The sequence below is a fragment of the Gouania willdenowi genome, chromosome 21 (genome assembly GCF_900634775.1).
Source record: "Gouania willdenowi chromosome 21, fGouWil2.1, whole genome shotgun sequence".
NCBI lineage: Eukaryota > Metazoa > Chordata > Actinopteri > Blenniiformes > Gobiesocidae > Gouania > Gouania willdenowi.
Genome location: NC_041064.1, coordinates 29,508,807 through 29,797,164, shown reverse-complemented (window position 1 = coordinate 29,797,164; position 288,358 = coordinate 29,508,807). Strand labels below are relative to the sequence as shown.

The following is a 288,358-nucleotide window of genomic DNA, read 5'->3' as shown; positions in this document are numbered from 1 at the left end:
CTACTGATACAGGCTCTCAGTTGAAATAGGTAAATTGTGTGTCAAAATAAAGTGGTCGCTCTCCATGGTGCTGAAGCACTGATTTGTTCCACTACTGCTTACGTACCAATGCGCAACGTAAAAAAGCAAAAGCTTCAAAATAAAAGCAATGCACATTCAATCCACCCATGACATAAAATAAGAAAATGTATTTATTTTGTAATTTCTTATGAACCTTACGCGGGATGGTCAGAGTCAACCATAGGGCCGCATGTGGCCCGCGGGCCGTAAAATGCCCAGGTCTGCCAAAGAGGATAAAATACAATAAATAGGAACTGATTCCCTGTATTCCGTATATTTGTATGCATTTTCTGGATGACGTCACTGGTGTTTTATGAGATTGGATGCGATCCCTTCCTTTGTATGTATATCATTTGTAAATATTGTTTGTACATTGTAAATATCTCTGTAAATAAAAAAAAATTAAATAAAAGGTAGTGGGGAAAACAAAACAAAAAAGTGTTCCCTCCTTTGGCTCCTATAGCTGGTAACAGTGCCTGCACAGTGGATCTCCTATTGCTTTACCATCTCTTTTTTGTTTAAAGCCAAAATAGTTCCAAATTAGTGAAGCTACTGACGACGACGCCACGGCAGACTCGCCGCTCGGGCCCGGTGCTTCTGCCATGTGTTGTCTCGTGTTTGTGACTGTAAGACAGAACTTTAGCTTGATGTTTGTTTTGAAGCGAGTTTTTATCGAAGCAAAGCTGTCTTCATGGAGTTAGTTCTTGCCGGCGGAAGCACACCAATAGCCAATCAGCTACAGACGGGTGGACCCAGCGTGTGCGGAAACAGCCTATCATATATCCGGACGTCACCAGTAACAGGCAAACAGCCAATTATTCAGCAGCTCTGGAGTTTGGTTGCAGTAGTTGCCATGTTGGTTTGTTTTCAAGTGAGTAGCGTGCAGTGAGAAGAGTAGAGGCAGCTGCTATGTAGCGGAAACTGGCACCGGTAGCATCGTAATCCGCAGTAGTACCGTCGTGTAGAATTTCTAGTATAGTAGGAACCTTTACCCGCTGGGTATCGTGCAACTATAGTTTTATTATTATTTTTGATCCAGTGCTCGTCTGAGAGCTTGTAATCACATACTTGCCTTTTCACCTTCTGAATTGATCATACAAAGCATTTCATCTGAACTGGATATTTAGCACTAATGGTTGAGCACTCCATTGTTCTTCAGGATTCTGTCGGACTGGCTGGAGGTGAAGTTTGGAGGTGACCAGGGCTGTGAGATGAGGGAGGAGCAGGCATATGGTACTCTGCAGACACTGTGTGTCATCAACACCCTGCAGGAGCACAAGCAGCGCACACACAAAGTGCACATCACCATCAAGGTGAGACCATTTTGAAGTGCTGCAATTCACAGCTTCAGTTGGACCACTATCCACTTTTACCTGTTTATTATTAGGGCTGTCAACTTTGGTCGTTTAGTCGACCAAGATTTTCATTGGTCGACCAGCAATGGTATCAGTTTCAATATCGTAAAAATAAAAAATGCAATTCACTTATATAGGATTAAATATCAATATAATGTATTTAATGCCTAAACATGATTCTATGTCCAGCAACTGCTCTGTGCGAGTGCGTGCTGTGCTGCAAAAAAAAGTGTTGCGCTTCATCTGTCAGTGCGCTGTCCTCAGACCAGATCAGATCAGACCAGAGCAGAGAGGGAACAAATTAAGACAGACTTGAAACAAGCATCAACTGTTAAAACAATCATTTTTCTACTCAACAACATGGGTTATCCTTATATTGGATACGTGGATTATGTATATTGATCCACTGCTGTCTCCAGGAGGTGCACTGCGCACCTGTGTTTGACATGCGTTTGTTTCCCCGTGCGCTGATCTGATGTTGACATCAACAGTTTATTAATAAAAGCAGGCTTACCAGTAAAACTAACGTAAATACTGTATGTCAATTGTATAAGGAAAAAATAGGTTTTAATTGGTTTCAGGTCGGGCTCTGATATAGATTACTAATGTCTGTTGGACCTGTAGGTCACCTGAAATGTTTATTAATAATAAAATGTAAACATTTATATTCAATTTATATTTGTATTTTTTTATTTATATTTAACTCATTGAGTGCCATTCACGTCTATAGACGTGAATTTTATTTGGGGTTGTTGGAGACAGTGTTACGAAGCTCTCCGGTGAATATCTAACTTATACAATGATGTAGTGACCAACTGGTGACATGTAGGTGGCAGCAGTGCACCTTTGGATGAGAGATCACCATTATAGGCAGAGCTCAGAGGAAGAGGAAAGGAGTTAACGAGATAGAAAATAGAGCTACGAGAGTTGATGCTGAAGCTCAAAGCAGCTCACAGCAGCGCACACCCGACCAGAACATTTGTGGAACACAGTGGACTATTGGACAGTGTGGCGATGGTGACATAAAATGATAAAAAAAACGGGGCAAGCAGTGACCCTCGGCATGTCCGGGATGAGGAGGAAGTTGCGTGTGTGGGAACTAACAGGGGGAGAGACTTGGAGGACAGCCAAAATACAGTAAGAAATCCATTAAACTCTGACCTAGATAGCAAAATAATAATAATGTTGCCATCAATAGCCCGGCCATCACCCTCTCCAGACTTGTTTGAAATTATTTTTGTTTTTTTATTTTTGACTAGTGCCTCCAGTTTATGGGAAGTTGTTTGGCTCCGGGTGCATATTTGTGATTCCTTCCTGTCTCATAGGCATCCCGTGGCCCGCTGACACAGGACTGTCTGTCTAAGATGGAGGAGCATGGTGAGCTGCAGGGTTCCAGAGCCCTCATCATGCTGCTTCCTGCGCTGCCAGCTGCAGAGGCCGGGCAGGAGGAGCAGGACATCCCTCTGCTGTCTGCTCTGCTTCAGCTCAAACAGCTGCAGCAGGTCAGCAGCTGGTACTGCCCTCTGCCACTCGTCCTCTTTGTACCTGAGACACACCCAGGAGCTGCTGATACCCGCAAATATGAAGAGGGTAAATATTTAGCCCTAAAACACTGATTTTCAATTTCGCTATGGTACAGTATGTTTTAAAGGTGCAGTCTGCAATTTTGGAAAGCTACCAAGATATCCGATAGTTATCTTGAATGCGTACCTAGTATAAAGATAACAAATCCTCCGAAGCAAAACAGATTATTAGCAGAAAGATCGCAACCTCTGTATCACTCTTCAGACCCTTTGAATGCCTCATTTGTGCTTGATATTCTGTACCTTTTTCTGATTACATAGTGCAGTGGTTCTCAACCTTTATAAAGGGGAGAGCTTTTTGGGGTCCATCCATAAAGTCTATGAATGTGATGAACTGTTATAACCACTTGTATTTATTTATCTGAGTAATATCCACTGTTATCCAGGAAGTTTATTATTTACACAATAGCATCTAGTCATCTTAAAGATGTAAATCCTTGTTTTAATGTTAAATAAAATGGGCTAAAAGTGACCAAAAATGGTGGTAAAATGGGATTTTAAAAAGCTCAGAAAGTTGCAAATTAACTCACTCAGTGCCATTGACGAGATATCTCGTCATTTCAAATCCAAACGCTCAGTGCCATTGACGAGATAACTCGTCATTTTAATTTTTTCACGGGGATTACTAGAAAACACCCTGGCGGAGGTTCCTCATCAATATCTAAGCTGTGGGGTGTTGTAGTGACAAACTGTGTCCTGAAGATGGTAGCAGTGCACCTTTAGATGAGAGATTAGCCACTGATGCTACCCAGCAAAGCAGGAAGAAGCAGGAAAAGAAGGGAGATTATTGCGCTACAGAGTGATATTGTGACGTATCCAGCAGCTCACAACACCACATACTAACACAGAACATGCATGGACCTGAGTGGATTATTGATAATGTTGTGATTGTGAGATAAAACCATCAACTAACTCGGCCAAACAGGTCATCACTGCGTGTCGGGAGGAGGGGGGGTGTGGAGGTGGGTACAAAATACCCCCAGCCTGTGAGCCAGATAGCAAAATAATAGGTGACACGTAGGAGGTAGCAGCGCACCTTTGGATGAGAGATCATCCATGCTCCGCAGAGCTAAGAGGAAGAGAGGAAATGCGTTTACGAGACAGAAAATGGTGCGACGTACAGAGTTGACGTTCCCAGCAGCGCACACTCCACACTTTTTTTTTTGTTTTATATAAGGAAATGATGTTCAGATTTTTTTGATGAAAGTAGAGGCTTCAATCTTTCAGAATCTGGTGTCAGATTTCAGATAGTCGTAGTAGAAAATATTCTGTGGGTCTTTGAAATCAGTCAAAATGTTCAAAAACGGCTGGCACTGAGGGGGGTAGAAAATCTGAAATGGCTGGCACTGAATGAGTTAAAATGGCCACAAACGAACAGAAAAATTGGTTAAAGGAAAAAAAAAAGGCTCAAAGTGTCCATATTGGAACAATTAGTTTAAACTGGCAAAAAATGGGCAAATCGTGAATGTGGTTGAATTGGCAAGAAAATAAGCATGAAATGATGAAAAGAGGTTAAAATTGAAAAGGTAGGAAAAGTGGTTAAAAGGGTTTATAAGTGCAGAAAAATGTCTTGAAAGTGAAAACGTGAGGAAAAGACATTGAAATTGATGGAGAAGTGGCAGGAATGTTGCAAAAATGCATTAAATGAGCAAAAATATGGCAAGAAAAAGTAACGAAAATTGGTTAAATGATGGCAAGTTTGGTGTAGTTGCAGAAAAAGGGTAAAATGACCAAAAAATGGCTCAAATTGTTAAAAAAAAGTCTTAAATTATTGAAGGCATCTGGTAACCCCCTCCCAGTGTCTTGCGACCCCAATGTTGAGAACCCCTGACATAGTGGATTGAATAATCTCAGAATGGAAGGCACATTTCACCCTTTATAACAAAGTGTCTGTGAACAGGATTGCAGACTTCACTTTTAATTCAAACTGCAGTAAAAATAAAATGAATGTTTCTGAACTGAACCTGATGCCCTCCTTGTTTCTGCAGCTCTGATGCTCAACACACTGATAAATGAAGGTGTGATATCAGAGTACACGTTCTACTTCATCCCAGAGAGCACAAACGACCTGCAGGGATCTAAACAGGTGCAACCAACAAAAATACACACGTCCTCCTGTTAAACAGTAGTATTAGCCAGGGTTGAGGTTAATTACATTTTTCAATTACAATTACATCTTCAATAATCCATGTTCAATTACAACAGTTATGATTACAGTGACTGTCATTTTTTCAATTAAAATTAGAAATATTATTTCCCCTCAAAAGTAAATTACAATTACATTCTCAATTATGAAAGTTTAAACTCAATTAATCACAATTACTGAGCCTTTAATAAATAAGCCCATAAAACTTAATGTTCCTCTTGTGTTAGCTTTCTGTTAGCATCTTTTAAGACAACGGGTCAGTTTTGACCCATGTCTTAAATTAGCTGTAAAACGCACTGAAAAATATTATCTATCATCAAATTTGTTTTGCATCTCTAGGTTACCTTGTTAGGCTTCCTTATCCAAGAAAATATTAGGAGTCATATTTTTGGTGTGGGCGTCTGAGCTTTTTTTTTCCGGTCAGTATAGCCCTAGATTTATTCTTAGTTTTTTAAATGGTAAAATGATCCTGAAGAGAACTGACAGATAGTGGGAAAGGTTGATATGAAACATATTTTAATAATTGTAACTACATTTGTGTCAGCGCTTAGAACTGTAACATGGTTCCACGGGTTTACGTTGAATTAAATTGAATTTGACAGTTTTTATAGAATTTCCATGACAATAACAAAATCAATTATCTGAACTCGATTACAGTTTCTATAGCAACAGATTTTTTCAATTACAATTACAGTTGTAATTGTGTCATAATTGTAATTACTCATCTATTATGCTATTACAATTATAAGTGACCCCAACCCTGGTATTAGCTGTTATTATTTGCAGTGGTCATCTGGAGAAAGTTTTTTTTTTTAAATATCTGTTTTGTTTGTTCTTCTCCTCTATAGCTCAGCCATGCTCTGTGCTGGCTGCTGAGTCGTGCTCCCTCATCTTTCCCGCTGTCGTGCCACACCCTGGACCAGCTCATCGAGGGCGCTCTCAATCAAATGTTCAAACCGTTGGTTTGCTCCAACAGCCACGAGCGTGCTGAGGCCTTCCTCCCTTCCCAGGACCCTGCACCTATCATCCAGCTATTCAATGCGGTCGTGGCCCACATCGCTGACAAAGTGACCTCTGAGGAGCTCTGCAAACTGTCATGGCCACCAGGAGAGTTCTGCCTGCCTGAGACACGAGGGATCGTCCCATACCTGGACTGGAACTCAGCTGAGCAGCTGGCGTGGCTGAAAGAAACTATCCTCACCCTGCAGCTGCCACAGTGGAGTCACTGCTGTATCACAGGTCAGAAGTTTGTTTAGTCTTTTTTTTTTCATGTTATATGTTACATATAATATATGTTAAGGTTTTGTTTATTCAGACAAGTTTTTTCACGAAATGTTATCTAGTTTTTACACCGATTTGATTGGCTATATCCGATCGGCCAATATTTTTGCATTTTATACAATTAATGTGATCGGCTGTAATGTCTTAATTTTCCATCAGATCATTGACGTCATTGTCGTGATGAAACTTTCTGTAGATGCTCCCATTGCAGTGTTTTATCTGTCTCATTTACATCGGAGTTGTTTGCTTTACATGAAATGACTTTATTTCACTCACATTTGTGCACAAAAGTGCAAAATTGTCTTTCTGTTGGAGCGGAGCGGCTGAGCACCGGACTTCTTCCCATGTTTACTGGCTCTGAAAGTGGGGACAGCGTCTGATGTTAGCACCTGTGTGTGTTTGTATGTGTGAGCGCGATTGTTTTGTTTATTCAGCCTGAGCATGTTAAAGGGATCCTTCACTGTTTTTACAAATGTGCCCTAAAACATTTGAAATGTCCTTATTAGAAGATCTATGCCTAACAAAACACATTATTTTGCACCACATTTGTTTTATTAACTTTTAAAACTGGGACCACTTTACCCTGTGCACCGTCATGTTGAAATGACGTCATTGATGACGCCAATCGCCCTTTCAGTCCATTGAGTTCTAAAGGAGGTGAAGAATTCACAGCAGCTTTTTCAATCAAAATGACAACTTGTGCTGATTTGGGTTCCTCTAAAAACCAGTAAAAGTTAAAAAAGTCTATGTAAACCTCTTTTCTTTTTTTTTTTTACCAAATTTTGATAAACAAAAGCTGTGCCCCGAAAAAATATGTGACCGCAGGGGGCGACATTTCCATTTTCAGTTTTCATTAGTTGTCAGTTATAATCATCAGCATTAAAATAAATAAACACTTGAAATATGTCAGTCTGTGTGAAATGAATGTATACATTATACAAATTTCACTTTTTGAATGGAATTCCTGATTTAAATCAACCTTTTCATGATATTCTAATTTTATGACCAGCACCTGTATAATCAATGCTGTGAAAAATGGACTGACTTCCCAAAAAAAAAAGTTGGCTTTGTTTTACTTTATTTCCTGTTTGTCTGATCATGTCCTGGTTGTGGTTGTCTTTCTCTGAAAATTCAAATAAAAGTAGGGAAAAAAAATGGAGCGTTCTAGAGCGGAGGGATGCGCTCCTGTTTACTTTCGCTTTCATATCGGACACTGCTGTTTGTTTCAGGGGGGTGGTGTGCGCTCCACATCCGCTGTGCATGTGGACTATACGCAACACCAGGTTTTGCGATGCCACAGTCAGGAAATATGTCTTTGCTCCACTAATGCTAATGCTGATGGAGGCTTCACGTAGTTCCAGTGTGGTCTGCCTCCGCAGCTTCATCTCAAACTCTCTAGTCTAGTAGTCGACACAGCTGCTGTTCAGGGGCTAAATTAAATGGTTTAGCTCACATTTGCACCTGCAAGTGCTCGGTCTGCATTGCATTTTGAAATGTAGAGCCATGACGCTCTTGTGCGTGCAATGTTTTGTTCAGGTCCTGCGTGGAAATAGCCAACTCTTCCACTCCCTCACAGTCATAAGGATGCATTTAGGTCCCGAAACATGGTACTGTTTGATTTTCCCTGAATCTTTATCAGGGAGTACCAAAGAAAACAACACGACTTTATATGACTGGTGATTGTTTTTTTTAAAAACTCACTGATTGGTCATCCGTGATTGGCCCAAAAATCCTGATCATGTAAAGCCTAATTTTATCTCCTAACGTTTTGACTGTCAACTGCCAGTCTTCCTCAGAGGTGATTGCTTTGATGTATCCCTACGAGTTCTCTCATAAGGAAAGCATCAAAGCATCTACTGATCGCTTTCTTGTGTTCTGATGAGTTGTGAGACTGACAGTCGACATGTCAGGAGATAAAAACTCCTGAAAAAAAAATAGTCTGAATAAAAGAAACCTTAACATACAGAATATGTGCAATGTTGGCCTCATTTTGTATCTCTTGCTTCAGTAACTCTCCTCACTATCTCATCTGTCTTTAGACTCGTGGTCTGAGATCTGCTCTGGCACCTTTCAATACGCCGCTCAGATCCCAGCCTCACATCTTAGTCAGCCTCTTCTGATGTCACGGCTGCAGAACCTTCTGGAGCGAGTCAGATTAAAGACTTTGTACACACAAAGGCCCGTGAAAAGTGGTCAGAGAGACAACAGCGAGGGTTCAGCCTATCAGGAGATGCCATGGGAAGAAGTGGTGATGCTGTTCATAGATCACAAGCTAAAAGACTGGAGGCTGCCCAGAGCCCCAGTCTGTGAAGGTATCAACATTGACCTTTGACTGAGGTCACCTGATGGTGTTGACATTATGTGTCTTTGTTTTCCTGCTTTCTAAGATGCTCTGACGGAGGATGGCGAAATCCTGGTTTACTACATGACAGACTCGCTGAAGGGCTTCACCCCCCCTGAGGAGTGGATTCACACTGTGAACAAGACCCACAGAGAAAAGAAGGAGGAGGAGTACGTTCAAAGTTACTGCTCCATCTTTTCACATAATGTACCTGATATAGGAATGCTGAGTCAGCACGCACATTAGCAACAGACTTTTTTGTTATTATTACTGACTTGGCTCCTTGTGTAAAATCCTTAACATATATGTAAAGCAACAAGTGTAAAGTATTCACATCATATTAGATATTTGTATTTGGCTAATTTAAAGCGTGAGCACTTGTGTTTATATTAAAATACTGTCATTTATGACATGTTGATGTAAAATGTCAAAATCCCATAAACAGCACACTAACATACGTGTACTACGAAGCTGGATAAGTGTATCTCATCAGAGAGCACCTGTACTACGAAGCAGGATATAAACATGTTCACTTAACCCAGGTGATTTCAACCTGGCTACGTGTGCGTTGTTGTGATAGGGGTGGAGATTGCAGCGTCAGACCAATCACAAACATGGATAAACTGTGTAGAACATTTATGTCGCAATTAAAGAATAATTCTTTAAAGATATGAAGAATTAAAATAGATAATAATTCAGACCAAAAACAACACTGTTGTTTCAGAAAAAGCAGGAAGGAAGGGTTGCAGGCAGATTATTGTTGACTGTTAATGCCTAAATTATTGAGATTATACAATATACATTAATGGTAGAATAAAACGACACTTTACTTTCACTTTACTAAGGCACAGACCGTGTCTGTTGCTCTGATACTGCGTTCATACAGCTCAGCCTACATCATAAGGTGCACAATATTTGTATTGTATTACAGGAATGAGGCTCTCTGCATCGCTACATAATACATAAATGAATTAATTTATAGTTTGAAAGCGCTCGACACATGCAGGCTTTACCAGCTGACTAATGTAGGTCACTCCATCTGATAAAAAATGATGTTTCATACAGGATGTCATCGGTAAATGAAGGGATTGCATCAAACATGAAGATTTTCTCTGCTGTCAGATCCACTCAGTGACGTGTTCACAGAATGATCCACCTGTTTTTGGTCAGGTCAGAAGGCGGTGCTTTATGCTCGCTTGAATCTTATCCAGAACTTATCCTACTCCCGACCAGGTTATCTGTTCAGCCTGAATTACCATAGAGACTTACCCTGGTAAGAAGTTAGCCAGCGTCGTAGTACAGGGGACACAGAATAAATCCTGGAAGTTGGCGCAGTAAGGTACAGAACCTAGAGGCCTGTGGCTGAACAACAACATACAAAATCCATTTCATGATATATTGCGGTATTTCATTGCGCAGTTAATTTATCAATCTAAAAAAATGTCCAAATTAATTTTTTTAATCATGTTTTTTAACTTGTGCATAGTATGTAAATGCTAGGTGTCAGTGAATCACATCAGACTTGGTTAAACTACCTTACTCCTCAATGCATTTTAGCTTGGATGTTGATTGCACTTTATTTTCATAAAATGTACTGGGCACTTTTATAGACGTATGTATTTCAGTTTCCACTTAGTTAGGTGGTTTTGAAATGAGCTCCGTTTCAGATCTCTAAATAGTGTGTAATGGATGTCACCTGTCTAAATCATTTAAGGTCTAAAATATCAATTTTTGTTTATACTTGATCGAGTTCTCATCACAGATTCATTCTTTTTTCTTCATTTTTGTATTTTCTTAGGGCAAGTGCAGCTGGTTTTTCCACACCGGCCACTGTCAGCGCTCCCCTCAGACAGAGGCTGTTCCACACTGCAGTGGACCCTGACCATGAGGCACCAGTAACCCAGTTGGACATCTCCTACACTCCCTCACCTCAGGAGCGGCTGGTCCATCGAGTGCTGCACAGCATTGAAGAGGAGAAAGCAGAGAGCAAGAGGTAGAACAGCTGATGGGTTCTAACCTTTAAATTAATTAGGATGACCAATAACATAATTTGACTTCTGGAAAAGAGGACGCCCGGGCCGACCTCTTCATACTCAAAGTACTTTTCATGAATCTACATTGTGACGACAAAATACAGTATAGTAACTAAACAAGTTATTGACCATAAGGTTTAAACAAAGACTTAAACAACATCTAGAATCAGTGGTGACTGAAGTCAATCACATTTATTATGCATTATAAAATTGGTTCCCAACCTTTTTTGGATTGTGACCCCATTTTTAGACTGGGCTACCGGACTCAAAACGCCACTCACTTTGTTCTTCTTTTTCTTTTTCTTGTTGTGCGCACTAGTTAAAATAGCTGCTCCTCTGTTATTCATGAATGGGTCGGGCTGATATTTGGTAGCAATAATCTATGTATGTGTACGCATTGACGCCTGGGCACCATTTTCCATTTGTGGCTCCAAAAGAAAAATAAAAAACAAAAGTCGATTTCTCATTTATTTGCGATTCAAATATTACGACCAATTTATAAATGGGGCCCATTACTCCATACGTGTCACGGGGGCGGCAGGGGGTCCCCATTTTTCAAATGACTACACCTCTGTTAATGCTTGTTAAATTGGGCTGTAATTTCACATGGATATTCTATGAGCGGATGTCAAGAGCCTCTCGAGGACCTTTTTTTACTCAGTGGAACCGAGTCATTTGACTGAATTCTCGGGAACGTGGTACGTGCTATTTGACGCGGAGATGTTCCGCGGGCCCAGCCGTAGTTCATTCAAACTTGTTGTAGCGCAAATTTTATAGTGACCCCAATTACTTTTTGTTTGTTTTGTTTTTTTTACAAGAATTAGTTTTTAATCGTGTTTGTTTTACTATTACAAACACAGACTAGCCAGGATTAGTGTACAAAGTGATGAGATGTGCCAGCTCAGATATTTTCGTACTGTATTTATGTATTTAATTTTTTTTTCTTTATATTTCACTTTATTTAAAATAGATGTAGATATGAGACCGTGTAGTTACAGAATACAATTGTTTAAAACTGTGTTGTTTTAAGTTTAAAAATAATACTTTTTTTTTTTTTTTTTTTTAATTAAAAAATACATTTTTAATCAGTAAATAATTACATAAATTACCAGTCATTTCAGGTGACCTTATTTAAATTCCAGGCGACCCCACATGTGCTTCATGACCCCAAGGTTGAAAAACACTGCATTATAACAATCTGTCTGTGAAAAATGTCATAATCCTTCTTCAAATCTCTCAATCATTAAAACAATGAGAAAAATATCCTCCTAGAAATAGAAAAAAAACAAACTTACAGGCCATTAAATAATCATTAATAAATAACTGAAAGTTTGTATCATAGCGTCCCATGCTGACTGAGCTTTATTCTGTCTGTCGTCTGTGGAGATGGGAGGTGATGAAGTGTAGACCAGATGATGGAAAATTTACTTTAACTTTCTACATTCTAAGTTTCTCTCAGTGACTCCTTCATTTTCAAATCCCGCTCTGAACCTCCATGGAGGTTTTATCATCCTGGAGGATCTTCCTGCTTATCATTTTTTCTCTTTTAAATTCATCTTGGACTTTAGTTTTTTTTAATGATTCTGTCACGGTTGAATAAAATCACTGTAATAACATGATACCGGCTGTGAAGAGCAGCTCCTTTGCTTTACTGAAACTGCTGGAATTTCTCCTATAGAGAAAATATTAACAGAGTTACTGTCATTTAGATGAACGTGTTCCTCTAGATGCGTTCGGGGTCCCTGCAAAACCCAGGCTTTTTGATGAGTTGTTAAAATCCAGCCGGTCAAGACATTTAAAGAGGACATGTCTGGGTAAATCTGGACGTATGCTCACCCTAAATCATTGTTTCTCAAATGGGGGTACGCAGTGGCACTACAGGGGGTACTTGAGAGAGAGAGAAAACAAATGAAAGCATTATAAATATGGGGTTGTATAATGTTTATTATTACTATACTGGGTATTACCAGCAACTCACAAAACGACTACAAAAACACACAAAATAAGAGAAAAATATACTGAAAAATAAAAAAAAAAAAACAGGCAAAAAACAACAAAATACACAAAACGACAGAAAACACACACTAAGAGAGAAAAACATTTACTATTACAGCAACACACAAAATGACAACAAAGACACACAACAAAAGAAATAAAAATACACAAGATCACAACAAAATACACAAAAATAACAGAGAAACAACCAAACAACACCAAAAACACACACACTAAAAGAGAATCATTTAAATAATACCAACAAGACACAAAAACACACGAAATAAAACAAAAGTATACTGAATAATAAATAAGAACAGACAGACAACAACAAAATGGCACTAAAAACACACAAAATGATGATAGAAATGATCTTGATTAGAACATGAACTGAGTCCTGGTCCCACATGAGGAGGGAGATGACCGGAATTGATAAAAATTATAGAAATAAATCTAATCAGGAGGCACTAAATTTACTGTTTCATTCCACTTATTTAAAAATGAGATTCTTTAAAATGTGTGTTATCACTGTTTCATTCCATCATTATGCTCTATTGTTGTTTTTCACAAAATTTTTAGCAAAATGTTCTAGTTGGACAAATGGGGTACTTGGATTCAAAAGTAAGAGAAAAGGGGGTACTTGAGCTAAAAAAGTTTGAGAATCACTGCCCTAAATGAATATTACTTTCATCCACTGCCTGTTTCACACGTCAACGTGTGTGTGTGTGTGTGTGTGCGTGCGTGCGCAGGAGCATGGAGCAGCTTCAGCGCTGGTTGAATGGGAACCCAATGGATCACCTGACCTTGCCGTTATTCCTTCCCTCCTCCACACTACTGTCAATGCCCACAACACCATCACCCACTCCTACGGCTAAAAGCCACCAGCCTCGTCCAAAACACGTATGTATTTCTAAAGTTTGGAATTGCTCCAAAACCTGTTTCTAATGACGCAAGAAAGAATCATCTGGTGTTCTAAAGTCTGCACTGTGAAAAGTCACATGTCCTGTTATTTTGTGTTAGGGATCAGAGCCTGAGGAGATGTCGGAGGAATCATCCAGGCTGAGGAGACCCTCTGCATCACCACAATTCCTAGTACAACAACTGCAGAGGCAGATATTGGCGAGCCAGGAGGAAGAAAGGGCGTGCAGACTGGAACTGAGCAGCCTACTGAGTATAGTTGATGACTGAAGTGTTTTTAAACACCCTGAAACTAAGAACGCTTTTCAAAAGTCGTTTGTGAGGTTTACTCACCATGATACGTGTTTTTTTTCCACTGCTGTTCTGTTCATTGTGTTAAGATTTATAGTTGATATTCTGGGTATACATGAATTTTGTTTCGATAATATTGGAAAGAAACCCATAGTTTTTATTGCACTGTTTATAGTTAACATTTACTTTTTTTTCAGAAGTGAAGGGAAAAGTTTTACCATCCTTTAACAAAATTTCCTGTATTTGTAAAGCTAAGAAGGTTCCAATGTTTTGTAATAATTATTGATAAAATTGTCAATAAAATATTTTAAAGTCTTTTTTCAAACCCCTTTATTTGGTATTTATTTACAAATCAGTCATTTGGATTTTGGTATACACATATAATTAAAAAAAAAAGTTTAAAACTATGAGAAACATTTGCTTTACAGTATTTTCAAAAGCAGATGTTTACATGCATGTGCATTTTTTTTTATATATCTTGACCTGCTTTAACTTTTGGTATCAAGTCATTAAAAAATATTTATCAAAATGAATATTGAAATGTTCTTCAATGAGGTATTTTAAATGAAAATGTTTTAGCCATATACCAAAACCAATTTAAATTGAAAAATGATTCATTTTGATTAATCACAAAGTCTCTAATTTTTTGACTAAATAGTAAAGACACAAATGTACTACACAGTAATATGGCCCAAATACAAAAACGATGACTTCAATCAAAAAAATATATATTTTCAAAGAAAAAAAGTGTGCAAATACAATCATTTGGGTCTCAAATATTTTTCTGCATTTAAAGTGATTTTTTTAATTATTTTTGATTGAGTTGTTTTTTAAATTTCATGAATGAATATTAAAGACGCAAATATACCTCCATAAAACACAAGCTCCTCGTTTGTTGCGCCAACTAGTCAAATACAGCTATGTCGACAGCGACCTGTTACGAAGTATAGTATTTATTTATTTAGTTAGTTAGTTATTTAGTTATTTGACAGGGACAATGCAGTCAGACATAGTTACAGCAAAAGATGCAACTAATGCGATGCATACAGAGTGTATAGCTAATGCTAATTCTCAACTCCTGTCACTGGTTGAGCTTTTCCCAACATACAAAACATATACAAACACAATAACTTATTTGCAATAGTAAAGTTCATCTGTTAAACTGAGCGTTCTGATTGGATGATCGGTCAATAAGCCTGCCCCCTTTCCCCGCCTGGCTATCGTTTGATTGGGCAGTCAAGACTCTGCTCATGTCGCTCCATGTGGATAACTTGTCGTACGGCACAGTGCGGGTTTCTGGGTAATGTAGTTTTAGATGGCTTTGACTCTGTGCTGATTTTGTTTGCTGGAACTACAGTTCCCAGGTTGGGAGCAGCAGCCAGGGGCGGGTCTCCAGCGGTACCTGAAAAGGCGTTTGTTTAAATGTCAGCAGAGGTTTTTAAACTCTGTTAGAAACACAATGACCGAGGGGACGTGAGTACTATTCTGATCATATTTACTATATAGTGTTTTTATAATAGTTTTTGATACAATTATGTAAAATTGTTAACCTGAGTAAGGAATTTGTTAACTTGGATTTTAGGATAACGCATGTGACAGAAGCTTGGCCAAAATGTCTATTGCTTTCATTTATTTACTCATAAAAATACAATTATAAGCCTTTTTTAATGAATAAACTTGCAAATCATCCTGTTTTCTTTTTTGTTGAAAACAAGTTTTTAATCTAGTATAGTAATTAATTTGAATTTTATTATTTTTCCATAAGATCTAGTTAGGTTGATAAAAGCCCAAGTCAGATTATATTTATCATTATAGAGGCTATTTTGTCATCTAAAACATATATTACAGTGCCTAAATGTATATTAATCATACACTCATCTAAAACACAACTTTCAAGCTTTCTACCTCAAAGTATAATGGGGTCATATCATGTCATTTCATCAAATATATGCCAGACCCTCAAAATTGGAAAAAAAAAGTTTGGGTTTTCAGAATTTTTCGAGATCGTAGTGTGTGAATAATTTTTGAAATGACATGGAATGACACAATGTTAATATAATGATTGTAAATCCTTATTCAATTCCTCTACACACTTTGTTCTGAACTCAGGGTCACATGGTGTGCCGTCTGCCTATCTCTAGCTCACATTGGGCACAAGGCCAGGTACAGACCCCTGTCTGTCTCAGAAACAACCATTAACAAATGAGCGGGAGGAGGACATGCAAACATAATATGAAGGTTCCCCACCCAGAAACCACACCCAGGCCTTATTGTTGTAAAGCAGAAGTTTTAACCAATATAACACTGTGTTGACACATCCTACCTTGTCTAAAACAGCCAAAATAGATTGAGTACAATTCTTACTGCAGAACTATTGTGACATCTCTGTGGTTCAGTGGTTTATATTTTATGCTATTGCTAAGAGTATTTCTAAAAAAAAAAAACAAAAAAAAAAAAACACACAACTTGTATTTAACTTAACCCTTTAAAGCCTGAATCATTAAATACCGTAATTGACAGAAAATTCTGATGTTTTGAATTACATTCCAAACTGAGGAAATTGGCACCTAAACACGCTTTGCTATCTTCTTATAACTTCCTCCTGCTTTGTGAGCATCAGTTATTTTCAGTTTCAGAGTTGGTGTGTTGTTTCCTTTTCTGTTATTTTGAAAATGTAAAGGATGGAAATAAAACTCAATTCTTTTTGACATGTTATGGGAATGTCTCATCTGTAATTTGAAGCCTTTTGGAGATTTTTTCAGCTTCCTCTGGCTTCATTATTCACATTTATACAAATGAGTTTGCTATTAGCAGGATTAGGTCAGAAGTACTTGATTGATTTTGACATTAAACCAAAGATAGATCTTTTTACGCCATGGAAGATTCCATTAAATGTTGGAGACAATCCAAATCAACGTACACATTCTGGATCAGTTTTGTTTCAAATATTCAAGTATTGAAAAATTCTATTTCTTATTATTGGTGATGTTTATGTGGCAATGTTTATAGCACTGAGTTTGCACATTTTATTACATTTTTTTGGACAAATTGGGGGTACCAATACCTTTGTAGCTTGACGATAAGCCACAGCCAGGGGTGGATTGGCCATCTGGCATACCGGGCATCGTCCCGGTGGGCCGGTCCGGTCTGCTACGTTTTTTTTTTTGACTAATGAAGGCAGACATGTTAATAGGTGGCCAAAAATGTTCCAAAAGTGTCAAAAACATGCCAAGAAAAGAAAGAGTAAAAAAATCACTAAAATTGGTCAAAAGCAGTCAAGAGTGGCCAAAAAATTAAATTAAAGAGAAACCAGGTGGTATGTGATGGCAATGGGTAAAATGTAAATGGGCCAAATGTGGCAAACAATAGTGATAAAGAGCAAAAATGTAGGGAATAAAGGAAACAAGTGGTATTTATTGGGAGAAGTTAGCTTATTTGGATGAAAAGTGACAAAAATATGTTTAAGAAAGAACAAAAATTGGATAAAAGTAGCTAAAAGAACTTGCCAAAATGTACAAAAAACTGGAAAAAAAATGATATCATCAGTAGGGTAAACCTAACCTGTCTCACGACGGTCTGTCTAATAGGATTTTGTTTTTAGCTACTTCTTATTGGTAAAACGTTGCTAAAGTCTGAAAAAAGTGTCAGAACCTTTTGTAAAGGGGCAAATATGGGACAAAAGAAGTTGTAAAATAGGCAAAAAGAGGGTAAAATGTTTCCCCTGTTTAAGGTTTTCTGTGGAATAAGCATAAAGAGCCATGTTGAACATGTTGAGCATCACTTAATAACAGCTTCTACATGGTGTCGCTGATAATGTTGTGCGCTGGTTTGAACACAAAAGGCCAGTGCTTAATTTATGTCCCAGTCCACCCCTGGCCACACCCACTTCCTTACTTTTTGCAAGAAAATGGAATTGCCTGTACTAAACATTGAATAATATAAGAAGATTAGGATGAATTCCAGGCTAATGCATTTGAACCTATACTGTATGGTTTTTAATGGTGATGGACATTTCTTACAAGCCTTTAAAGTGTGACTGATCAGGATTACTGGTCTAGATCAGTGGTTCTCAACTGGTCCCACCCTGGGACACACATTTTACCAAGGACATTAAATTGTGACCCACTTTTTCTTGGAATTCAACCAACCAAATTTAGTTTTTCAAAAATAGATGTTGAAAACACATATATAATATTTTTTCCAACATAAATCTACATATTTTCCTGTGTAACATGCATTTCACAGCATGCCTATCTAAAGAAAAGTTTCTTTCAAAATAAAATACAACATGAGTGACATTAAGCATTTATATCATTTTGACCCACTGTCCGCAACCCACCCAGTACAGGTCCACAACCCACTTTTGGGTCCCGACCCACCAGTTGAGAATCCCTGGTCTAGATAACTGCCAATATCTGGCATAAAGTAGATTTGGCGCTTGGTGGAGGTTTATGCTCCCTCAGTCCTCTTGTTTTAATAATACAGTAAATTACTTTAAACTACATTGCACCTTAGCGAAGCAATATTATCTTTTAAGAAGTATCAGGCTTTTTATAATGATTATTGGATGAATGATCAGATACTTTGTATTCCAGGAGCCTGCGGAGGCGAGGGGGCCCGTACAGGACGGAGCCAGCCACAGACATGAGTCGATGGAGGCTAACTAATACTGAGGGCAGGCAAACCTGGCATTATGTGGAACATCCGGAGACACCAGACAGAGAGCAGACTATGCTGGAGGCCCACTCACTGGGCCTGGATACAGTGGGTTCTGATTCATGATTGGTTTTACTTGATCGTATTTCAAACTTTGCTGATGTGTTTTTTCATTAAACAGGTTTAATTAAGGAAAAGGAGAAGTATATTTTGTTCAATTACTCGATTAATCAATGGATTAATCAATAGAATGCTGAATTACCATAATTCCATTGCTGCGGCCCTAGTGTTCACCATCAGAGAAAAGTTTGACGAGTTAGTTAAATGAGGCATTTAGATCCAAAGATAACAAAGTCTTAAGCAATTTCGCAAGAGCATCAACAGCTTTTATCTCAAAAACGACTAACGGACAAAAAATTCTGCATGGTTTACAGTATGTATTAGTCCCATTTATTGGTGTTGTATATACTTGAAGATATCATTTCTGGTCCAAGCAATAACGATCTGAGTTGTTGTGAATTTCTACAGTGTGAAAAAAGTTGTATCTCGTCGTAATCCTTTTTCTGCTTCAAAAAATGACTATTTTTAGATAAATAAAAAAAAAAAGAGAGCGAGAGAGAGAGATTTAGTCTAGAATTTAAGCAAATGTAAATAACTTGTTCCTTATTTTATGACTGTTTGCATTACAAAAAGTAAACCTCATTTGAAAAGTTATTTGGAACTGAAATAAATGGTATAATGTTTCATAATTATTGCCCTCCTAAGTCGCTTTAGCATTTCCTGCAGGCTACATTATTCATAATTATATATTATATTTTAAGGCGCCTTTTCGGCACTCAACGTTACTGCACATGGAGTTTGACAAAATAATAAGAATACATTCTTGTAAAGTTTTCCAAATGAGGTTAACATGTGATTTTTTGAATTTTGTTACACAATGAACCCTGAACTGCAGCAGAAAATCTGTTCCTGACTTTCCTCACAGAGCCAGTTTGTGCCTGACTCTCCACCTGTGCACACTGCTGTGGATGCGAGTGTGAAAGGGATGAACTTCTATAGTCACCTCCAGGCTGAGGACGGGCACTGGGCGGGGGACTACGGCGGACCTCTTTTCCTGCTCCCAGGTAAACCATCACCTGATTTAAACTGGGACAAAAAGCTGCAAACTGAGTTCTGGTTAAACACAGTTACTGTCTGATATATCATTACACTACATAGAAGATTCTGTGATATTATTCATTTATTTGTGCCCCTCAGGACTCTTGATCACCTGTTATGTAGCAAAGATCTCTCTGGCTGAGGCCTGGAAGAAGGAGATGGTGCGATACCTGCGCTCCGTCCAGCTCACAGATGGTGGCTGGGGTCTGTAAGTCATTGGCACTCGTGAATCATACCTGAAATATTCAAAATAAACTACTACGGTCATTTTTTTTTATTTTTAGAAGTTTTCCTTTTTGTGGTCAGTTTTTATGAGAGGGTATAGACAGGATTTTGTTGAAATCATTAACCCACACCCCACCCACTTCAGCAAACTCTCCTGGTTCTTTTATAAATGCAGTAGTTACTGTTATTGTGATAAGGGAAGAATTGTATATTTTTTTACTTTTGAGTATGAATATAAAAGGTTTTAGTGGCAAATAAGGAGAAAAAGATGCTCAAGTTGTCTAAGGAAGTTCTGTAATTCCATCTAAGATAAGATCAAACTTTATTGATCCCCAATGAGGGAAATTTAGATGTTCCAGCAGCTCCGAAAACAGAGAAACAGGAAATATAACAGCATCAAACAATAATTAAATAAGGGAAGAAAAAATACAATAGAATTAAATAATACAAGTCATAAAACTATATAGGAAAAAAATCTAAGTTTGATTTGTAATTGTGTTGAGTATATGGTACATTTACATTTTTATGTGTTGTATGTGGGTATGTACGTTGATATAAAAAACTATTTACTTTTCTTTTTCTTTTCTTTTAATAAATGATACTATTTTGAAACGTACATGGAAAAGAGGGTGATTTGAACCTCAAAGGAATAAATATTTATTATCTGTTTTTGAGGTTTATTTAATTTTATTTCGTTTTTTTTTATTTCTCTCTGAGTTTTCTTTCAAGAAAGAGGACCACAGGCTTCTATTTTATTATGATGTTTTGTGATTGTTCAAACAAAAAAAATATATACTGTATATAAAAAAAAAATCATTAACCTGTATTACAGCACTGAAGAATTTCCACACACTGTATAAAAGTCTTTGAGTTTTAAACTTATATTTGTAGATTTAAATCTGATTATCTCTACATACTTTTCATACTGAAATTATTTACAGCATCTTTTTACATTTCTGATGATCTGGGTGTTGTGTTTTTTGGCAGGCACGTTGAGGACAAGTCCACCGTGTTTGGCACTGCCCTGAGTTACACGTCACTGAGGATTCTGGGAGTAGATCCTGATGATCCAGATATGGTTCGTGCCCGGAACAACCTGCACAGCAAAGGTTGGAATAAGTTCAAATCACAAGGACTTATACAGTCATACATACTTAAGTGTGGATATTAGTAGAATATTTGTGTAAATTGACCTTGTAATTGGACAAATGTTCAGTCATTCAAATGTTAGTGCACTAAAGCTTATTCTAATGCAGGCGGTGCAGCTGGGATTCCTTCCTGGGGTAAATTTTGGTTGGCTATTCTAAACGTGTACAGCTGGGATGGGATGAACACGCTTCTACCTGAGATGTGGTGAGTCAAACGTCCCACAATTCTGAAATCTATGGCTCGTTTCCACTGGCGGCATCGGCTCTACTCGGTTTGGCTCTACTCTCCTTTTTCACATTTTTACTGGGAAAAAGTACCTCCTTTGTGGTACCTGGTGCTGCTTTTTTAGTCCCTGCTTTGTTGAGGTTGCAGCCCTGGTCTGAAAATAAGACGTAGGCACAAAGCAGACACTGATTGGTTCAGTCATCACAGCGTAGAGTCATCAGCTCACACACAGAGGAAGCATTTGGCCACCATTGATTTTTGTTGGTGATCCATGGAGTCTGGCAGTTTCGCGTGTCAGGTTAGTGCTCAATGGAAAAACAGTATCGGGTCCCGAAAGCGAGGGGTACGGAGCCGAGTAGAGCCGATACCACCAATGGAAACACGCCAAAAGTGAAAATACATGAATATACGGTATATGGATAAAAGTATTTGGATGAATGGCAGTTTCACCAACAATCAACTGTTAGATAGACATATACCGTATTTTTCGGACTATAAGGCACACTATCAATGAATGGGTCTGACTGGTTTATTTTAATACATAAAGCGCACCGGACTATAAGGCACACCGGTTTGTTGTTGTTGTTATTATTATTATTAAGGCGCATGAAACGAAACAAAATAGTCAAATAAGTCAAACTTTATTCAACTCAATAACAATAACTCTCAACATTGTTCAGGTTTAACACATAAAATATAGAACAATACACTCACTTTTTCAGTTCAGTATGTTGAAGCACAGTACAGGTACATATCACTCCGCGAGGCGCCTGACTACGGTAGCCTTAAAGCGCCAAAATCCATCAAGTAGTGCAGCTTCATAGTTTACTGAAGTTGTACTAAAACATTTTGACATATTAATTTCATACATAAGGCGCAGGTACTTTAATATAGAGTTGATTCATTTTGTGCTTTTCCAGTTTGTCTGTGGGAATGTGCGCACACACATTTTGCAGAGCATTTATGGGGTCAGGCACTGATGTTGGACGCAACCTCCAGCCTCATGTGTAATCCTAAAAGTGACTGAAAACAATTACTATTAAAAAAAAAAAAAAAAAACTGTTGTTTTTAAGTTGTCCACTCCAGGTTCAAACTGATTAAGTGAGAATCAGTAACATGGAAAGCGAGCAGACCATTTTCTCTTTATTTCCTTCTTTACTAAACCTTTAAACAACAAACAAATCAATAACATAAAATGCATTCTGCCTATAGATTAAATACAACGGTAAAAGATGAAACAGTAAGTTCTATAAAAGTTTACATATCCTTTTTTTTTTTTTAATAAATCAAAGAAAACTTCAAACCTTATACTTAGTAAAAAGTAATTCATGTTATTATTATCACATTTAGTACAGCTTTTCAAATAATTTGAAAAAATGTATAAACATTTCAACTTGTCTGTTTTTTTAATGACTAACTGATTTATAAACTTGACATTTTTTGTAAAAAAAAGCAAAATCTCTATCACGAATGGCTGTACCTTTAAATATCATTAATTCACTCATTCATTCATTCATCTTCTGACCCAGTTATTCCTGTTCAGGATCGTGCTTATCTCTAGATTCTATAAATGACATGTTTTCTGGAAATCTTTCAAACATGAATTATTGTATTTCATGTATTTTTATCTATCCATTGAATATGATATTTGAACCTTATTCTCTAACACCTCCCACTTCACTTTGTGTGCTGTGCTGAGTCAGTTCAGGATTTCAGAAACTATCTATTGAAAAGGCTAAAACTTATAACGTCCAAAACAAAATTAATTTTCAGTCACTGCAGTGCACGCACGGTATCAGGTTGTGGAACAGTTTGTGTGTGGGCATAAAAAATGACTGAATTTAAAGCAATTTAAGCATTAATACTTAAAATGTATCTTCTCGAAGCACAAGTATTAAAGGGAAAAAATTGTAAATCGGTGTGTATACTTATATATGTATGTGTATATTTGGACAGATGCATGTATAGATGATCACATGAATTGTATAATTATATAGAAAGTGTAAATAGGTGTATATTATACGATTAATGTATAGAAATTAAGTATCGCACTAGATATTTCAAGGGCTAGCATCATATAAGTTTATACTTCCTCCTACTCATTTTCGAACATGTACCCAGGGTCCCCACGGTCATAAAATTCCTGTAAAAGTTATGGAATTTGAAAAGACAATTTTCCAGTCTTGAAAAGTCATGGAATAATCTAACAGTTTTGGAAATATAGCCTATTTTATTCTAATGTTTAAAATATATTAAACCCCAAAGAGGTTCAGTGTTATCTAAAAGTGAAAGTGCTGCATACCGGTATGGATATTTGGTAAAAATTTGGAAAAGTATTTTGGAAAAGTTTTTAAAAATCATTGAGACAAAAGCGTGGGAACCATGTGTACAGTCTTCACTTGCAGGATTTGGGAACCATTTAATCTCTCTTTGCTTTGTTTGAATTTTGATTTTAGTTGTAGTAGTAGTATTTTCTCTTTGTTGTAAATACACTGCTGCTATGTTCATATTTGAAATAAAATTCTAATCAAATCAAATACTGCCATGGGTTTTCCCAGTCTGCAAAATATGGGATTAATTTGAGGTGTATGTTAACCCATGAACTAAAATGAGTTTGACACTGCTAAACGTTGTTTGTTGCACAGATGCATTAGCAAATGTATGTATGTGGTTGTTTTGTGAAACAATAATGATTGTTTAATCTTGAGTATTGATGACCCGAGGTGCGTTTTTGTGATTGAATCAATTCTACCCATTAATGCATTTATCCATTGCTTCCAGGGACAATGATGATGTTTGTTTCCAGGCTGTTTCCAACATGGATGCCAGCCCACCCCTCCACCCTGTGGTGCCACTGTCGACAGGTCTACCTTCCCATGAGTTACTGCTACGCAGTCAGACTGAGAGCAGAGGAGGACCCCCTGGTACTCAGCCTCAGGGAGGTGAGTGTTATCATTTCTACCACAAGGGGTCGCCAGGCTTTCTTCTATCAGTAACTTTGGCACTGGTGGATGTGGTGGAGTAGACTGGTTCCACCCATCTGTACCATCCCAGCTATCCAGACTGGAGCTGTGAGGAGCAAATACACATTTACACTCATACAATAATTTCCACGAAGGAAAGGATCAATATGCATAGTTTTAGTTTAGTTTTAGTTTTATTTCAAGCACACAATGAAAAAGTGTACAGCATGTACAACATAATACAATAATTCAAAAATTCACAGCTGCTCGAAAAGGAGTGGGATGAAGTTTAACGCTTATTAATTCCCAACCCCTCTTCCAAAGTCTTAATACAATAGCTTACTTCCTTTGGTTTTATGTACTTTCTTACATAACACAAGCACATATATCTTCATTAGAGATGTAACGATTAATCGTAAGGGAGTTAAAAATCGATTCATAGGTATCACGGATCATATCGATTTTCTGAAAATTGAATCGCAGTACTTTTTTAAACAGCAGAGGGCGCTATCTATTTATCCTTCTCTTCCAAAAGTGTAGGCGGCGGGCGGAATCTGCTACTACTTTCTTTCTGGCCACCTTCTACTCTTAAACATGTTCATAAATGATTTTTTACCCCTTTAGCACCGAAAGAATATCTGTAATATTACGTGAATATCTGTAAAAGTCACATTTTTCTATTAGCTCTGTCTGCTAGCATAGCCTCTCTTCTTCACTGCACAGAATAGCTGCATCCCAACTGAACACTGGGTTACCAGCGCCCTCTGATGGTCCAAACAAATATCTGACGTAAATACAATGCAGTCTGGTTTTTTTTTTAAAGTCCAATTGTTAAGGTACAAAATACATTTTCAGTTGCACTTTTAAAAAGAAAAAGAACTATTATGCAGTTTTGCATTGTTTACTATAGAACCAGAATTTAAATTAATAGGCTTCTTCTTCATTTGTATTACTTTATTTATTTCATTCAAGATTTATTTTTAGTTAAATTGCATCGTTTTGAATAGTTTATCAAGGGATTCTTTTGACAATGAAAAATAAAAGGAATATAGTACAAAAAGGAATATTTTTCAATCATTATTTGTCTACAGTCCCATTTTGTAAAATAAATCGTGAGAGAATCGTATCTTGAGTTGAGTGAATCGTTACATCCCTAATCTTCATACATTCAAACAATATGTTAACAACAAAATCTCCAGCTAAACCAACTCATTTTCCTTCATTTTTATAAAGTTCAAAAATCATTTATTTAAATCTTTTCCTAAATTGTTTTATATTTGGACATTGGGATATGCATAGCCCTCTATTTCATGACACTATCATTATTTTATTATTATTAAGAATTTTGTTTTAAAAAAAAAAAAGGAATATTTTCAAGACTGCACACTGCACAGGCTGCATTCTAACTCGTTTTGGCCATAGATTACCATAGTTCAGTGTTTTTCAACCTTAAGGTCACCTGAAATGTCTAGTAATAATAAAATAAAATAAAATGACTAATTAAAATCACATCTTTTTTTATTACTATTCTTTTTCAAATTAAAACACCACACACAATCTCAAACAACCGTATTCTATACTTTCACTTTCTTAAATATAGATCTAGTTCATATAAAATGCAGTAGAAATATATCTGAGCAGTGGCATCGTTTCACGTTACGCACTAATCCTGGCTACACCTAAACCAATACCTGTAACACAGCATAACAAACAAAAAGGTGCAATATAAATACGGAGTCATGGCAAGAAATAGGTTGGGGACCACTGCCATAGATTTATCATTGGTGCCATCAGTCATTGTTAAAATATTAATAAAACATTTGTTGTGATAATTTCTTCATAAGTTTTTGAAAATGTGAAAGTCTTTCTCAAATAAAAGCCACAGTAGTACATTTGCTCTCAGTCTTTGAAGTTCACAACAGAACTTACGTTTCTCAAAATAAGTATCTTTAGCTTAAAGCTGCTGTAAATAACATTGTTTTATCAGATAAAGAAGTAGTGTGGGCCTCTATGTCTTTTGAGCTCCACTGTAAGCACTCTCTCTTATTGACATTGTGGGAAGTTTTTGTGGAATGTGAGTTGATATCATCATGTCAGGTGGTATCATGGGGAATATCTGGGACAGAAATAGTGTCAAGACACTCATTGTCCTCCTTCTCTTGCAAAGAAACACAAGAAATCACGTTAAAGGTGCAGTCTGCAACTCTCAGAACCCTCTCTCCCCCTCCCTCCCCGCTGCTCTCTTGCCCTGCCTCCAAACTTTCCAAAGTCCATCCCTCAGAGGAGCTAACAAGCTAACGTTAGTCCGACAGCAACATCACAGTAATATAACATGCTCTGTTAAAAGCATCTTACTGCAGCGCTTCTCTCTCTCTCAAAGTGCACAAACCTCAGCAGCAGCAGCAACAACACAGTGTCACTTACAGCAGCCCAAATGGAGGCTGCTGCATGCACATGAACAAATGCATGCACTACAGATTTCTAGTGTAACAATTACTAATCAAACATAATGTAAATCAAGCAGCAGTAATTACCTTTCAAGCAGAAAAGTCACCATTTCCATGTTCTACTCCTCCAGACCATACACTGTAAAAAAGACTGCGCTTTAGCCCAGGAAAGGGGCGGGGCCTGTGAGCAACAGCTGTCAGACAGTCAATCAAACACAATCCTCGCACTGATTGGTTCTTTTTGCTCGGTCGTGGTGCATTCTGGTAATCTGCCAAAGGTTGCAGGAGCAGCAGGGGGCGGGACTCAATGAGCCTGTTTTTTTCACACAAATGACTAGTTTGATGTAAAGCTGTCCTTACATAGTGACAGCTTTAGCAAATAAGATAAAAAGTCACTTTTATAAGAATTGCAGACTGCACCTTTAAGAATGAAGACAAAACACTTCTATGCATCCGTCTATGGGATTCAACTTCCCACAATGCAATGCGCAATTCAATGCACAACAAAATGTCAATTAGAATGTTTACAGTGGAGGTGGAAAAAAAAACATTTCAGCGTCAATTTAAATTTTTTACATCTGTTTTTCAAGCAAATGGTCTCCAATTTATTGATCTGTGGGGCCTACACTGTCTTTATCTGATTAAATGATCGTCTCCAGCAGCTTTAAGTTATAAATATGTCTTGTGTGTAATCTGTGCTTTGCTCTTTTAATTTTAGGAGCTTTACATTCAGAACTATGACACCATTAACTGGCCTGCTCAGAGGAACAATGTGGCAGCATGTGACATGTACACCCCTCACAGCACATTGCTGTCTGTCGCCTACCGTAAGTACACATCCTATATCCTACAGTTTTTAATTTTTTCCTTGGCTTTGAATGCCATTATTACGAATGCCTTTTTCACATGTTAAAACTAAATCACTCTTAGCAACCACTACAACAAACACCAAATGAAGGAAAAGCCTCAGGTTGTTTTTACGCAATGATAAGAAGTGTGTTTCATGTGGGCTCGCCAACGTTGTCCCTTTGTGTGTTACTCACTCATCCTAACCTTATGACTCTGGGTTTCCCCAAAGTGCTCCTGAATCAGTATGAAGCCCACCACATCAGCAGCTTCAGGAAAAGAGCCACTAAAGAGCTGTATGCGCACATCCAGGCCGATGACCGCTTCACCAAATGTATCAGCATTGGACCGGTAATAAACATAGCAATATAGAAAAGAAAAAGATTACATGTTAACCTTTAACTGCATTTGCAGACATAAAATATAAACAAAAATAATATAAAAAAGAAAGTAAAAATCTGACATAATTATACAACAAAGTATTGTGAGAATTGTAGAATAAATGACTGTCATACTTCTCAGATTTCTAAGACCATCAACATGCTGGTTCGCTGGTACGTCGATGGTGCCTCGTCTCCAGCCTTTCAGGAGCATGTGTCCAGGATAGCGGACTACCTCTGGTAGGTCAGGCACACCATGAATGCACATTACAAAAACAATCCACACTTCATTTATAAAACATTGAGTAGAATCTACAGTAAAAGTCAAAAATTTGAAAATCTGCTGAGCCCCAATAAATTCTGATTCATGAAACTGTGCAGAGCTCACCTGCACACACTTTTCCCTTTATCAATCACAGCCCAGCTAGAAGTTGGCGCAGGTGAATTCACTTCATGTGCCACCCTTGACACGCCCACATTCTACCATAAATGGTCAGTGCAATGGAGCTCGTTAATGGTTTTTGTATCTAAATGAGCTGCTGACCAATGGGATTGTACCATTGTTCGTGACAAGGAAAAGGAATTTCAGAACAATAAAGAGATGTGTGTGAGTGACAAAGGCCAGAAAAAAAAAGATTTATTTGGTGGTCAGAGAAATGGTGTAAATAAATGAAAACAGCGTGTCTGAGACGCATCGTAAGAGTGTTTCTGCTGTGGGACAAACCTGAGCTCACACTGCATCACATCTTTAAAGGTGAAACTCATCATTTCGGGAAGTAGTAGGTTCACAACAGAGCACAGGGCACAGCTTACCTCCTCCATGCTGTGCAGGTTTGTGAAGCACAAAGCACATTAAATGGTTCTCTACACCAAGTTTGTCAGATTGTGTTCACATTTTATGGTTTATGTACCAGTACATGCATTAATTTTCACTCAGTTATTTTAATATGAACATTTAAATACCTGAGAAATTTGCTCAATGGGGTGACCGTGACTCAGGTGGTAGAGGGTTGTCTTCTGATCGAGAGGTTGTGGGTTCGATCCCAGTACCTGATGATGTGTCCTTGGGCAAGACACTGAACCCTAAGTTGCTCCCAACCCTAAGTTGTCGACTAGCGCCTTGCATGGCAGTCCTGTGTGTGAATGTGAGAGTGATTGGGGGAATGAGCTGATATGTAAAGCGCTTTGGAACTGCTTCAGTGTGGGGATAAAGCGCTATATAAATCAAGTCAATTTACCATTTACCACATCTAAAACACAGCAGGCTAGGGTCTGATAATGGGGATCTATAACTCTGATATGTGAGCACATTAAATGTATGAGATGAATCTGACTTCAGTTGACCACCTCACCATCGGCACCGTCCCACATCTCCAAAGGGTCCGTGCTCCAGGTTCAAAGTTAGCAATAAAGCAAGCTTTATAAATGAGACCCCTGATCTCATGCTGTCGCCACTCATCACTCAAATGACACAACCACAGAAGACTCACAATAAGCTTCATCAGTGATGATGTAACTAAAGCTTTCTGTGTTCTAGGTTGGGTTTGGATGGCCTGAAAATGCAGGTGAGTTTCTTTATAGCAAAACATTTGTTTGAAAATTAGGCTGTTCATGATGTTAAACATTGTGTTTTGCTTTTGTTTTTTAAATGAAAAAAGTTAAAATGCTTTATCAAATTTCAGGATAACATTTAGCTGCTGTTTTCTGTGTCCCACAGGGAACAAATGGATCTCAGCTCTGGGATACCTGCTTTGCAGTACAGGCTTTTCTTGAGGTATACCAAAAACCAACTAATTTCTAAATACTAAACTAAATATTAGACTGTTATATGTAGAATGAATGAATGATGAACTTAGTAAGCTTGAGTCAGCATCAGCTTTGCTACAATGACAGACATTGCAGCAAAGCTGGGTTTTTACATCATCGTTCATCCATCATCCGGGTCTGGATGATCAGGAATCAAGGCCCCTCCTACCCAGTGTTAATATCGACAGCAAATTTCTATATAGTTTTAGTCAATCTTTTGACCAAAATACAATGTATATTTAGTCCAAATGTAGTCATCAGTACTATTTGACGTCAAGATTTCAGTTGACTAAATCTGTTACAGATATAGTCAACTGAAATATACAGGATAAGAGGTTATGCATTTTAATTTTATTTTGGTTAACATCTATCAACCTGATATGGGATGGTATTAATATTTGTAAATACACACAGGCCGATGTAATGTGATCACTGTGTAGGATCACATGATCACCTGATTGGATTTCGTCTCATGTAACAAAAATTATAATTTCATTTTCGTTAGTCGACGAAAATATAAATATTTTTTGATATTGTTTTTTTTATTAGTCACTTGAAAAATATAGCTGACAAAACTATGACAAAAATTCTTAGACAAAATTTACACTGCTTACACCCTAACTCAATAAATTTGAATAAATGATTTACATATTTTTAGCTTGACTTTATTTTTGTCACTTGCATTTAATTAATGTCTGTATGACATCTAAATCAAGATTTGTAAGGCTATCCCTTCCCACCAATATTGCACTGTTTTATCAGATCAAGACCTAGAATCACTTAATACTTGATACAACATGAATGACGGAGGACTCGTCTTGAAAAATATGGGATCCTGATCATTCTTTTTTTTAATATGGTTTGCAGATGAGATATGTAATAATTGCGATAATTCACTCCCTCAGCTCTTGTCTAATAATCCTGTATCTTTTTTAATGTGTTTTTTTAGGCTGGAGCCCAGGATGACCTCAGACTCAAAGAGTGTCTTAACAGTGCCCACGAGTTTCTCAGGCTCACACAGGTACAGTGTCTGAAGCTCGCTCTCTGCCTCTGTCTCAACATGCAAATGTAACAGATGAGTTTTTATTTGTGTAATGTTATAGAAGTTTAACTCTATTGATGTCTCTGACAGATCCCTGAGAACCCCCCTGAATACCACAAATACTACAGGCAAATGAACAAGGTACTTGTACTATCCTCACTCTGCTGTTTGTTGCAGATGTGATTTTCTACAGATAAATGTATTTTCTCTGTATGTGTGTTAATGTTAATGTTAATCAGGGAGGGTTCCCCTTCAGTACCCGCGACTGTGGTTGGATTGTGGCTGACTGTACAGCAGAGGGTCTGAAGTCAGTGATGCTGCTGCAGGAGCTCTGTCCTTTCATCACTGAACCTGTCCCCACTGAGCGCCTGCATGATGCTGTTGACGTCGTAAGTTTGCAGATATAACAAGTGGAAGGGTTTTGACATGAAACTACACACAAGAATTTGCTGTTTCAGTCTCTGACAAACCGGCTCCAATGAGAGCAGTGCTGAACAGATGCTGAACAGGTGGAGACAAACATTACAGTGGGGTCAAACATCACTGGCTGCATTTTCATTAGGCAGTGGCTATTTGTACGCTAATATACCGACATTCTATCCGTACGCAGCACCCCTCATTGGCCAATTTAGGTCACATGACTAAGACTGAACCTAACCGTAAACCTAACCCTCGCCCTAAAAATTGTTGCGATATAGGGTTATAACCTAAACCTAACTCTAAGACGCCACGTACGTGTACTTCGGTAAACGTACCAATAGCACCTGGGTTGTTGGTACGGCAACCGTATGAATAGACACTGTATTTTCATTACCATTGGAAATGCACAAAATCTTAATAGTGCAATAAAATCTGGTAATGGAAACACCTGAATTTTGAAAAAATACTCAAATATCGGTAAAATGTCTTTACACTTTCATGAGGCGGTTTTTCAGACGTTTCGATATTGAGATGTGTTGCAAACTATGGAAACAGTTTTACCACAACTACAGGTCACGGAACATGACGTACATGGTCACATGACCACTGCTCTCCGTGTAAACATGGCGCGGTACATCTAAACAGAAGAGGAGACCGGGACATTTCTTAGCATTGTACTTAAAATGTATTACTGCCACATTAGACGTGAAACAACAAAGTAATTCAGAGTGTTATAAAGAGGTTTGAAGCGTCCGTCTTTCTGCGGCAAAGTCTCGCAGGATGATATTTCACAGGAGTTACGAGGCTTCTGACCAAAACAACCTTCAATGGAAACATGTTCATAGCACAATTATACTTTGTCGACATTTAAAAACATCGCTTTTATTTTGCTAAAATCTGTAATGGAAACACAGCTATTGACATGCAATTGCCAAATACGTATTTGCCTTGCAAATACAGGTCTTGCCTAGTTATTATTAATATTCTACATTGACTCTACACTACCTCAACACTTTGCTCTCTTTGCAGCTGCTAAGCATGAAAAACACGGATGGTGGATTTGCCACTTATGAAACAAAAAGAGGAGGAAAACTTCTAGAGCTGCTCAACCCCTCTGAGGTGTTTGGTAAGTCTGTTAATGGGAGCATACACGAGTGTTTAAAAAAATGACAGACTTTATGTATTTACACAAATTGGAAACTCTGGGACTGGATCTTCAATCTCAGTTTCCTCAAAATCCCCTCGAGCTTCTCCCCACACTCTAAGGTTTTTTGGACGAGAGTGTCATCTAAAGCATGCATGTTCTTGAGAACAGTGCCTGTATTCACAAAGCATCCTAAGGCTAAATGTAACTCTTGGTAACGTCATTATAAGAAAAATTGTGGAATTTCTCAAAAAAGATTTTTCACAAAGCATCTTAGGCCTTAACAGAGCTCCTAAGGTGAAAAACTGTTAAGAGGAGCGAGGTGGACTTTTAAGAAGCCTAAGGCTGTATTTGAAAGGTCATACTCATACTAAGTCTGACGTCAAAATGAGGATGTAGTGCATTTACATTAGATAGTATGGAAAGATTAAGTACGCGAGAAATACCCGGATGTATACTATATCTGGACATTTTTGAAGTATGCACGGTGGGCACACTAGCCATACTCAACCTTCCCATGATGCATTGTGAGCGGAACGTAAAATCGTCCTGGGACTGGCTTTAAGCTAAAAATCAAACATTCTTTTTTCAAAACAAAAGCATCTCTACTTGTCTTTCATTAGTTTTTAACACTTTTGCAAATAGGGCTCTTATTTTGAAGTTAATCGTAAGTTTTGTCAGTAGCACAATGGAGGGTCCCTGAAAATCTCCAAAATGTCAGCATGAAATGTGTTTCCGTGAGTTTTATGGATCAAATGGCCACATGTTGATATTCTACTTCCACTTTCTCACTTAAAATGTTCAGAACTTTCAAAGGTGTCGAATCAACAGAGATATTTAGCCTCAGTGTGCTTCAGGTTTTTGTCCTTGCAAATGCATCTTGGGAAACTTGGAAGTATACTTCAGTGAGAATGGTCATCATCCTAATCATACTGATAGTATATAGTAAACAGTATGGAGTGTGCCATTTCCAACACACCCTAAGAGTGTTTTAAACAGACAAGATGGCAGAAAGACGAAGTATGTTTAACCACAGTGATTTAATAACACCTGAACGTAATAACGCCTGAATGTTTTCCTTTTTGTAACAACCAATCACAGCTTTTAGCAGACTGCATCACCTAGCAACGGGGTTAGATCAAAGTTTCTGTCCCTCCCTGCTCAGAGTTGCTCACAGAAACTTTCTGAATCACTCTTAAACTAAAATTCCTTGCTAGGAATATTTAGGCTAAGTTAGGAGCTCTCTAAATATGGGCACAGGAAGAGGTCTGATCTAAAAAATTAAAGAGTTTACTTTTAAAACACTGTTCCGAAACACTCCCATGATGATACGACTCAGGCCCTGAAGTAACTCTCTCTATATTTTTTAGTGAATTCAATTTGCAAACGTTTCAATGACGAAACAAGGAAACAGGAAACAAAATTTTGGACTTGACATTTGGATCAACTTTAATTATTTCGTAAACGGAGAAGCAGTTTTCTCCATTTTGCTTGAGGATGTCGCAATAATAAATCTTTGAAGGTCAAACCAACATCAGTATCCTGTTTTTGATCAGAAAAGAGGATGCAGTGCCTGTTGTGTAACATCTGTTTAATTTTAATATTACTTTTTTTTTCTGTTACACTCTTATGAACAGGTGACATCATGATAGACTACACCTATGTGGAGTGCACGTCGGCAGTAATGCAGGCTCTGAGGCATTTTCAGATGTCACACCCTGATTATAGAGCAAAGGAGATAAGGTATTCCCACACACACATGTCTGAAAGCTTAGCAGGTTAGGACAGTGTTTTTCAACCTTTTTTGAGCAAAGGAACAATCTTTTCATTTAAAAAAATCCCAAGGCACACCACCAACCAAAAATGTTAAAAAAATGAAACTTTGTAACCTATATTAACAATATACAATTGTTCTTGAATAGTAATCAAATAAACACAAAGAAAAAGTTTTTTAGGATTTTTCATGTTTCTTCTTTCGTATAAAAAGTGCAATTAACAATCTGCAGTCATTCTCATCAAAGTGTTTTTAATAGGAATCAAATGAGCAACAAAAAATCTAATAAGATTTTTACGAAATGTGAAATCTTTCACATTTCTTTTTTCAAATAAAAAGTGCAATATGCAGTCATTGTTATTTTTGTATTTAAAGTGCCTTGAATTCAAATCAAACAAAAAAACAAAATGTTTCATCATCTTTCATATTTTGCATAGTTGATGCACGTCATGGGAGTGATAATAGTAAGTAAAAAAAACATTAGATATTACTAGAACTACAATTTAACTTTATTCTGTTAAATTTTGATTTATTTAATGATTTTTTTAATACTATATTTATATGATAATATATTAATACATTATATTTATATATATAATTATATATATATTATATATTATATATAATATTAATTATAATTATATATATAAATATAATATATTATCATATAATTATAATTAATATTATATATATATATAATATTAACTATTATTATATATATATATATATATAATATATATATATATAATATTAATTATAATTATATGATAATATATTAATGCATTATATTTATATATATAATTATATAATTATAATTAATTATATATATATATATATACATTTAGTTCTGTATTGTTAAACGTTAAGAGTTTCAATAGACATTTTTTTTGGTTCTTTTTTCAGACATTAAATTTAAAGAGTAGATGTTGCTCTTGAATAAAGAACCAAAAAAACGTCTCTAGTAGAAGACATGATGAATGTTTTTGAGCTGTTAAGAGTTTCAGATTTGTTATTGAAGGATGTGATGTTCAAGAATGAACCAAATCTAATTTATTAACATGAATGTTCATTTTCATTATTTTATTATGTTTCACACAGAGACAAACACAAGCTCCTCATCTGTTCCTCCTCAGAGTCCTAAAGTGCACATGCAGTGCTTATAGCGAGCAAATATCTCATGGTGTTTTTTTATTGTTTTTACTGAATATCACAAGTTATTGTAGCTTTTTTTGCACACATCCACTGAGGTGGGGGCTTCCTCCCCCCGGAGACCATTGAGCAAATATGTACAATTAGTTAATTTGTTTTAAAAAAAAAAAAAGGTTTTTTAGAACAATTAGTGTGCCGCAACACAGTGGTTGAAAAACCCTGGTTTAGGACATTTGTTACAGGTACATGATGAGTAAGTAATTGGGAATAATGCCAATTGTATATTGGTTCATTTTTTCATGAAAGTAAGCACAACAGAAAATAATCCTCTTGGTCTTTTTTAGTGTTTTTTTTATTTATTATTATTTCATTTAGAATCCTGATCCTTCAAATGAAATAAACTTAATCTTATGGTTAATTAAGCATCCCTGTAACTGCACCTATTGACTTGATTTTTGTAGTTAACATTGGAAGAAATTAGAATGATTTTTCTGCATTCATGAAGTTCTCTGAGTTCTATATGACGAACGTTCTCCCGCAGCACTTTTTGTTGCCATTATTTTAAAGATGCAGGCTGTTAAACATTGCACTGTATCCTCTTCAGAAGCACTCTGAGAGAAGGACTGGAGTACTGCAGGAGGGTGCAGAGGCCTGATGGATCCTGGGAAGGGTAAGGCTTTCATTGTCTCTGCCTCGGGTGTGATGTCATCTTTATTTCATACTTATTCATGTTCCCACGTCCAGGTCATGGGGAGTGTGCTTCACATATGGAGCGTGGTTTGGACTGGAAGCCTTCGCCTGCATGTCACATGTCTATAATGATGAGTAAGAGTTTCCAGTGGTTGAAAAGGGGGCGGGACATTTCCATTACTTTCTTCATTACATTTCCATTTGAAATTAAGATAGGAAATCTTGGTAATATTTAAAAATACTGTATCATATCCAGACATAAATATTAGAAAACAACATTTCAACAGATTTATTTGAAAGTAGAACTTTGCAATTATTCAAGTTTTGTAAGAATCTTGACTTTATACGATTTGGTTGTGTCCAGGTGATGCTAGAAAAATATTTTCCCACCCAAGTTTAACATCCCTGTTCAGGACCAAGCTTCAATTTTTTAATTCCAAATGTTCTCGTTAATTCCCATAAATTCCTGTTTATTTGTTGGAAAACCAACTTTGTGGACTTGATTGTATCAAATGGGCTTCATTTTTTTGGGTACCATATACAATTGTACACTACTGTGTACATAATCTATGCAAGCAATTTTTTGTTAATTAGTGCTTACTCAAAACATCCATGTGTGCTTTCAAGTGCAATATATACCCACACCCATCTGTGTGTTATGAGCATCGTGCAATATTATAGCCAACATAGCACTCAATAATCAGGAATGTAGTGTAGTGTACAATGTAATATACTTGTATTAATGTACAATAATCTGTCAATGTGCAATATAATGAGGACCTGAGCCTCCAGGCAGCTAGCATCATGCACATTTAGCACTTTAGCATTACGGAACTTTAATTAATACTCTAGCACTTTACAATCAACAATGTATAATTGTCATGGTCCCCAAAGTTTATCTCTGCATTATATGTCATGTAGATTGTTCACGGTTGTTGTTGTATGTTACCTGTAGTTTAATTATTCTTTGTGTTTTTTTTCCAATACTGGTGTTTGTTTAATGTTATCACCAACCTGCTAATGGGATAAGGGATGGAAATTAGCCCCCTGGCTACAATCCCATGTATTTACATGAATATGTTTTTTTTCATACACATTGTCCCATTTAAAAACAAACAAACAAACAAAAAAATACATCTCAAATCTCAAATTCCAATGGAAAGTTTCCAACTTTTAAAATTTCTCGAATTTTTCAACCCACACACAATTGAAAGATGACTTTATGAATATGTGACTGTGTTCAATTTTGAGCGTCACCTTTGTGTGTTGTTTTTCAGCAGAGTTGTGTGTGATGAAGTGCAGAAAGCTTGTCAGTTCCTGCTGGACAGACAGATGTGCAATGGGGGGTGGGGGGAGGACTTTGAGTCGTGTGAGCAGCGTCGCTACGTCCAGAGCAGCTCAGCCCAGATTCACAACACCTGCTGGGCTTTGTTAGGACTCATGGCTGTCAGGTCAGTGTAGGACGGGCTCTGATTGGTGTGATGTGTTTACTGCTCTGCTGATGGCATTTCATTGAACAATTACAATAAATAAAAAGCCAATGAAATGCTTCCTAACAAATGATTTTAAATGATTGATAAGATGACTGGAGTGGTGTTGAGCTGATTGTGCTGTGTGTAACCAGGCACCCTGACAGACAGGCTGTTGAAAGAGGAGTACAGATGCTGATTGACAAGCAGCTGCCTAATGGAGACTGGCCTCAGGTGAATGCAATTGTTGACATATTTTTGTTGGCACGAAACAGACTCCAATGCTTCTTCTATTTTTCTAAAATGAAAAAAAAATACTTGGCATTTTAACTTTTGCACAATGCAACACTCGCTAAATTTGCTATGGAAAAGATGAGAGGCGGTACAGTAAGTGTTAAAACCGGGTTTTTCAACCTTGGGGTTGGGACCCCATGTGGGGTCCCCTGAAATGTCTGGTAATTGATTAAAAAAAAAAGGATTAAACTTAAAAATCTATATTTTGCAAATACACATCACACACAATAAATATCAAATAACTGTTTCCTATACTTAACCTTTCTCAAATATAAATCTAGTTAAAATAAAATGCAGTATAAAACGTTTCTGAGCTGGCGCACTTGTCACTTTGTGCACTAATCCTGGCTACTCTGTATTTGTTACACACTTTAATAAACATGATCAAAAACTAATTTTAGGAGAAAAATAAAATGTCTCTGGGGTCACCGGACATTTGTGATTTTAAAAATGGGGACACGACCCGAAAAAGGTTTGGAACCTCTGTGTTAAAACAATACGCTACAAACGGTAACTGTGATTCATGTGAATGTAAAGAAATGGGACACAATCTGGATCCAGCTGTAAAAAGCTGCTGCTTGTCAGTTGTGTTTGAATTTTCAAGAAACAAAATTGTTCATGATCATATTTTAAAGATGGTTTTTTTTTAATGAATGTGCAGATTATTTGTTTATTGGTCGTTCATAAAGCTTAATAATGTTGTAAACATGACTAGTACCGTTACACCTAATGAATGGTTTTTATTTACATCCATCATACAGCAAGATGAATAATTTCAAGGTAAAAATAAAAGCCAATAAATAAGGAACACCTGTTTTCGGACACTTGACACTAGAGGTGGGAACCTCTGGGTACCTCACGATACGATACGCGATACACAGCTCACGATAACGATTATCTCACAATATGACGATACTGCGATTATCGATATATTGGTCAGAAATCAATCTACGATAATCTACGTAACAAAAAAAAAAGATTATGTGAAAAGAAACATTTTTTATGTCTCTGAAAGACAATAAATTGAACAAGTGTCCTATGAACAGTGACACTATTTTAGTGCAACATACCAATGTAAACGAATAAGTATCTCAAATAGTGCTTTCTGTAAACAATAAATAGGGTCTTTCTTACCAGTGACACCATTATAGTGCAATACTCCAGTAAACAATATATTGGTTCCTTCAACAAACAGTGACAACATTTCCGTGAAGACCTACCTGCACATTTTAGTGAAAATGCAGAAAAGGTTTTGAAAATAATAAAATAATTCTTAAATCCAAAAAAAATGAAAAAAAATAATAATAATAATTTTTAAATATTGATCGTGCAAAAAAATAAAATAAAATAAAATATTGTGATATATCGCCATATCGAGATATCGTCACACTGCTAGTTGACACATAACAATGCCTTTAAATGTCTTGTCTTTTTTTTTTTTTCATGTATCCCACTTTTTTATACCTTGGAATAAGGTGAATATATAAGATGAAATTGAAATCGGTAAGACTGAATATATGTTGTTTTCTCTCTTCCCAGGAGAATATTGCAGGTGTGTTTAACAAAAGCTGTGCCATCAGCTACACTTCCTACAGAAACATCTTCCCTGTGTGGACACTCGGCCGATTCTCTAAACTGTACCCCAACAGTTCGCTGGCTGGCAGGGTCAAAGTCTGATGACCTTTCAACAAACCTCCAAATGTTCATTCATTGCACCATAGAACTGATTTCCATCATTCATCGGATTCGAGAGATAATGTTAGACATTGTTAGGCAATTACTCCCATGTTTACATTCCAAAAATACTGGCAACCCTTGGATAACATGCACTCTCTGTGCTCGGGTTTGTAAAGTTTAAAAAAAAAAAGAAAACTTATTGCTTCTTCCTTTTTATCGGTTTTACAATAAAAGCATTTTCTGTGTTCTGTGATCTTTTCATACTTTTTCACACTACTTCTCCTATCTTATAGCACATAAATCTTAGAAAACCAATAAATAATGTGAGTGTCATTGTGTTGTGCAGACATGATAGAACAGGAGACTTTAACATGATTGAAGTGTTCAGTATGAGGAATGTAGTGCTCGATGTTTTGGTAACCTTTATTCACATTGTACGCCTATCAATGCTCTGCCTCATTCTTTACTTCTGGCTTCGCTGTTGTTTCAAGTTGGATTTCAAGGGAAAACACACGCACCTTTTCAGACCAACATTATCCCTCACTCAACAAACTATTATTATGAAGTAGAGTTCTACTCTGCTCCAACTGCATTCAGAAACTTCTGTTAATGGCACACCTACATTTCTTAGATATAATAAAAGGTGTGGTGGTCATGGAGAATAAAGATCGTAGACAAACAGAAATGTCTTGGTGGCTCCCTGGGGTTGGTATGTTTAAAGTACCGGTACATAAGCAAAGGTGAAAGTAATGCATTACAAGTACTCACATTACTGTAATTGAGTTGCTTTTATGGGTCCTTGTACTTTTTTGAGTGTATTTCTCAATCAGTAATTTTACTTGTACTTAAGTACGTTTTAAATTATCATTTTTTTGTGATTACTTTTTATTTCCGTTTGATGGAAGGCACATTGAACTTAATCCATTGGTTCTAAGTCGTGCCATTTCTGACCAATAGTAGCCAATTTTTTTTTTTTCGTTCTTTTTTGGTTTCTACCTATTGTATTGTTACCCACATGGCACATTTGGCATGGCACTGTTTTACAGTTCATATACTTAGACCTCGAAAATTTTTAAAATATTTTTTATATGTATATATACTCTTTTATTTACAATTTACAAATACATTTTGAATTGAATTCATTGGTGTACTTTTATTTATTTTTCAAATTGTGTATTTTGACTAACCTTTTTTTATACAGATGCATTTGTGGAAAAAAAAATAGGTTCCAATTGTGCAAGATTTGGTCTCTTCTTTTTTAGATTTATACATGAGATGTTTACTGTGTGCGAGGGAACCGTGGCAAGACTTATTACCAAAAATAAACGTGGGGGGTGAACTGGGCAGCGTAACCTGCTTCCTGAAGAAAGGAGCTGAAAGGCTGATGTTTTGGTCACGCTTGCTTTTATCAGTGTCCCACCCCTGGAGGTACCATGAGGCGGTGTCTACAACCCGCTAAAGTCGCTCAGGTGGTGCTGCTCATCCAAAATGGCACATCAATACGAGCTGTGGAAAGGTGGTTTGCTATGTCTTCATGTTCTGCAGAACATTACGCTGCCTGTAACATCATTCAGCATGACCGGTTTGGTAGTGGGTCAGTAATGGTTTGGGGAGGCCATTCTTTGGAAGGCCACACAGCCCTCCATGTGCTAGCCAGAGGTACCTTGACTGTCATTAGGTACCAGGATGAAACCCTCAGACCTACCAGCAGTAGACCATAGTAAAAGACGAGTTAGGTATTTTTTGGTATTTCAAAAAAATCATACATATACATACATTTCTCAGAAACTCCGGATATCAGCTTTAAGGGTTACAAAGATTCCATTATTTATTCCTGAGACCAAAGAAAGGAGTTGTGTCATTATTACTTGAAAATCTAGCCTTCCTTTTAATTGGTCTCTTTTTATTAACCTTATCTGTTATTTCTAACATGCAGCATTTTTAACTTTAGAAAAACTTTTATTTTCAATGGAAAAAAATGTTGGCTGTTGGTACAGATTCTGTGATGCCATAATGCCCACCATGTAACTAAACCATTCCCTTGATGCTTTAGAGATAAAATACTGGTTCTTAAACAACATTTCAACATGCACGCTTGGCAAACTACAATGACAAACTGTTGAAAGAAAAAAGAAGCAGTTCACATTCAATCACAACATCCCACACCAATAGTCTGTATTTATGCTTCAGGGTGTTTGTGCATGGTTGAATGTGAAATCAGGTGAGGCCACATGGTCACATCATTGTTTAAAACAGAGGTTTGATGCTGATTATGTGAGGAGATCTGGTTCAGGTTGAGGTGTGGCTTCCTTTAAAAGAGGAGCCACAGGTGTCGGCTGAGTGTGGAGCAACTGCTCAGCGCACAGTAAGCAACTTTCTGTTGTTTTCTTTCTGAAAAACCAAACAATAGAGGCTATATTTGAAGATAACTGCACTATTCTATTATAACATTAAGCATTGTTTGCTCATATAGAAATGCACTAATGGTATTTTTTGTGCTTTCAGGGTTCAGTGTGGAAGTTGCTGAATTCAGGAGTTAAAGTTTGAAGATGAAAAGTAAATAATGGAGCTGCTGTAACATTTCAGATTTCACAATGACTTAAAAACAACATATAATTTGTAGTTCATGCACTTCTGTATAAATACTAAATGCATGATACGTATAGTAAATGCTTGTCTTTGTTTAAATGTAGCACTTGGCTTTAATGCAGTATATCCAACATGATATGTTCCATAAATAAATCTGTTGTTTCATTCCTAAAGCTTTACTGGGCACAACAAAGTTAAACCATGTTACCCAGGAAATAACAGGCTGTTTGATAACAGGAGATGTTGTTTTATTCCAGGAGGAGGACATTGTCACGGCGGGGGAGGATCTGGTCATGGACACAAACACAAACACAAACACGGACACGGACATGGAGGGCATGGGCATGGTGGAGGCTGTGGTGGAGGTGGACAGGTTCATGGATGCAGGCGAAAGCACAAACACAGGTGTGGCCACAAGCATATCAAGTGTCACAAGAAGGGAAAGAATGGAAATGGGGTGAGATTCACAATTTCAATTCTTCTTCTTCTTTTTTTAATCCAACTGACATTTTAGAGAGACAAAATCCAGTTGTTTGCATCTAATTGATAAGCCTATGTAAACCTGTGCTGCAGACTGATGAGTGATCAATTAACAAACAGCTTTATTCATGAAAATGTTATCACATGTTTTTTTTGACATTATGTTCATTGTATTTTGTTTCTCTTGATTATAAGTCTTTCCTTGCTATAATGTATTCACTGTGAAGCCACTGTAACAAAGTAATCTCCTCCTTGGGATTATTAAAGTATTTCTGATTCTGAAAGAGTGAAAATATCCAAAAATCTGCTCTCTTGTGTTTTTCTCTCCTGCAGTCTGACAGCAGCTCCTGCAGCAGCAGCAGCAGCAGCAGCAGTGACTCTGACTAAATGAAGAATTACAGATGATATGTTTCAAATGTTTCACTTTAAAAATGGATTATGAAAAGCAAAAATGTGTCTGTTTTCTTTTTTTTTTTTCTGAACAGATTTTGACTAAATAATTTCATAATTTAACTAAACTCTATCATCAACTACACCATCGCTATCCAATCTATCAATGCATTTGTCCATTACTTTAGCTGGCTTATCCTGTTTAATGTATATAAAGTTGTTTTCGGCAGGGTGCACATGAAAAGGTTTCCAGTCAGTCAAGGGAGTAATTCACAGAGTTCAACAATCAAAGACAACCACATTTATTATCACAGTCATTTCAGAAACTCCTTTTAACCTAAGAAAACAAGGAAATAAAATGTATATCCATTAAGGGTGTAAGAAAACATCGATTCAGCGATATCACAATATTTCACAATATATTGTATCAATCCAAAAAATTCCCAAATCGATTTCTTAAATCATGTTTTTTAACAAAGAAATAATAATTTAGTTGTGCTAATATATGCATTTTAGCTGGAAGTTGATTGCACTTTGTTCTCATAAAACATACTGGACATTTTTATAGATGCATGTGGTTACTTAAAAAAAAAATCTGTCGAAGAAGCAAAAATGTAACTTTTTTGAAAAATGAGATTTGACAATTTGAGAAACATACCACTTGTTTTTGATATTGATACTTGAAATACAGTTAGTTACCATTTATTTGCTCTCAAAAAAAAAGAAAAATTAAATAAATTGTATTTCCTACCATTTTGTACTAGCAAAGAGAAATTGTATAAATATTGATATTTATGATGTATATCGTATTGTTTAGTAACAGGATATATCGAGTTATATTTTATTGTGACAAACAAATCGTGAATTGTATCATCAGATTCATGGCGATGCGCACCCTAACATCCATCTGTTTGACTCCCAATCTCATAAAAATACCAAATAGATAAGAATATTGACCAATAAGCAATGAAATCTAGAATAAATAGTTATAAGGAAAAATTAAGGTAAAAATCCGGATTGAAAAGGTCTGCCTGCCCTCAAGGACTCTGAGGCGTGCAGGTAAGATCGTGGCTGGCCATTCCTGCCCTGAACGCAAACATTCAACTTCCATCAGGACCAGGACCCCCCCCCAACTCCACCACCATAGACAATGTACTCTACATTGCACATCAATGTATATATGTAGATATCATCCTCTCCCTGAAAATTCCATCGTTCTTATGCTCATATGCAGATGCGTCCTGTGCCGCAGAAGACGCATTCAATGTGAACGCAGCATAAGGTTACCCCCTGTAGTGCCATTGCGTACCCCTAGGAGTACACGTACCCCCATTTGAGAAACTATGGATGCCAATAAAACTGATTCTGATTCACTGGCCGTATTTTAAACCCCAAAGCATTGGCATGTAAAAGCAGTGTTTGTGAGGATGATTGCTTTGGTAACCAAGTAAACAGTGTAACGCAATACAAGTGACGTATTTTTGGAATTGGCAGATGCTGAGCCCATGTGACTCCTGACACACATGCTGTTTCCATTCAGGTGTGGCCTCTTATAAGAGCAGGAAGAAGGGACTGAAGTGTTTGTAGATTGATCTACTATCCAGCACGCAAGTAAGTGTGTGTGTGTGTGTGTGTGTGTGTGTGTGTGTGTGTGCGTGTGCGTGTGCGTGTGCGTGTGCGTGTGTGTGTGTGTGTGTTCTCCCTGGTAAAGACAGCAGCTCTAACAACTGGTAAAATGATAGAATACGGGGACGCATTTACTCGGCCTATGGGTCCTAGTGCCTGCCGGCCGATGAAACCTGTTCCGTTTACCGAGGTCCGTGTGTGTTTAATAAGTCCGTGTGAAAGTCCGCTTGTTTATACCTCTGTCCATCCACTCTTTTCATTGTATCCATGTCTTTTAAGGCTTTTATTACATAGTGTCGGCTGTAGTCTGGGTCGCCGCCATCTTGGATTATGTCGTCACCAGCGCGTCATCGCCTGGACTCAAATAACTGTAAAGAGGTCTTATATTAGACTATTTTCTTTCAAAGTGGTGTTTTTTTGTGGCTTTAGACTCCAATTACATATATGTATATAATATATTCCCTACAATATAAATAGGTTCACAATATAACAATTTTTTTTAGTTTCTGTTTCCACTGTATCCAGAATAATAATAATCTTTCTCAACAAGAACTGTTGGAATCAGAATCGTTCAAATCCAAACGATGCCCAACCCTAGCAAAGAGGAAACACTCTGTGGTGTGTAGGTGACCAGACATGTTATTTCTTGGCAGAAATGCTTTTCAACACTTGCTGTACATTCAGCTCACATAAAAATCTTGTTTTCAAATATGTAGAATAATTGTGAATTTATCAGTAGCAGTAGTAGTTTTAATATTTTAGTTAATTTTTTGCAGGCACCTTTTTTCTCCGTCAAATGTATTTAAAAGAAACTAAAATTAAAGAGAGAATGTTATTTAACTGTCGAACCTTGTAATAATTTGATTTATTTATATATATTTTTTAATTTAAAAAAAATAAATGTCCATGGTCTCGGTGTCTGTCTCGGCTTGTCTTGGTCTTGACTCGGTCTCGGTGCATTCTGGTCTCGGATAGTGTGGTCTTGAACACAACACTACTAAAGTCATATTAGAAATTGCTTTGTTGCTTTTGTTGCTCAGTGATCATGACCCACATGACCTGTTTGACAACATGAGCCATATCATTTAGTTTTCCATCACAGTTACTGTATTTGTTCATTCTGTCTCCTACTCGCGTAGCATTTTTATTTGGACTTCACTGGTTGACAGTTTGTCTTTTCTCTGTCAGGGTTTGGACCCCAGATTACTGAAATGTTTGGACAAAACAAAGGTACACACTCACTTGTTGTGACTGTGTTTTTTTTATTATCTTGCACATCAACTAAAATATGTGAAATGGTTCAAATGTTATCTTCGTGTGTCCACATGCACTGAGACAGTATTGTGATTGTTGTCTTTTTCTGAATGCAGGAAACATCTATCCTCCAGGCTTTTACCCTCAGCCTGGTGGACCTGCAGGATGCCCTCCATGCCCACCTGCCCCACAGCAGCCCTGCCCACCTGTCCCACCTATGTGCTACCCTGTAGTGCCCCCCTGTGGGGGGTCTAATTATGATTATGGTTATGGAGATGGTTGTGGAGCTGGACATGGTCATGGACACGGACATGGTCACGAGCACGGTCATGGACATGGTCATGGACATGATCACGGGCATGAGCATGGGCATGGGCACAGTCATGGACATGGTCATGAACATGAGCATGGTCATGGTCATGGACATGATCACGGGCATGGGCACAGTCATGGACATGGTCACGGGCACGGGCATGGGCATGGGCATGGGCATGGACATGGTCATGGGCATGGGCATGGACATGGACATGGGCATGGACATGGGCACAAGCACAAACATGGTCACATGCATGGGCAATGTCACAAGAAAGGAAAGAAGTGTCACGGGGTAAGATCCATTTTAATTAACTCTCCTATTATCCTCACATATTACTGACACATTTTACCCTTGGGGTCAATTTGACCCCAGAGATATTTGCCTCCAGAAAATGATTTTCAGAAAATTGTTGACCAAGTTTTTGTGTCAGGCACTTTGTTTATTTGTTGAATACATAAATAACCCTTTGATAATGAAACATTGACCTGTTGTCTAGCGCCACCATCAGGCCAAACTTTTAAATTAAAATTAATTTATCTTGAATAGTTTTCTGTCAAATCTTCTCAAATTTACTGACAACATGTATGACCACAAGAGTGTGACCCCAGGTCAAACTTTCAGTTTTAAATCTTTCATTCATATCTTTTCTAATTTGAGGTGCACATTCACGACTCACAGAATGGACCGTTCTGATTGGTGTTTGTGACCCCCCCCCCCATAAACAAATGTATTTACTTATTTGTATCTCCTTTTTGTTATTTATTTGGGGTTATTCATTATAATGTCCCCTGCCTCAGACACATTGTCCACTGCGTCACTTTCACTGTAAAGGAGTTGACAGACAGACAATGTTATGTTAATCAATCGTAACCATGAAATTATTGCTTTTACCATCATTTTTTTGAATTATAACATTAAATGGAGTCAACTGACCCCAAGGATAATAAGAGGGTTAACAACATAAATATGTATATATAAGTGACATGCTACTAAACAGATGTTGTGTGTCTTTCCTGCAGGACTCCAGCAGCTCCTGCAGCAGTGACTCTGACTAGAAGATGTAAAGAGAAAGAGCAGCTTGTTGCCATCATATATATCTCCATCCTCTCTTACACAAAGTGGTTGCCAGTTTTAACGTACTCGAATATTGCTGCTTCTTTTTTGTATTTCCTTTTCATTTGACATTTCTTATCACATTTACGGAGAACAGTCCCTCATTGAATCATTCATCCATTTATCTTCTGATCTACTTGTTCCTGTTCAGCATCACGGGTCATTGGACCATGTTCAAGAAAATAATATGTGCTCTTAAGAGCTCAAGATACCTTTTTAGTTACAATGTCTCTCCTGTTATTATTTTGAAGTGTATTGTGTGCAATGTGTGTGTTTATCAATAACTCACTTTAGTGAATAAAAATAAACCAGGATTTTTTAAATCAAAGGTCAGTTCTGAAGTCGTACCTCTTTATTCATTATTTTTATCTTACACTTACACTAAAACTTGTGTTCGCCTTATTTGCCCACACCCAACACCTCTCAGTGAACTTCCTGAACTCCCGGTTCAGAACCACGTGTCATCTTTATTTTTATCAACATATGTTTATCATGCAGTAAAGTTATACAAAGTTAAGAATATTTAGCAACTATGGCTTCAACCCAGTGGGACTGGACCCTACATTAAGGTGCAGAGTTCAGTTTGTCTGATATAAAGAAGGTTATTCCCTTATTTAATCATGGAAATATGTAGAGTGATAAGAGTCCACTGGGCGTTGGCTGAGAATTCAACACAAACAGAGTGACTCGCCCTGCAAATTATTAACAACTCCTCATAATTTGTAAGAGAACAAAAGACAAGAGATGTAAACAATGTTTCAAATGGTGACTTGTAGGTGCGTTCAATAATAAAATCTATTATTTGTTCATGCTGAGGAGATGTTAACCATTACACACACACACACGCAGGTCACAAGGCAAACATAGTGGGAGGGGAGCTGAAGCCCTGCCCCTGCTGCTGCTGCTGATGATGATGATGATGATGAGGATGGAGGGGGCTGTTTGTGAGGGAGTGGTGGAGCTGCTTTTAAAGAGAGGCTGCAGGTTAACGCTGCATCTTCATTCCTTCATCCAGCACTGAGTAAGTCCACCTAAGTTTGTTTATGTGTGTGCATAGGAATATGTTAAATTCTATGTTTTTCTTAACTTTCTTATAAATTCCCCAGGTTTACCTTATTTTAAAAAGAAAATGTACGGACACAACCAAGGTATGCAGAGTTTCCACCTCATATCCTACACAGATTTTGCGTTGTCTTCACAAACATTTGCTAAAAGTTGGTTTTACCGTCTTCCCTAGGAAACCAGTACCCTGGCTACCCTGGCCCTCCTCCACAGGGTGGTTACCCTCAGTATCCTCCAGGCACTGCTCCACCTCCCACTTACCCTCCTCACCCACAGGGACCACATGGAGGCCACCCTGGACATGGACCTGCTCCTGGCTATGGTCCCGGGCCTGTGGGTCCTTGCCCAGGACAGGGTCACGGTGCCTATCCCGGGCCCGGTCCTTATCCTGGACAAGGACACGGTGCCTATCCCGGACATGGACATGGACACGGACATGGACATGACCACAAGCACAAAAACAAGCACAAGCACAAGCATGGCCACAACCATGGTCAATGTCACAAGAAAGGGAAGAACTGCCACGGGGTAAGACCTCAGTACACAATATGTTGATCTTTAACTTCACAAATTTAAATCTATAAACTAGGCCTGTGTGTTTTCTTGAATATTTAAGATGTATGGATTAGACCTTGAAAGCAGAGCTGTGGATCTGTGTTTTATTGCCATTACCAATGCCTTTGCTGAGCTTTGCATTGATGATAAGAATGACCAAAGTCCTTCACTCACTCCTTTTTTTTATTACCTTTGTCTTAGTCTTCCAGTAGCTCCTGCAGCAGTGATTCTGACTAAATGAGGCCATCGTTCATCCTCCCGCTCCAACTGTTTTCACTGCAAAGAAGTTCCTCTTATCAAAGCTTAAGATTTTTTTTTTTTTAAAGCAACCCATGTGTGTGAATGTCTTATATGACATGGATTTCTATTATTAAATTACCTGCAGGTTTCTTTTGTTGTTTGTCTTTCCATGTGGTTTCCAACATTTGTTTGGTCATTGTGTAACACTACCTGTCTTCTTTAGATAAATATAAAACTAATTTTCATTCAGGATCATCTAATATAGCTGCATTGTACCATTGTCTTGTCTCAATGTGTTTTTCATGCCATGTGTTGCCATGGTAATTAGTATCAGCTTTGTATTTGCCCAGGTAAAGCTGACTGAACAGTTCTGCTCAGCCACGCCTACTGTCAGGCCTTATCTCATTTTTACAACTTGTGTAATCAAACCAGTGGTATCTCCTCATTTATCAACACAGCTCAACAACCTTCGAAGTTCGTTTTGTTGTTTCCTAATAATAACTAGTTTAATTGTACAGGATTACAGTTAAGGGCTATATGAACGTGCAAAGAAAATGTACTGAAATGTGTAATCCTAAAAAGATTTTCAAACCTTCTTTCTTTTGTATAAGGACATTGAGGTTAGCCTCATTTGCAATGCAGTCCAGTTAACAAATACATTAAAACAACTATCACTAGAATAAAAAAAAATGATAAAAACCAAATGCAATGAGAAACACAGTGTTCAAAAATGTAAATCCTATAATCTGTAAAATAGGGAAGTACCTTCATCTTCAGAGTATGGTGAGTTTGTGGCGTTATGGTAAAATGCCACTTTTGAAAGGTTGATAGGCTCGAGGAGCTTAAGAAGTGTAAGGTTTTTGTGAACAGTGACATTGTGTGTGCGTGTGCGTGCGTGCGTGTGTGTGTTGGAAAGCAACAACTAAAGCAACAGAGTGTCAGAGCCTACAAGAGACTAACATCGAAAAATACCGAAATTAAAAAATAGCACATCTCTCAGAAGTAAAAAAAATTAATACATCATGTAAGTCCAATTAATCCATTCCATTAGGTTTGTGATGTGTGGTGGTATCCTAGGCAGCAAGTCTATAGTATAGCATTGCATAATCCATAAGAAAACAGTTTCCACAACATTTTTCCTCGAGGCCAAGGGCAAACTCTACTGACATCTTGATAGATACTCAATGATGGCGCTTCAAGGCCAACTCATTCACATGTATACTCAACTTCCTGTTTTAGTGTATAAGTGCACATCATTTTAATTAATGCTTTTGACTCTGGAGAACAATATTAATATTTTCTTAGTTGCATTAAGGAGTAGTTTGTGTTATTATCAAAAAACATTTTTTTAAATTTTTGGCCAAGCTTAACACAATGTCTGTTAATTAAGTAATCCTTTAAAAAAGACCACATTTGCAAGAGTAACTGCACAGAGCAACCTGCAGCTTCTGTCCATGAAAAGAATCAACTATAAATCCATCACATTAAAAAATGAATTTAAGAAATGTAACAATATTCAAGACTTGTAGGGTATGGGGTGCCAAGTGGAAAAATTTAGTATAATAGTTTTAGCTTACACATTTTCGTTTTTTATCTCACTTTTCTCATATTTAGCACATTTTCCTATATTTAACCACATATATAGAGGTAAAAAAAAAAAAAAAAAAAGCATTAAAATCGAAATATTTAAATCGAAATCGAAATGGTATATGTTATATCTAAATGTTAAATCTAAGTCTAAATGTTAAATCTTATATATAAATGTTAAATGTTAAATCTAAATGTGAAATGTTAAATCTAAATGTTAAATGTTAAATCTAAATGTTAAATGTTGAACTTTAACGTTTTGCACATATGCTAATTGACCCCGCCCCTTGTAACCTCAACCAATACCCAAGCAGAGACACACAAAACTGCTCCCACCCACCTCTTCACCGAAGCTTGGCTGGGTGAATGTATGGCTGGTTCTCTCCGCGCGCGCAGTCATGGCAGGTGGACGAGCTGCCTGTTCTACACCTTGAATGGGAACATGAAAGGGAAAATAAAAAGTTGAAAGGAAAATAGTTTAAAAGGTTGAAGAGTTCGAACAAAGCTAATACATAGCAGAGTGTCCAGAAAATATTTGAACCAAACTTGTTGGTTTCGGTTGCAGAATTCGGGAGTAGTTAGAGCTAGACGGAAGAAGAAGAACAACTATAAGGTTGCTCTGCATACTCACTAATTACAAAAAAGTTACAAAACCCTCTTTGACCAGTGGATGGCAGTATCGTACATAGAAGTGTTTGCAGACGCCAATAACCTGAAGAAGAAGAGGAGGTTCTGAGCTGCTCATTGCTGTGAAACAGTGCTGAGTTTGTCCAGACTTAACAACAATGTCCCTCAGTTTCTTCCCCTACGGTTTCAGGTATGTGCAGTACATTACATAGTCTATTATCAGTTTATCTGTGTTTACAGTGTGACGGTGGGGTTTGAAAAGCAGCTTGTCAATGGGGGACCTGCTGCTCATGGTCGAAGGACGTAGGTGGAATTTACAAGAACTAAAGCAGAGGTTTTCAGTTTTGTTGATCTGGACTTAAAGGTGGTTCGCGGGCTTTTGCCCAGCTGGTCCCGAAATGTATCAATGTGATTTATATATATATTTTTTTTTGAAGGGGATTTAATTTTTTTAATTTATTGTTTTGCTTTCATAACATGCCTGATAATAATCATTGTCAAACTAAATATGACTTGACTTTTATATTTCAATTTTGTGGATAAAAAACTGCTGTTAGTGCCTTGACTTGATCCCACAATTCCTGGTACAGACATTTGTTTATTGTAATATTAAGCATTATGATATTGCTGTTTGCATTTATGAATATTAACCAATATATCAAGGTGGAATTGCGTCCAATAGCATATATAACTTCTACAGGTTAAGGTGAACTGTACTACTAAAGACTACAGGTGGAAATGAGATTACTGGTGAATTTGATGGTCTCTTCTTGCATTTATTGCTGATGCTGAAAAAAAAAAAACATGTATTTAAAGATTGTCTCCACTTTGTTTTATCAGACTGAGGAGCCTCTGCAGACTCCAGCGAATCCAGGCTCACATGGTGAGAACATGAAGATTCTGCAGTCATATTGATCTGTAGATTTTATTTTACATCATGTGTCCCATGAAGTTAGACTTCGTGTGTTTCCTGTTTCCCCTGAACAATGTGTGCAAAAGGCTTTACATCAAAATGAGACGACGATGGAGATGCAGATATTGACGGTTTTCAGGACATCCCACACACTTCGGCCTCATGAATTTTTTGCTAGTTGTTTGGTGATTAGTCAATAGGCACACTGTACGTTTTTAGTTTGATTGGATTAATACTTTTTTAGATATAGACAATTTAGTGACGGGGGTATGTGTCGATTTTTGCTCGTTTTTTTTTCTTCTTCTTCCATTTTCAGCTTCTGACATCTGAGGAACTACACCACATAAGGAAAGTGAAATTTGGTGTAGTAATACAGCTCTAGCTACTCTTTTAGAATATACAAAAATATCTGCTATACATCCTATCTGATGGACATGCCAGCTCCTCAAATTTGGAAAAAGGTTTGTCGAGGTTTCAGGCACTAACAAGTTTGGGCCTTCACTAACCGAATTTGCAGATTCTTCAGCTCCCTGTAATTTGATCAGTTTTGAATTATGTACATAGACTGTTCACATCACTAATGATTAGTCACAAAAATGCATTGGTTTTTGGCTGACAGTCTCTTGAAATCTTAAAAAATACTGCATGTGGGAATGTAAGATTTCTTGTCTTTATGCAACTTTGTCATTCTTTTTTTCTTTTTTTTTGGACCCCAACTTTGGGTTATTTCACCACTTGTAAATATTGAAAATGCTTTACATGAGGCCATTGTAACTTACAGAGAATAATCAACACAGGCTGCTGCAATTGCTCACCAGTTTATTAACACTACAGTGACGTTTCGGGCATCAGCTTTTCTTCAGACCAGCCATTGTAGCTTACCTCTGTGTCTCATAATCATTTATTTATGTATTAGTTTTTCACTAGTAACCTAAAAAATATAATAACCACTGCATCAAAAAAACTTATTTTTGAAAACATAATTTTTATCATGACAAAATTTTTTGTGTTCTACATTTTCGCTTTTTTTTTTGGGATGTTTTTCCTTCAAAATACATGAATCTATATCATATTCATTCTCATTAAGTTTCCTATGTGATGTAGTTCCTGAGATATTGGAAGCTGAAAATGGAAGGAAAAAAATAAAACGACGTGCGAAATCGCACAAAACTCGATGCATAACCCCCTCACCAAATTGGCCATATCTCAAAAAGCTTTTGTCCGATTAAATAATTGAATAATTAAGGAACAGTAGGTAAAATTGTCAGATTTTTTTTTAGACCACAGTGCGTGGGCCATTTGTTGAAATGACAGAATGACTCAGCAGTGTTTGTTGTCGCGTTTTTCTCAAAAAATATTCAAACAACTATGATTTTTCTGTCATGACACATTAAAACACTGTTAAATATTTAGTTACCCAGGGATTACATGTAAAGAAATTGGTGGATTTCAGTTGTGGATCATAGTGTGCTGTAAAGATCTGCTGGTTCATCGTAGATGTCGAGTCAAGTGGAATCTGGTGTGCTCCTGGAGAAAGTGGGCAGAGTTGGTGTAATCACCATGAACAGACCCAAAGTTCTCAACGCACTCAACCTGACCATGATCCGGCAAATCTACCCACAGTTAAAGGCAAGTGTGAAACTCAGGTTGTTTTTAAAGATCCTTTGTTACAGATTAAAGTGGATTACTTTCTACAGGGTCCAACCTTTGTGGCAATGATTTCCAAAAAAAAAATCTACTTTCCTTATCATTGTATATGTAGACTTTAAAAAAACATGCATTGGAGCAATAATCATTACCCAGCCCACACTGATCAACTGTGAGATCTCCTGAAACTGACTCCAAAACATTAGCAAAACTACCCAGCCAGTGCTGCTCTAGTTGTGTCCAACCGCAGTCCTGGAGGGCTGATAGTCCATCTAAGGTGTGTGTGAATAGTCCCTCCTTTCTCCTTTCCTATCCACTTTTCCTTAACCCCCAGAAGTGTTTAGTGGCAGCCATGATAAGGAGTGTTCCAATTTTTTAAAAGCTAAGGAAAGGAGGTTCAATGCTTCCTTTATGACCTCCTTTAACCTCGGAAACACTGATGCATCCGTTACCAAAGGAGTCCAGATAATGCTGCCCCACAATTCCTTGCGGCGACAACATTTAAAGAGACCCGCTCATCCGATGACTGAAAACAGAGCACTCTGTCATTCAAGAAAAAAGGATCACAGACATTTTCAGCCCATTTTTGGAAATTTATAGTTTTTTTTCACCACAGAAGACGTCACTAACCTTCACTACCGTTGGATTATTATGTCACCTAGTGGAAGAGCGTCTGATTGTCAAAACAACGTGATGGCCTTTCTCTAACTACTTTAAGAAGTCTCCTAACACCTTTCCTTAACCACGGGTTAAAGAAAAAGTGGATGGGAAAGGAGATAGGAGGGACTATTCAGATGCAGCCCTGATTTTTAATGTGTCTGTGCTCAAACACAGCTGAGAGGCTTGTTAGCAGACTTTGCAGAGCTGGGCTGCGTCCGAATAGTCCCTCCTATCTCCTTTACTATCCGCTGTTCCTTCACCCCAGGAAGTGTTTAAGTGGCGGCCATGATAAAGAGCGTCTGAGTTCTTTTTAAGCTCAGGAAAAGAGGCTCAATGCTTCCTTTTATACCGAACATGACATATCACGTCCATTGGGAAAAATTATTTAATTATTATTTAATTCGGAATTAAAAACTGAAGAATGAGCCACCTAATTTCGAATTAAGTTTATTTCGGAATTTAATTAGCATTAGGAATTAAGTGTTTACAAGGTCAGGTTAAAGAGGAATAAACTTAACTTAAAGCTTCCATGTAAATGTGGCCAATGTGTCCCTGCTCCAACACTCTTGAACTCCTGAAGCAGCTCTGCAGAGATGCAAACAAGCCTTTCTGTTGTGTTTGAGCAGGGACACATTGAAAACCAGGCCTGTATCTGAATAGTCCCTCCTATTTCCTTTCCTATCCACATTTCCATAACCCCGTGGATGACGTCACACGTTTGTTTTGACAATCATACGCACTTCAACTAGGTGACGTAATAATCTGACGGCCGCAAAGGTTAGTGACGTCTGCCGTGGTGAAAAAACTTTCCGAAAATGGAACCTGGTAGACTATGAGCCTTCCAGCACCGTGTTTGGACACCTCTGCTCTAGACACAGTAGGATGTTCATTTACATATGAACAGTCCATAACATTAGAATGAGGGCTGTTAGAAAGCACTGCAGTAAGGTGATGTAATTTATTCATATAATCAATAACATGAGCGGTATTTCATCAAATCTAGCTTAGGGTTTTTTCCAGGTTAAACCTGAGAGTCCAGTTTAGTTAAGGCAGGATGTATCTGGAACAGCTATTTCATCAAAGAGAAATCACCTTAGTAGCCATGGAAACACAATCAGTGCTGCAAACCTGCTCCCGACCTAGTATAAGAGCAGACTTGGTTTACCTGCTGCTACTTCATCTGTTTTGAAAGATGTCATTTTGTGTTGCTTTAAAACACTCAACAAAGATGTACAAATGGAAAAATTAGTCAAAAAGACAAACCGTTACATATTTTCCCACCATCTACAGCTTTAATGTGGTTTTTTAAAAGGAAATAAACGAATATAATGGTAAATGTTTGATTTAGATTTTTAAATTGACACAAATGGCCACCTCCTAGTTATAATGATTGTCTTATTACTTGTATATGTGTTTAATGTGTACCATAGTTTTTCATTAGATGTACGCAGTCTCCAATGTGTTTTCAATTAATCAGTAATATGCCTATATAAAGATACGTGTGTGTAACCATCAACGACAAATAAGAAGGTAAAATTGACTTTATTTATAGCACTTTACTACCACAGAGGTAATCCTAAAGTGCTTCACAATATCAGCTCATTCACACTCGCATTCACACACCAATGAGTCAGAGCTGATATGCAAGGCGCTAATTAACCTTTGGGAGCAACTTAGGGTTCAGCCCAAGGACACCTCAACATGTATACGGCTGAAATCCAACCCCCAAACTCTCAATCAGAAGATGACCCCTCTACCAAGTCTCATTAAGTAAAATGATACTTGACAAAAAATAAGGAATATGCATTTATACAGTATATATGTGTGTATGTATATTTACTGTATATATGTGTGTGTATATATATATATATAGTATATATATGCGCTATCATCATTCAAGTTTCACTTAAATTTTGTAATATGTCTCAAAATGTAAGTCAACTCTTTTTTCTTTTTTTTTTTAAATCAATTACTTTATTTAAAATGTGTATTCTTACTTTTTATGGTTTACGGTTGGATGTAACCCATTTGTGTGCAAATGTTTGCTGATTTGTTGAGTAAATAATGCTTTCCTTTCATGAATAAAGAAGGGGGGGATTTGGTCTAATGGAGGCAGTAACAGCTGTGTGTTTTTGTTGTTTTTTTATACTTTGTTTTGCCTTAGTTTCATGAAGAGGCGTGCTTTATCTCTTGTGATTTTGTCTGTCTATTGGGTGTTATAATAAAAAAGAGAAAAAATAAAATAAAAATGTGCTAAACTGATATGTTATTTAATTGTGACTTACTGCATTAAACATTGACATGTAAAATACGCAGTACAGTAACTACTCAGCTAACAGATGTATGATCATGTTTCTATGATCATGATATGATTTATTAAATAACTTTAAAATGTTGAAAACCACAAAAATCTTCATAACGTTTTTCATTAATTTATGTGTATTGTGTGTGTTTTTTTTTTTTTTTTTTTTTTTTTGTCACTTAGATTTTTATTGAAGACTTTTCATAAGCAATCAACCAAAACAGTCAGCATGAAGAAGTTTCAATGTACATTATGAAGATAGTTTTACATACAGATATAAAACGAGCTGGGCTCAAAAAATGTGTGTGAACATAAGTGATACAACCATTAAACCATGTCACAATATTTCAACCATTTCCCCCATCTTGTGTAGTAGAGTTTAGCCTGTAACCTTAGCATTAAAGTCAGACGCTCCAATTTATGAGTCTATTCGACTAAATTTATCCAGTCTTCTAATAAAGGAGGATCTGTTTGGAGCCATTTCCGGGTAATTGCTTTTTTTGCACAGGCAGCGAGAACTGACTGGTATTTGACGTTATTTCATAAGTCTGTGGGTATATATATGTAGAGTGTTATCGTGTTTTTGTTTTTAATTATAGAAGTGGGACGGTGATAGTGAGACGGACATGGTGATCATTAAAGGGACAGGAGGGAAAGCCTTCTGCGCTGGAGGAGACATCAGAGGTGAGCTGTGGTCCTCTGAACAGCGTCAATCTGATCTGCTGCAGCGAGAACATGCAACCCCCCCCTTCGCTCATTATTACTGTTGTTCCTCTTTTAGCAATAGCAGACACTGGGAAAGCTGGTAGCTCACTGTCTGAAATCTTCTTCCGTGAGGAGTACATTCTGAACAATGCCATAGGTATGACTAATATCATCACATTTCACATGGTACAATTTTAGTTGGTATTTCTTCAACTTTGTACTTTTTTTGTTTTCTTTCAAGGAACATGCCGGAAACCTTATATAGCTATTATCGATGGCATCACAATGGGAGGGGTGAGTACAACTAAATGTCCACCATCACCAAGACCTTAAGCCTTCAATAAAATAAAATGTTTAATAACATAAAGAATAAATCTATTCAAAAGATTGGATATGAATACCAAAAAGGCTAATGGCTAATGATAAAATGAAGACGTCTCCTCTGTGTTGCAGGAGCAGCAAATTTGCTTTAAAATTTAATAGCCAAACCCTGTGCAGCATGTAACACATTGTTGTGACATGAAAACAGTCTTAACTGGATGTTTTCTGACAAATGTCAATAGGCAAATACAAATTGAAAATATAAGGGAAAAAACTAACAATGTCAAACCCTGAATGCAGCATTAAGTATGTATAGAAAACGGATGGAACAATTCTGAACTTATCTAAAGGAAGTCAATTAGTTAGATTTTTCTTAATTCTTAATCTGCTTTAGTCACACCACCTCAATAGCATTAGTTACAACATACACAGTGGTTTGGGTATTTTTAGGGCCATGGTGCTAGTTATGAGTACAAAAAATCTACAGATTCTAAATAAAGATCGTTCTTGAAAAATAAAACAGGCTTTTATATCCTCTGCTAGTATTTCAATAAAAAGAAAAGTTAGGATGACTTGGAAAAAGTAGTATTTCTTATTTGTAATGAAACTTTATGATGAATTTCGATGGGAAGTATCTGTTCCACTGTTCTTAATGAACTAATGGAAATTTTACAAGGGGCATCCTCTCAAATGAAATGCAATATGAAACTAAACAGGTAGATGGTGGTGGAGAGCTATTTATCCTCCACTGTTTCAGCCTGAGTCAAAGTAGGCTTTGATTGGACGAAATATGCAGTAACATGCCTCTCTTTTCCATGTGTCAGCTTTGGGGAGAATCTGACTTTGTTTCTTGGTGTTGACCACATACTGAGGTGTGAAGCAGACTGTCTCTGATATGACTCTTCATGTCTCTGGTGACCTTGGTTTTAATGCCAGTGTCTCAGTAAATGCTCACCTCTGTAGATTCTTTTTAGAACATTACTGTGGAAATGAGTCTGTGGAAAACCCAAACTTCTTTACTCCCTAAGGCAAGGCAAATCAATTTTTATAGTGCATTTCATATACAACGCAATTCAATGTGCAACAGAAAACAGTAGTTTAAAAATTAATAAAAACATTAGAACATTAAACAGCTTTTAAATCAGCAATAACAAGTTCGAATGAACTGCGGCCGGATCCGCGCCGAATAGCATGCCCCACGTTCGCTAGTATTCAGTTAAATAACTCGGTTCCATTGAGTAAAAAAAAGGTCTCTGAGAGGCTCTTGACATCCGCTCATAGAATACCCATGTCAAATTACAGCCCTATTCAACAAGCATTAATGGAGGACCCCCGGGGGCCCCCTGTCACCCACGTGGTACATACGGAGTAATGGGCCCCATTCATATATTGGTATGTGTCAATGATTTGGTACCACTGTTGCAATATTTGACTCACAAATAATAGAGAAATTGACTTTAATGGAAATTGCTGGAAAAAGGGCCCCTTGGACCCCTGATCGAATTGTGCGTGGCATAATCGCAATCTACGTTGACTTACCTTTATAACGATATATTCCACGACTATGTTCCCATAAATTTAGGAATTACCGGAAATAGGGAGTGGGCCCCCGGGCCCCATTTCAAAAAAAGGGCTCCGAGCGTCTCATCATATTCTTTCATAAAGTATTCATACCAAACTGCATTCCGATCTAACGAGAACTAACGGAGGAGTAGTCATTTGACACATACATTTATATATTGGTATGTGCCAATGATTCGGTACCACAAATCATCGTAATATTTGACTCGTAAATAAATTAGAAATCGACTTTCTTTTTTTTTTCTTTTGGGGCCCCCCTGGGCCCCATTAATGCCTTCAGAGGCCGTCCTCCCGATGATGGAGAAGACTTTCTCCTCGTCGAGAGTGAGGGTCGTCCCACCCGGTACTCCACTACCCGTGCCCCTGGATTCTCTCCTCACCTTCCCACTCTTCTTTTTTGTTTGGCTCTGGAACTCCTGCCACTCCTTCTTCACAGCACCCCAGTCATGCAGGTTGAGCTTAAGGTTCTCCCTAAGAAGGCAGTTAAGAATGCGTTAAGAGCGCTCCTTCCTACCCGAACCCTTCTTAAGTCCTTAAGAACGATCGAATCTGGAAAACGCGGCCAATGTCAACATTTTGGACATTATCGGAGACCCTCCATTATGCTACTGACAAAGTTTCCAGTTAACTTCAATTCAAGAGCCCTACTTACAAAAGCCTTGAAAAAACTAAGAAGATATGCTTGATGTTTGTGCCCACCGTGCATACTGTTCCAATATAGTATACATCTGGGTATTTGTCGTTAGTACATTTTGAACACAAACTTGGTCATTTTATAGATGGAGACCCGACGTCCTCGCCGACAGCAATCCTCTTTTCCCTGTTACCAAAGACAATCACCTCCATCTTGTTATGATTAGTTGAAGGAAGTTTTCAGCAGTACTGGCCACATCTGATTCAGCACAGAATGTGCTTTGAGTATGCAACCCCAGTTGTTTGTTTTGTTTTCCAGAGACATTTTATGACTTGACCTCATACTCTTTTTTTTTTTTTTTTTTTTTTTTCTCCTCCCCCCTTAGACTCTCACACTGCATTTGCCCTTCAAATATCAAAGCTTTATTGCACATCTTCGACTTTTTAGTTCTGAACTAAGAATAGTCTCACTCTGCTTCTGTGTATATTTGTATATTTTCATTGTTGTGGAATCCTAATAAATATCCAGATATCCTAAATAATAATGATTTACTTTCTGGAGCTGGACATTATTATCCTCGCCACAAAATGTGGTAGGGGGATATAGTTTTGAGGTTCATCCGTCCGAGTTAAATGGAACAGCTTTTCTCAGAAACTGTTCAAAACAGGATAACCAAATTTGGTGTGTGGCTTCAGAGTATCAATGCCTTGATGGAGTTCGAAAATGAGAAGCGCGCAATAATTGCCCTTGTTCCATTTTTCTTTCTCTGTTCGAGGTATCTTCAAAGGGGACAGCTTTTCTTAGAAACCGTTACAGATAGGATAGAGGATGTGTTTGCTACCCTCCAATTAATTTTGGTACATACCACCCAGTCCTAGGTATTAGCTAATTTGATTTTTTTTTCTTAAAGGATCTACAGTAATTGTTTTTGCAAGATCATAATAATTAATACAGAACACAATTCCCTAATAAACATTGGCCAGTTATAGATATGTAACGATTCACTCAACTCCCGATACGATTCACGATACTGGGTTCACGATACGATTCTCTCACGATTTATTTTACAAAATGGGACTGTAGACAAATATTCCTTTATTTTATTGGGGAAAAAAAACTGAAAATACTGTTTTATTTTTTTTTAATATGTAATTGTCAAAAGAATCCCTTGATAAACTATTCAAAACAATGCAGTTTAACTAAAAATCAATCTTGAATGAAATAAATCAAAGAATAATACAAATGAAGAAGAAGCCTATTAGTTTAAATTCTGGTTCTATAGTTCTTTTTCTTTTTAAAAATGCAACTGAAATTGTATTTTGTGCCTTAACAATTGGACTTTAAAAAAAAAACAACAAAAAAACAGTCTGCACTGTATTTACGTCAGATATTTGTTTGGACCAGCAGAGGGCGCTGGTAACCCAGTGGTCGGTTGGCATCCAGATATCCTTGCAGTGAAGAAGAGATGCTATGCTATCAGACAGAGCTAATGGAAAAACGTGACTTTTACAGATATTCACGTAATATTACAGATATTCTTTCGGTGCTAAAGGGGTATGGAATCATTTATGAACATGTTTAAGAATAGAAGGCGGCCAGAAAGAAAGTAATGGCAGATTCTGCCCGCCGCCTACACTTTTAGACGAGAAGGATAATTATATAGCGCCCTCTGCTGTTTAAAAAAAGTACTGCGATTCACTTTTCAGAGCATCGATGTGAACCGTGATACCTATTAATCGATTTTTAAAAGCCTTACGATTAATCGTTACATCCCTAGTTAGTTATATATAAAAGTGATTATTTGCTAAACTTAAAATTACATGAAAACTAGAGCATGTAGAACAGAACCATTTTCAGATTTTAATTTCGCAACCTAAAAACAGGAAGAATCAGTAGGCCTACTTCATATGCTTTTTTCCTGATGCAAGCATTATAACTTACTGTAAGTTTGGCTATGTACAGTATTTGTAATGTATGGTTAATATAAGGGACTGATCAACAATTATTAACTGTAGTTTAAATATTCAGTGAGTTACAAGTGCTGAAGCAAAAAGTGAGGTTTTTGTGTTCTCTAAAGTGTAACTAAACCCCCAGGTTTTTGTTGACCTGCCACGAGGGGGAAATTAAAAAAATGCCTTGATTATTGCCGTTTATCCTGGAGTAGATAAGACACGCCCAGTCACAGCAGCCTGTTCCCAAATCGCTGCACAATGAGTGCACAGCTGAGGTGTGCTTAACTACTACAATCACAGGCACACACAATTCTTAATTTGACCTCACCCATGCACACACAGCCCTATAGACACTGTAGCATCCACGGGCAAACAGCTCCTGCTCTCCAGCCATGAGCCTCGGAAAACCTCCTCATGCAGATTCATAAACCAGGAAGATGCGCACACAGTGAAAAGAAGTACAAGCACGCCCACACACACGCAGAAACAGAAGGGAATACACACACGATGTCTGTGCAAAAACAGATTGATGAACCCTCTGATTAGACCAGAATCAACTCTTTATAGAAGCACCGACTCCCAAACATCACTGTAATTCTCTGGTCTTTGGTGAGAGCAGACGTGTTTTCGTTTGCTCCGATAACACGACCTTGGCTACAGCTGGCTACAGCTGAACAGCCTGAACAGCCTGAAAAACTGGGCCCAAGACTGAAGGAAAATGGTGAAAAAACCGCAGGGAGGCCCTTCAGAACCCAATTCGGGTTTGGAAGAGGTCAAGGAGATGATACGTGAGGGTCTACAAAACCTATCTGCCGAGATAAAGTCGTTGGAAAAGACGCTGGAAAATTCACTGGAAAGACTACAAAGCGAAACAAAGGTACTGAAAGAAAAGAATGAAAGAAATGCTGAAGAGATAAAATTGTTGAACGCGAGGGTTGAACAGCTGGAACAAAAGGAAAGAGAGAAAGATGTCATCATCACAGGCCTAAAGATAAAACCCAGGAGTGACGAAGAAACAAAATCGATTGAACAACAGGTCATTGACTACCTGAAGTCGAAGGACATTGTCCTGAACCCTGACAACATCAACTCCTGCCATCTCCTGCCAAAGAGAAATGATACCAGAGCTGTAAAAATAACCTTCACGAATATAAAATTCAAAGGAGAAATAATCAAGCAAGGAAACAAACTCAAGGGAACGAAGGTGTACATCAATGAAAACCTGACGAAACAAAATGCAAGCATTGCATGGAAAGCACGCCAAATAAAAAAAGAAGGAAAGATTTTGAAGACGTGGTCAAAAAACTGCAGGATTTACATCCTGGAAGAAGAGGACGGAAAACCAGTTCTCATCAAAACGATGGACAACCTGGGAAAATACGAAGGATCCACCTAAACAACAACACTACTGATGGTAATCATGGATATGGACCCAGATCTATATAAACACTGGAAACAAAACTCAGACTGTGATTATTTTACGGAGACCGAATTAAATGTGGAAACCAAGAGTAAAAAAGGTCTGTCATTTATTCATTTTAATTGCTAGGTGGTGGGGTGATTAAGGATTACATTAAATTTAAATTCAAAGTGCTTATGAACTAAGATATAATAATGTGTTTATACAAGTTAAATCTAACAGTGGAAAATACAACACTGCCAATAAAACTAACAACAGCAGTTAGAAACACGCTTATGAACTAAGATATATTACATTAAAATACTACTTTGCTTGTGAACTGGGATGTGGTGATGTGTTTATACAAGTTGGATCTGATCCCATCATCAGACAGTGGAAAATACAACACTGCCAATAGAACTAACAACAGCTGGATTACCCTTGATGTAGAGACAAAACAAGGTGACATTGTGGATGAAAAGGGAAGAACCTTCCAAACACCTTCGAAAGAGGAACTATTCTTGAACAGGAGGAATGCTAACAACGTCTGGCAGGGAACAAGGCCAACAAAAACAAAGATAGAGAGGACAACACTGACTACAGATGGACGTTCAGAAGAAATCAAGAATGTTTTGACCAGAGAGACATGTAAACCCATGTAAATCTGCGATGGTAAAACAGGGGACGGGACCCGGATAAGCAAACTGCTTCTCTCGTCTCCTTTTTCGGCATGTACAAAAAATGTAAAAAAAAAAAAAAAAAAAAAAAAAAAAAAGGGAATGTAACCATGTCGGAAATAAACTGAATAAATAAATAAAAAAAAAAAATATCTCAACACAGTTCTGCATGAAGCTGTCAATTAATGCTCAATGAGGGCGGTGAGAGCAGGAATCCCTCCTCCCTCCTCCCAGCTTTTATAAGAGGGGCCAACAGTGGCAGTGTTATGCACAATGGTCCAGCCAATTGTCTCAGCCAATTGCAAAATAAATTGTAATGGCAGGCGTTCAACCCTTAGAGGGCAGTCACTCTGACATTTTACAACAAATATGCAAAATTAAAATTATTTTACTAAAATATGTTTTTAAACTTCTTAAAATATTTAGATTTACGTTTTTTTTGTATGTGTGTGTGACAGCAGCAGCTATAATCTAAGTCGAGATCAAACGTTTGTTGCGTTCTGTTCTTGTTTCCACATCAGCTCAGCTAAGAATTTCAGGAGAGATTCATCATAAGAAGAATCTCTCAAATCAGTTCACTAATAGCCTGCTCTTCTGCCAGTGCAGAGGGGACATTAATGTTGACACAAACCATTCTCAGGCTAATGCTGCTTAATGTGCGTACAGGATGAAAACAAGGACAGGCGGCTCTATATATGGAATAGTTCACAGAGATGCAGAGTGGTTGTTCCTAGATCTCTGCTTTTAGTTCAGGACAGAACTCTCACATGGAGGAGACCTGGCCATTTCTTACGTCAGACATAATAAATCAGTGGAAGGTCAGACGCACGTAGAGGGACTTAATCTCGCTCAGAGCTTTAAATCAAATTTGTAGAATGAGGTGGGATTGCTTCTGTATCTGTAATTTGTGACCAGTTGAAGCTGTGTTTGTTTTAAGTTGTTGTGGGCCTTCATTGTTTAAATTTAGCAACGACTTGGTACACACATACTATCTGTCAAGTATCGACAAAAATAAAGAAAGCAAACCAACCTGACTGTGTTCAAGGTTCAGGGTTTTTTTATTGTCATTTTCATGTTAACATAAAAAACTAAATTTATTTCTCGGGCCCAGCAGCGTACAAGGAAATAAATATTAGCTGAAATATAGTCCAATATAAACGTAATAAAACAGAAATAATTAATATAAATACATAATAAAGAAAGTACAGTAAAAATAAGAGTGGTTGTTTTGTGTAGTATTGAGGCTGCACTTCAGCAGAAAAAGAGGCATTGCTGAGGGTTCATTAGGTGCAGCTTACAACCAGTCAGGGATACATACACCTCCAGAAGTAAAGAGCCACCACCGCTCCCACACTGCACACACACTGTGGAGATCAGCCTGCCCAGGGCTGGCATTTTCTGTTATTCTGTTATATATACGTTATTCCATTTCAGTTCTAATTTATTTCCATTTTTAGATTCTATTTTTTATTTTTTATTTTTCTATTCTACTATTTTCCTTTTGTACTTTTGAGACCTGAGAGTTGTTTTGTTCATATCATGTAATGGTTTTATGGTAATAAAAGGAGTCATAGGCTGTGTTCGAATTGTCATACTAACGTACTACTGATACTAAGTCTGACGTCAACATTAGCATGTCGTGCGTTCACATTAGATAGTATGAAACAATTGAGTATGTGAGAAATACCCGGATGTACTGTATACTACATGGGGAGTTTTTTTTAAGTGTACACGTTGGGCACATTAGTTATACTCAACCACCCCATGATGCATTGCGAGAGGAACATAAAATGGTCCTGGGACTAGCTTCAAGCTAAAAATCCAAAATCCCCTTTTCAAAACGAAAGCATCTCTTCTTGTCTTCCATTTGTTTTTAACGCTTTTGTAAATAGGGCTCTTGTCTTGAAGTTAACCAGAAGTTTTGTCAGTAGCACATGGATGGTCTTCGAAAATCTCAGAAATGTCGGCATGAAATTTGTTTCTGTTAATTTTATTGATCCAAATGACCACATGTTGATATTCTTCTTGGTCACGAACTTTCAAAGGTGGCAAATCAACAGAGATATTTAGCCTCAGTATACTTCAGTGGGAACGGTCATCATTGGACATCATCATAATTATACTTATAGCAGTTATACATACTTATATAGTCAACTGAGTTTGTCTATAGTCCAGTGTGCCATTTCCCACACTGCCAAAGTCTAACGCTAGCAGCTTAACAGCTACTATTGTGTTCTTTCTTTTTTTTTGGCTTGTGTATTTTTTGCCAATCTAACTTGGCAGAAAATTATAGTTGGGTCACTAATCATTCCTTTGTATACGACTGGCTCATCCTGGCTGTTTCCTTTTCAAACTTCACAATCGGGAGTCTTTACAACTCAACATCCTAGGTTTTGTTCCAGGTCTTGGAGATGGTCTTCAATTTCTAGAGACTGATTCAGACTTTGGTTGACTTGCAAAAACCTTGTATTTTTATTTCTTAGTTTTAGGTAAAAGCAAGGGCACGATGTTCAAAGACATCTGCTTTCCGTTTGACAGGTGATTGTTTGCAGCTGTGTGGCTGTACTCTGTGAATTCCTTGTAATGTTCACATACCTGATGAAGATGTTTTGTTAGGAGTTTAACAGCTTCTTCATCTCCAGTCGGTTGTCCAGTGTGTGTTAAAGAACCAGAGATAGGCAGTCCTTTAATGAAACATGTTATGCTAGTAGCTACAGTATGCGTCTTTATGGTTCATCAAAACATTTTACAAAGAGAAATGCTATAATTTCTGATTGCCACAAACCAGATTAAATCTACGCACCCCATTTTACTATAGTTCACAGACAGATCCAGCTATGTTTCATTCCAGTCTCTATAACCAATATCTATATGGCATTAAATAGAGCATGTATTTATATAAGGACTCCAAATTCACATTGTTTGGTTGTATAAATGTTCTTGAGCACATTGGCAGACTCCTCAGTAAATGGAAATGTTTACTGCAGGATCCAGAGACATGTACTTGTATATTAAATACTGGTTCAACTCTCATTGTGGCTGGACAGCATGACTATAATAGTTGACTATAATCATTAATGGGGGTGCTCCAATCTGGTATTGATATCGGATATTGGTCCAATTTACGCAAAAAAAAGAGTATCGGATTATATCAACCTCCAACTAAAATCTCTGTTATGGGCACACTGATAGAAGCAGTCCTTTTCAAACATTCCACACTATAAATTAAGTAATGAAAGTTTGTATGAAACGCTCCAATGTCGCGTCAGATCAATGTCGGTATCAGCCAATACTCAAAGTTGCAATATCGGTATCGTATCAGAAGTGAAAAAGTTGGGACACCCCTCGTCCCTAACTGTCAAAATAATGATTTGACTTATCAGATAAAACATTACATTGTTTCATATAGTTATTAATTTACCTTAACAAAAAATCTGTCATTCAAATAAAGGTATGAAAACACTTTAAGCCTAGAGAATAATAACAAATCTAAAAAAGCTGCCAGCTAGTTTGTAGGAGTCATTCATCTATATGTGAAGCATTTTAGTTAATGAGATCAAATTGGTTGCTGAAATTTAGTCTTGTGGTCATTTTTCATTAAACCACTTATTGGGACATTAATAATGTTCTCCAGTAGTACCTCCAAAACTCCTTGCACTAGTTGATTAAACCTGGCCCTCTGTGAGTGTGATTGAATGGGTATTTATGAGTAGTGAGATGTAGAAGCATGATGCTTGTTTATTTGACTTAACACAAAGACTTTATAAGCCTTCATTAGTGGAAATAAGGCACTCGTGTCATCCTGAAGTGATCCATTAGATGACCCTCTTCATCAATATTCACCAACAGTTCCAGTCACAATTCTTTTTGAAAATGGGGGTGCCCATACATTTGAACCTAACAGTATCAGTATTAGTAGAATGAGTGGGCGTGTTTATAGACGTGACACTGACTTCCTTGCATGTCTCGCTCTGATACGAGGGGGATCAGTAATCACCTAAGCAAATTAATTTTTGCTATCCACATACAGTTGTGATTGTTTTCTGCCAAAAAACTGCACATTACAGTAAAACACATGGCTATTTAAGCTGCTATTGAGTGTGAAGCCGTTTTCCCTCCCCGCACGGTGACGTCGGGCCAGAGGACGGCCCACCCTTCTCCAACCCACTCCGTAGCCAAGCTCATGTTGCTTTATAAACACGAGACAGAGTGTGGTGGCTGGGCGTTTGTCAGTACATAGCGACAACCTGTTGCAACAGCGGCAGTAGCAGAAACAACAACAGCCTTCGGTGTGCAGCGGTGATAGACTGTGGGGACACTGCGCGAAGGATCCTGACATGCTCACCTTCGTGGGCGTGTTTGTTTACATGTCAATCACGATGAAGCTTCTCCAGCTCAGTGCCGCGGTAAATTCGTCATCAAAGTGGGAACGCGTCATCAAATTGGAGCGAGGTGTTTGGGCTCGCCCTGTAGTAAGAAAGGAGCAAATCACCCTGTAACTAACGATTGAGGGAATCAATGGAAAAAAAACACTTTGGGCATGTGTGTGAAGCCCATCAGCACTTTTATGAAAAAGTTGATTTAGCTTAACATGGGCCCTTTCATTTCAGCGTCCTTCATTCAGTGTTATGTATGTATTTTCTACAGTCTATGTATGTACAGGTGAACGCCCCGCCTCCACGCTCTGTCTCGTGTTTATAAAGCAGCATAAGCTCAGCTACGGGAGGAGGGCGGGCCGTCCTCTGGCCCTACATCACCGTGCGGGGAGGAAGTCAGTGTTTTGTCTATAGACACGCCCACTCATGAATATGCATAAGTAGGCTGAAAATCAGCCTGTTTGTGTAGAGTTGCTCAGAAAGTGACTTTTTAGAGGCTAAAACTCTGGAAAACCGGCGAGTTTGGGAAAATAAACCTCAAATACTATGTTTTTGCGGTTCTTAGAACAAATAGCGATGAGTGAAAAATAACATGATATGGGTCCTTTGAAGTACAGAAAAGTTGATTTAGCTTAACATGGGCACTTTAAGCACTGCTTCGCTTATTTTTAAGATGTCTGGTTTCTCATTTAACCACTTTATTGCCCATGTCTAATTTAAGTCCTTAGCCATGGTGACTGTTATCAATAATTTTTTTTTTCTCTAACCTTTGATCATATTTAAGTTTTTTTATCATGTTATCCAAAACAGATTATTAACATGACTCTCCTTAATTCTACAGGGCGTTGGTCTTTCAGTGCACGGGCGGTTTCGAGTGGCCACTGAAAAGACGATGTTTGCCATGCCAGAGACTGCAATAGGTAAGACCTTTCAGCTTCTGGGGGTTAAAGACGGGGAGGCTTGCCCTCTGGTTAGCTCACATTGCTACAAGCTGCTGTTTACATTAAATATTAAAAACCAATGATTTCTGCCCAGTGTCCATGCACTAATAAATATGAGGTGTGCTGTGCAGAAAAAACTTAGGAATAAGTGACATTCAGTGTCGTACATCAAAATAGGGCTGGGCGATATGGCATTTTATAAATACCGCGATATTTTTAGGCCATGTCACGATACACGATATATATCTCGATATTTTGCATTACCCTTGAATTAACACTTTGATGCACAAAATCACACCAGTATGATGATTCTATATGTCTACATTAAAACATTCTTGATCATACTGCATTAATATGTGCCAATTTTAAACTTTCATGCAAAAAAGGGGATATCACAACTAAGTCAAAGTTGACATAACTGTATTTATTAAACAGTGAGTGGCTCAAACATAAAATTGTCAACAGAAAGTGCACGTTCTGTGCAAAATTGTCACAGAGACATTTCAAAACAAGACATTAGTGCAGGATGCAACTCACATGGCATTTCAAAACACAAAATTAAAGTGCACTTTTTGTACATAATGCCACTACAATATTTTAAAACAAATAGTGCCCTTTTGTGCATGTTGTCATTAAGATGATATTTCAAAAAAAAAAAAAAAAAAATCAAAAAAAAAAAAAAAAAAAGTCCGCGAGTTTAACGGTATGGTCATTTTCAACACCGCACAGACTACAAGCTGCGATATATCGAGTATATTCGATATATCGCCCAGCCCTACATCAAAACGAAGTGTAATTTAGAGAGGATTAGGAAGAACCAGGGTTAAAGTTGAGAGCATTTGAAATTTTTTAAAGGAAATTATCTTTTTTTAATATTATCAGATCATTTGGTGTTAAGTCACCTAAAATATAGTTCTTATTTATCAATATGAATTTTAAAAGAGGCTTTGAAAGTATTTAAAGAGGAGATATTCTTTGTATATTCATGAATAAAATGAAACATCTGCATTTGGTTTCCTTTAAGTTGTTTGTAAAAAAAAAAAAAAAAAAAGGGAAAATAAGCAGTTGATTTATTCTATTTGATTAATATTTGCTTTTTCAAACAGGAATAATTAGGTAATGATCACAAGAGCATATTTTTCTTAAGAAATGTCAAATTGTTCATGTTGTTTTGAAAAATGTATTATATATATATATATACTACAATATATATTGTAGTTCTCTAGTTGAATGAACTTTTACTTATTTGCATTCAAAGTGGGGAAAAAATGGAAATTTCTAGGTTTTTATGCAATGATTTCGCTTAATTACTTCATAGTTGGTGTGGCCAATGAACTAAATGGAGCTCGACACTCCTGTAGTATGTGCATCAAAAGTAACGGGTACATGTTATATGTATAAAAGTAGCAAACTCTGCACAACAAATACTTCAAAGCTATTCATTTACTTAAATTCAGTAATTACATTCACACATCTGTCCAATATTCCAACATCTAACTTCAGCATAAGGTCTGCCTCTCTCAACTTTCCCTGTAGCAGTTTGGGGCTATTTGTCTGGCGTTCTGAACAGAAAAAAATAACTTAATTTGGTCCAGAAACTGTGCAGCCCCTGCTAAAGAACAAACCAGCTCAATGGAAATGCATTTTCAACACAATTTACTTTGTATTGCACCATGAAGGCAAACTGTTTTACTTGTTGTTACTGTTATTTGATTGATTTTATTATCTTATGATGTTGACATCAACCTGCTGAAGGGACTAAAGATGGAAATGAGCCGTTGGCTATATTTACTGTACATGAATATGTTTATTAATATGTATTGTCCCTGTTTTAAATAAAATAAACTCAAACTAAACTAAAACTCAAAAAACAACACGGTCTTCGTGTTATGGCATTCATCATATGAAAAGAAAAGGTTGTTCTGCAGCATTAGATTAGAAAACCAGCTGCTTTAGGAATGGGGTTGGGCACCGAAACCGGACGTTAGGAACCGTTCCTTTTTGGAACCGGTTCCTAACGTCCGGTTCCAGAACCGTTACGAAGATGTTTGCATTTTGATTTTTTTTTTCGGTTCCTAAATGCCTGCACTAGTTTGTTTTCACGACTTGCTCTGTTTGTTTACGCGGGGTTTGTATAAGATGCGTTCAGAATGTGTGTGTGTGTGTGTGTATGCGTATGTGTGTGCGTGTAGTTTTAGTTTGGACCGCGGAAGGGAGATAGGAACTAATCACCGGTAAAAAGCCAGTAAAACTCTGGAAAACACTCACCGGGAATAAAAAAAGTTGCTCCCTGGTAAAGATAGTAGCTCTAACAGGTAAAATGATGAATTTGGTGATATTACAGCCTGTGAATGCAGTACAGGGACTCATTCACTCCGCCTCCGGGTCCTAGTGCCAGCCGTCCGGTGAAGCCTGTTCCGTTTACCGAGGTTCGTGTGTGTTTAATAAGTCAGTGTGAAAGTCTGCATGTTTATGCCTCCGTCCATCAACTCTTTTCATTATATCCATGTCTTTTAAGGCATTTATTAAATAGTGACAGCTGTAGTATGGGCTGCCGCCATCTTTGAATATGTCGTCACCAACGCGTCATCGCCTCAAGATGCGCAAGCGCAGAATGACCCAAATAACTGTAAAGAGGTCTTATATTAGTCTATTTTCTTTTTAAAGTGGTGTTTTTTTGTGGCTTTAGACTCCAATTACATTACTAATCAAAACATGTTGCCCATATCACTAATATTATGTTTCCCATAAAAGCTTGTTGCTCCCTTCTTTGTAGACCTATTTCCAATAGTAATAATGACAAACCAAGTTAAGTAATTAATGTCCATGATGTCATCTTGGAATCAGTGCGAAAACTGTGCAAAACTTTTTGTTTGAAACAGTGCAGAAAACAATATGTTCACGCTAGATTTTTAATTGTTTTCCCTAAATCTGAAAATCTACATGTTTCCTTCTGAGAGCTGCTCGAGAATAGTTTTAGTTTTTTTTTTTGCCGATATTTAATATCCCGATATTGTCCAACTCGTCATTTCCAATTTTCTATTTTTACCCAAGACTGATTATATGCCTCGACCCTTTCCTCTATGTACGTACATTTTTTTTAGGTCACATGATGTACATACGTAAATCTCTATAGAAGTAAGTTAAGCTTACTTTTAATGTGATGACCCCTGTAGGTATTTCAAATAAAGGAGCAACACAAAAAGACTAAGACTACAGTAATCAAGTGCTCATGATGCTTTAGCTCTTTTATGTTTAATCTTTTATACTAACATTATATGACCAGGTTATAAATGTTGTGTAAAAGTTGTATAAATGTGTTTGTTTTGTTTGTATGTAACCTGATACACAAGTTTGTTTGGAAACCTCTCTATCAGAACCAGCATTAATTTCTTTTGAGCTCCAGCTGCTTGTTTATTGAGTCACACCACAAATGGCAGTCTTTACTTCATTTGTGCACCACAAAGACAAAGCTAAGCTGGGTTTCCATTACCCTTAGAAATGCGCAAAATCTAAAATCTGGTGATGGAAACGCCTGAATTTCGGAAAAAAATGCTCAAATATTGCTAAAACTGTTTTACGCTTTCATGAGGAAGTTATTCAGATGTTTTGATATTGAAATGTGTCACAAAATTGCTAATTGAAACACTTTTTCTGCAAATACCCATCACAGAACGTGACGTACCTGGTCATATGACCACTTCTCTCTGAGATAACATGACACGGCACGTGTGAACATGAGGAGTCCGGGACATTTCTTATTACTGCCACATTAGACGTGGAACATCAAAGGAATACAGAGACATAAGGAGGTTCTGAGCGTCCATCTTTCTGCAGAGAAGTCATGATGAGATTTCATGGGAGTTACAAGGCTCCTCCCCAAAACAACATTCAATGGAAACGCATTCAAAGCGGAATTTAACTTTGTCGACATTTAGAAATATCTCTTTTTATTGTGTGAAAATCTGTAATGGAAACCCAGCTCTTCCATTTCCTTCCTTAATTTCCCTTAAATATAAATTCCAAGAAATCCAAATGACCAGTACAACCAGAAGAAATATGCCAGTTGCTCAATTTTATCTATTGTAAATCTTTACCAAAATATTTCAAACATAATTCCTTTAATTTGAGTGTTTTTGCATCTATTTTCATGGGAACTATGAAGAAATTATTATATTCTGTATATACACTTTATACTCTACTTTATAATAGACTAAGGTCATTTATAATGTGTTACCAATTTATTTTGAACAAACCCAAAATATATAACCCTGTTATTTGCCAATAAAACCAATATCTTAGTTTAATGTCCAGTTTACCTTGTAACCATGTGATTAATAGCATAAAGTCACATGATGATGTGATATTTCAGGGTGAATCTGTACATATTTACTGATTTATGCCTTGAAAGCTCTACAAGGCCCTACTAATGACTCATCTAGCACGCACACACACCTGTACACAATACACACGTACACACAGAGCTTATTTTGATGTACCCTTGGCTCTGTCATATTGTAAATCTTCAGTAGTGGAATCAGACCCTGGTGTGGAGCAGAGAGGGGGGTTGTATAATAGGTTTTTAGCAGTCAGTAGATGAGAGGAGCAGAAAGGCACAGGCTCTTCATGTTTATACCTTATTTGGAATTTTTTTTATTCTCAGGCTACAATGAAAGGTGAAAGGAAATAGGTCGGTAATTTACCAAGTATTGTATACAGCCAAGGATAAACATACTGTACAAAAGACAGTCATCTGTGTCCTGGTTTATTTTTAAACCACAGATTGTTCAATGAGGTCTCATCATTCATCTTCTTGTTGAAGCTCCACTCGTAAAAATGTAGATGGAGTTGGAGAACTCAGCCAAGCCTTTTTATGCTGCCACAGTTATAACATTGTCACTGTTGTTTTAACGAAAGGCTTTTAAATCTCTGGCCATTGCATCAACAACTCTAAACTGCAAACGTCACCGTGAAATTCACTATGCACCATTTCCATCCAGGCCAGCATTTTAGAAGGATCACAGCTGCTTTTTCAGACTAACTTTGCTAATTTTAGCCCTCCAATCCTGTGTTGAATCATCCCATGAGTCTCTCTCACAAAAAGTTTACAGAGGGCTACAGTTCTCATGAAAGATTAATGCAAAGAGCTTTTGGGTTATGCAGAGTTTTTAAATATGTGTAAACAACAAAAACATATTTGACATTTTTCATTTTTCAATGCACTTAATCGTAAGAGTTGGACTATTACAGCTGTCCTTACTGATCAATCAGCCTCACTTTTTGGGAATATTCTTTGTCTGAAAACGTCTCTTTTCAACTGCAGGAGAAAAGGTCAATGTCCAAACGTCTCAATTGCTGCCAGAAAATGTAGCCATGCTAATATTCTTGAATGTAATATAATATATTTTTTTAAGAATGTCATGATGACATTATTTGATTGTAATGTTAGACATGAAATGGCTTTCATGGCATTAATTGTCCCTGTTTTTGCATTATACTAGTACAGTGCCCATCAGTATTCATATAGTGGGAGCTTAAGTAGAGTTGTCAATTATGGCCAAATGAGTATGTGTTTGAAGGTTGGATGTACAAAGAGGTGTACATATTCTGTACTCTGTAGTGTTTCAGTATAAAGAGGTATATTTGCAGGTGCAAAGTAAAATAGCATGTGCGATATCCCTGGTTTAATTATATGGGACATGTGCATGATAAATTGATAAAATTTGCGGAGTTCACCCAGAGGGAGGGGTAGTGGGGTCCTTTGGGGTTTTAGTGTATTTCAACAGTAGTGGCTGTTTCAGTCTCCCTAAATGGTTACTAGTCCCTTGTCATTGTCATGGTAGCCGTGGTAACCATTCAACTCAACTTTATTTATATAGTGCAAATTACAACAAAGTCATCTCAGTGCACTTAACAAAATAAAAAGTCCATAGTAAGAAAAGGAACCCAACAAGATCCACATGAACAAGCATTTAGCGCACGTAGTGATCTCAGCAATCACTACACAGGGGACCTTGTCTGCTTTAAATTATTGCAATTTTATGGTCTGCGCTTTAGTAAATAAGTAGGTTTTTAATGTAATTGTATCTCGCAATGGTCTGAGGTGCTGACCATTGTGTGTAATGGTCTGTGATTGTGACCAAACCAACAAGACCAAGTCTCTTTCAGGTTATTGCTATTATACTGTATACGTTTTAGCAAGCAAGTAGGTTTTGAGTTTACTTTTAAAGGTGGAGAGAGTAGCAGCCTGAGAGCTGGTTCCAAAGGCGAGGAGCCTGGTAGCTGAATGCTCTGCCTCTTGTTCTTCTTCTGGACACTTAAGGCTTTTCCAGAAGACCAGCAGATTGAGAGCAGAGTGATCTGCCTGGACGATAGGGCACTAACACGTCTCTAAGATACACAGGAGCTTGATCATGTAGAGCTTTGTTGGTTAACAGGAGGATTTTAAACTCCATTCTAGATTTACAGGAAGCCAATACTGGAGAAATATGTTCTCTCCCATTTGTTCCAGTTAGTGTTCATGCTGCAGCATTCTGAATTAACTGGAGACTTTTTAGTGAGTGACTGAGACATCCTGACAATTAGGAGTTACAGTAATCTAATCTAGATGTAATAAATTAATTGATTAGTTTTTCAGCATCACTCTGGGCCATACCATTGAGTATAGTCTGGTGACAACAGGGGGGCTTCTGGCTTGGAGATGGGCCCTGGCCACTTCTGCTACAGCCCCGGAGACAGTTGAAATGTGGTGATGGTGGGACATGTTTGGGTTGTGTGTGTGGGGGGGGCTCTCTGGTGGTGATGAGACCCTGTCCTCCCCTCTCTCACTTCCTCCCCCTCCTCTTTCACATCTTCTACACGAGATATGATGAGAGCTTCCAGAGTCTCATCGCGTAGGTTGCATCTAGCCCAGGATGAGGCTGTCTGGAAGGGGTCTCACCAGTCTGCTGTGTGCATGCCCCGGAGGGCTTCAAACTCAGCCTCCATGGCCACCGTGTAGTAGTCCTGGAGGATGAACATGGTGGTTTGTTCCCAGTTTTTAGCATTCCCAGTACTGTTTGTTAGCAGTTTTAAAAAAGATGGATGAATGATTAGTCAGCCTCTGAATTGTGGGAGGTGTTAGAGACTGAAACATTCGTTAGATGGTGGGCCAGTTTTATTATTTTATGAATAACATGCACTTTTACCCTAAAGTCACTGGTGTTGTGTTTGCGGTGCTTGGTGCCTCGTAGAGCAGTGCCGTGGCTACGCGTGTCTGCGTAATGGCAGCGTGTGATGCACTCATTAGATCGATATTTCGCGGCTACAAATTAGTAATTGTGGCTGAAAGCTTGGCTCTCTGCAGCCGTGTGTAGCACGGTGGCCCCCGGTCTGTGTGACGGACGCATAGGTGTGCCACTCACGGCTGTCATAGAAGTGGTCTAAGGAGCGTGGCGATGTTTGAGCAATGCAATGCAGCGTGCACTGTGCTCATTAGAGCGATAATTCAGGGCTACAAAGTAGAAATTGTGGTTGAAAGAGACCATCGTCCACCCGCCCTCATATCCCCGTCCATCCACAACAGTAGTAAAACAGCCAAAAGGAAGAAAAAGCAAGCCGGTAATGCAACGTTTCAAAATAATGAATGCAAACACTTGGCCTATGTGCAAACTGTTAAAAATGTTCAGGTCGAATAGACACTGTGTCGGGGAGAACGTCGCTAAAAACTCTCTCTCGCACACACACACACACACACACAGACGTTCCTTGCTTTTATAGAGAGATTTGCAGAGTGGCTTTTTTTGCACTTTAAATTGAAGCTTTGTGTATTGCACACCTCGAGTCACCTGTTTACTTCTCACGGATCGCTGCCCTCCCAGGGCTACTTTGAATCTCAGCTAGTGTTTCCCTTTTGAAATGACCACACTTGATCTTCCCTTTGACAGCTTTATTCTTCTGGGTTGGAATTGACCTTATGCAATATGGTCACAATTATCCATTGTGCAACATTTCACATTGGTCCCACACTCACTCAATAAAAATCCAAATAGTGTCAAAACTAATACCATCTAAACTAAAAATTTAATTTAGTTAATGTTGTACTATGCTGTGCTCAGGCATTCATATATATATAGACAAGCAATGTTTTCGTTTCACAGCTCACTTTTTAATCCTCCTCTTGGCAACCACCATAACAACATAGACACTTCCGGTCCCTCACTCTCTCTCGTCCTCCAGGAACCAGTAACTACAAGCCTATACATTCCTGCTGTACATCAGCTCCCGGTACAAAAGTAACTTATCTTAAGGTCACAACACTACCCACCACAATTTGGTCCCTGTCCAAGCTATTAAAATGGACCAACCACCTGGCATTGTTACAATACAGTGATCCATCACTGAATAAAGAGATGCAATATCTAGTTTATTTGAATGTATTTTCAGGCAATCATCCGCTCCCCCATCACCCACACACATCTCTTATTGAGCTACTGTTAGCCCCTTCAATTCAAGGATTACAAGGTTTAACCAAGTCTGCACACCAACTGCTATAATCTTCCATTTATGATATTACATGTTCCATCGTGAATCAGGTCAGGTCCTCTAATCCCTCGCCCATGCTTTCGTCTGCCCCGCCGTTTGCTTCCTGCCCAGCTACGAGGGCTGGCAGAAAATGAGCTGTGACCAATCCTCTCAAATACTGGAATTAAACTGGGAAGATGTGCATGTAGAACCAATTCTCTATGGGTTAAAATTGTATTGAAAAAATTACATTCAGCCTCATGTTTTTGTTGTGTGTTTTATTGTTTTTCTTGTTATGGTTGAATTGAATCCCAATACTTCATGCATGGAGTTTTCTGACAAAATATAAATGTATATAATATTTGTATTTCCAATTCCATATGAAACTTTTTGTCCCAACAAGTTAAAAAAAAACTACTGTTGGAAGTAAATTGTGGTAAACTAAAATTGGCCCTATCCATATCCATCCAAAATATTGAGTGTTTTTATTTTCTTGACAGGGCTTTTCCCTGATGTGGGAGGTGGTCATTTTCTGCCAAGGCTCCGGGGAAAGCTGGGCTTATTTCTTGCCTTAACCGGCTTCAGACTGAAAGGACGTGATGTGATGAGAGCTGGAGTGGCCACACATTTTGTTGAGTCTAAGAAGGTACAAGTTTAATGCCAGCAAGATTATTTTTGTTTTCTTTTTGAATAGTATGTTAAGGTTGAGTTTATTCGGACAACTTTTACTTATTCAGACAACTGTTAGGAAATCCACTTTGACATGTTTCCACTGTCAACTGCCAGTGTTCGTCAGAGGCATGTGCTGATCGCTTTGATGTTTCCTTGACTTCCACGTAGTAATTCCAGCAAGATTATTTTTGTCTTTGTTTTGAATACTATGTTAAGGTTTCATTTATTCAGGCAACTGTTTCTTAGGAAATCCACTTTGATCTCTTCAAAGCAAACATCATAGCGATCAGCAGACGCCACTGATGAAGACTGGCAGTTGACAGTCGAAACATGTCAGGAGATCAAAGTAGATTTCCTAACAGTTATCTGAATAAATTAAACCTTAACATACTAAGGTACACATTTTAATGCACTTTACAGAATAAAAAGCAGCTTCCAGTTTTGATTTGTTCTTGTTTTTTGTGATACTAATGCTGCTGGGTGGGTGGCAGGGTCGTATGTGTGAGGCAGAGAGTAAAGTCAGAATGAATCAAGAATCGTAAACTGTATTTGCCAACACACAAGGTCAGAAAACTCAGTATCAGTTTGAGCTGTAAGCTTGGGTTTACATGTTGTTTTTGGCAAACATTTTCTTAAAAAAAAAAAAAAAAAAAAAAAGATTTATCAGAACAGTACAAAACACTGAGATCATTGATGGCAAGATTACAAAAAAATGCAGTTGAAATGATTTTTTAGCATGATAGAATGTCTTTTTTTGTTTGTTTTTGGTGTTGCTAGGTCCCTGAGATGGAGAACGAGCTAGTGGACCTGAAGTCTCCCTCCACTGAAAACATCTCCAAACTATTGGATTCCTACCAGGACCAGGTAGGAAGCTAATACCAGCACAACACATGGACCATCACTCATTCACACACAGCCCACAGTAAACTCCAGAGCTGAGGCCTTTGTTTGTGTTCATGTCACAGAGCCAGCTGGACGCAGAGAAGCCTTTTGTCTTAGAGAGCCACATTTCAGATATTGACAGGTAAGCATCCATATGTTGTCTTTTGTCAGAATTTCTGCCGTTCAGGGCTCGTTTTGGAAAAGGCATCAATGGTTAATTACAGTAATTGGATGAATGGATTGGTGGATGGATGGATGATGTTGTATTTAAAAAAAAAAATGTTCAATATTAGCTTTTTTCCCATATCTGTTATGCCAATATTGTCTAACAACTTATTTTTTTGTATATTTTTCTCTATGAAAATAACACATTATGCTTGTTCTTAATGTGATGCCCCATTGGATGTAATTTAACATCAAACATAATCTGAGCAAAATAAGAAAACTAGTTCAACTTCAGAAAATGCCATATTACATGTTATTTGTATATTCATAACAGTTATTAACATGTTTTTTCAAAAATGGCACGTTTGTTTTTCAATATTGATATATAACTGATCACGATGTCGACCAATTTTTAAATTTTAAGTCAAATATCAGCCAATAATATTGCATGTCTCAAGGATGTTTTTTTTATGTATTGTGTTCCTTTAATTTAGCAAAGTAAATAAACCCTCATTTGCTTTCCTATAGGCAAATACATAATGAATGTACACATTCAGTTTGAAGGGTAAATATGATAATGTTGTCCCTTCTTTGCAGTAGTAACAGGCTTTACAAAGACTAGTAATCAAAGTCTATGAGTGAGTGTAATGTTCACACAAACATACTTTTAGTTTAGTTTATTTGAGCAATTTACATTAATATTTTATACAAAACACAAGATGCATCATTAGTCAGTTATGAAAGCTCAAAAGGAGTTGGTCGTAGCAAGAAAGCTTATAGGCACCTACCCCATATTCAGTTATCATTACAAACATACAAATGGCAACATCAACAACAGAAAAGCCTTTAAGTACATTTTGACATCACACAGTATTATTACAATCTACATACATTATATTAGTGTTTATGATATAAAATTTATATTAATTCCTTTCTGACAGTTACTAATACTCATCATCACTGATAATCACCAAGCACTCAATTCCTTCACATTATTTGTACTATTTATGGAGATTATTTATTAAGTTATTATTGTTATTGTAATTATATTATAATCAAAGCTATAATCCTCGACATAATCATTATCATCACTTTTGTTATTGTTTCTATTATTAATTATTAGTACTATGCTGTAATTTAAATAATATTAATGAACACTATCCCAATCAGTTATAATCATTAATATAATCATTATTATTATTATTATGTATTTTACATTTCTTACCTTACTAGTTCCTTGTTATTACCATATCCATTGCAGTGATTGTTCATAAATATATTTATATACATATTTTTATGTGCTCTCACTTGTGTGATGTGTTTTAAGGGCCAGCTGGGAGAGAGTAGTAACCCCCTCTCAACAACAGGCCCTCACCCAGCTGCCCTAAGTATTTTAACATGCTTTGTTAAAATTGTATGTTATAAAACCTAAATGAGTGCTGTGTGGTTGTAACTTTTTAAAAGCCAGCGTGACTTTTGAACACAACGCAGTTTTGCTGACTTGTTCATAGGTTTATTTAGTTCTTAAAACTCAGTCAGAATCAGATTACCTTATTAAATCATAACCCCATTCACCCCTCCCCTTTCAGGCTGTTCAGCTCCAGCAGTGTGGAGGGAATCGTAGGGAACCTGAGGGCGGACGGTTCTGAGTTTGCCAACAAACAGCTTGAGGTGCGTAGTATTATTATTATTATTATTATTATCCCCGCCGCAAAGTGTGGAAGGGGGATATAGGTTTTAGCTCCGTCTGTCTGTGCGTCCGAGTTAAAGGGGACAGCTTTTCTCAGAAACCGTTTAAGATAGGATAATCAAATTTGGTGTGTGGCTTCAGGGTATCAATACCTTGATGGAGTTCGAAAATGAGAACTGTGCCAAAAAAAAAAATCCAGAGTTATTGCCCATGTGCCGTTTTTTTTTTTTTACTGTTTGAGGTATTTTCAAAGCTGACAGCTTTTCTTAAAAAACATTTAAGATAGTAATTTTATATGCTGATGTGATAATATTTTCTTATGTATACATCTAACTTCTTAGATTTAGGACATTTAGGAAAAGGTTGTGAGTTCTAATGACAACCAAGCTGGCGGGGGGTGTTATTATTATTATTATTATTGTTAATACTGCACTTACAGTTCACATGTAGCTCTTTCTCTCAGAGTAAAGGCATTGAGTTCGCTATCACTGTCCCCTCCTCACTGGGTTTCATCATGTACCGTACGTGGGCTGTGCTCCCACAATGCACTTCATGCAAACGCTCCTGTCTGCTGCCAGATTTCTCTCCTCAGATAAAGCTTTCAGATGGAGCCCCTCACAGCCATGTCAGTAATCAGCAGTGGCCTCAGTCTAAGCACTTAATGGGGTTAGTCTTAGTTTGTTTCTTTCAGGCTGGACCAAATCCCTCCTGTGGGATTTCAAAGCTTTTAGCAAACCACAATGAATCTAAAGGAGTACTGCAAAAGGAAATGAGCCACCCTTGTACTTTTGTTTTTTCTTTGTCACGTTGATCACTAGTATAAGGTCATCTAGCATTCATTAGTCATCTGAACCCTTTAACTCACTGTGTATGAACCACATGTCAGCTGTCTGTTTAGCCTTCGTCAATTACAGATCCTTTGATTTTTCAAAATAATTTTCAGCTTCATTGGAAGCAATTAAAGTCCATGTAAATTCCTCACGTTGTCAGCTCAAGTATCCAATATTCATAAAGATTATCTATCTCAGTGACACCATTTTCCTCATCTGCACTCCCCTGCTTTATTTCTTAGTTATGCACCAATGACCCTAAAGTGCAATTTTGGTTTTACTTTTATCACCGAAAAAAGCTGACCGAAACAGGATGTTATGTTGACGGGAGCAAACAGCTGTGTGGCCCTGTCTCAGTACTCACACTGCACCCTACGCCCCTCTACAAAGTGTGCACTTGTTAGAAGTGCACGAAGGGTTCGGGTGCGCAGGTTACAAGTCTGCAAAATTTGCAGAATTTGGACAATGCGATTTACGTCATCGACTTGCGCCACTGCAAAATTCCACCCAGGTTTCTGCTCCACTGCTTTACTAGCACATCTTTCTGAACATGATTACATTTAGTTTTATGGTTTGAATTTATTTGTTATGCAGTTGGAGTGTGAAAGTTTAATATTGTGACAACTCTTAGATCGATTTCAAGAGTAAAATATAAATTCAATAGGGATGTTTATTCTGTTCAGTTTCTTTATTGGATTAAATGGTGATCATACTGAACCATTATTGATAAAGTTCACAGTTTATCTCATTGTACAAATAATTTTATAGAGTTTCTAGAGGTAGCACTAAGTCAGATTTAAGGTTTTAATGCCCAATGTTGTATTGTTAATTCCACAAATAAAGATACATTTGCATATTTAATTTAAGATTTGTAAACATTCCATCAAACAGAGGAATGAGGAAAATTTAAATATTCAAAAGAAAATTGTACACAACAGGAAACTTTGTGGAAAAAAAAGTATACAATTTCAGCCAAAAACTGCAGCTTAAATGTCATAAAAAGATACAATTAATGCACTTACCATTTGCAAAATATCAGAAATATTTAAAAATGCACGAAATAAAACAGTAGGTCATTTCGTCAGACCTTGCGGGGGGCAAGAGAAGTAGTTATAAGAAATGTATATTGGTTATTAGTAATTTATTTAAGGTAGCTATGTCATTTAAATTTTAAATGTAGAAAGGGTAACTAACTGGTATCTGGTAAGTTTTATGCTTTTACAGTTTAGTTTTTATACATCCTAAGTTTATTGTACAAGTGTAAAATTTAAATTGGATGTTATATGAATGATTGCACAAAAAAAGTTATGAAACAGCATAAATACTAGTGCATAAATCATCGTAATGCTTCATCAGATATTTATGCTTCTTCCTAAGTAACAGAGCAAACTTTGATTGTATTTACACATATACAGCAAAAGAAAAGTTAAAATATTTCACTACTTACACTTAAAAGCAAGTTTTTTTGGCACAGAACCCGCAGACGGATAAACAAAACCGTCGTGAACTCAGTCATGTCGGTGCACAACTTCTATAACCGCAAATAATTATGGGTAATTATGTTTTGCCGAATTCCGCTTGGATGCAGGCTTAGGCGAAGTGTTGGTCAAGGGCGCAAAGGGGGCGGGGCAAAAGACCATTCTGGAGAGTCGGGACACCCTATGCACTCACGCCCTCATCGGGAACGCGCAATTGAGGGGCGCGAGGGTGTAAGTGCGACTATTGGGGCTCGGCCTGTGTGTGTCTCCAAAAACATGCTTGGATAATAAATAAAGCAGAACTTAAATGCACTTTATGTTTTATTGAGAAAACATATTTAATTTAAAGGTAGGGTAGGCGATTTTCAAAAGCTAGTATGATTTTGAATGTAGCCTCCCCGACGGCTCCGCCTTTACCACCCTCGCCCCTCCCCTCTGTGCTCCGTCTCACTCACATGCACACGCACAGCTGCTGCAGAAGAGGAGCTCAGCTCATCACTTGTATTGTGTAGAAACTACGTTGTCTTATGTCTCTTTCAGCAGTAAGTAAACAATAAACTTTATCATTATATATGTTAAAAAACGTGACCAAAAACTCTGTATTAAATCTGTCAGCGGTGACGCGCTTTCAGTGTGAGCTGGTACATGTGAGGGGTCAAGTACGAGCAGGGAGACAGGGAGACGTGATTGGTTTAAAAAAAAAAAAAAAAAACTGTTCCTTTTTTGCCATTGATAGAAGTTATTACAGATTTACAGCTGCTACAGTTGACAGATTTTCTTTGTTCCTTTTTCAGAGCACATAAGATGTTAATTTCTGTCAGGACATAAGGACAGTTTCAACCAAAAACCTAAAAAGTGTATCTGGAGAAAAACGCCTACCCTAGCTTTAACTCTCTTCCAGCAGCACAGTCAGTTATATACTTGTACATTATTATTATTAAATGTATGAGTAGGGTCATGTTAAACATTGTATTCTTTTATTTTATATTGTGCATTGTTGGAATGTCATTACTAAATACATATTTTCATATTTTTAATTAGTTTGCAATTGTTTAAATTAATATTAATGCTTCAAATAATAATGTGTTAATTTTAATGAGGTTAGTACACATTCAGAGCCATGAATGCATTGGGACTTAATTTGCATAATAATTTTATTTCAGTTTTCGGACAAGAATTTTCTTTTTGGTGCATTCCTAATCTATCTGTTTGAATGTGAAACTTCTTTAAAGCATTTTCTGCTTTTTTCCCACTTTAGACCTTGTCCAAAATGTCTCCGACATCGTTGAAAATCACCCATAAGCAGCTGCAGTACGGAGCCTCCCTGAGCCTACAGGATGTGTTGGTGATGGAGTATCGACTGAGCCAAGCCTGCATGGTGCGAGCCAACCACGTCATTTAAATCCTTTTACACACGTTTCACTATCATTTTGGGGCAAAAGGATTGCTGGGTTTTTCATACTTTACTACGTGGATTTTGAGATTATTTTGATTTTAGTTCGATTTTTTTCTGTGAAATCATAATTTTTGCACTCAGTGAGTGCTAACCTTTACCAAGCACCAAATATCCTCTTTGCGAAATATTAGTAGTGATCTGGATCAATGATCCCATTCACTCTTTAAAGGCTTGTAAGAAATGTATATTCCCATTTATAATCATACAGTCGGTCCAAATATATGGGCACCCCAATTTTTTGAAAAATCACGAAATTGGCAATCCGGATCTGATCCCAATGAAACTTGATTGGGAAATAGAGAAACCAACCTTACAACCGAGATATGAAATATTGCCAATCAAACTCATTCAGAATCAGTATATTTATCTGGATTCTCTTCAAAATTCAATGGAATATTTAACAGAATATTTCATGGTGTAAGGTCTATCTTTGGTTAAAATAATTGAAAAAAGTCTTTTCAACATAATCCTGCTAACAGACAAACAAACGCCGGCGACAATATGACCTTAGTGGATAAAGTAAACAATATGAAATATGAATGGGTTAAATCTAGTCCTGGTTCAGCATGAGGTTTTCTTTGCTTACTGGGGCAAAACTGGGGGTTGTGACGTCATGGCAGTAAGGGTTTTTCTAAACATTGAGCATGAAAAATAAAAAAAATAGGTCTTTCTTTGTACTCAAATAACGTAAATATTTTGGTTCTGAAATATATGATTAACGTTATTTCTATGGCTTTTGAAGAAGAATAGTCACATTTTTTAATTCAATGGAAATGTTTCATTCTTCAAAGGAGTCCTGACAGAAAGAGTTTGGCCACCATTGCTTTAAGTAGAACCATTTTCAGGGCTTCTTATTTGGTTGGTGCCAAAAGTGTCTCATTTTACCTGCTGTAATATTAATTATCTCATGTTTAGAATAGAAATATGTTTTAGATAATTTTATAAATCTTAACATTTGATTTAGTTTAACCAGATTGAATCAGTGAGAATTAGTGTTAGTGTCAACATTCACCTTTATCTAAAAACGTGTTCATCCTTTTTTCACCGTGAAGTTGTTTTTGTCTTGTGTTTGTTGCAGAGGGGCTGTGATTTCTACGAAGGCGTGCGAGCAGGTAATGACCTGGATTGGAACAATTTATTAATAGAAATCTTCATTACATTAAATATTAGCACTGTAGTGTTGGTTAGAACAAATGAACATCATTGTATTGTTGAGATCTACAGCACCTCATGATTGGTTGCCATAGATTAGCACCATTCTATCAAGATGATGTGTGAGATCGTTACCTAAATGCAAGGTGTGTGTGCTTGTGCGGTGAATATCTCCCCGACACAGTGTTTGTTCGACCTGAAACTTTGTCAAAAGCTTCCAAATACCCCGAGTGTGTGCATCCATTATTTTACTTTGCACCTGCAAATATACGCCTTCATAACACTACAGAGTATGTACACCTCTTTGTACATCCAACCTTAAAACACATACTCATTTGGTCATAATTGATAACTCTACTTAAGCTCCCACTATATGAATACATACTTCCGACGGGCACTGTACTCGTACTATTAATGGTTATTGTCTTCTATTTTTTTCAGTGCTGGTCGATAAAGACCAGAACCCTAAGTGGAACCCCTCATCTCTGGAAGAGGTGTCCGACCAGAGCGTGGAGAAATGCTTTTCCTCACTGGGGCAGAAGGACCTGATCCTCTGATTTTCAGATGTACAGTAGTTAGTGCATCGTTTTAAAGATACATCATTGAATCAGGCTCCAATGCTGTTGGTTTAAAGCTATGATGGGATTAGAAGCTGCAGCACAGGTGGAAGGCAGGGGTCCTGAGTGTCAGAGGTAAACATCCTGATATAAACGGCTCTGCAGTGGGAGTGGAGTGTTTTTTCTCTGCTTTGGACTAACAGCAGGAGAAAAGGCCTCACACCTCTGTACCTTGTCCTGTTCATGTTTGTTGAAGGGACGTCATCAAAATGTCCCTCAGACAACTACTTATTCCCTTCATCATAAAACATGTTCCTTAGTTTTTAACTGTTTCCATAACCGTTCAGGCAGAAACATGACAGCAGATTTCTGTTTATCACAGTTTGATGTATTCACATTATTGGATATTACAAATATAAAACTTTGCAGGTTTGAGAAATGTGTGTGTGTTTTTTCGAACGTTGGATATGTGAAGCTGAATAATTTATTAGATAACGAGAGTCAGGTTTGACATCAATACTGGAACGGAGAGAAAATAAATATCTTGGAACATTTATCAGTGTGTTTTTGGTAAGAATAGCTGCTGGTCGGGGATTTTGTGTGTTTTAGAGAACAAACTGTGCAGCTCATAACGAGTGGTTGTAAAATTCAGCTTTAGTTCCAAAGTACTGTTCTTATCAGAACAAAAGCACTGAGTACATATGAAGTCAGGAAAGCAAACACCTGGATGTTCCCAGACCACTGACTGATAACACCTGGTGTCAGTAAACCTGTATTTGAGGATGATAACTCATTTATAATGTAGAGCAGAACATTTCAGCCCTGCAGTAAAAAACTCTTGATTAGACATTGACGTGGTTTTCAATGAGGAACAACAGCCGTTTATCATCTAGCGTGTCTGATGTCAGAGCTAAATCTAGTCACACAGACCTTAAAGATTTCAGCCCCAAAAGTTAAAATCAACTCACCCACATTACCAATCTCCCACAGAAGAAATTTTATCATTTATTCCAAGTAATGTTAAAGGGATCCTCCACTGTTTTTACGAGTTTGGCATAAAATTTTTAAAATGCACTTATTAGGAGCTCTATGCCTAGCGAAACACATTATTATGCACTATATTCAGTTAATAGCCTTTTAGAAAAGGGACCACTTTACAGTTTTAGAGCCTGTGTTTTGCTAACTTGAAATCACGTGATTGATGATGTCACTCGGCCCCAGTGTCTGTAAACATCCCATTGTTTTCTATTGGAGTGAAGCATTTAGCCTGATTTTTTTTTAATCATTTAGCAGATTTTTCAGTGCAAATGACAACTTGTGCTGCTTTTTGTTGCTCTAAATCAGGGGTCACCAACACGGTGTCCGTGGGCACCAGATAGCCCGCTTGGACCATGTGAGGGACCCTCAGGGGCTCTCGTCACCAATGAGCTCCATCTAAAATATGACTTACTTTCCAGCATTTAAAATCACAAATGAGAGATATAGTTAGTACTTAGTCAAATAAATACTGCTGCACGTGATAAAGTTTTAGCATTAAATTAACCATCTTTAAATTTTTATTTTCACTGAATCATTATGACAAATATTTTAAGTGTTGCAGATTTGGTGTATGGTCAGTGGTATATAATAATATATAATATGATATATATAATCCATTTTTCAAAAACATGGTACATGGTTACTCTGTAACTTTCATTTAACAAAAGAGGAGAAAAACAAAAAAAAATTTGACCGAAGGACGCGACAGTTCCAACTCTGCGGTTTGGTAGTAGACGATGAAGCAGAGAAGAAGAGCTCTCCAAAGGGCTTTTACTTCCCGTTTAACTGTGCAGCTGACGTTATGATGGCAGAAGTTCGGGAGTAATCACAAACTGTTGAAGACGCACAAACCCTGAAGATAGAAGTCCATTTTGGTGGGAGTTCAACAGTCCGCGATTACTCGCTAACTTCTGCCATCACAGCATCGGCCACGCACTGTTTAAGCGGAAGTAAAGGTCCCTTAGGAGAGCTCTTCTTCTCTGCTTCATTGTCCACTATGAAACCGCAGAGTTGGAACTGTGGTCACAGATATTTTTCGGGTCACAACTGTTTTTATTCTCTTTTGGTAAACAAAAAAGCTTTACATTGGCATCTTTAACTTTTCCTGATTATTTAGAGCAACCGAAAGCAGCACAAATTGGCATTTGACCAAAAAAGCTGCAAGATGATCTAAAAAGTAGGCTGAATGCTTCACTCCAATAGAAAACAATGGGATGTTTACAGGCAGGACCGTGTGAAATCATCAATCACATGATTTCAAGATGGTGGAACATAAGCTCTAAAACTGTAAAGTGGTCCCATTTTTAAAAGGCAATAAAATGAATATGGTGCATGATAATGTGTTTTTCTAGGCATCGATCAAATAAGTACATTTCAATGATTTTAGGCCAAACTTGTAAATAGGAGGATCAACTGGGGGGACAAACTGACAGTGGGACAATATATTGTGTGGCAAGATAGTGTAATATTAAAATGTCACAAGATCTACAATATATTGTTGATTGTACAAGTGGTATCACACGTGTGGGGAAAAATCCACACGATCTACGACATCATTTTGTTATGGTTTGTTTTTATTTTTTCAGAAGTACGGTATCGTTAATGTGAGCCCACTCTCGTATCGTGAAGTCGGTGTATCGTCCCAGCCCTAAATAACACTGTTCAGATCATGAGTGTTTTGACTGTAAATGTCAGACTATCTGTAGAAATGATAGAGCTCTGTGAGGTGAGGAACCGCAACAATGTTGATTAACTAAAGTGATGCAATTAATCATCCATTTATCATCTTGTTTTTCTTACCACCTTTATGCACACGAGAACATTCCCTTTCACCTTGCACCAATCATTCCCTTTGTTTTAGAATATTTGCTGTGTGTTGATTCCTTGATGCAAAAATATAGAATCAAGTCCCACTAACTCCCATTTACGTGCAGAGTTTAAATGTTCTCACGTGATTCTTCCGCATTCCCATACCATTCACTAGCTCCATGTGGAGGGAGTGTGTGAATATTAGCGGGTTAGCCCTTTGATGGACAGGTAATGCACTTGTGGCCTGTGTTAGCTGGATATAACATATTTTTCTCCAGGTTATTGCCAGGCTGACTGGGATTTAAACCCTTTGGAATGAGATTATTCAACTCTAGTTGCTGAGGCATCAAACAACTTCAAGGGCTGGGTGCCAAATCTGTCCCTACTGAGCACCCCACAGTAGAAAAGCAGCAATGACAGAAAGCATGAATCATTGTGGAAATTACCATGTAATTCAGTTGTAGATATCTCAGCAGCTCCAAACACACAAATTCAATGAAAGTCCACCATATTTGATTGATGTTAATACAACAAATAACTAATTTTTTTCCAAAATCCTGAAAGTTTCCTCAAATCATTTCTATACCATATCCCCAAAATAAACAAAAGTTAGTCACAAAATCAAGGAAATTGAAGTTAAGATCATGCTGGGACTGATACTGTATCTGTCACTAATTGCTTGGATATTGTCAGTGCCTTAAATATTTCACATATTTATATACTGTACAGAAGTGCAAACTAGGACACATTAATGTTCAAAGGTCTCCTTTGCCCCATCTACAATCTGTGGCCCACTTGAGATTAAACTGGTCTGTATTTGTCTCTGAACTAAAATGAGTTTACCTTATCCCTCATCTCACCTCATCCCTGAGGTTTACTCAGAATCACATCTGGTATTTGTTAAACAGAGAATTACTTTGCTTTTGGCTCTTAGATCTTTGATGAAATACCTTTTCCTCAGATAAAAATCAGCCCTGTTGGTCAGTGCAAATCATACAGAGTACAGGAATTTTTATTTTCATACACATCAATATGATCCGTCCAAGTAAGCAGCTTATGAATTATTTATCTCCCAGCAAATAGAATTACAACCAACCAGTCTCTTTCTGACGTTATTTTAAGTTTGCACAACAAAAACTGCTGTTTTTCTTCAGTTTTTTTTGCAATAAATTCAAGAAAATTTGTGTTGACTCTTCCTTGTTTTCTGTTGCCCTGTTGTGATATTCTGTGTTATCTCAGCATTTTTGTTCATTGCTCCTGAAGTTTAAATTCTGCCTCAGTTTTGGTGGTGGCTTGTTATTTAAATGTGATGTAGTGTACTTAGTAGACCTGGGCGAAATATCCAGATTCAAGATATATTGAGTTTTCTATTTTGGCTATATAGAAAATTACAATATCGCCTATATCAATACATATACATATATATATGTATATATATTATAGCTTACGTTGTTTTAAAATACTTTTTTTAGGAGTCGATGCTTTCACTACTTCTCAGAACAGCATGAAAAACACAGTGAGATGATCACTGAGTGCGTTCTAACCCAGACCTTCCCCTAAACAAGCCACACTACAAAACTCACTCACACGTGCTGTCCCTTATAGGAGAAAAAGCTAAAAATGGTACATATTGTGCAGCTGTTTGTTAATAAATGTGCCTGTGTGGCATTTTGTATCAGGAAATTCAACTCAGAATGCTCTTTCTGGTCAGACTTTATTTGTATTAAAATCATCGAGACTTATATCGTATATCGCCATTTTGTGAAAAAATATCGAGATGTGAATTTTTGTTCATATTGTCCACCCTTAGTCCTTAGACCAGATCAGTTTAGTTCAAAATTTGCAGAACTTGTGAGATTAAAAGGCTAACTTGTTAGCATTTAGGACTCATTCCTGAAGTGGATGTGAGTGTTGCCCAATGTCTGTGTACAAAGCCATGTGTTTTAAGATCAAATATGTTTGCTAATAAAGCCCCTTAACTTCATATAAAAACAAAGCTTCCTGAACCTTGACATTGCTTGATTAATGTGGACTACAGATGGTCAACCTTCTCTTCAAACCCATTCTGCTCATTCTCTTACTTATGCTAGAAAGCAGCTACAAACCATATAAAGATCCTAATGTCAGCTGAAGTACGATTGCATAATTATGCATTTGTTCTTGGAGGACAGATTAGCATCATTATTCACTGGATTACAATCAGTGAGACGACAGTGTCTCTGCATAAGCTTCAAATTCACAATGCAGTTACAGAACCAAATGGGTTTCATTTTGTGCTCCTTTCTGTGGTTGAAAGCTCTTTGCAGTAAGTGTCCGACTCGGTTCACAAATGGAGATTTGAGAGCAAATTGTCCTGGAAAACAGGAAATGCCTCGTTTGTTCATGTAATTATCCAAACCCGATTTGAGGACGTTGTTTGTTTAGTTGGTGGAGTTCTGTGGCCACATCTGATAAATGGCAGAGCTGAGGAGGATCCATTCCAGGAAGGCCATTAGAAGGTCTGCTGAAACCTGAACACGTTTCCAACTAAGAAACTACACCACTTGTAATAATAAACCGCTGTGTAAGAGAGATTTGTATGACCATGACCTTCCAGGACATATTGTTTTTAATCACAGAGTTTACTTTATGTCTGCTGCAAGTAATTACAGCAAAGTCAACAAGATCCAGGCCTTTTACTTACTTTTCAGTCTCAATCCCAGAATAATCCAATTCAAAAGTGGGTCAACAGTGAATTAGTGAGCGCTCATTCATAGTGCCGCACACATTCACCATTCAGGTACCATTTGTTTAGAGTCAGTCTATGAGTGCTATGGTTCACGGCACGTCACACTCGATGTACGGGATGTCCATGTACCTCCGGTCCACCTCCACCCATTGCTGCACAGCCCGGGCCACGATCTCCTCTGAGAGCCTGTGGGCGTACTCCAGCAGCACTGGGTTGACCTGAGGCGACTTCTCCACCGAGTCCATTTCGGAGTAAACCAAATAGGCTTTCTCCCCTTTTTTCTTTTTCCACTTGCTTCCAGCCTTTTCTGTAGAGTTTGCATTGTGCCCAGGTGATGCGCTCCTTTTGGATTTGACACACCCCATGGCGGATGTAGCATTGATTCACACTATGGTGAGCAGGGTAAGTGATGGCAGAGCAGTGGCCAAAGCTTTGGTTAGACAGAGAGTAAGTCTTCACTCTTGAGTTATTGTCATCAACTCTCATCCATGGCTTTGTGTCTTAATTAGAAGAGGATGTTGGTTCAGAGGCTGGACAGTCCATTACTGTGAAGGTCCGGCTCCGCTGAAACAAACACTTTGTGGAGCAGAACTCAGCCTATGCTCGTCTGTGGAAAGGGAGAGAGATTGAGGGGTTTAAGTCGAGGTTCACACCAGCTCTGTTGAGTGAAGGGGCCCCCTACGGTGTAATATTGATCCCCTACGCTGTGATGTCTCCCTCTGTTTGGACCAGCGTAGGGGACTTTTCTGTTGTTTTTTCTTTTTTTAATCGGTACCATCGTAATAATTGTTGCACACTTGGACTTCCAGGCGTGCCCGTGTTGTTTAAACTCTTTTTTTAATCTGCATAACCCAAAACCACATACAGTACATCAGCCGCATCATCTATTTAATACAGGTGATTTGTTCTCGGATGCTCCCGTCTTTACCTGAGGACCCTAGCAAGGACCCCTGCTGCCACTTAGCTGCCCCCGATGTTGCCTGTGTGCATCCTCTGCTTGGTAACCATAATCACCGTCTAATACAAACAGAGTTCTTTAACCAGATGTAGTGTGTAGCTGCACATGAAGCTGCATGTCATGTTTATAACTCGCAATGAATCATTTTACATGCACACGCACGTTTAAACGGGTTCAGGCTTAAAGAGACATCGGCTTCATTCGATCGGACGGGTTTGGGTTGGGCTCGGAACAGGTTAGGTCTTCTTTTTCAGCCCGATTAAAGCTCTACTGTGTACATCTTCTGCTTTGTAAACCATAATCACCGTCCAATATAAACTGTGTGCTTCATAATCTCAAAATGAGTGTGGGGGAGGAAGTGTCCATAACGGTCCCAATATTGCTGTGGGTCCCACATAGTACCTCATTTCAATTTGAAAAGCATGTCTTCGAATCAGTCTTTTGAATAAAATGTTATTTCTTGTCTATACAGTGTCTGAGTATTTATTGCATTCATCATGACCTTCACCAATTCAACAAATAACATGTGGCTTTAAAGTAGTGCAGTAACAAAGATTTAAAAACAAAAAAACACTTTAGCTTAAATGACATTTAATGGTTTTGTTAAAATGACTGATGTCAGCTTCAGCTGCTGGTTGAAAGCAGGGTTTGGATCAATTATAATCGTAATCACGTAATTGATCATTACAATTATGGCAGAATTGTAACAAAACAATATGTTGCTGTCATAACTAATTAAATTGTACTTGAGCTCAGATAATTGACTTTGTAATTGTAAATGCCATGAAAATTGTATAAAAATAGTCAATTATAATTTATTGCAAAACTGGAACCATGTTACAGTTCTACACATATGTAAACAATTATCAAAATATGTTTTATATCAGACTTTCCCATATTTTATCATTTTAAAGAAAATCTGGGGGTACACTGCCACAAAAAAGGTTTAGACCAGGGGTCCTCAACCTGTCTCACCCTGGGACCCACATTTTGCCACAGTCATGAAATCGCGACCCACTTTTTTTTTTTTTTTAGAATTCAATGAACCAAATGTAGTTTTTCAAAAATAGCTGTTGAAAACACACATATGTAATCAAAACATAAATCTATATATTTTCCTGTGCAACATGCATTTTACAGCATGCGTCAAACAAAAAAAATGTTTCTTTCAAAATAAAAGACAAGTCCAATATGAGACATTATTTATTAATTTATTTTTGACCAGCTGTCTACGACCCACCCAGTACAGGTCTGCGACCTACTTTTGGGTCCCAATCCACCAGTTGAGAATCGCTGGTTTAGACTCCCACACCAAAAAAATATAAAAACCAATATTTTCATTGATTAGGAAACCTAACAATGTAACCAAAAGATAGGAAAGAAATTAGATGATAGATATTTGTTTTTAGTGTATTTTACAGCTGATTTAGAACCTATTATCATAAGAGATGCTAACAGAAAGCTAACTCTAGAGCAGGGTTTCCAAACCAGGGGTACGCGTACCCCTAGGGGTACATGAACACATTGCAGGGGGTATGTGGAAAAATTATGAATTTATTTCCAAGATAATAAAATATATTCTCAGTCATTTCAAAAGTCCATCAATAAAATGGTACGTGTGCGCTATGACTTGTTTTTAAAATTGAAATGCCTGTTTAAAGGGGACATATTCAAAGAATCCCCTTTTGTGGTAAATGTCATGAAAGTTATATATAACATAGACAGGTTATATATTTGTTTTATATTTATTTATTCTTTTCTAATTTCAACTATTATTTTTCTTTAATACAATATAACCATAATATATTAGTATTAATAATACAGTATTAATAATACAAACGTTTGCTATAATATTATTTCTTATATTTAGCATTTTTATTGCCTTGAAAGCAGCATAATTTTATGTTTAATTTGAGTTAAATGAGAAGATGACGCTTGAATATTAATTATTCAATTTATGAAGATGAAATCTAATGACTTGCGTTGAATGTTCAGTTGTTTTATGTTCTACTTTTGGAGAATCATGAACATGTATGAGTGAGGGGCTACTACTCATGGTATGACAAAAAGGCTCCAGGGGTACACAAGACAAGAAAGGTTGGGAACCACTGCTCTAGAAGAAGGTTCACTTTTACTAGGTTTTGTTTATTTCAGGCTCAGTAATTGTGATTATATTTGAACTTTAGTAATTGAGAGCATAATTGTAATGGACTGGGGATTACAAAAAAACAATCGAAATGTAAGTGTAATTGAACATGGGTAATTGAAAACGTAATTGTAACTAAAAAATGTAACTAATCCCAACCCTGGTTGAAAGTCAAGGCCCTGGCACCACAGGCTTGACCTCATCTTCAACCAGCCCCCCCTCCCCCTCCCCCTCCCCCTCCCCTCAATGTTTTATGACTCACCCTGTTTAGTGTAGCATGATGACACAGGGCCAGATGCCTCTGAAGAACTTCTGTTGTAATCCTGTGTCTGTCTCCATCTGTTCCACTGACCCACCCCACAGTCACTGCACACTGCACAGCCAAACAGCAGGACAAACATGATTGATACAGACAGGGGAGTGTCCCTGACTGAGGACTCCCACAGAGACACCCCCCCCAACACAGAAATGAGCTTATATTGTTGTTAAAGAATGCTCTAATGTCACTGTGGGTCAAACTGTGAGGCAGACATATGGCATTTGGATTAGACCTGATAAGTGACTTATTTGAACAAAACAGTGTGGTGTGTCAACATCACAATAACATGAAGGTGTGTTGTATAGTCTATAGAGTTATACATACTTTGAGGCAAAGGCGTCACATTTCCCTCCATTCTCTCAAAACAAAAATATTTTTTTTCAAATGAACAATAATCCCGAAGGCAGAAGAAAACCAAAATCCATTCCAGGAATCATCGTAGCTCTGCCACCTTCACTCTGATGTCCTCTGTGCAGAAATCACCCAAAGACCGCCTACAAATGATCAGAATAATGGAGAACAGTCCAATAAGAGAGGAGACGACCACCAGCGTCTCTGCTGCCTTCAGACACTGAACTGAAAGGAGTTGATCTCACTGAGAGACTTCAGTTATGAACAGAGAAACACTGACACCTGGCGTCCACTTAGATAACTGCACCATAGCCAGGTTTGATCAGGCTGCTGCTGCTGCTGAAATAAAGTTTATATATGTTGCTTTTATTTAACTATTGTGAAACTGCAGCACTAGACTGAACACCAGCGGTATAAATTCGATATAATTTATACCGCTGGTATAAATTATATCGAATTTATAACCCGGGTTATCGGGTAGATAACCCGATGTAGAAGGCGGGGTATCTACATCAGGGCTTCTCAACCTTTGGGTCAGGACTCCATTTGGGGTCGCGAGACACTGGGAGGGAGTCGCCAGATGCCTTGAAGAAACGAAGAATATTTTTTTCTGAACAATTTGAGCCCATTTTTACAATTTTTCTGCCACTACACCAAATTTGACATATTTAAACCTATTTTCATCCCTTTTTCTTGTCATATTGTTTCTCCTTTGAATGCATTTTTGCTCCAATATTCACATTTCTGCCACTTCTCCATCGAATTGTAATGCTTTTTCTGACATTTTTGGCACTGTATAAACCCTTTCCACCACTTTCCCCACCTAATGTCTCATATGCTGGCCCTTTGTTGTCACTTTTAACTTTTTTTCACCGTGTTTCATGCTTATTTTTTAATTTTATTTTATTTCTTGCCAATTTAACAACATTCACGATTAGTCATGCCCATTATTTGCAGAATAAACTAATTGTTCCTACTTCTTTGAATTCCATTACCCCCTCCTCCCCAATTTCTGCCACTTTTAAACCAATATTGACACTTTAAACTCTTTTTTTTTTTTTTTTTACTACTTTGTCTGTCTTTTAACCAATATGTGTAAAATCCCATTTCATCACCGTTCCACCATTTTCAGTCACTTTGAACCTATTTTATTTCTGATTTAAACAAGGGTTTTCATTTTTAAGATGACTATATACTATGGCACAAACAATAATAAACTTCCTGGATAGCAGTGGATGTTATTCAGATAAATAAATAAATGTGCTTTTCACAGATTCATAGAACAATGGACCATCATTTTGCTGACTTTATGGAGGGACCCTAAAAAGCTTCCCCCTTTATTCTCCCTTATAGATGTTCCTGTCTCCATAAGACTGTTCGTCAATGTTGATGTCTGTGTTCAACCACCTTCAGCCTATAGTGGGGGTCCCTGGTCTCTGGCATCTTTATTTTGAGGGTTGTGGGCTGAAAAGGTTGAGAAGCACAGGTCACATCACTTTGCATATATTTTCAACAAAGCTATTTCAGCATTGTGAAGAATACATGTGCACCAGAAGAAAACCATTACCATCAACGAGCTCCTTGTTTAATGAATTAAATACAGTAATTATAATAGCCTGTTTGTTTTCCCCGATTAGCTGCTTATTTCATCGCTTTATATTTTTGCTATAAAATATGGGCTGAAGCTAGCTTTTGAAATCAGACGAAAAGTTTTGAAAATTACTGTCTATTATTATTATTATTATTATTATTATTATTATTATTATTATTATGCGCAGATTGTGGCTTGTGGACTGAAATGGTTGAGACCACTGCCACACGGGGGCGCTCTTCTTAAGTAAATGTATTCACTTTTCTGTCTCACTGAGATAATGCAATGCTTGGGAATTGAACCTATTCTGTTTATTTCTTATGAAGAGAGATTGAATGCTGTAAACTGTTGATATTTCTCTTTTCTATTATTACACACTATTGTTGACCCTTGTTATTTGTGAGAAGGCAAAAAAAAAAAACAAAATCTAAGAATTGATAAACTTTATTTTGATGTTATTCTTCTATAGAAATGTGAATCTAAAACTCATCCTTAATCGAGTTACACCATACATACTTTAAACTGTGCAGCTGCACAGACATACGTGCAATATAAAATAGTGACAAAAATATAACTTAAAGTTATTACTATTGCACTTTTAAAGTTATTATTATTATGCAAACATTTTCCCATTGGAATCCATTGAAACAGATTTAATGCGGAATGAAACTAACAATGTTATCTCCAAATCCTACAGATTCTTTGATTTTATATATATATATGTGTGTGTGTGTGTGTGTGTGTGTGTGTGTGTGTGTGTGTGCATGTATTATTGTAAGAATAAAATAATCTATGTAATGACACAAAAAAAGCATCCATTCATCCAAATCTGTGGGTGGATCTCCACAAGTTCCTGAAGTTAAACTGTGGTAAGTTTAGAAATAAAAAAACAAAAAAACAAAGTCAATGTAGTAGTTTGGATGAGAAATAGTGACAACTCGATCTTTAAAAAGACTTAATTTAGATTTATTTTATGTTTAATAATTCTACTAGATGGCAGTTATAAAAACTTCCAATGAACTTCACAGATTCAGGCTTTCTATTAACATTGTAGATAAGATGTCTCCTTTTAATTGAATATCTGTGTTTAATTATTTATGTATGTATTTATCTATAAATTAATAGAAAGTCACAGAACTTATTTCTTATTTCTGACTTTCTTTTAGAAGAAGCATGTGCTCACATCACCTTTACTTGGTGATGAAAAGTTCTGTTCAGTTTTAGGAAACATCAGGCTGTGCAATCATCCAAACACGTGCGTGTACCCATGTGTGCACGCGCTCAGTACGCCTACACTACAACCTGTTAAAGTTTGACAGCAAAAAAAAAAAAAAAAGTCCTGTCAGTCGGTTAAAATTCATTGTTGCCTGTCCAGCCAATCATAGTATTTGACGACACAAAACCAGCTAAAGTTGGAGTATAAAAAGGTGCGCGCTAATAAAGTATGATGCCATCAATCCAACTCCAGCTCAGCCGCTCACCCACTCAGAGACCTTCTCATTTTTAGACCAAGCTGCACAGCTCGGAAACGATGCGTCTGTGTGAGATCGGGCTCTATGTCAGCCTGCTGGTGGCACTGGTTCCAGTGACAGTGAGTGAACAGGATCTCTCCGCGACCAGCGCAGCGGACACGGAGCAGTGCGCAACCTGCGAGGTCCGCCAGCACATCAAAACCATGCGACTAAACGCTATCAAATCACAGATCCTGAGCAAACTGCGGATGAAGGAAGCGCCAAACATCAGCAGAGATGTGGTGAAGCAGCTCCTGCCCAAAGCGCCGCCGCTGCAGCAGCTGCTCGACCAGTACGATGTGCTGGGAGACGACAACAGGGATGTGCACATGGACGAGGATGATGAACACGCAACCACCGAGACTATTATGTTAATGGCCACTGAACGTAAGTTTACAGTTTTGTGCTTCTTTGCGTCAGGGGCGTGCGCAAAGACCTTTAATTACCAAAGTTTTTACGCATGGAACAAAACGCACAGATTAAGTCATTAACATAGATGACAAAACTTAGATCTGATATTAAACGACTGTTACAACTATGTGTGAATAAAAATGTAACTTATGATATCTATCATGTATAATAATATTACTTTTGGCACACTGCATCTATGCGCATCTCCATTACGCGCGTAAACACCTGTTCCTCTTGACTGATGGACAGTTAGTCAGTAAATGTCACTCAGTAAAATAAGTTGTCTCTTCTCTCTGCAGCTGACACTGTCGTGCAGATGGAAGGAGAACCAAAGTGCTGCTTTTTCACCTTCAACCAAAAGATGCACGCCAACCGCATCGTGCGCGCGCAGCTGTGGGTGCATCTGCGTCCTGCGGCGGAGGCGACCACCGTGTTCTTGCAGATCTCCCGCCTCACACCGGTGGCAGAGGGGAACAGGCATATACACATTCGCTCACTGAAGATCGACGTGAACGCAGGAGTCAGTTCGTGGCAGAGCATCGACGTCAAACAAGTGCTGAGTGTGTGGCTGCGGCAGCCGGAGACCAACTGGGGCATCGAGATCAACGCGTTCGATTCAAGGGGAAATGACTTGGCTGTGACTTCTCCTGGACTGGGAGAAGATGGACTGGTAAGTAGGGGTGTGCATTGCCATGAATCTGACGAAACAAGTGGTATGTTTATCAAAATGTGAAATCACATTTTTCAAAAAAGTAAAGCTTTTGCTTCTACAATAGATTCTGATTCTGTTAAGTTCTTTTTTAAATTAAAGTAACCACATACATCTATAAAAGTGCCCAGTATGTTTTATAAAAAATAAAGTGTAATCAACTTCCAAAGCTAAAATGCATTGAGGAGTGAAGTAGTTTAACAAGGTCTGATGTGGTTCACTGACAGCTAGTGACCGGGTGTTTAATCATCTTTTTTTGGTTAAAAAAACATGATTAAAAAATCGATTTGGATGATTGCGCTGTGAAATACTGCGATATGCCACCAAATCAAATTTTTCTTACACCTTACTGGTAAGCTTTACATTGATTATCACAGAGTAGATAATTATATTTAGAGAATAATATGTACATTACATCAGAGGTGCATATGTGTAAGAGGAATTCTGCTGTTCATATATACTACACAGTAAAGACTTGCAAAGCTACCGACTCCTGCTATGCTCTTCACTTAAGTGCACGATTTTAACTGTGCATAATCAGCCGGCTACTGTTAAACACTCCTGCATTTCACATCAGGAGCAAAGAGCCCAAATGTGAAGAGCTTTAGAAAGCTGCTAATCACCAAAGACTCCACAGAGGCGTAGAGTGCACCTGCCTCTTGGACAGCTGCCCGTTCCAGTCACCTCAAATGTTAGTGCTGGATTACATAAAAGTTCCTGCATTCCTCACTGTGGAGTTCAGAGTAAATGCCTGCAAACGTTCACCAACACACATGGCACTGCTGTCGAAGACAAACACTCAGTTATTAGATGATTCAGTTTCACTTTAACTCAATGTTTCCCAGTCTTTTCTGGGTCATGCTTCAAATGCAACATAAAAATGGTCACCTTCCTCTTTTCCTCTAAGTCACATATGTCAAACTAATGGCCTGGGACCCAAATCCGGCCCTTTGGAGCATCAAACTTGGCTTGCAGGAGAAAGTAAAAATGACAGAGGAAACATGAATCACTGTGTAAATGAAAATCAACAATATTTGCAGGGGGCTCACACTATTTTTTTCGGTGCTTATATCACATGATTGCATTCATTTTTAAAATGAAGACATTCTTACCAAATTCTACCATTTTCTCAAATTATGACACAATATCCCCCTTAATTTAATAGAAATTGGTCACAAAATCTAGGAAATTTAAAGTGAAGATCCTGTCAGGATTGATATCTAACTTATTGTTTGGATATGGTAGGTTTCTTACAGCTTTTGTATTTTATGTATACGTAGAAGTGCAAACTAATGCACAATAATGTTGACATTTGTTGTTTTCCAGCATAAAATCTGTGGCCCACTTGAGATCAAACTGTTCCGTGTTTGGCCCATGAACTATAAGGAGTTTGACACCCCTGCTCTAAGTGTTCACCTTCTTGTTTCAGCAACCATTCATGGAGGTGAAGGTCTCCGAGGGTCCGCGGCGTGGCAGGAGAGATTTAGGCCTGGACTGCGATGAGAACTCTCCAGAGTCGCGGTGCTGCCGGTACCCACTGACGGTGGACTTTGAAGAATTTGGCTGGGACTGGATTATTGCCCCAAAGCGCTACAAGGCCAATTATTGCTCCGGGGAGTGTGAGTACATGCACTTGCAGAAGTACCCACACACTCACCTGGTGAACAAAGCCAACCCCAGAGGGTCTGCAGGTCCCTGCTGCACCCCCACAAAGATGTCCCCCATCAACATGCTCTACTTTAACCGCAAAGAGCAGATCATCTACGGCAAGATCCCGTCCATGGTGGTGGACCGCTGTGGATGCTCCTGAGCCAAAATGAAAAACCTGGGGGAAAAAGAGAATGACAACGGATGTGCTGCAGTTCAGTCTGGCTTCCACCTTCAGACTCTTTAACACAAACCATCCACCTGTTCCAGTGCTTCTCTGCAGATAATAGTGCAATAAAATTAATAGAGGACACACATCTTTGTACAGGGCAGTGCATCACTCCTACTTTTTCTTTCCTTCAGAGAAATCTGAGCCACGCTGGCTCCAGGGACACAAATATAAACATCATCACTCACTGGACGCTGAAATGAATGTACACAGAAAGCAAATCAACTTGTTCCAGAAACATTAACTCTTCTGTCCATTTTTTAGTGCTTTGTTCATAGCTTCATTCCTGCAGTAACACCCAGAATGACTCTTTTATACTCTGTGTGTATTCACCTGGAATCCTTATGGTATTTGTGAAAGGGCGTGTAAGAACTGAGCTGCAGACTCTTCATTATTACTTTAAACTGACAACTGGTTTTTTGCTTTTCTCTGTTAATAAAAATTCACGGATACATTTTGCAAAATAAAATAAACAATCCTGTGTGAATTAGCACTTTAGATTAATGACAGATCTAATGTATTCTACCATAGTGTAAATGAAGCATTTTATTTGTACAGGTTTCATCCAAGCTCATACTTATACTTCAGTAATCTGTGTCAAATTCAACCCGACCCGCCCGATAAACTTGAATCTTCCTGATTGTAAACAGATGGACTTGAAATGAAGGCACAACGAATGCAGCATACAAACAAAAATGTGTTAAAGACAGAATAAAAAAAGTGGACGCATGAACACTGAGTGATGCTGAAACTCTGTCAGACAAGCGACACAGTTTGCACTATGGCACACCAATAGAGACAATTGGTTGCTACAAAAGTTGTAAAAACTGATTTTGATATATTTGCTAGTTTCTATTGTATACATATGCTATCGTTTCCATTAGGAGTGGCCTTTTTAAGCCACTGTTGGTAAAAAGAACCATAATGTAGCAAGATGAGATATGTAATACTGCAGCTCTATGTACTTGTCATAACAATAAAGTTTCTAGCTTGTTTGTTATGGTTTGTTTCTTTGAGTGTCTTGTTGCCCCATTCATCTTTGAATCCATGATAATTGAATGAGATGAGGTCATTGGAGGTACAGTCAGAAACCTTCATGTAAACTTCATCCACAAAATAAACTTAGACTTTCGTATCTGGGGTAGTTTCAGCGACTCTTCAGTTTCATTCTGCTGTTTCTTTGTGTTTCTTTAAGTGTTTTCTTGCTCCATTCATCCTTAAATCCATGATAAATGAATGAGATCAGGTAGTAAAACCTTTGGAGGTACAGTCAGAAACTTTCAAGTAAACTTTATCCACGCATTACACTTAGACTTTTGCATCTCGGGTAGTGTCAGAGATTCTTCAGTTTCATTCTGCTGACTCACAGGTCAGACACTGAGTTGATGTTACAGAACATCAACATGAACACAACCTGAGCGCGAGCATCGTCCCCGGCTTTCCACACATCAGCAGCTGAGAATCTTTATGTCTGCAGCACATGTTGTAAACTGATAGTTTACAAGAGCTGTGTGTGTGTGTGCCTTGCAGATATGGTGTGTGTGTGTAGTGTAGCGTATGTGCGTGCATGTGCAGAAAGCTTGGGCACACTTATACTACCTGATCTTACCTGCACAGCACAGTTACCTTGGCTTTGTTAGCGTGGTGGATGCAGTGCGTTGCAGTCTAATGAGGGGACGTGAACTGTGCTGAGCTCTGACAGGCTGACCTATTTGGTTGACGCCGGCTGGAGGCCTGAATTGAGCCACTTCCTTTCCCACTGAGCGCTGGAAAAGTTCCATGAAGATCGACCATGTGCACCACAGAGCCTCGTGCACCCACAGAACTTATCCTTCCTTTGATTAAGGCTTAGTCTCCGCCTTTGTGTTGATAGAAGCAGGAAAGTGAGTGAACTGTGGGCAGTTGGACACATTTCTTGTTTTGCCTTGACAAAACAATTAAGAAGCTTTTTATTTTAAATGAATATGTGACATTTGTACTGGTGAAATAGACAATAGCTGTGTTTGAAATGGCATACTCCATACTATGCACTACAAACTCTATGAGTATATACTGTCTATCATCAACTGTAAATACGATTAGGATGGTGCCCGATCCCATTGAAGTGTACTTCCGTGTTTCCCAAGATACATCGACAAAAACCTGAAGCACACTGAGGCTAAATATCTCTGTTAGTTCTCCTTCTTTGAAAGTTCTGAAAGCATTTTAAGTGCTCATTTGATACATAAAACTCGAGGAAACACATTTCATGCCAACATCTGCCATTGTGCTACTGACAAAACTTTCGGTTAACTTCAAAACAGGAGCCCTATTTACAAAAGAGTTATTAACTAGTGGAAGACAAGAAAATATGCTTTTGTTTTGAAAAGTTGATGTTTTATTTTTAGCTTAAAGCTGGTCTCAGGACAATTTTACATTCCTCTCGCAAAGCATCATGGGGCAGTTGAGTATGACTAGCGTGCCCACCGTGCATACTTAAAAAATATTCAGATATGTTATACATCCAGGTATTTCTCACATACAAAATATTTCCATACTATCTAATGTGAACACATTACATACTGTACTCATTTTGACGTCAGACTTGGTATGAGTAGTATGTTAGTGTGACATTCTGAACACAGCCCCAGTTTCACTGTTATCCTGAACCAATTTTTCAGTTCATGCTATTTGCAGGCAAGTCACATTGATTAATTTAATAATAAGTGACTTTACTAACATATTGCTTTATTCCAAAGCACTGTACATTGTTAGTGACCCATTTAAAGACACCAATGGCAACAACTGCCAATCAGTGAGCATCTTTTGGGTTTGATGTCTTGCTCAAGGGCACTTAGGAACATAGCTGGGTTTTAACCAACCTCCTCCACAGGCATCTAAGTCCAAAATGTTGACACATACACTGACAGTGTAAAATTGAAAAATAATGATAATGTCATTAGATAAGTATAAGTGTCCAGCTGCCCTCATCAATGAGGAAACATTAGAGACCAATCAATAAGACTAAAACAATGTAAACTCATTATCGTTGGGGCTTCAGACAACACTGCCTGGAAAGGTTTGGGAGACTGCAATTAGCAAGTGTTTTCAAACATAAAATAGTATCAGGTAAAAAGAGGCGTGAGCATTTGTGACTGATTCTAACACTGTAAACAGCAGTCTCTCAGTGTCACTTCTGAAGTTGAAAGTGTGCGTTAGGATGGAGAAGCAAGCACAACTGTATATGTTTTATGAACAAAAAAGACCCTAAAAGTACTTTCCTAAATGTTGAATTTTCATGAGTAGAGCTAATGGGAGCAGCCACTGGCGGCCGGATGTGACGTAGAGTTGTTGTTGTGGCTTATTTGCTGCAGGTAAACAAATAGTTTCAAAAGTAAAAAAAAAAAAAGATTAAATAAAAGTGTGATAAAATGGCTGTGAAAGTTTATCTTTTGAAGACACAGAGGGATAACGCTTGTGAGAACAGAAATGATCACATTCTAGCGATTCTGAGGAGGACGCATGGCGTGTACATCCAAGTATAGATATAAAAACTTATTCACTGAAACTATCAAAGATTGGACAAACAATGGCAGCTGTGTCTCAGACGCTCCGTTTAGAGTTTGGTGTTAACATCATAAAAGCATCACCTTGTCTTGCATCAAATGTAATGGTATTACTCCACATGATTCAATGAGCTTCATTGTTACTTTATGAGCACCTAAAATGCCACAAAGCACAGAGCAGTTTAAACTGTGTTCTTAACATGACAATCTGTCCATGGGACTCCACCATATCTAGTGTCTCTGAAAACCATGACTTACACTAAAGTCATTCCAAGTGTTCCAGCTCTTCAGCCTCTGGTTGCTGTTCCTGCATGTGTTAGATGTACATGCACTGCTCTCCTCTGTTTGTGGTTCTGAGGTGCAGCTGGAAGCACTGACAGAGGATCATCACATCTGTCTGCAGCTGGACTCTAGAGGACTGTTATTGCCAGCGACATTCCACCTCTGACAGGTGAGGAAGTCAGAGTGAGAGAACAGGAAGAAAGATATTAGGGCGAAGGAAAGCTCCAAGACAGCTGGAGACACTGTTACTGGACTGGATTCTTGTTTTCTGTTTTGACAAGTTCATAGAAATGGGATCAGTAGAATAAATTAATTGATTCACTTTATCATTATACACAACTGTGTCAAACTTGGTGTTGACGAAGGGATGAAATCCATTTCTTCCCAAGGGCCATGTAAATGAGCACAAAAAATGAGACTTGACTAGACTTTCAAGAATTGTGTCCTTTATATTAAACTGGGAAATACATACTGTCCGAACAACGTTTGCTGATATTGTTGCAAAACAGTTCCTTGTGATTAGTTTTGATTTTATCAGTTTGTGTGATTTACACAATTGATTATTATCAAAAGTATTATTTCAACATCTGTTTACTGAAAAATCCTTGAATTCATTTTTTAAAAAGAAACTAAACTCTTAATACATTACTATGAAAGTGATATAAATCATTTTTATTGTGACTTAAACAAATAGAAATATACATGTCAGTTTTTAAGTCATAACATTCCATAAAAAGAGCAACCTGCAGCTGCACAAAGGTTGTGCCAGTTGGTACAGAGTATAATATTAATGCTGGATCTTAGTCAAGTCCAGGTCTCTGTGGGTTTGTGTGTTCAATTTGATAAACTTGGCGATGCTCATGTGGCTTTGTGTTTCTAAAAAGTAAAGTAAAAATGATAATCCTATTGATTATCATGGGGTGGGTTAACATGAGCTTGATACTAGTGGAATAACATGACAGATCCTAGAAACTAAAAATCTAATGTCAATAGTTCATTACACTATTTGAATTTTAACAACAACCATTACAATATATGAAATAACATTACATTTAGCACTTTTAAATTAAGGGCAGGGTTGTGCTCTGACCCAGATTTGATAAAAGGCCATTAAAACAACGAGGGGAAAAGAGGCTTGTCAGGTGCATCTCAAAACATCTGGAGCATTTAGCATATGTGCAATTTATACCATCTGGAGAAGAAAAGGTCTGGAAAAGTAGAGTGAAAGGCTTCCTTGACATCAACACACAGAGAGTGATGACAGGACGAGCTGTTGAACCATGAGAAGATATACAAACAAGCTCCTGGTGTTGGGATCTGTGCAGTTTGGTGAGCAGTTATTCTAAACATAACTTCAGTGATGTACATGGAAAAGTATTTTCGCTACAACTCAGCACTCCACATATGCAGTCAGAGGAGAGACAAAAGAACATCCCCGTCCTGTTATTCATCACACAAATACTGCAACTATTTTACATTTATCCATCTATCCATCCATCCATTTTCTGCCGCTTATCTATAGTCGGGTCGGGGGGGGCAGCATACTTAGCAGCAAGACCCAGACTTCCCTCTCCTCGGCCACTTCTTCCATCTCTTCCCGGGGGATCCCGAGGTGTTCCCAGGCCAGCTGAGAGACATAGTCTCTTCAGCGTTCCTACTGGTGGGACGTGCCCCGAACACCTCATCAGGGAGGCATCCGGGTGGCGTCCTGATCAGATGCTCGAGCCACCTCATCTGGCTCTTCTCAATGGGGAGGAGCAGCGGCTCTACTCCAAGCCCCTCTCGGAACACTAAACTTCTCACCCTATCTCTAAGGGAGAGCCCAGCCACCCTACGAAGGAAGCCCATTTCGGCCGCTTGGATCTTGTTCTTTTGGTTATGACGCAAAGCTCATGACCATAGATGAGGGTAGGAACAAGGGGTTGAACAGATTAGTTGACTAGTTGACTTTAGTGTCTCGCGACTCTGTCTATGTGACGTCGACTAGTCAGAGTACCTGACTTTTTACTGACAACACCGGCTTCGGTGAAGGAAGCCGAAGATACCATCAAAACAGCCCAAACAAAGTCTAAACACCCGACTCAGTTACTGTAGACTCACGGAAGGCGAGGCAGCAGTGCTCCTGGGTTTACTTCGCTTCCATAGCATGTCTCGTGTCCCAGGGGCTGGCAGTGTTGTGCCAAAGTCTGTGACCCGAAAAAATCTGTGACCACTGCGGCTTCTCGGCCGCTCCTATTCAGGAGCTATTTACTCCCCCTTAAACATGACGCTCTGGTCGGTGAAGTAAATGCAGACTGGAGAAGAATTACATATATGTTTAAGGGGGAGTAAATGTCCGCCGAGAAGCCGCAGGTGTTGGAACTGTCGCCACCTCTGGTCACAAATTTTTTCGGGTCACAGATTTTGGAACAACACCGGCATTCGGCTACCACTCGGCTTCGGCTCTTGGTGACGTCATCGACTAGTCGATGTCGATTCGACTAGTCGATGTCGATTCGACTAGTATGCTCATAGAGTCAACCTTTAAAATTATGTAGCCGTTCAACCACTACTAGGCACGTATATTGACAAGAGCTTTGCCTTTCGGCTCAGCACACACACACACACACACACACACACACACACACACACACACACACACACACACACACACACACACACACACACACACACACACACACACACACACACACACACACACACACACACACACACACACACACACACCATCACTGTGGAGGGAGGACTGATGACATCATCACTATAGGTAGGACCAATGTTCCAATGTTCTAACTGATGACATCATCACTATAGGTAGAACCAATGTTCCAATGTTCTAACTGATGACATCATCACTGTAGAGCTAGGACTTATGACATCATTAAGCTAGGACTGATTACAGCCGTCGACTCAGGAGGTGGGGAGTGGGGGTGGGCCGTCCAAACAAATCCGACGTTGCACACCACTGAAACAAGCAGCAGCCATGTTGAAAGTCTCAGGTCAATCTGAGCCTGATTTGCAGAGATATTTAAGGAACAGACAGACAGACAGAGAGGTTCCTTGCTTTATAGATTAATATTGTCTTATTTTTGTGTAAAAAACAAGCAAAAGAGTCATATGCATTTCTGTTGAGTATTGAAATTGAGAGCAGAAAAGTTAACATCCTGTTAATTCAAACTGAAGTGTTGGTTGGACTTTATTCAATTAAAATGGGATACATTTACCATTAAATGTTGTTTACTTGTTTGTTTATGTCCATAATTATTTATAGACAATTCCCTTACAAGAAACAGGAATCAAGGAAAGCTCACCTGCACTGTATAGTATTAAGGTATTTATTTCAGTCCCATTGGTTGAATTATTTTTTTGCTAAATCGGCAACAACAAATCGTGATTCCAATCAAGCATGGCCCTTAACCCTAACCTAACTTTTACCTGGGCGCTACTGTGGTGGCCCTGGTGGGTTAAAAACTCTGAACACATTTCGTGTATGTAGTACATATATGACAATAAAGCTCAACTATCACTTGTTTAACAACATTATTCCATACATCAATTTTCTCGCCTGCTCCTTTTACTTAGTCGCAGGGGTCTGCTGGTGCCAATCCCAACTGTCATCAGGCGCGAGGCAGGGGTACACCCTGGACAGGGCGACCGGTCCATCACAGGGCAAAACACACACATGCAAATTGGGCAGACTCCAATCAACCTTCATCATCCCCATCATCCATACTGTACGTCATGTTTTTGGATTGTGGGAGGAAGTCAGAGTACCCAGAGAAAATCCACACAAGCATGGGAGAACATGCAAACTCTTCTACGCTTCTACAAAGCTCCACATCTGGGAAGATTGAATGTAGAATAACATAATGCACATCACACTGTATGTAAGAAAGAAGGAAGCAACATAGTCATAGTAATTTGGGATGTTAACAAAGTGCAAAGAAAGACACAAATGTTTAGAGAAGGACGAAGAATAGAAGAACTATAGGGAGAAGACAAAGTGGGCAGGTAAAGGTGATGAAGAGGTTTTGGATGGTGCATGGAAGATCTTGTTTCCTGTATGTGAACTTATGAATGAAAAAAAAAAAAAAACGTGATAGCATTTACTTTATCAATCAGTAGTAAATTATATTTTTTTAACAGTGGTACAGAGGGTGCACATCTACTTGAGTGAGATATCATTCTCAGAAACTTCTTCTGGACTATAAGTAATATGTTGAGATACAGTATGTCGTCAACCAGAAAATGTTACAGTTATCAAAAAATGTAAACAAAAAACTAATATTGAGTAAAATGAACAGGAGTGAATTAAGGGATGAACCTTCTTTAAATATGCCCAGCCACTTTGATAATCTTTTGCACACAAGATCAATATGATTCAACCACTTTAGCCCGCTGTCTATTATAACTCTATAAAATTTGATGGCTTGAACTGATTCCATTTATTTTTTTTTAGATTCTTGCTTGTTAATTTGGATAATGGTTGTTTACGTTACAAAAGATCATGAAGTAGCATTTTTTCACACTGAGGATTAGCTTGTTGGACTGAAAGCATTTTGCAACAATATATAGTTTGTCATTCATAATTTTGAACAATGTGTTAAAATTTACGAGTAGCTATAAGGTTTGTTTCATTCGTGAACAATACCAAGAAAAAAACAGTACAAAACATCGCAATATTATTGACATAGAATTGAACACTGAGGAACACCAAACAGGACTTTGAATTTCTTTGATGAAAAGCCATTGAGATATATTCTCTATTGACCAGGTTGTTAGGAAACATTTCAGGGCAGTACCATCTATTCCATAGCTATAGACTTGGTAATTAAAGGTTAAATTAATATTCAAATAGCAAAGTAAGAAACACAATTTAGATTTCTTATTTACAGTATGTTTTCTTGGGTAGTTTGAGGTGCATTTATAAATGTAACTGTGCGCCCATTAACCATTTGGGGTTGCAACGTGTCAGCATCATTCCCTTTAAATACTGAGAGAGTTTTGCTGTATATTGTGTCATCTTCCCTGCACTTGGTCATCTGTTTGCACCCATGTTACATATCCAGCTATAAACCCTGACAGTTGGAAGGAGCAGTTTATACGGCCCTGAGAAAACAAGGTCACGCTTTACCTGAACCATTACATGAGGTAAAGATGCACAATTCTAGAAAGAAACTGTTGCGTCTGCCTATGACATAGTCAGTCTGTTCTAGCAGATACGGTGTCCAACTACTAAAAAAAAACATCTATTCACTGAAATATGTGGATTTCTTCTTCTTCTTTGCAGTTTTATTCTTTTGCAAAAAGCTTTTTAAAAAGTCATATTGAAAAACACAATTGTGGAGAGTTTTAAGTGACTTTCAAAAGAATTGATACCCTTCAACCTTTTTCACATTTTGTCACATTACAAGCACAAATGAAAATGCAGTTTTTGGGCATTTTATAGGCCCACAACAACGTGCTGCTTAATTGTAAAGTGCAAAGAAAATTGAGGACGGAATTGTTTTTTTAAAGTGTGTACAAATACCGCTACTCTGATACACCTAAATGTGATTCAGTGCAACTAAGTGCCTTCAGATGTCACCACCTCATTAGTTATTAGCGTTTAACTATGTGTAATTTAATCTCAGTATAAAAACAGCTGTTCAATGAAGTCCTCAGACATTTGTTAGAGAACATTTTTTTGGGGGGAAGCAGCTCCTGAGCCGTGGAGATCCACAGCTCAGGAAGGCAAATCTGTTCACAGAACAACTATCAGTCACACAATCCACAAATTTGGTCTTTATGGAAGAGTGGCAAGAAGAAAGTCATTGTCAAAGTCATTGTTAAAATAACAGTCTCGAGTAAGACCAGGGTCGGAAAATGGATGGAAATATGATCCGCCGTGAACACAGAGTAATTTAATTTTGAAATAAACTAGAAGTTTTATTCTATGTCTGTGCACTACTTCCAGAACTGCATGAGCATATCTTTGCTGAATTTAAGTGCAGTGCTCCAGTGTCCGGCAAATATAGAAGCTCTGCGTATGTGTTGCGGAGGGCGCCGGACTGCCGGACTCATTCTGCAGCCGTGACACACCGCATACGCAAGCGGTGGAAGAGTGATGCAGTAGATCTGCAGCTGTTAAGCATCTAATGGAAGTTTGGGGTTAGACTCTTCAAAAGACTTCATACCAGGGCCAGTTGTAGTCAGGCATATATGAGGGGCCAGTCAGAAATGTGAAGGGGGTATCATACTGTATACATCATGTTTCCCCCGTGCTTAAAGTAACAGTGTTTTCATCATTGAATTAAGTTGTTAGCTATGTGTCCAACCCCAACCTAGAGAAGTGGACTACACTTAGTCAGGCCTCTACCTTCAGACCTGTCCAACTTGGGTATCCCAACTGAAGACTAAGCTCCTGCTGGTATGGCTCTAAAGGTCACTGAGGCACGCAAACCCCCCTGACCACAATAAGGTAGCAATCCCTCGAAAGGGGAAACTGAAAAATCACAATAAAATAAAATAAAATATCCTTCATTCAGATTTTATCAACAAACAACATAGCATACAGTATATCTTAACTGGATGATTTTAATTTTGGTTCTGTGCTTGATGAGTTCACCCAGAGGGAGGGGCCGTGGGGTTCTCTGGGGTTTTGGTGAAACTGTTTGGGTTGGATGGGAGTGAATTTTATCAGTCGTGGCTGTTTCCGTCTCGATAAATGGTGACCAATCCCCTGTTGGCTCTGTCATGGTCGCCAGGGTAACCATTGAGTATGGTCTGGTGACAACAGGGGCTGAAATGGGGGGGGGCTTTGGGCTCGGAGGTGGTCCCCCGGCCACCTCTGCTACGGACCTGGAGTCAGCTGAAATGTGCACCTCAGCCCTGGTAGTGATAGTGGGACATGGTCGGGCTGTCCTCTCTCACCTCCTCCCCCTGCTCATTCACATCTTCTACACGAGATATGGTGAGAGCTTCCACCTGCTCAAGAGTCTCATTCTGTAACCGCATCCCCAAGTTCCGTCTAGCCAAGGATGAGGCTGTCTGGAAGGGGTCTCGCCAGGCTGCAGTGGGCATGCCCAGGAGAGCTTCAAACTCAGCATCCATGGCCACTGTGTAGTGCAGTGACGTGTGGTGAAGTTCGTGGCTGGTGAGGCACTGACTTTTTCTTATAGTAGATTAAATTCACCATTCAATTGGCAGGTTGCACATTGACTACTGGTTGTGTTTTATATCTCATATCGACATTATTACACACACACAGAGACATACTGTATTTGACCATGGAAGAACGTTATCTTCATAGTGCCTCAGAGAAAGAGCATATTTGCGCTGCACCCTCATTGTTTTCTTAATTTGCCATTGCAATTCCACAATTCCTACTCAATGAAAATAAAACAGCGCTGTATTATATATAGTCTTACCTTTACTCTTAGTGTCGTACACACAGATAAAACTCAATTATCTTCTCAGTTTAGTCAACAAAAGCAGATTAGAAAGGCAATTTCAGGTCAACTAAGATTATTTAAATTAAATGTAAATTTTACAGACAATGGAATCTGTATTCATATTTAAATTCTATCAAATTTGTTGTAATTATATTTGAAGTTGTTAGTTAACTACAGCTTGCAGAATTAACCTTATTTTTTTTCTCCTCCAGCAAAAGTGATTCAACTCATGCAGCTGTTACAAAAGTTGGCAACACATTAAATTCTACAGTAGCACTTCCAGTGACGAGATGGCTAAAAACAGGTGTGCGGCGCTGAGTAGTATCCAGCGGAAGCCCCGGAGTAGAAGCCCCTGACGGGACACAAGCCTCTGACTGGGCGGATGTGCCCCTGGCTGGATGGAAGTGACGTAAAATACCAGTAACCCTATCCATGGTTCTGGCAACTTTGCAATACTTACCTTTCTTTTTTACTAACCGTGACCCTAACCCTAAACGCTACCGCCTCCACTTCCTGGCAATACTTACCTTCCTTTTTTACTAACCCTAACCCCGAAACCTAACGCTAACCGCTATACCGCCTCGACTTCCAGGCTGAATTCAAGGTTTGTGAGAGGTTTGTCGCATCAAAAAAAGCTTCCACTGTCACGTCAGGGGAACTTTCGCCCAGCCAGGGGCTTGTGTCCCGTCAGGGGCTTCAGCTCCGGGGCTGCAGCTGGATACTATTGGCGGTTCTTGGTGCCTCACGGAGAAGCACCCAGGCTGCAGAGAGTGCAGGTAGGAGACCACCATCCACTCCCATCATATCCCCGTCTATTAGGAGTAAAACAGCCAAAAGGAAGGAAAAGCAAGCCGGTAACAAAAAGTTTTTGTCCTTAACAGGACCTTCTTCAGGCAGGCTTGCTCGCTAATACACATGTAAAAACGTGCAGGAACAGAGTGTAATAGATGTGTCGCTCGTGAAATCTGAGCATAGAGTGAGGAATCATAATCTTTGATATGAGGAGGCAAGACACTTATTTGAGGGGGCACCTCCCTCTCTTGCCCCTGCGTAGAGCCGGCCCCACTTCAAACTGGGGTGAATGATCACCTTCTAGCAGGACAACGACCCCAAACGTAGAACTCGAGTGACAGTGTAAAGGTTTAGCTCAAAAACTATCTGTTAGGAATGCCCAGTCATGGTCCAGAACTCAACCCAATTGAAAATATCTGGAAAGACAGGAAAATAGATGTTCACAGATGCCCATAATCCAATTTGACTGAACCGGAGCTATTATGCAATTAAGAATAGGCAGAAATGTCAGTGTGTAGACATGCAAAGATAAGAGACATATCCCAGAAGACTTGCAGCTGTAATTACAATTGTAGCTAGGTGGCTCTACGTATTGAGTCAGGTTCTATTGTATTGTAATACCTAATACAGCAACCATTAATATGAATACTGGAGTTGAATAGCTAGTAGACTTTGTATGAATGAGATTAAAAGTTTTTATGATAAATGTATTCCTTTAAAATGAAGAGTTCAGACCAGTCATACACACTCTCCACTGCCTATCTTGTGACCTTATCAGAGAACCCTTGGGAAGTCACTTTATCCCATAACAGCATAGAGTTGAAAATCTATGTGATAACTCATGCAACCATGATACCGGCTCAGATTGACAGGCTGCTTGTGTAAATCCCTCTTGGGTTTACGGAAAGCAATGAAAAGAGAGATAAAATGAGCAGGTCTGGGTCACGATAAGGGCCAGACAGACAGCTGCTGAATGCTAGCTGTCTTCACTGCTTAAGTGATTTGTCCTTTCCGTCTGCGCTCCGCTTGCTTTTTCACTTAAGGATGAGAAATCACTCTTCCCACTGCAAAACTCAAAGTCACCTCTGGGAAACTATCATATGATTAATGTCTTTGTAAAACTACTGGAAGCTTGGACAGAGGACCACATATTCCTCTATGTACGTTTTTTTTTTTTTTTTTGGAGGGTGGGGGTGTGTGTGGGGGTTGTGACGAGCAAAAAATGTGGCCCAGAGCTTCGAGGCAGCAAAGCATTGTCTCTGGGGCCTGAAAGCTGACAGTGATGAAGAGTGGATGTTCCTCCAAGGGAGGGTAGACTGTGGAAACCTCCTGTCCCTCAGTGATGCTCCTGTGCTCTTAACCCAGGCGGATGTAGAGCAGTATCAGGTATGTGTCAAACTGGACTGAATATGTTTCAACTTCATAGAAATGACATTTATGATGCAGGTGACTGGACACAACAAGTTTACAAGAAGCTTAGCTAAGTGACATTCAAACAGCATAAAAGACTTTTCAGGATAGCACATACTGAAGATGATGGAATACCCAAATGAAAGATCTGCATTCATCAAAAATAAATGTATTGCTGTAACAGGTCAACTAAGATGAGCGCAATAACTTGCTATGTAAACTCAATTAGCCTAAAAGTTAAAACATTTCCATAGTAACACTTTTCATTCCCATTTTGAAAAGTTCCCAATTCTGGGATCGAACTTCCAAATACGACTTGTAAATGTCTGACGTGGGAAAACAAATCTGAAAGAGGAGCCTTCACATATACATTTTTGACCCATGAAATTTAATGTAGTGTGACTGTAAATTCTCTAACAGCTGAAAACTACTCGAAAGCCAGTAAAAACAGCTAAGTAGCCGTCCTGTGGTTTGTAGAAGCGTGCACAGTCACAGCATGTCTACGCTACTAATTACCAACTGCAAATTTGAGAGATGCTATAGAGATTGTATTGTTGCTCCCATTTAGAAAAAGTTCATCATTCTCATGAGATCCCTCTGTATGTTGGTGAACACTTTAAAGACCTCTGCATCTCAAAGAAAAATGACATTCTTCTTAAAACAAATGTAACTTGGCAATCATTCATACGCATGAATAACTAGGAAATTTGATTTTTTTAAATGTAATATCATGAAAAGGTTCAAGATTTGTGTCACTCATTTCAGAAAGTGAAACCCATAAATGATATAGACTCATGATACAGAGTGTTAATATTTCAAGCCTTCGTTTCTTGACATTTGGTTGATTATGGCTTTCAGATAATGAAAATTCAGTATCTCAGAATATTACATAGGATCAATTAAAAAATAAGGAAATTATATTTTAAACAGAAATAACAGGTTTCTGAAAAGTATGTTCATTTCTATGCACTCAATACTTGGTTAGGCCACCTTTTGCATGAATTACTGCAGTAGTGCAGTCTGTTTTCTGAAGAATTACCATATATGGGTTTTGACGCAACTGAAAGGATCTTGTGAGGTCTCCTTCACAGCAGCGTTGATAGCATAGCTCACACAGACAAAGCCTACAGAGTTAGATAGCGTCATAATTATTATCATTACACAAACTACTCTCAAAGATGTTTCCATACTGTGTACTGTAGCAGTAAGAGATGGTAAGAGGTGATTTTGCTCATCGAGCTAACCCTAAACTGGTGTACTGTAAGCCCTTTAAAGCCGATGAAACCGGCTTCAGTCACTGAGCACTGTTTTGTCACGACACTGATTCTGTCACAACGTCCTATAATTTCATTGAATGACTCATCAACTTTATTGCTCTGTCGTTGCCACTACTCTGCACGTCTCCCTTGTTCTTAAAAATGGGCACCAGCACATTTTTCCTCCATTCCTCAGGCATCCTCTGACTGTTTAAGACCCTGGTGAACAACTCTTGTCAAAAACTCTACTGCCACCTCTTCTACACACTTCCATACCTCCACAGGTATATCATCAGGACCAACTGCCTTTCCACTCTTCATTCTCTTCAATGCCAAACTCACTCCAGCATTACTACTCTGTGTTGCTTCCTGCTCCATAAACTTCAACCCTTTTAAAGCTGATGAAACCAGCTTCAGCCACTAAGCACAGTTTTGTTGAGACACTGATTCTGTCACTGTGGATTATGTCACAACGTCTTTCTATGAAAAAGTCTTGGGGAGGTGTTGTGGCGGCGTCTGTGACCCAAACAAAATGGCACCTCCACTGGTTAAAGTCACATTTCCTTTGTGGGCTTTGGAGCCACCCTCAAACTGTTGTCCGCAGAACACTAGTGGTCCTCGATAGATCCTTAGTGGTCTATTAGTTTATTGGGCAGAATCTTATGTCTAATAAGCGTGGTCAACTGAAAATGCATTGGTGACTCAAACGGCCAATTAAAAGAAACATAAATGGAAACTGACACAACAGGAAAGGCGCATAGTACTGGTGGTTGTGGTTTCAGATGCCTTAAGTGGTTAGAGACAATCCCATTTGAGTTTATAGTATTTATTAATTATATAAATAATAATCTATTATTATATAATTTGTAATATACTGTTGAAGTAGTAAACAGGTGATCCTTTCTAAAAAAAAAAAGTTTGAGAAACATTGCTCTACTATAAACTATAATTATACTCACCATTCAGTAGTTTGCACTGTGCCTTCTTCTACAGAGTTTTCCCAATTGACAGCAGGCAGTCCAGCGTCTGCCTTGTCACTCAAAGAGAGTTTATATCAATAAGGTTGAATGAACCCTTCAAACAAAATGTCTTTCTGCAACTCATGCTCAGATTCACTCGCATCAGAGCTTCAAATAAGATGCTTTTTTTTTTTTTTTTTTTTTTTACCAGATATCAGTATGTTTTTTTCTCCATATGGTGTTAAAAACAGAAGATGTCATAATGGAGTCATGTACACTTTAGATAAGCTTTTATATCAGCTGATTAATTACGTATTCAACATGAGACCTAACCTAATTTGGATTTTCTTAGTCAATACTACATTTAAAGGGAAGAGTACTTGTTGTAAACTTTAATTGCAAGATCATGAAATATTGTATATGTATAACAGATTTAGTCAGGCAACATTCTTTACAAGTCCTTGTTAAGCAGCCACGGATGATAAGTAACTGTTCCTCAGGAAAGCTCAGTCAGTGCAATGTTACCTCCGTTACAAGCTGGTAGTGACACTTCTCCGTTGTTTTAGAACTGCCATCTTACAAATCTCAGGTGGAATCTTGGTTGCCAACCACTGGCCTGTGGAACAGTACCAGGTTGCAAAGAAAAAAACAAGTTTGAATTTTTTTAAATTTTATTTCATTTTTATGTATGTTTTTTTTTTTTTTTTAATTGTCTTTGCTGCTTTTGTGCTCACACGTCCTTCACTTTAAGTGCATTTAATTAGACTCTGATGCCAACGGAAACCATATTTACTGTGTGGGAGATGCGCAAAGGCCCCCTAAAACCTGCGTGCAAACACATACACGCACCAATTAAATTAACTTCACATTTGGACAAAAATGGCTGCTTCCCCTTGGTTGCATTTTGTTTACATAAAACCTAATTGGGGGTGTAAACATGACCAGTACAGGTACCCTTAAAAGAGACATACTATGAAAAATCCACTTTTGCAGTCTTTTTGAACACAAATGAGGTAACTTGAGTGTTGTAGGTCTTACAACATAGAGAAAATTGCTCAGATTAAAAATGTACACATTTGTGATGTCACAAATGAAATCAAGACAGAAAATACCCTCCCCTCCGCTGGTAACTCCACCCATGGACTCCACCCCCAACCTGATGAAAACTTTTGCGAAAGTCCGCCATTGTTTTTCTCGCTAGCGAAAGAGTGATGGCGACCGGTAAAACTAAATACAGAACTTGCCTGCTGCCGGTGCCGCGCCTCCACATTGACCATACACTTTAGTGTAAGCACTATTTGTTCATGCGGAGGTGTACTCTGCTCTTGTGGTTTGGTGCATTGGTGAACCTGTTATATCTCCTCGTATCGCTGATCTGACGTGTTTGTGAAACAATGTGACGCAGAGGTTGGAGAAAACAAATGATTATCACATTAAATGCACTATTCCTGTAGTAAGAAGAGCAGATGAGGAGGAGAAAGTGACTTAGCAGCTTAACACTGCGTTGAGAGTTTGAATAACTGTTGTTGTGAGACCTTTAGCGATGAGACAGACTCACTCACAGTGTTTTACTGTAATGTGCAGTTTTTTGGCTGAAAACAATAAAAACAGTGTGTGGATAGCAAACATAAAATTGTTTTGGTGATCACTGATCACCCTGTAAAAGAGCGAGACATGAAGTGAGTGTCTATAGACACGCCCACTCATGAATATGCATAAGTAGGCCCCAAAACAGCCCGATTTCAGAACTGCTCTGAAAGTGACTTTTCAGAGGGCTAAAACTCTGGAAAACAGGCAAGTTTGGGAAAATAAACCTCAAATACTATGTTTTGGGGGTTCTTAGAACAAATGGAGATGGGTGAAAAATTGCAAAATTTGTCCCCTTTAATATGTGACACATTAAGTTAAGCATGTAAGAGGGTCTTTCGAACGTTGATGTATTTTCATAATTCAGAACAGAGACAGGTGGGCAGGTACCAGCAACTGCACACAGTATTTTATGTGAGAACTTCTCCAGAGTTCCAAAAATAGAGTGAGAAAGAGGTTAAATATAGTTCATGTCATTTTATTCTGGTTTTAATGACTCTGGTAATGTCTTTGGTTACTTCTGGGTTTTGGACCTGGTGTACAATTTCCCCGGGTGTTAAAAACAACCTGAGACCCGAGGAAAGTAATCGGAGAGCCGAGAACTATCTATATGACGCTGTAAGTGAAATCAATAAGTGACGTTTTTTGTATGTTTTCCAAAACTGCCTCCTTTTTATATCCCTTGCAATGAATTGTGGGTTTGCAAATATTTTGACTTGGCATCAGAAAATGTCAAAAATGCAGCAGCAGGTGTTCCATTAGAAAACTGGCAAAGTATACCACTGCTGACCTTTTAAAGCCTGGTTACATAGTCAAAAGATGACCATTGCCTAATCCTCTCCATCACTTAGTGTGCCCCTTTGGTGCTGAAGGCAGCGTGTACGGAGCAGATTCTGCTGCTGCACGCATTTCTGGGCACAAGCATTTAAGGAGCACGTATCCCGCAGTGCGAAGTTTCAAACAAGAGTCCATGAGGAGATGAGGGCTAAAGAGCTGTGGAGAGAAGAGTGAGAGGGGGGGCTTAAGCCCTCACTGGCATTTATCCCTTTCCCAGAAGCACGATGCAGAGTGTTGGCCCTGCAGCAATGCTGAAGCCATCTGTGAGTTCTGTCAGCAGAGGCCACGAAAAATAAGACGTGTGCTGCAGTTTGACCTTTATCACTTCAACTATAATATTATCATAAGAAGGGTGATCAGATTGCACATTTCCCTCAGGCAGGGTTTAGGGTCCATAAGAAAAAGTGATGAGTGAAAATGCTGCGTTGCCATATGTAGTTCTGTTAACCATATATGGACAAATAACACAGTCAGCACATTTGTTATTTTACAATATCAATCTTAACTTAGAAACAGACTAGAAAAAATGGACTGTTTAAAGTTTAACTTTTTGCATGTCCATAATATTTCAAGTAAAGATATTTCACCACAATACATGTATCACATTTAAACTTAGTGTCACAACAAATCAGAGCAGTGTCAAGGATTTATTAACTTTGTGTTTAAAATTACAGTGCAAATCTCTGAAGCATTCAACGCAGTCAGGGATAATATACAACCATCTGTCAATACTAAAGGCCGAGCGCCCAACACCAACTTGGTGAAAAGAATTATGGGTAGTAGCTGGCACAGCGTTCTGTTCTGTTGTGAAGCTTGCCAATACTCATTCCAATGGTGCCACAATGAGGGATCAAGGGTGAGATACTCAAGCTTTTGGCCAGATATCAAGAGTCAGAAGCCAAGTTGAGGTTTGGTGGCTACTGTTAATCAGCTGTTGTTAATCCATTAAAATGTAAAGAGGAAAAGCAAGAAAAGGATTTCATGATGAAAATGTGAAAGATAATGCACTACATGAAAACTTACATGGCACAATTCCACACCTTCAACAGGAGGCAAGTGAAGTAGAGGTTCTCCTCTTAGTATATTAATGGGGTATTGGAGTGTTTTGGGTTGTTGGCTTTGAGCCTTGTACAGAGTTTGTCATTCTTTAGAGCTTACTTTAGAACTTTATTTAATAAGTGATAAGTCGCATTCTTTTTACAAAGCAAAAATTTCAACCAAAAAACAATTTTGTAAATTACTTAATATGGTAAAGATACCTCAGAATCTCATACTCAATGAAGCTCCTCAAAAAAAGCAGGGGCTTGCAATTTTCCTACATACATGTGTGGGTGCCTTTGATTGCCTCCACATTGGACCATTAGGCCCATACATAATCAGGCAGAACGTAGGCGGAGCGGACTCTGGGCGGAATATCTGCACTCAGAACTTTCATAGTCGAGCCCACTGTAGTAGTTTCCAGTAAATACTTAGCACTTCTCTATAGTTATATTCTTTCTGGGTTGTGTTGTAAAGGTGTCTGTACTTTCGTAGCTCATCTGCCAGTTTCTCCTCAAAGCTCGCCTCCATCTCTCCTGCTCTGCTTCACCAGGCAGGTGAAATTAATGTCGGTGTTACATTTAATGCGAGTCAAAGCGGAAAATACATGCTGAGCAGTGTTTTGTGTGACACCGAGTAAGCGGAGCAGAGTCCATGTGGTCATAAAATTTGAGCTTTGCGCTTATTGGCCTGGCGTACGTCCACGTGGACTCCATGCGGACCTCTGCGGAGTCCGCTCCGCATACACCCCACCTGAGTATGTTTGAGCCAAAGGACCAACACAGCGGACTCCGTGTTGTTGTTAAATCTGAGCTTTGCACTTAATTGGCCTGGTGGAGTCCACTCCGCAGATGTCCGCCTGAGTATGTTGAGCCTTTAAGACTGTATATGGCCACATACTTCAGTGTCTGCTGAAGCTGCATCACAGCTGGTTCCTGTGCTACATCTCTGAAAAAAGCTTTGTCCATCAGTACTGGTATAAGTTGTGAAGGAGTGAATATTTCTGCAACTTGTCAAATGTTGAATGGTGACTTGTGTAAAGCCTTTTCCAAGATAGTGTAAAATGGTCAAAAAAAAACTAATAACAATAATGTTCGAAAACGAAAAAAACAATCCGACACGGAAAAGCTATCTGACTGGTTTAGATTTTTCTCTCTCTCTTTGACATGACACGGAAATGCCTCACATGCATGTTTTGGGACAATATCACGCATCATTTCTAATCAGAAAACATGTCACTGAAAGTCTGGAAAGGGTGACAAACTGACCAATATGCCAATTTCCACCCATAATCTCATTTTTTTTTTTTTTAAACTCACGCTATGTATAACATATCGAGTAATCATGTTATCCCGTGACTGAAAATGAATGCAGAGCTTCATCTCAAGTGTTTTAATGTAATGAACAAGTAGCTCAGATTATCACTGCAATCAAATCTGAAAAGGCAATAGTAAAGAGGTTCAGCTGTTGGTGTATCAGCTGAACTGGTGGTCTTTATACCTGGTGAAATGTAACAGCAGAAGCATCTCTACGCAGGGTGAATCACCGGTTGGCAGTAACTCAAGGTTTCACAAATAATGTTTTGGGACCATACATTTCATTTACATTTTTTTAAATAAACACTTTGGATCCCCGGCTGAGATTAAAGACAAACTAGACTCTCATACATTGAACAAAAACCAATCATTAGCTGTTCTTAAGGTCTTGTGAGAAGAAACAAAAGTTTCATTCATTCTACATTCTGAAAAATTATATATTTATTGCTTTTGTAACAACCACAAACATTTAAATATATAGAAGAAAGGTAGAGAGGTTAAACTGATACTATTGATGTAATAGTATCACATCGATAGTATCAATAGAATTTAATCAAATAGTTTCACCACAACAATGCAATGATGAGTTTTTGTCATGGTCACAGGTCCAAAGGCCTTAGCAGAGCTATAGCTTCCTGCTCTGTAGAGGGGATGTCACACAGGTGTTGGAGAAAAGGTCGACCGTGGATGCAGGTCCGGTTGTTGTCACCCAGCTGCTGCTCCATACGTAAAACTGTTTCCTTTACATCTTCAACAGATACATTTGTTGGTAGCTGACGAACAATTCGAACCGCTTCTCCCTACAAAGCACACTTAATGATTTCACTGCGATAGACACAAATTCAACTGTGACCTTTTCACTGAAACTTTGGATCTTACTGGCTGCATCACTCACTCACTTGTAGATAATTTGTGATTTTAAGTGGCCGGCACTCCTGCACAGTCTTGGCCTTTCTATGAAGAACAGCAGTCAAGATCTCCCTCAGGTCCTCCAGGCCGAGGAAAGGCACGCAGTCGGCCATCGCTGTCACTTCCAGATGTCTCTCCACTGACATGTGGCCTGGCCAAAACAAGCAGAAAACAAGGATTAATATACTCCAGACGCCGCTACTATCTCCAGGAATGAATAATAAATAAATATTGTGGTTTACGGCTGAGACTGATGACGAAGGGAAACGAGCGAAAGGCCAAATGGAGTGTTAAATGACTATAAAAGCCCCAGAAGACTGGAAGGAAGCTGTCTTGTAGTCTTGTCTTGAGTGATGGCATCTCATTTTACAGAAAATACTACAAATCACGTACACAATTGAAAGCCGTTATCCATGATGATAATGAAAATAATACAATATAAAAAAATTAAAAAAAGTTGTGCTCATATTTGTTTCTTGTTAAAATGATAATGCACAATAACTTTCTTCAAAATACAGTGTGTATCAAGTGATAAAGCCAACAATGTCATGCACACCCACAGAGGCTGGCAGTGCCAAATGAAAATTCCTTGAATTCTTTGAAAGGGCAGCCATTCTCATCACCTGCACATTGAGCACATTGAAACCTACTGTGAGACTGTGCTCCTGGGCCTTGGGCCAAAGGCAACTGAGGTGAACCAATCCAGTAACAAAAACAACCAATATTCACCAAACACCCAAGCACTTAGGCAAGAAGTCGTGTGAAGTAACTGAGGAAAACAATGTTTAACTAAGGAAAGAAACTTTGGCATCCATCAAACACATTACTCCTTGTATGTTCTCACAGTTATTATTCTTAACTGCTGTAATACTTAGTGTATGTTGGACTTTATTTAGAAACATGGGTGGCAAGATTATTATAGATTTCTGACCAAATGACACAAAAATACTTACTGCAGTTTTAACACTGAAATTACACACCCTAAATATAGTGCTGCGCTAAGTATTAATCATTATTATGTCTGTCTTAAAATTTAATTTTGTTGTAGAAACTGTAGCGTAATGCTGGGCGATATGGCAATACATATCGTGGGGACGATAGAAAGGTGTCTATCATAATATTTTTCTTCTGTTGTTTCTAACATAATTTTATCAATTATTAAAGTAAATATTTCATTAAATAGGCTACGATGAATGTATTAGTGTTGTCTCGTCACTATGCAATGCATACTCTACGTTTATATAAGTCATAAACAAGAATAAAAAATAACTTTTTTGCAAATAAGGTCCTTGTGGTTTTGCAACATGACGCTGCTTTAAGTTATTTGATGTCACACCGCGGGTTTGTGACATGCTTTACGTTATTCAACTCATGAGTGCTGAAAGATGGACACACAACAGGATGACGTTGAATGCCCGGAGTCGCAACAAACAGAGACAGCTACACAGGCAGCCCAAGAAGAAGCACTTTCATTGAAAAGAAGGGGTACGTCTGTGATTTGGTTACATTTTGGGTTCAAGAGGTCTGACACGGAGCAGAAGACGGTAATATGCAAACTATGCTACAAGACTGTTCCCTCCCACAACGCCAACACAACAAACCTCTTCTATCACCTAAAGAAGGGCCACGAAAAAGAATACGTGACAATCTAAAAAGTGCGAGGTAAAGCAAGTTGTGGAACAGCCGGGGCGAGTTGCGAAAAGAAAAACTACAGCCAGCTGAAGATAAAGGAGTCTTTCGCAAACGGCACGCCGTATGAGAAAACGTCTCAGAGCCATACGCAAATCATGTGCCATCTTGCATTACATTTGTAAAGGCATGACCCCTGTGTATGTAGTTGAGAAGGACAGCTTCTGAGACCTCGTCAAAGTCCTTGACCCGGGGTACGTTATGCCCAGTTGTAAGCACTTCAGGAAAGTCGAGTTGCCTCGATTATATGACCCATGCCGGGCCAAAGTAGAAAAGGATGTTCACAGTGTGGTGCATTATGCTTTGACAACTGACCTGTGGACGAACAGAGCCCTACATTAGCCTAACCATCCATTTCATCAGCAAAGACTGGACCCTCTGCGCTCGCTGTTTAGACTGCGTACTTTCCAGATGACCACACAGGAGCTATGATAGCCCAAGGTACGTCTGCTATTGCTACAAATTTGAGATGATTTTAAATGATCCTCGCACTCAACCTATAAACTTGGGGGACCGCAGGGGCCGGCTTGTGTAGCTTCGGGGGGAGGGAAGGGTGAGTTATGGGGCCTCGCCCACGCTGGGGCCTCCCCTTGGCCGTGCTGGGTGGGTGTGTGTGGGGGCGTGGCCGGTGGCTCCTGTCCTGGCGGATCCGTGTCGGGGTGGTTGGAATGCTGGCTGGAGGCGCCGGGCCCCGTGGGTGCCGTGTCTGGGCGGGGGTGGGTCTCTGGGTTTGGCGTCTTGGGGTGCGCCCTCCCACCGTCTGCCCGGGGACGGGCTGCGGTTCGGCGAGGTGCCGCGCCGCCTTGGGCGGGATGGGGCTGTTGGCTGGGGCCTGCTGTCCTCCGGGCTGTGCTGGCGTCGGGGGTGTCTCATGTCGGCGCGGGGGTGATTGGGGGTGGTCTCCGTGGGTGGGGGGGGCTCTGCTGGCGACATTGATGTGGGGTTGTGGTGCCTGGCTGGGGGGGCATGGGTTCGCCTACCTATCGGTCCGTGGCTGGCGGGGTGGCCCTGCTTAGGTGGTTGGTGGCGTCCTCTATCGTCGGGGGGGCCGGGGCCGCCCACCTGTGGAGGGTGCTATGTCGTGGTGTCGTGCGGGCCTGTGCTGGCCCTGGTGTGGGGGCTGGCCTCTCCCCTGCGTGGTTGCCGCCTGCTTTGGCGGGGCGGGCCGCTCTGGGCCGGCTGGCGGCGCCTCCTGGACTGCTGGGGGATGTGGCTGGTGCCTGGCTCCGCCTGGGGGGGGGGGCCCCGCCGTGCTCCGTATGGGGTGCCGCGGGGGGTCTCCGGTTGTGCTGCTCAGCGCGTCTCTGGGGCCCGCGGTGCCGTGTGCCCGTCTGCGCCGTCTGCCCTCTCCGGTGGCCCGCCGTGTGGGCGGGCCGGGCTCCTACCAGACAGGCCTCCTACATGGACACATTCACATCACTCACTCCCAGCTGGTCTGGCTCACCCACTTGTTGCACCACACTGACATACCCAACCCTTGGGGGGCTGGATGGTGGGGCTGGGGGTTGAGGGGGCTGCCGCCTGCGCTACTAAGTAGTGGCGCGGGGGCGGCACTCCCACCTCTGGCTGCCCTACTAATCCCTCCAATTTTAATTACACCTCAACACACCACCCCCCGGAGGGTGGGACCACCACTTCCACCCTCCGGAGCTATTGCACCACATACACATATATACACATAGGCTGGATGGGGAGCACCGCTCCACTCCATCCACCCTTTTTTAATAGCACTTCATACATTCACTAAACACATACATTCACTCAGGGGATAGGGGAGTGCCTCTCCACTGGGGAATGGAGAGGCACCATAACAGGGTGGTGGGTAAATTCACATATCCTGGGCCTGTCGGGTGGGGGCCCGGCCCGTCCGTTGATGGCTGGGCTACCGTGTGGGGATCGGGGGGTGCGGTCAGGCGTGGCGGGACGGTGGGTCTCTGGGGGGTGTGGAGGGGTGTTGCTGGGGGCTCCCTTTGCGGGGCCTCTCCGGGCGGTGCCGGCCTGGTGGGGCGTGGGGGTGCCTCTTCCCTGCGGGTGGGGCTTGGCGCTTGTCTCGTTTCCTGGTTGCTTTGGGGGCGTGCCTCGCGGCGTGTGGGTCCGGGGCGGCTTGCCGCGCCGGTGTGGGGGGTGGGCGCGCTGGGGGGTGCTGGTGTCTGCGCCGGGGTTGGGGCGGGGTTGCTTGGCGCTCCGGGGTGGTGCTCTTTGCTGGGGGGCGGCTCTAGCTGTTCCGGGGGTTGGGGTCGGTATCGGCCACTTGGTAGGTCTGTCCTGCTATCTGCGGGCTGGCGGGTGGGTGGGTTCTGCGCCTTTGGCTAGGGGCTGCTGCTCCGCATCGGTCGTGTGCCGTTGGGGTCCCTCTCTCCTGTGGTGGCGGCCGCCGGTCGCTCTTGCGCCGGGGGGGGGGGCATTGCCCTGTGGCCTGCGCTGTCCGGTGGGGGGCGGGTCCTGGGCAGCTGTCTTTGTGCCGTCTGGGGCTGCGCGGTCTTGCTGGGTTGTGGCCTGTTCCTGGGCTGGGGGGTGGGGGGGTGCTCCCCACGGAGGTCTGGCCCGGGGGCTCGCCCTTGGGGGTTCCCTGTCCCGCGGTGGTGCCCTTTGGGTCCGGCGGGTCTGGCCGGCTGGCTGGGCCGGTCCTGGCGGGGGTCTGCCGGGGCGGGTGGTACGGGCCGCGCCCTGCCATGCCTGCGGGTGCGGCCCCGGCCTGGGCGGCGCCCTGTGAGCCGGGCTCTGCGGTGTGGCTGGGCCCTTGGGGAGGGCGAGGGGGGGGCGAAATGCGATCTGGCGCGCTCGGGGGTGCCTGGTCGGTGCGCCTGGGGGCCGGCTTGCAGCATCCCCTTGGTGCCCTCGGCAGCTATGGGCGTGGTTGTCGTCCCTGGGGGCGCTGCTCTTGGTGCTGCTTCCGTTCCGGGTCCTTCTGACCTGGGGTCCGGACCCTGCTGGCTCTGGGCCAGCCGGCTGCCCGTTCCGTGCGGCTCTGGCCGTCTGCTGGGCGGGGGCCTTGGCTCCTCTGCTGGGGTCTCGGGCAGGGGGCTCTCTGGGCCCTTCCCTCGGGGGGTTGGGTGCTTGGGTGTGGGTGGGTGGGGGGGGCTGGATGCTGGCAGGGGGCCTTGGGGTTGGGGGTTGGGGTCAGTGGGGGGATGCGCTGGGTGCTCGGCTGCTTGGGGCTTCCTCGGATGTGTGTGTGGGGGGCGGTGGCTGCCTCTCGGCCTGGGGTCTTGGGGGCATCTGGGGGGTTGCCTGGGGCTCCCTGGCCTGCGCTCTTTCTGCTGGCCTGGCTGCATCTGCGGGCCCACGGCGGTTCCTGGGATTGCAGTGGCGTTTTTTTTTTCTACGTCTGCGGTGCACTGGCACGCCTTGGGATGTGGGATGGAACTCGTACTGGGCTTAACCTTAGACACGTTAATCCCAAATACCTGCTTTAGGTACTACCATTCACTCATTCCCCCTGTTCACAGCCACCACCATTATAGCTAAGCCTCACACTTGCCACCATACTGGCTGGATTACACAACATAATAAGCACAATATATTCTACAACCTCACATCTCACCCTCACTGCAAAACAGTCTATTCTTCCCCACCTTTTCTATTTCCTGCCTTGAGTCTCTTCTCCCTGCTCCCTTTCTCCTCCCCTTTCCCCTCCCCCTCCACTTAGGTGTAACACTGCTCTCCCTTTTTATATCTTCCCTCTAATAAAAGTTTTCTTACCCTTCCTTAGGGAGGGCTGGTGATGGTCACAATTAAGCAATAAAATAAATCAAAGTATTTTATTGCAATAACAAAATATGCATTGCTGTCTCATAATGATTGCACTTCCTGTGGTGTTGACCTTTGACAGCATGTGCAGACAAGTAAAAAAAAAAAAAACCTATAAATTTGACAGAAAAATTATTTATACTTCTACAAAGTAGCCTTTTATGTTTGCACTTCTATTCATGGTTGATGCCTTAAACAGTGTTATGTTCAACCCTGATATTTACTTTTGATACTTTATATTGATTTGCAAACTTTGCACTACAAGGTTACATATTTCAAAAAGTTGAAAAATAATTTGTATTTATTTTTTATAACTGAAATTTTGAGTAAAAATGTGTGCTTTTCTGCTCAGAAACTTGAAACCGTTATGTACTTTAAAAAATATTTAAAAATAGAGTTTATTTCAATAATTCAATTTAAATAACTATGATTTTGAAAAACATTTGAAGGCTACTGTAGCTCTACCTCCGCCACATCTGTTATCATTTGATACATTTATATTGCTGCACTAAAATGTATTTTTCTCATTTGTAACAGTTCATTTAAATGTCACTTCAAAATAAAGTTGGAAAAAAGTATTTTTGTCAAACCTTTCAGAGAATAACTGAAAATGTACTTTATTGTGGTATATCATGATATAAAATAGTCCATATTGTGATATATGATTTTTTTCCATATTGTCCAGCACTACTGTAGCGTATAAAAAGATTTGAAGTTTTGCTCCCTCTGGGCTTCTCAGCTAAGGACATCTCCCATTACGACGTGGACCCGGATAAGTGATAGAACGTGTGCCCTTGCTTCCTCCTTAACCAGGCTCTAACATTAAAGACTAAGCCAAGTTTTTGTGTATAAACTGTAACTTTATACTGTGGGTTTCTCAAAGCCGGCAGCACAAATACACTGTATATGGCCCTTCTTGAACGATAATAGCCCAATGTTGGAATGACTCCCTAAAGCAGAATGTCTATATCTACAGTAACTCTCTAGATTCACTCTCTAGATTCACCTTTTAGAGATGTAGTTCTCCAGTTGAGACTTGTTTTGTGTGCTTTGGCTATGTTATTTCCTCACATTACAATGTAGAATTACTGGCAACCGGCTCATTGTTTGCCACTTTTAGCACACATTTTTTTCATAGTACAAGATATTTATTTTTGCCATGATGTCAAAAATTGTGATACAGGGACTTGAATTGTTTGGTAAATGAAACATAAGAGTCAGTCTTTGTCTCTGAGGTCGTTGATCATTTTTATGCTGTTAGACATCCTGCTTTGCTAACAGAAGAAATAACAGATGAAATATACTGTAATTTACTACGTATGTACCTGAGGTAAGTTTTACTTTAAAGCCATTCGCAACGAGCCTGGGATCCGCAAAAAAGACACTTCCGTTCAGCTCAGGACTCTGTTTCTTCATGTTGCATAAAGCTTTGGTATATTCAGCTCCACCTAGATTCCTAGAAAAGAGCAGATTAGAAAAGCTTTCGCTCAATGACTTGTCAGAATTAAAACTACTATATACAAGACATGCAAACATATACAGAAGTATGCAAAGTGAGAAGCAAGTGATACGTTACCCATCTGTTAACTGGATAGGACTCTGGAGACTCACTGCTGGAAGTATATTATTCTCTATAAGTCTCTTAAACAGTAAGGCTTCCTCAACTCGAAATGGGTTTAACAACATGAGCCTTTGACCACATAAAATGACCCAGGCACTCTGAGAGGCCAGTCGGTTTACAAGATGGAGGCCCCGTGGTGATGTGCTGTTCTGGGATGAGAGGCGCTGGAGCTGCAGCCGAAGGGCAGCCGTGCTGCAGGAGAACGGCTGCGAGGGCTTGGATGGGGGGCTCTTCAGCTTCTTCTGAGGTTGTGCAGAGAAAAGCTGGTCCAGCAGCTGCTGGTTGGATAGCGGGGCTTTACGCTTCTGACCCTGCACATGATTCCGTGAGGTGCTGGGTCCTTGAGCTGAGGCCAGCTTGGCCTTTTGGTCATAGAGTTCCAGGTGTTTTCTTGCCTTTTCCTCATACCTGCAGATGACAAACATCTCTCATAAAATTACGAGCATTTAACATTTTTATTGTAAAATCTACACTTGATTGCTCCTTCAGCATGTATCAATTAAGGTAACCACAATCAAACTTGCAGTGAAGAAAAAGATGACATGTGGGTGATAGTCTTTGCTGTCAAACTTAAATGGAAACTATGATCAAGCATGATCAAAAACCAACTATACCCATAACATCCTATCAAAAAAGAAAACCTCTCCTTGCCTCTTCCAGCAATGTTCTCTTGAAACCTGTGTTGTCTCGGAAGTTAGTCAAGCTTTGAAGGTAGTCGATATAAGGCTTTACTCTACAAAATGACCTTCGACTCTGCACGGACCTACGTGGAGTTCGTTCAGAGTATGTATGGTCCTTTAGACTGTCGCTTCTCCACGTTATTCTTCCTTTTTTGGCCTCCCTTGCTGTGTAAGTTGTTGTGCAATGGGGACTTTTCCTGCTGAAATGTCCACCATTGCACGTTTACTAGGGATGTAACGATTCACTCAACTCCCGATACGATTCGATTCACGATACTGGGTTCACGATACGATTCTCTCACGATTTATTTTACAAAATGGGACTGTAGACACATTTTCTTTTTGGGGGAAAAAAATAGAAAATACTGTACTATTTTCCTTTTATTTTTCATTGTCAAAAGAATTCCTTGATAAACTACTCAAAACAATGCAATTTAACTAAAAATAAATCTTGAATGAAATAAATAAAGGAATAATGCAAATGAAAATGAAGCCTATTAATTTAAATTCTGGTTCTATAATAGACAATGCAAAACTGCATAATAGTTCTTTTTATTTTTAAAAGTGCAACTGAAAATGTATTTTGTGCCTTAACAATTGGACTTTAAAAAAAAAAACCCATGTTTGCACTGATTTACGTCATATTTGTTTGGACCAGCAGAGGGCGCTGGTAACACAGTGGTCGGTTGGCATGCAGATATCTTGCAGTGAAGAAGAGAAGCTATGCTAGCAGACAGAGCTAATAGAAAAACGTGACTTTTACAGATATTCAAGTAATATTACAGATATTCTTTCGGTGCTAAAGAGGTAAGGAATAATTTATTAACATATTTAAGAGTAGAAGGCGGCCAGAAAGAAAGTATTAGCAGACTCCGACCGCCGCCTACACTTGTGGATAGCGCCCTCTGCTGGTTAAAAAAGTACTGCGATTAAATTTTCAGAAAATCGATATCAACCGTGATACCTATGAATCTGTTGAATCAAATTTTGTCAAACAGTCAATAGTAAGGCACAAAACATCTCATGGGGCACTTGGTTGGTAAAAAGTAGCTCAAAAAGTGAGTCCTGCTCCTTGTTTTCTAAAGCTTGAATATAGAGCCAAGAAAAGGAACAGTGGTCCAGTTCCTCTCGGAACACTTTGAATTGCATAATGCTGAGAGGTTATTATGAATTTTTTTACCAAATGATCCCTAAAAAAAAAAATCATATATACTGCAGCTTTAGGTAGTAAGACCTTGTACTCAGACAGCCTGACAATCACCATCATATGGTAAACATTAGGCTTTACATCACAGCACCCCTTTTATCAAATAACCTGTTTTATGACTTTATAAAATGGTCATTCCTAGAAGTGGCGTGCAAATTAACAGTGTCAGCGATGGAGTCAAGTCGTTGCCACCTCCTTTTTTTCTATTCAAGGCAGCACGACTGCAAGGTAGAACTTTTAACAGATGTTTTATTTTCCATACATGTCCCCATTCCTTATACAAGACCCCAGATACTGCTGAAACACACTTTCCTACCTTGCAATTACCCTATATTGGTATGCAAGCATCAAGCATAGTTGGTTACAGCAGAATATAATGATGTTATTCCATGATTCTAGCAGATAGAGAGCAGTGAGTAGCACAGTATGCACTTTCCTATAAATCCAAGTCTAAGTTCCTTTCAGTCTTTCTAGTATTTAAAAGTATTTACATGATGACATTGTTGACCCAACAAAGCATCTGATAAGTACAATCTTTTCTAAAGGTTTATTTGGTGTTGTGCTTTCTATGCTGGATCACAAGCACTGCTGACAAAGCAAACTAAGCTCAATGATTTAATGTGATGACTTTGTCTACTATTCTATGTTTCCAGAAAATATCCCCACGGCATGATGCCACCGCCACTATGCTTCAATATTAAAATAGTATTTGCCAATTAAGAAAATACTAAGGGGCAGATTCACTAAGATCTGAAATAAAGGGTGGTAAACCAGGTGCGTCCCTAAATACTTTGGTGATGCAATTTCCTCACCTGCTGCGAGGAATTCAGTCATTGCATCAATGATTAGCGCACATGGAGAAGTGGTGGAGACCGCCCTATTTAAATGAGCATTTTACTCTTTTAATGTGGAAACGTGAGTGCACAGAACCACACAATGACATTGGAGGAAGTTAAATTGGAGACAGATGGACTTCTCTGTCAGCTGCACAATCATTTAATAATGTAGAAAACTAAAACAAACAAATAAAAATGTTTTGTTTTTTTTTAAAACAAAAAAAAAAAAATCAACAACTTTAAAACCTAATGATATTTTTTCCCCCTAATTTAATGTGGCTGCTCCGTCAGGTCCTGTAACTTCGCTCTGATCAATTTATGAAAAATAGGCAGATTTGGATAGAAACCGTCCTATTGATCTGTTTACGCCATTGATCTGAGTTAATACAGCAACACAGTCTGTCAATCAGTCTGCACCATTTGAAGATTATCTACTGACCATCATCTAGCAGGTCTGACCTCCTGAGTAGTGCTGTGTCACCACATTCGCATATGTGAACATTGTGCCATCACTGTGTAAATTACACATCTGATCAGCTGATTCTGGCCTGATGCTCCTTCTATTAACACGACACCAGAGTTTGACGGTTAAACATAGCGCGCACAGCATCCTCTCTCCACCGCAGAGTCACCAGACTCCACTCACCACCGCAGGTGTGCAGTTTTTTCTCTCCCTCACACACACTTTATTTTTTCATTCAGTGGCTGTTAATATTGACTGTTATTTTATTTGAATTATTTTCTTATACTGGAAAGGTTAACTGGAGCCTTTTTTTCCATCTCTGCTGTGTTTGTGTAAGCATTTACTGCAGCAGATTTCTGCAAAAACCCTTAATCGCAAACTGTTCCAGATTTGATGAACTGCATTGCGCCCACTCCATTAATTTATTTGCATGTCCTCCTCCCATTTTTTTGCACCCCTTAAGAGATCTGCCTACTTTACATAGTCAGAGTTTTAATACCCTTAAACATTTAGTGAATACGCCCCTAACTGCACTATCTAGTGGCTAAATCTCTAATTAGCTCTCTAATTAGGCTGCAGAGGTGATTATTGTGCACCATGGAAAAGGCAGTACTTGTTTTTTATTTTCAACAATTTACCAATTGATAGGGCCCAGTAGACTTCCATGACCCTCAAAAGGAGCAAGCGGATCGGAAAGTGGATGGATTGAATTTACCAATTTTGTTATCATGGGGTGTCGTGTGCAGATTTTTGGAAGGAAATCTTTATTAAATAATGAATAAACCCTGCCTTACTTTCCAGACACACTGCATTTAATTAGAACTGTCCTTGAGAATGAAAAAAAAAATTGTTAAATCAAATTCATGTTCCCAAATGCATTACTTCGGTAAGACAGTTTTTATATTGAATAAGACACACAAGACCGATGAAAGACTCAAATTACTTCTAATAAAATGTGATCATTTGTAATATTTGTCCAGGTACAGTTGACTGGAAATTAGGAACACAGCTTGCATCAATAAAACTTCCCCAGGTAGCTTTTTACATGCAAATGACAGGTCAGACTTCCCCCTCTGCCTTGCAAATAACCAAAATGGAAACAACTGTTGGAAAGGAGAAGGTCTGGAAACTCACTTCATACGCTCTTCCTCCCCCAGATTTTTCCACCTCTGGTGTACAGCGATGTTTATGTCCTGCAAACTGGCTGTGGGTTTTTCCCTGAGGACCTCAGCTCTGGACTCCTTCGCGCACAGGGCGGCAGGACTCAGTGGTGCTCTTGCAGTCCGGTTGCTGATCAGGTCATAGCCTGTCAGAGCTTGCTTTTCCGTTATGGCACTAAGCATCTTTTTGCCTGAACTGCTTGGACTCTTCGCCTCATCAGGTTTCAAGTAATTGTGCAATAAGGGTTGATGAATTTCAACTGGCAGCAGAGGTTGATGTGAAACAGTGTCTTTCAGAGCCGTTCCCCGGCTCCAGTCCTCTGCTGATATTTGCTCCTTGCTTGTCTCTGCAGCTGATGTTTCACTATCTCCAGGGCTCTCCTGTGGTTTTTTCGATGAAGCCGTTTCAGTTGTCAAAGGTGAGCTGGGAGACAACAAAAAATTGGACTCAACTGGGATCTGGTCGACAAACCAATCATCTGCCACAGAAGACGAAGAGCTGGGGTTTGAGGTCTGGCGGTCTAAAGAGGGTTTGAGGACCTCTACTGACAACCCTGTGTCACTATGTTTTGAAACATTTTTACAGAACTCATCGCTGCGGTTCCTTGGGCCGTTATTTGTGTTAACACATTTTGTCCCAGTCAATTGAGGATCATCAGTTTGTAAAAGACCATCTGTTGGTGGAAGAGTTTCGTGGCTGAGCTCCTTGTTTGTTGTGAGTTCAGTACCAGGTCGAAAACCATAGAAGGATATCACCATAGCTTCTACAGCAGTCAGCACAGCTTCCTAATGTTCGAAAAAAGATGAATATAGACAAAAAATGCATTAATGGAAACAAAATACTGAATACTGTTTATTCCAGACAGCTTATCATCATGCCTAATATGGTAGTTAAGTTGTTGATGCCCTTGCATTTGAACTGTAACAAATATTTGTTTAATTCAATTATGAACATAATTCTTCTATACTTTCATATTACAAAAAAATCTGAAGGACTTTCTGATGAGCAAAAGTAAAACAGATCAGGATGAGACTACTGGTAGAAAAATTCCAACAGCTGAACACTGTATACAAGACAGCTTTTAATCCATAAGGAGTGTCTCCAAATTTGAATTTGAACGAGAGATGCATTAATGTATAAAGCCCTTTTACCAGTACTTAAAGCTGCAGTATGTAGAATAGTAAGACAACCACGTTCCACCTTCCTTTCCCTGTTTCAAAACTTAACGTTCCTTACCGGTATCCTTGTGAACGTGCACAACTGTGGAGCTCTTTGCAACTTTTCATCAATAGAGAGGAGTGACAAATGTAGGGACTTTATCTTGTGTTATTTGAGAGTATTCTGATATTTTAGAGACATGAAAGCATGTATCACTCGCTGCAGTGAGGACAGTAAGAGGCTCACAGCCACTCCTCTGCAGCAATCCCAGCAGAGCAGACACACTCCACTCCACATCCACACTGCAAATTAATTGCGCATGCTCTCTCCACGTTGCATATGCTTCTCTTAGGTTTACAAGCGATTTATTCCGCCTGTTATAAATATCCCTGTGACCCAGTATGTGGAGCAGACTGCGCGCAGACTGAAAGCGGATCGCGGGCAATCCGCCCCGATATGTTTGTGCCTTTGGATTGTTGCTTCTCCACGTCGGCCTTCCTTTATCCTCCTTCTTTGCTGTGTAACCGCTGTGCCTAATGCCGAAATGGGGACTTCTGCTGGAACGTCTGCCATTACGCTTTTATTACCGATGGTACGTAAGCACGCATTGACTTCAGTCAAGCAGCCAAAAGTAATGCCCAAAACAGCTCATTAAGAACTCTGTTTGTAGAAAGATCTCTGATTGGTTTAAGTCCAGTGACATGTTCCTGGATTTATAAACCTCATTTACAGGGCCAAGAGAAGGAAAAGAGTTTGTCCCCTCAGAACATTTTGGATTACAATATGCTCAAAGATGATTATGGATTTTTGACCAAATTACTCCAAAGAAAACATACATACTGCAGCTTTAAGTAGCATTACAAATTCAGACACATTTACAATCAAACACACTGACATTAGCACAAGAAAACACAGAGCTGCCCTGCAAGGTGTTAAGCCTCCTTTGAAACCAACCAAGGGTCAGGTGTCTTGCTCAGAGAAACTTTAATGGACTTGCCATACTTGTGATTTGAAGACAACCCATTTTACCACTTGAGCTCCAAATCCAAAACAATTTTTGACTACCGTGTTCTGCAGTAAAATCTGGGTCTTGTCTGGCGTCAGGTTAACATCCACAGAGGACGGTGAAACTGCAATCTTCATCATCAGAGTGGGATAGCGTTTCCGCACAGAGTCCTCGGTGTACTGAGCAGTGTAGTGTTGGCGCAACAGCTGGTGATTGAGTTTTTGGAAACAAAAAAGATCCTGTTAAAATAAGTTTGATGACCAACGGCCATTATTAATTAATGCAATTATACTCCACCTTCATTATTTCTTTATGCTGAACTGGCCGGTTGTTGACAAATATAAAGGTTTTGTCAGAAGTGAGTGAGCTTGTGGAGGAGTAATCAGCTCCAGGCTTTGGAAAAAAACCTTCTAAAAAGATCTGAGGAACACAATGCATTTAAAAAGAGATATTCTTAAAGGTGTAGAGGAGGATTTTCCTGAAGTTTAGAAAAGAAATGTCCTCTCCACTTTTTGAAAAAATGCACACTCCACCCGCTCCCGAGAGAGAACGCCTATTAAACGTGTGCGAGAGAGCGTGCGCGATTCCAGTTTTCCTCGTGCACAGCTCTGTTTATCACCAGAATGATTGACAATTAGGAGGACCAATAGTCTTGATGATCCAATCGGAATTTGAAGCCAAAATAACATCCTCCACAATAACTTTCAGACAATAGTCTCTTTCTAATATATACTGTTTTATATTCAAGTACATTGGACAGTAGCAATCCCGTAATAACGCACCGATTATACTCTATCAGACAGAAAGTCGCATGCAGAAAAATGGAATGTGGTTTTGAGATAGAGGAAGACTAGAGATTGTGATGGGACAAACCCAGCTATGTCATCTAAAACCAAGCTGTGATCTGCAGCTCTCTTTAAAATTCAAAAACCCACATTAGTTTAGCTTAGTTTTGGTTTTTTTGGGGTGTAACATCTTACGCTGTCATTATTATGACATAACACTTGTCATTAGCATGAATAAGGTGTCATGAAGGCTGTCATTAATTGTCGTTTGCTACATTATGACAGGGGTTAGGTGTTAGGGTAACGAAGGGTGCGAGTAACGAAAGACACTTATTGACACAATAGCCTTCATGACAGCTTATTCATGCTAATGAGAGGTGTCATGCCATAATGGCAACGTAATGTCAGCCTTATGTATACCCCTTCTTTTTTTTGCAAAAGCCTTTCATTCTTGTTACCAACTATTCTTATCAAAAAGTATGATAAATCTAGCCAACGCTGAGAGAGCTGTTTAAAGTGAATTAAAAAAGGAGTGGTAGAATGTAAAGATAAGTGGTATGAAGTGACAGTTTTATACAACTACCTTTAATCTATAAACAAAAACAAGGTTGGTTTAACTAACTCCGGTCCGGGTTTCATAAAAAGACTGAAAGCTGCCCCAGAATTCTGCCTCAGACTATTGTATAAACATACTTTCTATACCTTTGTAGTTCACACAGATTTTGAAGCTAATTTAAATCTAGAGCTTAGGTAGACCAAAAACCACAAATGTTTTCTACGCCTGACATTGGATGCTTCAGCCTGAATCTATTTCGATGTAAACTCTAAGACAGGACAGAGATAGTTTCTTCTCATGAGTATCAGTCGCTACGGCAACTCTGTACTATTGCCATCTGCCGTTAACATGATGACCTTTTACCTAGAATCACGCTGAAGGGAGTTCCCATGAGCAAGAAATGATGACTTAACATAAAACCCAAATACTGTGCTTAAAACTCCATTATGATTGTAGGCTTGTAAGAAATTATAGAAAGCCATTAACGTTCTACAGACTGCAAGCACTGGAAAGCTTTCCTTTTTCCCACATGGCCTCGGGCTCATTATTAGCAGCAATGCACACCAATGAAGTTAAAAACTGAACTGCTGCTTTAGGTCAGGGCACATATGCTTCTCTCTATTTCTGCTCATTAGGGTCACTTTATGAGAGTACGAATGGCACCTTTGGCCCCAAAGAGCCTCGACTGCACAGTCAAGCTGCCAAACATGAGTGTCACATTTTGTCCTGCAGAGTAATAGCTTACACAGCACCTACAGACACAGGCTGGTGAAATTGTCAACCTGGTCCCCGTGATCACAAAGCTTTGTTCTTGGGGAAACGAAGGAGAACAAGTCCCTTTCATTTGTTACAGGGAGTCAGAGGAAGAGGTGAAATGTCGCTCTTGTAACAGGGCACAGAGAAGCAAAATACCAACAAAGGAGAACGAAAGGGAGGAAGAAGATGAAAAGTACTGCTCCATATCTGTCGGACTAGGTTATAGCTGGAAGCCTGACAGCAGCTAGAAGCCACATGACACCTACCGTGACCAAGCAGAAAGTTACAGCTCGACAGTAATTTCATTACCCTAAGCCCAGCAAAGCTTAGCTAACCAAAAATCACTCACTCTTCATCAGGACAGAACTCAAAAGAAAAGGGCACAGAATAGTTGGCTCGCCACCAACTGACCACATTTGCTGGCTGCAGACCAGGCACTCAGGATGAGGTTATTAGCTCATGACTAAGTGTTAATGTGCTCTGCAAAAATACTCCATCCGAAAGTCTAAAAAAGTCTTAAAAAAAGATCAATAAAAGTCTGCATTATCACTAGTCATTACCAGGTAGGCTTCGTTTTTCTAATCAATGTTTTTTTCTTTAATCAATTTCAGTCAATATGACCTTTTGAAACATTTTAGAAATACGGTAAAAAAAGTTTAGGAGGTTGGAGCATCAGGCTGAAGGTGCATTACAATCGGTGCTAAGTACCAGTGATACCAACATTAATACATACTGTAAGTAAATTGATAAGGATGACTGGACATACTTGCTGACCAAGTCCTTTCGTGAATGACAGCCGGATTGTTTATGATATGAAATGTAGCAGTGATGTTAGTATTCTATAATAATATAGAATGCTTTGAGACAGGCACTTTCATACTATAATAAGATGTAAGTCTATCAAAAAACAAAACAAACATGAAATGAGAAAACATGCATACATGCTTTGGATGGGCTGTTTTTTTACCTGCTGCAACTCACTTACTAATATTACAATGCAAATCCATGCACATGCAGACATGTCTACCTACATGAGCATTTTTTGGAAGTAAAGTGTTCAACCCGAAGATAGTAGGACAGCTGAGACGTTGAAAGTGCAAAATTTTAATTTTAGGTAGTTAAATTATAGTGTGCAGCTGTATGCTCTGAGCAAATAACTGCAAAAACACTAATTTCTATTAGAGAATACACTAATTTATTTATTTTTTTTAATGTAGGCTGGAAAAAAATAACAAAAATAGCCATTTTAAACTTCAAAATGTTGCAGCATTGCTGAACTGCCTCCGTGCACTAACCTCTGGTTCCTGATGGCAATGTTCGCAATGGAGCAAGTTGGCAACGATGCCAGGTCCCAAGGTGGCCAGAAGAGCACTCCGGTTATCGGGCACTTTAGCCTTCTGCCAAACCACCACCTGCAACAAGATGACCAGTTCACTGCTATGGCCAACACCAGGACAACCACAGCACCTATGAGGATAGTGACTGGACCACTAGGTGTCAGAGATTCAGCAGATGGACAACAGCTGCAGTTTAAGATCACCAATAACATGAGAAAGTTACATTAACAGCATTCATTGTGCTAATAAAATAAATAAATTATGCTTTTATCTCCAGCAGACTGGACTATTGTAATGGTCTTCATCAAACAGCTACAGCTGGTTCAGAACGCTGCAGCTCGGGTCTGAACCAGAACAAAGAGGTCAGAGCACATTAATCCATTATTCAAGTCTTTACACTGGCTCCCAGTCAGCCTCAGAATAGACTTTAAAGTTCTGCTGCTGGTGTATAAATGTGTGAATGGGTTTGATCCAGAATACATCAGTGACATGTTAGTCAGGTATAGTAAATATGAAGACGTTGTTTTTAGTTGTTATGCTGCAAAGAAGTGGAACAAATTGCCAGCAGAGCTGAAGTCAGCATCACATGTGAACATTTTGAAATCCAGGCACTCTTTTTTTCTACTTATTATGACTGAGGGAGATTTTTAATAATATTTTTGTTGATTTAATGTTTTTATTTTTTATTTGAAACTGTTGAGTGTTTTGATGTTTTCTGTTGGACTTTTAATCATGTAAAGCACAATGAATTGCCTCATGTATGAAATGTGCTAAAGAAATAAATTTGCCTTGCCTTACACAAAATGATACAATGATAAGCTGAAATTGACTTATATTATAACTTGGCACTTTCTTCTCTTTGGATACAACAGGCTATGGACTAAAACACAGCCTAAACAATGTCTAAACCAGTGACATAAAATGTGCAATCACGTTTTTCTTTTATTCTTTTTATTTGTGCCACAGTACATTGACATTACGGGTAAAAATAGTCAAGAGCACAAAGTACATATCAAGCATACAGTGTCCTTCTGACAGTTTCAACCATTAACCTACCTGGCTTCTTACATTTTCTCTTGTTTAGGAGTGTGACAATATCTCGATACGGCGATATGTCGCGATATTTTCCGCACGATCGATTATATGCTCCCACTAATATTTTTTTTTTTTTTTTTCAAAAACCTTTTCTGCTTTTCACTAAAATGTGCAGGTACGTCTTCAGAGAAATTTTGTCACCGTTTGTTGAAGGAACCAATATATTGTTTACTGGAATATAGCACTATAATGGTGTCACTGGTAAGTGACACCATTATAGTGCTATATTCCAAGACCCTAATATCCCAAGACCCTATTTTTTGTTTACAGAAAGCACTATTGGAGATACTTATTCATTTACATAGGTATGTTGACACTTATTTACAGAAATGTTGCACTAAAATAGTGTCACTGTTCATAGGACACTTTTTCAATTTATTGTCTTTCAGAGATATAAAATAAAAATTGTATTTTTTCACTTCATCTTTTTTTCTTGTTATGTCATAGATTATCGTAGATTGATTTCTGACCAATATATTGATAATTGCAGTATCGACATATCGTGAGCTTTCTATCCTGTGCATTTGTGAATCTGAAATACGACTGCGAAACAAAGCATGTGCATGTCCATTTTGCATATGTGATCTGAAAATGTTCAACCTCAAAGTCAAAGACAAAGCTACGTTTTCCATTGTGTAAAACCCTATTGTCACCTCTATCCAGTTATTTAATGCCGGTGCAGCCTGCGTCATCCATCTCCATGTGAAGGCGTTTTTACCTTCTGTCAGCAATATAGCTCTCCTGTATTTCTCAACGCCTTTGACTTTAAAACAGGTGTTCCCAAATAGGGGTACATGTACCCCTAAGGGTACAGGAGCACATTGCAGGGGGTTCTCTGAAATATTTAACAATTAATGTAAAAATAATAGGGAAATGTTCCTAGTTTGATTTTAGGCTATTTTGTGGACAAATTCAACACAAACTATCAGTATTATTGCTCAATAAAATACTATTTTTCTTGTAATTTATTGAAAAAGGATTAGTTTATGCTGTAGAGGCCATTTTATCACTTCTGACTATAGGAGACAATAATTAGCTACATTTTACAAAGGAGACCGTATTTACTCACTATTGAAGCAATCACATAAAGTCGCATGGTATTTTAAAAAAAAAGAAATTCCACTTTAAATTCCACTCATTGTTTTTTTATTTGAATAGTTGAAGCCTTGGGGAAGCAATGTTGGAGATACAGTAAGAGGTTTAGGAGAGCTCGCTGTTCCACAAATTAAAAATGCATGTAAAATTATTGAGAGGGTACTTAAGAGTGGGTACACATGATTTCACTAAAATGCAAAGGGGGTACAATGGACAAAATAGATTGGGAACCACTGATTTAGAGTATATATATTTTAAATACATGATTTCAAAATCAAAGGGTCTTTTGATGTCAACAATTATCTGTATAGTTTTTGTGTATTTCTTTCCAGTAATTCTGAATGTTTTGGCATTCTCAGAAAATATGGAAGTGGCTTGTAATTAAGCCCCCACATTTCCTCCAGCACTCAGCAGCAATCACATATTTTAAAGCACAAAAACAATTTGCGGGTTGAGCACTCTCAACCCCCACCCCCCCAGCCCGTTGCAGATCAATTTGGTCAGATCAATGACACTGCTGCGCTGTCAAATTCTTCTTTTTGTTTATTCTTTAACAAAAGTGTTTTACAACTATAATTTACATTATTTATAAAATAAACAGAACTAGTGATGACAGTAATGAAATTGTTAGCATCAGTGTGTTGTATTTTCTGTGAATCAGAAGGCAGAATAATTATTATCTGACAGATGAGGACACCTGGTGGTTGCTGTGAGGAGTTTTATTTTGTGTAATTCTAGGTGCAACTCTTTGTGCTTCATGACATTCTTTGAACTCGGCTCAGACTATTCAAAGCCGACATTTATATGATGGGATAAGGAAACTCGTTTATTAACCACTGGTGAGTTAAATTCCATTAATAGAACAATACGTGGCAAAAATAAAATTAAAATAAAAAATAAAAGTGGAAATAAATAATAACAAACATTCGGTTGCTCTATAATCCTTAAAGAGAACCAGTGGAGAATTTGTTTTATTTATTATTTAGATCATAGTGCTACTGTCTACTGACAAATGTTAAAAACGCGGTCCCGTCATTTACAGAGTATCTTAAATCTTCTTGCTCCTACACTTTTGCTTTATTATGGTAATCTGAAAATTTTTCCGGCAGAAAATGTTCTCATTTTTTAATTTTTTATCTGCACAAACCTGTCTGTGCTCTGAGTCGGGAACAAATTTCTTCACAGTACTATAGGGATGTAACGATTAATTGTAAGGCAGTTAAAAATTTCATAGGAATTCATAGGGATCTCGGTTCACATGGATATTCTGAAAATTTAATCGCAGTACTTTTTTAAACAACAGAGGGCGCTATATATATATATCCTTCTCTTGTCCAGGAGTGTAGGTGGCGGGCGTAATCTGCTACTACTCTCTTTCTGGCCGCCTTCTACTCTTAAACATGTTAATAAAGGATTCCAGACCCCTTTAGCACCGAAAGAATATCTGTAATATTACGTGAATATCTGTAAAAGTCACGTTTTTCGATTAGCTCTGTCTGCTAGTGCATAGCATCTCTCCACTGCTAGAATATCTGCATGCCAATCGACCACTGGGTTACCAGTGCCCTCTGCTGGTCCAAACAAATATCTGACAAATACAATGCAATGACTGGTTTTTCCAATTGTTAAGGCACAAAAAACATTTTTAGTTGCACTTTTAAAAAGAAAAATAACTATTGTGCAGTTTTGCATTGTTTACTATAGAACCAGAATTTAAATTAATAGGCTTCTTCTTCATTTGTATTATTCCTTTATTTATTTTATTCAAGATTTGTTTTTAGTTAAATTGCATTGTTTTTAATAGTTTATCAAAGGATTATTTTGACAATGAAAAATAGTACAGTATTTTCCACTTCTTTACAAAATGAGATTCTTTAAAATGTGTGTTATCACTGGTTCATCCCATCATTATGAACTATAGTTGTTTTTTATAGCATTCTGAGGAAAATGTTGTCGTCGGACAAAGGGGGTACTAGGATTCAGAAATAAAAGAAAAGGAGTACTTGAGCCAAAAAAGTTTGAGAGCCACTGGTCTAAGGCATTGACAAAGATAAAAGACAAAAGGTCTTCGTTAACAGATGAACACTAACGTGGCACCGTTGGAAAATGAAAAAAATGCACTCACCTTATTGTGAACAAGCACGAGCCTCAGCTCTGGTTTGATGATGGCGTAGGCCACCAGCAGGTCCTGCACCTTCTTTAGTTCATCCTTACACTTCTTTATGGAGGAGTAGTACTGCCTCCTGACAGGGAGATTCTTGAAGAGTTTCACTACGCTCACTGTTGTGCCTGGAAAACAAGGAGCCGAGATGTGCACGAGCTTCGGTAGAACTGAGCTATTCCTGTAGAACAGGGGTTCTCAACTGGTCTCACCCTGGGCCCCACATTTTACCATGGTCATTAAATTGTGACCCAGTTTTTTTTAGAATTCAACCACAAATTAATTTTTTCTCAAATAGCTGTTGAAAACACATGTATATAATCTTTATTTAAAACATAAAACTATTTTTCCTGTGTAACATACTTTTCACAGCATGCCTGTCAAAAGAAAAGTTTCTTTTAAAATAAAAAAACAAATCCAACATGAGAGATATTAGGTCCAGGTCTGCGACCCACTTTTGGGTCCCGACCCACCAGTTGAGAATCACTGCTATTAAAAAAAAAAAAAAAAAAAAAAAAACGTACAAAATGACAGAAAAATACACAACACAAAATCAAGAAAACATTAAAAAATACAAAGAAAAACACACAAAACTACTGCAAAAATGAACAAAACAACAGTAATACACAAAATTACAGAAAATGACAACATAAGTACACAAAAAGACAAGAAATACACAAAAATGACTCCAAAAAAATGTAAAATGACAGCACAAATACACAATATGACTCCAAAAAACATATATTTTACAGGAAAAATACACAAAAGGACTACAGAAATGCACAAAATGCTTCACACCGAGCAAGACAACAACAAAAATACACAGAATGACAGAAAGACACACAAAACCACTGTAAAAACTCTTTCCTGTGTTAATGCTCAGATCGCTCATTATTCTAAATGCTGACATGAATTTTGATAACCTGGCCGTCTGATCAAACAAAAACATTATTGTGGCCCTACTGTAATAAAAGTTGCCTATCTCTGCTGCCCTATACTGTCTTTGTTAATAATCTGTAAGACTTTACTAAACCGCCAGGCGGGAGAGATCATATCATCTTTATCTGATTAAACCACTATTTTTCCTTCTTTATCTTCATGAAAATAAATCTACTTTAATCATTTATTAAGGAGTTAGAAGTCATTATGGTAAAGTAAAAGAAGTGAAGGGAAAAAGAAAGAAGTCAGTTTTTCAAAACAAGTTGACAAGTCTTGACATGTAACTCTAGGAACGTGTTTAAATTTCTGGGTGTAGCTTCGGGGCATTGCTACTGTAGTTTAACCTGAACACTGATCAGCTTGTGCTGGGACGTTAATCATGATTTGAGTTTAGCTGAGTTAACCATTTTTATTTCATGGAACCTGATTAGATAACCTCGCAGGCCAGTTAATGATGTAGAACAGGGGTGTCTAACTCCAGTCCTCGAGTCCTTAAATGTGTCCCTGATCTAACACACCTGAATCAAATGAATGGCTCATTATCACATTTCTGCAGAGCTTGATGACAACACATTGGTTTCAACCAGGTTTGTTGGAACAGGGACACATTTAAAAGTCTGAGGAATCCGGTCATCGAAGACTGGAGTTTGACACCCCCTGATGTAGAATGTGCAGTTGAATACGTTTGACAGTAGGGGTTAGAGGCCTGGCTTTTGAATCACAGACTATTTATTACAGAAGTAAAAGGAATTTTCACTTGTTGGCCTTGATAGAGGAATATGATGTAGCCATGGTCAGCTAACAGGTTAGCAACCACAGTAGTAAAAAAATCGATTCGGCAATATATCGCAATATTTCACAGCACAATTATCATATTGATCTAATAAATGTCTGAATGAATTTTTGAAATCATTTTTTGTAACAAAAAAAACATTTAATTGTGGTAACATATGCATAGCACGTAAACACCCGGTCACTAGGTGTCAGTGAACCACGAAAGACCTTTTTAAACTACCTCACCTCTCAATGCATTTGGCGATATATTGCGATATTTCACCGTACAATTACTGTATGGATCCAAAAAATGTTGAAATAAAAATTTTTTATCATGTTTTTAACAAAAAAAAAAAACTTGTAATTGTGCTAGCACAAATGCGTAGCACGTAAATGCCCAGTCAGTAGGTGTCAGGGAACTACAGTACATCACACCATGTTAAACTACCTCACGCTTCAATCCATTTTAGCTGGAAGTTGATAGCACTTTATGTTCATAAAACATACTCGGTACTTTTATAGATGTAAGAGTTTTTTTGTTTTTTTTTTAATTTAACAACTTAATAAAATCTGAATCTGTTGTAGAAGCATTTGGTAGTTTGATAAACAAATCACTTTTTTTTGAAAGAAATTGTATTTTATACCATTGTGTACGTGTAACGGTGCTTTCACACCGAACGCGACTGAAGTGAATGAAGCGACGCGATTACAATGAAATCAATGTAAATGACACGATCTCAAGTAATCTCCCCTAAAGCAACGTGACATGTGTAATGTGTCGAGCGCGACCTCGTCGCTCAAAGTTGAAAAATCGGAACTTTTTAAGCGACAAATCCCTCGTCCTTCACTGTCTGTAGAGCGGAGGCTGCAGCCTCTTCCTGCTCCCTCCCGCTTCAGTGCAGACGGCTGCTGTGGAGGTTGTACGGCTTCCTCAATTTATCAGGGCAAAATTAAAGCAGTTAACTTCTGGAAAACCACAGTAACTAATGATCATAATACATTCTGAGTGAACTCATCCTTTAATATCTCCGTAAGTTGATCATTTAAACCGTAAAAGCAGAGCAAGAAGAAAAAAAAGAGATCAACCCTCTCTCTCTTTCTCTCTACCCTGTCACCGGCTCAACACACACCCACACCTCCCTGGTGATCGTGTCACCGGAACGATGAAGAGATGGAGTGACCAAAAAGCACCGCCATGTGCAAGCGACACATCAGGGGCGATGGAAACTAGTGTAGCACTGTGGTCGCGTTCGGTGTGAAAGCACCTTAAAGGTGACATTTGTAATTACTGATATCGCGATGTATATCGTAATGTTTAGTATCAGGATATATCGGAACGTGACATGCAAATCATGAATTGTATCGTCAGATTCATGGCAATGCACACCCCTACACTGTAGGGTGAATTATTTCTTCCTCTGTTACAGCAGAAATTATTTTTACTTTTCATTCCTCACTCTGAGGAAAGCATTACAATGTATTAAACACAGAAAAAGAACATTCAGTCAACACCTCAGACCTGCAGTAGACTTAAACTCTGCTCTTGTTTACTGTAATAATCCGTGCCTTACCTTGGCCTAAGTGAGAAGGCCTCTGAGACACAATGTTCCCCTCCAGGTCCAGCATGTACTGGGTGCTGATGTCATCCTCCTCCGTCTTTGTGGTGACAGAAACCTGAAGGGAAGACTGGCCTTTACATTATGGTTCCCTCCATAATTCTAATAAATTACAGGATTTTTATTCAAACAGTGCATTCATGGATCAATAAAAAACAGTGATGTTTTTATTTCATAGTAACATAACTAACCTGCCTTTAAAAATATGGGCCTCTCCTCAAGGACAACCTTTAATCAAGTGGTTCCCAAACTTTTTCAAGTCGTGACCCCATTTTGATATTACAAATTTCTGGTGATCCCAAGGACATTTTTTTTTTCCTTTCTAGAATTAGTGTATGATCATGTTTATTAAAGTGTGTTACAAATACAGAGTAGCCAGAATTAGTGCACAAAGTGACATGATATTTTTAGACTTTATTTTATTTGAACTAGATTTATATTGGAGACATTTTAAGTATTTAATACAGTTGTTTGATATATGTTATGTGTGATGTGTTAATTTGAAAAAGAAAAATAATTTGAAAATAATTCTAATCAGTATTTTTTTTTTTACCAATTTCTAGACATTTCAGGCGACCCCAAGATTGAGAGACACTAATTTAATCCCCCAACGTTTAAGATAAAAGCCAGCAGTAGCCACTCCTAAGGATCAGGCCTAAAGTTAAAACCACTAAATAATCATCATAGACCTCTGATCTGAATATCAGCACATGCTTATATAGGGCCCTATAAAAGCCGTTTTATTTTTTCCAAATTCCGTTTAATTTTTTTCCAAATTCCGTTTTTTCCACTTTAATTTTATTAATTCCATTTTTTTTTTTTTTTTAGAAATATTTATCATTTTTTAAAGAAAATATTTGTTTTTAACTCCTGTGAGGAAACAAAATACAGGTAAATACTAATAAAAAAAACTCATAATTAAACAAAAATGTATGTCAAAAATAAAGTACACACAATTAAAAGGTAGATATAAGTTGTAGTGACATGTTTTATTCTGACTTCTCCTTTTTAATTATTTATATGTCATATAAAGATGCATGAGAACAGAATTAATGTCACCTGATTTCCTCTCAGGGATCAATGATTTACTGAATCTGATCAGGTTTATTGATTAAGTTCTGATCAGCTTAGTTTAAATTAAGGTAATTTAAATGATCCTATCTTCTGTGTAATGTGGAATTTGACATTGACAAGATGTTTGTTAATTTTGTCCCCCATAGTCAGGACGAAAGTAACACCATGCAATACACTGAATTTAAAAAACAAAAGAAAACAAAACATCTTTTTTAGGAAAACAACAAAACAAAACAATATTCTGGCTAATAAGCCATGCACTCTCCTAATAGAAAAAAATATTACATTTTTCATTGCTTAATTAAAAAAAAAAAAAAAAAAAATCAATTAAATATAAACTTTGATTGTTTTCATTATTGTGTTTCATTAGTTAATTTTTTATTAATTCATTATTTCAACATGCATTTTACTGTAGCTCTGATGACATGTTATAATGTAACATTCTAAAAACGTTGCTCCAACGGACTTTTATTTTGTAAACAGTTGTACTTGAGGTAGCTTGCTGACTGTGAATGTGTACTTACGAGACACGGACAATAGGCTGGAATTAAAAGAACTAAAAGACAACACAGACTGAGTTATTCTTAGTTAACCAGGCATAACAGTTCTAACACTGAGCAAGTGAAGATGATTAAAGCTGATCACGTTCTCATGGAGCACCGCTGCGCTACACGAAACACGGACGGAGCTTCACAGGCACAGCAAAGTTAAGAGGTTCTGTAGTGAGGAGTCAGTGATGATTTGCGTTGGTTTAGAGGGTGTTTGTTGTGGTTATAAATTAACTTTGAATTGATTAAATTTTTAATTTTTACTAAACATGCTGCAAATGTGGACAGGAATCTATGTATGAATGCAGCCAGGACAGGAGGAGAGAGGGCGGTGAGCCTAATAAGCGGTCCCCGGAAACGTTTCCCCATAAAAAAACGTTCTTTGCACCACGGTGACGGCGTTTCGTGCCGATTTTGTCCATTGCCGCGTTTAAACGTTTTTATTGGTCGATTCCGTTAACGCAGATTTTATAGGGCCCTACTTATATATGGAATATTCTTACAAAAAAACACAAAAAAGTAAAGGTGGAGGAACTTCCACTTAATCTATTACCAGATAACATTCAGCAGCATGCATTTAAAACAAACTGAAAACCTTTTTATTTGGTTTAGCTTCTCTCTCGTACAATCTTTAATTATTCATATTTACATTAATATCCCTGGTAAAACGTAGGTCGTGTTAAACTAAACTTACTTTACGAAATGCTTTTTAAAATATTCAATAGTACCTCTTCTATTTCATTACTAAACATTGCTTTTAGTCCAGTCAGCCATGTTTTAGTGACTGTTGGGAGTGTTTTCTCACCTCTGCCACAGCACAAATGGAACCTAACGCTTCCCCCCTGAAGCCATAAGTTTCCAGATGCTCCAGGTCGTCATGGCTGCAGATCTTTGATGTAAAATGTCTCACAGCCATAACTGGAGTATCTGTGGCTTTGATCCCATGGCCGTTGTCACGCACTTCAATCCGGTCTAAGCCATAGTTTTCCTGGAGTGAGATCAGTGCAACAGTGAGGGAAATACATTTAAGTAGAACATGCAGATGTTTTTAATCCACACAATCTAACATGGATTATTTATATGCTGTACACTGTACCAGTTTGATATCAATGCTGGACGAAGCTGCATCAAGGGAGTTCTCCATCAGCTCCTTCACCACGTTGACCACAGAGGTGATGACCTGGGAGCTGGACAGCAGCCGCACCATATCCGGGGAGAGCTGCTTCATGGTAACAGCTTTCTACTGGGAAAGACATGGGTGGGAATGAGGTGCTTCTCTGGGATCAATGAGTACGATGGTATACATGATTTCGGTCAAATAAATGAACTTTAAATTGATTAAATTTTACATTTTTACTAATCATGCTGCAAATGTGGACAGGTATCTATGTATGAATAATACAGAGCTCAAAATAATAAATTTCATTGAATTCCTTGCAATAATTATACACAATAATATTAAATCATTAGTAAATCTTTCTAAAGTCAAATAATTATTGAACCCATCTACCATATATCTGCTGTATTATTGCTCTATAGTTATTCCCTATATGACATACTGTGGCGAGGTGTGGGAGAATACTTACAAAACAAATATAAATCCAATTATGAATAATAAGCTGTCCAATAGGGAACCCTCAAATCAGTTTTTTTTTTTTAAACAGAACAATTTATGTTCAAAATAAAAAATTCAAATCAGTTGCTTGTTCAAATTCAAAATTTGCTTACAATGTGGGAACGTGATTTGGTAACCTTTTTTATTTTTCAAATTCAATAAGCCCTAGACTCCTCTTCTATTTAGATATGTTTTTTTTTTTTTTTTTTAATTACTATTGTATGTTTGATTTTTTCTGTGTATGCTTTTATTAATTTCATTAATCTGTATTTGTCCTTGTCTTTATGTTTTGAATGAAAAATGTTCTGAATAAATAGTTTAGAACAAATATCAAGCACTTTTGTCTTTACGTTGTTGGAACACATATTTAGAAAAAGTTTAATCCTGAGTTAAAAAACTGTACAACATTATGTTTAAAACTATGCTTAAAAGAAATGTTGTAAAAATACATGAAGAATGTGAATGGTCATTTTTCCACTACTCAAACTATTGAATTGTTTTTGGCTCTTTTTTGCCATTGCTATTATAAAGTAAAAGACATTGGTAGCTATTTAAATTCCTATAATTTGCTGGTATGCATATGGGGGCTTAAACTTTTGGGGGGGATTGGTAATGGTAAGAGACTGGAGACCTGGTTTACCATTCTTTTCATCAAAAACATTAGAATAATTTTGACATCCTAACAATTCACAGCGATGTTATCCAATCATATAGATCAGCCACACTGAAATGATCGGGAAAACTTTGATCATTATTGCTGCTGAGACACAAATGTGACTTTTTCTTTGTTAGCCTAAAAACATGTCTCACTTATCCTTTGAATTTATTCTTATAGTAATAACCCCCACCGGTACCACAATGAGTCATATAACTTTTTCTATACGCAGGGTTAACCAGTAAACACAGTCTTATTAAAAGCTCTTTAAACGCAGGAATGCAAACACAATCAAACTTCCAATATTATGTATACATGCCTGTAATTGTCACATACTGATGATGAAGTTACCCTGAAAGTTAAAAAGCTGTTTAATGGGGCGATAATGTACCTGTCGGCTCTGAAAATCCACAACATCAACACGCCAACAGAACACCGGAAGACCTCTGCTTCCCGCCCCCTGATCTACATGCTGATTGGTTGAAACCAACACGAAGGCGGGTTAAAGCAAGCACGAAAATACTTCGCCCTGGGTTTAGACATACAGGCATAGACATAAACGTGAATGCATAAAGTACTAAATAAAAAAACTGAACGTTTCAGAGTTATGATATAAAACAAAGAGATGCACCAATAATTAGCTCCAATATTTGTCAGTTTTCTGCAATTGTAAGGTTTAAAATCATATTGGTCAAGAATGAGACGAATATTCAAATTATATAATCGAAAAAAAAATTACTACTTCTTTTTGCCGTTTTCTGAAATATTTTCCTTTACATGCATAACCCTCTGTGACTTTGTCTGTTTTCAATAATCGAGTATCCAACAGTTTATTGATGTTTTTAATCAACACAATCAGGCCAGAGTCAGGGTTGGGGTCAATTAATGCAATGTAATGTAACGCAATTTGTAATTGTGTAATTGGTAATGAATTACAATTACAATTATGACATAATTAGAATTGTAATCTAAATTGCAAACGTAGTTGAATTGTAATTGAGTTCAGATAACTGACTTAGTAATTGTAATTGGCATGGAAAGACAATAAAAATTGTCATTTACGATGTAAATAAATGCAAAACTGGGAAACCATGTTACCGTTCTAATTGAGAAAGTAATTGTCATCGACTTTCAGGGGAAAAGTAATAAGTGTAATTTTAATCGTAACTGTAATTGGAAAAAATACAGGTCAACAAAATAGTAATTGAGTTGTAATTAAACATGGATAATTGAATACGTAATTGTAATTTAAAATGAAATTCACCTCAACCCTGGCCAGAATACATAAAAAAAATACAAATAAACACAACCAAAAGAGACTGTAAGTAAGATACTGTACCAGTTATAAATGAACTATTTGAAAAATTAAATTAAATTAAATCTAGTGAAATTTATTATTATTTTTAAACTAAATACATGCAGCGGGAAGCTGCCTGAGAAGTCAAGAAAAGGGGAAAAGATTTCGTGTGAAACCGTGACGTCACGTCTTCTTCCGCCTCCGTTGGTTACGTCGTTCAGTCTGCGCCTGTTGGGAGCTGAGAACAACAACAGGCGGATAAAACGCTTCTGTCTGCACCACTTTCTACACAAACCTCCACTGCTCGCTGCTCCTTGTATGTCTGAAACGCTTTTTATTTTAAATCGCTTTTATACATTTAAACGTTTGTCGCAGCGCCTTTGGTGTTGCCAGCTGACTTGCTAGGTAAACATTTGCGCATTGGCTCGGGCTATAAACTACTGGAGAAAACGCTTTATAATACAATGCTAAATCTTACACGTGGGTTCATTGGGACTGGACTAGTAAACTGTAAGCGTTCATGTTTTTAAAAGAAGCTCGTGTGTTTGTGTTTGGTTCCTGTGCTGTTCTTCCCCTGCCTGTAGTCAGATCTATGTTTACATTCAGCACTAGTAGGCCTTGTATCTCTTTAAATATCTTTGACGTAGTTAGTTTTTGGTTACATTTGTTCAAATATAACATCGATATGAGTTACACGAGACGTGAGCGTCAATAACGAGATTGTCAAACATAAGACCTGCGGACTAAACCCGACCCGCCACTGTTGTCCGATGAGGCTCATGGAATGATTGCATAATAGTGCTCAAGCCTAATACTAAGTTAGATGTTGGATGTTATACAGATCACCATAAAGTGATGGATTATGAACTTGTTGAAAAAAACATTCTAATCAATGTTTGGAAGATCTTGCTAATGCTTTTAATCACTTTATGTGCGAATTTACATAGTTGGATGTCTTATTTTTACTAATGCAAAGTATATACATAATTTGATTCTGTCATTATTCTAAAATCATTGTTCTGTTATTTTTCTGGTTCAGCCCTCCTGAGAACAAATTGCAGTATGTATGTGTACCAAAAACATCCAGTAACATATCTTCACTACCAGTCATCAGATGGTCGCGAAGGTGGTGAATTGTTTCAAGTCTATCATTTAATGACTGTAGTGTACGTTCTGTAAGTCTTTCATTTGTTCCAATCTGGCTGCTGAAAGTTTGCCAAAGGATAAAGTTCAATTTGATTGCAAAAAGTGCTGTTAGTGTTTGCTTATCACGCGTGCTGTGCACCTACTGGGAGAGCAAAGTTCTCCAGTGGTTCTTTCTGGTCATTTAGTGCCTCCTTAAAGTAGATACCCATGAGAGGAGAAAAATGGCACAAGGTTGATTATAATGATTTTGATTTGTTCAAGCACAGGACCAACCTTAGTGTTGTTGCAGACCGTGCTCAAGTTTTTTGGCTCACGTTCCCCCTTTCTCTTATTTCTGAATCCAAGTCCCCCCTTTGTCTGACTACAATATTTTGCTTAGAAAACTATTTAAAAACAACTTTAGATCATAATGATGGAATGAATGAATGATAAACATTTTAAAGACTAATTTTGTAAATAAGTGGAAAGAAACGGTATTTACTGCAGTGGTTCACAACCTTTTTTGGATTGTGACATTTTCATGTTTGAGCTCAGATTTTTTTTGAAAGTATAGAAATACAGTTCTGTACCCCCTGTAGTGCCATCGCGTACCCCCATTTGAGTAACACTGCATTATATCATTGAATGTCACTAACCTCTTTCAGCAGAATAGTCAATAAGCAAAAGTGGTTCTGGAATATTTTTTAGGAATAAAACCATTTTGAGGTGTTGATTTAACTTTAGCAGGTGGTCATGATGCTATATTCTGACCTATGAATATAAGCACAATCAGTGAGCTGACTCTTGTATCATTCTGCTGGCACAATCACATCGTTAGGAAGTTTGTACCAGTAACTAACACGCTGCACAGAAACGTCACGTGTTGACTGTGTTTCTGTCCACAGAGCAGAATGAATGTGGGTGTGGCACACAGTGAGGTGAACCCCAACACTCGGGTGATGAACAGTCGTGGGATCTGGCTGACCTACGCCCTGGGTGTTGGAATACTTCACGTAGTGCTCTTGAGTATACCCTTCTTCAGTGTACCAGTGGTGTGGACTCTGACAAACGTCATTCACAATTTGGTAAGTTCATCCAACCTTTCATCAGTAGTGATTGCATCATAAAGTCTGCTTTTCCACCACAAATATTGAAGTCTTAGGTATAGGTTAACTATAGGTGTAAGAAAAACAAAACAATTTGGGGATATATCGTAATATTTCACAGCACAATTATCGTATGGATCCAATCATGTTTTTATTTGACAAAAAAACTTAACTTAATTGTGCTAACATCTGCGTAGCACGTAAACGCCCAGTCACTAGGTGTCAGTGAACCACATCAGACCTTGTTAAACTACCACCTACTCCTCAATGCATTTTAACTTGGACGTTGATTGCACTTCATTTTCATAAAACTTACTGTGCACTTTAATAGATGTATGTAAAAAAATTAGGAACTTAACAAAATGAGAATCTGTTGTAGAAGCAAAAAACTTCATTTGACACTTCATCAAATTGTCAAATGTAATTTGACACTTTGATAAACATACCACCTTTTTTTATTAGTACTTTAATTACAGTTAGTTACCATTTACTTGTTCTCGCAAGTCTAAAAAAAGATGAACTAAATTGTATTTCAGACCATATTGTACTTGTAAAGGTGAAATTTGTAATTATTGATATCGCGATATATTGCGATGTATATCATATTGTTTAGTATTGGGATATGTCGTGAAATCGTATTGTATTGTCAGATTCATGGCAATGCACACCCCTAAGGTTTACCCAGGGGTGTCAAACTCATTTTATTTCCGAGTGATTTTCATGAGTAATTTCAACATTATTGTGCCTTTGTTTGTACTTCTACGTATACATAAAATATAAAATATGTAAGAAACCAACAATAATAAGCAATCAGTGATAAATATCAGTCAAAACAGGGTCTTCACTTTAAATCTCCTAGATTTGTGACCAATTTTTATTTAATTAAGGAAAATGTTATGTAATAATTTGAGGAAAATGAAACAATTTTGTAAGAATTTTGAGTTTTTTTTTTTACAATGGTTTAACATTAAAAATGAAAACTGTGAGCTCCTGTGCATGTTGTGGAGTTTAATTTACACAATGTAAATGCACAATGCTCAGGGGCCGGATTTGGCCCCTGAGCCTTGAGTTTGACACTTGGGTTAACCTAAAAAAGGATGTTGGTTGATAGCTTTTTTCCTCTTTTTTTTGGTTGATAGTTTTGACATTTCTGCCTGGATATTTTCATGCTAGGCACTAATAACTAAAACGAGCTGTGCTCTAGTCTCAACCCTGTGATTAAGCAAATAAAGTTTGTTTGAAAAGCCAAGAAAGCTCTAGATCTGTCATCAGCCTAGAGCCAGCGCTCGGTTTTTCTTGCTTCAAACAAGAGTAAGCAATTGATCAAGCAATTGATCGAGCACTTGGCTTTGTAAGTGTTTTTGAAAACATTTTGAATATCAGAGCATTAGCTTGTCACATCGGCCACCATCTCATGGACTCGATTGATTATCACATCTTGTGTGGACTTGTTCAAATATGCTCTATATTTGGTAGGCCGTCCACATGACACAACACGTGAGCCACAGTTCTATTTACTTTACACCACATAAACAGTGCAGAGGAAACCGATCTGTTTTTTAAATGCATCACCCAAATGTTAAGAAACAAATGATTCATGTGACACCATTGATTAGTGCACACACAAAGCAGGATTGTACAGAAAGCTGTTTCCGTCACCACTGAGATCACTTTCAGCAGTATGCTGATTAAGCTTCAGCTATGTATGTGTCAGCACTTTTTTCCTCTATAACACAGGTTCTCCACTTTGAGTTGAATGGTTTTTTCCCGTTTTGAGACTTTATTCTCACTGTGATTACACAACCTAAATCAGTTGGCACTCGTTACCACAGTAAAAAGATTCAAAACTAATTCCATAGAGTAGTTAGTAAGGGTGTCAGAAAAAATCTATTATCGTATCAATCCAAACAAAAGTCCAAATCATGTTTTTTAACTAAAAAAACATTTAATTAGGCTAACATATGCATAGCATGTAAACGCCTGGTCACTAGATAATTCATGAAGTTGGAAGTTAGACGAAGCCCAACAAAACCCTAAAAACTCCAGAAACACAGAAAAAGTCAGCAAAATGCTCAAAATGTCAACAAAAGTACACTACATAACAACAAAAATACAAAGATTAAAAAAAAAAAATTCATAAAACACACAAATGGACAAAGACACATTAAACAAGCACTTAAACACACAAAAGGGCTACAAAACAACAACATATACAAAAGAACCTAAAAGAAAAATGGCAACAAAATTGCATAAAATGACAATAACAAAAAATAAACCAAAAACACACAAGAAGACAACAAAAATTTGCCATATTGAAAAGAAAATCTACAAAATGAATTCAAAAACACAAAATATCTAAAAACTAAAAAAAAAACACCAAGAAGGTCACACAAAAAGACTAAAATGACAAAATCCTTTGTTCTTTCCTGTGTTAATGCTTAGATTGGTTTATTTTATTCTAAACATGAATGTTAATAATGTGGCCCTTGGATCAGACGATCACATTTTTGTGGCCACGCTGTGATTGAAGTTGCCTGACATCAGACCTTGTTAAACTATCTCACTCCTCAGTGCATTTTAGCTGGAAGTTGATTGCACTTTATTTTCATAAAACATACTGGACACTTTTATAGATGTATGCGGTTACTTTCCTTAAGAATTTAAGAACTTAACAGAATCAGAATTCAGTTGTAGAAGCATTTGACAGTTTGATAAACATACCACTTGTTTTAGATAATGGTACTTGAATTACACTTACCATTTACTTGTTCTCACAAGTTTAAAAAAATGAAATAAATTGTATTTCATACCATTTTGTATTTGTAAAGATGAAATTTGTAATTATTGATATCTTGATATATCGCAATGTATATCATATTGTTTAGTAATTGGAATGCTAGCTAATGCTAATGCTAGTTATGGGTAATGCTTATGCAGGGAAGAATGAGTACAGAAAAAAATCTACTTAAGTAGAAGTACTGTTACTTTGATGAAATTTTACATAAGTAGAAGTAAAGTTACTGGTGTAAAAGTAAAACGTAGATCACTTAAAATGTACTCAGAGTAAAAATTGGGTTGGGACTTATAAAAAAAACCTGGCGTACTGACCCTGCCGTACGCACAAAATCATGAGAAACGGGAAACTCCGCCCCCAACAGAAGAAGGACAAAATTAATGACAGCTCTGTGAACATATGTGAAATAAATGAAAAAAAAAAGAAATGATTTGTGTGAAATAATCAAACATTGCACATTTCACAACACATATCATATATGAAGGATGTAAATTAAAAAAATCGGGGCTTTCGCCTTTAATTGGCCATGTAATGTTAGTACATTAATGGAATTTGTCCTCTGCATTTAACCCATCCCTGAGGAGCAGTGGGCAGCCTTTTTGCGGCGCCTGGGGAGCAGTTCGGGGTTAAGGGACTTGCTCAACATCCCACAGTGATGGCCCAGGTGAGGCTTTAACCGGCAACCCTCCGATTACAAGCCCAGCGTCCTTAACCACTAGACCAAAAACTGAGGAAAAAATTGTACTGACACCACAGAGTGACGTGCGCACTCCTACAAATGCAGTTTTATATTATGTATCACAGTAGTAATTAAAATCACATGATCATTGCGCAAAACTGCCGATCAATTGGCTACAACACATGTAGCTGTTATAAAAAGGAACGCACTCACAATGCGTAAAAACACACAGTGGCTTATCAGGCACTGCTGGAGGACGAGGTGGTCCGGAGCCCCCGGCCTATACTCACCAGTAAACACCCGGATCAGAAAGTATGGTTTTACTTGAAATTAAATATTGTAATTTCATCAAGATTTAGCAAGATTTATTTTACTCTGCAACAAAATCTCTTTCCAATGTAACAAAGTACAGTTACTTGAAACAAAATTGACTTAAAAGTAAAATTACAGATTTTAGAAAGTACTCAAAAAAGTAGAAGTACGCAAAAAAGCTACTCAATTACAGTAACGAGAGTAAATGTAATGCATTACTTTCCACCCCTGTGCTAATGCTAGCTAATGCAATGCGACATAGGTCAGCAGCTGCATCCTCCCTTGCATTTTCTTCAGGAAATGCAAAAATTCTCATTAACAAATTACGTTGAGATCAACATGCCTCTCCTCTGCTCACCTGTGAGTGCAGCACGCTGTGCACGACTGATAGAATTTAAAACTTTCAGTTTCTTTAGGACAGATAGTTTGAATTATTGATCCCCAGTGAGGATTTGTGAATGTTTTAAATGTCTGCACTGCTCTGACAAGGCTGAATCTAATGATTGTGTCATCATAAAACCCGACATTAGACCTGGGATTGAGCCACAAAGCAAAGATCCAAATGGCTGGTTTGATGTTTGTAGTGACAGACTGTAATATCCAATTACAAGTAGTCATTGCAATCTTTCAGCCCGATTGAAAGAGTGAGTTGCTAGAAATGGATTGATGAGATAACGTCTATAATAACAGGCTGAGGAATGACACGTTAGACCAGGGGTGTCAAACTCATTTTAGTTCTGGGGCCAAATATGGATAAGTTTGATCTCAAGTGGGTCGCAGAGGTGGGGAATCCAACATATCCATCATTAGTGCTACTTTGCATTTCCATGTATAAATAATGATAGAGTATATAAGGTACCAACAATATCCAAGCATTAGGTGACAGGTACTGACTATATTTATTTAATTTGGGAAAATCTTGTCAACTAATTTGAGGATTGGGCAGGATTTTGGAAAAACTAGGTTTATTTAATTAATTTCAGAGTAAAAATTACTTCCATCTAGGTCTGGGCAAAAATATCGATTTATCAAATTTGTAGATAAAAACAATTTTTATTTTGCAATTTTGAGTTTAAATTTCATTTATTTTTTTCCACCACAGTTTTTTCAGACTTTCGCATTCCGTCCTTGTGGGTTACCATAGCACATTGTAATCCATTTACATTTGTTTACCCTTTGAGTAGGTTATATGTGTGCCACAGGCATCTTTAATATTTTATTCGCACTATGCTGAGATGCTAAGGGAAGTTTTTTTTTTTAATTGTAATATTATATGTTGTAAAATATGTAGTAATGTGATTTCTTAATTAGAAAATTGAAGCGACTGTGAAGTTGATGGTTCACTTCTGCTTAAACCTGGATTAAAGCTTGAAATAGTTGAATGACAGAATCATTTACTTTTTATTTTGGAATTGTTCTATGCATTTTAACTCTTGAGGACAATCACAACAATAAAGTTGCACTTTTGTCAATATATCTGATGTCTGCAGTCATTTTTAAGTGCATTAGAAAGAAAAAAATAGAAAATCAAATCGAAACTCATTTTTCTTTAAAAAAAAAAATTGGAGATTTGGTTTTTTTATGCAAAATCACCCAGCCCTACTTCCATTGTGTTATACAAGCATGGTTAAACTGCCAATCCCTGCAAATAATTTGTCACAAATTCAATGAAACTCTACTTGAATAATTGTAAAGTTCTACTTCCAAAAAGATGTGTTGAAATGTTGTGTGTATTATTTTGCATGGATGCCAATATTTTTGTTTGGACATGATACAGTGATTCAAAATTAGTCCCAATTTCTGTGTAATTTCATTAAATAATTCCCATGAAAAGTTTCTATTTTTTGAATATTGCCAAAATTCCCAAGCTTAGGTTTTTGTAGAAATTTGGCAGATATTTTACACCTCTTTGCAACCCTACTGAGACATCCACAACGAAATTATTTGTTCGTTTACACTGTTTTCTCAGCCATTTTCATTTTCCTCTGCTGGCCAATTTGGATGTTTTAAAGGACCTGATTTGGCCCCCGCGCTTCGAGTTTGACACGTGCGTTAGACTGTGTATATAACATAAATAATGAACTTCAAGAACAGAATGGGATAAAGTCTATACTTCTTCCACACTTGCATTGTGAACATCATGCACCCACCACTAACCCAGAGAACAGTCAAATGTGATGGTACACCATTGTCTATTTCCCCTCATTTCTAGCCATGCTATTTCCACACTAATCCCATCATCCTTATTGACCATCTCTGTGTTTCTTCAGGGAATGTATGTGTTCATGCACGCAGTCAAAGGAACTCCCTTTGAGACCCCAGACCAAGGAAAAGCCAGACTGCTCACACACTGGGAACAGCTGGACTACGGCGTACAGTTCACATCATCCAGAAAGTTCTTCACCATCTCACCAATCATCTTGTATGTATTCTCTCTTCTCTGCCTTTTTTCTCATCCAATACCTTGATGCTGTATTTACTATTTTGTTTTTTTTCTCCATTCCACAGATATTTTCTGGCTAGTTTCTACACAAAATACGACACAACGCATTTTGTCATCAACACCGCCTCTCTGCTCAGTGTTCTGATCCCTAAACTACCACAGCTACACGGAGTGAGAATCTTAGGCATCAATAAGTATTAAGCTCATTTAAATGCTGTGCCCATTAACTACAGAAGGTAAACCCTTCATTACCCATGTGTGTAGAAAAACATACTGTTTTTGTAAAAGCCACTGAAGTCTTTTGGACTGGTCCGGTCGGAGATGAAACAGCAGTTTGAAGATGATGGAATGCCATATGCATAACTAACTTATGTTTGAATATTTAATGATGTCTTTTTGGCCTTTGTAGACCTGGGCTGGCCTAGGCTTCAGCGGGGCGTTTGGTTGAGTTTGATTTCCCTTTCCTGCGCTCTTTGTTAGCTCCACTTTACACAGTGACACACATTGTGAGTGTGTCACAAAGAGGCTCCAAGTGTATTTTTCAAAGATGTTTACTTTGTAAGGGCAGGAGCCCTGGGCTTGCTTCGTATCGGTATTGTTTTCAATTTGTAATTGATGTCAAACATATTCTAAAGAGTTAAAGGTAGAATCAGAACTCTTATTTGCATGACTTCCTTTGTATGTGAATCATTGCTCTTTGTAACTAATCCAAATATAACCAACATTTGTCTTTGTGCAGTTGAATGTTTGGTCCTGTAAACTGAACCGTGGTTTATCTAGAGATGAAGAAGGTTATTGTTGTCAGGTGGAGTGTTTACTGACCAGGTGTCTGAGGTCTGACAAACTTAACCTTATGTAGCTGCCCTCCTAAGAGTTTTCATTTCTTGCTATATTCGAGGCAGCTAATCCTGTTTTTCCAGCCATAGCTGATAGCAGTAAATATGACTTGTTCTTTAATCTAATTAAAATTGTTGTGTTCACCACACTGCCTTGTCTCATGGCGGTGTATCCCACAGGATCCAGTGACTATGATGTAGCTGGATCGGTGCGTTCTAAAATACTTTCTTTCATCGCCACTTGATGCTCTTTGGACGTCATATTGAGTGATGACCTTTACAGATTCCAAACACCAATGCCACATTCAAAATGAGCCCTCGCGTTTGTATCTGCTCTCTGGAAAGGAATCATCCCAATGATGGTATAATAAACACTAATCTGTCAGTTACTGAACGCACATTAACTATGTAAAAAGATAAAATCCTTGTGTCAAAGTCATAGCCCAGGGGTGAAATTTGGCCATTTGGAGTATCCGAATCAGCCCTCAGGAGAAAGTGAAAACGACTGAGAAAAAATAAATCATTGCATGAATAAAACTGGTTCATACAAACTTCTCCAATTTTTCTGAAATATTTACACAATATTTCCCTTAATTAAATAGAAATTGGTCACAAAATCTAGGAAATTTAAAGTGAAGATTCTGTTGGGACTAATGTCTATAACTTCATTAAGTATTATATGTATACTTAGAAGTGTAAACTATAGGGCACAATAACTTTGAAATTACTCAACAACAATGCAGATCTAAACATTCACTCAGATACTGTATGACAATTTAATACAATGCAATAATTATCATTTTAAACTTTAGAGACTAGGGGTGGGCGATATGGGGAAAAATGTATCACGATTTTTTCTTTGTAAAATCAATAAAAACAAACCAATTCACCCACTTAAAATCATTGCCCTAAATGGAAAAAATGGAATAAAAGGTCATTTAAGACAAGGTAATTTTCAAATAATTTTTAAAATTGTATGTAAACAACTTAACAAACTGGTTCCAAGTACAATTAACATCAAACAAAAAGGCTGACAAGTTATTTTAGTCACACAGTCTTTTTACTTTGTTTAACTAAAGTTGTGTAGCATTAGCAACACTTGCTACATAACAAGGCAGCAGATCAGTCTAGTGATTTCCATTTGTTTTTGAGGTAATACACTTTTTGGTTACATTAGGCCTGGGTGATATGGACCAATATTCATATCTCTATATTTTTCCTCAAAATGGCTATAGGTGGTGTAAACTCCATTTATTTATTTTATTTTATCAATAGTTTTGCAAGAAAAACAATAATGGGTCAGAGTCAGTGGAGAAAAATGCACATAGACCCTATTATTAATCACTAGCAGATCAATATCAACATTTTGTGTTACTTTTGACTTTTTCCTTCATTAAGGCTGAAATGTGTGATTCAATTCTGTAGTGTTGCTTCTCTCAGGACAGTTCTGAGTTGCTGAAAGTGGTTTTTAGTAGTTTTTTTTTTTAAGTAAGAGCACAGCGTACTTCTGCCCTGTTTAAGCGCTTAATAATTATTGATTATGGTTTGATGGTGTGATTTGGCAGAGAAAAAAACCTTTGGATGTGCTGTGTATGGACCACAGACATATGACGCAGACACGGCACCGCAAGGATTAAAATGTGCACTACAGACGGCTCTACGATCTCCGTGATTTGGGAGTTCGTCGTCATATTGTAATCCCTAATCTAATTGCGTCAGATCGCACACCCTTACTAGAGACCCTTTTTAAGATTTAAAATTTAGAGTAACGGTGCAGCGAAGACAATTATGGTATTTTCCAAGATAGCTTTAATTTCACTCATTAACATAAAAACAATCTGTATGTTGTATTGTATTGTGTGTTTGTCATTTGCATGAACAAAATAAATCAAAGGGCAAAAGAAAAAGTTCCAAAATTAGAATTATTCACACTTTAAACTGATCATTAAAAATAATGAGTTAAAATCTCTTGAAACAACACATTGATTTGTCTTGTTTTAATAAAAGGGGAATCTTGATATTTGATTTATTATAAAGTCCTTTTAACATTTATTTTTCCTCACTGTGATTCATATGATAAAGGTCCTCACACTCCTTTCTCAGAATTCCTTTGTACACCTCAAAGTGATGGTTCAGATCTTTCTGAGTGTGAATTTTGAACTTTGTCCCTAATGCACCATCAGCAGAGCCAGCTCCATAGAAAACTCGGCCAATCCGAGAGTGCACCAGTGCCATGGCACACATAACACAAGGCTCCCTGGTCACGTAAAGGTCATACCCAGTACAGATGTAGGGCTGAGAGCTTTGCCCTGGCTGGCCTTTAGTCGGGCTGAATCTACATGCAGGATAACTGTCAAATGAATAACAGCCACCACTCTGGCTTTGAGCCACAAGGTCGATACAGACCATGACTGCATGATGCAGAGGATGGTCCCTTCTGCAGTCGTGGCTTACTGCGATGATTCTCTCCTTCTCTGGGTCGACCATGACCGCTCCCACAGTCTTCATCCCCAACTCCATTCCCACCTTGGCAGCGGCCACAGCAGTCGTCATGTACATCTGCATCCTCACTCTCTGTTCAGGGCTGAAGAGCTCCCCTCTCAATGCCACCGTCACCTGTTTGTCCTCATGAAACGACGTGGGCCAGTGTTGGCTCACCTGCTCAAACTGGGCTCGGGTCAAGGGAGGACACGCAGGCACTTTTACCACAAAAGGTTCACCTAGTCCATCACATCTGACTCCATCAAGAGGCAGAAGGGAGCTGACCTCCTTTGTGGGAGCATCACTGACGAGACACACGAGAACTTCCAGTGGGTGAGGACCACCCCTCTCCTTACAAGCCCTCACCCTCTTTAGGTGTGGAAGGCTGGACATTGGATAGGCAATGTTCAGCTCCCTGATGAGCCGGGAAGTCTCTTTTTTGTTGGTAATGGGTGCAACGATCGCTTCAACCAGAGGAATGTCTTGTGACTGCTCTTCTGACAGCACAGGGTGAGCCACCCAGGAGTCTGCATCATTCCCTGGTCCTTTCCATCGTTTCTTCTGGGGCTCCATTGTTTGGTTGTCCTCCTGTCAGCACATTAGCAGGACAGAGCACATGACCACAAAACTCATTGGCATAGCAAAAAGGTTTACTTAACATCCTACACACAGGTTAAAGAAAAACATTGGAATAAACAATGACATCAAAAACATCTGTTTAGTAGATCCTCTCGTGGGTCACTCCTTTAATTTGGACTGTTAACCCAGGACTACTGTATAAAACACGATTACCTGCTCTGTCCAGTATCGCTAACCCCAGTTTTAACAAGCTATTAAGAGTTTTAATGACTTGATGAGTTTGGAAGGATGAATAACTGCATTTAGAACTTCGAACCAAGAGTTGGACGTTATGGGGTAAGTTGTTGAAAATATTATGACTCATTTTCTGTCATTTGAAGAGGCTGAGCAGCTTAAAATGTGTTAATTTTATAACACCAATGGATTTAAAATATGTTCACTTCTGTTACATTAATGATTACCACATTTATTATATTCTAAATTCACACACGCAAAAGTCCTGGAGATTCTCTTTACTTTTTGTTTTTAATTAATTTACATGTTTGATAATATTCTTTGGGTTCAGGCTTCCAAATGACTGTCTCTGGTTCCGTCTAGTGGCCAAACTTGGAACGATTTAGCTTCAGAGAGAGAGGTGAGTTGATGACATCATTCACCAGAATGGCTCTTTGGATTTTGAATTATAGCTTTAAATGTTGCGTTTACTTATTTCTCTGCATTGTTGCTTCTAAATTAGAAGGTTGTGGGGATTGGGTCCATCCAGTCATTCTGAGCAGGTGTTGCATGTTTTTTACATGAATAATAAAATACAGTATATAATAAATTATTTTGCCCTGCGATAGACTGGCACCCTGTCCAGGGTGTATCCCCGCGTAACACCCATTGTGAGTTAGAGATAGGCACCGGCAGACCCCTGCGACCCTGAAATAGGACAAAGCGGGTCCGAAAATGGATGGATGGATATAATATTTTTTTTATATAAATACGAAATATACTATAGACTTGAGGTCTATAAAGATAGAAGGTAGTAACATTGCATTTCACCAATATAACTGCTTTTATACTAGCCAAGTCTTGGTTTACCTATTTGGAGTTTGGATTTTTATTTGTCCCAAATTGAGTTTTTTGTACAATGCTCCCAATGTCAAAACAATGTCAAACACAAACAGTAAGCTGCATTCACTGTTCTATGTCGGATATTTCTAAGGTACCATTCTAATCAATTTAATTAGTTTGTAATAATGTATCTAAAGATTTGGCTGGGACACCCAGAGCCTGAAGACTGATGATTAACAATAGAATATCAAACATGCATGATCGATAACTACCACAACTGTTTAATAATTGTAACTTAATTATTCACCACAAATCCTTTTCAAACTAAAATACATTCAGGCTATTTTAGCAAATAATCAAAACAAATACCTTAAAAAAAAAGCTTTTAGTCCAAATAAATTGTAATTTTATTGATATGTATTCAGTAAACAGTCATATGATGCCTTATAAACTAAACCAGTTTAGCTGCAATAATATTTGTGTTTACAATATTTTACTGTTACATGCTTCCTCATTTCTTCCCCAGCATTAGCTTGGCCTTCATGACTTTGGGCACATGTCTAATGGTCAGAGACACTCTGGTGTCTCGTGTCAGAGTGTCTCCTGCTGATCCTCCAGCTGTTGGCAGGTTAACCACCTTGTCAGTCAGTGTGTCCTGGGTGCACCCTTGAATTCCATGAAGTAGATTATTGTACATGTCGTCCTGAAGGATCAGAAGACTGCGTGGCCTCAGCAGCAGAGAGAACTGGTAGCGGTTCTCCTCCGTCTGTGGTGCACTGGCCTCCAGGCTGGTGACAGGTGTGTAAAAATCTAGCAGTGTGTGTGAGCCCAGGCTGAGGGTTGTGACAGTAGGGTGGTACAGCGCACCGTCTTCATGGGGCATGATCCCCTCCCCAGGTTTGTATTCATTCACCAGAACGTGATTGGCTAGTTTGCCACTGAACGCACCGAGGGAGGAAATGTTCTCACAGTATTTCTGAAGCCAGTCTGGAATCCGCTCTGTCAGCATGCCTTTAGGATGAGGGAACCCTCCCCAGTTCTGGAGTCTTCTTCCTGACAGCTGGGTCCATTTAGTTTTCGGAGAATTGTAGACCTGCTGTAGCAGATACACCTCCTCATCCTCAGTTATGAAATCCTGGATGTAAAACACTGTTGGTGGGGCATCACTGAGCACAAACTGCTTCAGGTCCTCAGATATACAACCAGGATACTCCATGTTTCCTTCAGAAAAGTTGACACAAAAGGATTTTAAAACCCTTTTTATTTAAACCCTGATTCTCGTAAATACCAGAATTATATCTGGAATTATATGAGGCTCAAATATAGCATCACTGTCTAATTAAAAAGCTTAGGATGAGAGGATTGTAATAACTACTGAAGCTTTTAGGCAAAAAACCCACTCTGTGCAGCTATGTTAATCTCATTATTATACTGCTAGTAATACTAATGACACACTCACCCAAAACCTTGCTTTAATAAATAAATATGCTTTGATTTGTTTTTCTAAAATTAAAATGTACCCTCCCGCAAACAATGGGGTAAGATTTCCTTTCGTCACAGCCACTAAAATTAAACAACATATTTATAGAAAGGTTTCATATCATGAGATAAACAACATGAATGTTTTTGGGGTGATAATTATTTATTACTATGATAATTAGATTATAGCTACAGTATTAAATGTTTATGTTTGGACCTATTTTGGAGCAATTTTAGTGGGCTGTGACGAAAGGAAATCTTACCCACTTTGGTGTTCCAGTTCAACCGTAGACCATAAAATGTTGACTGAATCCTTAACTTTTCAAAAGCGACACCATTTGCTGGTTATTACCCAGAATTCCATCAACAAACAGTCGTCACGAAGCTGCAACGATAATGAATCACATAATAACACAACATAAATGAATCTAAGACATTCCGTTTGTCACCAGTTCAAACAGATGCAAGTTTATGACGTCAGAAATGTGCGCTGAAAGTAGCAGTGCGGATATAAAAATATATATATATTTTTTTCTGCTTCAAATTTTTAAACCAAACACATATTCTAAAATGTTAAGTTTGTTTCAGTTTTCCACACTGTTGAATTATGACACCCGATGTCATGTACTGAGATTGTATATGCGCAAATGCGGGCTACCGGAAAGTATTTTTTTGCTTTAAAAAAAAATGAAAAAAAAAAAAATGTTTATTTTTATTTTCAAAGTGAACGGACACATGTTTTTTGTTTATTGAATTATGTTAGGGTTATAATCTCAGGACGGAGGTAAATTCAGACCGTGACACCGGTATTTCTTAAACATTTTTTGCCTGTCACTGAAGACAACACAGCTCACAGCAAAGAAGACGAGCTCGTTTTAAACTAACAACAACGTCACACTGATGTTTGAAAGATTATTAATTCATAAGGTACATTAAACTGAAACCAGACAACAGTACACATAAACGGTACCTTACCTCATTTGACATCAAGTCTCAATAATTCCAGCAAAACTCAAAAGGAGTGTGGACTGGCGTTGTTACACTGGTGCAACTGACAAAAGTGTCCGTAGAAATTACAGTAAAATATTCTGGACCTATGTTTTAATTTCTGTCTATTTTACTGAGAAATTACATGAGTACAATTTATTATTACAAACATTCTGTATGAAAATTTACTGATGGTTTTTATAAGTTCTTAGGCTTATTGTGCTGGTTTCACGTTGCCCGGATTTATTTACATGTGACACCTCAAGGCGGCATTGAGGTAGGACGGTTCAAAAGTACTTGAGATATCTTTTGTAATTTTCTGTGATATATGTGTGGTTTTAAAAGCTTTTGAAGTCGAAGTTCTTGTGAATGTTATGTTTGTTGTCTTTTTAGGTTATAACTACAAGAACAAGTCCAGCGTTTGTCTATTTCAACCCAGGACTGAACGACTTTAGTGTCACTTTGGTGTCAATGTGGCCTTTCAAAGTAAAAGTCATGTGGAGACTGCTGCAGTGTGGACTCACCAGTCATCCACCAGCCTCAGCACTTACAGCTTCCTTCTCCAGAGTGGTCCTGGGTATAGAGACGAGCTGTGACGACACTGGAGCTGCAGTGGTGGATGAGACTGGAGTTATACTGGGAGAATCCCTTCATTCACAGAAGGAAATACATCTAAGGTTGGTGACAATGCTGTAATGCAGCATGTAAGTGTTCTCAACCTTGGGGTCAGGACCCCATTTGGGGTCGCGACTTGTGAGACACAGGGAGTGGGTCACCAGATGCCTTTGAGAAACTAAGAATTTATTTATTTTTTAACAATTGGAGCCCATTTTGCTTGTTTTTACCCTTTTTCTGCTACTACACCAAACTTACTATATATTAACCTATTTTCATCACTTCTTCTTGGCATATTTTGGCTCCTTTTAATGCATTTTTGCTACATTACTCCCATTAAATTTGATTACCCATAATTTGCAACTTTTAAACAATTTCTCTGGTTTTTAAAACCTCATTTAACCATCTTTTCCACCATTTTTGGTCAATTTTAACCCATATTATTTGTGATTTAAACAAGGATTTACATCTTTAAGATGACTATATACTACGGAGCAAATAATAATAAACTTCCTTAACAGTTGATATTATTTAGATAAATAAGGAAATGTGGTTATCACAGATTCATAGAACAATGGACCATCATTTTGCTGACATTATGAATGGGCCCCAAAAAGCTCTCCCCTTCATTCCCCCTTATAGATGGCCCTGTCTCCACATGACTGTTCTTCAATGTTCATGTCTGTGTTCAACCACCTTCAGGTACAGTGGGGGCCCCCGGTCTCTGGCACCTTTATTTTGGGGGTGACGGGCTGAAAAGTTTGAGAACTGATGTAATGAATACACGGATCAGCTGACTGAAATAGATTCCTTAGATTCTACTGGTGGCAATAAGCAGACCAGTTGTCTGCAATGTCCATGTCAAAGAAGCAGAGACATTGGCACAAATAAGCAAATACACTTTTTAAAGCTTTACAAATAAGGAGAAAATTTCCATGGCTGATTGACTGTGTCTAAGGATCAGAGTTGTTTATAAGATCCAATATTAGTTTGGTCAAGGAATTAAAGCCATTTCCCTATAATAGTTATTATGGATGTACATTGCCATGAATCTGTCATGGTACGATATATCCGGATATAACCCAATACTAAACAATATGATATCCATCACAATATAACACGATAATTACAAATTTCACCTTTACAAGTACAAAATAGTTTGAAATACAATTTATAATTTTTTTATATACTTGCAAAAACAAATAAATTATTACTAACTATAGTTCAATTACCAATATCTAAATCAAGTGGTATGTTTACTAAACTGTCAAATTACATTTTTCAAAAAAGTTTAACTTTTGCTTCTACAACAGATACTGATTCTGTTTACTTCTTTAACTCCTTAAAAAATAAATAAATAACCACACACATCTATGAAAGTGCCCAGTAAGTTTTATGAAAATAAAGTGCAATCAACTTCCAGGCAAAAATGCATTGAGGAGTAAGCTTTTTTTTTTACACTTCTAATAGTTATGTGAAAAATTGAAGGTTAGTGATGCAAACCCTATTACATCACAGATACTAAAAAATATAATAATAATTTACACTCCCGTGTATTTTTAAACTATCAAAAACTGTACAAAAAACCTCAGTGTATGTATCTTTGAAGTCTCTATTGGGATCTTCAAAAGGATTGCATACACCTGATTGTATCTAGTGTTGTGGATTTCACTGTTAGGAAAGACAACACTCAGAGGCTCCCTCTGGTTTTCATACTTAATGGTTGGACATTATTTCCAAAGTAAAAGAAGCATAAAAAGCTGATTAAGGTTACTTGTTAGGTTGTGAAGTTTCTCTTTTGCTGCTGCAGGAATGGTGGCATCATCCCCACTGTGGCACAGCAGCTTCACCGAGACAACATAGAGCGTGTGGTTCAGGAGGCTTTGGAGAGGAGTGGTGTGCCTCCCACCCAGCTGTCTGCTGTGGCCACCACCGTGAAGCCAGGTCTGGCTTTGAGCCTCGGCATCGGTCTGGAGTTCAGCCGCAGGTTTGTGAGACAGCACAACAAGCCGTTCATCCCCATCCACCACATGGAGGCCCACGCCTTGACCATCAGGATGCTTCAGGCCGTCGCCTTCCCATTCCTGGTTCTGCTCGTGTCTGGTGGTCACTCGCTGCTCGCTGTGGCTCGAGATGTCGATGACTTCCTTCTTCTAGGTCACACTCTGGATGAAGCTCCGGGTGACACGTTGGATAAAGTAAGATCTCAGTCAAGAGATTATAAGTAATCAGTCGTTCGTACATTAAAGGGGACATATCATGCTAAATCCACTTTTTTAGCCCTTAAATGCATTTTGATGTATATTTAGATTGTTTAGAAGCACAGAAAAGTTCAAATTAATCTCTTCAGGTGCTTCGTTGATATCTTTATATCCTGTTTTGGTCATATTTTTCAATCTGTTTCGATTTTTCGATTCTCGTCAGCGAAACTGCCAAATTAGGACATCGACTCCAGGCCCAACACTTCGAGCAATCCGCCATTTTTATTTCTCGCTTTTATTTTGTAGTCCAAGCTCCAGGATGCAGAAGTTACGAGAGGAGAAATAAAAATGTTTGGTTGTTGGATGTAGTAAACCACACGCTTCATTACACCGTCTCTCAGCATCAGAACCTTTTCAAAGTGCCTGGTTGAGTTTTATTTTTCACGGAAATGTACCCACATCTGTGGGTAAGGTCATTTTTGTGTGCGCAAAGCACTTCAAGGATGACTGCTTCTGCAACCTCCGCCAGTATAAAGAAGGATTTGCCGAAAGACTTTGTCTGATTGAGGGGTCTATTCCTTCTATCTTTAGAGACGACGAACAGAGCACTTCGGTAAGCTGTAAATAACGCTAAAAAGTGTGATGATAAGACGTCCCTGTCATTGTTTTGTTAGCATTAGCAGTTGCTGATGATATGGCCTACGTGGTTTAATTTAAGTCTAAAGTTTTCATTAGTCATTTCATTTTGCCGTTTTTGTCTCCGAAAAGACTGTATTAAAATGCATTTCATGGCGTTAGCTTGGCGCTAGCGTTAGCTCGGTGCTTGTGTTAGCTCACTTGTTAGGGTTCTGCAGGTTCATCATCTTCATTTTCATCTAGCCCCGCCGGGTCAGACTCCGGCTCGAACTTGTAAGGCTGGATGGACAAGTATTCCGTTGTTGACATTGTGTAAATAACGTGTGAATAAACTTTTTCTGCGCCGTTACATAGCCATATCTCTTCTATCAAACTACAAAAATGGCCGAGCAGGGTGGAGTTGAACCTGGAGAGGGGGCGGGGTATGAAGTGTCTCATTTGCATTTAAAGAGACCGCACCAAAACGAGTTGCTCTTAGAAGCACATCAGAAAAGGGGTAGAAAAGGGGTCTGGGGAGCTATAATAATGAGGAATTCAGACCCAAGCAGTGCAGTTCCGCTTTATATAGACCACAACTGTATGATTTAAATCTAAAAAGGAAGGATTTAAAACCATGATATGTCCCCTTTAAATCAGTGAGAATGTCTTTATTAACAGTAGTCATCAAATGGCAATGTCATTTTACAAATGGCCTACACACTTCGGTCTCACAAAAATTCTGACATTTTTACCAATGGTTCTGTGATTATTCAATGGGCACAGTGTTCATTTTTAGCTTGACCGGATTAATACTTTTTGAGATATGGCAAATTTAGTGAGGGAGGTATGTGTTGATTTTCGTGCGTCCTAATTTTTTTTTCGTATTCAGCTTTCAAAATATCAATAACTGCATCACATAGGAAAGTGATATTTGGTATAGTACTACAGCTCCAGCTACTCTCTCAGAATATACAAAAATATCAGTTATACATCCTGTCTGGTGGACATGCCAGCTCCTCAAAATTGCAAAAAGGTTTGTTGGGGTTTCAGGCTTGAACATGTTTGGGCTTTAAGCTCCCTGTAATTTGATCAGCTTTGAGCTATGTACATAGACAGTTACATCACTAATGATTAGTCACATATATGCATAGGTTCTTGGGTGAAAGTCTCTTGAAATCCAAAAAAAAACCTTTTTTTTTTACTATTTTCATTGGCCCATAAGTGCATATGGGAATATAATTTATAGTATAAAGGTTACTCTTTCTTAGGGTATAAAATACTTTTTCTTCATGCAACTTCATTTTTGTTTTTGACCTCAACTTTGGGTTATTTCACCACTTGCCGATAATGAAAATCCTTTTCATGATGCTATTGTAGCTTGCCTCTGTGTCTTAAAATTGTTGTTTATTGGAGCTGTATTAGTATACCAAATTTCAGTTTCTTTGTGGTGTAATTTTTGAGATATTTGAAGCTGAAAATGAAATAAAAATAAAAATCGACACATACCTCCCTCACTAAATTGTCCATATCTCAAAAAGTATTCATCTGATGAAACGAAAAAATTACAGTGTGCCATGAGTTATTAAGGAACAATTGGTAAAAATGTCAGAATTTTTTGAGACAGAAGTGCCAAGGATGTCCTGAAAATTTGTTGAAATGACATGCAATGACCCAGAACTAAATAAATGTGGGCGACCGTGGCTCAGGTGGTAGAGGGTCGTCTTCTGCTCGAGAGGTTGGGGGTTCGATCCCAGTGCCTGACTATGTGTCGAAGTGTCCTTGGGCAAGACACTGAACCCTAAGTTGCTGGTCGACTAGCGCCTTGCATGGCAGTCCTGTCCATTGGTGTGTGAATGTGAGAGTGATTGGGTGAATGAGCTGATATGTAAAGCGCTTTGGGACTGCTTCAGTGTCGGGATAAAGCGCTATATAAATTAAGTCCATTTACTATTTACCATCCACAGCTGCTCTGTTTGATAGTTTAATTATAATTATCATTCATAGTTATTCATGTATGTTGATGTTTTTTGTGTCTGTATCAATCTTCCAAATCCTGTTATGCCTTCACAGGTGGCAAGACGCTTGTCTCTCATAAAACACCCACAGTGCTCCACTCTGAGCGGAGGACAAGCCATAGAGCTCCTGGCAAAGGAGGGCGACAGGAGGAGGTTCGCCTTCACCACGCCGATGGGACAAATCTACGACTGCTGCTTCTCCTTTGCTGGACTTCGAAGTCAAATCACAATGGCCATAAAGAAGAAAGAGGAGGAGGAAGGTAGACGAGCACACAGATACACACTCGAATGACAGCCCTGACCTCTGAAGCACAGCAATCAACAGCTGGAATTGCTTTTCGGCAGAGGTGTGAAGAGCACTGATATATCCCACTCAAGTAGATTCAAGTACTGTTACTTGATTGAAAGTAACAGCTCACGAACAAAGACATGTGAACAACAATCCATATCTTTTAACTTCTTTTCTACCTTCCTTTACTATGAAAGGGCCAAAGCAGTCGACGCCACAGTAGGTAAAAGGAGGAGCTGTTTCTGTTCTTACTTCTGGCAAATCAGCCATCTGTTGGACATTTGTAGCCTTTCTGTATTTTCTCCACTTAACACAGTGGTAGATGTGTGAAGAAACAACATTTCCGCATCCTAAGATTCATATCCCATTTGCACGCAATTCATTCGTAGTCATCCCTCTTCCTTGGTGATGCACACGCTCATGGTAGTGTTTAGTAGGGCTGACACGTGAGATTCTTTGGGAAGAATTGTACGGTTTTTTATGACATAGTGTATGGCTGATTGGGATAATCTTCCTCCCACCCTGAGAACATCTGACTTGTCCAGGAAAACGTTCAGCTGCTTTAGTCTTTGGTGCTTATGTTGAGAATTTTCCTTTTGAGATCTGATTTTCTGTATTTCCTCAGGGAAGGCTTCTCTTTGCACTAGCTTGATGATGAACACTTCTGCATCCTTTCTCTTTTCAAGATCTGTGACTTTGTTCTTTGTTGGATACCTTTATATTCTTTGATGAACCCTTTGAGTCTAGTGATGGTCTTTACTGCTCTTGAAGAAAAGAAGGTCCGCACAACTGCGTAGTTAGCTACCAATTTCAGTTTTTAATAGACTTTACTGCTCTTGACCAATTGGAAAACTTCTTTAAACGCTCTAGCACTGGGTTTGCTTCCTTTGCCTGCATATTGTGCGTGGGACATTTACTGAGTTCAGGATCCATTTCTTCGATCTCTCCCACCTCTTCCTCTTTAACTGGAAGATCTTGTTTCCAAAGGAAATCAGGGCCCTTTAACCAGCTTGATTCTTTCAGCTGAGTTGCGCTTAAACCTCTTGAGGCATAATCAGCCGGGTTTTTTTGTGAGCTGACGTGCTGCCATTTTTCAGGACCTGTGCTTTGTCTTATTCATTGGATTTGATTAGCAAAGAATGTGTGGAATCTTTTTGCATCATTGCATACAGTATGTATGCCAATACGGCTTGTGAATCAGACCAATAGTATACCTTGAGATTTTAGATGTCCAGTTCTCGTTTGATCACATCTGCATTGCGGACAGAAGTCATGGCCGATGACAGTTTGAGTCTTGGGATGGTTGTTTGTTTAGTGGGTGTAACTCTCGCTTTACGCATGATGAGTGTACAACTGATATGACTTTTTTTACTTATTGTTCTGAGGTATGAACATGCACCATAACCTTTGAGGCTTGTATCTGAGAAGTTATGTAACTCATACTGTGCAACATTGAGGTCTTGTGAGTATCTTCGTGGGATCTTCAGAGCTGCCAGTTGGGGTTGGTCTCTCAACCATGCTTCCTACCGTGGTAAGATGTGGTCCGGGAGATCATCGTCCCAATTGACTTTGTATTTGCACAACGTCTGGAGTATTTGCTTTCCAATCAATATGAACGGGGCAACGAACCCAAGGGGGTCATAGACTGATGCAACTGTCGAGAGCGCCCCTCTCCTTGTCAACGAGTTGTCTTTGACTTGAACGCTGAATTGGAATTAATCTGCCTTGATACACCATTGTACCCCGAGTGCACGTTCAATGTGGGGTTCTCCAATAGCCATGTCTGGGTCTCTGGTTTAAACTTGTTCTTCTTGGGGAATTGCTTCGAGCAGTTCTTTATTGTTTGACGCAAACTTATGCAAATAGGGTTTACCTGTTTTGCAAATTTCTCTTGACTCTTTGACCAACTTTATGGCTTCGGCTGTTGACGTTACGCTAGAAAGTCGATCGTCAACGTAAAAGCCTCTTTGGATGAACTTGACAGTCTCCTTGCTGAACTTGTCTTTGTCTTGAGATGCGAGATGCTTGAGTCCAAATTTACAGCATCCGGGAGAGGAAGCTGCCCTGAAAAGGTGTACTTTCATCCTGTAAACTGAAGGCTCTGAGTTCAAATCGCCTTTGTCCCACCAGAGAAATCTCAGGTAGTCCTGATGTCCCTTGACAACATGGAGTTGGTGGAACATTCTCTCCACGTCACACATGAAGGCGATGGGACCCTTTCTTAATCGGCATAATACTCCGACCAGTGCATTGGTGAGGTCTGGTCCAGTCAGAAGGTGAGCGTTGAGAGATGTTTCCTGGAAGCGGGCAGAACAATCAAAAACCACACAAATCTTTTCTGGCTTATGGGGTGGTAAACCCCATGGTAAGGGATGTACCAAGCTGCCTTTTCTGCATCTCAGCGGGTTATGATGTCATCCATGAATTTGACATAATCCTTGTAATATTTCTCATCCTTTGTGAGTCTACGTTTCAATGAAAACAATCTGTGTTCAGCGTATTTTTTGTTGTTTGGGAGATTCAGATTGTCTGTTTTGAATGGTAGTGGGAGTTCGTAGTGACCGTTTTCCTTTTGTCTAATGCCTTTGGTCACCTTTGACATGACCAAAATGTCTTCCTGAGAGATTGGATTGTCGTCTGTAGCGTGTTCAGAGAAATCAGATTCTAAAGCCTTTATCACATCAATCGGACTGACTTCCTTTACTTGAGTTCTGCATACAAAGTGCACTTCTTGCTTGAGTTCAACTGCTGGCTGTGACACAGGAGTTACTTCACGCACAATGATTCTATAACTTGTGCCAATGACATCATTGTGATTGTGGACTTGAGATGAGCAACTGACTATGCTCCAGCCAAGATCAGTTAGCTGTGCGTAGGATTGGTTTTCTTTGCCTGCGAGAACTTCTCTTGGTGGAAGGGCTTGTTGACAGTTATAGCCAATAAGAAGACCAACTTCACATTCGAGCATTGGTGGTAACTTATCTGCTAGCTTTTCCTGATGAGGCCACTTTAAAGCAACAAACGTCGGGATATGTGACCTGTTGACTGGGATAAACTCTCTTGTAAAAACTGGTGGTAATATGATCTTCTTTCCACACTTATATCCTCTGACTTGAAGGTTTACCAGCTTCTCACATGGTATAACTGTTGACTTGGTGGACATAGTTGATAGCCGCAAACTGGCTTTACTCTTATCTGTGTTGAGATCTTGGGATACTTCATCCAAGATGAAGGATGTATCGCTCTGTGAGTCAAGGAGCGCATCCACTAGGACTTCTTTATTTGGGTGGTTTGTGGATGAGACCCAGACAGGTAGTATAGAGGATGTCAACATGCTTGAGATTTGTTGAGTTAGCCTGTTAGAGATTGCAGTTGACGATTTATCTTCTTCCTTTGTGTCTTGTGTCTTTGTCTTGAGAGTTATGCTCACTCTTTGCAGGTGCTGTCCTTTTATGTTCCATGAACTTGTCGTCATTCAAGCATGTAGGATGCTTTCTTTCACATTTTTCACATGTACTCCTCTTATTGCACATTTTTGAATGATGTCCAGTTTTTAAACTTCCAAAACACAGCCTTTCTGTCTGTACAAATTTGATACAATCTTGAACTGGTTTTTCTGTGAACTTTAAACATTTATCAAGCGTGTGACGATTTCCTTTGCAGAAGAGACAAGTTACTGTATTTGTGTGACCTGAGCTTGTTGAATGACTTGAGTTTGTTGTTAGCGTTTTAACGTGAATGACTTGACTGCGTGAATGTTTGGGTTTATTTGCATCCAAACCTTTAAGTGCTTGCATTGAGGCTATGGGATCGCACGCTGTCAGCTTCCATGGACACAAACTCCACAAACATGTGGAAGGATGGACACTCTCCATTTTTCATTTGTATTATTTTCATGGCTGTGAGGTTCCACCTTGTGGTCAACCAATCTGGAAGTTTCAACAAGAGTCTCTGAATTTCCATACAATAATTTAGAACTTGTAATGTCTTTATATGTGGTATCGCAGCTTCACAGCTTACAAGAAAGTTAGCAAATTCCCTCAACTCGCTGCCCTCTTTGAAGCTTATTTTAGGCCAACTGTGAAGCCTGTCTCTGAAACATTTTCCTGTAGTAAATAGATCTCCAAAACGCTTTTCTAGCAATTTCCAAGCTGAATCATACGCTTCATCTGTACCTACTAGGAGAAATCCTTCAACTGATCTTTTTGCAGGTCCACCAAGATACTTCCTGAGATAGTAAAGTCTCTCATTCTTGGGAATGTTCTTTCTTTCAATCAAGGTTTCAAATGACAACTGCCAGTCTTTGAACTTTAGTGGGTCTCCAGTGAACAATGCAGGTTCTGGAGTTGGAACACTGCTTCTGCTAGTATGCCAACTAGATCAGAATTTGGCTGTGGTTGGGTTACGACCGTTTTAATTTGTGTGGCTTGAGGGATGAATGGTGGACTTGATGCTTTGAGTGTTTGACTTGTGGCCTTTGCTTGTATGATGGGCATTGCTTGAGTTTCACTCACTGCTTTAATACTGTGTAACAAACTTCGACTTTCAGCAGTACTTTCAGCTTCATCATATGCCTTTACGCGAGCTTTGGCAGCGTTCAATTTTTTAACTTCCTCCAAGCGTTTGATCTTTCTACGCTGTTCTTCCATTGCTTGCTGGCTTTCCAAATTTTCAGCTGCTATTGCCTGCTGTCTTGCCAAATTATCACGTTCCAATTTCTGTAGCTCAGCTGTTTGATTTTCTTGCTCTTCCATTATTGCTAATATTTCTTTAGATGCAGCTGCTTCAGCTTCTACTTCCATTCTTTTGATTGTTTGTTAGTGTGATTGTCCTGAACTACCTTTGGATTTTTGTGATTTTGACCTAGATTTAGAACTTTCAGAACCTAAGCATGACCCAACTGGCCATGGCTCTTCATCGTCCTCAATGTCTCCTCCTAGCCATTTCTCAGCTTTTTTTTAACTATAAATGCGGAGAGTGACGTGCATGCATTGACTTTACGCCCAATCTTTGCAAGTGGCGATTACATTGTTAATCAAATCTTTAAGATCACTTTCAGAAGCTTCCTTTCTAAGCACCACTTTGCTCAATCTTGCTTCATATCTCCATTTTTCAAAAACAACTGCATACTTGTGTTGAAGGCCTTTAAGCTTATCTGCTTGAAGCGCTTTACCCTTTTCAGTTAGTGTTCTTACTCTTTCACTTTTACGAACAGTTTGTTGTTCTGTAGCTTGCTCATCATCATGTTCTACAACTGCAGTAAGTGGTACAGTATAGTCTTCTACTTTATCTTTGTCACTCATTTTTTTAAAGTTTGGTTAAATGTAAGTCAACACACTGTTCTTGAATTTTAAAATACTTCTTCAAATTAGCTTATTTGTAATTTATGAACCTTTTATTTATTTATTTATTTATTTATATATATTTTTATTTTATTTATTATTTTTTTAATTTTTTTTAGAAACTTAAAATGCAGTTTTGACCCTAAACAAAACCCACAAACTCTTCATAATTCAACAATGCATCACTTTGAGGTACAGTAGAAATAAATTAACCTTTGACAAATATGCTATAGGAACTTATAGTGGACTTTTAAACTTGACTTAAACCACTCTTATTTTCCTTTAGCACTGTCCTTTCTTCATTTCCACTTTACTCATTCTTAATAATTTTACTGATGGCTTGCTTGGTTGCTTGTGTGTGACGAGCTTTGGTAATGGCGTCCTCTGCTGTCGCACCACGGTACCTTCGCCCACTGCATCTGCTGTCGTCTTCACAAGCTTCTCACCGGCGCTGGGCTGGGGAGTTTTCACTGCGGCTCCGAAATGACGACACAGGCACGGCTTCTCAAAGACGGGTGCTTTACTTGGGTGAATGAACACCGTGTAAACTACAGGACATGAAGTACATACAAACTTTAGACACATAACTTGGTCACGGGTAACACGTGTATTAAATAAGATGACTACCTCGGGCCGCCTGTCACTTCGGAGGTTCTTGGGCAGATAGTGTTATAGTCTTGTGCATACTAAATTGACATACAATAATTATAGTTTACACATTTACAGTTTTTTTATTTTTTAACCTTTATTTAACCAGGAAAGTCTTTTCCACTGCAGGAGACATTGTAACTGCACAAAGAAGTGCGCTGAAACCTGGGCATGTTGACCAGCTTGTGTTTTTTCAATAAAATCTAAAAAGAAAGTATTAACTTTCTCTATTTATTTGTTGTTCTAGACATATACCTCAGTTAAGTTGCACTAAAGTCTTGATGCACTAAAATCAAAGTTGGTTTAAAAGCCACAGGCAAATTGTATGTTATTTTTTTATTTTAAGTTGTTGGCATATGGCATGTTAAAGTCAATGTTTTGAGTGTAAATATATATATATATATATATATATATCTATATATAGATATATATATATGCCAATAAAATATATTTCATACATAATGTTCTCATGAAGGTGTACAAATTTACAGATCAGTTGTTTCTTAAGTCATATATTTAAAAAAATTGCCATAATCGCCTTGTACTTTAATATTGGGATATATCGTATCGTATCGTATTGTGACCTATATATCGGGATACGAATTGTATCGCCAGATGCCAGGCAATACACCCTTGGTTTCACAAAGGCATACCTGATGTTCAGTGTAAAAAATACTATTTTCTGACACACGCACACACTTTCCAGGCCAAAACATGCCCCAAATGCAGCATTGAAAATGAATGAGGTGTTCACAGTCACAGCTCAGATGGGTTTGGTGAATTGGAAATGAGAAGGCAACAGAAGGCTTTACAGTTTTGATTATGTCTATTACAGTGACGTGCTGTGACCACTAGGGTTGGGTAGGCAGGGCGTTGCAAATCGAGACCACCAATGACAATTTCATATGTTTCTGCTGGCAAGGGTTAATTCAATTCATTTCAACTTCATTTGTATTAAGCAATTTACAACAAAGTCATCTCAATGCCCTTATCAAAATATAAAATTCATAAGAAAGAAAAAACCCAACAAGATCCACACGAACAAGCATTTAGCCATCTAACAAAATAAACATCGTAAAACACCATTAAAGAAAAATAAACAATTATTCAATATAGCCTCCATACTCTCCCAACAAGATATATCTCATGACACGGCAGCACATCCGTTGTTTGTGTTGGAAACACCGAAACATGGAGAAAATGACAACAACAACTCGGAACAGCCTCAGTGAGGCGCATCCACAAATTAAATCCCTCCATTCACTCTGAAAAATACGAACAAGTCTACAAGCCTGTAGTGTTATCCTGCCCACTAGCTAGAGACCGTAGCAGCAGCGGTCACGTGATATCAATTCACTAATGCACTGTGAACTTACGTATAGCATTTATCAAAGCGCGGTTACATCCAAAGGCAGGGTAGAGAGCTGCCTTTGGACGTAAATGGTTTTCATCTTGGGGAACTGACTGCGCATGCGCAAACACATAAAAACACACTATGGGGCCAGAGGTAGAGCAGCCGTGTGCTTTTGGGAGGGGGTGTGGCCTTCTCCTGCCTTACAGCGCAGTGAGAAATGGAAAAATAAATCATTTATAATTATATTATAATTAAAACAAATAATCAAAATATCAATTCACCCTTAGGTAGGCACTGCCTACCTTGCCTACCCTGACTACACGTCACTGGTCTATTATTCATGTCATAGTCAGCGCATAAAAATTTGCAACAAACAAAGCTAACATCATCTCAAATGGGATTCAATCTGGCAGTATAAACAAGCTTGTCGACTCAATGAACTGTGCAGAGCATAATATTTAGCACTGTAATATAGGCAACATATACAGTATATAGTGAAAGCCTATTTTTATTTTATTATTTGTTATTATTATTATTACTTACCCGATACAACTTTTTTATTTCCGATATGATACCGATACTGCAGCCTTGCATATCAGCCGATACCAATATTGATTCGATATCAACATGAATCATACATGTTATTTTTTTTTTTTCTCTCTCTCTTTTCTTTAATAAAACAATATTAATTACTGATTTTGTATTAAGTGATATTACTCAAACAGAGAACAATAGTCAGCAACAGTAGGTATGAGAAAAACTGACCCATTTATTATTAACCAATTGGTTACATAATTTTTAACCTTCAACATGATATCTACAGTGTTCTACAATTGAATAAAATAAATAAAAAATGAATTGAAAGAAGAAAAAAAAACAGAAAATCTGGAAATTTGAATCCGATATTAGTTTTCAGGCTAATATCGACCGTTATTCAATACTGATATCAGATCGAGACACCCCTAGTTTTTTTTAGGATATTAGACCCACTTTAGTCATTTTTAAAAGCCCTTTGTGCAGTCACACCTGTAGATTCTATGCAGCTTTCAACTGATCCTGAGTTAGCATGATTACCTGTCAACATTGAACTGTTTTGCAAAGCTGCATTTAAGACAATTTTATGAAATAATGAATTAACGATATCATTGCAGTCCAAACAAATTCAACGTTGCACACCCTTTAACCAAGCAGCAGCCATTTTGAAAGTCAATCTGAGCCTGATTTGCAGAGATATTTGAGGAACAGACACACACAGAGACAGACAGAGGTTCCTTGCTTTTATAGATATATATTTTATTTATTTGGGGTTTTTTCTGAGCAGGGACAATAAAACAAAAGGAAATTTCGACAGAGAAAAATAATCAGAGATGTTCAAATTAATAGATATAAGATCCCTGTACACAAATAATTGTAATAATTTGTCTGCTCAAAAGGGAGTGGGAAGGAGAAAGACGTATTGAATTCCACCCCCATTTATTAATCAACAAGTTTCATCATATTGCTTCCGTCTGTTTGGACTTAGAAATATACAATATACAAAACAGAATACGAAAAAAATACAAAAACTGACTAATAATCAGTAACTAAGACATACAAGAATACAAAGCAAAATATCAACAATGGTAATAAATTGAATTCAGTTCAGTTCACATATAAAGACAACAATAGCCATAAATGAAGCATTAAGCCCCGCCCCCATCCTCACTGTACTGTGACCAAACCATACGTTTATGAAGTGATTTAATGTTCTGAATGCTTTGGCATCGCTTTTGTTGTGAATCCAGGCTGTTCCATGATTTCACTCCGCATACATAGTTTCGCAGAGTGTCTGTTGATCATTTTAAAACAAAAAAATAATAATTTACTCAGTAACAATTGGGTGTAGAAATGTAACCAATTACTTTACTTCTTTCGAAATGTATGTAAGGACAAGTAAAATTACTGATTTAGAAATATACTCTAAAAGTACAAGTACCCATAAAAGCAACTCAATTACAATAACTTGAGTACTTGTAATGCGTTACTTTCACCTCTGCTCTTCAGGTATCCAACCAGGAACTCTGCTGAACTGTGTGAATGACATAGCAGCTGCAACACAGCACACTGTTGCCTCTCATCTGGCAAAGCGCACACATCGAGCCATTTTGTTCTGTAAGGCTCACAAGCTGCTGCCATCCAGCAATCCTACATTGGTGAGTGTTTCCAACTTTTTGCACAATAAAGGTCCAGTATTATGCCATTTTTCACCCATCTCGATTTGTTCTCAGAACCCCAATAACATAGTATTTGACGTTTATTTTCCCAAATTTGCATGTTTTCTGGAGTTTTAGCCCACTTAAAATTCACCAACCACTCCATCGCATTAGGTCAAAAACACATCAGATCATTTCATAAATGCGATGTAACGGCTACTAAAAATGGAATTGATTGTGACTGCTCGCTCTGCGCCTCAGGGAAGTAAACTCTCAACTATCAGCTGAGTCAGCTGTTTCAAACACTCTCATGAGCTGCTACGCTGCTTTCTTGTCCTTCTCACCTCTTCTGGTCACACGAGTAGTCCAATCAAGACGATAGTCCATTGTTTTGTCCGACCACTGCGTTGGATAGGGTCACAAACACGTCAGATCATCCCATAAAGGTGATACAAGGTGGTTTAGTGGCAGCCACTGCATCTCCCTGCTCAGTGTCTCTCTACAATCCACCAAAAATAATTGGAATCTGAGACATTCACCTTGAAATGCTACATAGCTGATGGTGAAGGAATGCTATATTCCACTTTTTTAGGAATATTGCTACAAGATTGGACACTGAAAAAGGTATTTTAAGAGTATTAATGCAAGGCCTACACAGGCTATTTGAATACAGTATACATCAAATTGATATGACGATTAATTGATTAAAGTTATTAATTTTATTGCTAAGCCATTACATATGTAATCAATCATTTCAACATGGAACTTTCCAAGACGATATGAAGATAGCAAAGGTCAGTCCAATATTTAAAAATGGGGATAAGCATCTCATGGAAATCTATAGACCAATCTCAATTCTTTCACTATTTTCATAAGTCTTGAAAAATATTTTCACATAACAGTTGAATAATTTTCTAGAAAAATACACCTTGCTTAGGCAGCAGCAGTATGGTTTTAGAGAAAATCAAACAACTACGTATGCAGTAATGCATATAATAGCGGAGGACAGCACTGCTATGGACAATGATGAATTTACAATAGCTATCGACAATGACTTGAAAAAAGCCTTTGATACTATTGACCATAGACAGTTAATAGATAAACTAGACAAGTATGGCATCCGATGGCCAGCTCTGTCTTGGATTCAGAGCTATCTAGAAAATAGGCAACATTGTGTTCAATTAGAAAATACAATATCTGGATTTAAAAATATAGTTTGTGAAATACCACAGGGTTCTGTGATTGGTCCTAAATTATTTACAATTTTTAAAATGATCTTTGTGATGTATCAAACATTTTCTTATTTTTTATGTTTGCAGATGATACAACCATAATTTGTTCTGGGGGGAAAAAATTAACTTTTGGTAAAAATAGACAAAATAAATTACAGTGCTTAAGCACTGGTTTGATGTTAACAAATTATCACTTAACATTGCAATAATGAAATTTATGATTTTTGGAACCAAAAATGAGGTATTTGAAGAAATAAAACTTGAAATAAATGGAGATAAAATTGAGCGTGTCTTTGATACCAACTTCTTGGGAGTCATAATTGACTATAAATTATCTTGGAGTCAACACATACATTATATAAAGACAAAAATCTCAAAGACACTTGGCGATTTACTTAATTAGTAATTACAATTCCTTGGTTACAATTTATTATACTTTAATACTGCCATATATGACGTACTGTGTAGAACTCTAGGGAACCACTTTTCAAACCATAATCAATGATATTGTTTTATTGCAAAAAAAAAAAAAAAAGGCCATACGATTGATAAACAAAGCAGGATATCATGACCACACACATTCATTATTTATTTAAATATACATGTTTATTATAAAATAACACAGATAATGTTCAAAGCAAAAATAAATACTCTTTCAGAAGGCGTTCAAAATTACAAACCATCAAATACAGCCTAACAGATCAATTTATGTTTATTTTACCAAAAGCAAAAACAAAGATCTCTGTCTGTTCTTGGGGTAATTTGTAGAATTCTGTTGATAAAAAATAAAAATGAGTGAGACATTATTTCATTTAAAAAGAAAATGTCAATATATTTTAGAGAGTTATGTGAAGCAGTAGAATTATGTTTGTGTTTTTTGTTAAATGTTGTTTATAAAAGAAGGTACGTGTGTGTGTGTGTGTATATATATGTATTTATATATTTTGCATTATTTGAAAAAAGGCAACTCAAATGCAATTGTTCAATGCTTGCGTTTCTTTTGTATGTATTATTGGTAGGGATGTAACGGTTAATCGTAAGTCAGTTAAAAATCGATTCATAGGTATCACGGTTGATATCGATTTTCTGAAAATTGTATCGCAGTACTTTTTTTAAACAATAGAGGATGCTATATATTTACCTTTCTCTTGTCCAAATGCTGAGGCGGCGGACGGAATCTGCTACTACTTTCTTTCTGGCCGCCTTCTCCTCTTAAATATGTTCATAAATGATTCCTTACCCCTTTAGCACTGAAAGACTATCTGTAATATTACGTGAATATCTGTAAAAGTCTATTAGCTCTGTCTGCTAGCGCATAGCTTCTCTTCTTCACTGCACAGAATATCTGCATGGCAACCGGCCACTGGGTTACCATCGCCTCTGCTGGTCCAAACAAATATCGGACGTAAATACAGGGCAGACTGGTTTTTTTTTTTTTTTTTTAAAGTCCAATTGTTAAGGCACAAAATAAATTTTCAGTTGCACTTTTAAAAAGAAAAAGAACTATTAAGCAGTTTTGCATTGTTTATTATAGAACCAGAATTGAAATTAATAGGATTCTTCTTCATTTGTAATATTCCTTTATTCATTTCATTCAAGATTTATTTTTAGTTAAATTGCATTGTTTTGAATAGTTTATCAAGGGATTCTTTTGACAATGAAAAATAAAAGGAAAATAGTACAGTATTTTCTAGTTTTTTTCCCAAAAAAAAAATAAAGGAATATTTTTCAATCATCATTTGTCTACAGTCCCATTTTGTAAAATAAATCGTAAGAGAATCGTATCGGGAATTGAGTGAATCATTACATCCCTAATTATTGGAAAAGGTAACTTACTTGAATGTTATTTATGTTGGGCATATAAGCAATTTTGCTTCTGCCTGTTTCAGTCTTGTTATATATATTTTGAAATTGTGATTTATATTTGAATATTTTGTTAGACTGAAACAAACAAATAAACTGAAACTAAAAGTATAACAGCTACTAAAAGTGGAACTGTTGTTAACTGTAATATCAACCTGCCTTCGCTATGTTTGTTTTACCTGTGAAGTAGTTTGAGAGGGAGGAGCTCAAATTCTTATGTAGAGTAGGAGGAGCAAGGATTGTCAGGTGGAGGAGTTTCCCGCTAAGTGACAGCATGTGGCGAGAAAAATCCAACGCGTCCATTTGGAGCTGACTTTTTACGAAATGTGGAATAACAAGGGCGTGAGGAAACAGATCTTTTTCAACTTTGGCCCTCTGAATGAGGATAAAGGAATGTATGTCACTGTAGCAAAACCATTATAAAGGGAATTTTTCATAATACTGCCCCTTTAATACCAAAGTTGATCTTTTTGCCAAGTTTCTTCTCCAGTTATACCTGGCACCTGCCCTCACTGTCTCAATTCCCAATGCTTTAAGATGTTGGTTTCACTGTGCTTAAGTGACGAGAAAAATAAAATGTGACAGATCCAATAATTCAGAACAGCTGAAGGTTTCAATCAAAGAAATCCCTTCACCAGCTGATCACCTCCCTCAGTAATGATGTCATTCCTATCAGGGAGCCAACCTCAACAAACTATTAGATGAGTGCTTTTCAGAAAGCCAGCATTTCTGCATTAAAGCCACTTTTTTTTTAGTTGGCCTTTTGAATTTGGAAGAAGTATGTAATAAATTATTTTGTATTTGTTCTCTACAATATTAGATCAGAATTTTACTTCAAGAATGAATTAACAAAAAAAATCAGTTATTCATTTATATTCTATTGTAATTAGATCACACTGTAGCTGGGCTGTTAATAGGGTGTGAGGTTTTCTTGGTCAAAAAGTTGGCAAAACAAACAAAAATGTTTAGGATGCACTGATTGATACACTGGTATTTTGTAGGTGCTGTCTGGAGGAGTAGCAAGTAACCAGTACATCCGCAAAGCACTGACGATAATCACAGAGACTACACAAATGCAGCTGCTCTGTCCTCCACCAAAATTCTGCACCGACAATGGGGTGATGATTGCATGGTAAGTGTATGGCTTTGTGAGGTCCATAAGTAATGAGACAGATACTATGTAGTCATGGCCTAACATATTGGCACCCCTGCACCTTTGTCAGATAATGGACCACTTCTCCCAGAAAATTGTTGAAATTACAAATGCTTTCGTTTTCACATGTTTGTTTATTTTGTTTGCATTGGAACACAACAAAAAAGCAGAGTAAAAAAGACACATCTGATATCATTCTACACAGAACTTCAAAAATATACTGGACAAAATTATTGGCACCCTCAACTTAAAATTTGGTAGCACACCATTTGGAAGAAATAACTCAAATCAATCGCTTTCTTTAATCATTAATGAGTTTCTTACACCTCTCTACTGGAATTTTGGACCACTTTTCTTTTACCAACTGCTCCAGGTCCCTTAGATTGGAAGGGTGCATTCTCCCAACTGCTGTTTTGAGATCTCTCCACAGGTGTTCTATGGGATTTAGATCTGGACTCTGGACCAGCATTTTGTCTTGAGCTATTTCTTGTGCTTTGGGTCATTGTCCTGCTGGAAGACCCATGACCTCTGACAGAGACCCAGCCTTCTGACACTGGGCCCTACATTGTGCCCCAAAAGTCTTTGGTAGTCTTCAGATTTCATGATGCCATGCACACAGTCAAGGCATCCGGTGCCAGAAGCAGCAAAGCAACCCCAAGACATCATTGAACCATTGCTATGTTTGACCGTAGGGACCCTGTTCTTTTCTTTGAAGGCCTCATTTTGTTTTTTGTAAACGGTACAATGATGTGCTTTACCAAAAAAGCTCTACTTTGGTCTCATCTGTCCCAGAAGGATTTTGGCTTCCTCAGGTAAGTTTTGGTAAACTCCAGTCTGACTTTTTAGCACACTCCAAAAAGCACCCAGAAATGGCTTAAGACAAAGCGCTGGAGAGTTCTGAAGGGGCCAGCAATGAGTCCAGATCTAAATGTTATAAAACACCTCTGGAGAGATCTCAAAACAGCAGTTGGGAGAATGCACACTTCAAATCTAAGGGACCTGGAGCAGTTGGCAAAAGAAAAGTGGTCCAAAATTCCAGTAGAGAGGTGTAAGAAACTCATTAATGATTGGAGAGAGCGATTGATTTCAGTTATTTCTTCCAAAGGGTGTGCTACCATATATTAAGTTGAGGGTGCCAATCATTTTGTCCAGTATATTTTTGGAGTTCTGTGTAGAATGATATCAGATTTGGCTTTTTTTCTCTCTGCTTTTTTGTGTTGTTCCAATGCAAACAAAAGAAATAAACATGTGAATACTAATAATGCATTTGTAATTTCAACAATTCTCTGGGAGAAGTGGTGCATTATCTGACAAAGGTGCAGGAGTGCCAATATTTTGGGCCATGACTGTGTACTATATCAAATGGTTTTAAACACAGGAATGGTGTTGAACGTCTGAGAGAAGGAAAAGGGATTTTGTCCTCGAGTGTGGATGTCTTTTATGAGCCAAAGTAAGCTCATACTAATTTTAAACGTCTTAGTAGCGTATTAATACATTTTATCTTATTATCATATCATTTTTGACTGACTCTTTGTTTTGTTGCAGGGCCCCACTGGGTGTGGACATCACAGCAGAGGTGAGGGCAGCAGCAATCAGGCCACCATCAGTCAGGATGGTGATTCCTACTGAACACTTTGATTTGTCAAATTAAGTCCACGGTATATTAATGTCTATATACTGTACAGCCATCTGTTTTAAAGGTATTTTCATAGTTTAAATAATTAATCGTACAATGAAATAATTCTTCAGTAGCTGCTGGTTTACTGACAACTTCAAAATAAGTATTATCCTTGTGTTCACAGTCAGCTGGAGTTTCTCAGGAAATAACTCAAATGTGAATAATTATGAGGAAATAAAACATGTTTGACTGATTGCATATTCATAATAATGTTGTGTACTGTAAATACTATTATGAGAGCTGACTTGTACTTCAACAAAAGCCCTATCTGTTTGGAACATAGTTGGTTTTATACAAATAATCAGAATAGCATGAATAGAAAAAGTTGGGAAAGCTTTTCACGGAATGAAATCCTTTCATCATCAGTGATTAAAACATTGAAAAATGCCATTATTTAAATTATTAAATTAAATCACAAACTATTGGACAAAATTTAATTTAACGTAAGCATCCTAACCATGTTTTTGGACACAGAAATAGGACCAAACCCCTTCCAACAGAATGACCAACAGTGTACTTTCAGGTACATCTAAAAAAATTAGAATATCATGAAAAAGTTTCATATTTTTGGTTGCTCATTTCAGGAAGTCAAACCCATATATGATATAGGCTCACACAGAGTGAAATATTTCAAGCCTTTATTTTCTTGAAACTTTGATTATGGCCTACAGATAATGAAAACCCAAAATTCAGTTTCTCAGAAAATTAGAATATTGTGAAAAAGTTCAGTTTTGAAAAGTCATGGTGTCGCATCTTAATCAGCTACTTAACTCAAAACACCTGCAAAGGTTTCCTGCGCCTTTAATATGTCTTTCAGTCTGTATCAGTAGGCTCCACTATCATGGGGAAGATTGCTGACTCTACAGATGTCCAGAAGGCAGTCATTGACACTCTCCACAATGACGGTAAGCCACAAAAGGTCAAAGCTAAAGAGGCTGATTGTTCACAAAGTTCTGTATCTAAGCATATTCATAGAAAGTTGATTGGAAGGAAAACGTGTGGTAGGAAAAGGTGCCCCAGCTAAAGGGATGACCGCAGCCTTGAGAGGAATATCAAACAAAATGCATTCAAGAATTTGGTGGAGCTTCACAAGGAATGGACTGAGGCACATCAAGAGCCACTGCACACAGGCGAATCCTAGACATGAGATACAAATGTTGCATTCCGAGGGTCAAGCCTCTCCTGAACAACAAGCGTCTTTCCTGGGTTGTGGAGAAAAAGAACTGGACTGTTGCTCAGTGGTCTAAAGTCCTTTTTTAAGGTGAAAGTAAATTGTGTTTATCATTTGGAAATCAAGGTCCTGAGTCTGGAGGAATACTAGAGAGGCTCAGAATCCACGTTGCTTAAAGTCCAGTGTGAAGTTTCCACAGTCTGTGATGGTTTGGGCTGCCATGTCATCTGCTGGTGTCGATCCACTGTGTTTTCTGAAGTCCACAATCAAAGCAGCTGTCTACCAGGACATTTTAGAGCACTTCATGCGTCCTTGTGCTGACAAGCATTATGGAGATGCTGATTTCATTTTCTAGCAGGACTTGGCACCTGCCCACACTGCCAAAGGTACCAAAAGCTGGTTCAATGACCATGATGTTACTGTGCTTGATTGGCCAGCAAACTGGCCTGACCTGAAGCCCATAGAGAATCTATGGGGTATTGTGAAGATGAAGGTGAGAGACACCAGACCCAACAATGCAGATGACCTGAAGGTTTCTATCAAAGCAACCTGGGCTTCCATTACACCTGAGCAGTGCCACAGGTTGATCGCCTTCATGCCACGCCGCATTGATGCAGTCATTCATGCAAAAGGAGGCCCAACCAAGTATTGAGAGCATAGAAATGAACATACTTTTCAGAAGCCTTACATTTTTGTTTAGAATATCCTTTTTTTTTTAAAATTGTTTTTATGTAATATTCTAATTGTCTGAGGCACTGAATTTTGGGTTTTCATTATCTGTAAGCAATAATCATCAAAATTGAGAAATAAAGGTTTGAAATATTTCACTTTTTGTCATGAGCCTATATCATATATGGGTTGATGAGTGACCAAAAATATTAAACTTTTTAATATAATTTTTTGAGATGTACCTGTATATCTCTTGAATACTGTTCCATACTGGTGGCTTTAAACGTATCATCAGTGTAGCTTTTCATGAAAACAAAATCCATTTTATATATATATATACATACTGTATATGTATATATATAAATTTATGTTTCATAAAGTCCTTGGTACACTTACATGTACTGAAAGTTGAATACCAATCCTTTTTAAATATTGCAACGGAACAATAAAATGTAAAAACCTAATTTTCTAAACATATGCATACACAAAACATTCAAAATTCTAAAACTCAAAAAAATTCACATTTAGTTTTATTGAATATTCCGTTTATGACAACAGCAATTAGGTTAAAATGTCAAAAATACTTGATTTGTTGTACAAAAACTCCATGAAATACCAACCAGTGAAAAGAAAGGCATAGCAACATCAACTGTTACATTTCCAAAAAAAAGTACTCTTAGGGAAATTGACTTTCTAAGATACGTTGATGTATTTTTTACAGTAAAGGTTATTGCTGTCATTCTCTGTAAAAGTAAAAAAAAAATGAGTAAATCAGAAGAGCATGGAGAGTCTATGAGACTAGAGCTCGTCATGTTGATAAATGTTATACTCCTTCACGCTGATCTTTCCGTTTTTGTCCAGGTCGTTCTTGTTGAAAATATCAGCCATGACCTTCTCATAGTGATGGTCATTGTGTGGGTTCCCTCCTTTTTCATACTGCTGTTTCAAATACTCTTTAATCTGGAAATAAAGATAACATAACCATCAGCACAGGAAGTATCAAGAACAGATGTAAAAAAACCAATGTGCTATTAATATGGGACTCGCTTTAATTAAAGTAATGACTTATGTTATCATTAAATAAAAAAACTAAGTTTATGGTTTTTGGAAACAAAAATTAAAGAGGAAGTGACATTGTCTATCAAACAGTCCAAACAAATCTGCCTGAATCATTTTAATTGTGGTGGTGCAGGAACAACTGTCTAGATTTAAACGTATTTAGGACCAAAGAAATGGTCATTTACCTCCACCATGGTCATCCCACCACACCCTCATTCACTGTCATATACTGTAAATATTGGTTCATTCACTCTCACCGCAACTCTCTTAATAAAATAAGCAGCAAAATCATTTGTTAGGAACAGCAGTCACTCACTACCATCTACAACACCAGAGTCCTGAGGAAAGCCACCCAGATCTCCACTGACCCCTCACACACCCTGGACCCTCACTACACTGTGCTGAGGACAAAGAGGGCCAGCTCCAGCTACCTCCCCACCTCCTTCCGCCTGTTAAACAGCTGATCGCACACAAAATTTGTAACTGAGGACTATCACTTTTGGCCATTTGTTTTGAATCTATTATTATTTTGGCGGGATGTCAGAATTTTAATGTGTGAATGGATATGTGCTGTGTTTTATTGGCTCTGTGTTTTATTGTTGTTGCACTGGTGCTTTCTCTGTAAATTAAGTTCCTAATGAATGAATAATGTATATTTGATTTTGAACCAAGCAGCAACCATGTTGAAAGTCTCAGCTCAATCTGAGCCTGATTTGCAGAGATATTTGAGGAACAGACACGCACACAGATAGAGGTTCCTTGCTTAATAGATAGATAGGTAGATGGATAATTGATCTGCAAACATTAGTTTTCATGTTTAAAACCAAAAGCAGAACACTGCCAGAGTGCAATCAAAGATCATTTGTGAGTGCGTCTGAGGAGGAAATTTGTACTTGTCTGTTGTCGGTGTAAGGTTGTGGAATGCTCCAGAAAATGATTTGAAGGTTTGTACAAATAATTGTCAATTTAAAAAAAAAAAAGTATAGGGCAAAAAAAAAAACATGACAATATGTTTTAGAAAGTCGACTCAGGTGTGATTCGTAAATTTTGATTTGGAGTTAGGGTTGGTACCAACTACCAAAGTTGTTTGCCAACAACAGGAATGATCCACTTGTGGGTGTCCCTCGTTCCACCATTGGACTGTTTGTGCTCCACCTTCTAATTGCTGTACAGTGGAAACAGATGTGGTTCTGCTGCAATTATTAAACAGCTCCTGTGTGCGGCTGATACCACCTCACACTTCCACTAGAGGTGATGGGAAACTCACTCCTGAATGGATTGACTGAATGATCCCACATTATAAATGACTTAACTGTTTAAACACACTGACACAGCTAAATATTGATTAATTTATGAACACATTGTATATTACTTTATGGATATCCATTTATGAATCATGTACTATTCCACTAAAACAGAGTTGGAAAAAAATCTGCTTCGTGTGCCATCCTTTAAATAGTCCCTGTTGTCTCTTCGATTGGAAAATTCAACTTCAGGCAGCAGTTACTGGTTTTTATGACCCCTATCAATTGAAAACAAGTCAACCGTATTCATTTTGCCATCTAAATTCCTTCAGACAGGATTAGCAGATGAGGAAAAGAAGTCACCTCATCTTTTGTGAGACTTTTGTCTTTATCGAGGTCCATCTCTCCAAAGGCCTCCAGGCTGCGTGGTCCTCGGGACACGGCATAGACCTCCACCTCAAAGACCACAGTAGCATTTGGTGGTACTGGACCTTCACAGCAACAAGGAGCCTTACATTCATTAAACTGTTTACATTGCATTACTAAATTGGTTAACAAACTGATATTTGATTAAGATTAAATCGGGGCTTTAATTGGCCATGTAATGTTATTACATACATGGAATTTGTCCTCTGCATTTAACCCATCCCTGAGGAGCAGTGGTTATGGTTTTATAACTGTAACTGTCTGGAACATTGTTTACCAGTTGGTTTTATGTATATAGAGATGCACCGGAAATTCTGTATTGTCTGAGACCGAAACAACCTGCTGAAAATATTAGTTTTTTCTATATGTTACATGGCCTCTTGTCGCGTTCGGGTGCTGCGCGGTAAATGACCGATAAGGTGATGCATTTTGATTAGCGTGAGAAAGATGTACAAATGGATAGTGAGGGGATGAATCAGAGTCTGGCTTTGTGCATGCAAAGATTTGACTTGTGTCAGCCTGTAATGGGTTCAGGCTTAGAAAAAAATTGGCTTTATTCCGGTTTGGACGAGTTCGGGTTGCGTTCTGTCTGGCTTAGACCGTGTCAGGTCACACTTTTGAGGCCCAAATACAGCTCTAGTTGTGATGACGCAGCAAAACCCGAGGTTAGCGCTTGTCTGGCTACGGGCCAACGTGTCTGTGGTGTGGACGTATTTCAACATATCTGAGCACTAAAGCGTATTCTAAGCAGAGTTTGAGACGGACTGAAAACAATGAATTTGTGCAGTGGTGACCTAATGGTAAAGGAAGTTGTTACCAGAGGGCCATCAGTGTGGGACATTGAGAAAGTTCCTTAACCCTAACTGCTCCCTGGTGCTGCATTGTGGCTGCCCACTGCTCCTGGGTTAAAAGCAGAGAACTAATTTTGTATATGTACCTGTACCAATGTTACAATAAAGTCTATTCCAAAGTACACTCTCAAAGGAGATTTATGCTTGAGTCACGTTGACACCATGGCTACCCGTAGCTCTCAGTGTTGACGCCTACCCCTACGTTGTAGCCTGACACTCGCCTCAAAAAAAAAAATCTGAATCATTGAGAATATTTGCATTTCCTGAAGAAAATGCAGGTAAGGATGCAGGTGTTGGCCCACGTTGCACTGCATTAGCTTAGTATTAGCTAGCATTAGCATTAACTAATATGAGCTTTAACATTAAAAATAGCATAGTGTTAGTCTTAATCTAGCATTAGCCTAGCATTGGCATGAACCTAGCAATAGCTAAACATTAGCAATAAGGTTGAAAAAGTTGAGGGTAGTAGCTGAACAAGTTAAAGGTTGAATGGTCAAAATCAGTTGAAGAATGGCTGGGGATGAAGGGCTTCAAAGGTGAAAAGCCTGAAATTTCCAATAGAAATAAGTCGAAAAGATACAAATTATAAAAGTACAAGTACTGTATAAATCTCAGGAACCTTCTGAATTTTTTGAAGAAGACAAAATGCGTAACGTTAGTGAGGATGTATTCTCACTAATCAGGCTTTAAAGGTGCAATATCTAGAATTTAACTTTTAAATATGTCTTAAATACCTAAAATAAAAATTTGAGTGTCCTTAGTCGTCATGCCATATGTGATTTTTTTTAGACTACATAGTTATATATATATACATTAATAAATATTGCTGGCCCGGCCAACCTGTAGAACCTATTTTCCACCGGTTGGGTGAGTATAAGCCTATTTACAGCAGAGCAGTCCCTAAACTAGGCCATCTCTGGTAACAAACATCCATTAAACAGATAAATGGTGCACTACCCGTGAGGTTTACAACTAACAAACAACTGCTTAAACATCTTCACTCATGAACGCATCACCCGCATGGGCCCGCCAAAAACATTTGCGGGGCGTAGCAGAGAATATTGTCACCTGTACATTCAGTGGTCAGGACCGGATATGGCAGAAGTGTTGGTTTTACTCAGTATTGTGCCACCTGGTGGTGGCACAATACTGAGTAATACTGAGTATTGCTTGTAAATCTCACATATTACACCTTTAGAGTCTGTCATCAAAAGTTTCACCGTTTCTGCACTTCATTGTGACTGTACTTGATCTGCGTTATAAAGACTTATTACTTGGATGTGGGACTAATGACCCACGTGCATCTCTAATATATAATATATGTATTATATTATGAGGCAAACTGGTCATAAGTTGTGTATATACAAATATGCATGCAGTTCAATACACAGTCGAGATAATAAATCAGGTAAAATCACAAATCTAAAAACACAAAGATTTTACCAAGCAGTGACAAATGACAGCACAGAGCCTCATGTTAGTTCCACTGATGGGGGGGAAGTAAAGAGAGAATGTATAGAGTCCTTTACACCAGTCCATGCTTACAATACATGCAATGGAGAGAGAGGTCGCAAACGGGCGAGGGATATGATGCCCAATCAGCTAAGGTGCTGTAAGAGAAGAAAGAACCACAACAGTGAGCAATAATAACATGCTATATGAGTTACACAGTTTCAGAATGTGACCTCAGTATGGATGGATGACTAAAAAGTCATTTTATACAGAGTTAAAACATCCAGAGGCAAGAGAGCAGCCATTCAGACACTATCATTCTGTAGTTTTGGGGTCACTCTAAGCAGTGGCATCTGAGTATCTGTATGAACTATATATGAGTAGATCAAATCAATTAATAATCCATCTACATCTGTGTTCTGAATACATAAAACATATTTAATAGTGGTGTAAACTTGTGACATGACTGTAAAAGGAACCTATAATAATTCTTTATAGTGAAAGTGATGAAACTGTGGCTTTTTACCTTTGCCATTTTCCCCAAATGCAAGTTCAGGAGGAACTGTTAATTTCCTTTTCTCTCCAGCACACATGTCCAACAAGCCAATATCCAGACCCTTGATGACCTGTCCAACACCCAGCACAAACCACTGAGGGTGGCCTTCTTTGTCTGACCGACTGAAAGAGAAAAAAACACAAAATGTTGCATTAGTCACACCTCAACAACTTAAAAATAGCTCTCAACACACACTTGATGTGATTTAATGACAGTGACGATCAATGCAATGAACAAAAGGAAGCTTAACAGTTTCACACCAATAGGTTTTTTTTACTGCAGATCCAGTGATGTTGCTAGGTACGCGTCCTGCGTCCCTGACGCATAAAAATCTGAAAGGACGCAGTGAATCCACTATCCATGCGTCACAGGGAAGCACCTCATTTTTCTCATGAAAAACAACACATTGTGAACAACAACTTATGTTTAAAATCACAGTAACCATCAAAAGAAACCTAGCGATCAGCGGACCCCTTTACACATTACCTTAGCGCACACATGATCCCCTTGAGTACATGCTAGTTTAGCTGCTACAACAACAACTAGCAAGTTAACTAGCTGCTTACAATACACCACAAACATATATGCATCATTTTATTTTTCTCAACAGACTTCGCACTGTTACTTAAGTAAAATTTTTGTGCTAAAAGTTTCATAGTGATTGACTTAATTTGATTTAGTTGATGTCCAGACAAGAAGATTCTGGTCTTATTTTGGTGACAATTTATTTTTTGACTGTTTTGTTTGTGTTAAAATCAGCACTTTTATTGATAATTTATTTTTGTACAACAGACACCATTTTGTTTTTATTTTATTTTGAATTTTCGTCATTTATTTTGGTGCTCTTTTATGTTGCTACAAAAGTGCAATATAACCTGCCACTGTGGCAGTTGTTGTGCAATAAACTTTTCAGATTTGAAATTGTATTTGTTTAATATCAGATACATTTTGAACATACATGAATATATCTGCTAATTATAACCATATCATCCCACCATTAAGAGAGTTTAACACAACAATTTAAGAAATAGAAAGAAATATTTTTTTTAAATTGGGGACCCATTGAATTTCCCATGGAACCACTCAAGTCACTACCTGTGGGTCCCGGGATTCACTACATTGATAACCGATCAACATCACTGCATATCCATCCATCTATTCTGTTAATCCATCTACCTATCCTTTTCAGGGAACATGGTGCGGCAGCTTATTCTAGCCTAATAAGGATAAAAGACAAATACATTCACTTCTAAGGTCAGTTTATAGAGTCCATTGAATCCTAATTGTGCTTAAATGAAGCATTGTGAACATTCATACCCATTCCTACCTGTCCAGACCAGCCAGTACTTATTTAAAAGTAAAAACCAAAATGAAGATTTCAGTAGGAATTTGCATCGAGCCTTTGTTAAACATACCACTGGTTTGCTGTCAGCTACTTAGTGAACTTACTTATAGCTAATTAATTGTTTACTCTGAACTTTATGTTTGGTAACTTAGTTGTATTTAGAAAATTAGATTAACGTGGTAAATATTCACACATTTATCACATTTTCAGTCCTAAATTATGTTGAACCCTGGAATAAACTGGTGAACCCTGCTGGTGTAATGAGTCAACCCCAACACTTTTGGCAGCAGTTCTCAACCTTGGAGTCAGGACTCTATTTGGGCTCGCAAGACACTGGGAGGGGGTAGCCAGATGCCTTCAAGAAACTAAAAATATTTTTTTAAACCATTTTTACTCTTATTTTGCAACTACATCAAACTTGCTATATTTAAACCTATTTTCATCACGTTTTCTTGCCATATTTGTGCTTCTTTTAATGCATTTGTGCTATAATACTCCCAATTCTACCACTTCTCTATCAAATTTCAATGCCTTTTCTGCACATTTTTTCGATTTTCAAGATATTTTCAGAACTTATAAATCCTTCCACTCCTTTCCCAACTCATGCTGCATATGTTGACCCATTATTGTCACTTTTAACCTCTTTTCACCAGATCCTATGCTTATTTTGGCCAATTTAATCACATTCACGATTTGTCATACCCATTATTTGCCAGTTTAAACTAATTGGTCCTCATTTTTAAATGACAAAGCCAATATTGACACTTTAAACCCTCTAATTTGCAACTTTTGACCAATTTCTGTGGTTTTTAAAATCCGCTTTTACCACTTTTCCGCCATTTTTAACCCATTTTATTTCTGATTAAAACAAGGATTTACATCTTTAATATGACTATGTACTATGGCACAAAGAATAAACTTCCTGATGACAGTGGATTCATAGAACAATGGACCATCATTTTGCTGACTTTATAGATGGGCCCCAAAAATATCTCCCCTTTATTCCCACTTATAGATGGCCCTGTCTCCACATGACTGTTCCTCAATGTTCACGTCTGTGTTCAACCACCTTCAGGCACAGTGGGGGTCCCTAGTCTCTGGAACCTTTATTTTGGGGGTTGCAGGCGGAAAGGGTTGAGAACTACTGACTTAAGGAATTGTTTTTGTCACAGAGCTGCAGTACAACTTGTTGTTGTGTTTAAAAAACAAAACAAAAAACTTTGAGTGTAATGGAGGTTTATTCTCAGACCGGATGTGGTGATACGCCCATACACAACACTTCAAAAGCATCACATTCCATCCTTGACTTTCTTTACATTCATTCATGTTAATGAAAATCCGTATTTTTTCCTGAGCCCACCAACCTGCAGTAAAACTGGGAACCATCTTTTTGAAGGTATCCATCGTAGTGTGCATTGACCATGTCTCCTTTCTTGGTCCTCTGGGTGCATTCCTCTGGTCTGAACACGACCTCAGTCTTCACCTGTGCCTGCAGCTCTACAGCAGAGCCACACACGGTTCTCACACGGAGCAGCAGAGGCACAAAGAACCACAGTGTGCACAACATTACCCTCCACATCGTGTAGCGGTGACTTCGTGGCAACTTTGAACGTGTGACGTGTGGATGTTACGGTAGTGGGCGCTGTGCTGTAGCCCTCAGTTTGGACTGTCAGGAAACAAACACGAGGTCCCGCCTCTCTCTCACTGTGATTGGCTGAGGGAACCTGTGCTCATTGATATGCGCTGCTCATTGGTCTGCGCTGTTCTTGTCAAATCATGCAAAAGGTAAAAATATGATGTATTTCAACCCAATATGACGAGACAAAAGACCAGTAGTTCCCAATCTTTTTTGGATCGTGACCTTTTAATATCACAAATGTCTGGCGACCCCAAAGACTTGATTTTTCATTCTAGAATTCGTTTTTGATCATGTTTTTTTTAATACTGTGTTACACAGAGTAGCCAGGATTAGTGATAATATATACGTTGTCATTTTAGACAGTGGGTCAGTGGTATGCTGGGTCGTCCAGTAACCGAAGGATTGGGGGTTCGAATCCCACTCTATCCGAGTCATTGTCATCCTTCCTTGGGCAAGGCGCTTTACCCACATTGCCTTGTATAAATGGGCATGAATTGTTCATGAATGTTGGTGGTGGTCAGAGGCAAAGGTGCGAAATGGCATCCCCGCTTCTGTCAGTCGGCCCCAGGGCAGCTGTGGCTACATTGTAGCTTACCACCACCGGTATGACTGTGAGTGACTGGTGTGAATGAATAATGGTTTCTGTAACACGCCTTGAGTCTCCTCGAAAAAAGCAATTTTTATTATTATCATTATATTTTAAATTTCTATTTGAGATAGTAAAAATAAAGAATACACTTGTTTAAGGTTGTGAATTGTGTTTTAATTTTGAAAAGAATAATTTAGAAAAAAAACGAACGAGTAACTTTTATTTTATCAAGACATTTCAGGCGCCCCCATTTAAATTCTAGGCGACCATACATGGAATCACGACCCCACGGTTGAATAACACTGCAAAAGACAAACTTTACAACACAAACCCATTAGCAATGGTGGTATTGAAGGGTTCACCGCGGTCCACTGATCGAGATGGAATGTTTGCTTGAAGTTTGATAAGAAGACAGAATCCCGCAGCATCCCTGATAGCACACATACATCTCACCAACGTTGGCATGATGAATGAAGTAGCATTGGCGAGACGTATTATGGAGAGCATTTGCTCAGTGGGCAGACGTCACAGAGACATCAGCGTTTGGTCGATGGATTAAAGATGCTCAGTGCTGCCTCTCTACAGCTAATATTAACCTTTATTTAGCTCGGATCATTCAGTTAGTATAAATATCTCTATATCCATAGTCATGTATTTACTTAAATCTGATAGGAATATGGCAATATCACAACAAAAAACAATATACTACCACTAAATAGAGGGTTTTCACGGCGCGTCATCCATTGCGTCATCAACCCGGAAGTCACCATTTTGGAGAAAAAGCAGCAGGTCTACACACAGCACGCAGACAAGAAAATCCCAAATTTCGAGACGAAATGCTGAACTATTGTCGTATTATTGGCTGTAACAATCGGTCAAACAGTGAGACACATTTGGATTTTTATAGATTGCCAAAAATCATAACAAATCAGGGAGAACAATCTCACAAGTTATCAGAGGAAAGGAGGCGCGAGTGGCTAGCAAAGCTAAACCAGGATCTACGAGGCAAAAATCTGGACCACATCCAAATTTGTTCAGCCCATTTTTTGTCAGGTAAGTAAATTGTTGTTTGCAGCAGCTCTTAACTAATAATATAATTCATATCAACACCAAAACAACCCATCATAAGAATTAATTAATTAACCCAGACTATCACTCTGATGAACGCTTCCTTTCCTCTGATAACTTGTGAGATTGTTCTCCCTGATTTGTTATGATTTTTGGCAATCTATAAAAATTCAAATGTGTCTCACTGTTTGGTACAGCCAAAAACATAGCAAAAGTTCACCATTTTGTCTCAAATTCGGGATTTTCTTGTCTGCTGTTTGTAGACCTGCTGCTCTATCTCCAAAATGGCGACTTCCGGGTTGATGACGCGCTGTGAAAACCCTCTATAGCTTATTATATGTGGAAAAAATAAAGAGAGACACAGTTCATGATCATAAATGTATTTTCAGCAGCCTAGCCAAAAGAGCCCATCCATCCATCTTCTCCCGCTTAGCCGTTTCCGGGTCGCGGGGGCAGCATCCTCAATAGGGAGGCCCAGACTTCCCTCTCCCCGGCCACTTCCTCCAGCTCTTCCGGGGGGACCCCGAGACGTTCCCAGGCCAGCCGAGAGACATAGTCTCTCCAGCGTGTCCTGGGTCTTCCCCGGGGCCTCCTTCCGGAGGGACGTGCCCTGAACGCCTCCCTAGTGAGGCGTTCAGGGGGCATCCTAATTAGGTGCCCGAGCCACCTCATCTGGCTCTTCTCGATGCGGAGGAGCAGCGACTCTACTTTGAGCCCCTCCCGAATGACTGAGCTTCTCACCCTATCTCTAAGGGAGAGCCCAGCCACCCTACGGAGTAAACTCATTTCGGCCGCTTGTACCCGTGATCTTGTTCTTTCGGTCATGACCCAAAGTTCATGACCATAGGTGAGGGTTGGAACGTAGACCGACCTGTAAATAGAGAGCTTCGCTTTTTGGCTCAGCTCCCTCTTTACAATGACGGACTGGTGCAGACTCCGCATCACTGCAGACGCCGCACCAATCCGCCTGTCGATCTCTCGCTCCATCCTTCCCTCACTCGTGAACAAGACCCCGAGGTACTTAAACTCCTCCACCTGGGGCAGAACCTCATCTCCAACCCGGAGAAGGCACTCCACCTTTTTCCGGTCGAGAACCATGGACTCGGATTTGGAGGTGCTGATTCTCATTCCGGCCGCTTCACACTCGGCTGCGAACCGATCCAGTGAGAGTTGAAGGTCACGGTATGTTGGAGCCAACAGGACCACATCATCTGCAAAAAGCAGTGATGCAATACTGAGGCCCCCGAACCGGACCCCCTCAACGCCCTGACTGCACCTAGAAATTCTGTCCATAAAAGTTATGAACAGAATCGGTGACAAAGGGCAGCCCTGGCGGAGTCCAACCCTCACCGGAAACGATTTCGACTTACTGCCGGCAATGCGGACCAGACTCTGACTCCGGTCATACAGGGAACGAACAGCTCCTATCAGGAGGTTCGATACCCCATACTCCCGGAGGACCCCCCACAGGAATCCCCGAGGGACACGGTCAAATGCCTTTTCCAGGTCCACAAAACACATGTGGACTGGTTGGGCGAATTCCCATGACCCCTCAAGGACCCTGCTGGGGGTGTAGAGCTGGTCCACAGTTCCACGGCCAGGACGAAAACCACATTGCTCCTCCTGAATCCGAGGTTCAACTATCCGGCGGACCCTCCTCTCCAGTACCCCTGAATAGACCTTACCGGGGAGGCTGAGAAGTGTGATCCCTCTATAATTGGAACACACCCTCCGGTCCCCCTTCTTAAAAAGGGGGACCACCACCCCTGTCTGCCAATCCAGAGGCACTGCCCCCGATGTCCACGCGATGTTGCAGAGTCGTGTCAGCCATGACAGCCCCACAACATCCAGGGCCTTGAGGAACTCCGGGCGGATCTCATCCACCCCCGGAGCCCTGCCACCGAGGAGCTTTTTAACCACCTCGGCAACCTCAGCCCCAGAGATAGGAGAGCCCACTCTCGGGTCCCTGGGCCCTGCTTCCTGATTGGAAGGCGTGTCGGTGGGATTGAGGAGGTCTTCGAAGTATTCCCCCCACCGATCCACAACGTCTCGAGTCGAAGTCAGCAGCGCACCATCCGCACCATACATAGTGTTGACGGTGCACTGCTTCCCCCTCCAGAATCTCTTCGAAGCCGTCCGGAAGTCGTTCTCCATGGCCTCACCAAACTCCTCCCATGTCCGGGCTTTTGCCTCAGCGACCGCCGTGGCTGCACTTCGCTTGGCCCGTCGGTACCTGTCTGCTGCCTCCGGAGTCCCACAGGCCAAAAAGGCCCGGTAGGACTCCTTCTTCAGCTTGACGGCATCCCTCACCCCCGGTGTCCACCAACGGGTTCGGGTATTGCCGCCACGACAGGCACCGACTACCTTGCGACCACAGCACCGATCAGCCGCCTCAGCAACAGAGGCACGGAACATGGCCCACTCGGACTCAATGTCCCCCGCCTCCTCCGAGACATGGTTGAAGTTTTCCCGGAGGTGGGAGTTGAAGCTCCTTCTGACGGGAGACTCTGCCAGGCGTTCCCAGCAGACCCTCACTATACGTTTGGGTCTGCCAGGTCTAACCGGCATCCTCCCCCGCCATCGGAGCCAACTCACCACCAGGTGGTGATCAGTTGACAGCTCCGCCCCTCTCTTTACCCGAGTGTCCAAGACATGCGGCCGCAAGTCCGATGACACGACTACGAAGTCGATCATCGAACTGCGGCCTAGGGTGTCCTGGTGCCAAGTGCACATATGGACACCCTTATGCTTGAACATGGTGTTTGTTATGGACAATCTGTGACGAGCACAGAAGTCCAACAACAAAACACCGCTCGGGTTCTGATCAGGGGGGCCGTTCCTCCCAATCACGCCCCTCCAGGTCTCACTGTCGCTGCCAACGTGAGCGTTGAAGTCCCCCAGCAGAACGAGGGAATCCCCAGAAGGAGCACTCTCCAGTACTCCCTCTAAGGAATCCAAGAAGGGTGGATACTCCGAGCTGCTGTTTGGCCCATAGGCACAAACAACAGTCAGGATCCGTCCCCCCACCCGAAGGCGGAGGGAGGCTACCCTCTCGTCTACCGGGGTAAACTCCAACGTACAGGCACTAAGTCGGGGGGCAAGAAGTATAGCCACCCCGGCCCGGCGCCTCTCACCATTGGCGACTCCAGAGTAGAAGAGAGTCCAACCCCTATCGAGAAGGCTGGTTCCAGAGCCCTTGTTATGTGTCGAGGTGAGACCGACTATATCTAGTCCGAACTTCTCCACCTCGCACACAAGCTCAGGCTCCTTCCCCGCCAGAGAGGTGACATTCCACGTCCCTAACGCTAGTTTCTGTAGCCGGGGATCAGATCGCCAAGGCCCCCGCCCTGGACGACTGCCCGATCCACACTGCACCGGCCTTATATGATCCCTCCTGCGGGTGGTGGGCCTACGGGAGGGCGGGCCCACGTCGTCCTTTCGGGCTCTGCCCGGCCGGGGCCCGTGGGCAAAGCCCCGGCCACCAGGCGCTCGCACTCGAGCCCCAACCCCGGGCCTGGCTCCAAGGTGGGGCCCCGGTAGCGCCAATCCGGGCGACGTGAACTGCCTTTGTTTTTTATTATACATATATGGCTATTGAACCGCTCTTAGTCGGACCCGTCACCTGGGACCTGTTTGCCTTGGGAGACCCTACCAGGGGCATTAAGCCCCCGACAACATAGCTCCCAGGATCATTCGGGTACTCAAACCCCTCCACCACGTTAAGGTGGCGGTTCATGGAGGAGAGCCAAAAGAGCCCCAGCACAAAAACAGCTTCATGGAAGTCACATTTTACAGTTCTACAATTTTAAAAGTGGTATCACCGATTTGGGTGGGAAAAAAACATGCAAAGTGACGCATTAGGAGTAGAATGCCAAAGCACAATCTGAGGCCGACATCGGCGAGACGTATGCGTGCTATCTGGGAACTGGACAGGACTCAATAAGATTAAGGTTTTTGGGAAAATCTGTCATTATCCTTCAGTCATGGTAGTTGGTGTACTGCAGAATCGATTCCCACATGAGTGTGACAAAGTTCAAGGATTTTCTGCAAAACTGGAATCAAAAGGAGACACGAAGATGAAAACGTCACCGTCATAAAAACAATGTTTTACCTAAATAAAGATGTATCGTTGAACAAGATGAAAAACAGTTTTTCTGTTCCTTTTTTTCCTCATGTCTAATTCTCAACTTAAAGTACTTGGAAACATAAGATGCTACATGTCTCTCAAACAAAGGTATCAAATGATTTACTATTTGCATAAATTAGTGTTTAATGTGAGTGATCAATACAACAAAGCTGACCCCAAATTTTCTGAAGCAGTGCAGACAAAAACAGTCTTTTTGCAAAAGGGAAAATGCTAAAATAGGAAACTTTCTAAACTTTAATCCATGTGAATCACACTGCTGTGAGAGCACTTATTTAACTGTTAGCTACATTCTGCCCATCATCTGCTTCAGTGATGAGATCTGGGAAAAATGATAAACATTTAATTACTTCTAAACTTTTGTAAAAGTAACATTGTGATTGAAGCCCAAAGGCAAGCTGCATGATTGTGTAAAGTGGTGATTTTACTTTAACAAAGCTGACTGCTTTTCAATGGTTGTATGCAAAGTATGAATTTAGACTATTATAGAATAATTTTGAGTCTGCAGACAAAATTTTCACATAATGGGTGTGTTAAGAAATGCTAGTTATTAAAGCTCAGTACAATCATTAGCAGCCTGTACTGACTTTTGTGTGGCTCTGTTTGTAGCACAGTCAAGCCAGTAGGTTGAAGGTCGTAAAAAAAGACATCTTAAATAATAAAATAAAAAAATAAAATAAAAAAAGTTTGAAAAAAAAGACATCTTCACTTTTCTATGCTTTTTAATATACTTTATCAGCTTGAAAACACATGTAGAAATTAAGGAAAATGCTGCAACGCCAAACAACAGTAGGCTACTCTACTGTAATACAACACAGAAACAAAATTAAAGCTGCAAGCAGCGATGAACATGTGGAGCACATTGGTGTGTTGCATGTCAGGGTGTGGCAGAAATTTCAAAGTGCTGACTATTTTCAAGGATTATATCACAAACTTTCCTGCAATGTTCTGTACAAATATAATGTCTATGATTTTCTTTTTCTATAGGTGGCGATATGACTATGAATGACGGTTGTGTTAAACCATAACAAATAATAATAAATCTTTGGAAATGTGTGTTTGTGGTCGTGCAGTAGAAAGAAATAACAGTACTTACCCAGATTAGGGAAATCCTCAGTGTACTGAAGTAATAGTTTTTCAGTACACTGTAGAATTCTGACATCATCACTGTAGAGAGATGATGTCAGCATTTTGCAGAAGTTCTACATGATGATGTCATCAGTGCCAGCTGGGAGCAAATACAATTTTCAAGGGGGCGCCATTGAGTCATTTTGCCATTCACACGTCCAATTCCCACAAAATATCACCTATTTGGCCAGTCCTAATATGCGTTCAAATTTTCATGATTTTTTTAACATGTTTAGGCCCTCAAAAATGCGATAATTTGGCCATAAATAAAATAATAATAAAAATGAGGTGCATTACAATAGGGTCCAACGCACTGTTGTGAGCTCAAAGTGACAGAGCCAAATGTCTTTTGGAGTGTCAGAAACTTGCCAAGTTTTGACTGCTGTTGAGTTTATTGCATTAAAATCAATAGATTATCTTCTTTTCTTTTCCTTTATTTTCCGACTGCCACCGTTTCAAGTCAATGAGAAGGATGATGTTTATGGAGTTAAAATCACACCAAAACCTCATAAACACACACTACATGTTTTACTCATGGTAATGGTAATTTCTTAGAAAGTTTACTTAAGTTTAATTTTTGTGTGGATCTGCAAAGCTGAGCATTAGTGGCAAATGTCATGTAAGATCTGCCAAAAGTCACATGACATTGATAGTAAAAAATGATACATTTACAGAAAACTATGACTTTTAGCACAATCTTCCCGCTATCACATGACTTCATTCCCAAAGCCATAACAGTTGAGGACCACCGCTGGAAGTGCTACAAAAATGTCATTTGTTTAAAATACGCTATTGGTATTTTTGTAATTTTATTTCAGGTTTTCAACCCTAATAATGGCACCTTGCTCCCACACCAAAGTAGACATTTGACAAAGAAATCAGCAAAATACAAATTCACATTGAAATAAAGAGCTCCATTAAATCTATTGATTGGTTTAAAAAATAGTTTTTGATCATGTTTATTCAAGTGTGTTCCAAATACAGAGTAGCCAAGACTAGTGCACAACTGACAATATGTCATACTCTATGTTATTAGAATTAGATTTATTTTTTAGAAAGTTTAAGTATATAATATAGTTTTTGATATATAGGTACTAGTTTGATTGATTGGAACTCCGTTCAGCCAATGGACTGTTTTTTTGTTTTTGTTTTTACAGAAATGGCGGTTCAAGGAGCCTCACAATAATTCCAAGATTAGAGAGTTTGTGATGCACTTTTTGCATAATAATGAATATTGTTATTATCAGCATATCTAAACCCATTAACGTGTGGATTAAAGCATGTTAGTGGATTATAATATTACATATATATTATTATTATATACATATACATATGACGGTGTACTGTGTAAATCAATGCAGTTATTGACGACAAATTACCGAAAATCTCAGTTATGTCAGTCGGAATCAATGGATTCGATTCATCCGAGGAACTATTTGAGTCTCCGTGAATCACGTGACTGTCAGGCATTTCAAACTTCCGTTGACGCAACAACTCAAAGCCTCGCCTTCCTCCAGCCAATAGCAGCAGTTAAGGGCGTGTCTTAGGCTACTGTATTATTTTTGGACACCGGTGTACATGAGTCATTCTCTCCAAGCCCTACGAACGTGTTTGAAGACTTTTCTTGTCGTTGAACGCGCGGTCGCACTTATTTGGAACTACGCTTTTTTTTCTCTTATTGTCTGACGGGATTGAGATGTTACATTTTAGGTGTTCGACAGTGGTAAAGGAGTTGTTTCAAGTCACCCTTAAGCGTCCGTTTCCTGGCTGTAGCGAGAAGAGCTGGTTGTTGGCCCGCCGCTGCTGCTTCCGCGCCGCCTCCCAAGATGCCAGGGCTCGGTCTCAGCTGAGGCTGCTCCACGCTGCCGCTCGGCGGCCGGAGCCCTTCGCCGCCTCGCTACGCACTTACTGCGTCAAGACTGAGGACGCTGCCGTGGAGCTGGATGAGCAGATGAAGAAAGGAATTGATGAAGCTACGAGTGACAAGTAGGTTTAAACTAAAGCAGAATTCTGTGTGGTGTGACCTGGTTTCTCCGAGACAGGAATGTACTAGAAGCTTTCATGGTCATGACGCATGCAGTAGTGCACTTGTGTCAAACTCAAGGCCCGGGGGCCAATTAAGGCCCTTTAGAGCAGAGATGGGCAACTTTCATCTCTCACAACAGAGCCACAAAAATATGATTGTCGTATCTGTGGGCCACATTATCATCTTTCATGTCAGCATTTACAATAATGATGACCAATCTATGGGGCGCTGATTGTAAAGTAGTGCATGCTAAAATAAACACCCTTTTTGCAACATTTAGCGACAAACCACGTTTAAAAATCGTATGTAATTATTATTTTTTTAATGTTATTTTGACCAGGTTTACAGCAATACTTGTAAAATTTACGATATATTTTTTGTGTGAATATATAATGTCAATGGTAAATGTTAAATATAAATGTAAAATCTAACTGTTAAATATAAATGCATATTAGCTAAATATTTAGTTTCACCCATGACATTTAGATTTAACATTTACATTTTCCATTCAGATGTACCATTTATATTTAGATCTAATATTTAACATTGAGATTATATTTTTACGAGTAAACAATATTTTTTTTGTGTTTGATTTTTTTTTTTTTAAATCATTGTTTGTTCTCTTTTTTTGTGTCGTTTTGTTGTTGTTGTTTGAGTTTTTAGTCATTTTGTGTATTTATCTGTTATTTGGAAAATTTCTCCTGGCATTTTGAGTATTTTACAAGTCATATGTGTTTTTGTTATTTCTTGTGTCTTTGCATTTTGGCTTTAAAAGCAATATGTTGAAAGAACTCTACATTTTTCAAAAAAATCCTGCAATTTAACTCAAATTATTCCACAAATGTTCCCCAAATTAAAGAAAAATTGATCACAAAATCAATTAATTTCAGGTGAAGATCCTGAGAGGACTATTTCACTTATTTCTTGGATATTGTCGGTGCCTTACATACTTTACTTATGTCATTTAAAGGTGGAATTGCAAAGTAGGACATATTATTGTGGAAATTTCTTGTTTTCCCGCCTATAATCTGTGACGCACTTGAGTTGAGATCAAACTGGTTGGTATTTGACCCCTGAACTAAAATAAGTTTGACATCCCTGCAGTAGTGAGTAGTGACCATAAGTTGATTTCAATATTTGTCAGATTTTCAGACATTGCGTTAGGGATCATCATCAAATTACAGACACAGTATGCAACACAATGAAAAATCAGTCAGCATAGGAGTCATAAATTGCATAGGTGTTTATGGATTTATCTTTAGTTATACAGGCAATTTGTTTTAGTTATTTAGACCGTTTTTGTTATTGGTTATTGGTTATTCAGAACCTTTTCATGTATTCTTAGTAATAGTGTGCATTCAACTCTTTCTTACCAGTGACACCATTATAATGTAATATTCTAGTAAACAAAATTTTGGTTCCTTCAACAAACGGTGACAAAATTTCTGTGAAGACGTACCTGCACAGTTTAGAGAAAAAGCAGAAAGAAAAAAAAAATAATGCGATATATCACCATATCGAGATATTGTCACACTCCTAGTATACAGTACAATGTGTCATGCAGTATAAATAGAGGAAAAAAGAAAGATTTGAACCACAATTCATTCACAAAGTGCGTGTGTGTGGTGTTCTTCTTTGGTGTCATTAAAAAAAAAAGTTGAATCCCAGGCTTGATGCATTTCACTAAAACTTCCATTTAAAATCATACAACAATGATAAATCATCCATCCATCCATTTTCATACCCGCTTATTCCCGTTTAACAGGGTCGCGGGGGTCTGCCGGTGCCAATCTCCGGCTCTCATAGGGCGCTGGGCGGGGGTACACCCTGGACAGGGCGCCAGTCCATCACAGGGCAACACAGACACAGACAACCATTCACTCTCTCATTCACTCCTATGGGCAATTTAGAGACTCCAATCAACCTTACGGTCATGTTTTTGGATTGTGGGAGGAAGCCCACGCAGCACGGGGAGAACATGCAAACTCCACACAGAAAGGACCCAAGTCCACCCCAGGGCTTGAACCCAGGACCTTCTTGCTGTGAGGCGGAAGTGCTAACCACTAACCCACTGTGCGCCCAATGATAAATCAAACAATGCATTAAAAGTTTTTTTAAAAAAAAGAATATTGTCGTCTTAGGATGACACTGTACGTGTAGCGGAAGCATTTCGCAACATACAGGTGTACAGTATATGCATGTTATCTCTTGCAACAGTTATTATGTTGCATAGTTGTGGCTATCAAGAGCCTTATCTCAGTATCTTAGCTGTTCCCCTAGCACTGCATACTTCTGGACTGAGACTTCAGATTCTGTTCCTGGAATCTCTCTCAGTTTGGGGGTCACTGCTTCTAGTGGGGAGTGGACCACATGTGCTTTGACCTTCCGAAGCTGCTCCAGTTCTTCTTTGAGCCCTTGGTTGGTACTTAATCACTTTCTCGTGTTTCTTCATCCTGATGTTGCAGTCACTTAACGCCACATCTATGTGTATGCGCTGCTGTAACCCATGGTGGTCTTCTGTGGACATGTGCTTCTTTTCAGTGTATTGTGACTTTTTGTGTTAATGAGTAGTGTATTCTTACTCTTTTTCAGTTTGCTAGACTGTTGCCTGCGTGCCTGTACACTATTCCAGTCATTTGGTTGTGCCTCTCCATGTAAGCGGATCCTTGCCTGTATTTTACACCCTGCCACAATGTGCTGGAACATCTCAGAGGCATCTTTGCGCTGCCTGCACTATGGGTCTGATCTGCTGTGGTAGACCCTCCTTCTACTGAAGGAATGCAGACAATAACAGTTATTTATTAAAAGAGACAACAAGGCTGATAGAGAACATTCTTGACATGTGAATCACGCAGCTGTGAGAGTACTCATCGGCATTCTGCTCATGATCTGCTTCAGTGTATTGATGAGCGCTGGGAAAAAAAGTAATAAATAGAGAATGCACAAATTTAAAGTGACATGTGCAACAATACTTTTCTCTCCCATTCAAATCAATGACCCCGCGACCTGTGACGTAAAGCAAATTGGTGCATATGCCATATGTATATTGCAATTACAAAGATATCTTTCCCATTACACTTCTGATGACCTCTCACAGCAGACTGGTGTTAGGTTTATGATTTGTGGCTTTCTTATTAGAAGGGTCTAATTTCTCAACGAATTAAGTTGGTTTAAAATCCAAGTTTTTGGATTGTTGTTTGACAGATTCAAGGTGATGGATTTAATTTGTGCTGATATGTCTGACTTTATTCTATAAGTTACATTTTTAATATTTGCCTAACCTAGAATAAAGGAGAACATGGTAGGGGCAGTCATTGAGCATTAGTACTATAGAACAAGAAACTCTGCTTTAAAACGCTCAGTCGTGAGATTTAGGATTTGAGTCGACATGTTTTCTGGTTGAATTGCAATTCCACTCAAAAGCCACACATCTTTAGTTTCACTGCCTGGTATATTAGTTATGAAATCTCACCAGAAGAATCAGACAAAATTTATCTGCTAAACTGGTTGAGGCCTTTTTGAGGGAGCTGAACTCTGTGAATATGCAGTACAAACAGAAGTTTACTCCCACATTCAGATTGGACCCGGTGTTACATTCCAGCTTCTGCATATGCCCCAAGGCTTTTTGCCCATCACACCATTGAACTGAGATTGTAGCTACTGTTGAACAAACACTTTGTGGCTAATAGGACATATCGATTTGAAAATTGCAATAGCATTTTAGCTCAGTCCCCAAGTTCAGAGGTTCCATACAACACCATTCATGGAACAATCCTGTCATTATTAGAAATGTCTTTCCTGTGACTCATATGTTATGAGTCGGAACGGCTTGAGCACATGATGGGGTTATTGTAGTTGTCGCATTACTTATGATGACTCACAACTTTAACCTCTGAACAGAATGTGTTTATATTCTACAGGAAGTTGTATTAAAAACAAATTCAACTCAAAAGTGAGAATGAGTGCTATAAGAAAATACACTCTAGAATTATTATTTTTGAATGATAATTAGTGTCTTATTTCAGGTTGCTGTGATTTGGTTCAGTTCAAGAATTGGTGAACTTTTTTTTTTGCTGTGTCAAACACTGGCTTATGTGTACACCAGTTGTAGCAGTACCAGAGTAGGGTCATGTTTAGTGTTGTTTACAAAAGCAACAAAAGAGTGAATAAATAGCATTGATTTTTGAAAATATGAGATGTCAATGGTAGGGATGTAACGATTCACTCAACTCCCGATACGATTCGATTCACGATACTGGGTTCACGATACGATTCTCTCACGATTTATTTTACAAAATGGGACTGTAGACAATTTTTTTTTTTTTTGGGAAAAAAACTAGAAAATACTGTACTATTTTCCTTTTATTTTTCATTGTCAAAAGAATTACTTGATAAACTATTCAAAACAATGCAATTTAACTAAAAATAAATCTTGAATGAAATAAATAAAGGAATAATACAAATGAAAATGAAGCCTATTAATTTAAATTCTGGTTCGATAATAAATAATGCAAAACTGCATAATGGTTATTTTTTTTTTTGCAACTGAAAATGATATTTGGGCCTTAACAATTGGACTTTAAAAAAAAAAAAAAAAAAACCGTGATTGCACTGATTTACGTCATATTTGTTTGGACCAGCAGAGGGTGCTGGTAACACAGTGGTCGGTTGGCATGCAGATATCTTGCAGTGAAGAAGAGAAGCTATGCTAGCAGACAGAGTTAATAGAAAAACGGGACTTTTACAGATATTCAAGTAATATTACAGATTTTCTTTCGGTGCTAAAGGGGTAATGAATCATTTATTAACATATTAAAGAGTAGAAGGTGGCCAGAAAGAAAGTATTAGCAGACTCTGCCCGCCACCTACACTTGTGGAGGCGGCGGGCGGAGTCTGCTGGTTAAAAAAAGTCCTGCGATTCAATTTTCAGAAAATCGATATCAACCGTGATACCTATGAATCGATTTTTAACTGCCTTACGATTAATCGTTACATCCCTAGTCAATGGTATATGTATATGTTTCCTAAAGTTATGTATTACAGATAAAGGATGATTTAATCCCATCTCCATTTGTTCTAAGAACCCCAACAACACAGAACTTTTTCAACGTTGGCCCTCTGAATGAGGCTAAAGGGATGTATATAGCTAACAAAGCCATTATAAAGTGATTTTTTTCGTCTTACCGCCCCTTTAACCTTTATTTGATTTGCACTGGTGCTGTAGGAGGGTACAAGGGTTAAAAAAATATATCTGCTATTGTCATGGGTGGGTTCTTATCTTCTTTGTGGTCTTTTTTACGTTAAAGATAGAAATAATGGATGGCCCCAACTGTGGCTCTCACAAAGTTTTGAACCTCCAACAAGTAACTTGCATGTGCTTATGGCAGCAATGGCCATGTAAGCACGGCTTGAAGATAAAAAGCATGAAAATTGGACATCTGCAAATATGAAATAAAAGTTATTTTTGGGTTTTTTTCCTCCTGCTTGCCTCTGGATTTATAGCAAGCAGTTTAGAAATGTAACTTAGATGGAACCTATTGTTTTATCCTGGAAGTCTCAATGAGTACACAAATGAGTGAATAAATAAGGTTTCACCCATAGACCAGATTCAAAGATTTCTATCAAAGAGGCAGTGCTGTGATGGACATTCTTGTGCCATCTGGAATGAGAATATCTCGATGTCAGTGATCCTCAACAGATTTAACAAATAACTGATTAGCAAAACACAAAATGCTTTCTTGTCACAATGTTAGGGGGCGACCGTGGCTCAGGTGGTAGTGGGTCGTCTTCTGATCGAGAGGTTGGGGGTTTGATGCCAGTACCTGACTATGTGTCGAAGTGTCCTTGGGCAAGACACTGAACCCTAAGTTGCTCCCAGTGGTCGACTAGCACCTTGCATGGCAGTCCTGTCCCACTGGTGTGTGAATGTGAGAGTGACTGGGTGAATGAGCTGATATGTAAAGCGCTTTGAGACTGCTTCAGTGTGGTGATAAAGCGCTATAAAAAATCAAGTCCATTTACCTTTAGTTGATTTTATAATTTTCCTCAAAGTTGTTAGAAAAAAAGGAAATCAAAAGCAGAAAGATTTTAACAAATTTATTAAAAACAACATTGTAAATGATGCCTGTGGATAGTGAAGGCTGATGCAGGTTGTCTGAGCCAACGGATAATTAGCTCATGCTGAAATGGCTGAAGTGAGTTCAATTACAGAAGGTAAAGGCGGAAAGAATTAAGAAGCTAAAGACAGATAAATGTTGTAAGATGCACAATGAAAAAGGAGTGTAAGCTTTAACCTACTTTAATGAACAGAGTTACAAGTTAAGTCACTGATGGCACTTATCTGCTATAAATACCTTTTGAGTCTGGTGTTATTTCAAGTTTTAGCAGATTATCAGTTTCTTTTAAATTAATTGAAAGATTTCTACACTTAAGGTTTTATCAAGCCAAGATGTAAAAGTTGAACACATTCCGATTTGAGAAACAGAAAGCAGAGCAGCATAAAGAATTTCCTTGTCTCCAGGAAGCACTGAAAGTGTTCTGCTTACCCCAATGATCAGTCATCCAAACAGCACATGGCCTGAGCCATCTGGTACTGACGACTTTTAAATGCACACGTGCAAACAGCAGTTAAGAAAGACTATTGTTATATCTGATCGGTCTGTGCTTTTAAACCTGTTTGAGCTATTGTGTATTTTTGTTTTCACATTGCTTCACTAACTGCAGCAATGGTATGGAATATTTCGCATTGCAGCAACAGGACTTGGTGAAATGGACACTTGGAAAGATTAATTCAGCCTTCAATGAAGTTGGGGGCAGTATCTGACAGCAACTTATCACTGAGGCCTCAACTTTTAGGTTTATATCTTATAATCCATGTCTAACATACACTATTTTGGGAAGATATTTCACATCTATAGGTAAAGTGGTGACCAGAAATGTATGTTGAATGCATATTTTTGACCAATACAATTACTTAGGCAAGTACTGTATTTTCCACTGTATAGGTTGCTGGTTTTTGAGGATGAGGTCAGTATGGTTGAGTGTTCTATGTGTGGTTTTTTTCAAGTCTGCACACATAGTTTGTTGTGTTGATCTAAACACTGAATACTCAACTAATATGATATTTATGTATTAGGCAAGTTATTATTGATAAAAATCACAAAAAAACAAATACAAACATTGCCAACAACCTTTAAAGGGGCAGTAATTTGAAAAATTAACTTTATAATGGTTTTGCTACAGTGATATACATCCCTTTAGCCTCATTCAGAGGATCAAAGTTGAAAAAGTTCTGTGTTGTTGGGGTTCTTTGAACAAATGTTTTTCCACGTTTTGTAAAAAGTCAGCTCCAAATGAGAGAGTTAAATTTTTCTTGCCACATGATGTCACCTAGCGGAAACTCCTCTTCCTGACAATTCTGGCTCCTCCTACCCTATAAGAATGTAAGCTCCTCCCTCTCAAACTACCTTTGTCATGCAGTATATGTGAAGCTACATATACGCAATGTGTTTACTGCATTTAACCCCTCCCTGAGGAGCAGTGGGCAGCCACAGAGTAGCGCCATGGGAGCAGTTACAATCAGTTCCATTTTTAGTACCCATTATATCATATCTCTTTTGAGATGATCTTACCTGTTTGTGACCCAATGCGACACAGCGGTTGGACAAAACAGTGGACTATCACCTTGAATGGACTAGTACTGTAATTGGTGGAGCAGCTCTGGTGAGTGTTTGAAACAGCTAACTTGGCTGTTTCTGCTGCAGATGTGATAAACACATCCTGAAGCAGCTTTTGTCGGACTCAGTCACAATAACCGGTTAAATAGCCATGTGTTTTATCGTAATGTGCAGTTTTTTTTGCTGAAAACAATAACAAGAGTGTGTGCATAGCAAAAGAAAATCGCTGTGGTAATAAATATGTTGTGTGGAGTCAACGTCTACAGACACGCCCACTCATGCATATGCAGGACGGCCCCAAAACAGCCCATTTTTAGAAGCCTCATTAAAGTGACTTTTCAGAGGGCTAAAACTCTGGAAAACAGGCGAGTTTGGGAGAATAAACCTCAAATACTATGTTTTTGGGCTTCTTAGAACAGATGGCGATGAGTGAAAAATAGCATAATACTGGACCTTTACGTCATGTGTTGATGGTTAATATGCTTTTCTGATAACACACTGATAAACAAGAAGAACAGGCAAACTGTAAACAATGAACTGGTGGACTGCATTTGTCCCAGTGTCTCCTCAGTAAATAAATACATTAGTTGGAACATTTTCAAAATAATTTAATGAAGACATTACGTTGTGTCTTTCTGAGCCTGATAAATCCTGCGGCATGGCAGCATGAAGTGAAGTGGGACGCTGTGTAGTCATCTGATAATAATGGTGGATGTGGGACATAATAATTATTATGTGACTTTTGGAGATATTCATAGATATAGTTCATTTTTAAATTCATAACTAGTGCAGCGTTCATAAACAGTGTTTCACGCTGAGTAGCCACACTGTGCTGAGTGTGCTGTTTTAAGCATGTTTTACTTGAACATGGCCTATACTTTACTTATATAACCGATGTTGATTAATTCTGTGATATTCTGTGATATGCCAAAATTAGCCCGATGATTAATTGGTCAGACTCTATTAAACGTGTGTGTGGCATGTTGAAGAAAGGCGTTTTGTTTCTGTGCAGACACACCTGCAAACCAGTTTGCTGGTTGCTCTGTGACTTTGCAGTGCACCCACTGATTGTTTGGTTTGTCAGGGCCTTTGTAAAGACCGATGCCTTTTCAAAGCACTCGCTTTTGGTTATACATGCCTCACAAGGCAGCAATTCAGTGAATATTTAAGGACTGTTACCTTGTCTGTAGGTGGAATGTTTGCTCTGTGAGGAGAACAGGACATGCAACAGATGGATGATGGCAGGAAGAAGAAGGCATTGTTGTGGTTTGACTCACCTACAATGTCAATCAAAGCTGTGGATTTATGAATTGTGCAAAGTCTCAGTGTAGTGCATGTAAAACTGCAATGGAAAAAAAGAAAACATTTTGAATTTCCTTTTTTGTTTGCTTAAGAGGACGGGAAAATATTTTGCTAATATTACTACTGTGTTCATTAGTTTTCTTAATAGTAACATCAGTTTAGGCCCAAAGGCATATGCATATCTGTCATTTCTGTTGTTGTAGAACAAGTTTCTACAGGTGGCTGTGAACGTCAATTTGACTTGTGTGATCTAAAATATAAGAGTTGATTTAAAGCTGATATCCGGAGTTTCTGAGAAACCTATATTTATGTATGATTCTTTTGAAATGCAAAAAAAAATACCTAACTAGTTTTTTACTATGGTCTACTGTCGGTGGTCATTCATATACATTCATGTATATAAGTCCCTCCTTCGTCCTATAGACCCCTATACAAATGGAAACGTTCGCCGAGTGTCAATCAAAGTGAATGTGGAACTGTGCACAGAAACAAGACTGCGCGTCACAACAGCAAACAGATAAATATTATTTTGGCTCTTACCTGACCCATAGACCTATATCAATGCGACCTTTTTATGTTCCGCAATGCGCATGCAGAAAAATAGAGGCGTGGCTTCTGGTAGATTGGCAGAGGCAGTGGGAGGAAGTGAGGCTGTTTAGGGCGGGACATCGAGACGTTTCTCAGAAACTGTGGATAGCAGATTAAAAAATCCAAAAGAGTTTTTTTTTTTATTTACAACAAATAAGTAAGCAAACATTCACATTATCTATCCATATTTTAAAAAGAAGATATTCCTCAAATACAACTCTACAAATTATTCATTGCACTCAAAAAACTGTTTAGCTATGCTCAAATCTCACGCTACGCTGATTGTTTTCCTGTCGCTAAATGGGAGGTGTGTGCATTATTATCAAAGCCCCACTTATTACAACAGAATCATTCACAAAAATAATACAAATTATTCTAATGAGCAGTAATTCTGAATAGATGTAACATTGTAATTTTAGGTAATATCCAAACCAATATTCAGCTCAGTTATCACTACCATCAGTGTGTAACAGCTAGATTGTTGGTTGTGTACCAAGCTTGTTTCCAAGGTGTTCTCCCACGACTATGCTGCTGCATCACACTGAATGTGTGAACACGCCATGATGTTGGCTTTGTTAATCCAAGAGCCACTGAGTGCTGAGTAAGAGCACAAAGGAATGTCTGGCATGTATTCCTGCTGTAGCAGTGGCACTATCCCAGACACAACTACTGACCTGAAGCTCCATCACACACACACACACACACACACACAGAGAGAACCTGAGCGTCTGATCTGCTCTGATTCCACAGCTCTCACCATAATCAGAATGTGTCATCTTTAGTGATCTTCATGTTGTGTTTTTTTTTTATTCCTGATTACGTCACAGTTAGTATATTGCCTTTGATTAAATTGTGGCAAACATGAACACAGACTAATTGACTAATTTCCATGTGACTAATACTTCCGCTTGGATTGCTGAACCTAAACTGATAAGAGCACATCAACACCTCATATAGATACATTTTGTGTTTACAAAGGCAATGCAAGTGCAACAAACTAAACTCTAGTTCATACCAAAGGGCACATTTAAAAAATTTTTTTTTTAACAATCACATTTACATAAATCCTTTTTACAGAAAATTTAATCTTGTCGCAAATATTGACAGAAACCTCAGATAGTAACAAGGCGATATTGACCAAAACTTACAATGGCGATATACAATATTAATCTTGATATTTTTAACTCGATAAAGTCAAACCAGAAAGACAATTCTGGGTTAAATTTGCTGATGCCAATTGCTACACCGGCACAATTATTAACAAACAGCTGCACAATATGTGTCACTTTAATTTTTTTCTCCACTAAGGGACAGCACATGTGAGTGAGTTCTGTAGTGTGGCTTGATTAGATGAAGATCTGGGTTAGATTGCGTTCAGTAATCTAACTGTGCTGTTGTTTTGAGAAGTAGAGAAAGAAGTAACTTCTAAAACAAGTAATTTAACACAAAATAAGCTATAAAATATGTATCTCAGAAATATGGAAAAATTGTAAAGGACACTGTTTGGCTGTACTCTATGAATAATATTAAATATTTTTATGATGTGTTTTGTAAGGTGTGATTGTATACATAAAAACAAGTTCAAAAATATAGATATATCTGGATATAGGCATTATTGTCTTTTTCTATATCGCCAAAATAGAAAACTCAATATATCTTGAATCTCGATATATTGCCCAGCCCTAGCAATAAGCTTTAGCTGATTCATGTTTACTGTATAACCAGGCAAAATTTGTAACTACTTTTTTGACTTCTTAAAGTGCTGTTTTTCACTCATGTCATCCTTTTATCACCTTGCAACTCAGGCGCAGAAATGCAGGGATTCTTCCGAGTTTGGAAGATTTGCTCTTTTATGCAGTTGCAGAAGGTCAAGAGACGATTCCTGCACACAAGTTTCTTACAGTAAGTCCTTTACATTTAGTTAAGCTGATAGATATGGTAGCATTACACTAACAACTTGCACCAATCAGCACCAAGTGAAATGCACCCAGAGGAAGTGTAATTAAACCACTTTAATACCAATGTCGTGTCTACATTATTTCTGATTCAATTTGAATTTTCCCTTCATATTCAAAAGCACCTAAATGTAATTGTATGATGTATGTTGGAGTTGATATGACCTGGGAAAGAAAGGCCCAAGCTGATTCCCAAGCACAGTTATAACATAAGATCGATGAATACATTAGTATATCATCCACTAAGTCTATCAGCATGAACCATTCGTATACCAGGCCCTTACTTTTCCCTCTATGCATTTAAGCTTCTTCACTAGCCTTGGTGTCATTATGCAATCTAACATGTTTTGTCTATTCTTGGATTATTTCAGGCTCTCAAAGCTACTGGTCTTTGCACTGGAGATCCCAGACTAAAAGAATGCATGGATACCCTGAAAGAAACGTTGAAGAACACCTCAGACGGTGTCACACTGGACAGGCACCTGTTCAAAAAGTAAGGGTAGATGATTGGTTTTACTCTTTCTAAACAACTTTGCCCACTCTTTTTTACTTTGTTGTAGCATAATTATTATGTTGTGGTCTAAATTTTCAATTTTATTAATACTAAATATGATCAGTAATTGAGACCTCTGACTTGCTCGTTGCAATTTTACAATATATCCAGTGGTCCTACATTCTGCAGGACAAATGAGAAGGGTTATGGGTTCATTATTTTTATAGTGTCTTAAAGATCTGTTTGTTAGGAGCAGTTTGTTTACCCAGTTTGATTATTTCAATAAATAACCCATTGCTTCCATCAGCAACCAGCAGGTTTATAAGGGGAAATACTAAACACATCAGAGTTCTTTCTTTTTTTCAAACTACACTGAGTCTGAGAACTTTTAAGTTCAGGAAGTTAAGTATTTATTTTTATTTCCACTTGTGTTTATTAGGGTAAATGTAATCTATTAGACAGCGGCATAAACCTTGCCTAGTATAAATACAATTACCTGTACTTTCAAATTGCACTTTCCAAAATCTGTTTTTTTTGAAGCTATCAAAAGCCATTGCAGCATAAGTTTCTATTTGCAACTCAAAGAGTTACTTTGGGATACTTTTTTATCTTTAGAGAAAATGTTTATTGATATTTTAATAATATGTGGCTTTGGTGGACATTTACGATAGCATTTTATAAAATAGAAAAAAAATGCAAAAAATGAAAATGATCAACAGCATAAAATATTATTTTACCCCTGTGGTCAATATGTGCCAATAGTTACACTGGCACATATTGACCATTATAGCCAACCTTGGATGATTGGCTGTAAGAAAGCACACAGTAAATATTTTATAAATGAACTGAACATGCATGTATGATAAATGGAGGGATTTGTGTATGAATTAGATGAAGTGGTACAGTGCCTCCAGAAGCTTTAAATAATGCCACCAACACCTCATTTCTGTCTGCAGTGTATGAAAATACTCATCCATCATTTAATTTTGAGCTCGTGCTACATTGCTATCAGTGGCTGATCAATATGTCATGATGAAAACAATTCATCAAACGCGTATATCAGCACTCACTGAAGTTTGTCAGACTTTACAGTTTTGAACTTGGTTGGCAAACTTCTCCCCGTGTTGCATGCAGTTTGGATACCTTAGCATGCTGTTTGTGGTCTATTCATCAGGTGTGTCCAGAGCAACATTGTCCTGCTCACTCAGGCCTTCCGCAAGAAGTTCGTCATCCCTGATTTCCAGTCCTTCTCCTCCCATATTGATGAGCTGTATGAGAGTGCCAAAAATCTCACAGAGGGACAGGTGTGTCCTGGGATTAAGTCCTCTTCTTTTTCTACCAAAAGTGATTTTTACAGTGGTCTTTCAGTCTGCATTCTGGTGGGATCAGCAGTGTTAATCAGTGTCTGATTGATATCCTCAATGGAAGCCCGCAGCACTTCATGCCTTGAATGTAATCCACATGTGTAAGCAAACCCTCATTATTGCTATCAGGGGAAAAGTCCACCCTTGAACTTGTTAAAAGTCTCGCTGTGGTGTTTCTCACTATAACGTGTGAGCTGCTCTTTTCACAAGTTCATGTCAGATTCTCTTATGTATAACCTTTCTATCTATGGAGTCACTTGGAGCAATAATATAGTGCAAACAGATTTCTTAGAAACAACTTTGTTAAGAAATGAATCAAATCCACATTTGGTTTTACTATCAGCTCCAGTTTTTACTAAAACATAGGGGATTTTAAGCAGATATATAATCAATCAGTGACTCCTAAAAAGAGCTAATAATCATCAATGTTCACATGTGCCTTTAAAGTAAGCATACACGCTGGTGACACTAAGCATAGCGACATAGTGTAGTAATGTCAGAGGTGAAGATTAGCAGAGATTGAGCAGCATTACAAAGCATTACAATTCATTTTAAATGAAAAATGATGAGCACAGATGAGGGTTTGGCTGTCACTGTGACCATTGTGTGCTGTCAGGGGTGTGTGGCTCCCCAATGAAGCCTGACTCCCAGCAGACGTCAGCAGCGTAAAGTGAACTGCTGATGAACTCCTAAGTTGTCGCACTCTTACGCCTCACCTTGTCTCACTTTCAGGTTGCAGACTACATTCCTCAGCTTGCCAAGTTCAGCTCCGACCTGTGGGGGGTCTCACTGTGCACTGTTGACGGACAGAGGTGCGTTTAAGTTAAATGTTTCATTAAAGATATAAAGGGACACTTATTGTTATGTTATTTGTAAAATACTAGTGATGCACCGAAATTCCAGCCATCGACAATCTATTGCTTAAATGGCCAAAAATGCACTTTTGGGTACATTTTCGGCCGAAAATTCATACTTAACTCACCAAAACTACTGAAATAGGATGTTTTAAAGACGCAAGTCAACAGTCAACGTGCGCACTTGTCTGGAAACGGGCCAACTTGTCCGCGGATTCACAGAGCAGCAGTATTTCAATACATCTGAGCACTAAAACACTTTCTGAGTGAAGTTTGAGATAGGACACGTAAGTGTGTTTTATGTTTTTGTGTCATGTCGACACTGTAGTTAATGTGTAGCCCTCCGTTAACACGGATCCCTACACCGTGACACGTGGCTGTGCATCAGCAATAATCTGGTTTCAGTCTGTCAGCGTACATTTCATCTTCTGATCTTCATCACGACTGTACTTACGTTATAAAGATCATTACTTGGGTGCGATTAAACCAGCAAAAACAATAAATGATGCACGCCGCAATGATAGCACACAGCGCTCTGTGTGTGTCGTCTCCAAGAACATGCTTGGATAATAAATAAAGCAGTGAACATGATCTTCATCAAGAACTTAAATGCACTTTGTGTTGTAATGAGAGAACATATTTAATAATTTGACTCTTCCAGCAGCCCATTCAGTTATAGGCCTGTACAATATTATTTAATGTATGAGTGGGTTCAAGTTCAACATTTTATTTTATTTTATATTGCGCGTTGTTGGAATATAATTGCTAATTACATTTTTTCATATTTTTAATTGATTTGATTTTAAAATCATTAATATTAATTTATACAATTGCATTGGTTGAATTTTAGTGAAGTTATTACACATTTAGAGCCATAAATAAAATGAGACAAATAATTTGCAGAATCATTTTTGGTTTTCTGCCATGGTTTTTGCAGTTTTTGGTTTTCGGTTTTGGCCAAGAATTTTTCATTTCGGTGCATCCCTATGAATTAGACTTTGTCTTAAAGCACAGTGGTATTTTTAGCTGAGAAACGTGTGTTATCTGGTGCCTCATGCTGGTTAAATAGTTACCGAATGGCATCCAGGGCCTCACTGTGGGCTGATGGGAGGTCGATTACACTACGACCAGTTTTACTGTTAAAATTTAACATCTAGAAGTTTTCACACTGTCTAAAATCACACATTTTAAAATTTCCAACTATGTATCGTCAACGACTAATTAAGTCTTAGAATAATATGTGAACAGGATTGCTGTGTTATTTAGACATTGGTTTCATGCCCTAAAGCACAGTTTACCTGGTTTTAGTTGAATGATGTCAACATGTGTTTTGACCAGCCTCCTTTATGATAGGTGATTGTGAAATTATATCTATGTATGATTGTGGAGCACAAGTAGTCATAAAGATAACATAGCTCTGTTGTTACACTGTTAATCTATCATCTCCACTTTACAGTTTCCTGTGATAGTTTTTTTTGTTTAACCAGTAGTCATGGAAAAGTTTCCACTCTTCCTTCAGTGTCCATTCCTGCTCCTGTCTGTTATGTTGGTGTTTGTGTATCTCATGCTTTAAAGCAGTTATCTTGCCTGCTCAGATTACATGCTATCTTTTGTCTTCCACAGGCATTCGGTGGGCGACACAAAGGAACCCTTCTGTTTGCAGTCCTGCGTCAAACCTCTCAAGTACGCTGTTGCTGTTCATGACCACGGCACAGAGCACGTGCACAGTTTTATTGGGAAGGAGCCGAGCGGCCTACGCTTTAATAAGCTCTTTCTTGATGAAGATGGTGAGCTTCCCCCTAGGCTGAGCCATCTAAAATTTCACATCACAGGCTTCACAAACAACCTGCACAGAGCAGTCCATCCATCAGTGACATTAACTAACACTTTGGCAAATTTTGCTTTAAATTAAAAATGTTTTGTTTTTTCCTTTTTACGGATAATTTAAGGATCATTGCGTAATGTAGGCTACAAAAATGTCATACTAATAATTAGGGCTGGGTAACATGGACCAAAATTCACATCTCAATATTTTCTCTCAAAATAGCCATATATAATTTAAATCTTGATATTTTTTAACTCAATAATGTTTTAACAGAAAAACAATTCAGGGTTAAATCTGATGATGAAAAAATGCACATTTATTAACAAACAGCTGCACAATATGTGCAGCTTTTTACTTTTACACCTATAAGGGACAGCACGTGTGCGTGAGTTCTGTGGTGTGGCTTGTTTAGATGAAGGTCTGTGATAGGATGCACTCAGAAATCCACTTAACTGTGCTTTTAATGCTGTTTTGAGAAGTAGTGAAAGCAGCGACTCCTAAAACTACCATAATTTCCGGGCTATAAAGCTCACTGTTTTATTGGCTAAATTACAATAATTTAGCAATTTTCTAAGAAAAAGCCACACAAATGCCGCAGCCTAACATAGGCCCCACCCTATTGGCTGATAAGAGTGCCCTTCAGACACCGCAGCCAATCACAAAAGGAGCAGGTAGGCTGGCTGCTGTACTTAAGTTAGGTTTCACGGAAATTTCCGTGTTTCAACTGATGTTTCCTTTACTACATGAAGTCTCCTCCTCACTGCCTCACGTCTACTTATCATTACATTTACAGTTTTTTATGGTCACTTTTTGGAACCAGACTGATACACCGCTTTGTGCACTCTTCTTACCATGAACTACCAATCACAGCGAGTCAGACTCTGAGTTAGAATACGGATGCGATTGCTTCTGAACAAATCCAATCTGGTGATTTGGCAACTTCATGCTGTTATGTTGCTATTACAAACTGGCTGACTTTTACTGTAGAAGGAACGGAGATCAGAACAGCCTGTATACATGTGTTGGTGTTGATTGTCCACACATGGAATGCATGATTTTCTCAGAAGAAGAAATAGAAGAAAGAAAGGAAAAACCAGCAGGATAACAAGCTTATGCTGCCCAGTCCTAAACAATGAAGTCTGTCTTTTGTTGTTCTTCTCAATTTTAGTGAATCTACATCTACATTTTTTGAGTTGTGCTGAACTTACAGGACTTCCCTGAATTCATAAAAAGACACTGCAAATTGTATTTATTAAGTTATCACATAAGTAACTAGCATTTATTTCAAAAGGGATAAAAAATATTATAGTAGTACATTCTTTGCTCTCCTTAAACAGCTGTTTGTATTCATCACAACACACACACACAACATCAGATGTATGTGTGTCAGTAATATCTTTAGTCAGTGTGTGCTTGACTCTTGCTGTTTGGTCTGTCTATATACAGAGCTATTAAAGTCGGCGAGTGCACTTTGTTCCCCTGCAGCAAACTAACAGGTTTTGTTTTTTTTTTTTACAGATAAGCCACACAACCCCATGGTGAATGCTGGAGCTATTGTGTGCTCTTCACTGATAAAGGTAAAGTCAGTCACACTTTCTTTTACCCTCCTAAATGTCACTTGGTTTCACTGTGGCTACGGGATACAGTGTAGGTTAACATACACGTTAACTGTAGATAAGCCTGGATTGTTGACGGGGCCACAAATAACTTCTTTTTGTTTGCACTTAAAACAAAGCAATGGTTTTAGTGATGAAGCATGATTGATTTATTTTCCTTCTCACACATGGTATAAGGTAGCCTTTTGTTGTTCAGTTTGTATACTTGTTTTCTTCAGACTTTTGTGACTCGGCTTAACATTTCTGCGTCACTGTCTCAGTACGCAGCCTTGTGTGTTGTTGTGGTGATTAGAAAGAGTGGTCATCACTTTTGAGAGAGACACACACACACACACACACACACACACACACACACAAACCATCACACACTCGGTCCTAGGGGTGTAACCATTCGTTTTACCAATGATTCGATTTGAATCACGATTTGCTGTTGCCGATTCAATTCAAGGACAATATTGGTTATTTTGTAACATTTTGATCCGAATCGATTCACTAACTTTTAATCCAAAATAATAATTCAACCAGTGTGACTGAAATAAATACCTGAATACTGTATAGTACAGGTGAGTTTTCATAGATTCCTGTTGTTTCTTGTTAGGGAATTGTCTATAAAATAATTATGGACATAAATAAACAAATAAACAACATTTAATGGCAAATGTATTCACATTTAATTTGAAGAAAGTCCAACCAACACTTCAGTTTAAATTAACAGGATGTTAACCCTTATCAGCCTGACTCCTCTGCTTTTTTTTTACACATAAAAATAATACAATATTAATATAAAAAATTGAGTGCAACCAAAATCTGTTGAGGTTCAATGAGCAGTGCTTCTGCAGAGCTAATGCTCATAAGCTAACGCTACCACCGCTGCTGCTACAGTGAACGCTGCCAGAAGGGTCTGGTGGTCTGGTGGTCTCACAGAGTGAGCAACTCCGTCTGTGTTTAAAACTCAAAATGTTTCCACACATTGGACCCCAAAGGTAGATTGAGGACAGTGGGTCTCGTTTTTCGGCTTCTCTGTCTTACTGTCTTTGTTACAGATAGTAACGTATTTAATATTAAAAGCGCTTTTAAATCTAATGCGTTATTTCCTTATATCGATACAATTGATTGAGTACCTTTCAAAACAATTTTAGATCGATTGATGTCATCTGGAAGGCCAAGCAGAGCGATATAGTTGGATCGTAGGAAAATAAATCAATGAATCAATCTATTGGATGAATCGTTACACCCTTATGTCACACTCGGTCCTATTTTTCCTGCTGAAAATGACCCGAGCACATGTCTGAGTCGCATGCATGTGCACTCGCATCAGCAGCAGGTAGCTGTCAAAGATGCAGTCTCACCATAGCAGACACATCGACCTTTTGAAATTCCCTCAGATTGACAGCGATCTGATGAGAGAAGTGAGTCATCAATGAATTGGACAGCTGAAGCTCTCAGCCGCACTTTGATGCCCGCTCGGCCTGTGGGTGCTTCACATTGGCACTGTCAGACTTTTATTGACATTAGGGCAGTTTAATCACAAGCTGAGGCCAACATTTAGCTCCTAAAGACCTGCCAAGGGCCTTTGCCCAATGAGTGTTGGCAGTAAATTATTGTCACTGAACACTTACTGTACTTTGTTTGGATGTAACTGCTGTTTTTCAGCTTTTTTCTCTCCAAAAAAAAAAAAAAAAACATAACAATGTCAGATTACTATCCTTTGATGCTTTATTTTTTATTCAGATTAATACCCAAAACCAACTACAGTAAAACAATACGTCATGCAGAAGAAATTACTGAAACCTTGATTTTTTTTTTTTAAAATGTAGATGTAAGTTCATGTATTTGGTTTATCTCAGTAGTTCAGGTTTCTTGTACTAAAAAGTACCAGTGAAGCTGAAGTCTGTTTGTCTTCATCATTTACATATTTTACTTACATTTTTTGTTTTCCCCATCTGTGTTTCCTGTTCATTATGACCCAACACATGAGGGAATGGCACATTCATATTCAGATGGGGTTTGGAAGTGAAATTGGTTATTCCCATTAGCTTGTGTAACACAATGATAGGTCAGAGAAAAAGCTGGTGTTTAAAATGTTAGAAGGCCTGTTGCAGTGACCACACCGAAAAACACACTTTATTTTGTATGATATAAGTTAGACTTCTGATTTAAAAATATTATTCAAGGTTTTAGGAAACTTTGATAATATTTATGTTTTCTTCAGAAAGAGAACCAATCTGTAGGCAAGGGGAATTTAAATAAAGTACATGTACAATATACAGTTCCACTAAAGAAAATTAACATTAAGACACATTTTTTTTAAATAAAGCCACGACAGTGACGACTCTCTAGTGTTAATTAAATGGAAACCTTACTCACCATGTACTGGTACTTTTTATGTTGATGTTGTTTTTGTCGTTGTTGGCGAGTGCTGCTTTATACAAGACACACATAAACACGATATGTTTGTCTTTTTCTGTGGAAATGTTGGAGTTTAGACTGAATGTTAGATGTGATGATGATGATTCAATATTTTATATGTGCAAGTGAAAAGTACTGAGGAAAATAGATATTAAGTTTTAGTGATACTTTTTAAATGAAATGTTTTAGATCACATTAGTTTCTATTTTCTTATTTTCAATTTTAGGTATTCTAAAACATTCAAAAAACAAAAACAAGGATTAAGGAAAAGTTAACATAACTCTGCTTCTTTCCTCTGAATTCTATGGTCTACATGCACAACAACCTCCTAATTTCCCAACTCATCTGCCCAGTGAAGAAGGTCCATGCTAATAAGTCCCATTTAACTCTAAGAAAGGCCATTCTCCATAACGCTTGCTCGAGCCCTCTATCATGCCCTCTCATTCAGCTGTGCTCGTGTGCATGCATTTATTCAGTCTGCTGAGCAGTTATGGGAATGTGATGCCACCACATAGCAAACAAACGTCTAAACTATGAAGCTGTGAATATATCTGCCCTTATCAGGTCATCACTGTCAACAACATTTGTGATGTCTTTTTTTTTTTTTTTTTAATTTCTAACTGAAACACAAATGTCTAGCGAGAAGTCACCAAACAGTTAGCTTTTAGCTAAAGCTATGAAAAGTATACCATGGTTACATTGGCAAACTGCCCCAAACTGTTGTTACATGGTGCTTTGAAAGCTACATGTTGTTGCTGTTTTTGTATGTTGCATATTTTCCAGACTTAGGAACTGTGGGAAATAATGACTGCTGCTGCAGGTCAAATGACGTTGGTAATTTTTTCTTCCTTTTCCATATCTATCTTCTCCCTCTTTCCCAACCCCCCGGTCCCCGCCTTCTTCTGTCTTTTTCCTCCAATCTGTTCTGTAGGCACTACAGTTAGTAAGTCGCTAACATCATCAGATTAGCTTTATTTCTTCTCCTCGCTAAAAGTGGCCTTTTGTAAATCAAGACATGTAAAGTTTAAATTAATCTCAGACGTAAACAGTCCATCATTTTTGATTAAAAACGAGCACTTTAAATGTACACGTGTGTCCATATGATCAGTGATGGGTTCACTTTGTGAAGTCATCATTTAGTCACACACACACAGATACAAAATGTCCTCCTCTCCTTCTTCCCCCCTCCCCCTGTCCCTCTGTTTTGGGGCCAGCAGTCTCTACACATGTGAATCCTTTGGACTTACTGTATAAACACACCCGTGCATTATGGTGTAACCCTTATGACTTTACAGTACACACTTACCTGTATGCAAAGACAACTTTGCACATCATACTTTCAGTACACTCATGCACCTAAAAGCCAACACCGATGCTGTTTTTCTTCTCGTTTTGCTTAACAAATCCATGAAATAATAAGATGAAAAGGTGATGCATCTTTTCCTTTTAACACCTTTCACTTCAAAAACATCTTCGAGTAACTTGTTTCCAAGCAAATTGTATTAATATATTTAGCATGTAATCGCACTGCTCTTAGCAAAGCCCATGTGATTTTTTTTTTTTTTTTGTTTTTGTTTGCAAATAAATGTCTTTCCACATGTGCTAGTTCAATAGTTTTCACTGTTGAGCAGTATCACATTTTGAATAGTCCTAACTTTTATTAAAGCAGCTGCATGTTGAATAAGCCCGACTAATAGCTTTGTTTTCTGTTCTCTCCACAGCCTGGTGCTGGCAACGCAGAGAAGTTTGATTATGTAAGTATGACTTGTCAACCCGATCAACCAGAATGTGACACTGTCACTGAAATGAAAATACATTGTTTTGTAAATGGCAGCACATTTTCAGCAGGTTTTTTGTGCTGCTAAATTCAACCTGATGTATCTAAATCGAAGAGTTACGAATGTAACTATGGTTTTATGAATCCCGAATGACCGCCAGAGGCGGTGCTTTAACCACTGAATATTCCCATTCGCGCATGCGCAGTGCGAGTATGTATACCAACAATGTCACCCGTGACCCCTGGATGACCCAGAGGAAGTTTATATCTTCAGGTATCACTCAAGGGCACTTTCCTACAGAATCTTCTCGCAAGCACACTACGATTCTGAGTGACAAAGAGCTCTGGCAGTCATACGGGATTCATAGAACCATAGTTGCATTCGTAACTCTTTGTTCTATTTCATCCCTGCTGACCGCCAGAGGCGGTGCTTTAAGCACTGAATGACTTATACCAGAAAAGTCACGAAGAATCCTGCTTACCACCCTTTAGTGTGTAGGATCAGAGGACTCCGGCCGAAGGACCACAGCCAATGGATGGGGTGTGGCCACATTCACCCTGTAGAATTTGGAAAAAGTGTCCGGCAATGCCCATGAGGCCGCGGCACAGATGTCCTCGAGGGGCACTCCCCTCAGGGCAGCCCATGACGTAGGAACATTCCTGGTAGAGTGGCACCGTACACCAGACGGGAGGAAATGGTTACTTGCCCAATATGCATTGGCAATCACAATCTACAATCTAGTGGGACAGGCGCTGTTTGGAGACAGCACCACCCCTGTTAGGGCCACCATAACAGAGAAAGAGCTGATCAGACCCCCGAAAGCCTACAGTAACTGCAATGTAGGCTCTCAGGGCGCGCATTGGGCACAACAGGTCAGACTGGACCCCTGGCTCCACGGAAGAAGGGTTGATCTGTGCCAGCCAAATGGGCTGGTTGAGGTGAGTGCGGGACAGCACCTTAGGGAGAAAAGCTGTGTTCGGCCACAGAGTGACTCCCGAGCCGTCCGAATTCCACCTCAGTCATGTGTCGCTGATTGACAGGGCGTGCAGCTCACTGACACGCTTTGCGGAGGAAATGGCCAGAAGGAACGCAGTCTTAAGGGTAACCCACTTCAGCGCTGCTTGTACCAAGGGCTCAAATGGTGGAATGTGCAATGCCTCCAGCACCAGGGTAAGATCCCATGCTGGAGAGCACGTGGCTCTCGGAGGATGCAACCTCCAAGCTCCTCTCAAAAAAAGGGACACCAGCTTGTGGCTACCAATTGTGCCATTGTCGACCATCATATGTCGGCAAGATATTGCTGCGACATAGACTCTCTGCGTTGAATGCGAAAGCCCTTTGTCCAGAAGGGACTGGAGGAAGTCCAGAATAGTTGGCACAGGGCAATGCACAGGGTTCACAAACGCACAGTTGAAGGCGTTGCGGATTGGGGTGCCAAATCCACCCGGCCAGTTGGGACAGGAGATCCCTCCTGTCGGGAAGGCACCACGGTGTGCTGTGACAGAGGCTGTGCAGCAGCGGGAACCAGCTCCTTCCTGGCCAGAAGGGAGCTACAAACAGGATCCTGTGGCCCTCCTGAAGGACCCTGTGGAGTACCAGCTGAATCAGAGGAAACAGAGGGAAGGCATACAAGAGGCCATCCGGCCAGGGATGAGCCAATGCGTCCCGGCCTAGAGGACTAGTTGTCTCGGCCAAGGAGAACGACAGAGGGCAGTGGGTCGACTGCTCCAAAGCGAAGAGGTCCACCTCTGCCCTGCCGAATATGCTCCATATAAGGTTACCTCTGGGTGGAGGTGCCACTCCCCTGACAGAGGTTTTCGACGCGAGAGGAAGTCTGCCAAGTGTTTCTGCTCTCCCGGTATATGCGTTGCTCGTATGCTGATCAAGCGGGAGGCTGCCACCTCCAGCAGCCGTGCAGACTTGGTACAGCCCTGATGGTTTATGTGGTACAGTGCAGCGACAGAAAGCCCAGAGGAACTACCCCTGAGACTGACGTTAGCTTGCCTAAAAGACGGAGGAAAGAGACATAGGTCAGCCAGCGGCCCTGCCTGAATAAGGCGAGCTGGTGAAAAATATCGTCCACACGGTGGGGGGAGGGTTTTGCTGTCATTGTTACACTGTTCAGTAAAACCCCAATGAAAGTTGTGACCTGGGATAGCACCAGGCCACTCTTTTCCACATTCACCTCAAGTCCAAGTCGAGCCACATAAGACGGGAGACGCTCTGTGTCTTGTGATGCCTGGGCCCGGGATGGAGCAATGATCAGCCAGTCGTCCAGGTATAGGAGAACCTTCAAGCCCTGAGACTGTAAAGGTGCTAGGGCTGCAGACACACACCTCGTGAAGACCCTTGGGGAGAGAGAGAGGTCAAAGGGCAGCACCCTGAGCTGCCAGCGGCGGCCGCGGTATGCGAAGCGCCGAGCAATTGGGACGTAAAAATACGCGTCCTTGAGGTCTATTGATGTGAACCAGTCCCCATGAGCCACCGTTCTGAGGACATCTGCTGTGGTCAGCATGTGAAAAGGTATGACCTTCATAAATTTGTTCAACCCTCCAAGGTCTAGGATTGGGCGGAATCCGCCTGTCTTTTTTGCCACTAGAAAATATGTTGAGTAGAACCCTCCGTGACCTGACCGAGGGTCTACAGGCTCTATGGCACCTTTGGCCAGGAGGGCGGACAGCTCCTGGTCTAATGCGAGAGCCTTTGCCAGGTCGCTGATGGATGTCATTCTGACCCGGCCGGATGTGGGGAGCCGGCGGTGGAATTGAAGTTTGTACCCGTGGGTTAGGGGCACAACCACCCACAGGTCTGAAGCATGAGTAGCCCACTGATGGAGCTGTTGATGCAAAAAATACCCGACCACCGGCCCCAAGGCCTCAGACCAAATATCTCCCCCGGTTCGACCGGAAGGCTGCGCAGCATTCTCCTGGCTGCTTCCGTTAAGTTCGACTGGGACAGCCAAACCTGACGACGAGCTTGGACCAAGATGGACATTATACGCCCAAGATTTCTAGACATGAGCCCAAAAGCCTCCAATGAGGCATCGCAAAAGGTGACCGCATCGGCATGTACACTACCCTCCTGCAGTGAGGCTGAGAGGGCCAACTTGAGGTGTGATAGGGAGTTCCCCATGCGACCAGCACGCGCTCCAGCATCATAAGCCCTCATGAGAAGGTCATCGGTTATTCGACACTGGGGTCTAGGGGACCTAGCATCCCTTTGCAGTGCTTCATCATGGCACACAATAAGAGAATCAATGGCAGGCTCTATGGGCGGAGTTCGAGCCAGGCCAGCCCCCGCTGCATTATGCATGGCTGCCAGGGTCCACCCATCTGCAGAGAGACAAGAGCTGGCTGGCCCGGGGGGAGGTCGACCTCGGCTACTGAGCCTTCTACCCCCGCCAACCTGACAACTCTGGTTGCCCAAGACAAGTAGCTGCAGTTCATGCAGGGTTTGCCTGACAGCGCCTCCCGCAGGTGCTCAGGACCAAGGCATGCTGGGCATAGGTCGTGGCCATCCTCTGGCTGTAAAGAAGCTCCACAGGATGTGCAAATATGATAGCCATCCATTGTAGCTGCCCACTAATTTCAACACAGGTATTCTAGCTCAACAGAGGGAGGGGGTGCGTACGCCGCCTGTCCGGTTCCACCCTGCACTCCTCGGCTCAGCCTGAGCGCGGACGCCGTAGCTTGGGTGAGAATAGGGACCGTATATTGGGGAAGGGAGCGCGCACGCTACCTGCTCAGTAGAGGCCCAAAAATACTAAACAAAAAACAACCACCGTACTGTGGTCCTCACCCGAACTGGGCTCTTTAACAGAAGATGAAACTAGCTTACAGCCGGTGAAGCTAATGTAAACAAATCCATGCTGGGCTCTAGATGTGCGCACACGACCCACCAGCAAACAAACAAAGTCAGCTAATTTAAACTTCGGGAGTAGGCTCGCAAACGCAGCCTGCACCGACAATCTCTGTCTTTTGTTTTATTTTTCTTAAGACAAACCGTTGATCTGCCGAATAAAAGGCTAATTACCTCGTCAGCGTGTGTCGTCGGGACTAAACACAAATCATATGCTGGGGGAGGCGGCGCTAACGCAGCCTGTGCCAACAGAGGTTGCTAATGGGTGAAGCTACCGCCATCCAACACTCACCGTCGCAGCTCCTGGAGGGCGATTGCACGCTGCTCCGACCTTCCACGGTCACGGAGCTACTAGCGACGGCAGCTGTATGCACAATATTCCAGCAAACTGCGCGCGAGAAGAAAAAAAGGGAAGTGCCCTGGAGTGATAACTGAAGATATAAACTTCCTCCGGGTCATCCAGGGGTCACGGGTGACATTGTACTCCAGCTTATCCCACATTCCAAAACATGACTGTTAGGTGGTTTGGAACTTGATATTTGTTTTTAAAAGTCTTACCAGAAAGAGAATTCTCTGGGTCAACATTTCTTCTCGTCATCTATACCAGTACTTGCTTTTTCCTGTACAAGGTCACAGGGGATGCTGGAGCACAAGGCAGTGTAAACCACCTTGGATAGGACGCCAGTCTATCACAGGGCAGGACAGCTAGGTTTAGAGGACACTAACAATAGTAATATTTGCACTAAGAGACATCAATGCTTTTACCATAGGGTCCAAGTCACTGGTGCAAAATGCCACACACACACTTTTATGAAAAAAACAGCTGCACAACATCAACATGTTGTTACTCTTGTGGCTTTTTCTTCTAAGAGACGGAATGTGTAAGTACATTCTAGAGCATAGCTTGTTTCAATGCAGATCTGGGTTGCTAAATGGATTTCTTAGGGTGAACATTAGCAACAATTAATATAATAGCCTTTGTGCTTTTCATGCTATACTAATGGCACTTTCACTCTGGTGTAGTCCTTGAACGTGGTCTGATAATTTTAATTCACTTTGATTTGGCTTGGTTTGTGAGTTTAAGAGTCTAAAATTGAGAGCAATACACAGAACAAATAGCTTGACAGTCATGTGCTTTCATAAAGAAACTGGTGAACGACGAGTGGATTCAAAACAGGGAGGGGGGGGCGTTGTTTCCATTCCAGTCTCAAATTCTACAACATGCGGTTTTAAGTGTTGAGTTTAAAACTCTGAAGCTTTTAATTTAAATCTTACACCATTTATGTTTGCAGAAGTTCAAACAACAGCAAAGACTAAAGTAGTGCAGATTAACCAGCAATAATATTACAATGCAAAAATGTTCTGCAGCTCCATTCACGACTTACCTTCCTGTTATGATCAACATTCAATCACTGTTTTGTTTTTTTCTATCTGCTTCTTCTAGGTCATGGATTTTCTGAAAATGATGGCAGGAAATGAGTATGTAGGATTCAGCAATGCCACGTAAGCAACTTCCAACCTTGAGTGTATGTGGTCACACTTAAATTGCCGCTCTTAGTTACTCACTAAGAGTCAGTTATTACCCCCAGCTCTGGGCATGTAAAGCGCATGGACAAAATACCATGTGCTCAAACAATAGTAACAACAATAGCATAAAATGTTTCTGCCATGTAATAGTGAGGTGTAACAAAGACTGACATCAGTAAGATGTTCAGACTCAAGGAAGATGTAATAAACCATTTTGCTATAGTTAGAATTGTGATGTCATCGAAGTGGTTAAGGCTAAACTATGAGTGCACACTAAAATGATAAAGGCTTTAATACTTGATTTGTTTACAATCTTTATACAACATTATATGGTTTTTAAAAAACAGAAGCAACAATTATGGCTTAGTGTTAAAAGGAGCCAAAGAACCATCCTAAACCAATGACTTTCAAGTCGTGACATCATTAGAAAATAAGAGCTGTTTCATCACAGTAAAAACTTATTTAAAACTGGAATTTAGGGTGGATGGTCCATATGAAATAACTGCTAAACATTTCACTTTCATGTACACTCCATAAAAAAATAACATTTGACCTAAATAAGGATGTGACAAAAGGAAAAACTGTCATTTCTGTCTTTTCCTCATGTTTTCATTTCTCAACTTGAAGCACAAACAAAATATGCAACATGTCACTCAAAGAACTGTTTTAAATTATTCACAATTTACACAAACCTATGTTGTGTCACACATCAATTCAACAATGCTGGCCCCAAATTTACGAATTTCTTTCCTCTGTGAAGTAAATCCAAAGGTTATGGTTTGAAGGGCAATTTCCCAATTTTTGATGATTAATTATTATCAATTTGTTTTTTGATTATTGCAGATTATTGATCTTTAATTTAACATCACTTAGCTGCTGACTTATTGGACTTCACTTTTGAGTAAGACCTCATAGCACCTTCAAAATTGTATAGTATTTTTGAAATATCCCAATTAGGAGGAGTCTGCTGGTTTGTTTTACAATACGTGATCTTTGGAAATGTAAGCATCTATTCATAATCAGCAATAATAAAATTTTGATGAATTGATTTGCAATGTTTTTTTCAATAAGTACAGTATATAACATGTACAGTACATGTTACTGTTGGATAATTTTGCCTTGGAAGCTCATAAGCTGTGTTTGTTTTACAATCAAAAACTACCAAAATATACTGTATGAATATTTACTTTGATTCATATTATACATGCACTCAACTCTATCGTATGTCTAGACCTACTAAGAATTTATTCATATTTTCTTCACATTTTGGTTAAATATAAAGAAAGTTGATTTAATAAAATAATCTGCTGTCCACATGGACCTGATATGAAATAGATTATTAAATAAACAGAAAATAGATATTATTCATTAGAAATCAAATTAACTAATTTTTTTAAATGTTTACCTCTAGGAAATGCTAAACCAAAGTTTATTAGGAGGAAAAACATGTGAATATAAAGGGCTGTATTACACCTATGTGGTGGGAAAAATACAAGGACAAAGGAGTTTGGGAGGACAACAAAAAAATAACAAGAGCAAAGCCATTTTTGTTGCATCGTTATAATGTAATGTAATGCTGCTAAGATTGATAACTGCTGTGACAGTGTAGTGACCAAAGTGGTGTGAGAACATCCCACTGCTCAGACACTATAAAGACAGGAGTGAACAGAGGAGGTGAATGTGTGCTTATAGGTGTCACACAGCCATTTCCAAGCTAGGTCACAGCGTTAGCTATCACACATCCAGAAACGCCTCCTGCCAGCATGTGTGCTGAGCTGGGAAGGTCACCAGTTGATATGTATGATTTATAACAACCCTGCACACAGTTTATTTTCCCCTAGTGCTGGGGCTCATGTTGCAACACCATCACATGACAAACATGAGAGCTTTGGGTCTACTGTAACTGTACAGAGGGGGGTGGCCATACAACCTCACACTCAAAGCACAAATATTTCCTTCCTTTGGTAACGTGATCTTTCTTTTCTGTGTCAGATTTCAGTCGGAACGTGAGTCAGGGGACAGGAACTTTGCCATCGGCTACTACATGAAAGAAAAAAAGGTTTGTCTTTGTCTAAAAGAATGGCTTCATTTTTCTTTTCTATTTGTTTTTCATACTTAATCACTAAAGACACTTAGAGAAACTTCTCTCCGACTGTTTGCCTCTATAACAGCCTCACCAGAACTAGGACTAAATGCATAAAGAACTATCAAATTTACTCTAAAAATTAACAGAACATTTTTCTCATTTCAAATCAAATCTACCAATGGAATTAAAATGCTATTTTTTAAGAGTAACAGATAATGATGAATGTGTCCCTCCTTCTGCAGTGTTTTCCTGATGGGACGGATATGACATCAGTTCTGGACTTCTACTTCCAGGTGAGTGTAAATGTACCCACTATCCCTGCATTCTTGTGTATTTGTATTATGCATGCATATTTGCACACTTATTTAATCCTGATTATTTGTATTTAGTCCTTATTTAATATTTAATCCTTATTCTCGTATTAATAAAATAATTGTCTTTATTACTCTTTTTACTTTTTAATCATATTTGTATCTTTTGTTAGTATTTCTTTTCACCTTGTTCTAATTTCTACTTGGAGCCACTGTAACAAAATGTATTTCCTCCTGGGATCATTCAACTATTTCTGATTCTGATTGATTCATTGATACATAGATATATACCGGTACATAACTCACTTTGGTTGTGTCATAAGGTGTTTGTTTTCTACAATCGGGGGTGTTTACAACAACTTTATAATTGTGACTTAACATTTAATTTTAATTAGTATACATTCACAAAATAAAATGATCGGTTATCACAGAATTTAATTAAAAATTATATTGTACATTTATTATTAGCTGGATCACTCAGTCTATACAACCAATAAAGTATTAGAATAGGATTATTGAGTTATGGTAAGTGTTATATTATATGAGGTCTTTTTCTCTAAGGAGTGTCCTGATTATTAATTTTGTTATATATATGGTTATGTATTAGAAAAGAGGTCAGAACTTATTTGTTCATATTTATTCTTTAGCTCTTGACCTGCACTTGTGAGAATTTGGCTCCTAATTTCCCGGTATTAGCTTTTGTGTGATCAACCTTGTGGTAAGCCTAGGCTTGGCATCGTATCGAGGTGTTTACGCACTTATTTGTCTGCTAGGTTGGGGTCATAATCAAAATGATATATTTTTATGCTGCTGCCGAAAACAGGCAAAAAAATAAAAAAAAAATATGGTATGATCCCATGTTAGGACAACTGGACTTAGATAAAGACTGTTGATTATGTTTAAAAAAGGATAATCTACACTAATGTTGTGCGATATAACGATATATATTGTAGTGTGATTTAAAAATATCTACTGTACGATATCACTTTCATTTCTTTATATTGCTAATTTAATGTGTGTGTGTGTGGTCTTGTTGCTAAAATATCATGAAGCAGGCTAATCTACTCACAGCAACACTGCTGCTTGGCAGTAGCATGTTTACGTCACCCAAACATACTAGTTTGCAGCACCATTAGACTAGGTCCTGGTCCATGTGACTGAAGTAGGTCCGCCTTGTGTAGCCACCATCAGCTACTGAGGCCACGCCCACAGGCAACCACGGGCCGTGCCGTGCTCGGACATGATCATTAAGTGTTGAGTTTAGCGCGTCAAAGATGCAGAAAATGATACTATGGTATGCGGAGGTGAAAAGCTGCTTTTTTCTGCCAGTATGGGGTCTCCCGGAGAGACGGAATCATCAATTAGTCTGGTTACAAACTGTGTTACTACAGCCAATATGACTCTTCCAAACAAAATAGCTGCAAACGTGCCTCACAAATGGAAGTGTTAATTTATCTCCTGCTGCTTTCGAAGGACTTTTAAAGAATGTAACTGAAAGAAACCTCTACTACCATATATGATCTTTGACAGCGTGAAATTCACTGCTGGGAAAAGATAGCAGTGACCATTATTGTTGTTTTTGTGCCCCCGGTGGCATTTCCACATACAAATTTACAAATCAGAACACGTGAAAACAGTATATGTAACAAATATTCCTTCATTGGTCATTGTTACATGATGTTTCTTAATTCGGAATTATTTATTCCGATTGAAATCATTCGTAATCAAAGTGTTCTGCTTTGTGTTTACATGGAAATGGTAATTCCCGAACGAGGTTTACATGGAAAACGAAGAGGTTTTTTGTGTTGCTAAATTCAACCTGATGTATCTAAATCGAAGAGTTACGAATGTAACTATGGTTCTATGAATCCCGAATGACCACCAGAGGCGGAACTTTAAGCACTGAATATTCCCCTTCGCTCATGCGCAGTGCGAGTATGTATACCAACAATGTCACCCATGACCCCTGGATGACCCGGAGGAAGTTTATATCTTCAGGTATCACTCCAGAGCACTTTCCTACAGAATCTTCTCACGAGCACACGAGGATTCTGAGTGACAAAGAGCTCTGGCGGTCATTCGGGATTCATAGAACCATAGTTACATTTGTAATTCTTTGTTCAATTTCATCCCTGCTGACCGCCAGAGGCGATGCTTTAAGCACTGAATGACTTATACCAGAAAAGTCACAAAGAATCCTGCTTACCACCCTTCAGTGTGTAGGATCAGAGGACTCCGGCCGAAGGACCACAGCCAATGGATGGGGTGTAGCCACATTCACCCTGTAGAATCTGGAGAAAGTGTCCGGCGATGCCCCTGAGGCCGCGGCACAGATGTTCTCCAGGGGCACTCCCCTCAGGGCAGCCCATGATGTAGCAACCGTACACCAGACGGGAGGAGGCGGTTACTTGCCCGATATGCATGGGCAATCACATCGACAATCCAGTGGGACAGGCACTGTTTGGAGACAGCACCACCCCTGTTAGGGCCACCGTATCAGAGAAAGAGCTGATCAGACCCCTGGAGGGAAGGCATACAAGAGGCCATCCGGCCAGGCATGAGCCAATGCGTCCTGGCCTAGAGGACTGGTTGTCTCGGCCAAGGAGAACCACAGAGGGCAGTGGGTCGACTGCTCCGAAGCGAAGAGGTCCACCTCTGCCCTGCCAAATATGCTCCATATAATGTTTGTTACCTCCGGGTAAAGGTGCCACTCCCCTGACGGAGGTTTTCGACGGGAGAGGAAGTCTGCCAAGTGGTTCTGCTCTCCCGGTATATGCATCGCTCGTATGCTGATTAAGCAGGGGGCTGCCCATGTGAGGAGCTCCCTTGCCACTTCCAACAGCCGTGCAGACTTGGTACCGCCCTGGTGGTTTACTGTATGTGATACACTGTTGAAGTGTTGTCCGACCGCACAAGGACATGCTTGTCCCTCAGATGTGGCAAGAAGTGCCTGAGAGCTAGGTGAACCGGACGCAGCTCCAACACATTGATGTGTGCACCTCGGTCTTCCACAGGCCAACGCCCATGGGCTGTCCTGCTCTGCCACACTGCACCCCATCCTGAGGGGCATGCGTCTGTGGTAACGGTGTCCCTGCAAGATGGAAGAGAGCCTATAGGGACTCCTCTGAGCAAGGAAGCCCTGTCCCTCAACGGAGCCAGGACACAAAGACACTGTTGTGAGACCTTGAGCTTCCTGCTCCTGTGCTGCTTGGCATCCAAGTGAAAGCTGTTCAGCCACCTCTGCATCGGGCGCAGCGACAGCAAGCCCAGAGGAACTACCCCCGAGACTGACGTTAGCTTGCCTAAAAGATGGAGGAAAGAGACATCGGTCAGCCAGCGGCCCTCCCTGAATAAGGCGAGTTGGCGAAAAATATCGTCCACACGGTGGGGGGAGGGTTTTGCTGTCATTGTTACACTGTTCAGTAAAACCCCAATGAAAGTTGTGACCTGGGATGGCATCAGGCAACTCTGTTCCACATTCCAAGTTGAGCCACATGGGACTGGAGACGCTCTGTGTCTTGTGACGCCTGGGCCCGGGATGGAGCACAGATCAGCCAGTCGTCCAGGTATGGGGGAACTTTCAAGCCCTAAGACTGTAGAGGTGATAGGGCTGTAGACACACACCTCGTGAAGACCCTTGGGGAGAGAGAGAGGCCGAAGGGCAGCACCCTGAACTGCCAGTGGCGGCCACGGTATGCAAAGCGCAGAAACTGCCTGTGTTGCCAAGCAATTGGGACATGAAAGTACGAGTCCTTGAGGTCTATCGATGTGAACCAGTCCCCATGAGCCACCGTTCTGAGGACATCTGCTGTGGTCAGCATGTGAAAAGGTATGACCATAAATTTGTTCAACCCTCTGAGGTCTAGGATTGGGCAGAATCCGCCTGTCTTTTTCGCCACTAGAAAATATATTGAGTAGAACCCTCCGTGACCTGACCGAGGGTCTACAGGCTCTATGGCGCCTTTGGCCAGGAGGGCGGACAGCTCCTGGTCTAATGCGAGAGCCTTTGCCGGGTCGCTGATGGATGTCATTCTGACCTGGCCGGATGTGGGAGGCGGAATTGAAGTTTGTACCCGTGGGTTAGGGTGGCAACCACCCACGGGTCTGAAGCATGAGTAGCCCACTGTTGAAGCTGCTGATGCGAAAAATGCCCAACCGCCTGCCCCAAGGCCTCAATCTCTGCCCCCCCCAGCCCCTCGGGGCCCTAGTGGGAGGGCGGACAGGCTCTAGAGCGCGAAATGGTCTGGGGGGCAGGTGAGCAGAGCCCCGAAAATCCCGAACCGGTCTCTGTGCGGGACGCTGGGCATCATGACGACCAGTAAAGTGGGTTCGAAAACCAGCCGGGGGTCCCTAAGCCTGACGGCCGGGGGTCTATCAGGAGGAGGCATCCGGCTAAGCCCGGCAAGCTGCTGCCTGGTTTGCCCCGCCTGGATGGTTTGTTCCAGCACTTCCTGGGCTGCTGGACCAAATATTTCCCCCGGTTCGACCGGAAGGCTGCGCAGCATTCTCCTGGCTCCTAAGTTCGACTGGGACAGCCAAACCTGAAGACAAGCTTGGATCAAGATGGACACCCAAGCTCTCTCGACATGAGCCCAAAAGCCTCCAATGAGGCATCGCAAAAGGTGACCTCATCAGCATGTACACAGCCCTCCTGCAGTGAGGCTGAGAGGGCCAACATGAACAAATATACTAAACAAAAAACAAGTGGTTTTGAAGCAGCAACTCGACAATAACACACAGTTTCAGTTTGGACCGTGGAGCAAAAGGGAGATAGGAGCTAATCACTGTTAAAAAGCCCAGTAAACCTCTGGAAAACAGTCACCAGAAATAAATATGTGCTGCCTGGTAAAAATAGTAGCTCTAACAACTGGTAAAATGATAAACTGATGATATTACAGCCTATGAATGCAGTACAGGGATGCATTTACTCCACCTCCGGGTCCTAGTGCCTGCCGGCCAGTGAAGCCTGTTTCGTTTACCGTGTTTACTGAGGTCCGTGTGCGTCAGTGTGAAAGTCCACATGTTTATGCCTCCGTTCATCCACTCTTTTCATTGCATCCATGTCTTTTAAGGTTCTTATTAAATAGTCTAGGCTGGAGTCCGGGCAGCCGCCATCTTGGATTATGTCGTCACCAGCATGTCATTGCCACAATTCGCACAAGCGCAAAATGATACGAATTAACTTAAAGCGGCTTTAACCAAGTTAAGTGTCTACAAGAAAGAGGAATTATCTAATTCGAAATTTAAAACGGAATAAACCAACCACCGAATTTGGAATTAACTTTAATTCCGAATTAAATTAGCATTAGGAATTATGTGTTTACAAGGTCAGGTTAAAGAGGAATTAACTTTTATTCCACTTTAAAGAGGAATTAAAGCTTCCATGTAAACGTGGCTATTGAGAAGATTCTTAAAGGAGAAGTACCATTTATTTTTATATATAATGAATAGCAATTTTTCATTCATTCACCGGAATATATATCATTATCGGGATATAAATGTACCTATATCGTGATAGAAAATGTTCTCCATATTGCACAGCACTAATCTACACAAACATGTCCCTTAACTGCCCATCCAGCTCTGTGCCATTGAAGTGACCTGTGAGAGTGCCAGTGTCATGGCTGCCACGCTGGCTAACGGCGGCATCTGCCCAATCACAGGCGAGCGTGTGCTGAGTCCAGAAGCAGTGAGGAACACTCTCAGTCTCATGCACTCCTGTGGAATGTACGACTTCTCTGGACAGTTTGCTTTCCATGTAAGTAAAACATACAGTTTGTAAACGTGTGGTAACCAAACTCTTTAAATCACTTTCCTGAGATTGTATTCAGCAACTCCACTTAGCAAAAGTGATTGTCGGTCATTGGGCTGCTGTGATGATTGTATGTGTTGTGTTGACTGGTGTTGTTTTATCATGTTTACATTACAATTTAGCTTATTGATTATGATATCTCGTGTAAAAGCCCAACCAGGGACAAGTGTTGGAAATTAGCACTAGCTATAAACTCTTTGTACATTACATTAGTTGCACTCACTGTATTCAAACTGTTCTATTGCGGTGTCCTTGTTCAAATAACATTGTATTGTATTCTAACTGTTTGTTCTATATATTGCAGGTTGGTCTCCCAGCTAAATCTGGTGTTGCAGGGGGAATCTTACTGGTTGTTCCCAACGTGATGGGCATTGTGTGCTGGTCGCCTCCGCTGGACAAGTTGGGAAACTCAGTTCGAGGAATCCAGTTCTGCACGGTACGCATGCCTCACAGACAGGAAAGAACTTCTCAGCAATAATTTTTTTCTATAGTAAACTACTTCTTTACATAATCTAGATTTGATCACTGTTTAAATTCACAGTGGTTTTTAGATCCGTCAGATACATAGAGCATCTTTTTCTTTTGTAGGTTTTTAATGATGTGACGGAAAAAAACAAAACACAAGTCTCATCAGTTAGCTAAGCATATTAAAATAATACTAATATTGAACAATGTCCATAGGACACCACCTTACCTCAAATAACTGTTTAATAATCAACTCACTAATCTGTCAATTAAACTAGCAATGTTTGGGTAATGATTACTAAAGAAGTGAGGTGTGAATTCTTACTTTGGTAAACAGGGCGCAACATTCTGCTTCTATCATGGCTATTATCACACTACCTACCCAGTTTCCTATACTCAAATACAGTGTTTCCCACAGATACATGCGCAGAAAATAAAAGAATAAAATCAAGGAGTTAGAAATAGCACATAAATAAAATAATTTAAAAAAAATATATATATATATATATATATATATATATATATACTTAAATCATGAAAAAATAAATAAAACAGTAATAATAATAATAATAATAATGAGGTTGAATAAATAAATGAGGTAATTTAACTTAGCAGCTCGACACAAATTTAATGATTAGCCTGATGGCTAACACTACAAACAGCATGAGTTAATTTTTATCCACATGTTGAGTTTCCAGCTGCATTTATATAGACAGGTTAATATAACATGAGTTTGAGGGATCAGGGTTGGGATCAGTTATAATTGTAATTGTGTAATTGGCGTGTAATTGGTATTTCATTACAATGATGGCGTAATTATACTGTAACTGTAATCGTAATTGAAAAAATATGTTGCTATCGTAATTGAGTTCAGATAATTGACTTTGTAATTGTTATTGTCATGGACATTCTACAAAAACCGTCATTTACATTTTAATTACACTCAAAACTGTGAAACCATGTTACAGTTTTATGGCTTACACATATGGAGTTAATAAAATTATTAAAATATGTTTCATATCAGGTTTACCTGTCACTTCTCTTGAGGACCATTTTACCATTTCAAAATTATTCTAATCAAAGTTAATTGTTTATGTGTCTATGTTTCAGGACCTGGTGGAGCATTTCAACTTCCACAACTACGACAATCTGAGACACTTTGCAAAGAAACACGACCCTCGCAGAGAAGGGGGCGATCAGCGGGTAAGGATATCAAACACCCTTTATGATCAGAAATTACTATCAGACGATGGCAAAGTGGAGGAAATTGATGTTTGCACAACGCATTAACCAAATTTTAAATATTATATAGCACATCCCCTTTGGGGATGCTGGTCTTGAACTTTATTAGAGGTTTTTAAAGAAGTCAGCCCATTATTCAATAGTGACAGTTTTTGAATTAGATTTCATTACATGTGTCATTGTATAATGGTATTCATAGTATTTTGTTCTTTTGAATTTTTTCAAAGATTTATGTATTAGTAATTATGTGTGTCTTCATATTGACGTGATGTTTTGTTTCTTATTTTTTTCACATTGGTTTAAAGTGTAAGTACACCCCCAGGTTTTTGCTGACCTGCCACTAGGGGGTAGCAAAATTCAATTGCAATAGCTCACGTTCAACCAGTAGAAGGCATTCAGTCTGACATTTTACAACTAAAAAAGCTAAATTTAAATACTTACACTAAAATGTGAAGAGTGAGACTTGGATCAATACCTCATACATAATCATATATGTATTCAGCAGGAAAAAGTGGTTTTAGGGTGTACTTACACTTTAAAGACAATGAGGTTTGTGCCAAATCACTATGGCCACCCATCGTTCAGTTTGCATTTAAATAAATACTTTTATTAGTAAGTTTGTTGATGAAAGAATCCTTTAAAATAGATTTATAGGTGTTCCATAATGGGTCCCCTCTAAAGCTTTTGTCATTGAACATCACTGATGATCCCATTCACAAACACATAAACAGACCAAAGACCACTATCAAAGGCAGGGGGACTAATCTGCTCTCCATGTTGATTGAAACAGCAAAGCACCTTCGGACCCATGGATTACGAGAGCCTCCAACAAGAGCTAGCACTGAAAGCCCCTCTTTGGAAAGAAGTGTCCCCCACAGAGTCGCACCAGGACACCTCCACCACTGTAGTCTATAGGATGGACAATATCAGCAAGTGAAACTTTACACACATAAAGTAAAGGAGAACCCTCTCACTTCCCCTCCTCATGTGTCATCTTTCCTCACTGGGAACATTTATATATATATATTATTATAGAGGGATATTTATTACTTGTGACACAGTTACTGCGTGAATGGACAGGGGGAATTTAATGTGGTTTTTATTTATGTTGGAGGATAATTGTGATCACTTTCTGTTTGTTACACTCTTAATCCCAAAGAGTCTCCACTTGCTGGTTGCCTTAGTGCATCTCAATCACTGTGCAGGTCATGCTGCCTCTTATTAACCTCTTCATTGCAAAGTACATGCATTTTATTTATTGTCAGCAAGAGATTGAATAATATAGGTGGGGAAGACTCAACATCTTTATTTTATTTTATTTAAATAAAAACCCGTGTGTTTGCATATTTGCAGCGTCTTTACAGCTACCCTTTTTAGACCAGTTGTCTTTAAACATACTACGTTCTATGAATAATAGCTCACACTGAGAGGATTTTGGCCACCTCATTTAAATAATAGTGCGTTCTTACAATGGCAGGAAGAAGGAGCCAGGGATTAGTAGGACAATGGAAAATTAAAGTGTATTTGGATTTTCCTATGTTTTTGCTGGTCAGCAGGTTTAGTCATTATGACAACGAAGGGAGTGGGTGTTTATCACTGCAGTCTCATGGCCCTAAACCTGTATTTCTTGACTTTATTGGAGGTCCTGAGCCGTGCAATTACATCAGTGCATTCACCGAACCCTTTGTAATTGCAAAATTAAATTGTGATTTTATCAAAACATAGGTATATATGTTTTATTTGGACACACACGTACGCCTGGGAAGATTTTTTGCTTTGTTTAATTAAAATCTTTATGAATGTAATATTAAGAAAAATAAAATAAACATAGTAATTTATCTTTTAATAAACTAGTTTATTTTTGCTGCGTGTGTCTTGACCCCTGCCGAACCCTGAGACTCAACGAATCCCAGGTTAAGAACTATGCGCTGCACTAAACAGTTGTTGTAAAACCTTTACGTAGTCCCTTTAAGCAGGCTGCATTCCAAAACTATCTGTGAGTGTTTAAACGTGCACAATAAATGCTCATTATCACACAGATGCCTTGTGTGAAAATTTAACTCATGGATGCAGTTTCCAAATAAAGCTGTGATAAAACCAAAGCTCCAGACGAGCTAGTCAATTAGATTGTTTAATCCTATAAAATGTTCAAATGTAGAAAATAGTTTGTTTTTATATAATGGCTTTTAATAATGACAGGCCGACCCTTCTTCTTTGTTGAAAATGTGTTCAAACTCCGCTGAAGTATTTCATTTTCCTTCTGGTTACCCTCTCATGGTGGTAAACTGATCAAAGGAAAACATAAATAGGTGTTGTGTTGCTTATGTCTTAAATAAAAAAAAAAAATGTGACTTTTTTCTCAGTTTTACTAGTTTTTTTTTACTTTTGAGATAGTTTAATGACTGTTGCCCACCAATCAGTCAGAACACTCTAACCACAGACAGATAATCATCGATGTAAAATGCAGAGCTTGTTATTCAATAGATAGAAATCTGATTTTAAAAATGCTCCAAAAGACAATAATTTTATGTCATTAGTGGCTTTATCTGAGATAACGTTAAAACAGAAATATGGAACGTGGTGTTAATGATGCCAATCAGAAGTATTTCTCTGTGTTGGAAGGTAATATGTAGAAATAGCAGTTAAATAGGATAAATAGAAGTAATTCCAGTTTACTAAATCCTCTACAGGGTCAGTCAGCTGAAATCAGAATAACTTTGTAACATTTTGTCAAAAAACTAAAACAAAGACTAAACCGAAATTTGCTGTGAAGATAAACGCTGCATGGATCTTAATGTAATTGATTAAGTTGCTGCTAGAAGTGATTTATAGGTGCCAGAATAGATTATATATTACAGGTTGTTGTCTGGAACCATTAAATTCATTATAGTTCACAGACTACTATTAACCTTGTGACTGCTCTGTGGTTAGATATTGTTCTACTAATATTGCAGGTCAAGAAAAATGTCTGAGGTTGAGGACATGATAGGCTCTCTGATGTAGACGGTTATGAAATGATTGCTAACTAATCCAATTTATGATCCTGAGTTTTTAAATCAAATTTTTCAGCGCAAAGGTCAACACAGCCACTTTATTCTTTAAATGAACTTCCAAACTCTTACATCGTATTACATCAGTCATTTGGCAAGTCGTACGGGTCGACCACACTGCCCAATCAGATGTTCTTAAGATGAAACATGAATCTTACAATAGTACAGTGTTTTCCAGTGTTGGTGTACAACAGAATTAGTCAATTACAATGATAATTTCCTCCTGAAAGTCAATTGCAATTATGTTCCTAATCACTAAAGTTCAAATTCAATTAATCACAGTTACCAAAACTGAAGTAGATAACCCCATTAAACTTAACCTTCCTATTGTGTTAGCTTTCTGTTAGCATCTCTTATGATAACGGATCAGTTTGACCCATGTCTTAAATCAGCTGTAAAATACACTAAAAAAATATTATCTATCATCCAATTGGTTTTTCATCTCTTGGTTACCTAGTTAGGCTTCCTTATCCATGAAAATATTGGTTTTTAATATTTTTGGTTTAGGCGTCTGAGCCTTTTTTGTCAGTATACCCCTAAATTTCAACTTTTTTTTAAATGGCAATATTATCCTCAAGGGAACTGACAAGTAAACTTGATATGAAACATATTTTAATAGTGTTATGCATGTGTAAGCCATAGAACTGTATCATGGTTCTTATATTTTGCTTTTAATAAAATTGTAATTGACAGTTTTTATAGAATGTTCATGCCAAAGTCAATTATCTGAACTTATTTAAAATTCAATTACGAATACAACAGAAACATATTTTTCTAATTACAATAATAATTACATCATAATTGCGATTAATTACATAAATAATAAATGACCTCAACACTGGTCTACACACCACACATTCAGTATTGTTTTGGATGTGCTTCTCTTATCTTAGGTTTATACTATATATTACAACAACTTATTTTTCACACTCCCATTGTTCTGTTAGTCTTATATATGAGCTGGTGTATTTATTTGGCTTTCTGATCCTCAGCAGCAGAAATACAAGAAAGACATAGTGTTCCGTGTTAAGTTAACTTCCACCTGGAAATAGAGAATACTTAAGCGACTTTACCATAAATGTCGGGTCTGCAGATGCCTCAGAGCACATATGTCAAACTCAAGGCACGCAAGCCAAGTTCGGCCCACCAGAGCATCTAGTCTGGCCCACAGGAAGATTTGGTTTGAAGTTAAAAAAAAAAAAATGCAACAATAACAGGACTTGTTGTAAATTATCATAAGTTGTCAATAAAATACGATGGAGGTTGCAGTACTATATTATTTACAGTAATATTAAATTGCAATTATAAAATTCTCACAAATTATCCAACAGAATTCTGACAAATTCAGTTTCAGCAAATTTCCAGAAAATTCAAGGAATTTTGACCAATCACTCAACATTCAGGATTTTGTTTGAATTTGTGCTTTTTCCGTCACAAAAACATGAATTATTTTTTGGTCTGGCCCGCTTTACTTTAAACTGGGTCATATGTGGCCCTTGAACTTAAATTAGTTTGACACGCATGCTTGAGAGGTTGCTCCTATGATTGTCATGGTTGGTCATTTGTTCAAACTGTATACAAGCTTTATTTAGAATGTTTCTGTTTGGTTAACTTAAACTCAAAGGGACTAATATAATGTGTTTTCTTCCTGTCATGATGTGATGATGATGAGAAGTCTATTACTTTGTATTGTATTTATTTCTTCATCACTTCATAGCGTCTATTAGGGTTTAGTTTGTGCTGGATATAGTGGAGATACAGCAGATTCAAAAGCCCCTGTCATCATTGCATGTACTTTTAATGTTGGAAAATTAACCATACTTTTGGTGTGAGCTTTGCTGTGCTTTAAATTACCGTAGCTGACTTAGCTCATCATCATTTAAGTTCAGTATACCTCAACTGGTGAGAGAGAATCTATTTTCCACCATCATCTTAAGCAGCTGCATTATGCAGATATGTCATTTATTGAATATTTTTTATAATGTGCATCTTGCATGTGAAGAATCAATGTGAATCATGAAGTCAATCTGTGGGTATGAGTTTAACAGTGTGTTGGTGTGACACCCATCGGCATTGAGTGGTTGCTGCTCCATAAACCAAAATATTAAAACTATGAGCATTTGGATTAGGATAAATATATCTCTAAAACAAGGTTGGCAGCCACAAAGTTGTTTTTGATGAAGATATACAGTGGCATGTATGTGGTTATCAGGGCAGTTTGGATCAGAGGTTCTCAAACCTGTTGGGATGCAAACGTGGGTCATTTATTCATTTTCAGGGAGTCGAAAGTGTTTGACAAAAAAGAGAAATATGTTGCTGCCTTTTCCAAGTTTACTTCCCTTTGACTTAAATGTAGTTTTCCACCCCTGGCAGATGTAGTGTGTTTGGAGTCTGGACAGCAGAAGGGACCATTGTTTTCCTCTCTCATGCTCTAGTGCAGGACTTTTGAAATGCTGTATTTCTACTGAAATCCCATTTTCTTGTCACGTCATGTATTGGTTCATTTCTCTGATTTCTTATTTTCTTTCCCACGTGCATATTTTGTATAAAGTTACAAATATCCGGTCAATCTACTGTTTCTATGTATTTTTTCATTTCCTGTCACATGTCTCTATTGATGTTGATTTTGTTTTGTGAACATAAATTTCATGTGTAGTAGATACACTTAGTGATATATGTTATAACCATTTTGAGTGTTCCTCCCTTTAAAAGAGAACCTGTGCAAGCAATGAGATTGTACAGAAATAGATACAGTTAAAGATGGACAAAGTATAATACGTAGATCCCTACAGTTCCTGGTCCTGCCTCAGTATTTCTCTTTGTAGTTCATGACAGGAAAAGTAGTGTAGAACTTCTTGTTGCCTCGTTTTGAAAAATAAAAATAAAGCAGTGTTAAAATGAAGTCTGTCTTTGTGCCCACAGTCCTTTATCATAGCCACCTGCAGTATCTGTGCAGACACATGTAATATAAGGTCTGTCTGCCAATTTTTAAACTTTTAGGACTTGTAATCAGCTTCTTTTTTTTTTTTTTTTTTTTTTTAAAGAAATTAAGCTAAAGGTGTCAAACTCTCTTTTGTTGACAAGTTGATATTCAATGGACCCGACAAGTACATTAGCCAAATAATAATTGCTGGGCAAAATTTGACTTCTAAAACAAAAACTGATTTGTTAATTAAAAAAAAACACAAAAATATGGTATTTCTTCTAAATTCTATACATCATCTTTCTGTGTACAGCATGCATACAAACCACAGCAGATCAACAAAGACACAAAGAGTTGGATTTACTAAAAGTTTGCACTTGTAAAAAACGTGAGCAAATGTCACCACATGCGCTAATAGTCGTTGTGGATGATCTACCTTACAAACATGAAAGATATCGTGCACAATTCATTTGGCGTGTTTGAAGTAGAAACCTTTTAAAAATAAATAAATCACCATGTGAACCATTTTGGAGCTTCTGGAGGAAATGAGGACTGTTGATCAGCTGATCAACAGTTTAAGACCACAGCCTTTAAAAGCCAAAATCTGTGCAAAATGTGGATTCATTGTCATTTTCTGTTGGGTATTCACGCTGTGATGACCTCATGATGGCAAAGGCAAAAAACCTTTCCCTCTTTGAACGTGGTCAGATTTTTTTTGCTGTATAAGCATGACCTCTCGCAACGCACCGTTGCTGCTGATGTTGGACACCGTAAGACAGTCATTTTGAACTTCTTCAAAGATCCTGAGGGTTATGGAACAAAAGTCACGTGGTAGACGCAAAAAAAATTCACTGGCCATAAGCCGGAGGATTTGATTGGCTGTCCGTCAAGACACAGGACAATCCTCGACCCACATAAAGGTTGTTACTGGTGCCAACTGTAGTCCAATAACCATCAGACATCTGCAAGAGACAAGCTTTATAAAACTAAGGCCTCGTCTCCTTCAATGTCACAGAATTGCCCGTTAGAAGTTTGCACAAGAGAACCAAACATGGGATATTGAAAGGTGGAAGAAAGTTTTATTTTCTGATGTTACTGGCATGAAGAGGAGATCCTACTTGAGATGTTTTCTACGTGGTACAGTGGAGGGAGAGCCATCATGATCTGGGGTGCTTTTTTCTTAAATGGAACAATGGAGCTTCAGGTTGTGCACGGGCATCAAACTGTGGCTGGCTATGTGAGATGTTGCAGAAGGTGTCCCTCATGACTGGAGGCTCTCATCTGTGTAGTATTGACTGGGTTTTCAACAGGACAGTGACGCAGTTTACGATTCCGCCTAACAAAGGACTTCTTCCAGAGGAAAAACATCACCTTTTTTGGACTATCCAGCGTGTTTTGCTGATCTCAATCTAATTGAGAACATTTGGGGATAGATGGCAAAGGAAGTTTATGAAAATGGACATCAGTTCAAGACAGTGGATGCCCTCTGTCATCTCCACCACTTGGAGCAATGTTCCCACTAGCCTCCTGGAAACACTGGCATCAAGCACACCCAAAAAAATTTTGGAGGTGATTAACAAGAATGGTACAGCTACTCATTACTGAGTCCTAAAAGCAATCACATACAACTTGCTGACCCCTCCCTTTTATGTCCTAAAACGTGGGTTTCAACGATTTGATAGCACTGGAGGAGCAAGCCAAAAAACATGGCCGGATAATTGTTGTCTTCTGCATATTATACAACTTTGCAAAAATGCCAGAGCATAATGTCATGGAGGTGGAGGAGGAGGAGGAGGAGGAGGATCTACCACACTTGTCACATGTGGGACAACCTAATGCAGCAGGACTGCAAACACTGGCCGATCTCTAGTCTCACAGCAATTTCTCATGAGCAAAAATTTGAGGTATGTATTTTTTTGTTTTTCATACATTAAACAGAAAATGCATATTTTGTGGCCTATTGTTTACTGTCTGCAGAGGAAGTACCACTGCTCAACACATTAACCAAACAAATACAAACTGAACATTAACAGCCACCTAACAAAAAATCTGTGTAAAATGTGTGTGAAGGATAATGAAAAAAATAAGTTTAGCCTGTCACACTATGTCGTTCTTTTGGTCAAACTTGTATTTTTAGTCTTGTATATTTAGTCAAAGTATCTGTTCTCATTCTATTGGATCTAAGTGCTGCATTTGACACTGTAGATCATACAATTTTGTTGCACAGATTGCAAACGTGGGTTGGACTAAATGGAAAAGTAATGCAATGTTTTAAGTCCTACTTGGAGGAGCAAAGTTATTGTGTAAGCATTGGAAACTTTGAATCTGAGAGATTACAAATGTCCTGTGGGGTTCCTTAGGGCTCTGTTCTTGCACCCCTTATGTTTAGCCTTTATATGCTTCCTTTAGGACAAATTGTACAGTATTGCAAGGTTGATTATCATAGCTACGCAGATGACACAGCTATATCTATCACTGAACCCAGATGACTATGGTCCCATAGAGGTTCTGTGTGACTGCTTAGAAAAAGTAAACTGCTTGATGAGTGAAAACGTCCTTCAACTCAATCATGGCAAGATGGAGGTGATTGTCTTTGGTAACAAGGAAAAGAGGACTGCTGTCAGCAATTATCTTGAGTCTCGATCTTTAAAAGCTAAAGACCAAGTCAAAAACCTTGGTGTTCTGATTGACTCAGATCTTACATTCAGCAGTCAGATCAAATCTATCACAAAAACATCTTCTACCACCTAAAGAACATCTCCAGTGTGAAAGGTTCAATGACTCAGAAAGATCAGGAGAAACTGGTCCATGCTTTTATCTCCAGCAGACTGGACTATTGTAATGATCTTCTGACAGGAATCCCCCAAAAGAGCATCAAACAGCTACAGCTGGTTCAGAACGCTGCAGCACGGGTCTTAACCAGAACAAAGAGGTCAGAACACATTACTCCAGTTTTAAAGTCTTTACACTGGCTCCCAGTCAGCCTCAGAATAGACTTTAAAGATCTGCTGCTGGTGTATAAATCTGTGAATGGGTTTGGTCCAGAATACATCAGTGACATGTTAGTCAGGTATGAACCCAGCAGGTCTCTCACATCTATGGACACAGGTTAGATAGTGGAGACCAGAGCTCACAGTAAACATGGTGATGCTGTGTTTAGTTGTTATGCTGCAAAGAAGTGGAACAAACTGCCAGCAGAACTGAAGTCAGCGTCACATGTGAACATTTTTAAATTTAAGTTAAAGGTACTCTTTTTCTGTACTGCGTATGATTGAGAGGGAGATTTTTGGTTGATGATTGATGATTTGGTTGATGATAGTAAATGTTTTTATTGATGACTTAAAATGTTTTTTGCTGCTGATTTTAATGTTGTTATTGATTTTAAGCTGTTAAATGTTTTCTGTTGCACTTTTTTATCATGTAAAGAACATTGAGTGGCCTTGTGTATGAAATGCGCTATACAAATAAATTTGCCTTGCTTGTTACCGGTGCTTTCCTTTTTCTTAGGTTGAGTTCTGAGCCTGTAGCCATGCACTTTTCTCCTGCGCTTGTTCCTTCCTCACTTTGTCCTGGATGCACAGATGAGGGTCTAGGGTTCAGACTAAAGTCAACCACTTTTTACGAAACCACTGATGACTAGTATCAGAAACAGTGCTGGTGTGCACAGAGATGACACAAGAGCTAAAGACGGCTTTGTTTGTTGCTGCAGCAACTCAAGATCAACTTCACCAATATGATGGTTTCTGGCCTCTGCTAAAGGTGCCTGTTTTGGGCGGATTTGAGGAACGCGATGGGGATGGACGACTTCTGATGCTTGTTCATTAAGGGCTCTATTCTCCCATGCGCATAAGTCCAAAAAGCTGCGCAGTGGTGCTCTTTTTGGCTGCGCGCTATTCTCCCCCTGTATTTAAGTCAGTTGCTGCGTGCCTTCATCACAGTTACACACTGTGGGTGTTCCAATTCAAATCTGGCTTTACGTGCATTCTCCGGTGTGCATAAATACTTTTCCTCTTACGCACTTCTAACCCTGGAATAAGTGCAGCGCCCCGATAAGGCGAAACAATATATTGCACTAGAAATATGGACTTAGTTACATTTGAAGCCACATGGACTCATGCATCGCGCAGCAGCAGCTGAGTGATCACAGCTGCTGCTAATTAATTAATTGATTAATTAGTTAAAACTCTGACAGACGCAAACTTCTGTCCATGTTGGTCACAGGGATTCAACTATTTTCATACTATAAAGTCTCAGTTTGATCCTCTACAGAGTGAAACAAGGTGTCATATGTGGATGAGGATGGACCACAAACTGTTCCCTCACATATTTTAATGAGGCTCAGCTCAGGTCGCTTCAAACAATTTATATTTAAAACTGCGTATTGGAAGCCAATAGTTCTGTTTCACTGCAAACATCCCTCTGTATTAAAGCAGGACGCTCTGCGGCCGCGTTATTTCCTCATATCTCCAGTGCATCAAACTCGGTCACGCTTTACAGCGATGATGATGATCAAGGAGAGAGATTTTAAGTGTGAATCATTTTCACAGATTTCAACGAAATTTACAAGCCTTGGGAAAACTCCATGTTCCGTGATTTCTAGACAGCCCAAAAATATGACATCACCGCCTCCTTTCCTTCAGCCCGCCTTCATTCACACATACACACTTTTTGGCTCCTTATGCGCTGTGGGCGTGTCAGCAGCCTGGTCTGGAGAATACACGTTAGAAGAGAAGCGCGTAACTGCAGGTGCGTAAAAAAGCGCTTAAGTCCAGATGGGAGAATAGAGCCCTAAAAGAACAACAGATGTTTGTGCAAGAAAAAAAATCGTCAAGGCAACTTGTGGCCCTCATTTTGTAAATAACATTACATTTTTAGGTCCATTCTAGTAACAGCACTTCCATTTACATTTATCTGATAGCCTACATAAATTGAGGTAAAAGAAAGGAGTGTTTGTGCTGGACCTTTGTTTGCTGTTTCTGCCTTAAGGGTGTCATATCTTTGGAGACCAGTTATCCGGTTCCATGGATTTTTTAAAAACAGTTTGTCTTCCTCCACTTATATTCTCAGTTTCGTGGCTTCAAATTTCATTTTGCGCTATGAGCTTCTATATTCTCCATGTTGAACACATAACGCGCAAAATCCTCATTTAAATAGGGCTGTATGTGCGTGCAGAGATTTGTGCCGCAAATCATTAGTAAATCACCTACAACAGGTGAAGAACTAGCGCATGTAAAGTATTTGCCTGCACACTTAGTGAATCTGGCCATGAAAAGAACTGATCTTTATCAATATTTAAGCTTGATTGCAGAGATTTCTATGTTATTTATTTATTCTTTCATTTTTTACTAGCATCTAAAATCTCTAATATAAGCACTCTGATACATAATTTAATTTGTTTTAATTAGATTCATTGAGTTTATTTTTCAGGTTTTTGAATATTCTTATTTTTTAAGATAAAAATTTAAGCTATTGGTTTATAATGAACGAGTCTTCTCATACCGTTCCAGTCAACTATTTTTCTCTGTCTGAGAGATCAAACCTTTTCCAACATCCATCCATGCATCCATCCATTTTCTTCCGCTTTATCCGGGGCCGGGTCGCAGAGGCAGCAGTCTCAGCAGAGATGCCCAGACGTCCGGATTGACGCACACCTCCTGCAGCTGTTCTGGGGGAACCCCGAGGCAACACCAGGCCAGCTCAGAGACATAGTCCCTCCAGCATGTCCTGGGCCTTCCACGAGGCCTCTTCCAATAGGACATGCCTGAAACACCTCCCGAGGGAAGCGACCAGGAGGCATCCGAAACAGATGCCCGAGCCACCTCAGCTGGCTCCTTCCGACGTTAAGGAGCGGCGACTCTACTCCGAGCTCCTCCCAGGTGACTGAGCTTCTCAGATCCGATTATTCTCAGAAATTGAGAGCTTTGCCCATTGACTCAGCTCCCTCTTCACCACAACAGCCCAATACAGTGACTGCATCACTGCTGATGGAGGTGGGAGTTGAAAACCCCACTGACAGAGGGATCCACCAGACATTCCCAACAGACCCTCACAACACGTTTGGGACTGCCAGGTCTGGCCAGCTTCCTCCCCTGCCAGCGGATCTGGCTCACCACCAGGTGGTGATCAGTTGGCAGCTCACCCAAGTGTCCGAGACACGCGGCCGGAAATCAGATGATACAACTACAAAGTCGATCATCAACCTCCGGCCTAGAGTGTCCTGGTGCCACGTGCACTTATGGACACCCTTGTGCTTGAACATGGTGTTCGTTATGGACAAACTGTAACTAGCACAGAAGTCTAATTACATAACACCACTCGGGTTCAGATCGGGGAGGCCGTTCTTCCCAATCACCCCTGTTCAGGTCTCACTGTCATGGCTCACGTGGGCGTTGAAGGCCCCCAGTAGAATAATGGATTCCCCAGTCGGGACACCATCAAGTACCCTTCCCAGGGACTCCAAGAAGGCCGGGTACTCGGCACCGATGTTGGGCCCGTAGGCCGAAACAATGGTGAGAGACCTGTCCCCAACACAAAGGCGTAGGGATGCGACGCGACCCTCTCGTTCACTGGAGTGAACTCCAACGTGGCGGCTGAGCTGGGGGGCAATAAGCAAGCCCACCCCAGCCTGCCGCCTTTCCCTGCTGGCAACACCAGAGAAGTGGAGCGTCCAGCCTCTCTCCAGGAGTTGGGATCTGGAGCCCAAGCTGTGCGTGGAGGTGAGCCCGACTATATCTAGCCGGTACCTCTCAACCTCCCACACAAGCTCAGGCTCCCTTCCCCCCAGCGAGGTGATGTTCCACGTTCCAACAGCCAATAGCTGTGGACGCAGACTGGGCCGTCGAGGCACCCCCCTCGACCGCCACCCGGTCCTCTCTGCACCCAACACCTACGGATCCCTCTGCGGGTGGTGGGTCCACCGGAGGGCGGGCCCACGTCGTCCTTTCAGGCTAAGCCCGGCATAAGGGTCTTCTGAACTGCGCTTAGTCTGACCCGTCACCTAGGACCTGTTTTCCATGGAAGACCCTACCAGGGGCATGATGCCCCAGACAACATAGCTCCGAGGATCATTCGGGCACTCAAACAACCCTACCGCGTTAAGGTGGCATTTCCAACATTCCACACTAAATATTAGGTAATAAAAGCATGTATGATTCATGCTGATATTGTATTGGATCAATATCGGTATCGATCAATACCCTAGGCTGCAATATTGGTATCATACTGTATTGGAAGTGTAAAAAGTTACAATAGGAAAACAAAATGACCAAATCTTCAGCAGGTCGGACACAATTTGCAATGTCTGATTTAAGTTATAATCTGTTATATCATATCATACTGCCTGTACGAGCTTTTACCAGCAAGTTAGGTAAGTTTCCATTGGTCGCAGCGCGTGTTGATGTTTCGCAACAAACGTGTATTGAAGACACAGGTGGTCTGTTCCTGTGAGATGAAGTGTGTGTATAGGAATGAATGTATAGTCATTCTGTCAATAAACAATCAATGATCACTAACATGTTGTGAGACTATAGTGTACTCTTATTACTTCTCGGTTTTACTGCTCATTTGTGTGAATTCTTCAAGTTTTTGCCTCTAGGACTCAATTCGTTCCTGTTTAATGGTAAGTTGTGATTGTAGTAGGGTGTCTTTCCTAACACTTAATCAACTGTGTCTGTAGCTTTTAACGGTCTAATCTAAATAAGTGGTTTCTGATAACTGAATCTTCCTGGTGAATGAATTTTCCCTCTTAGTGCTGAAGTGACGTGTGATGTGTAGTGTTTGTTACTGATTTATGATGCTAGCATGTGTACATGTGAAAACAGTAGAAAATGTGCCTGCTGTAGCAGCACTGACTGCGTAAATGTGCTGTGTCCACAGGTCAAGTCTGTCATCAACCTGTTGTTTGCTGCCTACACAGGAGACGTGTCCGCACTGAGGAGGTGAGCAGCTTATCTACAAACATGCTGCATGTCACCTTGTCCACCACTGTTCATTTTCGACTAAATATTTTTGTCTACATTTTTTGACAATAAATAGACCATGACCAATTCTGAAAATTTGTGACCGAAGCCGAATAAAATATAAACGTTTGGCCAAATACTGAATACTGAAAATTGAATGTGGTTGTTGTTTTTCACTATTTTTTCAATAGTGCATGAATAGCCTAGAATACATTTTTAGACATAATGTTAAATGTTTATTGAATATTCTGACTTTTTTTTAAAATATTCCAGTAGCCTTAGCTTTTCAAAAAAAACCACAACAAAGTTTTTCATTTATATCAGGTCTTCAAACAAAACAAAATATGCATTCCAAAAAAAACTAAAGTGCATTAAAGTGGATAAACCCACAACAAATTATTATTGTTTTTTTGGCACAAGTCTGCTTAGCCACAGTAGATATGCTAATAATATGAAAGGAAGGCTCAAGTAATAAGTGTGTGCTTGTAACATCATACACTTATACAGGTATACAGAACAGTTTTATCAATAACAGTGCTTCAGCTTCAAAATGTCCCAATGTGCTCCATAACACTAAACTGGTGATCATCCAAAGCCATGAACTCCAATTACTTTCTTTTTTTCAGTTTGCGTTGGCACTGTCCTTTGCAAACTATTTCGTCTTTTCAAAGACGTCGGCCACGGACGGAGTGGGCGTGCTGGGACAAGATGCTTTCCTTTTAGCTGCAGATGCCGTCTCTCTCGTATTCAGCATGCTGCTCAGGGTGTCTGGCTTTTAAATGACAAATTAAAGCAGTAGTGCTAAAGGTCTTTGCAGAGGAACCCCCTCTAGATAGTTTGGTTGAACACTCGTAGCAAACTGCAATTCTTTTCTCGTTCTCCAACACTTTAAAGGGGACATATGCTATTTTTCATCCATCTCCATTTGTTCTAAGAAACCCAAAAACATAGTATTTGAGGTTTATTTCCCCAAACCTGTTTGTTTTCTGGAATTTTAGCCCTCTGAAAAGTCACATTTCTGACCAATTCTGAAACCGGGCTGTGTGAGTGTGCATGTCTACGCAGACTCCACATATGACTCCACACAACAGTTGATCACTAGTAACTTTCTTTTGCTATTCACACTCTTGTTATTGTTATCAGCCAAAATAAACTGCACATTACAGTAAAACACATGGCTATTTAAGCGGTTATTGCGATTTTGTTTCATGAAGTGTGTGCGCCGTGCAGCAACAGCAGCTTCAACAGCAAAAGCAGCTGTTTCAGCGCCGTCAAACACTTACCGGAGCTGCTACATTGTTTTATTGTCATCATTTCATGTAGAGATTACAGGAATAGTCCATTCAAGGTGATAGTTCACTCTTTTGTGCAGCCGCAGCGGTCGCATTGTGTCACAAACACCGGGTTGCCAGATTCTTGGTTCGTGTTTGGGCTGTTTTTATTGGAACAGGCGGGTTCTAAGATGATTTGATCTGGCAACACTTTAACTTGTGATGTCACAAATGTAGAAAGTTTGAAACTGAGCAATTTTCTTTGTGTTATAAGACTTACACTGACCACAAACAAACGACTGAGCGGTTTTATTTCATTTTTTGTGTGCTGGCGGACACCCAAGTTACCTCATATGTGATCAAAAAAACTGCAAAAGTAGATTTTTCATAATATGTCCCCTTTAAAATATCTCCACACCACCGACATTGCACGTTGTTTGATTGCGTCATTGCATCACACGCTGCTATTCGGCCTTAATTTTAACTCACTTCACCGAAGGCTGAATGTGGCTTTTTTTGTAATATTCGGCCGGACATATTTGGTTATCTAATATTCGGTGCGTCCCTAAATGAAATCCAATCTGAACTTGTGTGATCATGTGGTCTCACACTACCTTCCAATATCAGGTTGATCAATTGTAATAATAATGATAATCTTTAAAATTATTCTGTATATTTTAGTCAGCTATATCTGTATCAGATTTAGTCAATCTTAATGTCATTTAATGCCATTCACTAAAACTAGACTATAACGGAAATAGTCCTGATGACAAAATCTTGACTAAAACTACGACTGAAACTAAATCAAAATGTATGTTAAGGCTTCTTTTATTCAGACAACTTTTTTCAGGAAATTTACTTTGATCTGCCAACTGTCAGTCTTCCTTAAAGGCGTCTGCTGATCACTTTGATGTCATTATGAGTTCTTTCATCAAAAGCGAACTGATTTTTTCCTGAACATTTTTCTGAATAAATGAGACCTTAGCATATTATTTCAAAATAAGACTAAATTAACTTGCTGAAATTAAATAAAAATTTGCAGTCAAAATTAACACTGTTGTCGACTATTATCTAAAAGCATTATATTGTGCTCCTGATACAGTGTGATGGATTCAAGATTCAAGATTCAAAGTGTTTATTGTCATGTGCACAGTAAAGATGAAATTTCTATTTTGCTCACCACACTGGATGACAGAAAAAAACAGACAAAGAAAACAAATAAAGAGAAAAGCACAGTAACAATAATTATAATAATTTAAAAAGTAATAACAATAAATATGTACAAGGTAGAAAAGATAGAAAAGACCAATATAAATATAAAGTGTGCATTGTGCATAGTGTAACCTCAGTTACAGTTTCATCCATCCAGATGTCACACAGTAAAATGCACACACAGCACAATTTATGGCAAATAGCTCACTTCATAAACTTGTTATTGGAAAATATGCTTTTCAACTATTCACCCTACTATTGCATGAAAGAGAATGTAACCAGAGGTACAGATACCCTGAAGGGACATAAACTATTTTGTCCTGCTCGCATACAAAGCCCAGATTTAAGATATGAACATGTTCTTTTTCAACAATGTCTATATCTTCTGGCAGCAATAGAACCATTTGGTCATTGACTATGGCTGTGTTTGAAATGGCATACTCATTACTATGCACTACAACCTCAATGAGTATATAATCTCTGCTATACACTATAAGTATGGTTAGGATGATGACCAATGATGACCGTTCCCACTGAAGTATACTTCCAAGTTTCCAAAGATGCTTTTCAAACCTACAATGACAAAAACCTGAATCACACTGAGACTAAATATCTCTGTTGATTCTCCACCTTTGAAAGTTGTGAAAGCAAGTAGAATATCAACATGTGGTTATTTGATCCAAAAACTCGCAGAAACACATTTCATGCCGACATTTCGGAGATTTCGGGAAACCCTTCATTGAGCTACTGACTAAACTTCTGGGTAACTTCAAAATAAGAGCCCTATTTACAAAAATGTTAAAAAATAAATAAATAAAAAAAGCTAAAAGATGACAAGAAGAGATGCTTTTGTTTTGAAAAGGAGATGTTTGACATTTAGCTTGAAGCCGGTCCTAGAACCATTTTACATTCCTCTTGTAGTACATCATGGGTAGGTTGAGTATGACTAGTGTGGCCACAGTGCATACTTCCCGATTTAGTATACATCTGTGTATATTTCGCATACTCAATCTTTCCATACTATGTGAATGCACTACATACTCTTTTTAACATCAGAGTTAGGCTGTGTTCAAAATGTCATACTAACGTACTACTTATACTATGTCTCCTGCATTTTGAGAAAAACTTGCATCACCCCCTCGTGGTATCGCCATATTTAAAAATATCTATCATAAAATATTCTGTCACAATATCTTATCACATGATATATTGTCCCATCCTTAATGATAATACTCCTGATTCTTAAGGGTGGGGAAAAAAATGACATATTGCGATTTTTTAGGTGCCGATTTAAAAATATTTTTTTTATTGTATTTTTCACATTTTCATGGACGTGTGTTTTCTGCCGCTGGAGACACCGTCACTTCTGAGCAGAGCAGCCTAACTACTGAGCATGTTGACCAGCTGCTGTTTCTACATAAAAACATTGACATTCCCAAGCACTAGCTTGATGAACATTAACAGTATCAGTTGACCAACTTCAAAAAGTTCCGTACGAATTTGTTGTTTTGTACATGTTTAGTTTACGTCCTTTCTAAAGGAGGTTTTATTTCATTATTTATTTCAGTTGAAATAATAATACATCAGTGAATGACTGAATGTGATGTGCATTGTTCTTGGACCTGTGGAGTGTAGGATTCAACTAATGTTTGGATGAGGAAAAAAAATTGTGTTAATCGTCACTGTAGAATTGCAATACTTGTAAAATCAGAATTGTAATTTAAATTGAATCGCCACCCAAGAATCGGGATTAAAATTGAATCATGAAAAATGCTATCGTCCTAGCCCTACTGATGATGGTAGGGCGACCGTGGCTCAGGTGGTAGTGGGTCGTCTTCTGATCGAGAGGTTGGGGGTTCGGTCCCAGTACCTGACTATGTGTCGAAGTGTCCTTGGGCAAGACACTGAACCCTAAGTTGCTCCCAGTGGTCGACTAGCGCCTTGCATGGCAGTCCTGTCCCACTGGTGTGTGAATGTGAGAGTGATTGGGTGAATGAGCTGATGTGTAAAGCGCTTTGAGACTGCTTCAGTGTGGTGATAAAGCGCTATATAAAATCAAGTCCATTTACCATTCATGTTTATTTTTACCCAATGTGTGTGTGTGTAGGTTTGCACTGTCATCCATAGACATGGAGCAAAGGGACTATGACTCTCGAACTGCTCTCCATGTGGCAGCTGCTGAAGGTAAAGTCTTATAGGAGTTCCTACCTGAGCTTTTGTAGCTCTTGATCTCATTTACAGTCCTAGCTCTCCATGGAAGCAGACATTCATCTAGCTGCTGCTGCTCTGCTTGTAGGACACACAGAGGTGGTGCGCTTTCTACTGGAAGCCTGTAAGGTGAACCCAGAACCCAGAGACAGGTGAGTACAGACACCTTTAAAGTTAAACTGACTGCAGAGGGAGAGCTGTCCTCCTCACTGTGTTTTCCTGTGTAGATGGGGGAGCACCCCAATTGACGAAGCGGTCCAGTTTGGCCACAATGATGTCGTTAGCATTTTGCAAAACCACCTGGAGAAAAATAGCACATCTGATGGATCTGACACCAAAACACAGCCATGAAAAGAACGTGGACAGAAGACGCTTTGGTGTGTGTCCGAGCTCAAGGAGCTGAAACATGGATTAGTTTTTAGTGTGTGCTCCTAATGTGTGTGTGTGTGTGTGTGTGTGTGTGTGTGCGCGCTACTTATTGCTGTGTAAACGTATCCACTATGGTGTATCTGCAGTGTTAACAGGATATTTCTCATGTAGTCCATTTCTGCACCGCGTTGTTTTCTCCTGGATTGACTATGTACCTCCTCATTATGTGTGTGTGTTTGTGCCAGGGTTGGGATCAATTATAATTGTAATCGATAATTAATTGCAATTAAGGCATAATTATAATTGTAATAGAAAAACACTGCGGCTGTTATCATAATTGAATTGTAACTGACTTCAGAAAATGTACTTTGTAATTGTAATTGACGTGGAAATCCTATAAAAACTATTGATTATAATTTGAGAACCATGTTACATTTCTATGGCTTACACATATGTAGTTAGTTAACAATCATTAAAATATGTTTCATATCAAGTTAACCTGTCACTTTTTTAATATAATTTTACCATTTAAAAAAAAAAAAAAAAATCATTTAGGGTTATATTGACAGAAAAAAGGCTCAGACGCCCACACCAAAAATATTAAAATCTATATTTTCATGGATAAGGTAACATAACCAGGTAACCAAGAGATGAAAAACAAATTATATGATAGATAATATTTTTTAGCGTATTTTACAGCTGATTTACGACGTGGGACAAACAATAATGTATACTTTATTCATCGCCGTAGTGAAATGCTTTCTCTACATTTTCCCCGAGCGGCAGCAGTGGGCTGCCATTGCAGGTGTATCGTTGCACTTGGATTGGGATTAAGGGACTTGCTCAACATCCCACAGTGTTGGTCTGGGTGAGATTCGAACCGGCGACCCTCTGATTACAAGCCTGCTTCCTTAACCACTAGATGACCACTCCTCATTTATCACTTATCATAAGAGATGCTAACAGAACGCTAACACAAAAGGAAGGTTATGTTTTATGGGCTTATTTATGAAAGGCTCAGTAATTGTGATTGATTATAACTGAAATTTAGTAATTGAGAAAGTAATTGTAATTGACTTTCAGGAGAAAAATAATAATTTTAATTGGAAAAATGCCAGTCACTGTAATCATAATTGAGTAGTAATTGAACATGGATAATTGTACTTTTAAAATGTAATTGACTCCAACCCTGTTTTGTGTGTGCGTGCGTGCGCGCGCTTTGTCCTCAGACGTTTCCTGACACCTTTGAACTCTGGGGCTGGTTTTCTGTACTGATCTGATGTCAATGTAGGGTTGTATTTTGAATGTATTCACATGCAATAGAAACAGACTGTGTTGTATTCCATATTGATGTACATGAAAGCATAAATAGTAATATTTGTGTGTGTGTGTGCACACTTGCATTATTAGAATGTTAGTATATAACTTGAATGATTCCAACGGGCTGAGCATTCACATAAAAAGTCATTGTCTTTTTGAGAGTTTTCATCAGTCTTTCCAATATTAGAAATAGTGATGAATTATAAATATAAAATCATCAGATTTACAATCAGACGTAATGGTCTATGTGTATTTCACAGTCTTCTTATAGAATTGTGGGACAGTGATACTTAACATGCTCGGATGGTTTTGCTGCATTTTTCAACGTTACGTTATGAACATCATTGGGTTTGTTTTGCAGCACATTGAACCTTAAACTATGCTGTATTTTAGAATAAGCGAAAATGTAAGATTCTACACATTTGACTTGTGTGTATGGTATGTGTCATTCTAAACAGTGAATTGTAAATGGTCTGTTTTTATGAAAGTAATCTTTTAATTTACTTTCCCTTTTTCTTTTTCTTTACATTGAGTTACAGCTGATGCTATATACAGTATATGTACATATATGTAACAAATGGTTTGAAAAAGCCACAAAAGCTACTTTTATTGTGTAAACCTGAATTAGTTTTTAGATTCTTTCATATGAGAATAATTAGTTTCGAGAGTTAACTTAATTTACACTGCTTAAAAAATTGAAGGAAACACTTAAACACGTCGTAGGACACAATGTCTGAAGGACTCCAGTTGAAAATCTTTATTTATTACATTTATTAGAATGTGTTCAGAACAAAATAACCAGAATGAACAATGAAAGTTAAAATAATTATCCTATGGAGGTCTGGATTCAGAATTATACTCAGAATAAAACTGGAAAAATCAGATCAAACTTCTGTGGAAAAGGCTTGGTAGTGGGCGTGGCCTCCACCTGCCTGTTTGCAGTCCCTACAACATCTGGAATTGCTCCTGATGAGATAACGAATGTTCTGAGGGATTTCCTCTGACTGTTGGAGTTACATTGTGTTTAAGAGTTCATTTTTCAGCAGTTTAGATTAAGTGCTGTTGGACCAAAGCAAGGGACCAAACCCAGAGCTGCAGCTGCCATATAGTCCTTATATTTATGAAGATGTATTCCACGGAACAATAGAGATGTGTTTATGTTTGTAAAAAAAAAAAAAAATACAAAACTAAAGGAATATGTTGGGTGCATTTAAGTGGAAATAGCTTTATTTATATAAATATGCATATTGTGTCTGTCATTTAAATAAAGGATTTATTCTTACTCTTGTTTCTCATTAGACTGCAACAAAAGGGGAAATGTTTAGCTAATTTACAAAAAAATCTGTCTTAAAATGTAGAGACTGATCCATCCAAGTCAGGGCCAGTCAGTTGCTTCCCTAAATCCTTTAGTGATGCAGTTTCCTCACCTGATGCACGGAATTCACTAAGATTACAGCAATCATTAGTGCACGAGCAGAACTGGTGCAGACCGCCCCTTTTTAAATGAGCTTTTTGCTAATTTAATGTACAGACGTCAGTGCGCACAAATCAACTTCTCTGTCTGCTGCACAAACATTTAATAATGTAGAAAACTAAATAAACATTTTTTTCTTTAAACAAGAACTTTAAAACCTAATGATATTTTTCTCCCTCATTTAATGTGGGTGCTCCGCCCAGTCCTGTAACTTTGCTCTGATCAGTGCATGCAAAAAAAATAAATCCTATTGAATAATAATTGATCTGAGTTAAAAAGATACACAGTCTGTCAATCAGTCTGCATTCTTTGAAGATGAACTACTGACCAGATCACAGCAGCACTGTGTCACACACACTCCTATGTCACCATCAGTGATCATGCATAAATTACGCATCTGATCTGCTGATTCTGGCCTGACATCAAGACAACACGAGACTTTGATGGTTAAAACATGAACTGAAAGGAGATTAGTGGAGCGGTGAGATCTAAGCGATATCAATCAAATTCAATTCAATTCAACTTTATTTATATAGCGCAAAGTACAGCAAAGTCATCTCAAAGCGCTGAACAAAATATAAAGTTCATAGTAAAAAAGAACCCAACAAGAGCCACATGAACAAGCATTTAGCGACAGTGGGAAGAAACTAGTGCTCCAGACTAGTTGAGTGAGCCACGAACAATTGATCAGTCCATCTGAGTGCTCCAGACTAGTTGAGCCGATAGAAAAGGGAAAAACTGATCAGAGCGGCTGCTATTGGCTATTCACATAACTTGGGACACCTTTGTTGTCTGGCACTGAGAGAGAATATCCTGTGAGAACAAGACATGTTTTGTGAACTTGTCTGCGTAAAACATAACACGGGGAAATGAGCTCTAACATGGAGGGAGAAATATACAAATATACATATATATATACAGTCTATATAAACCTGTATTGGCATCTATAAGCTCAGAATTATAATGTGCATATGATTCTACCATTACACACCTTTTTCATGCTAATGACAGCGTAATATCAGCCTTATGTATAACACTTCAAATAAAGTGTTATGGTATTTTCCCACTTTGTAAAAAGAAGTGACCTCATGCTTTTAGTAAAGTGCTGCAGCACACCAAGTGACTCACACAGTACCACATTGCTGCTTAAATAATCTATAGCCTACTGTAATGGAGGACTATTTAAATCCTATTGTATTCTTGCATTTCCACTTTTAAGTTCCAAAGTCTTTATTGTTATTTTTCCTATTCTTCCGTACATTCATTGACCTGTGGGATATTACATCAAAGTGTTCTTAGTAAAGCCAGGCCTACGGTTTAAACAATCCCGGCGTCAAGAAGGAGCGTGAGGGGGCAGCTTCTGTAGCTCTGTATCTCTGTAGCGGGAGGGAGGGGCTGCTGCCTCGGCTCTACAGACAGTGACAAGGAGGGGAACGTTTTTTTTAAATGCGTACATAAATGAGTACAGACAACATAAGCCAGAGGTTTCTTAGAAAAGTAATTAAAATAAATAAATTAAAAGCTAAATTTGCAGAGGCGGGTGCTGTGGGCTTAACTAAAGAAGAGAACACAGGAGGGGGAGGGGCTTCATCCCCAAGGCGGAGCCTCGTCCCATCGAGCAAAACAGCTTTACAATATCAATGGTACAGAGCTGCCATGCAACTTAGAGTTCAGTGCTTTGGCCAAGGACACTCGATCAGAAAATGACCCCAAACCATATAGTATAGGGAGATTTCAAAAAGAAGAATGTGGTATTCTAATGTGCATTTTACATCATTTGAGGCTTAAACTCAAAATTTATGGCACAAGAGACATGCTATACTTCCCTGGGTTAAACAGCAAGAGATGACTCTGCGGTACATACTGTATGTTTAAAACTTCTATCTCGTCATAGGAATTCTACAGCGGCAATGATTTGCCAATACATCAGTAAGTCAGACACAATTAATCCACAACTAATCATGATGAAACATCCTCTATGTCACTGAGCTAATTAGCAAATGGAATGTCGTATCCAGTGGCGGCTGGCCAATAGAGGGCGTTAGGGCACCGCCTCACCACTTACCACGTTTGTTTGAGTGAGACATAAAAAAAAATTAAAAATACTATGAAACAAATGTACATCTGTGTTTAGATAATCACAATAAATATTAGATAATGATGTGTGAAGATGTTTCGTTCGTCTGTGTCTGATTGGTGACGTGTTTCCTGCTCACAGTAACGCCTCTTCAATACAAGTCTATGGAGTGACTCTGGGCGCAGTTTACCTGCGTCCAGACACAGGTGTTCCGTGGCTGCCGGAACATTTACACAACATCCTCCTCCCGCCATGGGAGGGGCTGACGTCACAGTGGTCCGTCATTAAATGGCTTTGACAGGTGAAGCCGTGGGACATTAGAGGGAGAAGCAAAATGAAGAAAGAGAAATTAAATAATTGTGCTTTCCCTGCTGACTCAGCATGAATAAAGACAGGTAGGACCCATTTAAAGCACTTTACAGAGAAGGCAAAGAAACATGAACAAACTACATTTGATGATTTCAAATCTTGAATATGTCCATATTTTGTAAACAAGGTCTTAAGTTATATTTTTTCACGTCCTAAATACGTCTTAAATTATGTAACTGGGAAAAAAAAGGTAAAATCTGAAAAACAAAATTAAAAAACAAAACTAATTAAATTTCAAGAAGTACAATAACCCTGACACACACTCACTCACTCTATTGTACTGTATATGTTGCAGGTAATGATCAGCAGTGACAAACTATGTAACTAGGTACATTATTCTTTTAAGCAGATGTTAAATCTGTATGCTTGTTAGTTATACTGACACCATTGTATATGGGAACTGCATGGATGTAAATATGCACAGATTGTTTATTTCAATATTGTTATTTAGGGTAAAGGGTTGACAATTGACTCAGAAACTGTGAATAAGTGACGTTATGCATTAGTGTGTTTGGAATGCTAGAAATGACTAGTGCACACAAGCACCCCAAACCGGGCACTGCCACCCCACAACAACCCCCCCCACCACCACAGAGGCCACACCCTGACACAAGACGTTCCTTAGCTACATAGGGCGGAGCCTCCTGGGTGACATCATCACGTAGCTTCTATGGCTCTTTTGATGTTTTAACTCCTGTTATCCACAGAAACAGTACTTTCATTCTGTTTAGAGCTCAGTGGAGAGAGTCAGAGAGAAGATACATTTAAAAGCATCAAGCAATCAACACCCAATGATGGATGGAAGATCGCTGCCTCCACCCCCACCTCACCCCTATGACCCAGACTATATCCAGTGTCCTTACTGTCAGCGGAGGTTCAAAAAAAGTGCAGCAGACAGACACATTCAGATCTGCAAGGAGCAACATGCACGGATGCCCAACGACGGCACTACCCCCCTCCCTTTGAATCTGGTTCAATGTAAAATCTGTATAAGACGATTCTTCCCCGAAGACCGAGAGAAGCATAAAGAAATCTGCCAAAAGTTACTGGCAAAAAGGAGAAAGGTTTTTGACTCCTGCAGGCAGAGAACAGGAGGAACTGAAATCTTCTTCCTGAAACCAACCCAACCAAAGCCGTCCATATGGCGTAAGAAATACGAAGATTTCATGGCCTCACGAGCCCACCATCAGGAGCGGCACACAAGCCCCAGGTAATGAGTTCTGGTTTCGGATCAGCGAGAAAGACTAACCATGAAACAATTTTAATCCAGACAAAAGCAGAGGCCTACATATCAGGAAAATAACAGCAACATTGTGAGCAACATCAGCAAGTACTGTTACTTGTGTGAAACCAGGCACCTGGGGCAGTCGACCAAGTTTTTCTGCAAATATGGGATGAGGAGGATGTGCATGTGACACGACCTCAGGAGAACGACACTGACACACTCCGGTTGGGAAGAGATCCATTTTTTTTATGTGCAGGTGGAAACCAAGGATAAGAACGGATGTCCTAAATAGGACATAAGACATCTCAAAGTGTCAAACTTTACCTATGGTGTTTTGAAATGACTTGTATTTCAGATCATTCAAATAATAAACAGATGGAGAAAAATGCCACAAAGACCCTTTTATTAATCACTAGCACAAACATTTTTTTACCACTATTGACTTTTCCCTTCATTAAGGCTGAAATGTATGACAAAATGTTTTCATGTCGCTAACCAAATTCGGGACTTGTCGCTTGTAGGAAGTGTGTAAACAGCTCCTTGCTGCACAGAGCCTTATCCTGGATTTCCACTGGATGTGTATCTGCACCGAAACTGCTTAGCTGTGTAACTTCAGCGCAATCTGCAGTCCATCAATCCCCACCGCCTCCGGTTTTGCTGCGCATCTGTTGCAGCAAGGACTCATAAGATCTCGCTAATTCACGTGTAATCGTGCGATACATATACATGATTCAACCATGGATAAATGCAATATTTATATGTAAAATACTGTTTTCAAAGTGCTCGGAATCATGGTATCAACGGAAAGGTCTGGTCCCCTCGAGTCCGAATATGTGCTTGGTCTTTGGGTAAAGCCAAAAAGGCCCTATTTTTGGGGTTAAAAAAAAGTCTTCATTTTTTAAAAAATGTGGTATCAGCAGACTTGTTTTATTCCCCTGAGTCTGAATATGTGCTTGGTTTTTGAATAGAGTTCGAAATGGGCCCGCTGGAGGTCCTGGAAGGTTGATGTTTTCCTCCTTGAAGATGTATCTATCCCGGATACAGTTGTGCATCCTTGGTGGGTGGGTTTGAATCCACCCCTTCACCAGGCACTTTGCCACCGTGATGATGGCCCGCTGGTCTCAGGTTGGCATGGCCTGTGTGAACTTGGAAAACATGTCAGTCAAGATTAAAACATTGGCCGTGTTCGAAATGGTGCAGTACGCACTATTGTCACTCATATTTAGTGCGTAGTGGTCCCATTCCAATAGTGTGCACAGATTATGGCCGTCAGAAATACCGGATTTGTACTATTTCCGGACATATTTTTAAGTGTACATGGGTGTACACTACACGCGCACTCAACCGCCCCATGATGCATTGCGACTTGCAAGCGTCACTTCAACGCGGAGATGGAGGAAGCCGGTCCAAGGATTGGTTAAGGCATAATGTAATGCGTTGAGGGTATTTGTTGCTGCCTGCTAAAGTTCGCTGCTTGCTAGTAATTAGTTGTATGCCAGAGTTAGCTGCAGACTAGCTGGGGACGAAGCTCGTCTGCAGTGGGCTCTGCCCACTACAACTTTATTCTTTTTAAATGATATTATTGTAAGTCATCAAGCATATTTTCCGGCCAGGATCTGTAAGGAACTTAGATAAAATATCGTTATGTGTGTTTCTTTAGCATTTGTGTGGCCTGCTGTGATAATGATATAGAAGCATCCCTATTGCCGCATAACAATACAGAACGTGAGTTTTGTTTCCCGAAAGGACCGATGAGTACACCGGACGGCTTTATGAATGGCAGTACGACAACGACGACCTTTTCACGGGTCGTCGAAACGCGGCCCAGAGAGGTTTTGAGTTAGTAAGAAAGTCACGTCGTACAATGTGGTAATTGTGAATTAGTTCAGAGTAATGACGTAACGCTACAGCTCAGTGTAACATCACAATTTACTCTCCAGAGATTAGTCTTGGAATTTTTGCATTGTTTTAGTTATTTGTTGCTTCTCCGTTTGAGATAATAGACATTAATCATTTGTTTGTGCCTATGTAGATTTATGTGATCTGATCTGTACTGTAGTTTGTTGAGACAAGTGATTTAGAATAGGGGTGGGAACCTCTGGGTACTTCACAATACGATACAAAACATGATACAAAGCTCACAATAGCAATTATCTCAAAATATGACGATACTGTGATTATCGATATATTGGTCAGAAATCAGTCTACAATAATCTATGACATAACGAAAAAAAAAGATTAAGTAAAAAAATAAAAAAATGTATTTGATATCTCTGAAAGACAATAAACTAAAAAAGTGACACTATTTTAGTGCAACATTTTTGTAAATAAGTGTACTAATGCAAATGAATAAGTATTTCCAATAGTGCTTTCTGTAAACAAAAAATAGGGTCTTTCTTACCAGTGACACAATTATAGTGCAATATTCCAATAATCAAAATATTGGTTCTTTGTGACAAAATTTCTGTGAAGACCGACCTGCACATTTGAGTGAAAAAACATAAAAGGTTTTGAAAAATAAAATAAAATAAATGAGTAAATAAATAAAAAAAACTAAAAATCAATACCTAGCGTGAGCATATCAATAATCAATCTATCAATCAATCAATCAATCAATCAATGCACTGGAAAGTTAGCGATTGCTGTTAAAAGCAAAAGTGTTAATTCATAAGTATATACATTAATTGTCTTGTGATTGCAGTTGATTTGCTGTTGATGGTCTGTTATTGATTGGTAAGCTGTTAAATGTTTTGTTTTCATCATATAGAGTGCATTGCCTTGTATGTAAAGCGCTAAAAAAATGAAATGTGCCTTGCATATGGTTTTGTCATTATTATTCATAAACATCTATTGCAACAAAGCCCACATTTCCTATTGTAATCCTGTAATTTTTTTTGGCATTTTCATCAAGGTCCACAACCTGCAGAGGAAGGTGGAGGCAGGTTGGCTGGAGAAGAAATGGGAAAACCTAAAGCAAAAGTACAAGGTTTGATAAAAAAAAAAAAAAAAACTATTGTCTGGATCTATAGTTGTTTGGTTTGTCAACAGTGTCAAACCACAATTGCCAGGTAAGCTTTGGGATCATTAACTAATTTGCTAGGAGCTGAAGACGCCCAGGACAGGGGTCAGTACAGAGGGAAGAGAGACCACTGCTGCCACCTGGAAGTGGTTTGAGGCAATGGATGAAGTGATGGGCCAACGGCCCAGTATAGCCGTGCCCCACCTCATCACGTCCGTTTTATCAACGGTGGCAACAGTGGCCTCTCCGCCAGAAGAAGGAGACAACAGCAGGAAGAGGAGGAGTGAAGTGGACCTGTTGGCCTATTTGAGGGAGAGGGAGATGGAGAAGAAAGAGGATGAGAGAGAAAAAAGAGCAGAGGAGAGAGAAGAGGCTTTTTAGAATATGTTAGTTTAATCAATCTCTGAACGTTTCGTTTGGACACATTTGTATAACTATTTTAATGTGGTTGTTCTTAAAATATCTTGTGAAGTGTCCTCATGTAATAAATAATATTTATTGATTCCACGTTGTTTTTTGGGTCATTTCTTATTTCTGTCCTCCATGTGTACCTCCACAGTTGTTTAGTTCTGGGATTTCAACTTGCAGTATTTCTTGATGTGTATTTGTAAAAGGAAATCTGGTACGTATTTTTTATTGCAAATAAATGTCCATTTATAAAATATTATTTTGATACAATTTTTTTAATTATTACTTGTTTAAAGTAAACATGTAATGATTAAAATTGTTTTATCATATTAGTACCTGTATAGATGATGGCCTAGCAGAACGTCTATTTGCAACTCATTTTGGTTGTCTGTACACGTCCAGAACCAGGTCACGGTGGACGTATAATTGCGATGTCATCTATCAACTAATTCTGGCTGTGATATGGACATCCAGATCATGGCCTAGCACAGGGGTCTGCAACCTGGGGCTCTGGAGCCTCGCTCCCTATAGCTTTAAATATTAAAATAATGAATTGTTATTTCTCACAGAGAGTATTGCTTATTAATGACATTGACATCAAATAGAATCATGATAAATCAATTTTTTAACCCAAAAATAAATCACCTTCCTTCGTCACCTCCTGAAACCTCTACAGATCATCAACTTCACTTGCACCTGTGGCTAACCCTAGGTTTTAAATCCTTGGTAAGATATTTAACAAAAAGAATATTCTGGAACAAAATATAATGTAATTTAGTTGATTTAGTTCAATATGCATGCTCGATGTTACAAGAAATGATCAATTATCATGTGTTGACTGACGTGATCATGTGTTGTAGCCCTTCAAATATATTAACTTAAAAAATTGTTTACATAAAATGATTCGATATAATTTGAACTGGAGAATTTAATACACTGTATTGTCTTTATTGAGAGAGTATTTTTTCACCTCTAAAAGGACTTTAATCCAGGTGACATTAGACAAAATGGCTCCTTTTAGAGTAAAGTTTGCAGACCCCTGGCCTAGCGGAACGTCTATTTGCAACTCATTTTGGTTGTCTATAGACGTCCAGAATCGGGTCCGCTGGACGTACAGTATAATCTCAATGTCATTTATTCACTAAATCTGGTTGTGATATAGACGTCCAGATTATGGCCTGGACTGGCCGACGTCTTAGACGTCCATAGACGTTGCTTGCTCAGTGGGTATGTGGGCCACTTTAGGCTCACATTAAGATTAGTGGATGCTAACTTGCCATATTTCAGCCAGAACTGGCCCAATTATGTTACAGCTGGGCCACGTTTGGTACTTTATATGTAAAAAAATATCAATAATGCCAGATGCAGTAGCTTAATATGAATTATATTCTTATTATCACACAAGAAACTTAGTTATCAACAATTCACTTACCTGACAAAAAATGGGCCAAACAAATGTGGACGTTGTCCAGATTTTTGCCTCGTAGATTCTGGTTTAGCGAACCACAAGCGCCTCCTTCCCTCTGATAACTTTTGACATTGTTCTCCCTGATTTGTTATATCTTTTGGCAGTCTATAAAACTCCAAATGTTTTTTACGGTCTGACTGATTGGTCCAGCCAAAAACACGGCAATAATTCACCATTTTCTTCCACGTTCCACGCTCGGGATCTGCTTTATTTACCTGCTGAGTACCTCCAATATGGCGACTTCCAGTTTGATTATGTGGTGATGACGCGCTGTGAAAACCCTCCATAGTGAGTGGTGAAATAGCTCCAAAATTGAAAAATAAAAATGAAGAAGTTGCATTAAGAAAAATTGTTTTGTATCCCAAAAAAGATTATTCTTTATACTATAAATTAAAAGAGATCAGATTTTTTTCTTACATTCCCACATTTAGTTATGGGCCACTGAAAATAGTTAATAGTAATTTTTCAAGAGACTGTCACCCAAAAACCAAAGCATATGTGTGACTAATCATTAGTGATGTGAACAGTCTATGTACAGTACATACAGAAGCTCAAAGCTGATCAAATGACATGGAGCTGAGACATTTGCTAAGTTGTTTACTGAAGGCCCAAACATGTTCAACCCCCAAACCTCAAAATCATGAAATCTGCCTGTGTGTAAGTTTCACTGGTTAACTATCTGAGCCCTTCCAGCCTCTTCTGGCCCATATTTTCATGAGAATCAGCATTTTTGGACTTCACATGCAGCTTATATACTCACATGTAAGGAAGGGTCAGAAACGTATAGGTTGTAAAATTTATTTTTTTTTAAAAAAAAAAGAAGGTTGGACTTTTGAATATACCAAAATAATTATTCAGCAGCTATATCCAATAGAAAATGATATTGTCCACTTTCATTACAAGTCCTGGTCCCTGTACATCTTGAAAACCTTCTCCTGAGTTATTTCTGAAAACCCAGTTTCCTTCTTTATAGATTTTTTTTAAAAACAAAAACACCAAAAAAAAAATATATAAGTAATTGTTAAAATATCTGTTCACACACATTGACATTGGTCAATGATTTTCTGTTGACTCTGAATAAATAGACTTCTAATACCTTTTTGTGATGTGTGTGTGAGTTAGAAAGCAAGTCATTTTCCCACTTAGTTCAAATAGTATTTTATTATACATTTAGATACATATACAAATAAATACAAAAATATATTTTCATGTATAAAAGATAAATATAAAAGGACAACATCAGCAACAACAACAGCATCAGCAGCAACAACAACAAGGGCAACGTCAGCAGCAACATCAACAGTGACATCAGCAGCAAAGACAATGACAACATCAACAGCAACAACAACAGTTGCCCCTGTTGATGTTGCCCTTGTTGTTGTTGCTGCTGCTGCTGTTGATGTTGCTGCTGGTATTGTCCTTTTTGTTGCTGCTGATGCTGTGGTTGACACTGATCTTGTTGTTGCTGCTGATGTTGCTGTTGACATTAAACTTGTTGTTGCTGTTGCCATTGTTGCTGTTGATGTTGCTGCTGACGTTGCCCGTGTTGTTCTTGCTGCAGATGTCGTTGCTGTCCTTGATGCTCGTAAAATATAGAGAACAGCTGATGAGTCTTCTGATTCAACAACAAAGGCAATGTCAGCAGCAACATCAACAGCATCAGCAGCAACAACAAGGGCAACATCAGCAGCAACATCATCAGCTGCAGCAGCATCAGCAGAAACAACAACAAGGGCAATATCAGCAGCAACTTCAACAGCAACAGCAGCAGCAACAACAAGGGCAACGTTAACAGCAAAATCAACAGTGGCAACAGCATCAGCCTTGATGTTGTTGCCATTTATTTTTCTATTTTTATGATTTACTATATACAGCCATATTTCTGAAATGTGGGTGTTCTTCCACATTTTCCCAGATTTTTACATTTTTGTGCCTTAGCACTGACAGTTTTTCAAGAATTTCCATGCCCATTACTATTACAACTTGATTATGATTACAACAGCAACTGTTTTTTTCTTCCCAAATACTAATACAATTACAATTAGAATTATTTCATAATTGTCATTAATTATCAATTACATGATTTTTTTTTACCCCAACCATGGTATCAACCATCCACCAAAAAACTAAACACCACAGCTTTGGTCTGTCAAAGAAACCAAACTGGGTGATATTCCAATGCCACATAAGGACTGGATAAAAACACCTAAATAAATCCATTAAAAACTGTGTTTATAACAACAGTCATATACAGTAGAAGCATGAGGAAGGCAGTGGCGGCTGCTGGTCTTTCATGCAGGGGAAGCTCATTTTCTGCCTACTTCAGAAAATGTATCTGTTTATTTAAATGTGAATTCTAGTAGAATTCACATTTTGTTGTCAACAACTATTTGTAGATTATCACACACGCACGCGCGTAGCTGCTTCGCGCTGGAGTGTGAGTGTTTGGTCAAAAGTCTCACAACACAAGCAGTAACAGTCTCCACAAACACCAAAAACAGACACTAGGTTTGTCAGAAGTTAATTCGCTATGAGAGGATCAGCAAAGTCTCCGTGTCAACACAGAGCAACGGACTGAAATATTTGAAAAACCCGCCTGTGTGCTTACAACGTCATACTCTCTGATTGGCTCATTTCGCTGTCAATCAAAATTGAATTAGCCTGAGACAGATCATCCAATCATCATCCATTATTCCAGCGTCCGGAACAGACAGATCCAGCCCACTGCTCCATAGACGTCCTGTGAAGCCCGGCGTCCGATGGGCGGGACTAAGTGCGTCATAACCGAGCATTTATCCAATGAGCGTCTAGTTTGACTGCAGTGGATCAACCCCTAAATCGTCTCCCATTGAAGTCAATTGAAGCTGAACTTCACCACTGTTTATTAACACTGTGACGCTGCGGTAATGAATGAAGAACGTCACGCTGTCACTGTCAGTTTCCTGTTATAAGAAGCTGATTCTGAACTAAACATACATGTGTTCTGTCATATATTTAGTCAATGAAATGTACACACAACACTACATATTTGACCACTGATTTTAGGGGAAGCTGAGGTTCCCTTGTAGTCTTAAAGCATCCGCCACTGGAGGAAGGGTCTGTCTGTTCTTAATGGATGAACAAATGTATGCTGTGATGTTGCCCACATTGGCACCATGTGTTTCAGTGATTCTTACTTGGAGGTCTGTTAACGATGGAGGAGGAGCATGAGATGACATCACAGGGTAAGTCGCCCAGTGCACAACATCTGAAACATCTGGATAGAGCTGCACAACTTCTGCAACCTCTGGAAATAGTTGCTTCCACTCCTCCTCCTGGACCAAATGATCCATCAGGATGATTAATGGTGTCCTTTTACACAAAGAAATAAACAAGGAGACAAAGATAATAAATAACACACACACACACACACACACACACACACACACACACACACACACACACACACACTTAAACAAATTTAAGTAGATGTGATAAGTCACTTTAACCCCAGTCTAAATGTAATTAATCCAGCCTCACTCCATTACAGACCAGACTTTATCTTTAAACTATTACCACCATTATGTACATGTCTATATATAACCAATAAGAAGGCAGGGGTTCCCTTTTTGGTGAAGTAAATATCACCGCATTAGTCTGGCAAGAATATGAACAGAGGCCAAGGTGGTAGCAAAATATGTTATTTTATTTATCATCAACAATCGTAATAAAAATATTTCTTTTATTTCATGATGTGGTTTAAAAGCTTGACATACAAAAATACAAAAAAATACAAAAACACCAACAAAACTTTATCAAACAAGGTTAAGTTTAGAAAATGAAAATATTAACAAACTTAAGGTTAGTAACTCAACCAAAAACAACCCAAACGTTAGACAAAAACCAACAAAATCTAACTAATCAGCTAAACCTCACTTCATTCAGTCAAAGTGCATGGTGCCAAATTTAGTAAACATGATTTTAGAGCTTATTTAAATATGATTTGAAATTTTAATTAAACATGATTTTAGAGCTTATTTAAATATGATTTGAAATTTTAATTAAACATGATTTGAGAGCTTATTTAAACATGATTTGAGAGCTTATTTAAACATGATTTGAGAGCTTATTTAAACACCAGCGGCCAACTTCCACACTTGGAAACCCGGTTCCCACAGGGGCTCAGGGCGCCTCACAAGAGTAGCATTTCCCCCTCAATGCAAACTCCATCGATAGCATTTAGCACCCGACAGTACAACCTAGGAGCCCCGAACACGCAGACACTACGGCATGCACACCTGCTTATAATCCTTCTAATCAGAGGGTGTGATTAAGAAAGCGTCCGATAAACGGGGATGATGCATTCACGGGATATATGACGGTGGGAAACGACCACACTTTAACCGCCTGGTTACATATATATAAAGCACATATAAACCCTGCTTAAAATGATAAAATGAAATAAAAAAGTATCGCGCACACTAACATACACAAACACGCACTCAAACATTCGTGAGCACACACACTAGCATCAGGTTAGCTACCAGAGAGGCTAACGATACGTTTTGTCTCTTCCGAACAGAATAATATTAGGATGTTGTAGTGATTTACCTGCTGCACGTCACAGTCAGTGAAACATAATCACACGACACAGCCAGTTTGTCTGCATGAGAAGAACGTTCAGTCCGTGCTCACAAGAAATTCTCGTGGTGACGTGACTAAAACACATTTAAGACCTATCTGGTCTTTTGTACGGAGCCCCAGACATGACATGGTAAAAAAAAATATTAACTCGTGCGCACAAAATACTAAGTCGTGCGCACGAAATACTAAGTCGTGCGCACGAAATACTAAATTGTGCGCACGAAATACTAAATTGTGCGCACGAAATACTAAATTGTGGCCACGAAATAGGTATAATGTGCGCACGAAATAATAATTAATAATATTAATAACATTCCTGGTCAGCTGGGTGAGCAAATCGAGCGCACCTTCTCTAAGGTATTTAAGGTAGAGGCAGGAGAGAGGCTAAAGTTACACGATGGACAGGGATAGTATGATTGAGTTTTATTTTAGGCTGGGAATGAGCTACAAAGACATTCTGAAAAGCCTGGCATTGCAAAGAACCATTATTACCGAGAGGCATTTAAACAGAATATTGAGAGCCAGGCTGCTTTGCCGGCGGAGGTACGACTTGGACGCCGGGATAGATTTCATTGTTGACCAACTGCAAGGCCCTGGAAAGGATCACGGTTACCGGTGGATGTATACAAAGTGTAAACAACACGGTATTTCTATCAGAAAAGAAGACGTCAGGATCCTCCTCTCTCTACTGGACCCCATCGGTTCTCACGTTCGTCAGAGCAGACGTCTCAGAAGGAGGCAATATTTTGCTCAGGGACCTAACTTTGTGTGGCACATAGACTCATACGACAAACTGAAGCCATATGGGATATGCATTAATGGCTGCATTGACGGGTTCTCGCGCAACATCATTTGGCTGCGGGCCGCCCTCACTAACAGTGACCCGAAAGTTATCGGGGGGTACTTTGTGGACGCAGTGGAGCGATGTGGGGGCTGCCCCAGGCTCGTACGAACTGACATGGGCACTGAGAACGTAGTGGTGAGAGACATTCAGCGGTATTTACGGAGAAATGACGTGGATGACAGAGCAGCGGAGAGAAGCTACATCACAGGAGCAAGTACCGCGAACCAGAGAATTGAGAGCTGGTGGGGAGTGATGAGAAAACAAGGAATCGAATCCTGGATCACACTTCTAGCAGAACTGAAGGATGAGGGATTCTTCGCTGGGGATTTCGTTGACAAAGCCTTGTCACAGTTCTGTTTTATGCCATTCATTCAGGTAAATAGCCACTGTGAGTTTATGTTCATGTGTGTGATGTACTGATTCTTTAGACCACAGATTCTCAAACTGTGGTATGCGTAACACAGCAGGCTCCATCTAGTGGTACGCCAAATAGACACTTAATTAAATATAAATACAAAAAAAGTGTTTTCTTTTCCTATATTTAAACACAGTGTTAATGTTCATACTGTATGTATCACAATGCTATTTAAGGTACTTTTATTTTCTTAACACAAACTTTTTCTTACCCACTGCAAAGGCATGTAGAGAATAAAGAGGACTATATTTCACCTAATGTAAGCCCTAATCACTGTATAAAAATACACTGTATACCAGCTGTGACTTAATCATTATTGTTTCTTCAACAGGAGGTATTAAATGACATCCGGAGTGTTTGGAATGCTCACCGTATAAGGCCCTCCAAGAACACTAACGTGCCCAGTGGGATACCTGATGTCATGTACATCGCCCCTCACCTTTGGGGTGCAGAAGAATGTCTTGTTCCACTGACTGAAGATTTGACCACATGTAAAGAAAGGTGCACATTTTTTAGTTCAGTCCCATGTGATGTGGACATGTTTGATTTGTGCACAATAATAATGGGGGAATCAAGCTTGGAGTTCCCATCTACCTTGTCCCAGGCACTTGATTTATATTTTCATCTGAGGGACACGGTTCGTCCTCAGTTATTTGAGGCTATTTGAATGGACAACAAATCGTGAGGTACATTTGGTACTTTAGTACATTCTTTTAATAGCATAATGTACATATTACTTTTTATATTTGTGTGATCATCTTGTGTCTTTGTTTAAACCAAAATAATCAGAAAAGACTGTATAACTTTTCAATTTTACCTATTTTTCAGTAAATTAGCTCATCATTAAGTATTGATAACAAAAGTTAGCTACAAAATAAGAAATATTTAACTTAAATAGTTTAACAAGTTAGACAAAATCTATCTTTTGGGGCTAGAGTCATTATTCTTCAGTAATATTAAACTTGTCAAACTGTAATAGCTTCAAAAGTTGTTCATAAAGTTTGGTTGTTATATGTTTTTGGTATTTGGCTTTAGGGTAAAGTTCAAACAAAAATAAACTGATCTCTTATTGGCATCACCTAAATGGTAACACAAAAAATATCCATTTAACCATTTATAACAAGGACAATAGCACCCTAGACAGCAACCACACAGACTGGCAATGACATCATGATTCTAATATTATGATCAATTAGACAAGAAAACCAAATAGACGACTGTATAGTGTATCATTATGATGGTTGTATCATCAATGCTCTGTATTTTTCCTGAGCCTCTGTTTTTATAATGATGGAAGAAAATAAAACAATTGAATGTTTGATGAATAATCGTCTTCCATTATCAGTCACAGCACATTTATAATGCTAGAAAGTAACTATGGGTGGTGTCATTAGAATTGTTCAAGTGTGAAGATGTATTGAATGTAACCAAGAGGATATCAACATTTAGTACAAACTTGAATGGTTTATTCATTGGTCTGTTTTCAAAATACACCACATTGAAAAACAGGTTGTATTTTGTACATAATAACAGGATAAGAATTATTTGTATATATTTAAACTTCTTTAAAGTGTAAACCACTAATGTAAACAACTGACTATATTTTAAATACCATGAAAACATCATTCAAGGCTCACTTCCTTTTTTTTTACTGGGGTTGCTACAAAACACTGTAATAATAATATAAAACATGCTTAATCAACTGGATTTTGGTATTTGAAGTGGAGCTGTACATATGCCTAGTCAGTGTATCTGCAGTAGACAGCGCTCAGCATTCTCCCAGTTTGTAGAACAGTAACTGTACGCTATAATTGGAATATTTTCAGCTCTTCACCCGCTCATAAAGTAGTCATTTCTTGTGGCACTAACCGGAGTAACACAGGATGTTTTTTTCCGATATTGCTGTCCCCGTCCCCAGCAATGTATTGCTTTGCTTCTGTCCCGGCACTCCCCTCTGCTTCTGCAAACTGGGAGAGCGCCGAGTGCTGTCTACTGCAGGTAAGACACCGACTAAGCATACATACCTCATACAAACCCCATTTCAAAAAACCCGAACCATCCCTTTAAGCTTACCATTTGACTGTGAAAGAACACAGCAACCCCTTTAAAGGCAGATGAAATACAACGCTGAACATAAAAAAAGCAACAATGACATACATATTACAAATAGCAAAACCATCCATTCGAACAAGGAGCTGTCACATCCTTCATGTTATTGTTTATATTACCTACACCACATCCATTACCCACATTGAGCTTGTGAGAATGTTGTTAAATTCGCTGCGAAAATCTGGATAGCTGTTGTAACCAATGGGCAGCTTTAGTACACATCCACATGTGTGGGACTGTGGTCTACGGAGGAAATCTGTGGTTTCTATGAACTCAATTAGTATGACATTATCCAAGAGATCAGACCCTGTACAGAACCGCAGGAAAAGCTGAAGATGGTTACAATCAATTTCCCCGATGTACCTTTTCAGGTAACGAGAAACTGTTGACTGGGCAGCTGTCATCTCCTCTGGAAAATTTAGAAGCCCCTTCACTGTTTTTGCAGTTGGTTTTTTTTGTGTAATGAAATGATGCAGTCCTTCTTGTGGTAGTAAACCAGCTACAGAACCCACAACAGGACGCCAGCACTTAATTACATACATTGGGGCCTGAACTATTACTTTGTGTCCAATCTGTGCCAAAACTGGGAGCAGTGTGTCTTTGGTGGGGACTTGCTTGCATTCATGTGCATCGAGTATATCCAGCAATTCATCTGTGTCAACTGAATTAAAGTCCTCTAAAGCCTTCAGAAGGACAGATCTTTCTTCTTGTGATACATACAGTAAAAAGGAATCCTTAAAACTACTGGTTGTCGAGCCATACAGCACTTCTTCGAGAAATGGTATTGCAAGTTTTACTGGGAAGTAACCTGCTTGTTTCCACCCTACTACAAATACTCTAGCTACAGCCTGCCATTCTTCACACTGAAAGTCATGCCTGATGAAGGGGACTTTCACCTCAACTCCCAGTGTGCAGCTGTCATAGAAATCCATCCAAAATTCTGTCAGGCAGTCTCGCAAAACACCATTTCCTTCCCCCTGTTCAAGCTCTCCATTTGGTAAATGCATTTTGATGTTGACCTCAGATGCAATAATTTTTGGGTCCTTGAAGGCACTGATCAAGTCAGTGAGACAGTGACCTCTTCTTATGATCAGCGTTACAGGACAAGATAGTGGTTCAGGAAGTGCTTGAGCTGGAACACCGGCCTCCCCTGCAAGCACCGGTGACAGATCCACTGTTTGATGAGGTGCATCGTCCTCTTTTTCTGGAAAGGGTGTTTCGAGGTTTGGTTCATCCACTGTTACATAACTTACATCCCCACTTATAATAATAATTGCATCAGAATCTTTGCTTTCGTCCAGAGTTAGCAGACCATCCCATGGTAATGTGTCGTTCAGTTCCAAATTATCACTTGTGGAAGCTCCATCATTAATTCCGTAGTGGTTTGGTGATTCTGAATTTCTGAACAGATCCTCAATGGCCTGACTCTGTTCATTGTCAGTGAGATCTACCACTGATGGTTGGCTTATTTCGTGATCACCTGCCTCCACTCTTGAGGGCTGCTGTCTTGTTGTCTTCTTGGTGCACAGATAAAGTCGCAGCATTCTGACTTTGCTTTGGCTATACAACTCGTCTACTGTATTGGACACTTCAACATGTATCTGTGAGCTCTCAATATGAGTTGAATAGTGTGAAAGACTTTTGTTTTTTTTTGATTGGCCTTCTGGGAAAAAAAGATTTTCAGCAATACCTTTGATATTTGCCACTGTTTCGTCTTTGTCAATAGAAAGATGCCTCGTTCCTCCACCACTTACAGCCCTCACCTGTTTGTACCTTTCCTCTTCCTCATCAAAATCCATCCAGCCAACCTCAATTCGTCTCAATTTCCGTTTGGCATTTGTATTTCCTGCCCACTGAGATAATTTCTTTTTTGGAGGCATCCCGTCAGCTCCAGACAGTCTTTGTCGTAGCTTTGAAAGTATGGATTCTTTTCTGGATGGTGATTTTTGCGACAGTGCTGCTTGTCTGCAAAAGGCCACAGTGGAGACTCTATCTCCAACTTTGGGGATGTACTTTGCCAGGTCACTGTCTGTCATTAACGGAATGACAGTTTCATCAATCTGTAAAAACAAAATATACTCCAAGTCAATAAATAAATGAATTAGAACATACTAATGCATAATATAGAATGCCAATGAATATTTAAAGGAAGTTAAGAATATAGGGCTCTATTCTCCTGTTTGGACTTAAACGCCTTTTTGCGCTTCTCTTCTACGCGTATTCTCCGGTCCAAGCTGCTGACACGCCCACCGCGCGTAAAGAGCCAAAAAGCGTACATGTGTGAATGAAGGCGGGTTGAAAGAAAGGAGGCGGTGATGTCATTTTTTTGGGCTGTCTAGAAATCACGGAACCTGGAGCTTTCCCAATGCTTGTGAATGTCATTGAAAATTATAAAGTTCACTTTTAATTTGAAATGTCTTCGTTGATAAACAGTATAACAGGTTGATTTAATCAGACCATTGATCAGATTATTGTAGTGTGACTGAGGATAGGCCGCATTCTGTCCGAGTCACAGTTAAAATCTCTCTCCTTGATCATCATCGTCATCATCATCATCATCGTCATCGCTGTAAAGCGTGATGGAGTTAGATGCGCTGGAGATATGAGGAAATAACGCGGTCGCAGAGCGTCCTGCTTTAATACAGAGGGATGTTTACAGTGAAACAGAACTATTGGCTTCCATAATACACAGTTTTAAATATAAATAGTTTAAAATGACCTGAGCTGAGCCTCATTAATATATGCGTGGGAACAGTTTGTGGTCCATCCTGATCTGCATATGCCAGCTTGTTTCACTTTGTAGTGGATCAAATTGTGACTTTATGTTGGATATAATATGAAAATAGTTGAATCACTGTGACCAATGTGGACAGAAGTCTGT

General features: G+C 38.9%; 15 protein-coding genes and 2 long non-coding RNA genes across 28 annotated transcripts in view; 11 read left to right on the top strand and 6 right to left on the bottom strand.

Annotated features, from left to right (window-relative positions):
- The window catches only part of mcm3ap (minichromosome maintenance complex component 3 associated protein), a 37,391-nt gene extending 23,063 nt beyond the window's left edge, over nt 1-14,328 (top strand). The window contains exons 20-28 of the mRNA XM_028435875.1: nt 1,220-1,373; nt 2,741-3,005; nt 4,987-5,084; nt 5,993-6,383; nt 8,465-8,737; nt 8,813-8,936; nt 10,565-10,759; nt 13,544-13,694; nt 13,815-14,328. Of these exons, the coding sequence (XP_028291676.1) occupies nt 1,220-1,373; nt 2,741-3,005; nt 4,987-5,084; nt 5,993-6,383; nt 8,465-8,737; nt 8,813-8,936; nt 10,565-10,759; nt 13,544-13,694; nt 13,815-13,982 (1,819 nt within the window). The 3' untranslated portion in view covers nt 13,983-14,328. The remainder of the gene's footprint in view (nt 1-1,219; nt 1,374-2,740; nt 3,006-4,986; nt 5,085-5,992; nt 6,384-8,464; nt 8,738-8,812; nt 8,937-10,564; nt 10,760-13,543; nt 13,695-13,814) is intronic.
- A 1,022-nt stretch (nt 14,329-15,350) lies between these two features.
- On the top strand, nt 15,351-40,051 carry lss (lanosterol synthase (2,3-oxidosqualene-lanosterol cyclase)). Of its 2 annotated transcripts, none has more exons than XM_028435906.1 (22): nt 15,351-15,476; nt 18,599-18,767; nt 19,645-19,783; nt 19,917-20,025; nt 21,030-21,151; nt 21,299-21,395; nt 24,223-24,358; nt 27,545-27,653; nt 27,905-28,023; nt 28,195-28,292; nt 29,590-29,617; nt 29,770-29,826; nt 30,808-30,879; nt 30,991-31,041; nt 31,140-31,289; nt 32,350-32,446; nt 34,102-34,207; nt 35,992-36,057; nt 36,132-36,212; nt 37,358-37,528; nt 37,702-37,780; nt 39,380-40,051. In XM_028435906.1, the coding sequence occupies exons 1-22, from the start codon at nt 15,463-15,465 to the stop codon at nt 39,515-39,517; spliced, it is 2,208 nt and encodes a 735-aa protein (XP_028291707.1). In that variant the 5' UTR covers nt 15,351-15,462; the 3' UTR covers nt 39,518-40,051. The 2 variants fall into 2 exon arrangements, with proteins under 2 accessions (XP_028291707.1, XP_028291706.1); XM_028435905.1 differs by having other exon boundaries at nt 37,355-37,528.
- A 1,671-nt stretch (nt 40,052-41,722) lies between these two features.
- Nucleotides 41,723-43,038, top strand: LOC114454980 (uncharacterized). The gene is made up of 4 exons (XR_003672644.1): nt 41,723-41,882; nt 42,023-42,073; nt 42,364-42,563; nt 42,920-43,038. It is a non-coding gene; the product is annotated as an uncharacterized LOC114454980 (long non-coding RNA).
- A 740-nt stretch (nt 43,039-43,778) lies between these two features.
- On the top strand, nt 43,779-47,618 carry LOC114454974 (putative per-hexamer repeat protein 5). Its single transcript, XM_028435950.1, has 4 exons — nt 43,779-44,587; nt 45,791-45,832; nt 45,973-46,463; nt 47,192-47,618. Exons 3-4 carry the CDS (start codon nt 46,114-46,116, stop codon nt 47,352-47,354), a joined length of 513 nt encoding a protein of 170 aa, XP_028291751.1. The 5' UTR covers nt 43,779-44,587; nt 45,791-45,832; nt 45,973-46,113; the 3' UTR covers nt 47,355-47,618.
- Nucleotides 47,619-48,181: 563 nt separating this feature from the next.
- LOC114454979 (proline, histidine and glycine-rich protein 1-like) lies at nt 48,182-49,291 on the top strand. Its single transcript, XM_028435955.1, has 4 exons — nt 48,182-48,306; nt 48,392-48,433; nt 48,523-48,875; nt 49,104-49,291. The coding sequence occupies exons 2-4, from the start codon at nt 48,415-48,417 to the stop codon at nt 49,137-49,139; spliced, it is 408 nt and encodes a 135-aa protein (XP_028291756.1). The 5' UTR covers nt 48,182-48,306; nt 48,392-48,414; the 3' UTR covers nt 49,140-49,291.
- A 1,780-nt stretch (nt 49,292-51,071) lies between these two features.
- hibch (3-hydroxyisobutyryl-CoA hydrolase) lies at nt 51,072-87,402 on the top strand. The gene is made up of 14 exons (XM_028435930.1): nt 51,072-51,546; nt 52,197-52,239; nt 53,767-53,898; nt 57,478-57,562; nt 57,660-57,740; nt 57,825-57,877; nt 69,365-69,443; nt 78,467-78,612; nt 79,416-79,502; nt 79,604-79,662; nt 81,275-81,356; nt 84,942-85,061; nt 86,218-86,251; nt 86,733-87,402. The coding sequence occupies exons 1-14, from the start codon at nt 51,515-51,517 to the stop codon at nt 86,846-86,848; spliced, it is 1,149 nt and encodes a 382-aa protein (XP_028291731.1). The 5' UTR covers nt 51,072-51,514; the 3' UTR covers nt 86,849-87,402.
- Nucleotides 87,403-92,529: 5,127 nt separating this feature from the next.
- Nucleotides 92,530-96,417, bottom strand: LOC114454982 (uncharacterized). Its single transcript, XR_003672646.1, has 3 exons — nt 96,171-96,417; nt 95,790-95,900; nt 92,530-93,030 (listed from the first exon to the last, which is right to left on the bottom strand). It is a non-coding gene; the product is annotated as an uncharacterized LOC114454982 (long non-coding RNA).
- A 2,832-nt stretch (nt 96,418-99,249) lies between these two features.
- mstnb (myostatin b) lies at nt 99,250-103,295 on the top strand. The gene is made up of 3 exons (XM_028435931.1): nt 99,250-99,686; nt 100,010-100,380; nt 101,849-103,295. The coding sequence occupies exons 1-3, from the start codon at nt 99,320-99,322 to the stop codon at nt 102,227-102,229; spliced, it is 1,119 nt and encodes a 372-aa protein (XP_028291732.1). The 5' UTR covers nt 99,250-99,319; the 3' UTR covers nt 102,230-103,295.
- Nucleotides 103,296-122,811: 19,516 nt separating this feature from the next.
- pms1 (PMS1 homolog 1, mismatch repair system component) lies at nt 122,812-169,466 on the bottom strand. 4 transcript variants are annotated; one of them, XM_028435892.1, is made up of 13 exons: nt 169,399-169,466; nt 151,063-151,206; nt 150,772-150,954; nt 148,300-148,402; nt 144,980-145,143; nt 140,623-140,739; nt 137,528-137,650; nt 137,290-137,436; nt 135,040-135,851; nt 130,675-131,127; nt 130,424-130,554; nt 123,650-123,810; nt 122,812-123,550 (listed from the first exon to the last, which is right to left on the bottom strand). In XM_028435892.1, the coding sequence occupies exons 1-13, from the start codon at nt 169,408-169,410 to the stop codon at nt 123,350-123,352; spliced, it is 2,751 nt and encodes a 916-aa protein (XP_028291693.1). In that variant the 5' UTR covers nt 169,411-169,466; the 3' UTR covers nt 122,812-123,349. The 4 variants fall into 4 exon arrangements, with proteins under 4 accessions (XP_028291693.1, XP_028291694.1, XP_028291696.1 ...); XM_028435893.1 differs by lacking the exon at nt 169,399-169,466 and adding an exon at nt 152,628-152,719 and having other exon boundaries at nt 148,300-148,414; XM_028435895.1 differs by lacking the exon at nt 169,399-169,466 and adding an exon at nt 152,628-152,686 and having other exon boundaries at nt 148,300-148,414; nt 151,063-151,209.
- ormdl1 (ORMDL sphingolipid biosynthesis regulator 1) lies at nt 153,718-162,977 on the top strand. The gene is made up of 4 exons (XM_028435952.1): nt 153,718-153,849; nt 155,564-155,743; nt 161,820-161,971; nt 162,058-162,977. The coding sequence occupies exons 2-4, from the start codon at nt 155,570-155,572 to the stop codon at nt 162,191-162,193; spliced, it is 462 nt and encodes a 153-aa protein (XP_028291753.1). The 5' UTR covers nt 153,718-153,849; nt 155,564-155,569; the 3' UTR covers nt 162,194-162,977.
- On the bottom strand, nt 164,386-169,464 carry adat3 (adenosine deaminase tRNA specific 3). Its single transcript, XM_028435933.1, has 2 exons — nt 169,399-169,464; nt 164,386-165,897 (listed from the first exon to the last, which is right to left on the bottom strand). The coding sequence occupies exons 1-2, from the start codon at nt 169,408-169,410 to the stop codon at nt 164,878-164,880; spliced, it is 1,032 nt and encodes a 343-aa protein (XP_028291734.1). The 5' UTR covers nt 169,411-169,464; the 3' UTR covers nt 164,386-164,877.
- alkbh6 (alkB homolog 6) lies at nt 167,334-169,484 on the bottom strand. The gene is made up of 2 exons (XM_028435949.1): nt 169,399-169,484; nt 167,334-168,165 (listed from the first exon to the last, which is right to left on the bottom strand). The coding sequence occupies exon 2, from the start codon at nt 168,158-168,160 to the stop codon at nt 167,456-167,458; it is 705 nt and encodes a 234-aa protein (XP_028291750.1). The 5' UTR covers nt 168,161-168,165; nt 169,399-169,484; the 3' UTR covers nt 167,334-167,455.
- Nucleotides 169,485-169,675: 191 nt separating this feature from the next.
- Nucleotides 169,676-192,343, top strand: osgepl1 (O-sialoglycoprotein endopeptidase-like 1). 2 transcript variants are annotated; one of them, XM_028435922.1, is made up of 10 exons: nt 169,676-169,687; nt 169,804-170,087; nt 171,836-172,223; nt 174,912-175,116; nt 184,533-184,681; nt 188,778-188,908; nt 190,308-190,379; nt 190,475-190,505; nt 191,438-191,512; nt 191,598-192,343. In XM_028435922.1, exons 2-10 carry the CDS (start codon nt 169,882-169,884, stop codon nt 191,610-191,612), a joined length of 1,272 nt encoding a protein of 423 aa, XP_028291723.1. In that variant the 5' UTR covers nt 169,676-169,687; nt 169,804-169,881; the 3' UTR covers nt 191,613-192,343. The 2 variants fall into 2 exon arrangements, with proteins under 2 accessions (XP_028291723.1, XP_028291724.1); XM_028435923.1 differs by lacking the exons at nt 191,438-191,512; nt 191,598-192,343 and having other exon boundaries at nt 190,475-190,805.
- A 617-nt stretch (nt 192,344-192,960) lies between these two features.
- On the bottom strand, nt 192,961-202,073 carry fkbp7 (FKBP prolyl isomerase 7). Its single transcript, XM_028437077.1, has 6 exons — nt 202,055-202,073; nt 200,951-201,109; nt 200,745-200,877; nt 198,006-198,157; nt 195,114-195,241; nt 192,961-193,407 (listed from the first exon to the last, which is right to left on the bottom strand). Exons 1-6 carry the CDS (start codon nt 202,071-202,073, stop codon nt 193,246-193,248), a joined length of 753 nt encoding a protein of 250 aa, XP_028292878.1. The 3' UTR covers nt 192,961-193,245.
- Nucleotides 202,074-209,505: 7,432 nt separating this feature from the next.
- glsb (glutaminase b) lies at nt 209,506-266,666 on the top strand. Of its 4 annotated transcripts, XM_028435911.1 has the most exons (18): nt 209,507-209,934; nt 221,346-221,442; nt 221,867-221,988; nt 223,163-223,292; nt 224,085-224,164; nt 225,830-225,993; nt 227,550-227,608; nt 231,778-231,810; nt 237,137-237,195; nt 239,212-239,278; nt 239,548-239,598; nt 245,198-245,374; nt 245,733-245,864; nt 247,004-247,096; nt 260,984-261,045; nt 265,657-265,733; nt 265,846-265,909; nt 265,985-266,666. In XM_028435911.1, the coding sequence occupies exons 1-18, from the start codon at nt 209,645-209,647 to the stop codon at nt 266,106-266,108; spliced, it is 1,881 nt and encodes a 626-aa protein (XP_028291712.1). In that variant the 5' UTR covers nt 209,507-209,644; the 3' UTR covers nt 266,109-266,666. The 4 variants fall into 4 exon arrangements, with proteins under 4 accessions (XP_028291713.1, XP_028291712.1, XP_028291715.1 ...); XM_028435914.1 differs by lacking the exons at nt 209,507-209,934; nt 223,163-223,292 and having other exon boundaries at nt 221,352-221,442; XM_028435912.1 differs by lacking the exons at nt 260,984-261,045; nt 265,657-265,733; nt 265,846-265,909; nt 265,985-266,666 and adding an exon at nt 247,926-250,622 and having other exon boundaries at nt 209,506-209,934.
- A 15,820-nt stretch (nt 266,667-282,486) lies between these two features.
- Nucleotides 282,487-284,577, top strand: LOC114454959 (uncharacterized). Its single transcript, XM_028435929.1, has 2 exons — nt 282,487-283,328; nt 283,700-284,577. Exons 1-2 carry the CDS (start codon nt 282,507-282,509, stop codon nt 284,033-284,035), a joined length of 1,158 nt encoding a protein of 385 aa, XP_028291730.1. The 5' UTR covers nt 282,487-282,506; the 3' UTR covers nt 284,036-284,577.
- A 327-nt stretch (nt 284,578-284,904) lies between these two features.
- The window catches only part of LOC114454950 (uncharacterized), a 5,329-nt gene continuing 1,875 nt past the window's right edge, over nt 284,905-288,358 (bottom strand). For all 4 annotated transcript variants that reach the window (XM_028435907.1, XM_028435909.1, XM_028435908.1 and 1 more), the window contains one exon: nt 284,905-287,537. In XM_028435907.1, coding sequence (XP_028291708.1) covers nt 285,597-287,537 — 1,941 coding nt within the window. In that variant the 3' untranslated portion in view covers nt 284,905-285,596. The remainder of the gene's footprint in view (nt 287,538-288,358) is intronic.

Coding starts and splice junctions, on each gene's coding strand:
- LOC114454974 (XM_028435950.1), top strand. CDS start 46,114: ATGATTATGGTTATGGAGATGGTTGTGGAGCTGGACATGGTCATGGAC. Junction 46,464..47,191: donor AAGGAAAGAAGTGTCACGGG/GTAAGATCCATT, acceptor TCTTTCCTGCAG/GACTCCAGCAGCTCCTGCAG.
- LOC114454979 (XM_028435955.1), top strand. Junction 48,876..49,103: donor AAGGGAAGAACTGCCACGGG/GTAAGACCTCAG, acceptor CCTTTGTCTTAG/TCTTCCAGTAGCTCCTGCAG.
- glsb (XM_028435911.1), top strand. CDS start 209,645: ATGTTACATTTTAGGTGTTCGACAGTGGTAAAGGAGTTGTTTCAAGTC. Junction 237,196..239,211: donor GTAGGATTCAGCAATGCCAC/GTAAGCAACTTC, acceptor TTTCTGTGTCAG/ATTTCAGTCGGAACGTGAGT. Junction 239,599..245,197: donor TTCTGGACTTCTACTTCCAG/GTGAGTGTAAAT, acceptor CTGCCCATCCAG/CTCTGTGCCATTGAAGTGAC.
- mstnb (XM_028435931.1), top strand. CDS start 99,320: ATGCGTCTGTGTGAGATCGGGCTCTATGTCAGCCTGCTGGTGGCACTG. Junction 99,687..100,009: donor TATGTTAATGGCCACTGAAC/GTAAGTTTACAG, acceptor TTCTCTCTGCAG/CTGACACTGTCGTGCAGATG. Junction 100,381..101,848: donor GACTGGGAGAAGATGGACTG/GTAAGTAGGGGT, acceptor TTCTTGTTTCAG/CAACCATTCATGGAGGTGAA.
- alkbh6 (XM_028435949.1), bottom strand. CDS start 168,160: ATGGAGTATCCTGGTTGTATATCTGAGGACCTGAAGCAGTTTGTGCTC.
- hibch (XM_028435930.1), top strand. CDS start 51,515: ATGTCCCTCAGTTTCTTCCCCTACGGTTTCAG. Junction 57,878..69,364: donor ATGGCATCACAATGGGAGGG/GTGAGTACAACT, acceptor TTAATTCTACAG/GGCGTTGGTCTTTCAGTGCA. Junction 85,062..86,217: donor GACTGAGCCAAGCCTGCATG/GTGCGAGCCAAC, acceptor TGTTTGTTGCAG/AGGGGCTGTGATTTCTACGA.
- lss (XM_028435905.1), top strand. Junction 29,827..30,807: donor CAGTACAGGCTTTTCTTGAG/GTATACCAAAAA, acceptor GTGTTTTTTTAG/GCTGGAGCCCAGGATGACCT. Junction 32,447..34,101: donor CAACCCCTCTGAGGTGTTTG/GTAAGTCTGTTA, acceptor TCTTATGAACAG/GTGACATCATGATAGACTAC.
- pms1 (XM_028435892.1), bottom strand. Junction 140,740..144,979: donor TCGTGCTTGTTCACAATAAG/GTGAGTGCATTT, acceptor ATCTTGTTGCAG/GTGGTGGTTTGGCAGAAGGC. Junction 123,551..123,649: donor AAATCACAAATTATCTACAA/GTGAGTGAGTGA, acceptor TGTGCTTTGTAG/GGAGAAGCGGTTCGAATTGT.
- LOC114454959 (XM_028435929.1), top strand. CDS start 282,507: ATGGACAGGGATAGTATGATTGAGTTTTATTTTAGGCTGGGAATGAGC. Junction 283,329..283,699: donor GTTTTATGCCATTCATTCAG/GTAAATAGCCAC, acceptor TTTCTTCAACAG/GAGGTATTAAATGACATCCG.
- ormdl1 (XM_028435952.1), top strand. CDS start 155,570: ATGAATGTGGGTGTGGCACACAGTGAGGTGAACCCCAACACTCGGGTG. Junction 155,744..161,819: donor CAAACGTCATTCACAATTTG/GTAAGTTCATCC, acceptor GTGTTTCTTCAG/GGAATGTATGTGTTCATGCA. Junction 161,972..162,057: donor ACCATCTCACCAATCATCTT/GTATGTATTCTC, acceptor TCCATTCCACAG/ATATTTTCTGGCTAGTTTCT.
- osgepl1 (XM_028435922.1), top strand. CDS start 169,882: ATGTGGCCTTTCAAAGTAAAAGTCATGTGGAGACTGCTGCAGTGTGGA. Junction 172,224..174,911: donor CGGGTGACACGTTGGATAAA/GTAAGATCTCAG, acceptor ATGCCTTCACAG/GTGGCAAGACGCTTGTCTCT. Junction 190,380..190,474: donor GATGTCTTTTATGAGCCAAA/GTAAGCTCATAC, acceptor GTTTTGTTGCAG/GGCCCCACTGGGTGTGGACA.
- fkbp7 (XM_028437077.1), bottom strand. Junction 198,158..200,744: donor GGTTCCCAGTTTTACTGCAG/GTTGGTGGGCTC, acceptor TTTCTCTTTCAG/TCGGTCAGACAAAGAAGGCC. Junction 193,408..195,113: donor AAAGTCTCACAAAAGATGAG/GTGACTTCTTTT, acceptor CTTTATTTCCAG/ATTAAAGAGTATTTGAAACA.